This window comes from Coturnix japonica, chromosome 1 (assembly GCF_001577835.2).
Source record: "Coturnix japonica isolate 7356 chromosome 1, Coturnix japonica 2.1, whole genome shotgun sequence".
NCBI lineage: Eukaryota > Metazoa > Chordata > Aves > Galliformes > Phasianidae > Coturnix > Coturnix japonica.
Window position 1 is genome coordinate 67,720,588 of NC_029516.1, and position 261,668 is coordinate 67,982,255.

General features: G+C 38.4%; 4 protein-coding genes across 8 annotated transcripts; 1 reads left to right on the forward strand and 3 right to left on the reverse strand.

Moving 5' to 3' along the window:
- Positions 1-6,161: 6,161 nt before the first annotated feature.
- On the reverse strand, positions 6,162-112,368 carry ANO2 (anoctamin 2). The gene is made up of 25 exons (XM_032440933.1): positions 112,350-112,368; positions 105,351-105,523; positions 101,952-102,326; positions 95,000-95,098; positions 92,870-93,018; positions 91,100-91,154; positions 90,228-90,276; positions 86,889-86,944; positions 86,050-86,091; positions 82,745-82,809; positions 80,750-80,884; positions 77,171-77,331; positions 75,515-75,597; positions 75,074-75,157; positions 49,142-49,216; positions 44,824-45,025; positions 39,999-40,110; positions 38,627-38,684; positions 37,690-37,790; positions 28,841-28,989; positions 19,805-19,957; positions 19,635-19,687; positions 17,879-18,060; positions 9,614-9,719; positions 6,162-8,539 (listed from the first exon to the last, which is right to left on the reverse strand). Exons 1-25 carry the CDS (start codon positions 112,366-112,368, stop codon positions 8,258-8,260), a joined length of 3,018 nt encoding a protein of 1,005 aa, XP_032296824.1. The 3' UTR covers positions 6,162-8,257.
- Positions 112,369-118,623: 6,255 nt separating this feature from the next.
- VWF (von Willebrand factor) lies at positions 118,624-222,202 on the reverse strand. 2 transcript variants are annotated; one of them, XM_015871491.2, is made up of 52 exons: positions 221,937-222,202; positions 210,348-210,399; positions 209,048-209,197; positions 207,340-207,442; positions 207,040-207,248; positions 204,959-205,083; positions 200,679-200,895; positions 198,925-199,047; positions 197,755-197,866; positions 195,901-195,947; positions 193,920-194,056; positions 192,478-192,616; positions 191,796-191,896; positions 190,150-190,345; positions 189,154-189,369; positions 181,681-181,921; positions 180,452-180,546; positions 180,055-180,215; positions 178,117-178,220; positions 173,475-173,613; positions 171,930-172,064; positions 170,110-170,256; positions 169,225-169,365; positions 167,535-167,654; positions 166,785-166,941; positions 166,102-166,260; positions 164,207-164,342; positions 160,281-161,608; positions 159,583-159,702; positions 158,542-158,685; positions 154,251-154,394; positions 153,129-153,293; positions 149,978-150,021; positions 148,136-148,313; positions 143,171-143,391; positions 141,986-142,178; positions 140,810-141,151; positions 138,030-138,235; positions 135,201-135,303; positions 135,023-135,097; positions 134,361-134,465; positions 133,685-133,890; positions 132,172-132,321; positions 131,524-131,634; positions 129,370-129,553; positions 128,423-128,463; positions 127,380-127,496; positions 124,529-124,627; positions 123,517-123,645; positions 122,833-122,872; positions 120,911-121,008; positions 118,624-119,032 (listed from the first exon to the last, which is right to left on the reverse strand). In XM_015871491.2, the coding sequence occupies exons 2-52, from the start codon at positions 210,397-210,399 to the stop codon at positions 118,844-118,846; spliced, it is 8,394 nt and encodes a 2,797-aa protein (XP_015726977.1). In that variant the 5' UTR covers positions 221,937-222,202; the 3' UTR covers positions 118,624-118,843. The 2 variants fall into 2 exon arrangements, with proteins under 2 accessions (XP_015726977.1, XP_015726970.1); XM_015871484.2 differs by lacking the exon at positions 221,937-222,202 and adding an exon at positions 211,178-211,306.
- Positions 221,765-240,549, forward strand: CD9 (CD9 molecule). Of its 2 annotated transcripts, XM_015871502.2 has the most exons (9): positions 221,803-221,921; positions 228,763-228,995; positions 230,760-230,862; positions 233,128-233,225; positions 234,446-234,520; positions 235,828-235,920; positions 236,471-236,560; positions 238,365-238,448; positions 239,133-240,549. In XM_015871502.2, exons 2-9 carry the CDS (start codon positions 228,942-228,944, stop codon positions 239,196-239,198), a joined length of 663 nt encoding a protein of 220 aa, XP_015726988.1. In that variant the 5' UTR covers positions 221,803-221,921; positions 228,763-228,941; the 3' UTR covers positions 239,199-240,549. The 2 variants fall into 2 exon arrangements, with proteins under 2 accessions (XP_015726985.1, XP_015726988.1); XM_015871499.2 differs by lacking the exon at positions 228,763-228,995 and having other exon boundaries at positions 221,765-221,921.
- A 6,534-nt stretch (positions 240,550-247,083) lies between these two features.
- Positions 247,084-257,888, reverse strand: NOBOX (NOBOX oogenesis homeobox). 3 transcript variants are annotated; one of them, XM_015871510.2, is made up of 7 exons: positions 256,164-257,888; positions 254,780-255,463; positions 254,264-254,370; positions 253,928-254,037; positions 252,887-253,008; positions 248,663-248,933; positions 247,084-248,155 (listed from the first exon to the last, which is right to left on the reverse strand). In XM_015871510.2, the coding sequence occupies exons 2-7, from the start codon at positions 255,399-255,401 to the stop codon at positions 247,801-247,803; spliced, it is 1,587 nt and encodes a 528-aa protein (XP_015726996.1). In that variant the 5' UTR covers positions 255,402-255,463; positions 256,164-257,888; the 3' UTR covers positions 247,084-247,800. The 3 variants fall into 3 exon arrangements, with proteins under 3 accessions (XP_015726996.1, XP_032302619.1, XP_015727001.1); XM_032446728.1 differs by having other exon boundaries at positions 254,780-255,503; XM_015871515.2 differs by having other exon boundaries at positions 254,780-255,391; positions 256,164-257,886.
- Positions 257,889-261,668: the final 3,780 nt, after the last annotated feature.

Here is a 261,668-nt window from a genome sequence, read left to right on the forward strand (position 1 = left end):
GTCAGTTATGTGAAAAGTATTTCTGACTGAACTAGAATTCACAAAGTAGCTTTTGAAGTACTTGCTCTCTGATGGTTGGAGGTATGTTCCCTGAACCTCTCTGCCTACTCTTTGAATGTGGCACTGTTTCTTTCTGCTTTCTTGCTCCACCTACTGCAGTAAGTTTTTCATGGCATTTGAATGAATAAATCATATGATAATTACAGAATCATAGAGTAATAGAATCACCAATATTGGAAAAAAAAACAGATCTTCTAGTCCAACAATGAACTCATCACCACCATGCCCACTACCCCATGTCCCTCAGTGACACATCTACCCTTTTCCTGTACAACTTCAGGGTCAGTGACTCCACTGCCTCTCTGGGCAGCCTGTTCCAATACCTCCACACTTTCTGAGACTAAATTTTAACTAATATCCACCTGAACCTTCCCTGGCACAACCTAAGGCAGTTACATCTCTTCCTATTGTTTGTCACTTGGGAGAAGAGGACAATCCCCATTTTGCTATAACAGAGAGTTGAGGAGAGTGCACAACCATTAATCTTTAAGAAAATCAGGCTGATAATATGGTTATAATGAGTTTCCTTTTAAGAGGAAAAAATATATATATCTGTGAAATACAAAAGCACGGTTTCTGGTCACAGACAGCACTTCAAAAGTCCTTATTGTTTCTCATTTTCCAAATCTCACTTGAAGATTCACCTGTGCTCACAGGATGGGCATCATGTTGATTAAGTTGCATGGTTTGGGATAGGCCTATTCCCTCTGTGGAGAGATAAATTTGGATTCATAGGGAAGAAAAGTCATTGGTATTGCCAGCATGAAGGATACAGATGTGAATTCATTAGCCTTCCCAAAAGAGAAAGTTCTAGATGTCTTCTTTAATATTTTGCCATTTTTTATGCTGTTCTTTCATGTTTTAGAAGTGCTTTCACCTCACAGTCTTACAATGGGAATTTCTTCCAGTAATGTTGAGTGAGCTTTGATTGTGATGACATAGGAGACTTCCAAAAGGTGTTCTTTGTGATGCTCTTTCTACTTGAGGACAACAAAACTTTTGACTTGTCAAAGAAGCAGCATGAATATCATGAAAAGTGTGTCGAAGTGCTAGTGAACTTGAAGGCAAAAGTCAGCACGCTAGCACAAACAGCCACACACCAATATGGTTAAATACATCTGAGACTGAAGTTATGTGCAGGCCGCAGAGATGCAGCAAGAGACGGTGTAGACGTGGAAGAGAAAGGCAGCGTCACGGCAAGCGACGTGGGTGGGGTGGAAAGCAGCAGCGGAAGATGTAGCTAACGTCGGAGATGGAGCGAAGGGAGGGGGCGCATGGTGGGGTTGTGACTTCCCTTCTCCCCAGCGTGGGGTTGGGAGCGGGGCGGCTCCGTGGATCGAATCCTGGCAGGGCCCGTTTCCGGCACCGAGGGGCAGCGGCGAGGGTGGGAGGAAGGGCAATGGGGAACAGTCAGAAGAATTCCCTCCTTGACAGATTTGCTGAAGCCCTTCCGTCCATTCCTGAACAAACACGTATTCTGATGGCGTTAGTAACAACCGCACAAGATAACAAGCATCTAGTGGCATTTGAACATCCTCAGTGAAAATACATTGAATGATTTGCTTAGAAGCTTCAGATTTTATCCCATAGCCAGTCACAGTCTTAAGAGCCTGTTGTAACAATTTCCAGTCATGCACTTCCCACCGAGCAGCTTCCTGCTGATTGTATATCACCAGGCAAGCGAGCTGAGACACAGCTTGCCACTGTCCCTCCAATATTGTGTCTCTAATAACCCCGGACCAACGCAAAGGTAGAGGATCGCTACGTGGGGGGTGAGGGAGGGGAGCGACATAGGCAAGGGCTACAAAGTCATCGATGAAACGCTCTGAGAGACTGATACCTCCTTCATACACAGTTCCAAGTCCTGCAGCTTCTCAGTTAATGTTTTAATATCTTCCTCTAACGCTTTCTCATTCCCACCATCATCCGAGTCGCTTTCACTCTCAGGAGCTTCTTGCTGCTCTGCACACCCCTCAGCCCCCCCCCACCGCACCTTCCTCACCAGCCAAAACCGGATCTGCCAGAGACGTTGAAGAGGTCGAGGACGGGGGATTATTCGGGGCTTCTGCGGCAGCCCTGACTTGTGAGGCTGATGAGCAAACGGAGTACGAACCTCCTGGTAACAGGGAGTCAAGCTCTGACCTTGACTGAGCACTAGGTCCGGATAGAGCTTGTACCACAGCAGCAGCAATCTGCCGCTCGGCTTGCATATTCTTCAGTGTATTTATAATAACCTTCCACATAGGACCCAAGCCTTGCAAGTACTTGTATTCCTTATTTTTGGAGATAACAAAGTCCCACATATGGTCGACTATTTCTCGCCATTCGGCTACAGTGAACATCAGTGCCACCTCCTGAAGGTGTCCATTTTACCAGCTCGGATATGCATTTAGGAGATACCTGCTCCCCTCTCTTAGAGAGAATACATTTGAGCAGTTCCTCCACAGCTTCCCACAACATCGTGGCTTGCAGAGAACGGGATGGTACCCCGATACCAGCTACCGCAACACTTACAGCTTTATGCTACGCAGAGCCAACACAGTCCTCTCACAGTTCGCCCACTGCCTATGCTCCGGACGGTGCTTCGAGATCCTGCCAGACCAGCTTGGGTCCCGGTTCCTCTGACTTCACTCTCCTGTCATTTCAGTGAAGTATTGAGGTCCAGCCATAAGAGTGTTGTGCCCCACGTTGGGTGCCAATTATTGGTGAACCTGAAGACAAAAGGTCAGCGCGCTGGGACAAACAGCCACACACCAGTATAGTTACATATAGCTGCATCAATTTATTGCCCGAAAGCCAGACTTTTATAGGAGACAGACAAGGGTGTCCAAAAATCACACACGCTAATTGGAGGAAAGCTACTGCAATAACAACCCTATAACCCCCCTTCAAAGCCACGAGCCATTCATTCTTTTCCTAGAGGTGTCCTTGGTTCTCATGCTGTTTATCCTGCTCTGCAGCTGCTGCTCTGTAAAGTGCTTATCTTGATCCATGGCTGCTGCTCTGTAAAATTCTTCTTGTATTACAACATTGAAGTTGCTGAAATATCATATAGTTTGGAGGAATGTAGTTTAGTCAGGTAGGACAGCAGAAAGTTCAAACTAAGTTACCCCATGGATTATACTTTACTCTTCCTACACAGTGTTCCATATTATCTGAGCCGTTAGTGCTTCACCAGTTATCTTCTCCTACATTAAGTGCTTCTAACATGTCTGTAAGGGGGAAGCAGGGATGGACAGAGCAAATGCTGAGGAAGAATATACTGGGAAGCAGAGGAGCTGATCAGAGAGAGCTGCCATTAGGCTCTTTTCTTTTCCCCCCTCTGAACAATAATCTCCAATAAATTCAGTTGTATTTTCTCCATCTATTTTCCTTCCTCCATGCTTTGTGTAACATAACTGTGCAATTGGGCTCACTGTATGTGCTACACGTCTGTATATTTATTTTATAAACATTTTAATAAATGAAAAGCAAACAAACAAACCTCCTTATCTAATCTTTACAGTTGATATATCTTTGTCTTACAATGAAGAGTGTATTTTTCACACACTTTTATTTGTTTATTTTTTTAATTTTTAATCAGAACTCTGACAATAAGAATATTCTTCTATATTTAGAAATCCTTATAGGTTTATCTCCCTACCAAACTTCAGTGTTTCCAAATTCTTAAGAAATTATGTTGTTGTTTCCCAGAAGATTAGATGTGGTAAAATACAAATAAATAAGTAATGAAAAACTCCCCCAGCATCAACAGAAAAATATTTTAGGAATTAATTGGCTGGGATTTGAATTGTACTTTGAAAATTGCTATAAAATTCATAATTTGCATACATACTATAAGGCAAAGGCAAAGCGATAATTTTCTCCTAGTTTCTAATTTGTACTTTATTAGACATATATAACTATCTTCCTTATTTTTCTCACTTTTTTTTTTTTTTTTTTTTTTTTTTTAATATGTGTCAGAACAGATGGAAAACAAACTAGAACATAGCAGGAAAGTTTACATCATACCTGGAAAGCTCAAGATGACTTCCTGTTTCTCTCTTAAAGAAGTGTCTACTGAAAATATTTTTGGAAAATAATCCCATTAGAGAATTGGCTTCTTAGGGGAAGGATAGCTTTCTGTTTAATTCCAGGGTAGAAAACGCAATCCCCTCTCTCCCTGTTTGTGTAGTTAAAGCCTCCATTGCTTTTTGTTGTTGTTTTTTTTTTGTTTGTTTTGTTGTGTTTTTTTTTTTTTTTTTTTTTTTTTTTTTTTTTTTTTTTTTTTTCCTTTTAATTGCTGCTGTCTTTTGTTCATTAAATTCAGAAGAGAAGTAACATATCACTCAAACAGACTTTACCTTACGGGTTAGATTCAAATCAGACTAATTTCTTCACTTATTTTCTCTTTAAGAAGAAAGTAGTTTGTTCCCTGATGTAAAAATTTCAAGTGAAACTATTCAAGACTTTATCAGTATCAACATTTCTGTCAAGGATCATATCACACTAGTAACAGTAGTCAATGCAAGAATAACAACTTACAGTGAATGGACCAGGGCATTTTACATTGCAGAATTTAGAAGAGCTAGCACTAGTAACAGTTATCCACTGATCCAGTTTTCCACTGATCCAATTATGATAGTTGGAACTCCACTAAGGGATGAGGCTGTGGACTTGAATCTCATACTGGCAACTTCTAAAAGTTTTGTGTCTTCTAACACTGTACAGAGATCTTCATTCAAACAAGAACAGCATAATTATTACATCTTGGCTTACCTGATGAATCTCTGCTTCCTTGGTCCAACCTCCTTAGTCAGTTTCTTTCTAAATTTAGAAGTGCAACTTGCAGTCTTAGAACAGTCTTTCCCAAAAATGTGTGGTTCATATGCAAGGCAGCAAAAACGCCTTTCCACAATAATGGATCACGTTGCTTTCCTATTTATTGAGTTTACTGAATTCAGCCACTGCAACACATGATAACAGACTCTCTCTTACCAGAAGTTGTATATCTTACATTTCATATATAGATACAACTACGTTGCAGAACAGTGTTCTTAAATTCTTCCCAATTTTATTTATTTATTTATGGTTATTTATACCAGCATCATATACTACCACATCTTTAATCAGAATAGCTTCGATGACACGATTCTTCTTTAATTTCTTATATACTTCAATTCAAGCAGAATACAAAATTGCACAGAAGAAACACTCTGATCAGGAGCGCACTAAAGACAAAGGAAAGAAGACTTCCATTGATTCTAGTGAGGTTTGAACCAGAAGATCATGACTTGGGTGTCCATGCTAGAGACAGACATAATCTCAAGATTTTAAAACTGTGTAGAACTAGGACATCAGAGGAAACAGCTTAGAAAATATAGTGTGAGAGTAGAATAAATGCTGTTAATGACTGCCTGAAGAATTGGAAAAAAGTAAGCCTGCAGGAGTGTGCTAACAAGCTGACTAAAATTCCACAGAAATAAAGTTTTAATTAGATGATTATGTATGAACAAATTGTATTGTTGGGCTGTCTCTGGAGTTGCTATGGAATCTTCTTAATTTTAACAGTTTAATTGACACTGTGAAGAAGGTGGTAAGGCAGCTAATTGATTAATGAAATGATTCATAGTTTAACAACCAATTAATAATTATTGAGTACATTTCTAGATTATGGGAACTATAGGAAATATTCAGTTTTGATAGTACTGAGGGGCTTGGGAAGGATTTAAGAAGATTTAAAAAAAAAGAAAAAAGATTCATTTCCTTTAAAATAAATGTTGAGTTACACATAAGACACAAAGAATGTGTACTCATTTTCTTGCTAGAAATATAACTCATCCATTGTCAGTGGACCTTTTAGATGAAACATGTATCAATGTCCTTTCCTAGTCAAGAGTTATGACTTTGGATGTCTGAGGGCTGCTCCGAAAGTAATGCCTCCTGTTTTACTATACTGGCCCACAGGCAGGTGTTAGTGGAATGGCAGAAGATGCTGAAACTTCCTTACAATATTCTGTGGGCTCAGAATTCTGTGACTGTGTCTGAGTGGCATTAAGTATTCACACACAAAGGGATGTTGGTTTTCATTTGTTTGTACTTACTGTTGTGTTTTTTTGTTGGTTTTTTTTTTTCCTTACATTAGAGTTGGAACTATTGGACGGATCTATCAAAATCTGAACAAAATGTTTAGAGATATCTGCACAAATTTCTTCTCTACTACCTTTTCTCCTTTCTTTTACAGAGATTTAACTCATTTTCATTGCAGGGAATCACAAAACTTGGAGGTTTTGTTACTGCTTTGCATTTCTACTTGCATCCCTGCTCTCTTCTTCCCTAGAGAGAGCTTTCCATGCATGTCTCTTGAAGTAGTGATTGTCTGCTTCTGAAATATGTGTAGAGTAAGGGGATGCTTTGTGTCTGGACTTACAAGTATACTAAAGAAAAGGGATCAGATTAAGTCTTTCTTTGTCCAAAGAAGAAAAGTTAGAAACTGGGAATGAATAAAGGATCAATCAGTGATCTACAATTACAGGAGCTGATGGAAATTAGTATCAGAAGAATCCAGAGGCTACCACAGAAGTGTAACAATGAATGTAGTCCTCAGGGACTGAGGTCAAGCAGCAAATGTGCAGGAATTTTCAGTGAAAGAAACTCTCAAGTTAATAGGAACATAGAAAGCATATCACAGGTAAAGATAACTGAGCTGTATGTCCTGCTTGTGATATTGTAGTAGGTCCAAATCTGGACATCAGCTGTGTTTGCTGCAGTGCCTCTTTCCCAGCCTTGTTTGCGTGAGATATATAAATCTCAGGAGAAATTTCAGAGCATCAGGGTACATCTGCCTGCTTCTCTAGTTCCTTTTGCTAGGAAATCTAGAAACACATTATCACAGAAAGCACTTCAGTTCCTTGTTAGGGAAATTCTGTGCCTAATACATTCAACTTTGGGATGGTTGTTTTTTTTCTTTTCTTCTTATTTATTTATTTATTTTTTTAAAGTGACTAGGAATTTTTAAAAAGGCAGGAGGGTATTTCCTGGGTTGAAAGAAAGTGTGCAGAAATAGTTTTACAAAGAGCCTTAACTTTGACTGTGTTGCATCCAGTTTGTTACTGGAAAAAGAATGATGTAACTTGTAAAACTCATTCTAAACAATGCTTGTACTTCCACCTATCTGGAAAAAGAAAAGGAGATTAAAACATTCTGAAGTTTTTGCTTGACTGTTCATCTGTCTGCAGGCAACTTAGAAGTATTCATAATAGGACAAAAATTATATTTAAAAATAACAGTTTGCTATAACTTTCCTATCTATTGGAATCACAAATACCAAATATACACACTGCCAATAGTTTATATTCATTACATTGTTTCAGGAAGGCTTTAAAACACTTGTTTTGGAAAATGCATATAAGAAGAGAAGTAATATAGTACTGCCCACAAATATATATATATATATATATATACACTGTCTGAATTAAGTTTATGTGATAGAAGAATCAAACATGCAGTTTTGTGGGGTTTTTATTGTTGTTGTTGTTGTGGTCGTTGTTGTTGTTGTTTTGTTCTGTTTTGGTTTTTTTTTGTTCAGGATGATGAATAACAATGAGCTTTCTAGTTCTAGGAGCTTTACTTAATTCTGATGCATACACTATGGCTTCTGCTTATTATCACACACGTTCAGTCTCCTGCAAAGCAAAACATGGTATATGTGGAAATATATAGGAAGTCCTCAGTTATTTTCAGTTCCTTCTGTTCTCAAAGCTCGGTGCACTTACCAGTGGCCCTGAATGCTCTATCATGACATCACTAAGTGGCAGTACAAGTTAGGAAGGCACATTTCATTATTGTTCAGATCTGCCAAAAGACAGGAATCAGGGCAGAAGTACCCCTTCCATCCCCCATTCCCCACAGGGAATGTATTCAAGGACTGTGTAAGTGAGGAGCATTCCTGCTGACCTACTCAGTTAACATGCATCACCATGGGGACCAGATATAGACCTAACATAGCCCATATCCTGTACTGGTAAACTCTGAAAATGTAGAAGCTCAGATAACATATAAAATGTAATAGAGACACTTATATATGTAGTTTCTAAGAAAGAAAAAGAAGTATCCTTTTTTGCTCAATTTCTTCCTTAACTGACTCTCCCTCCCTTGCTTTTTTCAGAATCACATCACACAGTAAAAAGTTATTGCAGTGGTTATTCTCCTTATGGAGTTATACTACTGTGTGCTGTGAGCTGAATGAGGCAATGCTGCCTTTCTGACTCTGATTAAACTGAGATAAGCTTGCAGCTCGGATTCTTTGGTCTTCGGCCCCACTTTTGTGTTTGCGCTTGTCATGTGTGATAAAGCTTTCAACCAGTTTCAGTTTTTCATGTTCTTCCTTCAAGAAGAAGTCAACAAGCACACTTTTCTCCTTTTTTATTTGTTCACTGATGTCCTTGGGGATGTCAGGAATCATCCAGTCAACCAAAATACTGAGGAACATCACCAAGTTCTGCAATCAGAGAAACATATGTGAAAGAAGGTATAATACAAAACACTTCCCCTAAAGCAAAACCAAACCTGAACTATAGGTATGATGCACATATCAACCACACTTTCCTGAAGTCACATACTATTATATGGTTGATGATGGCCTTCTTTCAGAAAATCACTAGCATTTGTATGCAGCTCCATCTCGGTGGTAAGACTGATTTAAATGTTTCAGTCAGAATGAAAAAGGATTTGACTTGGATTCATCAAACAAATGGCCTAAATAGTTAAAATAGTCTTATTCCTTACAGAGGTTCTCAGTTCTCAGTTCTCAACATCAAGTTTGTTGAGGATGGTTCAGAATCCATTACTGAAGAGCAGGATTACTGGAAGCACCTTCCTACACCATACCCATTTGGCTTTAAATGTCTGGCAGGTCATGGTGAAAAACTACTGAAGTCAGAGCAAAGAAGGAGAAGATGGCAATGTAAACCAGGCAAGACTCTCAGACACACTTAGGAATATTGACAGGTGAAAAGACAGGCAGATTTCAGTGTCAGGGATGACACTGATTAAACTGTCGAGAGATCCCAGGTAAAGAAGGAGTACAGAAGGTTCTTGCCATTCAGAATATAAGCCATGAAAGCTAATCAATGAACCAATGAACTTTCCACAGTGAGGGAGAATGTATTCCATTGAACTGTAGAAAGTAACAAAAGATCTCAGAGGATTCATTACTTGTGTTTATTTCTTGCTATGTGTAAAAAACAATGTTTCACAAGCCTAGATAGTATTTATGCGTTGACTCTGAGACAGTCTACTTACTTGAAATGTTCAAGATACTGTGCAGGCTGTCTAACTGCTCTTCCATGAAGGGAGAGAAAATTAAGGAACTGTGCCACGCTGCTCCAAAGGGAGAATATTTGCTGCAGCCTAACAGCACTGCAGAAAGACCAGTGAACTGAGTACAAGCAAAATATTTAGAGTATATGCAAGCAGAGAAACTCTATTGAAGATGGGCTTATTTGGTATGTGCCTTTCAATCTATTTATCATAATATTCCTGTAAAGAAAATTGCATAGCTTAACAGACTTACCTGAAATAGAATAACAAAAGCCAAGCGAGCAGATAGGACTGCCCAGTACTGTTTAGAAAACTCATACTGATTTTGGGACCAAGGTGGTTCTCTGTAATCTTTAAACCTGTCAATGAAAACAATTCATTTGCCTCACAATTCCAGCAATATTTTACTGTACCAACTACGTTGATTAGCACAATTTTCCAATCACAAAATCTAACAAATGAAAACTTCCAGAAGTTCCCGCTTTAAACTCTATTATGAAATACAAGTCTAGAATTAGAGCTGGGCTACTGACACTGAATGTAACCAAGAACAGAACAGTATTCTAGTGTCAGATATTTGCAGATTTTTCTGAATTCAAAACGCGTTATTTATTTTGTAAATTGATCTCAGTATACAGGGGATAAAGTGTTGAAACTTAAGCAGAAAGACAGACCAAGGCTTTCTTAGAGGAAAAGATACAAGCTGTATTCATCACAACTAAGATCAATTTGGGAGTAAATTATCCAATGTAATATCCAACTCACATCCTTGTGGTTCCTGCCTTTGCATAAATGACAAAAGAAAGCCATATAAAATCCACAAGAAAGGCACTTTCTAAAACATCGGACTCGCCTTAGACAAGATAAAACAGAGCCTTAATAGTGCAAAGACTGATGCTTTTAGTATCACCATGTATGAATCATTTGGAAATAAATAGACTAATAGAAATCACAGATTTCTATTAAACTGGAAAGTTTTGTAAATGGCAGGAAATACAGAAAGCAATAAGAAATACGGACAGGAAACACGGTAAGCAGAATCTGGGAAAACATAAATAAAAATAAAACAGCTGAAGGATCTTTGAAAGCATAAATGTTGAAAGTATATGCAATAAAAATAGCTTGTAGTGGTCAGCTGGTTGGCAAAAGTTTGAAATATAGCAAAGTATGGCAACAAGTCTGTATTATTTGTGAATGTATCAACAACAGACATAAAAGGAACAAACTGATAGGAGTTAAGCAAAAAAAAAAAAAAAAAAAGGAGAGGTTGAGGAGACCAATTCAACAGAAAAGATTTATGTATTGCCCACATTGGTAAGTAAAAGTCACAGCTGAAAATTATAACTACACAGAAATTGTGCCCTTAAATTGTTTCTTAACAGAAACAACTGAATGCTGTTCATAGTGTTTGGCTAGGAGTGATGGAATGAATACCACAAAACTCTTCCTGACAGTAGGATTCATTAGATTGTAGAAATGCCTCCACCAGAGGAGGAGCCTTCAGATTCTGTCCACAAGTATTTTTACATATTAAATTATATGTTTACAAAAAATAAACAAACAATAACAACAACAAAAACTCGTAAGTAATTCAGTGCAAAATGCTGGATGTAACTCTGGGTTTCACCTTTTGCAGAAGGTACCTAGGTTACAACCAATGATGCAGAAAAGGAGGAGGGAGAGGAGGAATAAAATTTAGAAGAGGTTTGCTTTTAACTTATGAAAGCAGTACCTGGTTTGGGTTAGAGTGCAGTACTACTCCATGTATACACAGTATCCCAGCATACAAAGTATCCCAGCTTTCATTCTTATCTTATCTTGGGTTTGTATTTGGCCCTGTTCTATGCCTACACTGTGGGATTTCCCCGTGCAATTTTTGTACATGTAATCCCATTTGCTACTCAAACCATTGTAACAGGGTTGCAGTGAGGGCTAGAGGTACTGAATTTAATTTATTGAATTTAACCTGCTTGAATAACAAAGCCAAGGAAAGCTACCAAATTTGTTGTGGTATTGGTCTAGCACTATACACCAATTCCAGTCTTGGAACTGAGCAAAACTTCACCTGGAAATGTCACCAGCTGTGGTGGGTTTTCCATTTAATGTATTTGGAGATTCACAAACCATACAAGTATTGCAGAATATCAGATCCTGTGAAAATGTCACCTGGCCAAGTGGGAAATTCTGCTGCTTCTGATGCTGAATCAGCAGTCAGCCGAACACTAGCAAATGATTAATGGTGAAAGGATGTGTTGTCAGAACTACAGAAAAGATATGTGGGTCCTGGCTAGCCATTTACCTTTTTAATTATTTTATAGCATGAAAAACTTTAATAACCTAGGTCTTCAATTCTTTGCTTTTAAAATACTTCATTCAAAATGTATGCTATAGGGAGCAAACAGCTGATGCATTTTACAGAGCAAAGAACTCCAAACTCCACTTTAAAAAAAAAAAAAAAAAAAGTAATCAATATGATTTAAGAATAGATTGCAGAATAAAGGCAGTTGTCTTGTTCAAAATCTTCATCAGTGACCTTGATGAGGAGATAGTGCCCACCCTCAGCAAGTTTGCTGATGTTACAACACCAAGAGGATTGGCTGACACGCCTGAAGGCTGTGCTGCCATTCAGTGAGACCTGGACAGGCTGGAGAGCTGGGCAGTAAGAAACTGAATGAGGTTTAACTAAAGCAAGTATAGAGTCTTGCACATAGGGAAGAATAATTGCATGCACCAGTACAGGCTGGGGGACGACCTGATGGAGAGGAGCTCTGCATAGAGGGACCAGGGTGTCCTGGTGGATGACAGGTTGGCCATGAGCCAGCAGTGTGCTCTCATGGCCAAAAAGGCCAATGGCATTCTGGGGTGCATTAAAAAAAGCGTGGCCAGCAGGTCGAGGGAGGTGATCCTCCCCCTCTACTCTGCCCTGGTGAGGCCACATCTGGAATATTGTGTCCAGTTCTGGGATCCCCAGTTCAAAAAAGACAGGGATCTCCTGGAAAGAGTCCAGTGAAGGGCCACAAAGATGATGAAGGGCCTGGAGCATCTCTCCTATGAAGAAAGGCTGAATGAACTGGGTCTGTTTAGCCTTGAGAAAAGAAGACTGAGTGGGGACCTGATCCAGATCTATAAATATCTAAGGTGTGGGGGGCAAAGTGGTGAGGCCAGATTCTTTTCAGCAGTGTGTGAAGACAGGACCAGCCAGAAACTGGAGCGTAGGAAGTTCCGCACGAGTATGCGCAAGAAGTTCTTTACGGTAAGGGTGATGGAGCACTGAAACAGGCTGCCCAGGGCGTTGTGGAGTATCTGGAGATATTCAAGACCTGCCTGGACACCTACCTGTGCAACCTGGTGTAGGGAACCTGCTTTGGCAGGGGGGTTGGACTCGATGATTTCTTGAGGTCCCTTCCAACCCCTACAATTCTGTGATTCTGCAAAATGCACACTGAAAGTAGAGAGATGTTGGGGAAGTTAAGTGAAGACAAATGAAGAAATCAGGCATCACTTAGACAAAACTGATATGCAGCCAGAGGTAAAAGAAATATGCAAAGAAAGAAATAGTTAACAAGTAGACTGTCATGAAAGAAAGACAGAAATAATCAGAATTGTGGGTAGGTAGTTGGAACAGGAAGTGAATCTAATCTAAATAAGCTGATCTGTTTAGTTTCCTTTTTAAGCCAGTGTTTAACTAGAAATTGAAGACAGCATTACTGAATCAATAGGAAGTAGTGTTTCATCAGTGCAGAGGTATGTAAGAATTGTTCAGGGAAAACATTAGAAGCCAATACTGATCACTGGGTGTAGGTGAGATGAATCCCAGAACATTAAGGAAAGTAATTATTTCAAAGACATTTAATAAATTTGCTCAATATTGAAACAGAGTTATGTTAAGGGAAAAGTCCTTGTAATGACCCTATTTTCTGCATTTTTCTTTTCAATGTAACTAGAATGTTTTTATGGACTCCATTATCATACCTAATTATAAAGATTAAAAGGACTAGAGTTATATCACATAACATAGCAAGGTTTGCTTTTAACTTGCCTTCAGCTATTTTGCTCTGAAAAAAAAAACAAAACACAAAAACACACAATACAGTGTGTCAGATTGGTGCTACAGTAACGTTTATTTGGAAGCAGCATTAAAGAGTTCACATCACTGTATAAAATGCTGCTCAAAATATTCAAGAATGTATTCCGGATTTTTGATGAGAGAGCTGTTTTTGGTTTGCTGTTTGTATTTTTATGATACCTTAATCTCAGGCATTGCCAGTAAAGAGAAAAATTCAGCCTTATTTTGACCACATTTATCTCAGAGATCACAGAAATCTAAGAGGTCCACTTGCTCCCAACATACTTGCTAGAAGCAGTGTCATGGTTTTGTAATTTTGCTGTCAATATTCCACATCATAACATCATGTGCAGTATGGACCACTAAAAACCCGAATACTCAGCTCTCAGAAGAAAACTATGTATCCCAGAGGATGTCATGGCCAGAGATAAGTCATGGGAGGAGGACATATATAATCTCGCTCCCAGGCTGGAGTTCTCTCTCTCTCTCGGACTCTTGGGGAGTGGGAAGCATTCCAGTCGTGTCACCTAGAGTTCACAGTAGGCCTCTCGGTTTTCTGGGGACTCTCTCTCTCTCTCTGTTTTGTTTGATTTATTAGCCTCAATCATATTGTATTATATTGTGTTATCTTGTATTCCGATATCATATTTAGTAAAATAAGTTTTCCTCCTTAGATTGCCTCCGCTTTTCTTTTTTCCCATTCCCCTTCTCCCTTCCTTTTCGGGCCAGGGGCCCTATGGGGTGGCTGCCCCCTGTCACAGGCACAAGTAAATCTAGGTAACCCGTGACAAGCAGAAAAACAGATTTCTTGGTTATGCGACAGAGAGTGTTGCCTGTCTCCTGGCACACAAGTGATATACTTCATGATTTATCACAGTCATAGTTCCATACAAATTTGTGACTTAGGTAAGATGCAAATGAGGTGGCTGATAATGCAAAACAATGAGTGGATATCTTTTCATAATTCTTTCCTGGTAAGGAAACAGAAATACTCTCGTAGTTGTTTCTCATTCAGAGCAGTATGTGGGTGTATTTGCAATCTATTTATTTATTCATTAAATGGTATCACAGACCTGATATTCCCAGGTAGTGACTACTTCTCTACCCAGTGTGCATTATTCCTTTCTCCCCATATTTCACCTCCTCCATTAAACCCACAGTAATCGAAGAAGTGAATTTCCAGATACACTGGTAGAGTCATACTCCAGAAGCAGAGTCCAGTGACTGAGACCAGGTAAGCAGCTGCAAAGTTAATACAGCAAAGTCACAACAAAGTAAGAGGTTCAAATGAATGAAGATATTTGCTGAAGAAAAATACACACTAATTCTGTAATACAAGTTAAAATGTGCTAAGAAGTGGGAGCAATGAAGAGCTATACAGTCTTACAAGTGGGTGAAACAAGTATAGAGGTGCTGCACACTTTCATGCTTAACGCAATGCTAAGCAGTAACTCAGCAAATACTAACACAGGAAATAGCACAGCTCATGGGAACAGAAAAATGAGCAGAGAAAGAGGAGAGCCCTGAAGCTTAAGATGCTTTACCTTGTCTACCACAAGTACTTTTATCTGCTGGAGAGCTTTTTTTTTCTCTTTTTGACTGCTCCCAGCTCTTATCTGACCACATAAGAGGCAGCACAGATTCCTTTACTGAAGTTCCTATGACTGGGAATGAATTTCCTGCTCTGTTCTTTCCTTAACCGCCTAAAAGTTAGTAATCATATCGATGTGCACTCTCATCTAGCCTTTGTCTGCAGTCAAAGTAGGTACATTCTATAGGGAATCTTAAGAGAGGTACCCAAGATAGAGGGACAGACTTCTCTCTGCATTTACTCTGCCTCCACTGACCATGAAGGTAATGGAAAAGAATATTTTTTGTGAATTACAGTCAAGTGAGACAAATACCACTGCTTAATATCAGTGTGATCCTAAGCATGTTTATATTTTGCCTGTGCGGGAGTGGAAGATAAGCATATGCAGACTACACCAACTTCTAGATTTCCTTCTCACAAATCATTTCATTGAAATATTTAATATTTTATGTAAGATGGGTATTGATTTGTAGGCCTCATTAAAAAACTTCCTTCCACCCCATCTCAAGCAATTTAAGCAAAGCTCATTATTTCCTAAGAAAATCAAAGAATCATAGAATGGTTTGGGTTGGAAGGGACATCAAGGATCATCTAGTTCCAACTCTCCTATCATTTGTAAGTTAGTAAGACACTAGATTAGACTGTCCAGGATCCCGTCCAATGTGGCCTTGATTGCCTTCAGAGATGAGGCATACAGAACTTCTCCATGACCTGCTCCCATACCTCACCACACTCTGAGTAAAGAATTTTTTCCTAAAATCTAATCTAAATATCCCCTCTTTTAGTTTAATCCCTTTGCCCTTTGTCCTTTTACTATTGGACTGTGTAAAAGTACTGGAAGACCACAATAAGGGATCTCTGGAGTTTTTTCTTAACCAGGCTAAACAAGCCCAGCTCCCTCAACCTTACATCATAGGAGAGGTGCTCCAGACCTCTGAACACCTTCATGGCTCTCCTCTGGACCCAATCCAACAGCTGCACATCCTTCCTTTACAGGGGGCCCCAGGCCTAGACCCAGTACTCAGATGAGGCCTCACAACGACAGAGCAAAGGGGACAATCACCTCCCTCTCTTTGTGAGCCACTCTTCTTTCTACATAGCCCAGGATAATGTTGACCTGGGCTGTAAGAGCACAATGCTGGCCCATGTCCAGCTGTTCATCCACCAGGTCCCTCACTGCAGGGCTGTTTTCAATCAGAAAGATTAGAATGGTAAAAATTGATCTAGTAGCAATTAGATACGTTGTCTTAATTCAGAAATGTGCAATCATATAGAAGGAAGAGAACATTTCTATCTACTTCAGTAATCTAGTTAGAATATGATCCCTTAGATAATCAATGAAAAGAGGTAGACTGCCCTGGAGAGCAATTTACAGAACCAGAGCTGGAAGCCTAATTACAAAGTAAGTTTCTCTCTTTGCTTTAAGATGGCTGCTTGTTTCTGTCTAATTTTAGAAGAGTTAACTCAACAAGTAAGACAAATTTTATTATTTATTCAGTTATTGAATTGAAATGTATGGGTTTTTGTTGTTGTTGTTGGGTTTTTGGTTTTTTTTTTCCCTCCAGATTTTTTCCCCTCAAGAACTCTAAGAAGAAAAAGCCTTGGCAAGACAGAAAAGTGCACTCTATTTAGTTTCAGTTACAAGCCTTCCATGTCACACTGAGGGTGTCTCTTGAAGATTTGTAGAAGAGATAAATAGTCATAACTCAGCTGCAATCCTATTAAAACACGTCTGCCTTAGAGATCTATATCTACTCTCTAAATATAATTTATTTTAAAAGTTATGGATGCAGAAATATATGAATCACTGGAAATAATAATGGGAGAAATCTATCTGTATATTGAAAACAGATTTGTCAGTGAGAATGAAGTCAAGTGAATGACATGGAGAGTTCTGAAGTTTTATTAAGAAAACACTCAATTATATCTTCAGTAACTAGCAGTATTTTCTGCTAGTATCTCAGGATTCAATTAGCATATATTGCAAGGAAAGGTGCATCTGATGTGAATTTCACCTGTAAAATTTGTCTAATCATTCTGCTCTTCTTGGTAGTTAGTTTTTCAGCCCTGCTTTGCCACTGATTTGAGAGAATACACTGACAGATTTTCAGAATCCCACCTGTTTTGCACTGTAGTCAAAATCTGATCTCTGAGTAAGACTGTGCAATTAAAGCAGGAGACCCAAAATCTGAGTTGGAGAAAGGCTGGGAAACATAGAAGTGAAACTAGCTTTGGGACTAGGAGAGTTACAGATGTTTTCTGTCAGGAATATCAAATTCAAAAACCATGGCATATATCAGGAAAAAGAGAGAGGATGTACAAGAACCAATCCGTGTGTCACAACAAAGGATACAATCTACATCTGTGTAATAAAAACTACACAAATTAAAGCTCTCCTTCTAAGGGAAATGAAAGTGGAAATTCTGCAATGATTTAAAATTGTATTATTATTATATCTTATTTATAAGATCTGTATATAGGGAACACTGCAGGTTTTAAAGATAGACAGAGCATACTGAAAACTCAAATCTCAAAAAGTAAACACTGAGCTTAACAAAGAGAAGGGAAGTCTGGTTCTAATTAGTGGGAATCTAGTTTAAAAGCTGAATTTTGTCCTTAATGAAAATTGTATCATGCACACATATGGAAAGGATTTTTTATTTGATTAAGTCTGCAAAATTGTATATTTTGCCTTCTAATGTGTGGAAAAACCCATTCTAAGCACCTCCTAACACTGTGAGAAAAGTCTAAAAGCAGTATTCTTAAAACCGCCTTTTTAAAAACACAAATATTCTCAGTTCCCACTTGGGGAAACTTTTGTCTGTCGAAAGAAATAGAAAACTGTCAACAGAAGCACTTACCTGCAGAATAAAATGTTCTGTGCAAATGGAGAGTTTTCTGGTTGTGTTCCAGCCTTGAGATGACTGACATTGAAGTATGAGAGCGTGTGATTGATGAAGCCATGCATGCTTCCATTTTGACTGTATGTATATTGATACATAAGGCGTGGAATGAAATCAGATGTGACAGCAATTACAAAAGCCTGATACACACACACAAAAATAAATGACAAAAACAGAAACAAACAAACAAACAAAAAACCACAACAACAACATGGTGAATATATAATGTGTCTCAAATGAATTCAGGTGATAATTTTCATGTTCAAATAAGTTTGGAACAGTGATGTAGTGCAAGTGAAATGGACAGATGTTGTACAGAATGGGTGTTTATATAAACACACAGTGATTTGCTTTGTGTCTCCAGGAGAAGGCCATAGTTAGGGAGGTGATATTTACCTCAGATCATACAGTAGCAAAAAAAGCTAATACCTTGTACATTTTTCCAACTTTTTTTCTCCTTCAAGCCAATAGAAGCTCTTTATAGTATAGCTTTAAAGTGCAAGACATAATAGCTGGTTGGTATATTCTGAAGCATAACTTGGTACTGTTACACACTGTCATCTCTGTTAAACCACCTGAATGTAAAGTAGTCAACCTCTACTCTCCATTCTGGAGCAGGACTTAAACATATGGCACCAGTGGATCTCACGCTGGAATAAAACTAGTAAAACTGTGAGTGCATCAGACAAATGAGTATCTAGATCATATTAACAAGAATTCATCAGATTTGTTCAGAGCTACATGTTGCTAAATAGTTCTGCATCAATATTATACAGATGCAGTAAAGAAGGAGACCTGGGCATTCAATATTTTTTTTCATATTGGGCACAGACATATTTAAATTTGTCAGCAAGCAGTGATTAACTGATATTTTAATTAAATTTAATAATTAAAATTCTCAGAATGTGTTTGAGACAGTAAATAATCAAGGATCATAAACTGGCAAAGAATATTCAGATAAAACCAAGAAGCTGCAAAACTTTGCTCATCTAGCACAGATCAGTTCTGGAAAGCCTGAAACCTATGCCTGACAGCAACTTCATGGGTACGTGCAAGGCTGCACAAATACCCTGCCTTAAATCCTGCAAGCTGCTAGTGCCCTCAGTGAACAATCTTCAACTTACATCAAAAAACTCTGCTTCTCTGGAGCTGCCCAAGTTGTGATGACAGCTTAAAAACTGATACAGAACACTGCTGTTCTGGAAGCTATTTTATTAAATAAACTACACAGCACCTCTGCACACACATCCTCTTAGTAGTGACAATCAGCTACATTTCTAAAGTGCTTTGAAATCTATAGGTCAAAAAGCCATAGTGTTAAAACTACACTCCTTTGCATGAGTTTTTTTTAACCTTAAAGTATACATTATAATTTTTTTCTTAAGAAGTACGTGTAGAATATTAAGCATAATAAATCTCTATACCAAACATATAGGTATTCTACACTATTATATATGTTAAATTATGGCAGAAAATGAGTAGATCTTTATCAGCTCTCTGGAGTGTTGTCTGCTTATATTCCATTCATACAAATTATTTTTAATTACTCTTCTGTCCTACCTAAGAGAAGTATATAGAAAACGAGGTGAGTGAATGGTCATCTCCTTCATAATTCAGATCCTGTTTTATGATTTTATGATACTTTATATCATTTAAGAATCACTTTTATATTATGTTAGAAGGATAACATAAGCTCGTAAGATCATATACTTACATTAATGATAACCGAAAGCTTTCCAATACCACTCAAAATGTTATACCAAATCCCTGTAAGTGAAAAACAGAACTTATTAAGTGGTTTCAATTTTTTTAAATTCCCCTCCCCCCACCCACCCTATTGAATACTTGGTATTCTCATCATTTTAATGTTTTTCCATTACTTACCTATATCTTTTGCTCTTACTGTGTCTGGCCTCCTTAGTTCAGTAACAAACTTCTTGGCATCAAGCCGGACTTCTATTATATTGTTCAGAAGAGCAAAGAGTGGTGCCAGAGGAAAGGAAGCAACGAAGAGCGTGACAAAACCAAACTGGATAACTGGAAGAGAAACATGTATTTTGAAAAGAACTGGCAAACATAACTGACAGTAAATTGTTGGGGAACTTTGTGGGTGACTGTATGGGAAACTGTTGATCACAGCCTGAACTTCTGATTAACCACCTGAGGCAAGCAATGAGTCGGCTGTAGGAGCACAGGTGAAGATAATTCAGCTGTGCTACTGGAAGGGGTGGAGCTTGGCTCCACCTCTCCCAGATCTCATTTAAAGGCTGACTACCACTAAGGCAGGATCTCGTTTTCTGGAGATTACTCTTTTGTGGAGTTTACTGTGAACCTTCAACATTGGTGAGTATTTTCAATTTATCATAGGTTATATTTCTATCACAATAATCTTTCATACAAAACATCTGTTTAACCTCCATTTACCTACTGACTGTAAACTGTACAGTGATTAAAACCTGCAATGCTCCACTTTGCAGTTTGAACACAGCAGTATATATTGGAAAGCAAAGCTATGAAAGAGATGAATGTTTGTCACTGTATTTTATGAGTAGTTCTAATAATCCTCTGGTATTATATCAATACAAGCCAAAATAAATAATAAATTTGATAAAAAACAATGAGTTTGCAGTGTATTCTGATTTTTCTATATAATTGACTGAATGTGCTACTACTATTCATTCCCAGTTTTTGCCTGTAGGAAAATAATACTTCAGTGAATATCATTGAGGAATGATACATTAGAGGAGGACATCTACCGTGTCCTTATTTATTCGCAGCCTCTTTTATAGAATTTGGTGGCAATATGATAAGAGCAAGAAGACAAATTTTTTTGTGGGTGTATGAGACTGTGGTGCCATAAAGCATTTTCCTCTCTAATTGTGTTGATATCCACCAAAGATAAAATTCTGCTCAAAGTTCTAGCAAAAGAAAATTCTATTGCAGTATTACTTTTTTATAGATTTGCAATTTCAGGTAAAGTAACTAGGGATTTTACAAAAAGGACTCATCTGCTGGCCCTAAAAAAAACAGGTAGTATTGCCACAAGTGGAACCATCCTGAGTTCTCTGTGCCTACCAAAACAGATGTGCAACTAATAAGCCTGGCTTCTTCCATAGGTTGAAAATGAGCAAACAAAATTAAAACCCCTCTCACTTTGGAGTGAGTTATTTCTTTTGCTCAGCTACCAGTAGCACAGGTTTCAGCTCAGCACCAACTGTATAATTGTATATTTAAAAAAAAACAAAAAACAAAACAACAACAACAAACAACAACAACAACAACAACAACAACAAAAAACACCCTAGTTTTCTGAGAGAATTAAACCTGTTTTCTAGGACATAGGGTAACTTGTCTTTATGCAAACTGTCTTCTAAGTAGCTGAGGAACCAACATCACCCTGTAAAGCACAATGCTGACAAAGCAGTGTTTTTCTGAAACCTCTCAGTGGTCTAGAGATACTGTGAGAATAATACGGTTAAAAAAAAAAAAAAAGTTCTTTCAATGAAGCTTCTTCAGGCTTTTGGGTGGGTAGAGTATCATTAACTTGTCTTTCAGTAGCACATTTGGGCGCATAAAATCAAACCCATCTGAAGGAATTTTTTTTATCCATAACTAGAGTTTAGAAAGGGCCATTAGTCTTTTACTTCAAGACACTGAGACAACAAGCTGCCTAAAAGACTCTTCTTTAGTGAAAAGCAGGAGGCATGAGCAGTGAACGTTACTTCTGAGACTGGATCATTGGGTTGTAAAACTGATACACTAAATTAATGCAGTACTTCAGGGAAGTGAGAGAGGCTTTTATTACCCCAGAAAACGAGTGAAGAGTAGAAGAGGAAGGGGGCCAAAAATATGCTGCAAAGTAATTTGAATAAAATTAAACAAAGAAATCTAACAGTAATTTACACCATGGAATTAAATAAATAGCATTATAAAATAGGAATTAGTGTATCCAAGGCACTATGTGCTGCGGCATTTTTTCATCAAATTCCTGTGTAAGATCTCTCTCCACTGTAGGAGAAATCTGTTGTACTTTTTGTAAAAGTCATGACCTTTCATAGCTTAAGTGTTTAATTTTAAATCCTTCTCTTAGGCATGGTAGTAGCAGCCTGAAACCGATTTAAAAAAAAAAAAAAAAAGCTTTCTTCTGGATCTTTTCTTACACGCTTTCTCTTTTGTGTGTGCAGGCTGCAAGTCTTCTAATTTATTTTCATGTATTTCTCTTGCAAGTGACAATATATATGCATGGTAAAGTATTATCTCTGTCTTATATATGTCCTTTTGATTTTCATTCTCATTGCTTTGCTTTGAGATAGAGTATATCCTAACATGAGGGAACTTCAGTGGATTGGTTTCTGAGCAGAGGGTCATATCAAAGGACCCTATGCAGAGAGGCAAAACTGTGATTAAACTGACAAAGTACTACGAAGCACAGGGTGAACAAGGGAGACCCAGTCCTCTCAAAGTGGGAAGAGAAAAGTTCCTGACAAGAAGCAGCTCTGATGCTGTGTAGGTACAGACATGAGTGATGGCAACCAAACCTCTATACATAAAAAAGCAGCTGTAGGCAGTGGGTTGACCAGGAGTGCTGTGAAGAGGACATGCAGACAGGACATGATGTGTCAGTAGGGTGTGGTGCAACAGTTTGAGCTACAGCTAATGCAGGGAGGGCACGGTCCTCCTCCCCAGTGAAGAAGCCAGTCCATTGGCTGAGTCCATCCAGTCCATCCCTCATTGCCTTCTTGGTGGAAGTAGACAAGCCATGTTCTCCACTTGGGCAAAAGTCTTTGCCAAGAAGGCTGTAGCAATCCAGACTGAGTACCCATGTAAACATGTTGTCATGCAGGTTTCTGGCTGAAGGGAGTGGCTGAGCCTGGCACAGGTATTGGGAGGTAGCAGCTATATCCCCTGCATACATTATGAACAGGTGGATGATCTTCATGGTAGAACAACTAAAGGAGAACATAGAATAATTAAGGAGCATCAGAAAGTGAGATAGTCTAGAGCCATTCCTCAGTATTCCTGCAAGAAGAGGGACCAAAAGTATACTTCGAAAGTAGTGGTGAATACCCTACTCTTTTGCCACCAGGCAGAAGAGACAAGGAGGAATGGAAACTGGCTCTTTCTTGGGGTGGAAGGTGACCCCCTTCCAGCCTACCTCACCATCCCAAGTTCCCTTGCATAAAAAGGTATGGAGGATTCAAGGACAAGTGAGTGAGGATACTAAAGAAAGAGCTTTCCAGTTTGAAGCAGTCAACCCCACACCAAAAGACAGTCCCTTCCAAGAACAAAAGAAAGGCAATTGTAATAGATGACTCCCTTCTGAGAGGGGAACCAAGGGTCTGCTATGCAGCTGGGCTTTACTCACAGGGAAGTCTGCTTTGTCCCTTGTGCCCAGATCAGAGAAATCATAAGGAAGATACCTTGCCTAGTACAGGCCTCAAATCATTACCCACTCTTTGTATTTCAGGTAAGCAGTGATGAAGTCAAGTGGAAAAGCCTGAAAGCTACCAAGCGAAAATCTCAGGCATTCAGGTGGTTAATTTATGGGTGCAGAAGTTCAGGTGGCATTTTACTTGATGTCTTTGGTAGCAGGGAAAAATACTGAGAGGAGCAGGAAAACCCACCTGATCAATGTGGTTGAAAGCTGGTGACTCTTTGTTTCTTTTGGTCATAGGGCAGTTTATTAGGCAATAGGTCTGCTAGCGACAAATGGGGTCCATATGGGTGAAAAGAGGGAAAAGGATTCCAGCCAGGAATTGGCACAGCACATTGATTAGGCTTTGAACTGCATTTGAAGGAGGAAGAGGTTAAGACCAGCCTTATTAGGGATGAGCCTATGGGCAAAATTTCAGTATCAGAAGTGATACCAATAATCCAGCTGAAATGCATCTCCACCAATGTCTGCAAAATGGGCAACTAGCAAGAGGAAGCCATTGCGTGTCAAGAAAGCTATGACTTAGCTGCCATCACTGAAACATGGTGGGATCATTCTCATGACTGGAGTGCTGCAGTGGAGGGCTATAAGCTCTTCAGAAGGGATAGGCAAGGAAGGAGACGTAATTGGTTATGTTAGGAAGCATTTCAATTTTGTAGAGGTCAGTACTGGGAATTATGAAGTTTGACCTTTATAGATGAGGATCAGGGAGAAGACCAATGGGGCTGACATCCTGGTGGGAGTCCAACCAGTATGAAGAGGCAAAGAATTCTACAAGCAGCTGGCATAAGTCAGGTGATTGGTAGCCCTTGCTCTTGTGGGAGACTTCATCTTAACTGATACCTCCTGTTGAAGTGGTCTAGAATGTTCCTGGAGTGTGCAGAAGACAACTTCTTGACACAGTTGGTGAGAAAACCTACCAGGGAAAACACCCTTTTAGACCTGCTGGTTACCAACAGAAAAAGAATGGTGGGAGACGTAGCTGGTAGCTGATTTGAACACAGCAACCATTAAATGATTGAGTTCTATGTTCTTGATGAAGTTAGGAAGATTCAAGTACTGTGTTCTGTTTTGTGTCTCTTGGCACACAAAAGATATTGAGGCCCTTAAGAGTATCCAAAGAAAGACAATGAAGTGAGTGAAGGGTCTGGAACACAAGTCTAATGAGGAGGTGAGGGAACTGGGATTGTTTAGTCTGAAGAAGAGGAAACTCAGGGGAGATGTAGCTCTCTACAACAAAAAAAGGAGGTTGTAACAAGGTGGGGTCACCTCTTTCCCCTAGCAATACAGTGAGCACTAAAGGCTTTAAGTTGCACAAAGGTAGATTCATGTTGGATAATAGGAAAAAATTATTTTCGGAAAAAGTGGTAAGGTATTGGAATGGGCTGTCCATGGAGGCAGTAGGGCCACCATCCCTGAAGATTTTCAAGAAAAGGGTAGATATGGCATTGAGTGACACAGTTTAGTGGGCACAGCTGTGATCAGTTCATTGTTGGACTAGGTGATCTTAGTGGTCTTTTCCAACCTTAATGATTCTGTGATTCTGTGCACAATATCCTTGAAATCTACTTTCCTGAATATTTTATATTCATAGTCAGGAAAATGAATTATAAAGGAAATAAAAATATGTTAGAGTAATGTCCCCCCAAAACCTGTGAAATTATTAAAAAACAAACAGTGCTAATGTATGCCTTATTTGGTTTTACATGAATTTAGCTGGAATAGAACTGGAAGAATTAAATTAAAAACAACAACAAAAAAGGCTTTTACAGTGCTTCAAGCATAAGCCACACACATTTGCTTTGATAATGCTTCCAGCCCCTTTTATTCACTGCCTGGGAAAATTCACTTTTTTTTTTGTTTTGTTTTTAAGTTCATGAAAGACTCTTGTGGGAGACTTCATCTTAACTGATACCTTCTGTTGAAGGGGTCTAGGATGTTCCTGGAGCATGCAGAAGACAACTTCTTGACACAGTTAGTGTCAGGAAGTTTCCCTACCAGGGGAAACACCCTTTTAGACCTGCTGGTTACAAACAGAAAAGGAATGGTGCATAAACTGCATAACTACTTAAAAGCATCTACTGAAAAGCCACTGAAAAGTCTATGCCAGCAGTATTTGTGTGGCCCTCTTAAAATCTCTTCAGTGTTCCAGCCTCCTAATAGTAGCATTCTGGAATTCTGCAGACATCTGTACAGTTACAATAGAACCATTTACACCACTTCTACCACACTCACAAAGATTTCCACCTATGACTGCTGATGTCAAGGCATCCTCTTTTTGGCCAGATTACACAATGGCAACCCTGGAATATCTATATTACATTCATCTTTATACCTAATGCAAAGGCTCCATACAGAGCTCTTATAGTATTCACATATACATCCAGCTTTTTTTTTTTTTTCTCACAGATTTCCTACTTTTATGCCAGATTGAAGGACTACAGAGATGAATAAAACCCCATTTCATGTCAGAACCTAGTGAGCAAATTGAGAGTTGTATATAGGGAAAACTTGAGGACAAGAGAAATAAAACCATGTCCTCAAAACAGAGCACTAGATGTGTGGTCAAATGACATGGGCTTTATTTCTGATGAGAGAAAATATCCGGACTGCTAGTGTCAAGGACAAGTCACTTGCACTGTCAGTCTTACTCAGGAAATAAGTAAAGGCTTTAGAGCCAGCACACATGGAACACCATTCCCAGCACCTGTTGCCACATATATATACGACATTTCATTTAGGCTTCGGCTAATTGGACCCTGAGACAAACAGCAGAAGTCTCCCAGATCACAGCAACTCTAAGACCACTTTTCATGGAAAGTAACCACCTGTACACAGAGTCTAAATGGAACTGAATCTCAACAAAGAAAGATACAGCAAACACTGTCCCTCTAAACTGACCTGCAAGTTAAGACCAAGAGCACAGAGTGATTGTCATTGTTTTTATGTAAGAATCAGTCCCCAGTATAAAATCTGTCACAGTGAATATTGCTCAGGTTCTACCTGATTTACACAGAGTAGCATGGGTAACCTTTGCATTTTTTTTGTATCAAAACATAACCTGAATGAAGGTAATTGCTTATAATTGTTTTCCTCTTTCCTCATTTCTTTCGCAATAATATGTAACAGAACTATGTGCTACACTAAGTAAAGAATGGAATAAGTTTCTAAGAAAAATTTTTTCAACAGACAACCAAGCCTGGCTGAGAAATCAAGAAATAGTTGTCATTTACCACTCTTTATTAAATATACATTTATCAAGTCTACACATAAGAGACTGAGGTGGTATTTTCAAATCCATGCTCATTATAGAGATCATACAAAAATGTAAGTCCCTCTTCAATCATTTATTTATTTATTTATTTATTTATTTATTCCCCTTTTGCTGCTTCACACATTGCCTGTTCGATGGCTTTTCCTGCTGTAGGGGAAATTCTTCCAAATCTTCCTTATGGTAGTCATTTGATACATACACTGGATCTGATCATTTGCTTCTTAGAATTCAAAAAAGAGTTTTGCCCAACTGATTTTTAACAGCAGTCAGATGATTAAACTCCTATTATATCTCTGAGAAAAAAAAATATATATATATGTTTTCATTTAATTGTCTCATAAATGCTGAGCTCCTAGGGACTGGAGAAGAGTAAATAAGAATTAAGAATCTGAAAATCATTGCTCTTGTCAGTTTATTCTCAACAGAAAAGTCAGTAGTGGCATAAACTTCACACATTCATGTGCATCATTCAGATGGTTTTAGACAGGACTTTCTAAATTCTTTTCATTAGCAGTACTCATTGCTTCTCTAAAAATCAACTTCTTGCCAGCTCCTAATATTGTAGGCTGCTTGTTGTGAACTTACTGCCAGCTGAAAGGGAAAACTGCTATACATGCTGCATACTTTGGGAGCACAGTCTGGTATATTGGACTGTGTCAAAAGTCAGTTCAGAGTTTCAGCAATGGAAAGTACTCATAAAAAAACTGACACATTAACAGTGACAATTTACATTTCAGTACTCATTGCGCAAAATTTTCAGATCACTCAAACATTCAGAGTGTTTCTGCTCAAAAGTGTCTGGTAAAAAACATATATTTATATATCAGCAAATAGTACCAAAACAAACAATCATCAGAAATTTCAATAGTATGCATCAAAACTATTATTGATTAATAAGGCCTGTTTAAGAAAGAAGCTCAGTACAGTCTGCTGGGTGAAATCAGATTCAGAGTACTGAAGAAATGAGCATTTTCCAAGGAAAGTAGTTTATTTGCCATTTATTTGCGTTGGCCTCTTCCTCCCACAATACTAGCATATGTAAAATGCCAATGAAGGCAATGGAAATTTACTTAACTTGTAGACTTTGGGGCTTACTTCTTATTTGTTTTTCGAAATAATTTATGACTTTTGCTTCAATAACTATGTGCCTTTATCTCAGTTTCCTGCACGCTGTATGTTATATCAGTCATGTTATTGACTTCTATGGACTTGCTCTTAGTTCTGTGTTTCAATTTCATGAACAGTTGTTGAAATACAATTTTATGCAATAATCAGAATCCATGAAGCCATCATTCCTATCACTGTCTGCCCTGAATTTTCTCCAGTGCCTATGTTCCACACTGCAGCTACTGACTTTCAGTCAAGTGGCTCCACGCTTTTCTACCACAATTCTTAAAGATAACTTGTGCTCCATTTTATGAATAGGAAATAGATTTTGAACTCATTTTCCTGGATTCTCTCTAGCTGTCTACCTCATTATCATTTTAATGCTATGGATTGAGCCTTTACTCAGGGCTACAAAACATCCTAGTGTCACAAGTAGTTAGCCTGAAGACTCAATATACACACTTTCCTGACTGAAAAATTAAAATGACAAGTGGCCATACTTCTCTGAGTACATCTTTCTGGAGCAGAAAGAGTTCTCAGCAAACTAATGTGTTGGGTTTTTTTTTTGTTTGTTTGTTTGTTTTTTGTTTGTTTGTTTGTTTTTAAATGGGGCGGAGGGATGAGAAGTTAACAGTCTGGTAGAAGTGGTAGGTCACTCCTGAAGTGGAAGAGGTATGCATGGTGGCATAGCTGCTGGAAGTGGAAGTCCCAAGAAACAGGATCACCTGTGACTGATTTAATTTAGGGTGATGTTAAACATAAAAGTCCAACAGAACATTTAAAAAGTTGAACACTCCCTGCTGCAGCATTAAGTGGCCTTGTGCATAGGGACACATGGACATTTTTACAAGTTATAACATCTATTTTTTTTTTGTCATTTTATCAAGAGCGAAAGATAAACCTTACTGAGAGTCATGAGACTGTTATTTTTCTTTTTTTTTTCTGCTTGTCTCTGTGGTGTGTGTTCCCTTGCCACCTTGCCTGCAGTAGATGGAGTAAGACCTTCAGCTTTTCAACTCATACAATATGTTTCATGTCATACAACATATGTTTGTTAGTCATATGAAAAAACTATTGTTGCAGAAAAGGAATACGGAAGTCTTACTCATTTCCATGTATTCTGGAGTCAGCCCAGTGAAAGGTTCCAAGGTGTAGTCAAGATCCCACTGCTGAGGGTCCTTTGGTTGGCTGGTGTCCATTTTCTTTGGTTCAGTTCTTTCATCCTTCATCTTCCTGATGAGCTTCTTTAATTTCCTGAGGAACAAAAGGTCAGACCTATTTTTTTACTTTTTTTTCTTGCCAATAGAACATGGCCTAAATCTTTGTACTAGAACATAAAATGAATATCAAGTTGCTGTGTGCCACAAAAGTTTGGTTTGCAGCTTCTCCTAAGCTGCTGCTTATTGACAGTTAACTGGCTGCTGAATGAAATAGTTGCTGTGTTCCTGCATTAGAAGAATGTTACAACACCACAATATGCTATGATAAACTTGAACCCAGTACTTCATAGTAATTACTTGTCTCTAGACACATAATATGTATAATGAAAAAATATGAACAAGTATATTTCTGAAGCTTAAGCACCTTTGACTTAAATAGTTATAAATAAATAATAAATAGTTAGTAATATGCATCTCCTTCAAGAAGGAAAAACAAGCAAAGACCTGGAAGTAAAATGCTCATACTTCATATGTTGCACAGATGTACTTTTCTCTCAACATGAAATTTGAAAACTTCCATATAATATATTTTGTAAACAAAATGACAATGTATATATTGCCAATCAATGAGAATAATAGAATATACTCATTCATAAACCTGGTAGACTTATGCAATTTAAGCAAGAAGGCTTCCCACTGTCAACACCAAAAGATTGCCTCTGCTGAGAAATCTGCAGCACTAAAAAATAAAAAACCAAAACACAACTATATCTAACTTACTGATAGGTCCAAAGTTACTTAGGACTTCACTGACTTCCAGTCAGCCCCGTAACCAATGGAAAACAAAGATGCTTGGATTCCGGTCATTTCTAATCTCAAGCATGTACCTGAGTGTATTTAAATCAGCAAATGGATATCTGTATGTATACATATCTACTGCTTGTAGAATCTTAAAGAGAAAGCACTTGTCTATTAATTGTAGCCTCATTATTATTATTATTATTAATAATAGTAATAATAATAATAAGGCTACAATTAATAAAAATAATGAAATATATACTTACAAAATGTCAAGTTTAAACAATATCTTAATTCTATTAAGGACCTTTGCCCCTGGAAAGAGTTAATTCCCTTACGGCTACCTAATTATCTACCTAACCAGTCTTCAAATGAACAGGGAGCATCAGATTCCTAGGGGAGATTCAGTAAGGTCAGTAGAATTTGGTCTCATAGTGGTTTGTCATTCCTTTCACACACACAGATATTCTATCTTAGTCACTTTGGATTCAGTAAAAAACTATTATTACAAAAGTACTACTTGAGACTGTCATGGTTTTGTAATTTTTGCTACTGTTATTCTACATCATAACATCATGTGGAGCACAGAGTAGAATAAGTACACATCCCAGAGGACCTCACGGTCAGAGAGGACAATACATCACAGAAGTGATGCTTGCTCTCTTTCACTACCTGGCAGTGGGTGTGGATATGCTTCCAAGCCATGCATCTTCAATTTCAAAGTAGACTTCTTGGTTTTCAGAAAACTCTCTCTCTTATTTTACTTGATTTATTAGCCTCAATTTCAATTAGATTGTATTATATTGTGTTATCTTGCATTCTAATATCATAGTTAGTAAAGTAAGTATTCCTCCTTAGATCATTGCTGCTGCTCTGTTTCCTTGAGCCCAGCTCCCATCTCCCTACCCCTTTTCCCTTCCCATTTTTGGGGGCCAGGGGGCCCACAGGCCTGGTGCCCCCCTGTCATGGATATAGATTGATCTAGACAAACCTGTGACAGAGATACACATAGTGACATCACATCAGAACTCTGCTATAGCACTTGTATTGAAACTTACTGAGAAGAACTGGGACTCACTATATCTTATCTGCAAGTTTATTCCTAAACTACTGAAAACTACAGAAGTACACTGACAACAAATTTGAAAGATTTGTTTAAATTTTTACATGAGAAAATACATATTTCTGAAATTGCTGTTCTCTTTTGAGTTTACTGACAATATACAATATACAAGACAAAGTATGCAAACCCCTGTAGACCCTGAAAAACTAATTTCACAAGAAGTTAGATATTCTGTGTACTTGCACAACTGTATCACTATCCTTTACAGATTTTTCATATGAGATTTGCAAGTTTTAAATTGTCCTTAAGTTGTGCCTTTAGGCTTGCCTAGGCTGTACTGAGTGAAAAGGAATTTTTTGGGCTGATATATGTAGGCCACAATGAAATTAATGCCTCCTATTTGTTTTCAGGGAAACTACAATGGCTACAATGAGCATTGTAATTCTGATAGAGCAAATTCTCAGCTATAAATATTTTTGAGCATAGTCATCACCATTAGCTCTGCATTTTCACCAGTGATGAACAACAGCCTGTGTGCCATGCTTGTTAAAACCTGTACTTGCGAAGGTGACTCACAGTCCCTGTTGCCACTGTTGAAACACACCACCCACCAACTAATTGTGCTCACATCCACTGTTTGGTCTCCAATGTGCAGCAAATGTCAAAGAATGTCAATGGGTGCAACATTTTCTTCATGGAGGAATTCAGTTCTACACCTTTGCTTGCAGACACACTTCTGTGTCAGAAACTATTTTGTCAGACTGACCTTCTGCTGACATCTGTCACAAAGCAACAAGATATAATGGAATATTCATGGGTGTAGGTCAAATGAGGGCAATGATAGAGACTTTATTTGAGAAATAGGTGCTATAGGAAAAGATATCAAAAGGAATTAACTCACTCCTCCCAGTAACAGCTTGGAGAAAGGGACGAGCTGAGGAATGTGACCCTCCCGTTTGTACAGTCATGCTGCAGGAGAAAAGGGCAGGCAGAAGGGGGGGGGAACCAAAGCAGACTCAGATTGCATGGAAGTAGGGTGGCATTACTTTCAGGGCAGCCCTCATAAAATATGTAATATAGTTAATGTATATAAGTAAAAAAAAAAAAGAAAAGAAAAATTATTATAGCTATTAATATTTTTATTAAAACAAAAAAGAGAGCAATAAAACCACAACAGTGGTTATTTGACCTTGTTTTTGTGAAACTAATGCATCAATCTGATTTGACTGAAGTGGCTGCAACTCATAGTGAATTCTCAAAGTGTTTGTGATTTTTTTATGAGATTTTACACTTCCTCTGCTTTTAGTTGTTCACAAATATACATACTGCTAAAAAGGAAAGACATAAAGTGTGAGTTTGAATTGAGGGATATTTTTCTTTGGTAAGATAGGTCTTATACAAGTCTAGTAAAGAAACATTATCAAATTTTTGAGTTGAATATCTGATTGCAATAATACATTATATTTGAAAATTCTCAGGTAATGTGTCAACTGAAAATGGATTTACAAATATATGAAAAAAATTATTTCAGCAATCTTGAAACCTGTTCTTAAGTTATTAGAATGGAAAGGTTGCTTATTTTTCACTATTCATAGTGTTTACCTTATATCAAAACACATAAAATTATTTGCTATGACTTGAGTTACCACTGAACTGCATTCTCCCCATGTCCTGGTTTCAGCCCAGACAGCATTAACAGAACACTGATGTTCAGTTGTTGCTGAGAAATGGGTGCACACAGGGGCTGGGCTTCTTGACAGAGAAGAGCAGCTGCCTTTAAAGCACAGGTCTGGGGCTGCTTGTGGCCTGTAGAACAGTTTACTAATAGTCCTTAGGTAAACACGGGTCAGTTCTGTTTCCCACATCCCATAGATCAGATGAGTTGGCATCTTAGTTTCTCCTTTTGACCATGGTTTTTAACAGTATCAGCCATTTTAGACTCAGTTGCCAAGAGCAGCTGCTTCGAATCCAGCCGAGTCAGAACTGGAGCGACAGATCTCAAAGTATAAGGATGTTTTAGGGGTTTCCTTTGCTGGGGAAACACCGAGAGAGAGAAATAAACCTACAGCAATTGGCAGCTCTTGTGAGAGAGACTGACAAGGCACGGCTGCTGCCAGGGCATACAGAGACCAAACCCATGCCCCTAAAAAGCACAGTAAGGTGGGCAGCAGCTGGAATAGTAGCTGAATTTGCTGCTGAGCTAAGACTGCAGCTCTAGCAAAGGTGGTATACACCATTCACAGGACCACCCTGGACACAACCAGTTTCTCCACCCAAACTGAGCTCTTGAAGGCAGAAGCAGCTGTGCAGACTGATCTGTGGGAAGTGCCTGGACCTTGCTCCTGGAGCAGAGGTGAGTGGAAAACTCGCCTGTGTAAGATGTGCCCAGGTGGAGGACCTCCTGTGACAGATGACTGAGCTGCAGGAGACAGTCAAAAGGCTGTGTACTATCAGGGAGGCAGAAATGGAGATATACAACTGGATTCACACGCAACCTGTATTGAATCCACAGTTTGGAGCCAAACAGCCCCAAACTCCTCCAGAAACACATCCAGTCAGAGAGAAATGGCAGACCACCAGGACAAAGAAGACTGCCTCAAAGTCTGAGAAGCTTCTGCAGAACCATACAAACTGTAATAAGTCCTCAAAACTGACTAAGGCAGCCAGACCAGCTCCCGCTTGCATAGCATCTGCTGCAACCAAGAAAAAGTGATAGGTGGGAGTAGTGGGTGATTCTCTTCTGAGAGGTACAGAGGCACCCATTTGTCACCCTGACCTGCTATCTAGAGAGGTCTGCTGCTTGCCAGGGGCCTGCATCAAGGATGTGACAGAGAGGCTGCCAGACCTTGTATGTCCCACAGACTACTACCTGCTGCTGCTGTTTCACATAGGCACCAGTGACACAGCTGTGAGTAACCTGAAGAATATGAAGAGGAACTACAAGGAGCTGGGAGCAGCAGTTAAGGACTCAGGAGCACGGGTAGTCTTTTCATGAATCCTCCCAGTTAAAGGCATAGGGTGGCAGAAGGCTGAGAAAATCAATCAACATTTAAAGAAGTGGTGTCTTGAACAGGGCTTTGACTATTTAGGCCACGAGACTAGTTTTGATAAATCCAGTATTCTGAGAGAGTATGTGGTTCATCTTTCAGAGAAGGACAACAAACTTTCCAATTTAGTCAGGAGAGTTTTAAACTAGGGTTGCTGAGGGAGGGTGTCCTCAACCCATTCTGCTTTGAGACAGATGACAGCAAGGCCTGGATTTGGATCACAGGCCAGGAAGACAGTGCCCAGAGTGCAGGATAAAGCAAACTGGTAAATTAGCCTCAATGAGAGTTCAATTCAAACACCTGTACACTAATGCACAGAGCATGAGGAACAAGCAGGAAGAGTTACAGATATGCACATACCTAAAGGGCTTAGTCAGTAAATGCTCTCAGGCACTGTGAAGATCACCTGTGACAGTCACCTAGAACCTAAATTCAAGCACTGCATGGTGATACCTTATGGAGAAGAGGTGTAAATGAGGAATCCACATGAATCTGAATGCAAGAAAAGACAGAAAATCTCCAGAATTCAGATACCACAGATGAATGCTTATTTCTATCAGAGGGTTTTTAAGGTTATTTTTTCTGTTAATACTTTTTCTTTTGTAGAAAGACAGTAAACTTTGGAGGGAGAAAAGTAGATAGGAATTAAGTACCTGGAACACCTATATTTAGGGAAGAGGAAGAAAGTTCAGTGACTCAAATTCTCCTGTTAGCTGCTTTGGGGAAAGAGCACTGAGAGTTTGATCTTTTCTTCAGTCATATTCCTGCATTATGTTCACATAATGAAAGAACTTCTCATATTAATGGGCAGAGGGTACAAGAAGAAAGCAAGGAGAGAATTGAAGTTCTTAAATTTCACATCCTCAACTATGAAATTAAGTCATTCTTTGCTAGTCCACTCAAACCTCCTGAGTTCTATGGGAGTTCCAGCTGTGTTTCCTAACTATTGAATGTTTTTAAAAAAAAATAAAAAATTACCCCATTAATTAAAAATAACTTTTTATGAAGTGCAACATAGAATGTCACAGCTACGGTGTGGCTTTAAATTGATTTCATTATCTCTTGGCATTCTCATCCAGCACAGTTAACAGCTTTCTGAAATAAGTGACAGAGACTAACACTGAATAAAAGGCTAAAACTTCTGTTTCATTGAATTAAATGGGAATTTGGTGATTAACTTCAATAGGGTCAGGATTTCACCTAGAGAGTATATCATCAAGGTCAAGGACAGAGAATAATAAAATATATTATTTTGTATTTTATTTTATCTTGTGTTTTGTTGAAGTTTTTTTTTGTTTGTTTGTTTGGTTTGGGTGTTTTTTTTCCCCCTCATTGAGTTCAGAAATAAAGAACAGAAGAAAAGTACTTTAGGTTAAAGCTTTCCAGACCTGCAGCCTTTTCTGGTCAATTTCCATAGAAACAGAAAAAGAATTATGATATGTGACAAATCTGAGTTCTGAATTCCAGCCCCAGTAATTCTAACACTGTTATGTTAATCTAACTGTTTTGGTATTCTTCAGAGCAGAAATGGGAAGAGACATTGCAGAAAGGTTTAGTACACTAGCAAGTCACATCTTTCATAGCTACGGGGTAATTTCTCCATAAACATAACAAGAAAGGGGAAGTATGTGTTCCAACGACCTTGAGCAATGCAGAACTGCTATCTGAATTTTAATTCCATAGCTTTTCAGTCAGCACTGATAAGCCATAAGGAACGCTTCAAATGGTGGCTCCAAACTGCTTGACCATTTGATGTGTTAGAGATGTAACGGATGGCTGCTGCTAATAAACTCAGTCTATAGCATACCTACTTGTGTTTTTGTTGTTTTGTTTTGTCTTTTTTTTCCTAGTGAAAGAGGTAGAAAATGGGAGTAAGGCTTTGTGATGTTCCGCAAACCAATTAAATTGTGATGGGTTTTATGACAGGTAAAATATGAAGATTTTCTGGAAATAACTCCAGAAATCTTCAGATTTTGATAAAGAAGAAAACCTTTTAGATCTGTGTCATTATATAATTTAGCAGAGAGATAATTCCATGTTATAGACACCTAGAGGACAGTTCCAGATTGTGAAGAATAAATCACCATTTATGATATCCCTTCCACCTCTCCATATGAGTAAGGCTGATTGCAGCACTTACACTCTGACCTCAGTGAAAATGCAGGGAGGCAAAGGAAGAATTCATCTTATTTAAAGTGTCTCTCAGTCACCTCCAAACGGACGCTAAGTAAGGGATAAAAATCGCAGCTGCTAAAACTGGAGATAGAAAGAGTGATCCATCTTTCTGCTACAGGACAATTTGTTACAGTGCACTATCTGAGTGAAAGCATACACTAGGAAATAGAAAAAGAACCCAGTTATGACATTGATACCTTGGGAAGAAAACAAAAACAGAAAACACTTAATGGTAGATGAATAATTCCCTAACATGGGAGATGAGGTTAGACAGGAAGCTCATGATCAAGCAGAAGAGGTAGCTGAGCAGAAAAAAATACACTAGGAAAGCATGAAAGAAAGCCAGAGGCTAGAGAGTGGTTTGTGTTAATCTACATATCTGTTATATCTGCTAACAGAAACAGTTACAGATAGAACGTTATATGGGAGAAACAGGCATGCTAGAAACTATGTTTGCACAACACATATGCAATGTATTTTTAACATCATAAAATTCTTATTAAAAAAGTCCAGTCACAGTATGCTTTTGGAAGATAGGGAAAAAAAAAAAAACAAAACAAAACTATCACACCATCACTCATTTACACTGAGAAAGTTTTAGGCCTTCAGCATGTCAGATATTTTGCAAACAACTTACCACCATTTTCTCAAAATAAACCACAAACACAATGAGATGTAGACAGAAAACAGGCCTCCCTTGTGAACTTTGATGCAAGGATAATTAAACCATCCATAATCCATATTTTATTTGTTTGGGAAGTTTTTCTCTGTATTTAAATTACTGTTAAAATATCTTGCCATGAAAGGGAATTACCCCTCATTTTTTAAATAGTTCATAACCTCCTAAGCATCACTCATTTTGGTTTCTTGTTAGTGTCATCAAGGTCTTCAGTAGTGGTGTGATTCAAAAGTTACATAAAGTAGTGAAAATATTCTAACTTCACTGGGGCTGAGACATGTGCCTAAGCCAGACTTTTCACCTAATACAATTCACAGAGCACTGCCACCAATAAGGATGATTCACTTTACAGAAACAAAACCTCTTAAGCAGCAGGAGCAGGACATTCTCAGTGAATTTTCCCACCTGAAGATCCCCTTGGCACTGTAGACACACAAAGAGATTTCTCATTGTGTTTGGAGCACTGGACACTGCAGGGAGCACACTGTGTCAGTCAACTGCTGAACAGCATAGCATTATCTCCCCTATTCTCTACCCCCTCCGTCATTCACAGGAATATAGAGGCAAATTATAACTGTATGAACTTCATATGTAAACTTTAAAAACAGTCATATATATCGCCTAATATATTTTAATACCTTTCAGGAACTATTGCTTTTCTCCAGACCATTTCTCCTCTAGCTTATACTAATTTGTATTCAGTGCTGCTACCCTCAAAGCTTTTCTAAGAACTCCCTAGTGATCTATCATGCCTTCCCTGGTTTTCAAGGTTTCTAAAATTAATTTAGATCAATTATATCATATACTCAATCTTTTTTTTTTTTTTTTTTCAGACATTTACTGAAGATAAAGCCAATCATTCAACATAAAATACAGCCACAATCAAAATCAAAAATATGATTTATCACCACATTCAATTAGGACTCACTGAAGTCAGTGATAAAACACCCATTCAGCTGAATAAAGATCAAGCCTGTAATTTACTGTGTCATAGGAATAAAGTGTGGCAACGGATAAGGCTGGGATACATACGGGATTCCAATTTCAAACAGATTGTTTTGAATCAATTGTTTTCCAAGCATAATGATGCTCAGCTGAATACAGAGTTCCATCAAACAGCCTCCTGGGGCACACTGTAATTAAACAAAAACATAGAGTGTGAAGGAAATAAGACAATTAATTTAAAAGTATCCACTTAGAAGAGTCCATATGAGCCTCTCCAAACCTGCACAAATTTATGCCAAAGTGCAGAACTCATTCATCAATGCAATTTCATCCTTAACAAGGTATTTTAATTCTACTCATAAAACCACATTACAGAAAATATAGAAAGCAGTGAAATAGTTAATTGTGCCCCTGGGCTACATATTTGCTTTTCAAATATTTACTGTATAATCAATGTAATAACCATAATGCAGTATTGCCAATACTCTCCCAACCTGATGTCACCCAAGGGAAGAGAAAATTTTCAGTCTTTCAAAGGCTTATGCATAAACTCTGCTGTAAAACCTTGGGTAAGTCTGTTGTTTTTCGAGGGGATACTGACAGCAGTTTTAAAGGAATGTTGGGGGAAAAAAGGTTTATGGATTTGCACAAAATGGCCATAGTTTTAGGCTATTAAAATCACTAGGTTTCTAGTAATTTATAGAATAAGAGCCCAGACTAGTTCTTCAGTTCTAACACAGGTTTCCAAAGGGTTTTCATCAAATCATGTAACATTTGTATCTTAATGGCTGTTTGTAAAACAAAGAAATTGTGAAGCTTCACCTAAGACGGACTGTCAAAATTGCAAGCAGAACATACAATTGTCAGAGAGAAAATTGGGAGTATATTTATTTATGCTGAAGTTTTAACAAACTGGTAAACTGGTTCTTAGAATTCTATTTTTCCCTCATTGTCTAGATTCCCCTGAAACACCATACATGTAACTGTTTCAATGATTTCTTTTTTCAATTTCTTGTGTACTTACTTCTTCCATTCGGTAACCTTCAAACACATATACATAATGACCAGGACGGCCAACAAATCTGAAAGTAATTACAACATAAGATGAATAAATAAAAGGTTAACTTCAGCAACATAATTCTTCTTTCATACTAGTTAAAACAGTGCAGAACTAGATGCTTCAAGTAATGAAATGTAAAAGACTGAAAACTTCAATATTTTTTTAAAATATTATGCCTATATGCTTTCACACTATGTATTGACAAAATAATTTTACTAAAATATTTTTCTGTGCTAAGAGAAAAAAATCTCTGTCCTGATAAGAGATCACAGACAAAACTGGCAACATGTATTCTAAATCCATGCTCTTGGCATCTGAGTAATGCCCAGAACTGAGGGCATTATTACAAACCTATGCATAATTAAGGTTTTTCTGACTAAATTGGGTCGATGTTCTTCTCACTAAATTGGGAGAAATAGTGAAATCAACTTTATTTTAACAATATGACACCAAAAAATGGTTAGAAAAGAAAGAAGTCAGAGATATTTTTCATTAATGTCTTATAATATTTACACCTGGTAATTTTTATCATTGATTCTAAAATCAATGACACTGCATAGGATTAGTGAACAACATACATTAGCTAACTTTACAGCCTCCAAAAGGAACATAAATTGATATGAAGCAGAATTCAGAAGATGCTTTAATTTTTTTTTCTGAAGTTTTAGCAAACAGTTATTTTAAGTTTTCCATTCAAAAGCATGTGAAATGCTGTGGATAATTGGGTCCCAAAGGACAATGATCCTGGACCCATAGGAAGTAACACTTTATTTAGCAGAACAGCTGAATTAGTTTTTTGGTTGATCAGTTTGTTTGCCAAAATATTCAACTTCCAATTGACTAAATGTGTTGTAATTTAACTTGGGTAAGTAGCACAAAATGTGAAGAAAGTGATAGGGAAAATAGTTTCACAATTTTAAACCAAACTGGAAAGTAGTGCTTCAAGAACAAATTACTAAAAGCTGAAAAGTGAACACATGTGAGAATTAGTATTCATCCATGGACCTTCATTTTTACATTGAAAGAAATTAGTTTCTAAGCTGTGGATTATTTTTAGTAAGAAAACTAAGAAAATTGCAATTCAGAATAATGCTCTGCTCTGAAGAGAGAAAGAACAGCACTCAAAACAGCATTCAGTGGCAGGCTCTCTCATTCAAGAGTTAGACAATTTTCGTCATAACTGATAAAGGTGGCCCAAATCAAAATTAGACAGCTTTTTGCCTGTATTTTTGAACACAGATCCATATCTCTGCTCATATCTATATGCATATCTTTCTATCCATCTTTATATAAATACATAAAAGACATACATAAATACATAAAAGATTTGTCCTACCTTCCTTTAAAAAAGGCAACATAAAAAATTGGTGCATATGAATTCACAAACTTCAAAAGGAATGCCTTCAAAATCAGTCTCTCCTCAAAAGTTTTCTCTGTTTTTGGTACCTCTGGAGAAGTTTATTAAAAAAAAAAAAAAAAGCAAACCAGAGAAATCAATTAGTAAATATGTAAACATCCATTCTATCCCCCAAATATGATAATAAACTACAAACTTCAGGTTCATATTGTTTTTTGTTTCATACTTTTAATTTCTATCAAAGCACATTAACTCCTTCACCACCTGACTCTGAATTTTCATAGAGTCTTTCCAATCTTCCAGATGGAACTTAAAGACACTTTGGTAGAAACATTAATAATGAGAACATAATGAACTAGATTTCAAGTTGCTTATGGTTGTCTATGCAGTAGGGTAGTATAAAGGACCAACAAATCCTGATAGCTTGCCTGATCTGACAATACCTCAGCTTTTTTTTTTTTTTCATCTTTCTCACTGTGTTGCTGATAAAACTAGGCAGACCACACCAGCTTCCTCTGCTTCAGGCCATGACTGTAAAATCTTAGCTCAAATCTTCAAGTACTCTGACATTCATGATTATACAATGAATATGATGATACAATGGTAATAAATATATTTTATTAATATAAAGTGTATATTGGTAAAAAATAGCAATAAAGTGGAGGGAGGAAGGAAGGCAGAAAGGGAAGAAGGGAGGGAGGAGAAAATGATAAAGATGATATAAAGATGATAAAGATACAAATTATATTTACACAGTTCTACTAGCTATCTAGAGTAAAGAAAAAACGATTCTTGTTATTCAACTGCATAAAGTTAAAGTGGAATATATGTATACATATATACGTACTCCTATTTAATTCAATAGAAACTACAACAGATACAAAAAAACACAAAAACACTGTTTCATAGATCAGATTCGCAACTACAAAACTCTAATTTTTCAATATAGTCACAATTAGCTATGTATTTTTGGCTGTCATAAAAATCTGCACCTGAGGAGATGACCCACTGTTTCACAGATGCTATGACGGCATCATTGCTAGGAAAATGCTGACCATGCCATCCAACTTTCAGTGTGCTAATCCACTGTTTGCTCTCCATAAACATTCAGCAAGTGTTAATGAATGCCAATGGATGCAATTTGTTCCACGTGGAGAAATTCAATTACACACTTCTGCTTCATACATATTTCTGTCAGCCAACATTTTGTCTGAGTGTCCCTCTGCTGTCACACAGTGACAAAATGTATCCAAATATTGTTGGGAAGGTTCAACATCTACTGTCACACCATCAACATCTGCCTCAGATGTCATGGGCCAATATAATAAAATAAGAGGCATTAATTTTAAGCAGCTCTCATATATTAATGCATATATCAGTTAAACAGTTGAAGAAAGCATTAATACTCTCTGTATGTGAATGATGAAAACAAAGCACATAGATTTTCTTTCAGAAAAATATGAATAAGACTTTTTTCTATAATGAGATCTTCATTTAAAGATTATATCTGGGCTAAATTTTGTATGCTATGCTCATCATGAGCTATCAATTAATGTAAGAGCAAATAATTTTACTATGCTATGTTCTTAACAGAAATTCTGTAGTAGAACTGATGAGATAAATCCAGAGCTCTAGCTTTTAAGAAATTCATTAAAAATAGTGCTATGCTTGTGCAAATGTTTTTTGTTTATATTTCTTTTCTTTTAAAAAGAAGAGAGAAAGAATGAAAGAAACATGATATTTATTTGAACACTAAAGAAACGGCAAAATGCTGATAAGCCTCACAGCCCAGTGTTATTTGTGAACTTTTTAAGCATATTCTCATAAAAACAACATGTACTCTGATAATAATACTTATATATTTGTATAGAAAACCCAAATTAAATCTGCAAACAATTTGAAAAAACTGTAGATGGCCCCATATGCCAGACAGATCCATAGAACAGCTCTGAGCAACAGGAATATCCAGTAACATCACAGCAGTTCTTATACCGAGAGAGAGAAACTTTGGCTTTTGCCTTGTGCAGAACTCCCACAAAGATGAGATCAGCCCCTGGACAAAAATTTGCTCACCATATATGGTTCCAGAGACTCATTCAGCTCCTCACTCCCTCCCTACTCTGAGATATGCTAATACCAACAGAAGTATGCACAGAATTCACCCTATAGTTAGAAGAGTCCATTATGCAATAAATCAGTTCAACTGGAATAGGCACATTAGAAAGAGAGAAAACTCTCAAAAATAAACCCAATAAACTCATAATAAATGGTTGTTTATGCAGCATGTTACACACACATACACACATACACACACACATACACACACACACTAAAAATGTATCTGAAACATTCCAGGTGGAGAGTGAGCGCAGATATCTGGTGTGGGTCTTAGTTCAACATAGACATTGCTGCCTTTGTAAGACAGAAACACAAAAAGCTTTAAACTTGTCTCCATTTGACTGATCCTTCTTTAATCTTGGTGAAATTCAGAGTGAGAAAATGAGTTCTAAATCAAGTCTGTCATTATCTGCTTACTGAAGGTGACATGTTCATCTTTTCAATACCAGCATATAATCTACACTTCTGCTGTTGTGATCTGGAAAAAAGGGGTATCATTACCTTGCTTTGCTGTGTATAGAAGCAGATGCATTACTTTGATCCTATGAAGAATACAGTCAGTATTGGTGGAACTATTCTTGTGCTTACTGATGTGCTTAATTTTTCACCCAAAGCACTGAGAGTGTTTGATGTTGGAATAGAACCCTATTTTGTCAAGAGCTGTTCCTCTTACCCAACAAGCATGCTCCTCAGCTTTTGTATTAGCTGCAGTGTGAAAAGAAAAATAAGCATCTCTTGCTCTGTACCAGAACAGTGAAAGCTCATAATGTAAACACTTATCACCATTAACAAATTTTATTAAAATAAATAAATAAATAAATAAATAAATACTTTATATATATATATATATATAAGAGTTGGTATCTGAGACAAGCACTGGAGAAAGCTGACTGAATGAACCTTCTAACTTAGGTAATTTGTAATACTTGATGTTACTCACTGGATCCTTCTTAAACAAAATAACCATGAGGTTAATTAGGAATGCTAGTTGAATAAAGCTAGCAAGATTAGAAAGTAATGCAAAGTAATGGGGAGAATAATCTGAAAGCAAGAAAGAAATTCTTCTTTCTCTCACAATTCAGAGTTTCCTTCTGCACTTGCCCCACACATGCAACAGCATTTCCCAGCTTTTGCTTGGAACCCTACAGGGAGGAGAAGCCTCAACTTCTTTTCTTTCTACTGTTTCCACACAGCAACATCATGCCCTAGAAACTGTGCCTTTTCTTACCTGAGCAGGTGCAATTAACAAAATTGCTCAGGTCATGCACAGTTTGTAACTTTTCAGTTATATGAAAGCTGAAAATCTGGATACAGTTTTGGCCTGAATGATAGGAAGCATGAGCTTCATTAAATTAGCACAGAGTTAGTTTATGTAAATCTTCTGCTAGATTCTGTCCAAAGGCTGATGCCAAATAGAAACAAACAAGCAAACTAACTCCATATGGTAGCTTTTTTTTTTTTTCTTTTTTTTTTTTTCCCCAGAATCCTTTGCTTATTCTTCTGTTCTTTCAAGTGCTTTTGGAATCTAATATAAATGTTAAGGCTGTCCTTATTGGTACTTCAAAAATTCAGGACTTAACCTATAAAATAACTACAAAATAAATAAATAAATAAATAAATAAATAAAAGAGAAAAAAAATAAAAAAGTGAGAATAAGAAGCATAAGTTATCAGTTCCTAAGTTTTTAGATCCAAACAGCCTCAGATCCCTGCAGTTTCACATAGGAGGCAATATAAGATTTTCAATAAGTCAAGTTCCAATTGTCAAAAAGTTTCTCATTTGTCTGCCTAAATTTAGATACCCAAAAATTAACAAAGCAGAGCACTTATTACAATTATAGGCATCTGTAGTCACTGACTTTCTCTTAGTCCCGAGAATAACTGACTTCACTTTCCTAGTGTTTGTATCATCTAGAATTATAGGTAATATAAAAATATGGGAGTCAATATTTAATGATAGCTGTAAGAATCACATTGTTAGAGACCTATAAGTAGACAGCCTTGGCCTAATCTATATAACAAAACAAAACCTCAGCCTAACCTTCTGCTGTTGTCAAAGAACCTTTAAATGATTCTAATTTATTATCAGAGCTATTACAATATGACATTAAAAAAAAAAAAAAAAAGAAAAGAAAAAAAAAAGAAAGAAAGAAAGAAAGAAATTCAAACTCTTACTTAAAACAGGTATTATCATTTAAAAAGTACAGTCTGGACATACTCCTGTAACAGCAGAAAAATTCTTTGACCTGATAAAAATCATACTAGATAAATAACATAGGAAAAATTTGCTTTGTAATAGTCAGCAATGTCTTTATAACAACCCACTGACTTTCAGCTCCTGGAGGTAAAACTATATATCAAAATGCATACCAGCCCAAAAATTCTGAACTAATTCTAGATCTTGGTATAGAGCCAGTGCAATGCAGAAATACCAGCTGAGATCCTGGACTTAGCGCAGCTGTATTAATGTGGCGTTATGGCCAAGCTAATTAGTCCTACTAGCAGCACACTGCAAGCTGTGGCTCAAACCTCCAGTTTACAAAGGCATGTCTGAGCATCTTGCCCCATATTCCTGAATATTTTCACTGACACACTTCCACGAGAAATATTCCTATTAGAACCTCCTTGAATACTCTCATGCCAACATGTGCAATGTACTAATGAGGAATGTGGTGAGTTAGCTTTACCAATTTCTGTCAGCCATTTCGCAACAGCTCCATAAATTTCATCAAGTATAAGTATCACAACGAGATTAATGATGACAGCAGTTGCAGTCACAGTCACTCGAACATTTGACCTGGTTGTCTCATTCGTGCTGAATGACAAAGCTGCTGATGTAGTAATGCGGTATACGATCACACCAAATACTGCAGAAAATGTCAGTGTAATCTGCAAAGAAATATACATACAGGTTAGTTTAATTACAATACTGGCTTTTAAGCAGAAGCACTGAATTATATGTTCAGTTTGTTCTATGACTTGGAACTCTGTGGTTATTTCTTCAAGCAATACAATAGTAACGGGAAAATTAAGCTAAAATTTGAGAATTCAAAACTAACGGGGACATAATAAAGAAGATGGATGCAGAATTGTGAGATAACATGACAATTCCTTTAAAAAGTGCATTTCCTCTGAGTTTAAAGCTCCAGAAATTATCCATTCAGTTCTGGTGAAACTCAGATGGTTCAGGTTCAAATGCAGGTATTAACAAAATCTGGCAATAGGTTCTGATGTTTTGGAATAGAGGACCTACATGTGTGTGCAGCCAAGGAAAGAGGTCCTACAGAAGTGCCACTTTACTGTCTGATAACAATTATGTTGCTGAAACTATTGCTACTAATTAAAACATACATAAATATTTCCCTTACTATTATTATTTAGGATTGAACAGTTATTAGAGATTCATTTCACATTCCTATCCTAAAAATCAGCTAGTATCTTAGGGTCCTTCAGGGGCTGACTGGCTTACAAGATGAGGAAATTCAGCACGTGACAGAAAGTCAAATTCTCACAAGAAAAATTTGAATTTCAGAATACAATGTTTTTCTGATTAAAGAAATTTTCTAAAACCCCCAAGAAAAGACCAATAACATAACACTTAAAAAATAGCCATTTTTCATAGCCATATCAAGAAAGAGAGAGAAGGTATATTTTCCCCTTCCATTTTTGCCTTTGGCAAGTATTCTAACTGGTATTCATTATTCTATGTAAAACATCTTGAGATCCTCAGATGAAAAAGACTACTTAAATGTGAATGATCAGACTGTTGTAACTATTTCAGTGGGCCTAGGAGCCAAGGTTCAAAGCGCAAGTTTAGCAAAATTTAACTATTAATTTTGACTCAGTAAAAATTTATTGAATATGAATTGGTTAAGCGCTGGAATAGGCTCCTAGGGGGGTGGTTGTGTCACCACCCATGAATGTGTCTAAATACCATTTGGATGTGGTTCTCAGGGACATTATTTAGTAGAGGGCTATTAGGGTAGTATGGTTAGCTTGCGATTGGACTCGATGATCAACCTGAGCAATTCTATGATTCAGTGATTCTCTACATACAGAGGAAGACTGTCTAATGAATGTTACTAGATCAAAAGAACCAGAACAGGATTAAGAGCTGGTTAAGTTAGAAAAGTTTGTCTAATAGCATTCACTATAAACTGGAAAAAATCCATTAGATATCAGACAGAATTCACAAACAATATTTCTGAGAAAACTGTAAGAAAATGTTAAATTTAATAATAAGTCGTATTTTGTATCTTTAAAGGAATGATTCATTAATGTTAAATTAAATGCAGATGACTTAAGTATTTTTGCTTCTTGACAATAATTTTTATTCAAATCTTAGTCTAAAGAATCTTAATACACAATATTCTGAATGAAAGTCTCCTTTCTTTCCCTTTTTATTTAGTTTTCATTATGTTGCCTTTGCTGGTTTTGATTGATTTTTCTGCCAATCATGCAAACATACAATATGCACAGCTCTTATTATGACAGAAGTGGTTCAGGAACACAAAAATGAGAACTAGCACCTAACTTGGACATTGGACTTGCCCACTACCAATTGCCACATAGAAAGATTATCCTCGATAATAGGAGAAAATAAAACAGAACTACACTGTAGTAATCTAATTCATCTTGCATCTCTAGAGTCATTTGAAGCTTTTATTTTTCTTATTTTGGATCACAATCTCCTTACCCTTCATCGTCTTCTAAGTATTCTTTTTTTCTTCCTCTTTTCCAGGTAGATTTCTTTATTTCTTAGACATTTTTACTTTTTTGATGGACAAGCAAAACCAGTTTGCATGCATCATTCTGGAGCCAATGAGTAATTGGTTGTCTGTGGAGGTTCTACCTCCATCACAAACACCCACTTAAAAATAATAGCTTTACAGTTCAGGAAGAAGAGTCATCATAAGATTGGTCATCATTAAACAGAGAAAGTGGAAATTTCAGCTGACAGAAGACAAATGCCAGAATCTTAAACCCGAACAAAAGATTTAAGGAGAATGTTATTAGAGGATAAGATATTATCCTGGCACAAGACTTACTGGGCTAAACTGATACCTTCCTCCAAGTACGATAACATTTTAATGTCCAAACAGTTCTCCAGTGGAACTATTCCAGAGTCAAGTATTATGCCATGTGATCAGGAATAGGGCAGTAGGGCTCACAAGAAAGAACAGACTGAGCTCTTCTGCCATTACAATAATTGGTTTTCTTCTGACTGAGTCAAGCACAAGTAACAGAAAGAAAAGTGATGCCAGATTACCCTCTTGCAGAAGCTATTATGTTTTCATTACATTCTCAGAAATCTTTGCTGCAACATATACTTTCTAAGTGAAAAGTTTATGAATTGTGACATGTTATTACTAATGACATACAAGCAAAAATGGTATATGGGGAGCTGGGGCTAGAGCTCCTCCTACCACTAGTCTTATTGAGCAAAAATAATATTTGTGAAATTATTTCAAAAATCCTTTCAAAAGAGACTGCTTACATCAAGTTTGGATCTTGAGCCCTCTATAGTCCAGCAGAGTCTTTATGTAAACAGAAGAGCTATAATCAGATTTTAAAACACCTGTAATACTAGAATTTGAAACACTGTAATTATATGGTGGCATTAAAATATAAACTGGGTGTAGAGACTGACTGAGCAAGAAAACCAGTACACTTAGTTAAGAAGAGAAAGGCCAGGAAAGAAAAATGCCTTTCTGATTGAAAGGGGAGTCTTCTTGAAAATTAGAAACAAAGAAAAAAAAGCTTGCAATAAGAAAATTGTTAGCAGCTTCAGGGATTAGAATTTTCAGGGAAACTCCACTTGATAAACTTGGGAAAGGGAAGAACAGAACCCTTGGCCTGCAGGCTGCAAGAGTCCAGCACAGACCTGTACTGTTGTACTGTGGCCCCCTGCACTATGTTATTGTGGCAGTGACACCACCCTGCTGAGAGGAGGCATACTCCCATCTGTCAGCAAAAACCAAATACTGGTGTGTGATCAGCATTGTACAAGCTGATCATGACAGGACTCATGAAGGTCACAGTGTGGTGGTAACTCAAGCTATGGCAAGTAACTTTAAGCATTATCTAATTAACTAATGAGTTTGCCTGCCTGACCTCTGATCCTGGAAAAGATTATCTTAAACACCACTTTTCTGTACTCTCTTCTGTAGCAATGGAAACTGCAGCAAGTGTGTACATATCTTTGTATCTGCACCTGAGTATTCTCATTTTCATCATTTGTATCTATGTAGTTTTCACAGATAAAAACATTAGCCTGTGTGAACAATAACAGAGACTGATGAAACATTTACTTTCCTTGTGGAGTTTTCTGTGAGCCTACAACACTGGTGAGCATTTTCATTTATCTCTGATTATCTTTTCCAACTTGATAATCTTACCAGCCTAACTTCTCTATATTCTATACAACATCTGTATACTCATTGATCATACATGTAGTGTCCATACTTTACAGTTACCAGACCTGTACATCTTATTCTTGTTCCCATGCTAGGCTTGTATACCATTGTCTTCCACAACTACATCAACTACTAATACTACATCAGCATGTGTATTGGACAAATATTTCTCAGCAGCATATTTTTTTAATCCTATACTTCACCTGTTCCATAAGCTTCAAGTTTCTTCATATTAGAGCGCACTGAATTCTGTGCATTCAAGGAAATACACAGTGGATTTCATTTTTTCAGATAATGGAGGATGTAGCAGAAACCCTGTAGAGAGATGGCACATAGCAACAAACTGCTGTCATTACAGAGTGTTGTCCTCTCATAAGCAGTATTTGGAAAAGAGAGGATAAAGCTGGAGACATGTTTTAAGCTCTATGAGTTCTCCTAGTAGGACATGTATTTCTCAACAACCGTAGGTCATTACCCTAGCTGTCTGCATATTTTAGCCTTCTCTGAGAGTATTATTCAGGTTTCCATCCAAGATACTCATCACTAAATTTCACACACATAGTAAGTTTGGAGAAATAGATTATATTACCATAAATAAAATCAATCCAAAATTTGCTGCATATCCAGGCATACGGTCATTCCAAGTTAACTTGTCTTCTTCATTCTGTGGAAAAACAGAAAATAAATGTTACAGAATTGTGCAAAAGCAAATATTGAGTCTATAAGATTGATCAGTGAAAAACGTTCTTACTTTCCCTTCTCCTGTTCTAGAACTGTATAAGACTTAAATGATTCAGTCTGGCATTTTAAAGCAGACATTATGTTGAGGAAGAAAAGATGGTAAAAGTTTAAGAAAGGCTATACTTGAAAAATCAGGGGGAAAAAAAAAAAAAAAAGTAATACTCAACCAGGTTTATAATATTCACAAAAAAATGTATCAGGTATTTCTACATTTCATCATGTCGGGATTAGGACCTAAAATTCTCTTTAATTTACTTTTAGTCACAGTAAGGTTCAACCACTCGCTTTAAATTGGTTCTTGCAATGCTTCAGGAGAAATCAGGAAAATAATGCTATTTATATCACTGATCCCAGATTTTGTGTCTAATGGCTTTATTAACTATATGTGGCCAGTAAGTTAATTCTTGCAATGATATAATAATTGTTCTTTGAGTATCTGGGTTATAGAACAGAGGAATTACAAAGGCAAACCTCCTCTTTAACTTTTTCAGCCAATTTTATTTTATTCTTTTCTCTCATTATAGAATAATTTAAAGTAACTGTGATCAGTAAAATATTGCATCCATAGTTGCTTGGCCCAGGGAAGGTTTGTCAGTCTCATACTGACCACTCCCAGGTGTCACACTGATCTTACAGTGACACTGGAGCATCTTGATGTCATGTTACTCCTCCTGGTGATCCTGTGGACTCAAAGAGACTCACAGGGAGTAGTATAGATGTTTCAGAGGTACCAGAAGGGGTAGGTCTGCCCTCCACAACAAGATACAGGCCGTGTTCCTGTCCTGGGTCAACACTTCAGCTTGCACTGGGGCATGTTTCAGGCTGCATAATTATATCAGGTACCAAAGAACGGGTCTTGATTTGCCACAGGGACATGATTAAGGAACCCTTAGTTATGAAAACCAGAATGTTGACCACAATGTCTGCAGGCCACATACCTATTACCAGGGGGACTACCAATCCCTTAGCCTCCAATAATCTCCCCCAAGGTGCAAGTTGGCCACACCCCTTTGGACTCAATTTATCAAACTCATGCCAGCATGTCAACTTCATTATTTTCCAGTGACCGTAGAGGTTGGTGGCCACAAACGTGATAGGCATGTTTGCTCTTGTGTTTAACCACATTCCGTATGTCTAACCAAATATCTCTGCCCCAGACTGATGAGGCATGAATATGTATCCTGGGTGGCCCACTGTGCAATCCAAAGAGTGAGCCCCTGGTACACTGCACAGCTACCTGTGCAAATATTCCGGATACTATCACCGGGTTCCTTGGTTATAACTATCCACGTGGCTCACAGTTCTTCCCATTGACTACTCTGACCACCCCCCTCTTCAAACCAGATTGTTTCAGTGGAAGGATGGTATGCCACTGCTCTCCACTTGCTTGGGTTACCCTTGCTGGACCCATCCGTATACCAGGCATCTTCAGGAATGGGATATTTCCCTTCCTGAACAGGACTTTTCTCCTAGGGAGTGACCGTTGTAACTTCTGGCCCATCACTGTGATGTGTCACTGAGCCAAGGATCTTCTTGAGCATTTCTTTCAATGGTGACAAAGACAGACTACTCCTCTGGCTGAGATAGGCAACCCATTGTGCCACAATCTGTGATTGGGTCACCCCTGTCTTAGGAAGGTGGGTCAGATCTTTCACCCACCCCTGAACTGGCAAGGTCATCTTAACTATGACTTCTCTGTTTGGGTTATTGGCTCTACTGCCTGTAATGCAGAGTAGGCAGCCAATAACTGCTTTTCAATCATACTATACCTCTCTTCTGCTCCATGATAGACCTAAGACCCGAGTGGAGGTTCAAATGTAGTTTTGGCTCTGACATACATAGGCCTCAGCCAAATGCATCCCAAGTTACATGGCCATCTAGTTCAGCTGGAAGGGTGGGATCAATTACACCCAGTGCTGGGGCCTGTTGAACAGCTGGTTTTGCTTCCTGGAACGCCTCTTCTTCCATTCTGCCCCAGACCCATTTTTGGCCTGTCTTTGTGAGTAGGTATAAAGGCCTCAGCAGCTGCACCTTATACTCCCAGGGTGGGAGATGCCCAACCCCCAACTTCAACCATGTCTGGGTTACAAGGATGGTCTGTCCCCAAAACCCACCAATCATCACCCTATCTCCATGAAATTTAGTCAGATCACCATAAATAATTGAGGTTTCTGCGCCCGTGCCTACTAATGCCATAACTAACTTACTGTATGTTCTTCCAGGACCAAAAAAATAGTTCAATATAGAGCATTTAGTCTCTTCTGGAGGCCCTAGGTGCAAGGGGGCTGGCATCCCCCGTCATGCAAGTAACTGCGCAATGAACAATTCTTTTTTCTCACTTGGCTCAGGCATAGGGGACCAGGTCACTCGAGGAGGCTTTTTCCTTTTGTTAGGAGCTATGAAATCTTTCAAGTACCATTTCAAGTTCCATGTTCTCATTGGTACTTTTTCAGTATTTCTTAACTCTGCTTTTTTGGAGATAGTTTGAAACTTTTGATTTTCCACCAGCAGCCTCCATAGCTGGAGGGAGGCATGATTGGGCTGGTGCTGTTTCTTTAAATTGAACCCCAGCCCAGATTAAATCATGAAAATTCTGTTTGCAGGATACCCGTAGGGGTCTCAGCTGAGGCTTCTCCTAGTTTTATTTATAGGGATGACCTCTTTCCCTTCCAATTCCCAGATATTGCGCCTGGTCCTACGGCACTCTGTTTTTTCTAAATCAACCACCAACTGCTTGTTGAACAACAGCGTCCAAGGCTACTAATGGGCAGTGTGTCATACTTGCATGGAGGAGCTTCTTGTAAGATAAGGTCCTTCATACCGTCTGAAAACTTAACGAGGTCTGGGCTCTCAAAATCATCTTCATAGATTGCCTCTTTCATGCCTAATTCTCTAATATAATTTTGAAGTTTCTCCATTGAAGTCCACAGACCAGTTTTTACTGGGATACTGCTTTTATTTGGCCACATGATCATACATGCAGCCATTATCTCTTGAATCAGATAATGATTTTCCTCATTATGCATCACAGTCACATGTGGTCTAAATGCACAGTAATGGATGTAAGTTTAGAAATCTCAGGTCCATTAATTACCACACTTTCAGCCCCCATGTCCCATAATCTTAAAAGCCAAGCTGGTATGCTCTCTCATGTTAAAGACATGTAAAAGACTGTAATGACTGTTAAAGTAATCGTAATAAATTAATCCCTGAATTTGGCAGCAGTGCACAGGTACACCGTCACACATAAGGTGATGTGGGCAAGGGACCACTCCTCAGGTAACAACCCTGCTAGTCTATCTTGGACTTTCTTTGGTTTGAGTTATTACTGGTCTTATTTCTAGAGGATCTGAGGTTCCCAGATCCTCTAGTTGGATTTTAGTCTGCTTGACTTTCTTTTTATTCTTAGATTCAACCACGATCCAAAGATCCTGTTGATCTAAGAACTTTACCCCTTCAAACGATATGTTCATTCATTTCAGAGGGGAAATACCATTTGAAGATGAGGCAGTTTGCCCTGTCAGAAGATGTAATTTTATTTTCCAGTTGTCTGATATGGGCTTTTAAAAGCTTATTCTCATCTTTCATTTCTTTCTTAGAGGAGTGATACACATTTATTGTAGCAGCAGCCATGCTACAGGGGATACTGCTACTACTCTTTTCTCAGCTGCCAAAAAGAAGTTTGTTCTAATTTATACAAGAATTCAGCCACCTTACAAGGGGATTAAATAATGGGACCACTGTCTGTTATAGACCCCAGAGAAATCTCTGTACCCTTGTCTGGAGCACCTTTTTCTCCTCTTTCTTCTCTCCCTTTGCTGTTCACAGGCCTCTTTCTCACAAATTTTCCCTCCCTCCTCTCTGCCTCAATGGCATTTTTCTCTTTCCTAAATACATTCTTCCACAGCCACAGAGAGGTTCGCTGATGTCCCCTATTATAGGTCTAATAGAGATGCTGGAACTGACCATGGTCAGCATAGGTCATCTCCAGTCTCAGAGCCCCTCAGTGCCATGACACCAATGACCAGCACATTATACCTACTTTGGAATACTGAGCAAGAAAATGCAGGCTGAAGAGAACTCAGTGGAATGAAAGTCACTGAAAGTGTTTTCCCAGTCTTTTGTAATGGCGGACACAAAAGTCTGACAGAAAAAGGGAGGCCGTGCAAGGCAAAGAACATCTGGATAAAGGAAGGAAAAGGTTAGAATGCCATCTGGTCAGCTTTCTCTCTATTGGATGTGCTTTCTTTAAGCCAAAGGGAAAAATAAACATATGATGGAATCAGAAGTCAGGGGAAAAAAAAAAAAAAAAAAAAAAAAAAAAAAAAAAAAAAAGGATGAAAATATTATTAAGTTACTTATCATTCATGCCAATAATTTAAGTACCAAATCTTGAAATTTTTATCAATATAGTTGGCAAATGGTAACAGAAGATGCTGTTTTCTGTTATGGCTCTTGGTAAGAAATCCAGATCTAGAACTTCACTTGGTATTTTGCATTGCACTCAATTTGCTGTCCATAGTGCCATCTAGCCGTTAAAAGTCTGTACTGTAAGATAGCAAGAATGCCTTGTCTGGAAAGTTAAACTTTGCATTGCATTGCAGACAGTAATGGTGTTTTATTTTAAATCAATTGAATTTGTCAGAAGATTTCTTATGAAACTCATCTCATTTTAATAAATAACATTAATTACTGAACATTTCTTGGATTTTAGAAGTAGCTTTCTGGGACATTAATGAAAACTCAGCCAGATAGGTAAGGAATCTGTTTGGAGTAGTTTTAAAAATGTATACAATTATTGACATAGTAGACTAAAACTGATCATCTAAATAACAGTCTCAGTGGCAGATATGTCACGCCCTGGTGTGTTCCCCAAAGGATACCACATTTCATAGAAGTGTTCACATGAAGAGAAAAACGTTCTTAACAGAGATTATGTTTCTGTAGTAAATAAGACAACATAACAAATCATTTTTAAATTCTTTAAACACAATTTTGTTTTCACAGTTGAATTAGAAGAAAAAGATACCGAGTATGTAGCTGTTTTCACAGAATCACAGAATCGTAGGAGTTGGAAGGGACCTCCAGAGATCATCGAGTCCAATCCCCCTGCCAAAGCAGGTTCCCTACACCAGGTTGCACAGGTAGGCGTCCAGGAGGGTCTTGAATATCTCCAGAGAAGTAGACTTCACAACCCCCCTGGGCAGCCTGTTCCAGTGCTCTGTCACCCTCACCGTAAAGAAGTTCTTGCGCACATTCATGAGGAATTTTTTGTGTTCCAGATTCTGGCTGTTTCCCCTTGTCATCTCTCCACACATTGCTGAGTCTGGCCTCACCACTTTGCCCCCCACACCTCAGATATTTATAGACCTGGATCAGGTTTTGGATGTAGTTATGTATTCCTGATTTAATATGATGTTGAATATGTTCCTGTCTAGATCAGGAAAGAAAATAAAATTAAACCAAAAACTATCTAGGCCAGGCTCATCCAACCTTGAGCCCAAGGGCTATGTGCATCCTGACACAGTTCACACTGCAGCCAGACATCTGTCTTGTTTCATCATGGTGGTGGTTCTAACCCACTGATTAGCCTGGTGCATCCTTGGGCACAACTCTGCAACAGCCAACCAAGGGTGTTCTATAAATCCTGTCTGTGCTAAAAACAGAGCATGGGGCACAGTGCAGTGGAGGCTCAAGTTACAGCAAATAAGTTTATTCATTTTGATAAACTGTAAAACTTGGTAAACACAGTTTTGCGAACACAGAAAAAAAAAAAAAAAAGGCATATTGACCACTTCATTTTCAGTTAACATAAATACATGACATGTAGATGTTTGAATGGAATGCATTGTTCAACTCAGAAATTTGATCATGACTCTCTACTGGACTTCGATGCACCTTATCTTAACAGAAGGAAGTACCCCCTCACTTCACAAGTATGCCATATTTTGGCAGTGTGTATGTTTGTGATCAACTGTTTTCAAGGATGAAGTGCAGGAACAGTAAAATTTCATCAAAAATCACTGACAAACACCTTGAGAAGTCACTAAGAATTGCAGCCACTTTAACTGAATCAGATAAATGCATTAGTTTTACAAAAATATCAAATATACCACTAGTTTTATGATTTTCTTGTTTTCCTTTTCAAGTTTTAATAAAATATACAGATATTTTATTTTTTTTAAAGTATTACTTGCATACATTAACTGTATTATTTGTTTTATAAGGTCTGCTCTGAAAATAATGCCTCCTATTTAGTTATGTAGGCCTACAACATCAGAGGCAGATGTTGATGGTATGGCAGTAGTGGTTAGAGATTCCCACCAATATTCACTTATAGTTTATTGTTTTGTGATAGATGTAGCCGAGGGTCAATCTGACAAAATACCTTCTGACATCAAAGCGCATATGTAAGCAAAGGTGTGAAACTGAGTTCTTTCGTGCATGAAAAGCTAGTCATTGAAATTCATTGACACTTGATGCACGTTTATGGAAACCAAACAGTGGATATGAGTCATGAGACTGGGAGTCATGAGACTGTCCTTTTCTTTGTTCCCCTGCTGTTTTGCCTACAGCATTAGAGTAAGGACTTTGATTTCAGAAACTCTCTCATATTTATTTGATTCATTAGCTTCAAGGATAGTAAAAATGTATCATATTTTATTATCTCACATTCTACTAAAATATTTAGTAAATTGAGTTTTCCTTAGTTGCTGTTATCCTTTGTCCAGGCCCATCTCCCTACCTTTTCCTCCCCCACACCTCCTTTCCCAGAGTATGGGTCTGTGGGTCCCTTCACTTCCTTGTCATTGAACTAGGTCAAACCAGGCCAAACTGAAACACAGAACTGCAATAATTGACTGGAATTCAGTAAAAGATGATCAGGGAAGAATAGAATCTAGGATCTCTTTCTCTTTTTTTCCTAAGATTTTGCACAGCAGTCAGTGGTAAGAAGCTGTAGAATTATATTTCCAATAACTAAATGCAGTTCATCTGTAAGTATACAGAAAAAATATCAAACAAGTTAATTCCATTTTTATATCTACATTTTTCTGAGCAGAAAAAAGCCTTAAAATGTGCAAAAAATCTGATGTCAAAATAAACATCCAATAGTAATAATGGTGGCATCATATACAGTGAATAACACAACAAAAATTACATGCGTTTTACAGGCTCAATTAAGGAACGAAATGAGCTTATTCTGAAATAAAGTGTCAAGGTAATTTTACTTTAAGCATGACATAAGATGAAGGCAAGAAAAAATGGATACTTCAGTGCTATTCAGAGGGTAAAAGAAGCTAAGAGCCTGCAGTGCAGACAATTTTTGAAGACAATATATGCCAGGATAATCTTTAAAAAGGAGGTACAAATAATTCACATGAACATTTCTGGAACTGTACAGTGGCCCACAGTGACAACTACAGGCAGAAAACTGTTTAAGCAAATTCCTGGGACTGTTCCAGGAATTTGAGCAAGTCTGTACTAGGGCCCCCAAACTGTATAAGAGGAAAGATAAAATTACTGCCACCCTGACCATATGCCAATGCCTGTACCTGTGCCTTTTTTTTTTTTTTTTTTTTTGCTACAAGGATAATAAATCTGGTTTTTTAACTAATATTCTTATTAGAAAAACCTCTAATCACAACTTGAGTATTTCTAGGATGAAGTCACAAGCCTCATTAGGTCATAACAATATTCATTATCCTTGCTGTTGAAAACATGTGGCTTATTTCCAGGTTGAAATTGCCTATCTTCATCTTCCAGTCTTGGCTGTAACTTAGTTAAGAAAAACTACCATCAGATTTCTGGTTTGGGCAGTAGGTTCTGAGCAGGTTTTAGGGCTGCAGGAACTGAGGACAGACTGGATCTGAGCCATTGGTAAGTATGCTGACTTCCTCGGGCCCAGGTCAGGGACATAACCAGAAAACTTCTAAAGCTGGTTAGGCCCACTGATTATTTTCTGTTACTTATAGTTCAGGTAGGCAGTGATGAATTGCCTAAGAACTATAAAAAGAGATTTCAGGAATTTAGGCCATTTAGTTCACAAAGTGGGAGATCAAGTGATTTTTTGTTCTATACCTTCAGTGGCAGTGAGGGACACAGAGCAGGCTTGGAAAGCAAAGCAATGAACAATTGTCTCAGAGGTTGGTACTGAGCCAGAAACTTTGAGTTCTTTGATCACAGGGCAGTTTACTCTGCCCCTGGTCTGCTGTCCATCCATGGAACCTGCCTATCAAAGGGGGAAGTGAATCCTAGCATAGACGGTAGCGGGGCTTATCGAAAGAGCTTTAAACTAGCTACGATGGGGGAGTGGACAAAACAGGGCTTACCAGAGATAAGCCTAGGGAAATGCTGTTTGAGCTGGGAGAGAGGCAGATGCCTCAGCTGAAGTGCGTCTACACCAAGAAGAGCTTGGGGTTGGGAATGATAAAACTGAGTGTCTGTAGTTAGAGATCAGGGGGAAGGCCTGTAGGGGTGACATCTTGGTGGGGGTCTGTTATAGACCGCCTAATCAGGATGAAGAGATGGATGAGGCATTCTATGAGCAGCTTGTGGAAGTTGCATGATCACCAGCACTCATTCTCTTGGGAGACTTCAACTTCCCTGATATATGCTGGGAATATAATAAATAGCAGAGGAATCAGTCCAAGAGGTTTATAGATTGCATGCAAGACAGCTTCCTTACACAGCTGGTATGAAGTCCTACCAGGGGTGGTTCCTTGCTAGACCTGCTCTTCACTAACAGTGAAGGACTGGTAGGAGTTGAGAAGGTTGGGGACTGTCTTGGGCAGAGCAACCATGAAACTGTGAAATTCTCAGTTCTTGGAAATGTCAGTAGGGTGACTACCAAAACTGCTATCTTGAACTTCCAGAGGATGGACTTTGACCTATTCAGGACGCTTGTTGCAGGGGTCTCTTGGAAGTCGCCCCTTAAGGGTAAAGGGGTCCAGGAAGCCTAGATGCTTCTCAAGATGGAAATCTTAAAAGCACAAGAAGAGTCTGTCCCTGAATGCTGTAAAGCGATCCGTAGGGGAAGAAGACCAGTGTGGATGAACCAGGAACTATTGTTGAGACTCAGGAAGAAAAAGAGAATCTACGTCCTATGGAAGAAGGGACAGGATACTTGGGGAGATTACAAGGAAGTTGCTAAGGTATGAAGGGAGGAAGTTAGGAAGGCAAAAGCCCAACTTGAACTCAGGTTGGCCTGCAGTAAAAGAGAATAAGAAATCCTTTTATAGATAATCAAATTATCATTGGTAAGAGAAGAACCAGGAAAAATGTCCATCTTTTACTTGATGCAAAGGGGAATGTGACCACTGAGGATAAGGAGAAGGCTGAGGTCCTCAATGCCTTCTTTACATCTGCCTTTAATAGGCAGATCAGTTATCCTCAGGGCACTGGATTATCTGGAGAGGGCACTGGGTTATCTGGAGAGGTCCCAGAGGACTGGAGCCTTGCCAATGTGACTCCCACCTACAAGAAGGGCCATAAAGAGGATCTGGGGAACTACAGGCCTTTCAGCCTGACCTTGGTACTGGGGAAAGTTATGGAACAAATCATCTTTGGTTAAATCACTTGGCATGTGCATGGCACCTAGGGGACCAGGGCAAACCAGCATAGGTTCATGAAGGTGGTGCTTGACCAACCTCATCTTCTATGACTGGGTGACCAGACTGGTAGACAAGGGAAAAGCTGTTGATGTAGTCTACCAGGACTTCAGCAAAGCCTTTGACACGGTCTCTCACAGTATTCTCCTGGGGAAACTGGACAGGCCTGTGGCCTGGAGAGGTATACCTTTCTCTGGGTAAGGAACTGCCTAGAGGGCTGTGCCCAATGGGTAGTGGTTCATAGAGTTAAATCCAGCTGGTGATCGGTTACAAGTGGTGTCCCCCAGGGGCTGGTACTGGGGCCCATCTTTATTGATGACCTAGATGAGGGGATTGAGTGTACCCTCATTAGGTTTGCAGTTGACACCAAGTTGGGAGGTAGTGTTGATCTGTCTGAGGGTAGGGAGGCCCTTCAGAGGGATCTAGATAAGCTGGATCACTGGGCTGAGGTGAATGGGCTGAGGTTCAACAAGGCCAGGTGCTGGGACCTGCACACTGGCCACAGTAACCCCATGCAGTGCTGTAGTAACTGTGAAGAGGTAAGAGACCTTGGGATGTTAGTTGATGCTCAGCTGAACATGAGCCGACAGTGTGCCCTGGTGGCCAATAGGGCCAACAGCATCCTGACCTGCATTAGAAATAGTGAGGGAATCATCCCACTATACTCAGCATTGGTGAGGCCACATCTCCGGTACTGTGTTCAGTTTTGTGCCCCTCACTACAAGAAAGACATCGAGGCCCTGGAATGTGCCCAGAAAAGGGCAACAAAACTGGCAAGGGGTGTGGAGCACAAGTCTTATGAGGAGTGGCTGAGGGAGCTGGGATTGTTTAGTCTGGAGGAGGCTCAGGGGAGACCTCATCACACTCTACGACTTCCTGAAGGGAGGTTGTGATGAGGAGGGGATTGGCCTCTTCTCCCAGGCAACAAACAGGACCTGGGGAAATGGCCACAAGTTGTACCAGAAGAGGTTTAGATTAGACATAAGAATAAACTTCTTTTTTTTTTTTTTCTCAGAGAGTGATCAGGCACTGGAATGGGCTGTTCAGGGAGGTGGTGGAGTCACCATCCCTGGCAGTGTTCAAGAGGTGTCCAAATGAGGAGTTACAAGATGTGGTTTAGTGGCTTGTGGTAACAGCAGTAATGGGAGGACAGTTGGACTAGATGATCTTGTAGGTCCTTTCCAATCTTGTTATTCTATGATTCTTTACAGATAGTGACTGGGGTGTTTCTTGGCTTTTATTCTAGCTTCAGCCACTTAGTCAGAGCAGAATGCATCAGCCAAGAACACAGCTGCAGTATGATTGGAAACAATTCTTCTACAGGCTACAGACTTGCCTTGAAATAGAGAAGTATGTGTCAGCTGCCAAGGTCCTTTGCCTCAAGATACTTATATTTATATTCCTTCCACAATAACAGACAATGCAATGGTTACTATGTTAGATGAGGGTCATGGAGCACAAAAAAGCCTGGTAAAAGACAGCAGCCTCTTTTTTTTCCTTTTTTTTTTTTTTTTTTTTTTTTGTCAGTACTGCAGAGAAACCGGCAGAATGAAGGATAAGATAATTTTAAAAGTGTCTAGTTCGTATCCAACTTAACAACTTTTTTCATTCTCAAAATTGCCAAGTAGTGTGTACACATATATAAATAGACACAGACATACATGTAGATAAGTGCATGCGTGTTGGTATATGCATATATATCACATGCATACAATGAGTACATGGATAAAACTCTTTTTTAAATTTAGGACAAAGATACGAGCAACAGTTCATAGATAAAATATATTATCAGTCTTCTTCTCCAAGTTGTAGAACGTGGACATACATCCAGCTATGCTAGTTCTTCTCAAACAAAGGTAGTCTGCAACATTCTAACAAGCTCTCTTTCTGATTTATTTTTTTTTTTCTCTGCAGCAATAGCACATATCTAGGCTTTGCTAGGAGATACATATTAGCTATCGGGTATGATAGAGTGAGAAAACCTCCAAATTGCATTCCCATATAGAAATGTTGCAGAAAATTTGACCTTGGTTTCAAATATAAGAAACCAGCGTTCCCTGGGCTAATTTCAGAGAAGTATTTCAAGTTGTTTCACTCACTTAAGTTTGTAAGGCTAAACTTATTTAATTTAATTCACTGTAGTTTATTCAGAAATAGAAGTGTTTCCTTGATATGCTGTATATAATGCATACGTTGTCTTTGATATAAATGGGCCAGGGTAAACTGCATGAGTTTCAACAGGGCCAAAGCATCAGGTCTTGCATTTTGGTCACAGCAACCCCCAGCAACCCTGCAGGCTTGGGGAGAAGTGGCTGTAAAGCTGCCTGATGGAAAGGGACCTTGGTGTACTGATGGACAATCAGCTGAATATGAGCCAGCAGTGTGCCCAGGTGGCCAAAAGGCCAATGGCATCCTGGCTTGTATCAGGAATAGTGTGGTGAGCAGGACTATGGAAATAATCCTGCCCCTGTACTTGGCACTGGTGAGGCCCCACCTTGAGTACTGTGTTCAGTTTTGGGCACCTCAATACATAAATGACACTGAGGTGCTGGAGCAAGTCCAAACGTCAAAGTTTTATGATTTTTGGTTATCAGTATTTCACATCATAACATCATGAAGTGAACTGGGAGTGAAAGAGCTAATGCTTCAGTTCCCAGTACCTGTCCCAGAAGAGAGGAGATAAAACTCCTAACATAGTCAATAGACACCCCCCTTCATCTGGCTTGTCTCTGTTGCAGGTGCCATCTCATCACAGCATTAGAGTAAGGCCTTCAGCTTTCAGACACTCAATTTGTTTTATTAACTTCAGTTCTAATTAGATTGTATTGTAGTGTGTTATATTGCATTCTGATATCTTATTTAGTAAATTAGTTTGTTTCTCCTCAGATTTGTTTTTAGGCCCATCTCTCTATCCTTTTTCCCCTTTCCTGCAGCATGCATTCACCCACCCTACTAGTCACAGAGCCAGTTGGAACCAACCCTTAAAACACTGATACTAAAGAAAGGGCAACAAGGCTTGTGAAGGGCTTGGAGAATACGCCCTACAAGAAGCAACTAAAGGAACTAGGGCTGCTTAGTCTGGGGAAGAGGAGGCTGAGCTGAGACCTTATTGGTCTCTTCAAATACCTGAAAGGTGATTACAGTGACAGTGGGATTGGTCTCTTCTCACTGGTGATAAGACGAGGGGAAACAGCCTCAAGTTGTGCCAGGGACGCTTAGAATGGATACCAGGAAAAACTTCTTTACAGAAAGAACATACTGGAATATGCTCCCCAGGGAGGTGGTTGAGTCACAGTCCCTGAATGCTCAGGGACATGAATTATCAGAGAGCTGTTAGAGTTACAGAAGTATGTTTAGTTTGCAGTTGAATTTGATGATCTTGAAGGTCTTTTCCAACCTTAGCAAATATATAATTGTAGCATATTGTGAACATTATTGTATAAACAGCATTAATATACTCAGTATTTATATCACTGTTTAAAATCATCTCCTAGTTATTTACATATGGTTTGAGAGAGAACTGACAGAACTTTTTTTTTTTCTCTACAATGACAGTTTAACATATGGTTTGCAAGGATTAATTATTAATGAAAACAGAAGACACTCAGAAGATTACCAGAAAAATACTGTGAAAAGACATACAATAGGTTTACAACTGTAGTGTTAAGTATTCACTGTTTATCACTAGTCTTCAAAGCTGACAAAAATATAGTAGGTATATCAACAAAGTAAATTTCTGTAGTCCTGTAACAGAAAAATGAAAGAGTTGGAAGCAGTGGACAAAACTGGCATGTACTATCTAGACAAAGATCAGTAAGCAGTTTGTCCTATACTTAACATTATAATTCTGAAATATATGTTACTGAGAGGACCTCTGGGAAGCCTTGAGTCTAATAAAGTGATAAAGTTCCCATGCCAAGCTGCAGATGTTCTGAGCTTTCAGTGTTGTCACAGAAAATGAAAAAGATCTTGTAATTCATAAACTAGAACACTCATAAATCAGGAATGGAGACAGGAATACTTAGGATAAATACATCACCTGATAGAGGCAAGACTACAAGGGAAGCAGTGGTCCTTTCAAGACTCTCATGCAGCATTTTTTTGCTATGCACTTTCTGCAGTTTTAATCTGATGCATATTTTGCATCCTGGTGCATCACTTGCCTATGCAGAAGACTCAGAGATCCTGCTACAGAGCATAGAAAAATATAACAGTGCTATGCAGGCAATGTTTACCTACATCATTTCATATCTTAATGCTGTCCCAGATACATTCCAAAGATCCTTAAGTGGAATCCCATTTACATCAATAGATAATCTTGCATTTACATCCCATCGTATAACCAGATTTCAACACAAGTTAAGAAAAACAGCTTCTTCTGGAGAACAGCTCGCAGCATGAAGTCATCAATGTAACATTTCCTCAGCCTTCCCAGAAATATGCAGACTGACCCCCTCATTTGCTGGAACTACTTTGAATGGGTCTTCTAGAAGATTTTCAAGCTAGACTGTCCAACAGAAAATTGCAGGGATTTGTTGGGAATCCTCTGTTGAAACATATCTGATATAAAGGATTCTATTTCAGATCCTGTTCATCTAACTAGCATACTGTACATGACTGAAATGAAGGCAATAGATATGGACTAGGTTGCCTACATTACTGGTTACTGTTTCAATAAAGTTTGAGCTAAGTGACCTGCAATTTGGGCAACCATACCTCTGACAAGCATCCACAGAAATGCAGAAGCTTCATATCACCATATGAATACACACAAAGCAGTTGTATTCTGCGACAAAATAATGTCAAAATAAACAGTCCTTTCAAATTGTGGAATAGTGTAATACAGCTGATCTCTTTTGAGACTGAAACTTTTCATTCACACATGCGTTAGTAGGAGGGAAAGGCAATATGGGGAGAGAGAGAGAGCTGGTGTAGAGACCTCTCACTAATGTTTCTTTCTACAAACCCACCCTCTTTCAAAAGAGAAAGGGTGTATTTGTTTGTTTGGTTTTTAACCTTGTGAAAATATGCATTACTCACTGATATACCTACAGAGACAAGAGAAGAAGGGAAAAAGATTATTTGGAACCTAGAAATACTGAGGAATTCTCCATTACTTGCACTGTTGGATTCAAGGCCGTGTACTTTTCTATAAACTATTTGTTCATTTTCAAACTGTTGATACAAATAGTTTTTAGGAGTCAAAAAAAGGAGTCAAAATAGATTTTAAAATATCTATCAATCTAATGAAAGAAATGAACAGCTCACTGTTAATACAGATTTAAAATAATAATAATAATAAAGTGAAGGCTTAAATTACTACCAGAAAGGCTTAGATTGAACACTGAGAAGATCATTTGAACAATAAACCCTTCAGTCTTTCAAAGCAGGTATAATTAAGGCCTGAGACAAGTCCCTACATTCATCACTGAAGATATTTAGTAAGAGGTTAAAGAAACATCTGGAAAACTTGACATGGAGTACAGCTTTGGAGCACAAGAACAGAACTGGGTGTCTTCTCAGATCTTTTTTTTTCCTGCGATGCTTATGACCTGTGTAGTCTTAGGAAAAACAAAACAAACAAACAAAAAACCTGAGTAGTTTATTTCTTTTTCTTGTTCTTCAGAAAAAAAAATATCAAATGCTGGTAAATCTCACATTCTGCATTTCAGGAGAACACTGAAGAGATTCTCCTTTTAAAAAGAAAAATTTCCTCATGGAAATCTATACCCAGAATATAAACAGGAAAATGAGATACACCAGACCAGTGACTTCACAGCAGCCAGAGCTCTGGAATGAAGCAAAGGAGCAAGAGACTGGCTGTGATACCACCTCACAAATATAGGCTCACTTTTCCATGTCAAGGCAACCCAACAGTGCTGCTAGCCAGTACATTCCCAGGGAAATATATATCCACAGGAAGACAGGAAACACAATAGTGGCCTGCCACTTAACCTCTCTGTGTTTGGCAAATGTGGCTTTCAGAGCCAACAAATGTATGAAACAAGCAGAAAGCAGGAAAAGTTGACCTGTGGATGTTAATTTCAAGTAAAAATACCTTCAAAGAAATTGAGGTTCCAAATAAACTGATCTAAAGAATCTTGTTACTCAGTGTCATACCATAAAACACAAGTGCTAATTCTAAAAATACCTGCAGCCCTGACACCACTCCACCAATGAAATGATTGCTCAGAGACCTTAGATCTTCAAACCAGCTGCACAAATATGGCAACCCAGAAGTTTGGAGCTAGTAATATCAACCCAAAACAGTCTACCCACATGAGCAAGCTCACAACAGTGTGTTATCTGGCAGTGTCTGATATTTCAGTTAACCACTCCAGTTTAAGGAGGTGTGTTTGCTGAGTTCTGATTTATCTTTGCCCTCTGGTGGAGCTAAATTCTCCCACAATTCTATAGTTTTTCACTAGCTCATGACTCCCCAAGAACCACTGGAGAGAGTGTTTGAGGAAGATTATATTCACTTTGAGGATTTATGAACACAAAGGTTTCTGTTAAGGCACACAAAATAGATACATATGCACACACATTAATCATTGTTAAATTAGTGAGCTATGGTTTCATGTTAGAAATGTACTACTTTGGACTTTGGGACCTTGTTCTCCAGTACCTTAAAGGATAATATATCCTTTCCTAAGATAAGATTGATAAATAAAGCTAAGTCATTGAGATGGAAGGGACCTTTAAAGGTTCAACTACTCTGCAATGAATAGGGACATCTACTAATGGAATTAAATTTCCCTGTGAAGGCAGACAATCTATATCCTTTTTTTTCTTGTGTTCAATTATGCTAATATTGTATATATGTGAAAATATACTATATATACACACACACGTACATAGCTTGTTGGTTTGAAAGAGCTAAAATCCACCAACTGCAAATAGATGGAAATATGTATCACCTATTCTTTCAGTAATAAAGCAATGTCATTTAAGTCTAACTTAGAATGAACAAATTAGCAACAGATTTAAGCATCAGGAGTCCCTTACAAAATTTGACTAAATGTGCAGGTTTATCAAGAAAATGTGCTTTCTTTTATTCGGATTTCCATTTAATATTTATTTCAGCACAGAATAGTTTCATCGGGCAGCAGGAAAAACAGCCAAAGGAAAACAATTTGCTTCTTTGCACTACTGACTTTAAACTATTCATTCTGTATTTTAAGGAAGGTGAAAATTAGCATAGTGCTAATCCTACCAGGCACGGCCTGCATGTGGTTGGTCAACTGAACTCTGAAATATTGCTTATAAGGGTCTGACAAGTTCAATGGGAGATCAGTGCACTCAGTGAACTCAGACTTTCCAGGGAACACTGTACACTGGAGACTTAAGAGGCCCACTAAATTATTTAGCTCCCACTTTCCTACTACTGACCTGAAACGTGGAACCTGACACATTTAAAGTAGATGCTCTTCAGAGAAATTACACTAGCATCATCTGCATCTACCCCTTTCTCTTTTGCTGAAGAAGTACCTCCAGGAATGCCAGAGGGCTATTCTACATGCAAAACAGGGTATTCAAAACTGCTACTTAGTATAAATTGCTAACCTTTAAATTTAAAATGTCCTCTGGGGACAACGAGTGGGTGGTAAGTTACCTAGCAATTAAAAAGAAACTCTAACATGATTTCTAACCCTGTGGATTTCTGCTACTCTAGAAATATCGCAGAAATATTAGGTCATCATTAGCACAGAATCTCTAGAATCCATATTTTTCCATTCTTGTTTTAATTTCTAGAGAGAGAAGGCAACTGCAAATATTTCCTTCGCTCTCTCACCTGAAGAATTCTCTAGAGTAGATGACATCCATGCATTGATTGATGCTCTCAGAATCTCTTAATTTCAGCTACCTCATTCATAGCATTCTTCTTCTGGGCCTTTTTCTTCAAGCACACTGCGTGTATGCCTTCATCTTAAAGAATATACAGTATTCATCTAATTCTAGTCAAATCCTACTTTTGTGACATCACTTTCTGCCTGGAAAGTATCTGTGTTTGCTCTATCTTTTGTCCATTATTCCTAGTCTATCCACAGAACCATTCATTTCACTATGACATATACTACTCACTTGAAAACTCCTTTCCCTCTAAAAGGTGAATTAATACATTTCACTATAATCAAAACTATACATATATATAAAATATATATAGCATATATATTTAGTAATTAAGCCACATTTTCCAGCTGGACTTCAGTTCTATTATTTTTTGGAAAAGATCTGTTCTCATTCTTCCAACAACAGGTGTCTGTAGTAGGGATATGCTGTAGGTAAAACTCTGGATTTTCATGCTCTGTGAATATCCTACTATCAATGCTTTATTTGTGCCATACGGTGCTATAGAAAATGACTTCAACAGGTAATGGAAGCTTCCTCATAGTACCTACCCATTGGTATTGAAGGTAATGCTATTCAGCATTACCTAAGCAATGTGTCAATTGTTTCACAATGTCTGTTTGCCTTGAGACTGTATCATAAAGTGAGAAAAAAGAAAGTGTGGAAAACTACAACCTTTCTCCCAGAATCAAGGATGTACTGAGCAAAAATCCAGCTTTTGCAAATAGTCATATTTTCTCAGAAAATGTTAATCATTTTTTATCAGAATAAAAACATAGCCTCTGCACCACCTCAAAGGATCTGTTTGTATTTGCATAGAGAAGTTTGAGAAACACGTTAAAAAAAATCAACTTCATGCTACAGTAAAAAAAAGACCTTGTGTGTATTTATAATACTTATATTCATGGAAACAGAATAGCCAGGGTTAGAAGGAATAAAAAAGGACCGTCAAGCCCACCCACAGGACCACTCAAAATTCAAACTCTGCCTGAGAGCACTGTCCAAAATCTTCTCAAATTGCACCCTACTTGCAGCCTATTTGTTGCTAGATCACTGTACTAGGGAGCATGTTATAATGCCCAACCACACGCTCAGAGAAAAATGTTTTTCTAACATCCAACCTGACACAAGTTACACATTAATTTTATAAAACCATTGAATACAATTGGCTCCAAAATAGAACTGTGGTGAATCCCAGCTGTGACAAGCCACCAGCCAATATAATCCCCCTTGAGCTGAATTTGTCAGCCAATTACTATAATTGTTATTGTAATAATAATGTATTATGTATTTGTGTTACAGCACAGTGGAAAGGTGATAGAGGAGCATAACAGCAAAGGGACTAGTGCAGATAGAATGGTGTTATAAAGGAAAAGTGCTCACCTGTCTCCAAAGATCTAGGCTTGCAGGAAAGACACCACAAGGAAAGGGTCTCCACCCAGAGATAATTCCCCAGTGGCAGTGAATCTTTATAGGAGGTCTAAGAGGGGCTGGAGCTAGGATCTACCCCACAGGTGGATCCTGGGGTTGCTGTGACCAAAGTTTAAGGACCAGCACTTGGTTTTGTTGAAGCCTCTGGCTTCAGCCTACTGATCCAGCCTACCAAATCTCTCTGAAGGGCCCTTCTACCTTCACACAAATCAACACTTCCTACCAACTTGATGTGAAGTTGATCTGCAACTTTTATCTGCAAACTTTCTGAGGGTGCACTCAATCCCCTCATCCACATCATAAATAAGAATATTAAACAGGACTGGCTCCAGTACAGACCCCTGAGGAACATCGCTCATGACTGGACAACAGCTGGATTTAATCCCATTCATCACCACTCTCTGGGCCTGGCCCTCCAGCCAGTTCTTTATCCAGTAAAGAGCATACTTGTCCAAACAATGAGCTACCAGCTTCCTCAGGAGAATACTGTGAAAAGCAGTGTCAAAGATTTTGCTGAAATCTACATATGATATGTGTAAGGGTAGCTAATATAAAGATCTTAACAAATGTGATAGTAGATATTCAAAGGTTATTAGCAAAGGAAAACTCACCAATGTCAAAGCCTTAACCAGAAAGCTAAGGCAGTCTCCACTGGGGAGCAACCTCCAAGAGATGCTGCCTTAGTTGTGGTCAGCCCTTATATGAGGTCATAGAGGAGGTGGAGTTGAGCTCCACCCCTTCCAGGAGCACAGCTAGATTACTCTCACCTGTGCTCCTGCAGCTGACCCAACACTTGCCTCAGCTGATTAATCAGAGGTTCAAGCTGTGATTTCCCATACAAATATGTCAACAGCCTTTCCCTTATCCATCAGTCTAGTCACCCTGTTTTAGAAGATCAGGTTGGTCAAGCAGAACCTGCCTTTCATGAACCCATGCTGGCTGGGTCTGATCCCCTGATTGTCCTGCACATGCCTCGTGATCTCACTCAAGATGATCCATTCCATGACCTTCCCCAGCACCAAGGTCAAGAACACCTGGAGTTCCCCAGATCTTTCTTATGACCCGTCTTACAGATGAGAGTCCCATTAGCAAGCCTCCAATCCTCTGGGACCTCTCCAGTTGATCAGGTGGAAAGTGGCTTAGCAATCACCTCACCCTCAGCATCCTTGGGTGGACCCCATCTGGTCCTACAGACTTGTGACAGTCTAAATGGAGTAGAAGGTCTTCAACTGTCTCCACCTGAATTGTGGGAGATTTTATTCTGTTTCTCATTCTAGATTTCCAGATCAGGGAGCAAAGTACCCTGAGGATAACTGGTCTGACTATTAAAGACAGATGTAAAGAAGGCACTGAGAACCTCAGCCTTTTCCTTATCCTCAGTGGTCATGTCCCCCAATTTGCCCATCCCTTCTTCCAGTGGAGGCAGACTCTCTTTTTCTCCTGGAGTCTCAGAAAAAGTTCCCTGTTCATCCATGCCAGTCTTCTTCCCCTGTGGCTTATTTTACAGCACTCATGAACAGTCCTCTCTCTGTGCCTTTAAGACTTCCTTCTTGAAGACTGTCCACTATTCCTGAATCACTTTACCTACCAGGTTTGACTCCCAAGGAACTCTCCCTACCAGTGTCCTGAATAGTTCAAAGTCCGCCCTCCAGAAGTCCAAGGTAGCAGTTTTGCTGCCCCTCCCTCCCAACTTCAGCAGGAATTCACCAAGAACTGAGAACTCTACCATTTCATGGTCACTCTATGGAAGAAAGCTCCTGACCTCCAAATCTCCCACCACCTTCTCTGTCCTTCTCTGCTTGTGAACATCAGGTCCAGTGGGGCACCTCCCCAGACAGCTTTCTTACCAGCTGTGTCAGGGAGTTACCTTCCACAAACTCAAGAAGCCAGCTAGACTGTTTCCTCTGCACTGTATTATATTTCCAGTATTTATCAGGGGAAGTTAAAGTCCTCAATGAGAACAAGGGCTGGCAATCATACAGCCTGTGCCAGCTGTTCACAGAAATGCCTTGTCTGTCTCTTCATCCCGATTAGGTTGTCTTTAACAGACCCCCACCTGGATGTTCGCCCTGTTGGTCTTCTCCTGGATCCTTACCCACTCAGATTCAATCTTATCATTGCCATTCCCAAGCTCAGTAACATCTAAACACTCTCTAGCTTAGAAAGCCACACCAATACCCCTCCTTCCTTGCTTATCTCTTCTGAACAGCTTATAGCTGTCTATCACAGCATTCCAGTTTGGGAGTGATCCTAACATGTTTCAGTAAAGATAACTAAGTTATAGTTTGCCTGCCATGCAGTACCTTCCAGCTCCTTCAGTTTAATGCCCATGCTGCATGCATTAGCATAAATGCACATCAGCTGACACACTTACCTCACCTCCAGCCCTAGCCTTACTCCCTCAGACCCTTCTCCCTTCATACCAAGTTTAAAGTCCTCTCAAGTAGCCCTGCCAGCTCCTCAGCTAGGATCAGTTTCCTCCTTTGAGAGAGATGAGACTCTCTGCATCTCCAGGCATCAGGCCTGGTGCCATGGTCAGAAAACCCAAAATTCCTGTAGTGGCACCAACCTCTTAGCCACATTTTATCACATGGGTTATCCTGGTTCTCTCAATATCTAAAGGCATAGAGGAAAACACCACTTCTGCTCCATCAGCTAACCACCTTAATCCCATGAAGAATAGTCAGTCAGACCAGACCACAAAGCTTTTTAGTAATGTCTTTCACCAAGATCCTGGGGAGGCAGGACAATTGTCTACAAGTAGAATCTGATCAACATATTGGACTAGGCAGGGGGGTTGGAACTACATGATCCTTGAGGTCCCTTCCAACCCGGGTCATTCTGTGATTCTGTGATTCTGTGACCCCCTGTTCTTCTCAGAAGGGAATTGCCTATGACAGTTACCCTTCTTAAGCATAGAATGTTGTGTAACAAGTGCACCGTTAGTGCAGTTTTGACCAGAATGTGTTAAAGCCTTAGTGTTTCCCACTGATAGCTTACTCTTCCATCATACCTGCCTCCTGTTTGGCATTTTACTGCTATCTCACCAGAATGCTTTACATGAGACCCAGCCAGCTTAATCTCAGCTTTCCTTCCTTAACTCTACTGTCAACTGATAACTATACTCATTTTGAAAATAATGGGACATTAACCCTGTGGCAGTATTTATAAAAGCAGCCACTTCAATCATTCACAATTTCTGTCCACCAAACACTCAAAGCAAGAGCTGAAAAGAGAAAATAAATAAATAAATAAATAAATAAATAAATAAATAAATAAATAAATAAATGAAATAGCATGACTGGTAATGCTGGAGGACAGCATTTCACATAATCTCTTACAGATTTCTGCACATTCAAATGGAGTGTTAGTATGCCTACTTGCTGCTTACTCCCTAAATTACCTATCGCCAAAGAATAGCAAGCAGTGTCCCCTAGGTTGGATCTCTCTAGTTTGGAAAAATTTTTCTCTTATTTTTATGAGGTATCTAAGGCAGTGACACAACACAGATTTCCCTCATTCTTTAGTTTCTACTGAGAGGATCACTGGCCAGACAAAATAAAGGCAAAGGCATCCTAAAAATTGCTTATTTGAGGAGAGTTCATTCTTTCAGTACTTAAAAAGAGAAACTTTAGAGATTCTTTTTTTTAAAAGCACATCTGGCCAGACTTTCAAGAGCTCTCAGCTCCCAAAAGGTTTTATGATTCTCAATAGGCAACATAGTAATATATAAAATTAAAATGAATTGAATTCAGTGTATTCTTTGGCCTGCACTCCTGACAGCTGTGATCAGACAGTTCTGTCTCAAGCTTGTGGATCAATCAGCAGCATCCCTCCCTGAGAACAGTCTAAATGTAGGCTCTCTGGGACTTCAGTAGGAATGGGCTCTACAACAGCTGATCTAGTAAGCAGCTACCTCTGCTATATACCTGGGTTACACCAACAGCAGCACAGTGTACCTAGTTATGACTCAAAGTTTCTCTTCCTTATAATATTGCAATCAAAATATTTGGTTGACTTGACAGTGAAATGTTCTGGCGTGCTGTATGGACTCCAATTATTTTTACTCTGAAATAGACAATAATCCTTGGTGAATTTCAATTGCATATTGCTACATTATTGTACTGGGCCACTCCTAAGGATTGTTTCACTTCATCTTGAGTGCTTGCAAAACACCATTCTGTCTGTAGAAACCTCCAGGAGCAAAACAGGAAACCTGAAAAAACTTGACTGTCCTAAGCTTGGAACCCTGCAGATTCTCAGAGCTGGCTTGCCAAGGTTCATTGTTTAAATTTCATCTGGCTGGCTGAGTTTTATTTTTGCTTGCCTGAAATTTCTGCTTCCAATACTTTCACCAAAAGTCATCCAGGGATTTAAAGAAATCTCTTAACCTCAGAATGAACATTTTCCCTACCAAGCAGTTCTGATTGCAGCTGGTTGATTCACTTCCACTCAGAATTCAATCTAGCCATTAAGCATTATATTAAAATTTACAGCTCTCCTTAAAAACAGCCAGCAGTTGGACTGTTTTCTCAAAATCTTTATGGGTCTATTGAGAAACTAGGAATCATGAAAGTGAGGAGCTCTTTCAATAAATGCCTTCAGGTGGATATTAAGATAGAAGAACTGTGTTCCTCTAGCACTTTGATTCTCTTTCAGCCTTGAATTCTTCTGATTTGTCTAACTCCTTCTTCTATAAAGACAAATATTCAGATGAATGGAATTGACTTATTGGATCAACAGCTGTGACATTTATTGACTTTAGGCACTGCAGCTACGCATGCAATTGGAATGTATTCAACACATCCTTTTTTTTTTTTTTTTTTCCCCTACCATAATTTCCCCAGAACTCAGCCCTAAGTTGATTCTGGAGTTACAGCAGGACTTTCAGAATGATTCTGGAGCAAGGAATTAACTAAGTTTTATACAAAAAACTTTAAACCATTTGTCTAAAAATTACAGAATCTAGCCCTAAGTTAACACAGTGAAACAGCTTCATTCCATGATACACAGATTTTGGGAAAACAAACAAACAAACAAAAATTTTAATAAAATCTTTATTTGGCCACCTCAAGCGACTAGAACGTGAATTAGATTTTTGCATAAAATGGTAATAAAGTAAATAGAGAGTCAGCAATTTTAATATTTGCCAAAGAATTAAAAACTCAGGAACTACACAGACTGTTATAAGACTCCCATTTGTACTAAATTGCCACATCAGAATCTAGCACAGTAAGAGGACACAATATATCACTTAACATTTGGTAATACCTTAGGAACCAGAAACTTTGGTCAAAATGACTTGGTTGAAATTACAAAATTACAATAATATCCTCATGTTCCATCAATGGATTAAGCTAGAACTCATGTTTAGAAAAATCCTAAACTCAATTTGCTCCTTTGCAATTGTTATAAACTATAGGAAAAAATTCTGTCACTCTTTTAAAAGATATGGAAAACACGGAAAACACACTTCAACTCTCAAAGTTCTTCAGTCCAGCATACTTTACTAGTTGATTCCCTTCTTATTTCAGTAAGAAGCAATATTTATAGGTTACTATTTTATTTATCCCATGCAGCATATTTGCTGTCAATACTGTTTTGAGAATAGCAGACCATTTTAAGAAATACATGTAAAGCAATTCCTTTAGAGTTTTGTTGTTTTCCTTCATAATATCCAGCACTATAACTCACAAGCTTGAAGTGATATTTGCTTAAAAACACTGCAGTTTGCCATCTTACCAGTTAGTTGGCAACAAAACCAGTGAATAGAAAACAGTCACAATAGTTTCCCTATGGTTAAAGTTTATAGAAATAAGAGCTACTTGAAATTGTTTTAATCGTTTGCTTTATCTATAAGTTAAGGCCACATATTCCACATTTATATATTTGATAATTTTGCCCTTAGAATATTGTCCAAGAAGATAATAATTTAATTTTCTCATTATTCAGAATAATTACTGTCAAGAGAAAATATCTCCTTTCATGAAGTAATGTTTTGCATAGTATTTATAAGTTATCCTTTAGAAAAGCACAAGCAATGAAACCACTACAATAACTAATAATCTCCAATAAATAAAATACCTTCTTTGTATGTTAGCAACTGTGTGGAAAGATTGATAAGGCAGCACATCTGATCACTGCCCCAGATCCATTACCTCAAGAGGCCTGGTGAAACTTATTTACAGAAACTTTTAAATATGTGTTTCGTACACCAGGACAAAAAGTGAAAAATAAATATCAGAATAATTGTCCCAGAAAAAAATTCAAACATAAAGACTCATATCTTACATAGCATATTTTAAAACATCTTAAAGATGTTTTAAATTTTTTAAAGACAAAACTGTAGATCATGAGACATCCCTCATTGAGTTTTGCAATGAATAACACGTACAACTATTCAAAGGCAGAGAATGAAATGATTAAAACATCAAAAAAATCAGGTGGAATGGCTATTCTAGTATTCTGTACTTATCATATTTAATGTTTAACTCTTCAGGATCTTCTGAAGTGAAAAGCGCTGGTGCATTTGTGGGTTAAAGTTAGGGATCTGACCAATAAAGGACATCTGGTGGTTAATTGTCTTTTACAGGCTGTCTGGTCAAGGGGAATTTGTTGACAAAACCATCTTGCTTCTGCTACAAGTAGTATTACACTCACAGGCTCCCGATGTGTGTTTTCAACTGTACAGATATCTGGTAGGAAAGTAACATGGCAAACTGTAAGCAATCCGTGTTGAGGATAGCTTTCTTGTCCAGATACTGGACAGACCAACAAGAGGTGAGGTGTTAGTAGATGTGGTTCTAACCAATGCAGAGTAGCTCATTGAAGAAGTTAAGATCAGAGGCAGCCTGGCTATAGAGTAAGAGAAAAGGTAAACTGCAACTTACTTCATTTGTGTTTTCTGTTTTCATGTTTTTATTTTTCAGTTTTTTCTGCAGCAGCTTGGTTTCATACTCTGGTCTGGGATGTTCCTAAAAAATGATAACAATAAAAATAAATAAGAAAAGAAAATAGACATTTCCTGATTATGATGTTTAAGATTGGTAAGGAGTAACTCCTGTATGGCAAGGTATTAACCTTGTTCTGTTATCATACTCTGTAAAATGGCATATGGCATTTTCAACAAAGAATCTCCTGCTGGCATCTTTCAGTCCTTTTCAACACTGATTGTTAAACTTAGAGTGCTGGTACATATGTGACCATTTCCCGAAGGATACATTGACATTCAAAACTGTGCCAGTTATAGCACTAAAAGAGCAGTCCTGAGAAAGTATCCTCGCACTGAGAATAATTTATACAGTGAATTAGTTCAGGGAGAAGAAACTTACTTCTTCTTCGTCTAGTCCAGTCAGATCCCAGAAGTAACTCAGTCTCATTTGTAAACGCTTCCACTGCTCCAGGAACATAGTGGCTTTAAAAAAAAAAAAAATAAAAAAAAAAAAAAAAAGAATAAGAAAATTAAAAAATCATTTTACGGTAGCAATTACACCTCTAAGTTCCACAATAAACAAGATCTAATATGAATGAGAGCATAGCACCAGCAGTGAGACACGTGGCTGAGGTGAGGTCAGACTCAATAATAATAGAATGTATTCAGTGGTGTTTATGAAGTGTTTTGACCCCTCAGTGAGGCAGAGAATTTTTGCCATTAAAAAAACCAAGCCTGCATTAATAATATATTATAAATACAGAAATAAATACAGAAATAATAATAGTTCCATTGTTCTCATAATCCAATACAGTTTTGATGCAATTGTGTCACCAAGTTTTCCCACATGGAAGTGGGAGGGCTTAAATTAAACCCTTTTAGTTGCATACCCTGTAAGAAAACCGAAATACACTCCAGTCCCAAATGCAAAAGAGCTTAATAGGACTTGTCATTTCAATAGAAAATGAAGGAAAGAGTGGCAAAGATTAGAAGTGAAATCAAACAAGGAAATAAAGGGATAAAAGTTGCAGTTTTCCTCCCTGGACTACCCAGCTGCTCTTCATTTATTTCAAACCTTTCTGTTGACTAAAGAAAGCATTATAATAATTCTTTCTCCAGTTTCAGCACAGAGATTCTATCATTTGCCTTCTGAGGCTTGCCGACTTCAGAAAGCTATATGCATTACACTCACTCTAGTATCACTCTATTCTGTGTAAGGATACTGCTTTCTACTTCTATATGTCAGCTTTAATTTCATTGAAGATTCTGTGAAAGACAAAACTGGTTTTTTTTGTCTCAAAGCTTGCTTTGTGAGGCCTTTCTGGTGATAAGACTCTAAATGGCATCTGTGAATTATCTAGGGGGACGAGTGGTGGCTGTCACCATGCCACAGTACTTCTTATGATTGTAAAGATAAGCAGAAGCAAACAAGCAGTCTTATCAGGCGTGGCTTGGAGGAGCTGAACCACTGCAAAAGGCAGTGAAGTTTGTGCATGGCAATGAAGGCTCCACTCCCTGCTGGCTCATCTATTGAACCAGGTATGTCACACTAACAGAAAAAAAGTATAAGTAGAAAAAAAATAAAACAACCATAGACATGGGTAATAAAAGGCTCTCACTGAACAAAGGACTCTGGAGAGGAACTCCCAAAGAAACCTTTGATGGAAGAATTCCCTGAGGGGAAAAAACCTCTTTGGAAGAACCTCCCAGGGCCTGCTTGGTGCAAATCTTTCTGGCTTTTTCCCATCCCCCATGGTGACTGGATGAGTTCCTGAGATCAACAAATGCACTACAGACCATGCTGGACCCATGGTGGTGACTATCTCTCTCTTGCTTTCTACAAAGACTCCTTGCTTTTATTTCCTATCTTTTCTAACACCTGTCTTCCTATCCCCATGCCCCTAAACGACTAGGATTTGTAACAAAATGGTCAGGCTAACATTTGACCAGTTGTGCTTTCATCTCTCCATTGGGTACACATATATTAAAAGATCCTCCTTCCTATAAATTGGAGCGAGACAGAGTCCAACAATCAAGCTTTCGAAATCATACTCACCCCAGAGAGCCATAAAGATGGAGAAGAAGACTGTGGCAGGGTTGTCAAATAAGTGGCTAGCTCGAGCTGTAGAACATGCAGAGCTGAGGTTCCAGTAATCACAGAACTTGTCACAGAGAGGGCACATGGTGAAGGTATTATGCTGGTCACACATTTCCTTACTGTGAATGATAAGTGCATGAGTTCTTAGAATATTACTACTCAGGAAAGCATTGTACAATAGTGATATCAAGAAACAATTCATAGCTATTGCAAGATATTTTCGATATGTGGCTTGCAGGGAGGAAAAGCCTATCAGCTCTGTGTCTCTTAACAGCACATTCCCAAGCTCTGTAATATTACAATACTGATGAACACCTTACGAACAGAAATTAAAGCAGCATCCAGTCTAATGAATCATTATATAATTTATTAGTGATTCTGTTAAGACAGCACTAAAGATTGGGATTAACAATACTAGAAGAAAATAATTAAAATACAGTCAAAGTGAAATTTGCCATCTCTGTGTTCAGCTACATGATTTTACATAGATCAGATATGAATTAAAGAAAAAGAATTTTATGGTGGCTGAAATGGAAATTCTATTGGTTCTTATCTCGTTTGCCCCTGACAAAACAAATTTTCATATGGTAGCTCAAAAATCCACATTAATTGTCATATTACTTAATGTACTTTTGTGCTTATTACTGGCCACATTATTCTGCATAAAAGCCAGATCCAACATACAAACATTTTAGTTGTTCTATGTCATGAATATAGATTACATCTACAGTATCTTTTGCAAGAAAGATACACTAGGTTGTAGAAGTGACAGACAGGCATTGCACACAATTTAAGAGTCTCATTTTTAGGAAAAATATTTTCCATTTGCTTTAAGATTTGTCTACATTCTGCTTTTTATCTTGAAGGATATTTATAAAAGCAGTGGGTGTTCACCTGCGATATGGTTTAACACAAATTCTGGTCTGTAGTGCCATTTACCATAAGGTTTTGGCTAAGTTCTTAAAGTGCACCTACACAAATATGTTTTAAGGGTATTCAGATACTGTGTCCACAGTGGTTTCAGAAAATGAGGTTCTTTCACTTTTAAGGGTCCTCAACACAGTTTCCCCACAGTTACAGGGCTCTTGGGCTGAATAGCTCCTTGTTTTTCTAGTGTAGAATGCTAATCTAATTTTCAAATTTAAATAAATAAATAAAAGTTGTAAATCTTGTAAAACCATATTTCATTTATGCCCTATTTATTCATTTGCTAAGAAGTATTTCCTTTCCCTTCTTACTTTACAACATTTGTTCATCTGCCTTCTGAAAATCATTAAATAAGAGACTAACAATAAGGTAAAAACTTTTCTTTAAAGTCATTTTAATTTCTAGCCTTATTTACTATGCATTTCCTCATTGTCTACAAATAATTTAAAAATCATTATCACTATTTCTTTAATACACCAAACCTTACTTGACACTCCTGAATATACTTTCAATTTTTTTCATAAGGTTTATGTGTGAAAGAGCTACCTGCACAGTCTCACTGAAATAAATTGACTAATGAAAACTGCAAGTGTTCTTACCCAAGACTGTGTGACCTAAGGTAAAACTTGCAGCGTTTTCAGTAGTGGCTGGTATGTTGTGATAATAGCTACTTTTAAATCAACCACCATTAGATAGTACTGTTTCTATTACCTCAAATGAAAAAGAGCTACTCAAACTGTAGCATCAGTATGTTTTATATCATATAATTTGAATGTATAAAGCTGTTAGCAGTTATCATACAATTAAAATACTTCTCTAATTTGAAAGGCATTAGAGGGTACTGCAGATACATCTTCGAGATAAATCTCACTTCATTTTTAATGTTACCACAAGCTTTCCCATAGACAAACACACTCATCATTATTTATTTAGAATGAGAAAATGCAACCTAACTTAGATGTATTGTCATTCATCCATTACCTATCAGCAGTAAGGTCCTACTGCAGAGTGATTTGCTTCTAAAGTTGCTAATTTACTTGAATGAATGCAAGAACTACCCCAATTATTTTCACCAATGACTCTATTAAGCTAGTATGCTGTCTCTACCAAGAGATGGTGGTTTGTTTTGTTTTTTTTTTTACTCTGAAGCAGATATTACTGTATGAATTTTCATAGAATCATAGAATTCCTGATTTGAAGGAAATCAAAGGATTTTTGAGTCCAACTCCCAGCCCCCACACAGGACCACCCAGAACTGATGCCTTATGTCTGAGAGAGTTTCTTGAACTTCAGCAGGACTGTCCTGGGGAGCCTCTATCAGTGCCTGACCACTCACAGTGAAGAGCCTTTTTCTAATACCCAACCTTTTTCTCCTGAGAAAACTCTATGTACTGTTGCTGATACCAGACAGAAGATACAACCATCTATCACCCTTCTCCTCCCACGAGGAAGCTGTAGACAGCCATGAGGCATCCTGTCAATCTCAACTTCTCTAGGCTGGCCAAACCAATGGACCTCATCCCCTCTCATAGGTCTTGCTCTCTATATTCTTGTACCCCTCCTTTAGACACTCTGTAGTAGTTTAATGTCTTTTGATATGGTGCCTAAAACTGCATGCAGTAATCAAGGTGAAGCCGCACCAGTTTTGAGTAGAATTAATTTTGTTACATATTTGTAGTGGAAATGCTACATCATAGCTCAAACCAACGATTGAGCACCCGGTAGGAAAGTAGGGCCAACCCATAGGAGCTCAGTTGCAAGTGATGCACCTGAGTGACTGGTGGAGCCAGGAGCCAGGATCCTTTTAGGGGTTGGTAGTTGAGGCAAGGGTATCTCTCTGAAGACCCATGCTTATCTGAGAATCTTACAGGCCTTCTGAAGGCAAGGAGTTTCTTTCTGCTATTTCTGCTCCAACACTATCACATCAAAGCAGACCCTCACTTGCTGTAGCCTAACACTTTGCTGCCATCTTGTTACCCTTTCTATCACCTTGCAGTGTTGTGTCTTGATGCAGAGAGCAGCACTAAGCTTTTTTTGTTTTGTTTTGTTTTTTTGGTTTTTTTTTTCCTTTTCTTTTTTTCTTTTTTCTTTTTTCGAATTGTCAAGATCAATTCTGTGGATATCTGATCTGCTAAATAACATTCATCTTTCTTGTGCAAATAATTTTGTTACTAAGATGAACAAAGCTGTCCAAGACATGGTATTTCCATTAACTTCTGTGAGTTCTGAACTTTCCCAATTGTACATAAATACGCATTCACAGAAAACAATTGGGTGGCATAAAAAAGAACTTACAAGTAGTCTGATATTTTGATCCATAATCAAAATAACAATGATCCATGATCTTATAACAATGCTGTGGACTTACTAATCATTTTTACACCAGAATCTGCAATACTGAACAGACAAATGAATGCTAATCATTTAAATGTCTCATCTACTCAATGAATGTGCATTTCCAGTTGCTAATGTGCTAATGCTAAGTGTTGCTCATGCTGCATCACTGTACCTGAGACCTGTTAAAAGCAAGTCTTCCCACTAAGGTTTACAATAGAAAAAAAGTGCAGTCATAACTTTCAAGTAACAAAATCTTTTCATGAAGAAGCTTACCTAGGAATGTCGCTCTCAATGGTTATACATCCGTAAAGAAATACAATAATCCCAACAACTGAAGATGGAATGAGGAATTCTGTATATAAGCCCAGCCATGCAAAATAAAGTCCTATTTTTTCTCCAAAATACTTCCTGAAAGGGAAACAAACAGAAGGACAAAAAACATATGCCAATACATTTTTGAAATGAATTTTAATTTCTTAACTATCTCCAAAATTTAAAACAAGAACTGCCAAAGACACAAATGAAAACTCAGAGTATCTTGAAGTTAGTACCACCAAATGAAGTGGATGATTTGAGTAGTTTGAAGCACTTTGCTGAGAAGTTAAAGAGAATTCTGTTTCAGTATAATGTGTACTCAAGATCTGCTTGGAAAAAGTACTTCTTACATCTTAGACATCAGTGAAATATTCCTTACTTACATAAAAAATAACAGTATTTCACCCAAATGTTTGGCAGAAAATGTTGGAAAGGATTCAGTTCTCCAAAAACACATCCAGCTGAGCCATCATTCTTTGCCTCTATAAATCCTGGATTCACTTGGAGACTAATGTGGAAATAAGATCTCTAGGACTATACTGACAAAATCATCTTATACCTTTATAGAGTAATAAACTTGAATTTCAATTAAAACAGGAAGGTTTACCTGCATACCTATCATTTGTTTTTTATAAAGGATAAATATTTTTTATAAATGTGCAAACCATACTGCTAGTTTAAAAACAAACAAACAAAACATCTCCTGCTCTGAGAAACAGACTATCGTTGATACTGATAAATGTGTTGTTACTCAATTCAACATCTTCATGACTCACACTGAAAGCAGCAAAGTAAGCACGGATGAAAATCACTGGTCTTACCAAAATACTGCTAGGGCTGATTACAAACATTTCAAAACACTAAGTTATTCAAAGAGCTCAAGAACTCAGCAATGACAAAAACAACATTATAATGAGACTAAATTTACATAAAATAAATCCTGGTTTAAAACAAATCACAAGCCAGAGAATAAGATGGAAGAGTGCTGATCAGAAGACAGTTATATACACAGGTCATGTCATTGCATTTAGCCAGAAAACCATACATTCATCAAGTGAGGGTGGAAAGAACAAAAATAATTTTTAGGTAATATGTCTAATTAAAAAATAGACAGGACTCGCTCCTGAGAAGCACTGAGCATAATCCCACTTATAAACTGACTCTAAATTTCCTGACACTAGGAAAATTTTATTCAGACTTTGTATTCCTTATTTAAGTTGTTCCTAACAGAAAATGAGATTTTTGTAGGCCTAGGAATGAGTCTGCAGAAATAACTCTATTCTGACAGAAATTAATACCAAAAATTCACACATATGGAGACAAGGTAAATGCCTTTCAACAACATAGGTGATGCTGAAAATTTCTATGCTGAAATATTCTATTCCAGAAACTAACTCTTAAGGCAAGCCTGTTCCTGCCACAAGAGAGACAGCAAAAGCACTAGAACCAAGAAGGAAATAAATGGGGTAACATTAGAAGTATCTGCAGTCAAATTAACTGCTCCCATGAAAGGACTAATGGTTGTAACAGTGGATGTTTTTCTTTACTACTGTTTTCTTTACTACTGTTCCTGCTGCTGTTCTCATACCATCATAGCTGCAGCTAAATTCCCATTCACTCTCACAATAGGAGAGAGGGCAGTGCTGTCATACTTATTTCAGTGTGGCCGTACATGAATGTCTACATTTTATTTGTTTCAACAGACCTAGCTTATCACTAAGGAGATGCACAATCCTAAAAGGGAGAACCAAGTAAAAAGACTTGAAGGTGATACATAGACAGTGTTCATCTTCAGCATGAGAGAATGCCGTAGTGTGGAGAACATGTGCAAAAGCAAGGCAAATTTCATTTCCATGAAAGACATATAGCCATTACACTTGAAAAAACAGGAACTCCATTAATTTGTATCAGAGAAAAACAGGGTCTCCTGGTGTTCTTGTAAGTCCATATTACCTTATGAGGTCAATAGGCTGAAACTTGTAGAATACTCCATATCTTGCCCATTCTCTATACAGCAACTAATAATAAAATAAAAACAAAACAAAAATAAAATTGAGGTAACTGTTCTTGTTTGTTTTTACAGACATTGTCAAAAGTTAAATAAATGGAGCAAAAAAAAAAAAAAAAAAAAAAAACACCATTTTCTGTTATTCAGTACAAACTTCTAAATATATTTTTGAACAGCCGTAGAAGACTTCAGCCATGCCAGAAATTCAAGTATGGGGTACAGAAACCTTTTCTCCATACACCTACTTCCTCGATATCATATTTACGGGACTGTGATATTAAAAACAAGTGTTTAAAGAAAAAAAAAATAAAAAAATTGTCATAGCCTTATGAAAATCTTCAGAAAGAAACAGTTCTACTTCTAGACTAAAATAGTTCTTTAATACAATTTATTTACTGTCAATAAGCTCAAGCACAGAGTGAAAAGGTTTCACTGACAGTTCTAATTCTCATAGGATGTGACATAAACAATCACATGAAAATAGTGTGTTTTCTCCAAGGAAATGTTGAAGAGAGTTAAATAAGTGTTAATTACTGCTTTCCTATTGGCCTGCATATTCCAGACAGGTTCTGATCATCATTCTTTGGGCTTATGCTACAGACTGGTGAAACAGAAAATGCAGATAAGTTAAAATGAAAAAGAAAAAAAAAAAAAATTTCCCCCCTTTCCTTTAAATCTGATCAAGGCCTTTCAGGAAATTAAACACTGAGACTATTAGATTCAGATAGAAAACATATGATTTTACACATAGAAAAACTACAGCAGATCCAATGTATAGGCAGCAGAAACTGTAAATAATATAAACTATAAATAATTATTTCTGGAAAGACCCTTATATATTTTAATACTTAACACTTCATATCTGAATTAATGGGCAGGATAAAAAGAAAGCAGCACAAAATACAAGTAGTAGGGTGAATACTTTTCTAGGCATTGGTGCTTTTAGGCCCTCTTTCCCCTCCTCTCACATTACCCAATCTTCCTATATTGACTACTAGTCTTTTACCTTCACAGAATCACAAAATTGTAGGGGTTGGAAGGGACCTCTAGAGATCATCGAGTCCTACCCCCCTGCCAAAGCAGGTTCCCTACACCATGCCACACAGGTAGGCGTCCAGGTGGGTCTTGAATATCTCCAGAGAAGGAGACTCCACCACCTCCCTGGCAGCCTGTTCCAGTGCTCCACCACCCTCACCGTAATGAAGCTCTTCCACATATTTGTGTGGAACTTCCTATGCTGTAGTTTCATCCCATTACCCCTAGTCCTGTCCCCACGCACTACTGAAAAGAGACCAGCCTTGCCACTATGGCCTCCACACCTCAGGTATTTATAAACCTGGATCAAATCCCCTCTCAGCCTTCTTTTCCCAAAGCTAAACAGACCCAGTTCACTTAGTCTCTTCTCATAGAGGAGATGCTCCAGGCACTTCACCATCTTCACCATACCTTACTTCTCTCTAAAAAATTTACTAATCTTAGAAGTAAGCTACGCATCTGACTTTCAGAGTCCATCAATGTATCACCATTATCACTTTCTGTCCTGGTTTTATCAGTATTTTATATTGTGTCATCATGCAGCAAGCTGCTTACTGCTGGAATGTGGTGCCAGGAAGCTGCATTTTCTGTGGCAGCGTCAGCTATTCTTACATGAGTTCTGGCTCTCCAAGAGGAAGATACACTGAGAAGAGACAGACTACAGTTCCCAGGAGTCTCCAGTACTCCCTACATGATCTCTGATTCCAAGTAATGGAGGTGAACAAGCCTCTTTTTCACATCTGGGCAGTACAGTCGCAAGCATGGTTGAAACGCCTTTCTCTCCATTTGTTTGATTTATTAGCTGTAACTCTTTTTTTTCTTTAATATATATATCATTATCTTACATTCTTTTACCATTTGTAGTAAATTCATATCTCACCCTATTTTAGTTGGGTCATTTTTTATTTTCTTCTCACCAAAAAAGGGGTGGGAGAGTTAAAGGGGCCAGCAAGGCCTTCTCCCCCCTTCTTCTCCCCTCCTGTCATGCATGAAACCACTACACTTACTCAAAGACAATTTCTTCACAAACAAAAGGTTCAAAATTGTAGAAATAAGTACACAAGCTTCTGCACAGTTTGCTATCCAGTTTTGTCTAAATAGTAAATGAAATCGTATATATTTCATGAAGACATCTTGAGGCTGAATATTAACACCATTTAACAGAAACAATAAAGATCATTGTTTCAGAATTTTACCTAACAGATATTGGAGAAATAAATTTACCTGTATGAACTCGTTCTTAATTTCAAGAGTTCAAATGATCATAACATGTGGCAATTACACCCAGAAACTACACTTATTACTTATCCAAATAAAGGGCATTTTCTTAACTCTCCTTCACATAACAGATGTCAACATGTAATATCAAAGATTCAAAACCACTTATGAAATTGTTTAAAAGTTATCATGAGTACATGCAACTTAACTTCTAATATAGCAAATACTTCAGCCATCCAGATATTCTCATTATCTTCATCCTTCCCCTTTCCATTTCCCCATGACTGTCCCTCCTTACCTACATTCTTCTTGACTAAACATCAAGGAAACAATGCAAACAGTAAGGAATGGAATGTCTCTTAGTGGATTCAGTTAATTAAATATTTTTAATTCATTCCTACTAGTAAGCATATGTACTAAATGTAGTCTGAAGAGATTATGCATACATTTCTCTTGTGAGGACAGTGGGTGATATATTTTCAAAAGTCATTTGACAACTAGAACCATTTTCTTTACGAATTAACTGGAAGTAGATTTTTAGAAATTGTATGTAATTTAGGTAAATGTACAATAAAGTGAATAACACAATTATGTTCTCATTTCATAGTTATTCATCTATAGCATCATTTGTTTATGGAAGGGGAATAATTATGTAAATAATTGAACCAATTTTGCATTCCAATAGATTGAAAAATATTCTCTGTGTATGTGGAGCAAAACTTGAAGCAGTTCATGTTATATACATAAAATTAAATTCACTGAAACTGAAATATGGTAGAAAGTCTTACAAGCAAATTTAATGTGCAAAAGAACAGAAAAGTAAGCAGTAAAAAAAACACACAAAAAAAAAAAAAAAAAATAAATAAATAAATAAATAATGCATTGAAAAGGCATTTGTTCGACTAAATGTTGGTTGCTATTTTATGATAACATTTCAGACACTAATTAACATAGAAAATTAAACCTAACATTACACTAATTTTGTAATTTACTGTACCTTTCTTTCATTCATGCCATCATTTTGGTATTCATATTCACCCTAGAAAAAAAAAAAGTTTCAATATCCAAAGTAAAAGCAGTAAATTCAGTAACAGATTGTTCAGCTGTTATTACAGTGTAGATTCTGCTTTTAAGTCACAGTCTGAAACACATTTCTACAAAGGTTTTAATGCTAGAATTGTGCACTAAAAATAATAGAATATATTTTCATTGTCACAGGAAATAATCTTTAAGGTACATAGGTCAGTCCAAAAGTAATGCCTCCTATTTATTTCCATGGAAACTAAAAAAGATACAAAGTGCACAATAACATTGTTCGATAGAGCAAATTCTGAGCTGCAGAACACTGTTTTTAAATATAGTCACCACAACTAGCTATGCATTTTTGCCAGCAATGAATAAGAGCCTGAATTCCACACTCATCTGCATGACCATCTATAAAATGGCTTGTCTTTCATATTATCGTCAGTGTGGAAATGCACCACCCTCCTCACTGTGCTAACATCTGCATCTCCATTAAATGTTCAGCAAGTGTCAATGAATGACAGTGGGTGCAGTTTTTTCCATATGGAGGAATTCAATTCCACATGCTTTCTTCATATATACACCATGACAGACATCATTTTGTCAGATTGCCCCTCTTCTGCCTTCTGCCACAAGGCAACAAAATTTAATGGAATGCTGGAAGAAGTGTTCAGTCCCTACTGCCATACAAATAACATCTGTCTCTGATGTAGTGGGCCAGCATAATAAAACAGGAGGTATTGATTTTGGAACATCCTTCATGCTATTGAGTGATATCATGAGAGAACTAGATTTTTAATAGGATATACATACATCATGGAGTGGGTATGCTGCATCATAAACGTTGTTTGCTATTAATGTGCTAATACCTAAAATAAATAAATAAATAAATAAATAGATAGATAGATAAATAGATAAAGAATCATGACATCACATAAAAGACTGACACATTTTACTGAAAATGATCAAAATCATGTAAATGAGTATCTACTAACTTAGAAGTATCCAGCTATGGTAAACATTTTCATAGAAAAACTCATTTCTGTATGGTGCTTTTTCTTGAGTGAACTAGTATGATATAAAGTCAGTTTTGATAACTTTCATCCTAATATAAAAGTAGCACATGAATGAGAAGGGAAGTATCTGGAAAGTCCTTTCTGAAGCTTGATAATGATCAGAATCATAGATCCCTACTGACACACAAAGACACAAAAAATATTTACACAAGTTTCTGGTTTCTTTCTCTCCTCTAACATTACATTGTGTTGATTTTTCATGGAACTAAATACTTTCATGGAAGATCCTGAGTGGAAGAAGCAAAACAAAAAGCAGGATTGCTACCCTGGACTTTAGGACAGACAACTTTGATCTCTTCCACGACCTACTTTGAGCTACCCCATGGGCTAGGGTGTTAGAAGGTAAAGGGGCCTGTGAGAGCTGGTCTGCATTTAAGCAGCTCTTCTTCCAAGCTCAGGATCAGTTCAACCCTGTGAGCAAGAAATCAGGAAAGGGTGGCAGGAGACCTGTATGGATAAGCAAAGCACTCATGCACAAACTCAAAGGGAAGAAGAATGTCCATGAAATGTGGGAAAAGGGTCTGACCACTTGGGAAGAATATAGAAATGTTGTCAGGGCCTGCAGGGATGCAACAAGGAAGGCTAAAGCCCACCTGGAATTGAATCTGGCAAAAGTGATAAAGGATAATAAAAAAGGCTTTTTAAAGTATGTTAAGAATAAAATGAAGACTAGTGAGACTGTGGGTCCCTACTAAGTGAGGGAGGTGTTCTGGTAATGGGGGTTGTTGAGAAGGTGGAGATACTGAAGGCCTACTTTGCTTCTGTCTTCAGTGTAAAAGCTCTCCTTCAGGAATCCCAGACCCTGGAGCTTAGTGAGAGGGTATGGGGAATGGAGGACTTGCCTTTAGTCAAGGTAGAGTTGGTCTGTGAGCACCTAGGCAACACCAATGTTCATAAATCCATGGGACCTGATGGGGTGCATCCATGGGTGCTGAGGGAGCTGGCAGAGGTGATTGCTGAACCACTCTCTATCATCTTTGAGAGGTCTTGGAGAATGGGGGAGGTGCCTGAAGACTGGAGGATAGCCAGTGTCACTCCAGTCTTCAAAAAGGACAAGAAGGAAGATCCAGGTAATTCCAGGAGTCAGCCTCACCTCTGTCCCTGGATAGGTGATGGAACATCTTGTGCTGGATGCCATCTCCAGACAATTGGAAAAGGACGTTATCAGGAGTACTCAGCATAGGTTCACCAAGGGAAGGTCATGCTTGACCAACCTGGTAGTCTTCTGCTGGCTGGGTGGATGAGGGGAGGGCAGTGGATGTAGTCTACCTTGAATTCAGCAAGGCATTTGATAGTGTCTCCCATGACTTCCTTATAACAAAACTGAGGAAGTGTGAAATAGATGAGTCGGCAGTGAGGTGGATTGAGAACTGGTTGACTGGCAGAGCACAGAGGATCATCAATGGCAGAGTAGAGTCTGGTTGGAGACCTGTTACTAGCGGTGTTCCCCAGGGGTTGATGCTGGATCCAGTCTTGTTCAAAATCTTCATCAATGACCTTAATGAGGGGATAGTGGCCAACCTCAACTAGTTTGCTCATGATACAAAGTTGGGAGGATTGGCTGACATGCCTGAAAGCTGTGCTGCCATTCAGTGGGACCTGGACAGGCTGAAGAGCTGGGTGGTAAGAAACCAGATTAGGTTTAACAAAAGCAAGTGTAGAGTCTTGCACCTAGGAAGAAATAATTGCATGCACCAGTACAGGCTGGGGGATGAGCTGCTGGAGAGGAGCTCTGCTGAGAGGAACCTGGGTGTCCTGGTGGATGACAGGTTGGCCATGAGCCAGCAGTGTGCCCTCGTGGCCAAAAAGGCCAGTGGCATACTGGGGTGCATTAAAAAAAGCGTGGCCAGCAGGTCAAGGGAGGTGATCACTTGATCCTGAGGTGATCCTCAGTTTGTGCTGAGAGGCACTGAGGCACCCATCTGCCGCCCAGATAACCTCTCTAGAGAGGTTTGCTGCCTGCCAGGGGCCTGCATTCAGGACATCAGGAAGAGGATATCAGGTATGATAAAGACAGACAGAGGGCTACACTTGGTCTTTCAAGCTGGGTCACATGAGGCTGCAACTAGGAAATTAAAAAATATTAAAAAAGACTTTATATCCCTTGGGAAGATGTTGAAGGGATCAGGAGCACAGGTAGTGTTCTCCTCATCCCTCCCAAGCTGGAGGCTGCCATTAGGGCAGAAGGAAGAGAACAGACCAGCTGAGTGGATGGTGTCATATCCATGGCTTTGTCTTCTATGAAGAGCACACCTTCGATAAACAGGGACTGTTGACATGGGCGTGTCAAGAATACGCTATGAAGCAAGCTGGCTGGGCTCATCACCATGGCTTTAAACTAGATTTGATGAAGGGAGGGGATGTACTGCTGAGTAACAGAAGAGCCAGGGAACACTGTCACTTTAGGAAGCAGTAAGGGAAAACCTTAGATTTGACTAAAGGTTTTTGGGAGGGTCTCTTCAAGAAAGTAATGTGGCTGAAAGCCCAGCTGAAGTGCCTCTTTACCAATGTACACAGTATGGGAATAAGGCAGGAGGAATTGAAAACCATGGTGCAGTTGGAAAACTACAATCTTATTGCTGTCATGGAAACATTGTGAGATGACTCACATAACTGGAGTATTATGACTGAGAGCTATGAACTTGTTAGAATGTATAAGCATGGTAGGATGTGTTGGACTCTATGTTAAGAAACTGATAGACTGTGAAGAACTGCCTCTGAGAAAGTCATGAACAGGTTGAGAACTTTTGGGTTAAAATTAGGGACCAGACCAGTAACAGTTATCTAGTTGTTGGGGTTGCCTGATCAATGGGGAACCTGTAGACAAGGCATTCTTCCTTCAGTTACAAAAGATGGTGCATTCATAAGCTCTCACCCTGATGGAAGAGTCACCTATGAAAATTACCTTGCTTTTGGCAGATATGATCTTGAGACATGGGAGTGTCTGACTCAATGTTTAAAACCCTCTGGAAGGACATTCTTCAGCATCCTCACTTACCTGTTCTTCACAAATATTCACTGAGATACTTAAGCAGTTCCTTTCAAAAGAACTTTTATAGTTATCTTCCCTTCTTACCCATGCTGTTTCTGGTCTTTGTAGAAGTACGCTTCAAAATTTCATGTACCTATGAAAAAGAATAATAGGGATATAACCTGAAAATTGTCCTTTAAAATTATCTTCCTCATAGAGGGAGAAATAGAATGAAATTTTAAAAATTAGAGATTTCTTTTGCAGTTACTAATTAAAATCTAACAATGATACAGTAATTCATACTACTTGATTTTCTGATACTACTGTATAGTCTGTGTTCTGCTATGTCACATCCTTATAAAACTATTAGAAGTGTAAGGAGTTCAGGTATAATGAGTGTTTTAAACTACAGAAAATCACAAGAATCACAAGATAATCCAACTCAAAAAAAAAAACAAAAAAAAACCAATCATGTTTGGTAGTATAATATTAAGCTGTACAGTACTCAGTATATACACCGTATCTACGAAGCCGAAGTGTATATGTCAAACATAGTACGCTGGAGAGAAGTTGCATAGCATCCATAAAGAGGAATCCTGCCTTGCTAACCCACTGGAGACTTAACAGAATATCAGAAGCATGATAAAAGCTTCTCATCAAAGACTACTAGAGCAGGTAAATTACTATAGGATTCAGAAGATGTACGTTCATGGAAGAAGATCTTGGTTACAGCATGAAGTAAGACTTTTATTGACAACTTTTAACAGTGGACTTGAGTCGGCAGTATATGCTTCCATAGCATCTACTCCAAGCTTTATGGAGTACTGCACAGCTACAGCAGAGCATTTCTTACATATATATACTTACACACATACAACTGCTTAGTGCTTTATAGAGAAAGAGAAATATCAGGATTAGCAAAGTAGTCAACACTATTAAATCTCATTCAGCTCAAGAAGTTACTTTTGCTTACTTACTATTCGACTGCGGGTAGCATTGTCAAAAAACGTGTCTTTATCTCTGATGTTGTACCTGAAAATATTAAGAGAAAAAAATCAGGTCTATTTTCAGAAGTGAGACAATTCGATTTAGAACTAACTTACAAACCAGCAAGATAAACAAATGTTTTAAGGAAATGAAGATGAAATAGTACTGCATACTGTGCCCCTTCATTCAGAATTCTACTGGGACTGCAGTAATGATATGCACAAAATATACATAAATATTAACTAATGTAAAGTTCCTTTCTTTCAAGGAGAATTTTTATTTTTTACACAAACTGACGTTTCAATCTTTTCTTTATAAAATACTCTCAACCCTACACAATTATGTAACTGTTTTAATTTGCCTAATGCAGATGCTTATTAATCTTCTCCAGGTGTCTAACCAGTCAACATTTCACTTGCTTGAAATAACAGTTCCACTGGAATCATCATTTGTGAAATTAGCCTTCACAGTTCATTCCCTTCCATTAATAAATTATTAATAAAAGATTAAAAAACTTTAATAAAAGTATTAATAAGAATTTCAAAGAGGACAATAGATTATACGGGGATATGTTTGATTTTTTACTAAATTTAATTTAGACTTAAATACAAGAAGAAAAAAAAAAAGAAAGAAAAAAAAGAAAAAAAGAGACGGGGAAATATTTAACATCAAACTGGTCCCAGATATTATTCTGAGTGAGGGAAGAAATGTTAAGAATTTATTATCTTCATATTGCTAGCCAAGTTTTATTTATGTAGTCACCCTGGAAATAACGCCTCCTATTTATTTATGTGGAAGCTACAAAAGGTATGAAAATCACAACAACACTATTTCATAGAATAAATTCTTAGATACAAAACATTATTTTTCAACATAGTCACCACCATTAACTATGTATTTTTCCAGCAATGAACAAGAGCCTGCATTCCGTGCTCGTAAAAATTTATTTGGCTGCCCAGAAGGTGTTTTTTGTTTCTTGTTGCTGTTGCCTCTGCTGAAACACGCAACCTATAACCTCACTGTGCTGACATCCACTGTTGTGTCTCTGTAACCTCAGTGAATGTCAGTAGGTGTAGTTTCCTCCTGGTGGAGGAATTCAGTGCCATAACTGTCCAGCAAGTGTTGATAAATGTCAATGTGTTTAATTTTTTCCACATAGAGGAATTTTTTCCACAATTTTTGCTTCATACACACTTACACAACAGACACTATTTTGTCAGACTGCACCTCCAGTACCATCTGTCTTACAGCCAAAAAATGTAATGGAATATTGTTGGGAAATTTCAACCTTTACCTCCTTACCACCAATATCTCCCTCTGATGCTGTGAACCAACACAGTAAAATTTGAGGTATTACTTTTGGAAGATCTCTCATGCTAAAATAAATCTAGCAAGATGAAATATATTACAAAATTCCTATTTAATCTTTCTTGTCTCAAAACAAGCAGTAATATTGCTATCCTGTTAACCACAAATTTGTTGCTACGTTTTTACAGTTCATTATAAGAACGTAGTTTATTTTTTGCACTTCTTCAGGTGCCTTACCTAGCAGAAAGAGAAACATTGACAAAATTATTTTCAACATAGATTTCTGTTAATGATCTGAAACCGAATGCATTGTCAATGCATATTCCCTCAGAAATTCCAGAACTTGCGCAATCTTAACAAATTTCTGCTTTTTGATTGAAAATCACTTATAATTTATTTATGTCATTTTTTCCTAGCTTTGTTAATTGCTCTTTAGAATTTAAGGTACTCACAAATATATTTTCTCTCTGGAAAATGGGTAAGACAGGCTTTTCATCTTGGTATCTTCTTGTGGCACCTGGGGTTGCAGAGGTTCAGACAATTTGCACCATATTTCACTTAACTTTTTGAGTATTCCCCCTTCTTCTTTGATTTTATACATCTGAGTAAATAAAATGTCACATATGAACATGACTTCCAAAAATAACAATAAAATGAAAAAAACCCACACAATTTTTATACACATTCCATATTTAAAATAAACACCTTAATATACATTCTAATGTAAGATCAAGCACCAGAATCTGAAAAGGTTTCATTTCCAAGGACACAAGCTTCTTCAGGAAGAAAAATCATAGTACAAGAAAAATTCTTATTAATTCATCTCAGGCAGAGCAATGATTTTGACTTTGTAACTGTAACTGGAAATAGGGGGGCAGACAAAGCAAGAAAAAACTTTACTCACTGCCATTGATACCACTAAGACTAAGTATGGTATTTTTTTTATAATAATTGCTAGTTTTGTCTGATGACACACACATGCGTACGCCATTAAAAGTGAGGATGCCTGGCTCGTGGCTTTATGGCAATTCCAAGGATGTAGGTTTTGTTGATTCAGATTGACATGTTAGGTAACATTGCTTCTCAGAGATACAGAAGTAACTTTTTTCTTGAAATACCAACAAACTTACCAATCATGTTTATTTGCAATCTGATTAATCAAATTAAATAAATAAACTTTATGTAACACCTGCATGAGCCTATGACAAAATATTTTTATTATCATTTCAAATTGAAATGATATTAAGTACCTTAATTATGTACCTTGATGCTTCATAGTTTTTAGATCATCTGGTCCTCTACCTTCAGCACATTATTAACTTTTTTCCAGGTCTGCAGTTAGATTCCTTGAAAACTTGGACATTCTTTAACTTAAAGTATTTTTTGGGATTTATTTTCTTGTTTGAAGTTGTTACCCATCTAACTATATTTGATGTATCTAATTTGTTTCCGTGTGGTGCATTCTCATTCATCAGAAGTAACAATTAAGTCCATACAGAATTATACATGTAGACGAATTTGCTCAGAAAGCAACTTTTTACCAGAATGTCATTTTTCCTGAAAGATGTTTTAAAATTGAATGATTCAAAAGACTTTTTTGCAACCAAGTTATCATGTTTAGAGATGAATAATTTCCACTGAAAATCCTTTATTTATGTTTTTATTGGTTGTTTGGATAAATAAAGATGACATCACAGGAAAAAAAAATGTGCTTTTAAAATAAAAGGAAAAAAATGAAATTTCCTTTTGTTGTTACTGGCTGATTTTATTTATTTATTTACTTATTTTCCAGTTTTTATTGCTAAATCTCTGAAATGCAAGGCTTCAGTATTTCAAAGTGGGTCTTTGCCCCCACAGGAAGTTCATCTCCTGAATGTCTTTGCAAAAGTTTTATGACAGTAACAGAATTTTCATGCCAAGCCTGCTGAATTCAACTGTTAACTATCAATTTCTGCAACTGAGAAAAAAAAAGAAAAAGAAAAAAAAAAAGTATAAAACCAGAAAGGACAACTTACAGTAGCTTTCCAAAGCTTATTCATTTTCGGAGGCTGATAACAGACAAACAGTTGAGGGAGACTGTTTAATCTTACTTTACACAGAGTAAGAATATGCAAGACTAGCTTGGCCAAATCTCTGACAGTGTTAGACAGTAATGCTCTAAGGTGCGGACATCCTTTACTGGGTGAAAACAACTGGTCGGTTAAAATCAAAACACTATGGACTTGCCTTCACTATCATAATGTACTGCACCTTACCTTTGAAGTAAGTTCCTTGACAAAATTCTGAATAGCTACTACCTTCTGAGCTTCAAATCCCTCCTCAAAACTCCCCTCTGTTACTCAACAGAACATGGTCTACCAGTAGGCTGCCTCTGGGACCTTTGAAATCCCGTCAGAAATTCCCGTCTTAAATTCAGCCCTGAAAACTATATCATCACAAAATGATAAGATGAAAGAATAAGCATTACATGTTATTTGGAGTGATTTAGAATAATGTATTTCTAAAAGCTTCAAAACATTTATGTTTCTGATCAGTCTTCCTCCAGGCATAAAACTAGTTGATGTAAAATGGAAGATATTTACCTTTTTAGTGGGCATTTTTATTTTAAGGAGTTCCGCTTCTCGGCTAAGTACTTGCCAAGTTGCATGAATACGGACAAAGTTTAGTCCTTGGCTCTTATTCTGAAATATGTAGTGAAAATAACAAATTTCAGTATTACTGAACAGAATATAGTAATCAGGTTTCAAGGTAGCACATCTAACTAAATCTTGAGACAGAGAACAATCATAGTGAATAACCAACTTCAATTACAACAAAGATTAAATGTGACTTTTTCTTTAAAAGCTGGATTATCTAATGCCTGGGTGTCCAACTGTTTGGCTTTCTTGGTCCAAAATGAGAGAAGAGGAACTGTCTTTGACCACAGATAAAATATGTAGCATAATTAATGTATATAAGTAAAAAAGTTTACTATACATATATTTTTAATTACAACTTTAAAAAAATAACTTAGAACTACTGAGACATTTGACTAATGCATCAGTCTTGTTCAGTGGAAGTGGCTGCAATTCTTCTGCAAAATATTTGATAAAACGAGTAAGGTATGACTGTGAAGTGAGGGATATTTTTCTCTGGTAACATAGGTATCTGGTAGGATAAAAAAATAATAGAGACAAGATAAATTTTTTGAGTTGAATATCTAATTGCAGCTCTATACATTCAGTTTGAAAATTTGCAGGTAATATATTTATGTCAACTGAAAATGGAGTTGCAAATATACAAAAAGAAAGGTTTATTATTTTGGCTATCTTGAAACCTATTCTCAAATTCATTTATCAGAACAGAAAGGAATTTTTTATTTTTTTTTTTTTTGCTTTTCACAAGACTGTGTTTAATTAATATATCAAAATACATAAAAACTATTTGTCGTAACTTAAATTAACACTGCACTGGACCCATTCTGTGTCCTGGTTTCCCTCCAGTCACTGCCATTTGCACACCAGTGGTTTGGTTGTTGCTGAGTGACAGGAGCACACACAAGGCCAGGCCGGGCCAGGCTGCTTGTCAGGGAAGGGACACTGCCATGATAGTACGGGACAGGGCATGGACCACAGTACAAGGTGTCCCATGGGCCACAGGTTGGGCATGTCTGACCTAATGCTCTAAAAGTCAAATCTTCTAATACCCTGGAAGCCATGCCTCCAGCCATGCAACTGTATTTGCACCATAAAGATGCAAGGTTTTGTGAATATAAACCTCTATTTTTAATCCCTCATATATTCTGAAATCTAGCAGGGATACAAGGAAATTGAGGCAAGTTTTCCAGATTGATAGAGGACATGGGTGGGTTATGTGTTGGGTTTAAATGTGAAACTTGTGTGGCCCCCTTGGGAGCAGGTGACAATTACAAGTGTAAGCAACTGCAGATACCTAGAAAACTGCCCACTAATCACTAAGTAGCCTGACTCTACAAAGCTGGGAACATAGGCCTTATCTATAGTTACTCAACGTGTTATGTTGGATATTCAGTTCAAGTATTAAAGCAAAATTTTAAGAAAAAAATTAAGAAGGGGAATGAAAGTAAACCTAAAAAAAGCCCACGATCCATGAAACTGGAGCAATAGCTCTTTAACTCCCAGCACACTACATGATGTGGAATACCTACAGTAAAAATCATAAAACCATGACACTGTTCCAATGCTCCATCACACTTACCATACACAAGCTCTTCTAAATGGTATGGAACTTTCTATATTCAAGTTTTAGCCATTACTCCTTGTCCTATCGCTACACAACTCTAAGATCTTGGCCTGATCCATCTGACTCCCACTGCCATTTTGATATCTATAAACATTTCTCACATCCTCTCTCAGTCTTCTTCTCATATCCTCTTCTCAGTCTTCTCAGGCTGAACAGATTGAGGTTACTCAGCCTTTCCTTGCAAGGGAGATGCTCCAGACCCCTAATCATCTTTTGGCCTTCCTCTGGACTCCTTCTAGGAGACCTCATTATTTTTTGAAATGGGAAGTCCAGAGTTGGACGCAGTAGTATAATGAAAGATTAGTAGTTCTCCACATACTATGACCAGTTTCAGTGGAAACAGAGTCTACACTCTGATTTCAAGAAACATCCTAACCATAGAATCTGAACAGAAATGCTTTTCACTCATTTGGAAGGGATTAGAGAAAAATAACACTTGTTAGAACTTGCACTTCAGAAGTGCCAGATTGGAGTATATATATTATAAATGCAGTCATATTTTATATAGTATATATTTTATACATATTTTAATTCATTACAATTTACAAATTACATTTTGTGTACTACAATATGCTATATAATATAGAATGGAAAAAAAATCTTTCTGATCTTAAAAAATTTTAAATACTTAAAAAAATATATATTACCATAGTACAACATACTAATACAAAATAATTACAATCATATATAATTATATATACTATATGCTATAATACTATGAACTGTGTTGTATACTTATTGTCCTCTAGATATGTTTATATTTATCTATATACATGTATTCCATACAGATTGTATATGCACACACATGTTGATTCAAATTCTTTCTGTCTCATAGTAAAACCAATATTATTATATATTTCCTATTTTTGTCCATCAACATTAACAAAATAGGAATGAGTGGAGAGAATGCTGGTGCCGCTGGAGCAGACATGCTGCAGGGCTGGCAACACAGCCATCACCATGGAGCCTGCCAGCACTAACATGACATCCACCACCGCCTCACGAGCACTGGGGACCATGCAGGCTCTCTACCCCCACCCCCTCTGAGGATAAAGTGCTGGAAGAGGAATGCAGGCAGTAACTCAGACGGAACAGAAAATTCTGATTTGTTTGTACTGGAGCCCATCTTTTCTTATTATCTTTAATGATGACATAGATGAGGGGATTAAGCATACCCTCAGTAAGTTTGCAGAGGGTTGCAGGGTTGCAGAGGGTTTGGGAGGTGGTGTCGATCTGCCTAAGGGTAGGGAGGTCCTTTGGAGGGATCTAGATAAGCTGGATCACCGGGCTGAGGTGAATGGGATGAGGTTCAACAAGGTCAAGTGCTGGGTGTACCCCCTGTACTCAGCTCTGGTGAGGCCACACCTCGAGTACTGTGTTCAGTTTTGGACCCCTCACTACAAGAAAGACATCAAGGCCATGGAACATGTCGAGAGAACAATTTGGCAACAAAACTGGAGAGGGGTCTGGAACACAAATCTTATGAGGAGTGGCTGAGGGAGCTGGGGTTGTTTAGTTGTCACGGGTTACTTAGATTTACCTATGCCTGTGACAGGGGAAGCCACCCCGTAGGGCCCCCTGGGGCCCGGAAAGGAGGGGGAAAAGGGGAATGGGATAAAAACAGCGGCAATCTAAGGAGGAAAAACTTATTTTACTAAATATGATATCGAAATACAAGATAACACAATATAATATAATTGAGGCTAACAAATCGAACGAAACAGAGAGAGAGAGTCCCCGAAAACCGAGAGGCCTACTATGAACTCTAGGCGACACGGCTGGAACACTTCCCACTCTCCGAGAAGTTCGAGAGAAGAAGAACACTCCAGCCTGGGAACAAGATTATATAGCGTCCTGGTCCCGTGACTTATCACTACCCATGTTGTTCTCTGGGATATGTAGTCTTCTTCTGTGGACTGCACATTCAACAGAAGTATCCATGCTTTACATGATGTTATGATGAGAAATACTGATAGCAAAATTACAAAATTACAAAACCATGACATTAGTCTAGAGAAGAGGAGACTCAGGGGAGACACTGTTGCACTCTACAGCTTCCTGAAGGGAAATTGTGATGAGGAGGGGACTGGCCTTTTCTCCCAGGCAACAAACAGGACCTGAGGAAATGGCCACAAATCGCACCAGAAGAAGTTTAGATTAGACATAAAAAAGTACTATTTCTCTCAGAGTGTGGTCAGGCATTGGAATGGGCTGCCCAGGGAGGTGGTGGAGCTGCCATCCCTGGAAGTGTTCAAGAGGCATCTGGATGAGGAGCTATGAGTTATGGTTAGTATCTTGTGGATAGTAATTGTGATAGGAGGATGGTTCGACTAGATGATCTTGTAGATTCTTTCCAGCCTTTTAATTTGCTTTCAAACAGATCAAAAACTCTGAATGAAGATCAGTCATCTCGTCTTTGTCATGTATAGCAACAACATAAAATACGCAGTGATATATGAACTAATGTACATATTTACAATAGCAACATTAAAATCATGGAGCACTTCTCTGCAGTGCTGTATCCACTCCCACACAAATTTCCAATGTCTATCACTTAGACAAGGGGGTTGCATACGGTCTCTTCTGTTTCCTTCATGTGTGGTGTGAAACCAAGACTAGGAAGAAATATCTCCAAATAGTGAGATTTCAAACGATACTCAGTCAGCAAGTGTATGGAAGTGATTGCTTACTTGGTATGGAAATTATTGTAGGGCTGCTTATTACTACAGACAAAGCAGACAGTTGTCTGAGGATAGTGAAACACTGTTCTTTTTACTACCAAATCTCCAAAATTCAAGATTTCTTTTTCTGCCAAAGAACAAGCTGAGGCATGTCAGCCAGCAGGTATTGCTGCTGGAGGAGTCTTCATCCAGTAACTGTGGAAGTTTCTCCCTCAACCCAGTAAGCAGCACTATGGTTTCTGTCCCTTAAAAGATTAGAAAAGCAACAAATTCCAGGTCCCAAATCCCCAAACTGTCTTATATTTAAATACATTACTTTTGTGAAGCTGCTATTCAGCCTCCACTAGTCTAAACAGTTTACAGCTTTCTGACAAAATCATGGAGTACCTAAAACTAGAAACCAGAAGGGACTTTGCTTCCACAGAAATATCAATTACTTTTCAAAGGGATGGAAAAAGCTCAGTTCATCAGCAAGGGGTTTGGAAGACCCATGCTCACTGATGTGCTGCAGACTGCATCATTGCCATGAAGTGACTTAACCAAAACTACAAACAGATATGATTATAGTGCTTTCCAATATATCATGGGCAGTGAGAAACACAATAAAGGATGAGAGGTTCTCCTATTGCAGTATAAGAACTCTTTGCAAGCAGCCCTGTGGAGAAGGACCTGGGGGTCCTGGTGGACAAGAAGCTGAACATGAGCCAGCAGTATGAGCTTGCAGCCCAGAAGGCCAACTGTGTGGTGGGCTGCATTAAGAAAGGGATGGGCAGCAGGGAGAGGAAGGTGATTGTCCTCTACTCAGCTCTTGTGAGGCACTATCTAGCATACTGCCTGGGGCCCCTAGTACAGGAGAGACATGGAGCTCTTGGAGTGGGTCCAGAGGAGGGCCATTATGATGCTTAGAGGGCTGGAGCACCTCGCCTATGAAGAAAGGTTGAGGGAACTGAGCATGATTATCCTGGAGAAAATAAGGCTCAGGGAGACTTAATTTCAGCCTTCCAGTACATGAAGGGATAGAAAGAAACAGGAGGGAGAACAGCTGTTTTCAAGGGAGGACAGTGATAGGACAAGGGGGAATGATCTGAAACTGAGACAGGGGAGGTCTAGGTTAGGTATTAGGAGGAAGGTTTTCACACAGAGGGTGCTGATATACTGGATCAGTTTGCCCAAAGAGCTTGTGGATGCCCCATCCCTGGAGGCATTCAAGGCCAGGCTGGATGTGGCTCCAGGCAGCCTGGTCTAGTGGTTGGCAACCCTGCACATAGCAGGGGGGTTGAACTTAGATAATCATTGTGGTCCTTTTCAACCCAGGCCATTCTATGTTTCTATGATTCTATAGATGGAATGAAGAAAATGACATAAAACTAATGTATTGTTGGGAAAAAAATTGAGGGTCACACTGAAAAAGAAATATGAAATTCTTGACTAAATTCTTTATTCCAGGAAATTACTTTAGACATTTTCATTAAAAAAAAAATTTTTTTTAAAAATTAAAATGTAAAATCATTTCTTTGCAAGAAAAATGCACTTAATTAGTGCATAATTAATAATTAGTGCCATAAGGATATTAGGATATAGAAATATATTTTCCACTGAATTAGAACTGAAATTTCTACTCAATACCACATTATACAAACAAATATTTCTCAGGAGAAAAGACTTAACCAATCCTTCTCCATCATCTTTTTGGCTTCCCTCCATATTTTAGGAACTGCCATGGTTTTATGTTTTTTGTTAAAGGTACTCCACCTCATAACATCGTGTAGTGCACTGGGAATTATAGTGTTAAATCTCCAGTTCCATGGATTGTGGATAGTTCTGGGTACCTGGTTCTCAGAAGAGAACTACATACTACTCCAGAAGACTTTATGTTCTGTTTTTGTTTTCCATTTAGAGAGAAAAATAAAACTGTTAGCATATCATGAAATGCCCTATCTTTTCTCTTCTGCTCAGCCCAACTAGATGTCTCATCTCAGCATTAGAGTAAGGCCTTTGGTTTTTCAGACACTCTCTCCCATTTTATTTAATTTATTAGCTTCAATTGTATTATATTGTATTATAATGTGTTATCTTGCATTCTGACATCATACTTAGTGAATTAGTTTTGTTTCTCCTCAGACTTGCTGCTGTTTTTTTTTAGGCCCGTCTCTCCACCTTTTCCTTTTTCTTTTCCTGGGGCGTGGATGCCCCCAAATCACTAGTCATGGAACCGGTCCAAACCAGCCCATAAACCACTGACAGGCATGTATAAAATATCTCAGATAGTTTATTTCTGATGATTCCTAGTTTGGGGTTACAGCAACAGCTTTAAGTACTGAGATGTTCAGCAGTGAACAGCAGTGACCAGGTTTAGGATTAGCTTCTTAAACTGGCTCTGAGATGCGTCAGGAATAGTACACATAACACTTGTGATTCTCCTATTGGTTAACATTAAACAAGAGAAGGTATAAAGATAGACCTGGCCCTGATGCAAGACTGCAGCCGGGCTCCTGCTCTCCAGTCCTTATGCTTCCTGCATGACCATCTTATGCATCTTGGTGGCCATTACCCATGGAGCACCATGCAGGATGCACAATTTTCTCCCTCTTACCTCAACATCCTTCTCGATCTCCAGTCCTGCTGCCATTAGATTGCATTCATACTCTTCCCTCTGCTGCCGTTTTTCCTCCTCCAGGGTGTCAAGTGGGTCCAGCTCAATCACTTGAGCCTCCTGAGGGGCATTCTGGCCATTGTCTCGCTGCAGCTTGAGACAGCTCTTCTTGGTCTCTCCATTTGAAGCAATGGTCATGGAGGCTGCCCTGTGCATTGGTCCCAGAGATCCAGCCCCAGGCTGGTGCTGGGTGAAGCGTTTCCGGTAGTGGTAGACTAAAACGTAGTCAACCTTTCTGTTGCTATCTCTGAAGTGCGTGCCACTCATGGAGTCCATGGCCTCTCTTTCGGTCCCATCCAGGTAATTGTTTATAATCTGTGAGGGAAATACATGGATGGAAAATCAAAAAATCCAAGGAGAAGCCAGACCTGGGCTCTGAATTTACACGGGTATTTAAAAGCACTAGTTGAGCAGTGTAAGAATTTGAGATTAATTGAGATTACAAATGAGCTATACATTTGTACTATATAGTTCAAACTAGGTCATGTTGAGACCCTTTGACTGCAAACAGACAAGAGTGCCTAAATATAGCAGCTTCATCTTGCTCCTTGAAATGTACTAGATAGTGTATCACAAAAACATCCTCTCTGATATGGTGTGGTTAAGAATGTCTGCACTGTCTCTTTGACTTCTGTATAAACAGAACATAAGAGACCACATCAGCATTTTAAAATGGGCTTGAAGTTTAAGAAAAAAGGATTGCATTACAGTTCATGACATAGAAAAGGATGAACTGTGGAGAAAAGTTGGACAGGGAAGTGAATCAGACAAATTTGTACAGGAAGGAAAAAACTGATTCAAGCTAGAACAGGAAAATATTCTTCCAAGTAGAGCAAGGTCAAGAAGGGCAAAGCTGGACACAGATTATTTGTCAGATACCAGGGATTAGGGAGAAAATACAGTTAATGTGTATTTTAATAAGAGAAGAGTATGTGACTGAACAGCAGCACTGAAAAAATAAATCAGTGACTAAAACCATTAAGATCACCTATGTTCTATTCAACTGCCCCTATGGACTGTCTCTGCCACCTTGTCCCCACTATTCAAATCCTGGCACGGAACTACTTCTGTTCTATCCACTGCCACCCTGCACTTGTGGGGACAGCAAATCTGCAGTACATTTGTTGAGCACTGAAATTAAATTTTAGACATTAACTTCTGATTCTTTCACTAAGGTAGCTTGTATATTTTCCAAAATTTTTAACAACCACCACATCCTGCTCAATGCTGTCATTCATTACTGTGATACCAGCCCTCCAGGGACTGGGAACTACATGAAAGCAAATAAATAGTCACACTAATTCAAATCAATCAACCAATAAATCCAGCTATTTATGGCTCCCATAGGTGTCTACACAAGTAACATTTTGCCAAGTACTGTTAAAAATGTCTTTCTCTTTCCTACCTCCCTTTCTATTACACGTACTGGTAGCACTTCAAAGTTAACCAAATGTACTTTTTGCAGTTTTCTCATTTGTTAATACAACATGAATACTTAAAGACATTATATAAATGCGTATATTACTAATATCGCCCCAAATCCTGATTTTCATTGTTTTGCTTTACATCTCAGTTTCCCATAAATCAGCTTTCAGTCACCATATCTCTAAATATTTATTTTAATATGTACACTCCATCCAATTTCCTGAAATTATCACCAAATAATCTGTTCCACATATTACACTTGCCTTAAACTTATGTGTAGGACATTATTACAGTCCCTCTAGGCACTTATAAACTTACACTCAGCAATGCATTCTGACAGAATATAAATCTATTTGAGAGATAGATAGCACTTTATTGCAATTCCCCATGTCCTAGGTAGGTTCTATTTCATAAAGTACTCACAGGCAGTCCATGCAGGCCTTCTGGATCCATTTCTGCCACAGTGAAGAAAAATATGTTCCCTTCCAGAGGGTTTCACACAGTACAACACAGAAGTAATGATGCCACTATCACCTGCTTACTGGCACAATGCAATGCTTAGATGTATCTAGAGAACATGAACTCTAAGCATTCTCTCCTCCCTTATGGGCAAGTGCAGGCCAAAATGAAATTCACCAAAAAAAACCCCAAAACATCACAGGAGAAGGTACAAGGAAGTTGGAGAACATGGAAAGTCGCTAACAGGTATTCTTGTTTATTACCTGCCTGCAGCCAGCTGCCACATCCCAGTCACCTGACAGATCACCATAGCAACATTACGTGTTGCTGGAGTTACACAAAATAAAAGGATGAAGATATACCATCGTGTCCTTCTCCCTCTCCTGTTGACTTTTGCTTTTTCCTCTCCACAGACTTTTGGCAGAAAAATGCCATTCCAATTACAGTGGGTTTCTATTTCTGAGAGAACAGGACAGAATTCCCATAAATTTTTGTGAGATTTATTATTTTTTTTGCCCTAAATTTCCACCACTTCACATTTTGGTACAAGAATACCGTATTGGAGAGTAAAACCTATCAAGTAAATTGCAATTTGCAAAGTTTCTGGAAGAGCCATCAATATCTTTCCTCCCTCACTTCTTCTAGAAGCTAGAGTGTTCTAAACTACCATTTTCAGTCCCAGATTCATTGCTTCATAATATTTCCAAGATAAGTTACAAGCACACCAAGCAATAAGAATATGGGACAGTAGGAGCAACATTTAATGAGTTCTAATCCTCTAATAGAAAATATGTCACTACATATGAACCCCAGAAGATCTCTCTTCTAGTGTCAGCTTTGCCAGGGAGACTGTAGCACCCCACTTCCACTTCCAATCTTGTTCACATTAACACCTGGATATGTGCTGACCCACAGTTCAAAGAGGGTTAGCCAATTCTGTCATCAACCTGCAGATCTATTCCTTCACCAAGGTAATAGCAACCTCTCTACTCTTTTTCAAATAATTTTGACTCAAGTAAATAATCAATAGGATCTTGCTGATTCCACTAGAACACCCATTATTAGGACACAAATTACAATACAAGAACCTACTGAACTATCTACCGTGTGCCCTGGTGGCGCAAGTGGTAGGAATGTCTCATTGCAACACCGGAGGCCCCGGGTTCGAATCCCCCCTGTGGCGCAAGTGGTAGAAGTGCCGCTCTGCTACACAGGAGGCTTGAATCCCGGGGGGTTGGACTCAATGATCTCTAAGGTCCCTTCCAACCCGCACGAGACTATGATACAATGATACTATGATCTAAAGTTGTAGGATATGCACTGTTACTTTCCTCATTGCAGCTTGGATTTGTTTAACAAAGAAGGAATGCATCATACTCTGTTCATCCTACTCCAAATATTTTCTTCATCCTGAAGTTATTAGAGTTATGTCAATGAACATAAAATCCTACTTACAGAACTGCAGTTGGTATCCACACAGCTAGGTGCTTCTAAAGGTCCACTGATCCTGCTGCTGTGCAAGGAAGGCACGTTTTGAGGAACTGTTAGGTATTTGCTGTTACATCCCAAGAAATACTCCCTTGATGATGTTGCTGCCTTCTGCCTGTTCAGACTTGAGTGTGAGGAGGCTAGAGGAATGAAAGTTAATTAGTGTTATATATATATGGGTTTTGTGCAGGTAGTTTCCTAAAGGAATAGGAAGTAGGACAATTAATGGATGCTATCAGACTTCAGATACTGAATTAGATTATTTGAAGAAGGATACCTACAACTGAAGAGGAATAGCAGGTACTATATTTAGCTCAGTATTACCCTCATTGTTCAGTACCATTTGTACTCCTTTTAGTCACAAAACTAGGACTTGGACATAAAGTGCATTGCAACTACCCATAGACCTCCCTCCTGAACATGCGGAAGCTGTATGTTGTGTGTTGTGATTGCATCAGGGCTCTCTGGGTGAATCATTCATGCTGCATGGAAATTAAATCACTAGAACTGAAGTGAGTCAAATTTGCTTGTGACTTACAACTAGACTTGAAGGGGATGTGTTTCAGTTCTATTCCCTATTCACTACCAGTGCAATTAGTAACTTTTTCTTTGCTATGCAATGTAGACACACAATTTTTGATCATAGGCAATAAATGTAGATAGTCAGCAGAATCAATAACACAATGCAAGGATAAAGGTAAAAAGTAATGGGTACAAAAACCTGTGTAATGTACAGATGTTTCATATTCTTTCCCCCTCTAGTGGTACTATAGCTGTTAATGAAAACTGTCTGAATTTTACCAATATTTTTTTTGAGATGCTTATTGGATTGAGGAATTATGGCTTGGTCTTTCAAGCATTAGTATATTCTAACAGAGAGATGATCCACCTCCCTCTCTTCCTCATATGTCTATTATATAAACATGATATCTCTTCTTGTCTTTTTAGTAAACAATCCCAGCAATGCAATTCTCTGTCTTCTGCCAGAAGGAAAAAACAAAACAAAACAAAACAAAAACAACAAAAAGAAAGGGAAAAAAAAAAAAAGAAAAACATAATGTTAGACTTCGCAGTCTAGGAGGAAATGTCCAATGAGATTTTCTGCTCTGTGTCAGGAGCTGTGTCAGGTTTCTTGTGTGCCATAAGAAAATGCTGGGAAATTCCAGCAGTTTTCTCCAGACCTTCCTTGCGGTATTGGAAATTAGGTAAGTCTGAAGGCAGGAACAATTTTCACTCTCATTAAGTTCTCATGAGACAGAATAGTCTTTCTTCTACATGGCTGAAACATCCAACTGGTGTCAGAATCAGTGAACCTAAACTGCATTTCAAAAGAGAAAGAACTGGAGAGATAACTGTATGCAGGAAACCAACAGAATTGTGCAGAGTTCATTAAATTAAAATAATTTAAGGAAAATCTAAGAGCATCATTCTTGAAAGTGGTGATAACTAAATCTGCATATTCCTCTCCTTTGGGGTGGAGGAGGAAGAATTGCTAAAAAAAAAACAAAAACAAAACAAAAACAAAACAAAAAAACCCAAACAAAACAAAACACAAACAAACAAAAAAACAAAAAAACACGTAAGATTTTTTTTCTTAATTTTTTAATTTCTTCAGTTTTTCAACAGTCCAAGGCAGGCACTGTGTACTACTGTTAATCTTCTATACCCTCAATACAGATTTGTTGTGATTTTAGCTGGTACAGCCTCGGTTATTTTTCTGATGTCTGGTATGATGCTATGTAGCTTTAGTAGAAAAACAATGTTGGTAACACATCAGTGTTTTAGGTGTTGTTAAGTAGTGCCTTACAGAGCCAAGGACATTTCAGTCTCCCAGCTTCTCATACTGCCTTGCCAGCAAGGAGTCTGGGACACACAAGGAGCTGGGAGGGGACAGAACCAGGACAGCTGACCTGAAGAGTCCAAAGGGATATTCCATACTATGTGACATCATGCAGGAAAAAAACTTATAGTACTATGGGGAAGTTGGCTAGAAGGGGCTGCCACTGCTTGGTGACTGGCATGTGTCAGCAGATGGTGAGAAATTGCATTATGCAGCACTTATTTTATGTATATATATACACGTACGTATGTAATTAGCGTTGTTACTGTTATTTCTCTCTTCCTTTTCTGTTATCATACGTCTGAGGAAGGGGTGAGAGTGAGCAAAGGGCTGTGTGGTGTTCAGCCACTTGCTAAATTAAACCATAAGATTGAACCTACTTACCTGCAATCATATGAAAAAGAATGGGGTGGGGGTTTTCCCTGAAAGTTCTGATTATTCTTGTGTTTCCTGTGATTATTCTTGTGTTTTCTGTTAATAACAGATGAGTGTTCTGCAACATTTGAACCATGCAGCAGATTGACTTACCAGTCTTGCTTTTCTGATCTCTCTCAAAAACTTAGTGTTTTACTTCATTGAAACACATAGTGATGACACAAGGGAAACTCAGAGGCAAATAATTAATAAGTGAAGTTTTCATTCCCAGGGGCTGTGCAAAGTATTTCCAGTCTAAGTGTGGAATATCTCACAAGAACTTTAAGCACAGTTGCTGAAAAACCTTTTTGCTTCCTAGTCATTTTATCTGGGCCAAGGAAAAAAAAAATAAAAAATAAAAATCTGCAGCTCATTCATAATAAAATTGTTTAAATTTTATTATGCTTCCCAGCTTTCACAAACCATGTCACAAACCTGAGGTTAACACTGGTAAGCAGGTAAGACAGACAGGGACTTCAAGTCAGAATAAGTTTTCAGACAGAAGTGTAGAATCCATGTCAGAATTTTAAAGATTCCCATTCACACAAAAAGTTTTCATCTTCTTGAATCAAACTAGCTGAACCAAAATGATCTGAATGGCTTCCACATTTGACAGTGCTTGTCTATGGTACCAAAGATCCCCAGGATATCGTGCTTCAGCTGCTTCATGACATCATTCTACTCTGTAAGCCTTTATGATATTTGGCCTCATTTGTTCTCATTCTTTAAATAATGTAGAGGAATTGGTATAAATCGAAAGACTCTTTCTTCTCCATAAGAGGGGTCAGGCACTGGACACAGGGAGGCTGTTGTGTCACCATCCGTGGAGGTGTTCTAGAAATATTGAGTTGTTGTACTAAGCAACATCATTTAGTGGATAAATATTGGTGGTAGGTAGATGGTTTGACTAGATAACCTTGGAGGCCTTCTCCAACCTTGATGTTCAGTAACTGCACCTTCTCAACACACTCCATCAAACTCAACAGCAGACCCATATTTTCCCTACTCTGCCGTTTCCCTCAAAGATATTCTTTGCACTTACCACCTACAGTTTGAGAGGTTCTGTGTAAAAACCTAATCTGCATGCTGCAAAGCTACATATATTTTCTCTTGGTAGAAACCTGAAGTCTTCTGTCTCTAGTTCCTACCTCTTCCTCCTACCTGTGACATTGTTTCCTCCTTTGGTCTGGCTGTTGCTCTCAAGACCTAGCTCATTTTGATAATGAGCTCAGTACTGGTTACGCTCAAGGCCTTACTCTTGATAGATAGTGACCACAATACCAGATCAAGCTAGGTGCTGTAATAAATGATGGAGGGCACCTGGTTCAACACTTGAGCACCACTTAATGCATATAAACCTAGAATGCAGTTATCTGCACATAAGTGATCAAGCCTACAAAGAGACTTTCAGAAAACATGCGAGACAAGTAATAATGTCACCTCTTCAACTACAGGTATATGTGTTGTGATATCACAGTGGAGGAAAAAGGAAAGAGAAGCAAAAAAGAGAGTAAGTACAGCTATATATAATTTGAACTTCAATGGAAAAAAAAAGAAAAAAAGAGATCCAAATATATCAGAGTTACCTCAAAAGCAGAGAATCATGGAATATCCTGAGTTGGAAGAGCCCCACAGGGATTATCACATTTAACTTGAGGCTTACACTGGAAAAAAATGGGAAGGGAAAAAGGGAAAAGGGGTAGGGAGATGGGAGCTAGGCTCAAGGAAGCAAACAGAGCAGCAGCAACGATCTAAGGGATCTACAGAGGAAAACTTATTTTTCTCTGATACTGGAATGCAAGATAACACACTATAATACAATCTAATTGAAGTTGAGGCTAATAAATCAAGTAAAATAAGAGAGAAAGAGAGGTTTCTGAAGACCTGGAAGCCTACTTTGAAACTGAAGGCACACGGCTTGGAAGCACACCCACAACCACTGCCAGGCAGTGAGAGAGAGAGTGAGAGAGAGAGTCACTTCCATGATGCATTTTCCTCTCCGACTGTGAGGTCCTCTGGGACATTCTTCTCTGTGCTCCACATGATGTTATGATGTGGAACACCAATAGCAAAAATTACAGAATCATGAAAACCATGCTCCTTAAGTGCCACAATGGAGGAAAGGAAAGAGTAGTAAACAAACAAACAAAAAGCTCTCAAAAGCAGAGAACCACAGAATTTTTTTGAGTTGGAAGAGACCCACAGGGATTATCAGATTTAACTCCTGGCTACACAGTGGCACACCCAAGAATCAAGCTCTATCTCCAATTGAGCAATTGAGGGAACTGGGCTTGTTTAGCTTGGAGAAAAGAAGGCTGTGGGGAGACCTCATTGTGGCCTTCCAATATTTGAAAGGAGCATATAAACAGGAATGGGGTGTGACTGCTGACATGGGTGGATAGTGATACGACAGTGGTTTTAAACTAACTCAGGGGAGGTTTAGGTTAAGTATTAGGAGGAAGTTTTGAACACAGAGGGTGGTGACACACTGGAGCAGTTTGCCCAAGGAGGTTGTGGATTCCCCATCCCTGGAGGCATTCAAGGCCAGGCTGGATGTGGCTCTGGGCAGCCTGGTCTAGTGGTTGGCAACCCTTCCCATGGCAAGGGGGTTGAAACTAAATGATCATCATGGTTCTTTCAGCTCAGGCCACTCCATGATTCTGTGATCTGGGCACACTATTTGCTCGTGTTCAGAAAGCTGTCAACCAGTTCCTCCAGACCTTTTTCATAGAATTGTCATAGAATGATTTTCTTTCTCACAGCTTTCCAGCCACTTTGCCCCAGGCCTGTAGCATTGCATGAACTTATTGTGACCAAAGTGGAGAAGCTCATACATCTGGCTTCAACCCAACAATCCAGCTTACATAGATTCATCTGTAAGTCTTCCCTGCACTCAGACAGATCAACTCTTCCACCTGTCTTGGTGTCATCTGCAAACTTACTGAGGTTGCACTCAATCCCCTTATTTGGATCATCAGTAAAGATATTAAGCACTGCCGGCCTCTATATTGACCTCTGATAAACACCACTAGTGACTGGTTGCCAGTTGAATTTAATTCCATTAACAACCACACTTAGGTCCCAGCTGCCCAGTCAGTTCTTTACCCAGCAGAGAGTACTCCTGTCTAAGCCATGGGCTGCCAGCTTCTCTGGGAGAATACTGTGGGAGACAAAGGGTATTATATATAACATATATTAAAGTCTAGCTGGACTATGTTGACAGCCTTTTCCTCATCCACTAGCCTGGTCACCTGGTCATAGAAGTAGAGCACTGATTCTCTGAAGTTTTACTGATGCAAGTGGTAACAATACCCATAAAGGCATCCTAGGGGAAAAAATGTGCCAGATAGCAGTGAATTACACTTGCTCCAGACGGGTAAGGTGAGCAAAGAGCAGTCTTTGATGGAGCAAAATGAGTGACACCATCAACATGGTGCAGAGCAGAAAGTCTTGGTCAGCATCAGAGCCAAAGTTACCAGGGTCTGACATTGAAGCACCTCAGACAGACAGTAGCAGAAAAGTAGGAATACGCATCCTAGCTTTCATGGACCTGCCCAAATAACTCTAGTCACAGACACAAATGTAAAAGCATGCGGTTGCACAACTTTGATTGACCCTCGTATCTCATCTCTGGCATTAGGAGCAGGAAGAACACACCTGAGTAAAGGTAAGTACTCACTTGCCTCTGGCACATACTATGAAAGTCTTTTAAGGGATAGAAGAATATGAGCATCAGTCACAAAGAATGTAGGAAACAAAGCAGACCTGAGAAGAAAAATGTGGGAAACAAAAATACAAACTAAAAACCTGAGACACTTTCTGAGTAGTAGCGTTAACTGAAGAACTAATTGAGATGTATCTTTATACACAAGCTCTGACCTTTTTTTATTTTTCCCCCCTTAATGCTTCTTTAAATATAGAGGTTACAGAAAGCACCTGATACCTGATTCCCACATAAAATGTATATCAGGGTTAACTCAAAAAGTGAAGGTTAAGGGATAACAAATAGGCACTGAAGTGACATTACAAAGACAAGCCTTGTTTCTTATAATTGTTTGTACTCTGTGACTTGGTACACAAGTTTATGAAGAGGATCAGGTGGAAAAACAGAGATACAGTAGAACTCCAAGATAGTTCAGAATTCACAGCAGAGCTACAAGTCCCAGAAACAATAAGCTAACCTGAGAACAACTACAAAGCTCAGACCTGTAGCAATAGAATGCCACAATATTATCACTGTACATCATTCTAAACTTTTATTCTAGGAACTCAAACAGAAAAAGCTTTACACACTGGGCAGATTTATTCCTTGCCTCTAGGAACTAAAATCTCACTTTTGTACACTGTTTTCTAATAAAAGGATATTGACTTTTGCCCAGGTTTCACTGCCATAAGGTAAATGCAGAGAAAAGGAGCAGAAGTCCAGCATTTCCCTCTTTACTGCCTTTTCCAAATAGGTCATGATGTTTCCCCACAGCTGTAGTCCTGGACCTTTAAAAGAAACAAATTCTGCATGTTGTGTCTCTAAGCTGTCTGTATGTAACTTGGGCCACAAACCTTTCTTTTTTAATATATAGTTGTTTTTGTTTGTTTGTTTGTTTTGAAAATGCCCTGAAAGACACTGACCTTTCAGAGTAATCCTGCCTCTCTTCCCCATCTGTCTATTCATATTCATAGATAGCAATTAACAGTGAAGTAGAGAACAAACTTACCAGGTACATGAATTTCCATGTCATTGTGAGGTTTGGCTAGAAGTTGCAGCAGCACTAATAGGATGTAGCTATGCTGATCATGCGCACAATCTGTTTCTGCACTGGCTTAATCTGTGACAAGCTAGAAGCTATTTCCATTCTTGCCTGATCCTGCTTTAAGCAAACAACAGATTGAAACTAATTAGCTAGACCTTCTGTTTTGGTTATTACCATCACAGAAAAAAAAGGGGGTGGGAGAAGGCAAAATTCCTATGACAAAAGAAGCCATTGCAATTCTCTGCTGGAACTTCAGCATCTTGTCCTCATGCTCCATAATGTTTCTCTTCAACAAGAAACATAACTATTTATTTTGTCCTAGCTCCCCAGAAGGTAGATGAATAAAGGAAGGAAGAAAAGAAAATGGGGCTCTGCAATGCTCCCAGAAAGCCATTATTTCAAGTATTAAAATTTCCCGGGAGTGGTTTCTGTGAGTAAGAGTTTCTGTATCTCCACATCTTTGCAGTACTTCCATAGAGGAGGTAAGTGTGGCAAGCTTTTAATAAAGCTGTATCTCAGCTATACTTAAGTTACCTTACTGCCTGGATGCTACACTGCCTGAATTCATGCATGGAAAAAGTCAGGGGATTATTTTGTAATTAAGTATATAGTCAGACCGGATGATCAAGCTTGCTTAGCCTTCATTCTTTTGATATAAACTATTTGTTGGGTATAAAGTTGTTACTGACCTTCTGAGAAAATACTTATATATTTTTTTTAATGATAATTGGAAGAAGGTGTAATTATATGGCATTCAAATATTTTTCTTCTTTTATATTTACATATGATTCTACAACAGGATTTGTTTGTTTGTTTGTTTTCAGTGTAAGAGGGGGAAGTGGATTTGTTTAATGACAATAAAGTTCAGTATTTCTAGTGGCATGAAAATTGGGATTGCATACTGTGTCATGAGCTTCATGAATACTGGGCATTTATATTACAGAGCAAAGTGTAATGCAAGTCATATATATGTATATGACAACAGTGTGTTTATATGGACAGCAGTGCAAGTACTTGACCCAGGTGATGTAAAACTTTCTCAGAAAGCTGGAGAAATACATATGCTGGCTGAAATCTGGTGTTTGTCTTTCTAGAGGAAGTTTCAGGAAGACTGAAGAGACTGAGACAAAATGACATCAACAGATATCAAATATTTGTCCTTCTTACCCTGCTAGTATTTTATGTTAATCTTAGAGCTTTGCTTAGGGACTAAATTCAGTTATAAAGCAGTAGGCATACTGACTTCCAGAGCTTCTGAACTGATTATTCTTGAAAGTATCAAATTGCAGAAATAAAAAAATAAAAATAAAAATAAAAATAAAAATAAAAATAAAAATAAAAATAAAAATAAAAATAAAAATAAAAATAAAAATAAAAATAAAAATAAAANAAAAATAAAAATAAAAATAAAAATAAAAATAAAAATAAAAATAAAAATAAAAATAAAAATAAAAATAAAAATAAAAATAAAAATAAAAAATGTTGCTATGTGATTTTCCCTACCAGGTGGGATTCTTCTTTGCATACAAACAAATGCCCACTAGTTTTGAGATGATGCCTGTAATTTTGTTGTTGTTGTTGTTCTGTTGTTTTTTAATTACGAGTACCCCATCCATTTGAACAAATGAATCCCTCTTTGCTTGATCACTTTGATCAAATGACCAGAACTGTACAGTTGTACAGCTGAACTTCAAAAAACTGTAAAATCATTTGAATTGGAAGGAATCTGCAAAGGTCATCTTGTCCAGCTCCCCTGCGTTGCAGAGGGACATCTACAGCTAGATCGGGTTACTCAGAGCCCTGTCCAGCCCTACCCTGAAGAAGGCTGATGTTTTTATTTTATTTGGTTTTCCCCCTAAAATATTAGATTCATTAGACTTCTTGTTAAATGAACTAGGATTAATAAAAATGGGAATGTTTGCTTGTTTGTTGGACAGATCTTTAACTAAATATTATCTATCCACTTTGCAGTTAATGAAAATATTTCTTGCAGTACAAGAAGGATTTTACAGAGCAGCAGCCATGCATCAAGAGAAGGGCTTCACAGAGCAGCAGCTGTGGAGGGAGAAACAGCATGAGAACCAAGGACACCTCTAGGAAAAGAATAAATGGCTCATGGCTTTGAAGGGGAGTTTTAGGGTTTTTATTGCAGTAGCTTTCTTCCAATTAGTGTGTGTGATTTTCGAACACCCTCGTCTGTCTGCTATAAAAGTATGGCTTTTCGGGCAATAAAGTGGAAGCTTGTTTATCACTCATATTGAGTCGGCTACCTGCTTTCCTGTGCTTAGCCTGGCGGCATTTCTCTGCCCTCAGTGGTGCCCAAACAGAAGGAGAGTGGAGGAGACAAGCACTGGCTAGCAGCATGCTGGAGGGCAAAGTCATTTGATCAACTGGCCTAGACTGACTGAGAAGGATCTGCACAGTCTGGATTGCTACCAGCATAGATAAACATGGAGCTGCAGCTCTCAGATAGATGCTGATAAATGAGTAAAATGGTGCCGTGGATAAAGAGGTAGCCCTCATCTTATTACAGTGCTTGCTAGAAAAGTGGGGAGTTGAAGGGGTTAAGCATGTACCAGGGCTTATAGCCTTTGGCGCTGCAAAGGGGTTTTTTATGAATTTTGAATCTTATTTTGAGGTAGATAAATGGAGAAATTTCGGGGACTATTTATGGAATTTAGTAATCAACGATGATAAGACAGTAAAGAAACTGATGAAGCTGTGGCAGGAGGTCATAAATAGTTTGAAAAAGTATAAGGTATAAGTAGCAGTGGTAGCCACGCAGCAGTTAGGTGGACAGCCACAGGACTCTGTTATCTCGGAAAATAAGGAACATCAGCACTTGTGAGGCTTGGGTCCTACATGGAGGCTGATTATAAATATATTGAAGAATATGCAAGCCTAGCAGCAGGTCGTTGCTGCTGCAGTACAAGCCCTCTCTGTACCCAGTGCTTGGCCAAGGCCAGAATTTGATTCCCTGTTACCAGGAGTCTCATACTCCATTTATTCATCAGCCTCACAACTTAGGGCTGCCACAGAAGCCCTGAATACTCCCCTGACCTCGACCTCTTTGATGTCCCTGGCAAGTACGGTGGTGGCAAGTGAGGAAGGTATGATGAAGGGGAGGTGGGGGGGATGCTGAGGGATGTGCAGAGCAGCAAGAAGCTCCTGAGAGCGAAAGCGACGCAGATGATGGTGGGAATGGAAAAGTGTTTCAGTAAGATATTAAAACATTAACTGAGGAGCTGCAGGACTTAGAACTGCGTACGAAGGAGGCATCAGTCTCTTCGAGCGTTTCACCGATGTCTTTACAGCCCCTGTCTATGCGATTCCCCCCCACACGTAGCGATCCTCCACCTTTGCGTTGGTCTGGAGTCATTAGAGACATGATATTGGAGGGACCGTGTCAAGCTGTGTTTCAGCTCGCTTGCCCGCTGATAGACGATCAGCAGGGAGCTGCTCGGTGGGAAGTGCATCATTGGAAATTGTTACAGCAGGCTGGTAAGACTGTGACTGACTATGGGATAAAATCCGAAGCTTCAAAGCAAATTATTCAATGGATTTTCACTGTGGATGTGCAAATGCCACTTGACACTCGTAATCTTGCGTGGTTATTACTAACACAGAACATTTGTTGTTTATTCAGGAATGGACAGAAGGGCTTGGACAAATTAGACAAGGAGGGGATTCTTCTGACTGTTCCCCATCGCCCTCCCTCCCACCCTCGCTGCTGCCCCTCGGTGCTGGGGGCTGCCCCTACCCGGATTAGATTCACAGCTCTGACCTGCCGACAGGCTGGGGAGAAGTTAAGTCGCTGCCGATGCCGCTGCCGCCTTCCACCCCGCCCACGTCGTTTGCCCCGACGCTGTCTCTCCCCGCCGCGTCTACGTCGTCTGTTGCTGCGTCTCTGCAGCCTGCACATAACTTCGCTAAAGACAAGAACGGACCGGCCACTCGAACTTTCCTCCAGGAACGGGGTGTTAAACATATTACAGGCATTGCTCATTCTCCCACTGGATAAGATATCATTGAACGCGCTCATTGAACACTGAAATCCATTCTTAGGATCCAAATCCGTTCAACCCAGACTCAGCCTTTCCTCATTAGAGAGAGGCTATAAGATCTGAATCATCCCTTTGGCCTTCCACTCCACTCTTTCTGGATGATGTTCATCTTCATTGAACTGGGTCGCCCTGGACTGGGCACAGTATTCCACATGCAGCCTTGCCAGGGCAGAGTAGATGAGGAGGATCACCTCCCTGAACATGCTAGCCATACTGTTTTTACCACTGACAGGGGCACACTGCTGGCCATCCCACTGTCCACTAGGACCCCCAGGTCCTTCTCTGCAGAGCTCCTCTCCACCTGTATTGATGCATGCAGCTATTCCTCCCCAGGTGCAAGACTCTACAATTGCTCTTATTGAACATCATCAGGTACCTCTCCATCCAATTCTCCAGCCTAAGTCTTGTTAAAAGGCAGCAGAGCTCCTCATAGCTATATATCATCCACACACTCCCTGAGGGTAGATTCTATCCCTTCATCCAGGTTATTAATGAAGATGTCAAACAAGATTGGACCCAGCACTGACCTCTGGGGAACACCAATGTTACATTCTCCCAGTCAGACTCTGTGCAACTCATTACAAGTCAGCCAGTTCTCATTCCATGTCACGCATCATCCCACACTTTCTAAGCTTCGTAATAAGGATGTTATTTTATGCGTTTGATGTATACTTTGGTCTCATATAACAAGAAAGAGAGGTTTGAAAGCAATAGAGATAGATATCTGTAATGAATAACAAGGAAAGAAAGGGCATGCATGTTGTATGTACTGAATTCATAGATGGATAGCAAAAGAAAAAAAGCAGGGATCAATCTGGTTCCTCTCTAAAAGGACTATAACTTGCCTAAGCACAGAATGAGATTGCCAAAAGAGGATGCTCTCAAAACAGATNAAGAAAAAAAGCAGGGATCAATCTGGTTCCTCTCTAAAAGGACTATAACTTGCCTAAGCACAGAATGAGATTGCCAAAAGAGGATGCTCTCAAAAGAGAGCCTATTATGCAAATAGGTGAGATTTCACTTATATAATCATGAAATTAATATTTATATGAAGAGGAATGGTTCTTTATCACAGAAATTTCCGCATGGTTATCTGTGAGGTAAGAGTGGCAATGTCCTCTGAAATGTCTTCTCTATCTATAGATGACAACATAAAACTACACAGGGACAACCTGATTTCCTGACCATTTCAGGTAGTCTTCTCAGGAGCACTCTTATCCTTAAGGACTTCTGTATAAACTTTCCATTATTTCAAGAGCACAACTTGTAGAACTGGAGAAACTTTGCTTTTGAACCCAGCCTATTTACAGGCTTTACTAATGTCATCACAAAAATAAGGATATTTTGGCTTTGCTTTCTTTTCTTAAAATCACATCTCCAGCCTCTCAGCTAATTTATGAAGAAGTTAACTTGGTTCAACTAGAAGTTAAAATACTTCTTGTCTTTCAAAAAACACAAATAAAATGAAGAGTTCTCTCTTCTATACTATTATTTTTTAGTCAGTACTTCTCAATAAAAGTCCTTCATTGGCACTAGATTCTATCAAAAACCACTCTCTGAAAAATATTTTTCATGCTGTGACCTGACTAGATCAAATGAAATTTAAAACTTGTCAAATTTTTCCCTGGGAGCAAGAACTAAATTAAACTTGCCCCTGACAATTTCACATTTGAAAGAGCTCTCTTTTAGCTAATGCAACAGACAAAATTCTAGTATCTGGAATAAAAGGAGATAACTGATGAGCTTTTTCTTCAAGCTGGTCTGTAGAAGCGCTGAAGTAAATAGTTAAGAGCTGTCTCTCAGCCCCATTCAGAAGTACTGAGGATTTGCAAATGGTACACAAGTCCTTAGCAAATAATTTCTTTGCATTCAGATTAAAGAGAAAAATATATTTGTATTGCAGACATATTTGATTACCCGAGTTTTTGTACCAAGAACATCTCCCTCTTACTGTGAAGTCTCACGCTATAATCACTGTACTTATTGACAGGAAGGGAGAATTAAGAGCAAAAAATGAAATTTCTACTATTTGTTGCTAAGATCTGAAGTGGGGAAAGCACGTGTAATGTCTTCAAAGACAATGCTAAATGCCTTGTTGTAAGTTCTTTGGGTATGAGCAACTGTTTCTGTTACTGTGATGTTTTCTTGTATTAATGAGAATAACTTCCTATATATATATGAAGAAACAATGCAATGTTTATTATTTCTATAGCAATAATAGTCGGAAAATACCATTCTGTTGTGCTAGTAAGTTTTATTGTTTGCTACGTTGATACAATTAGTTAGTTATCTACTGGATAAGATTGGCTACAGAGAGAAAATGAGGCTTGCTCTATAAAGTTTTTCATCAAATTACTCAACTCAAGATAAAATCATTGAGCTTCTTCAAAATATTCACTCTGTACACTTCCGCAGGCTGCATTCACATTGAGAGGCAGAAGGGATGTAATGCTGTACCACTGTGCCATTGGGACACTGGAGTGGGATCGTAACTGTGGTTGTTTGTGTGGCTGTACAGCAGCTGCACATGTCTTCCCATTTCTCTGTCTGAACTGAGTATCTTGTATTGCTTCTACATTTACCCTAAACAGAAAAAGAAACACCAAGGTTGAACAGTACCAGACTTCAGTGAAATCAGAAACCAGGTTCTTCCTCCAAAACACATGAATTCTCTGCCTCAAGTTCAGCACACTGCTGCAAAACATGAAGTCAAAGAGTAATGCCTCATAACCATAAATACAGCAAACAAAAGGTAAATGAACTAGTCATGGATGAAATAAATAAATAAATAAATAAATATTTTCAGGATTGTGGAGCAGGCTTCTAAGCATACCAAAACTGGTAGTTATGAAATATTTTTCTATTATTATCTTAACTGTATGTATGAGAACCACATTCTGAAAATGACTTAGTCCAAGTGCTTCTAAGCCATGTTTCTTGTTGTTTTTCATGCTAAGTAAATACACTGTTGTCTTTCTGGTTGTAATTTTCCATTCTTCCTCTCTCATCAATTCTCTAATGTGTATTTAGATGTCAATAATTTTGACATATGTTTCATGATATAAAAACAAATACCCATGTCAAACTCTGTCAGGGTTCATTTCTTTTTGTGTCTCTGTACTCTTACTTCTGAAATTACTTAAAAATATATGCATAGCATTATGAGAGAAGTGCTTAGAAAAACTGTAATCCGTAACATGAGTATTTAATCAATATATGTCCAGAATCAAAACAAAACCTGTACTTTCACAGTTTAAAAACTTGATCACTACTGATTTGTTGTGGATAGGAAAAGAGAGAAAGCAAGGTGTTTTTTTGTTTGTTTGTTTTTGGTTTTGTTTTGTTTTGTTTTGTTTTGTTGTTGTTGTTGATTTTGCATTTAATGAAAGGTAACTGTTTATTTTAAAGTTTCCATTTGTACTGGGATTTGTGCAGCAAATTGAGGTCCTCCACCAATTATCTTTGTGAAAAGCCTGGCCATGTGTGCTCTTAATGTCCATTTTTCCCAAGTAGTCATGGACAACTTGAACAGTCATTTTGCCTACTATATCAGCTAAAGATAAAATTTAAAGGATGGATGCAAACCAACTTCTTGGCAGCCATCCTCAGACATCACAGTTTGGTTGCATGTAGTTCTTGTATGAAGCATCTTTATCAAATTGAGCAATTGTTCTGCTACAAACCCATCAGGGAAGAGAATGGCTTCTCTAGTTTCCAGTCTCAGAGAGACAGAAATATCTGGAAGGGATGCTATGCTCCTGTATGAAATGGATGTTTCTCTGAAATTTTCAAGAAGTGATGGACAGAAACATTTCTTATAATAATAATCTTATAATCCAATTATGGTAACACATAAGATGTAGTACACAACAGTCTAGCATTCAGGATAACAGAAAAGTCACAGAGCTTACAGAGTGCAAAAGTCAAATCTTAGCACTTAAATTTAAGTGCTTGCTTAAATTATCATACATCTGAATACCTATTTCTGCTCTTATAAGCCAAATGCAGAGCCTAAGGAAGGATACAGTTCCTTAACTTTAGACACAAATCTGAAAAAATTAGTCTCAGTAATACTAACATGAAAATTCTCATCTAAGTCCTAAGCCTCTTCAGAGCCATTCATTTCCGAGGGCAGCAAAGGATTGTGAGCTGCATTTTTGTACCTTGGATTATGTTCCTGTTTTTCATGCTGGCTCAAACAAGGAAAATTCTACATTACCAAACTACTTTAGGAAGTGTCAAAGATGTTTGCACTGTCTGAGTGAATCAGTGAGGAGGAAAAAAAAAAAACTGATGCTCTGCAAATTGACACTGTGGTGGAGCCAAAAGTTGCCTTTGTGTGAGAGAAAAAAAATGTGGGCAAAAGAAAAAGTGGGCAAAAGAAAAAAAAAAAAAAAATGTGGGCAAAAGAAAAAGTAGGTATGTGTGTTGGCAAATGGGGGAGGTGATTTTATTTTTTACCTCACAATGAGAAATAGGCACTTCCTTTACACCCACACATCCATTGATGTTCTTATACCGCAGTCTGGTACTTACTGGTCGACATTCCTCTTCCACACCTACCAAGTCAGAAAAATAACAGCAACAGTGTCTAACAATGCTAGCTGGAAATTGTATCTGCGTGAATGTATTGCACCACACTGACATAGCATTGATTTCTAAAATTCCACAGAAGAACAGAGTTTCTCTAATGTTTCTTTTCAATTACTTGCTTTAAAATTCTCTTGCCAACTAATATTTGCCTTTTCTCTGGTGCCTTCTGTTAGATGCCTCAATTTTGAAAGATGGTTCAGTACTACATTGGGCAAGCTGATGTAAAAGAATGATGACACATCCAGGAAACCCAATAACTCAGTAAGAGAAAAAAAATAGCACTCTGTCTTGGCTACACCTGGAGCTGTTCCCAGAGAGATATTTTATTCACTTGAGACGATGCCCTTTAAGATGAGTCAGTGGGAGCAGCTCTCCAGATCACATTACAGACTGAAGTGAGTCACTGATTACAAGAGCATAGGGCTTATTATGGTATGCTAGGAAAGTACTGCCTGGGGTTCTACAAGACTCACTAGGATATTTCTAGGGATACCTTGGATGACAGACCCCTTAGTCCATGCATATGGTTGGTATGGAGGCTTAAGAATCAGCACTTGGACCATAGGTCACAGTGTCTGAGTCTAGGTTTGCAGGGTTGTGATTACAGTTACCAGACAGTGAGTACCTATGGTCACTCAGGACCTTCATACTGACCAACCAGAGAGGGGACCAGGATGAGACCCCATCAGGTCCCATGTATTTATGGACATTAATGTTTCCTAGGCAATCACAGACCACCTCTTCCCTGACTAAAGAGAAATCTCCTATTGTCCAGACTCTCTCATTAACCTCCAGGGTCTGGGATTTCTGAGGGAGAGCCTTTTCACTAAAGACAGAAGCAAAGAAGGCATTCAGTGTTTCTGCCTTCTCAGCATCCTCTGTTATCAGAACGCCCCCCTCACTTAGTATGGGGCCCACATTGTCCCTAGCCTTCCTTTTGCTGTTAATGTACTTTAAAAAGCCTTTTTTATTATCCTTTATCTCCTTAGCTAGATTCAACTCCAGGTGGGCTTTAGCCTTCCTCGTCACTGCAGGCCCTGACTACATTCTTATATTCTTCCCAAGTGGTCAGACCCTTTTTCCACATACCATGAACTTTCTTCTTTCCTTGGAGCTTGCCCACAAGCTCCTTGCTCATCCATGCAGATCTCCTGCCACCCTTTCCTGATTTCTTAGTCACAGGGACACACTGATCCTAAGCTTGGAAGAAGAGCCGTTTAAATGCTAACCAGCTCTCACAGGCCCCCTTGCCTTCTAACACCCTGGCCCACGGGATAGCCCCAAGTAGGTCCCAAAGGAGATCAAAGTTGGCTCTCCTAAAGTCCAGGGTAGCAATCCTACTTTTTGCTTTGCTTCCTCCACTCAGGATCTTGAACTCTACCATCTCATGATCGCTACAACCCAAGCTACCCTCAACTTTTACTTCCTTAACAATTCCTTCCTTGTTGGTGAGAATAAGGTCCAGTAGCACCCAACCCCGCGTTGGTTCCTCAACCACCTGCATCAGAAAGTTGTCTTCAACGCACCGCAAGAATTGTCTGGATTGTGCATGCCTGGCCAAAATATTACATTCATAATTAACAAGTGCATAATGGTATATATTGAAATGCAGATTGTATCTGTTTCTTTCAAAGTGCTGGTGAATACTGTCAAAACACATGTTCTAGAGGAATAAAACATGACAGCAGTATCCATAGGGGTACAGGGGTGCCTATATTTCTTAGCTCTCCTTACCCAATAGCTTATGTTCTCTACAATTTCCAAACAAGCTTTTTGGATTATTTACTTACAGGTGTCACAGCAGGTATTGCCTAGTTTTGCAATTCTCCCCTGAAACGAGAATATAAATATAAAAATATAAATATTTTGAGTCTAGAGATACACATTTGTTCTGCTGAAAGTCTACGCAAGGATGTTTGAAACAGTGTCTTAGGCAAAAGAATTGTATTCCTATAAATATATAAAAATATAAATATATAGTAGTAATCAGTCTCATTTTAATCTACTCAAAGGTGCTGAACATGTGACTACATTTGTTGATAAAAGATTGGAAATAACTGACTGTATTAACAAGTTCAGTGCTTAAAAATATTCCTTTCACTTTAGGTAATAGTAGAAGTTTCTTAAAGATGTTGAATACAGGTCAATTTCTAGGAACCGAAATGACAAAATACAGAGTACTCAAATCTTCAAATCTTCATCTTCCTGGTTTTACTGTTTCATATAAAAACTCTTATAGAATTAGTGCACCTCCCCAGCAGTAGACTTTCACATAAAACTAGCATTTATTTTAAAATAATAAAAAACTTACAGTTTTCTGAATTTCAAAGTAAGTTCAAATTCAGTTTAGCCAAGGTGCAGTGAGAGAACTGGAGTTTCCTATCCCTAATACACAGAAGGTACTTATACACAGAATAATAAACATGTCAAAGGCTATTGGGAAACCTAGAAACAGGACCCACTTCACTACTTACACCTTCAGCCAAACATCTTCTGGGATCAAATGGAGGACAGCCAGTGATTCTCCTTTCCCAGATAAATTCCCCTTTCTCATTTATTTTACAGAAGTGACTATCACAGCCATCCTGAAGTGATTCATTTGCCTGGAAAGATTTAAGAACTGTTAGCTTTTTACTAAAACACAGGACAGTAAGTTTTCAGGGTACAGTACAACCTGACTATTTAAGTATATAATAAATATTCAAGAATATTTATTAATATTCAAGTAATATACCATATTCAGGTAATATACCATGGTGGGAAAGCTTATAAAACATGGCGGTCTCCAGAAAACTGTAGTTTTCTAAAAATAATTTACTCTCATAACAGTACTGAACACATCCCAGTAGAGACTGCCAAATCTGACCTTTTTTATCTCTTACCAGGGAAGAACTTCCATTAACATAAAGGAGAAACAAATTGTCTTTACATGTATATTTAACTGCTGGCTGAGTGAGAAGCTTCTTTAATTAAATAACATAAACATACACAAAGAACTCTCTCTTCTTATAAAAAACTTAAATTAGAAATAGAATAAAAGTAGATGTTGAATGTTGTTCCTTGTAACAAGATGATTGTTTTTAGCCGAGTAATATCCACTCCTGTTTAAGAAACTATCAAGCTGGGAAATTTTTTTGAGATTTACGTTTTCAGCTTAAATTATCCATCCATTTCAAAGGAGGCTTTAAATTTCTGATAGGTAGCTCTTTGAGTTCCTATTCAAGTTAAAGTTATTTAATAATATTCAAACTTCTAGATGTAACAAGATTGTCCTTCTCTAATTCACTGAGTTGTGAACTCTTCATTTTCTTCTATAAACAGCAACAAAAAAACTTTCCTCAGAAAACATTCTAGGATTTAAAAGAAAAGGCATTAGCAATGCTTTACTGACTAGCAAAAAAGAGAAGAAAAATAAACTTTCCTTGTAGCTCCAAGAAGGCTGTGCTACATATACATTAACTCTTAAGCAAAAGAAATAGTGCTTACCTGAAGGTATTGAAACCTTCCATCTCTCAGTCTGATACCACATGAAGTTGGCACACATTTTCCACAGCAAGAACCAGAGATTTCCTGCCTTCTGTAATTCTAGAAGGCAAAGAACTTCACATGAAATTGTTTCTCAATCTAACTAATTGGATGCTTTTGTTTTATAAAGGCTGGTATTAATCCTTATACTGATTTATAATAAATATGGAAAGAAGTTTATTTCCAATTACAAAGTCTCCTGTGCCCACTAAATTCAATATTCTGTGACTATAACTGTTGCAAGATAAGGTTCACCAACCAAGAAGTGACAGCAGGAGGAAATAAATTGATTAAAATATTCTGATAGGTGTGCAATTCACATTTGTGGTGGGTAGGAACTTTTTACATAGAGCTAGTAAGTGGCCTCCATAAGGCCATTTTTCTCCATTAAACTAAAAGGGCTGAAAACCTCTTACACTGGACAGGGAAATGGAAGAATAAGGCTAAATTATGAACTATGAAAAGAAAGCAAGTAACAGTGAGGTTACGGTATCATAAAATGAAAAAGAAGGAAAGAAGAAAGGAATAATGGAGCCTGTAAAATGGCAAAAAAAGGATGTAACAACGTCAGGGGAAGGAGCATGGAAAAACAAGCAGAACTTGATGGTTAGAATAGAATAGATATAATGGTAAGTGAAAAATAAAACAGGGAAACTGAGTTAAGATATGAAGTGTCCCACAGCCACATATCCAGTTACTACATATAACAAACAGCCAGTTATGACGAGCTGAATTTTTTTTAAGACAACAAATACTTTCTCGTTAAATGAAGGCATGCATGTTATCCATATGTATTATTATGGAAAATAATTTGGGGAGAGTGGGGTGTTAATATTAAACCACTAGAAGAAAACTAATTAGGTAATTTTGCACTACCAGCAAAAACGTAAGAACCTATGGCAGGCCATAAACAAAAAATGCATGAACCCCGAAGAACAGAATACACTGCAGTTGGCTGCGTTTCAATGACCAGTGCACTAACTTCCACAGCTTCAAGATACAGTAGAAAGCAAGTGCTCCTGAGACAGTACATACTCTACTCCATGATTTTGTCCATTATGGGGAGGAATTGCTTTTAATCTAGGTATATTACAAAATCAGTGACTGAGACAGAAAGGATCCAAAGTGAGTGTATAAAATCCACTGGCCTTAGAGTGATGAAAATATTCCATTAAGTTGATTTATTTGAATTTGGTTTCCCTCAAGTTGCAGTATAATTACTATGGCTACAATGGGACACATACATTTAGACCTGTAAACTCCCTTGGATAGGTGGGCATCTCCTAAACACAATTTCATAGTGTTTAATAATCCCAACTGGAAATACCTCTTTTTTTAGTTTTAATTTTTGTTGTTTGTTTAGTCTGAATTTTTGAGTCAGGTTGTAGGAAGGTTCTGTTTGGTAATCATATGGATGTTGAAAGTGGCAAGAGTGCAACACTTCCCTTCCTGATTTTACCATGTATTTTATTGATAATCCTACCTTTAATTTTTACAGCTAGCACTGCAAAGGAAGAATTCTTGTTTTTGCATGTCTGTGTGGGAACAGACACATGCACACGTTACTAGTCACAGGTGTATTCTAGCATATCTGGCTGCTTTTGTCATTTATCTGCCAGGTTATATTTTGTGAAAGAGAGAAAGATGTTCAGCACCAAGTTTAGCCATTTATTTTCTCTTCAGGAGCGTGTGTCTAAAATTGCATCTTATAGAAGTGGTAATATTAGGGTCCAGAACCACATCTAAGTATTCTAGATTCATCCTTTTGTCACAGGGTGCAAATAAACTGGGTCAAGGACAGTTTTCTCACCCAACAGTCTAATGGAACACATATGTGTATGTCTAAATTGCCCTATCCCCATAAAAGAGACTGACTGTTTCTAGTGCATGTAGGAAACAGAGGTCAAACAGTAACCTCTGCCCATTTAATTATTTGTAAGACAAGCAAGCTAACAATTCGTCAGTATCAGGGTTTGCAGGACATAACTTGAGCCTATAGTTTTGTTCTGTTTTGTTTACAAGTGCAGCTGGCATAGTCAAAATTTGATTTACTACATTTTCCCTTCAACTTCTAACAGACTTCCCCATAACTCTGTCCCCTCCTTTCGTAAGGACTTTGTTTATCCATTCTCCTAGATATCTGCCAGAAATCCATTATGATCATGTCAGAGATGTGTTTCTGATGCAATGGCCACTGCTTGCACAGGTTGTGGGTCTTTGAGGGCCCCACCAGGGGAATGCAGAAGGAAAGAGGGCATTTAAACATTTTGTGAAAGTTAGTTGCTGGTCTGTGTTCTTTGGAAAGGGGGAGACAGAGGCAGCCTCTGCAATTTGCTTAGATCTCCCTCATTTTGAATTGCTGATGCTAAAAGAAAAAAAATATAGATGACTCAGCAAACTGCTTAGGCACTGTGGTCACACTATTGGTCAGCAGAGTAAAAATGAGAGCTGTTTGCCAAGCTTATTCCTTGCTAATAATGGAAGGATCAGCAGACTTCAAAAAGGCCAGTGAATCTGATAGGGATAATCATTTCAAATTACTAGTAGGTTCAGACATCAGACAATTTGGAAATAGCCATAGGAAAGCCCCAAAGAAAGAAGATTCTGACTGACCTGTTAGTTCCTGGATGGACAGAGATAATGCAGGAGAGGACACTATAGCAGTTATAGTGCTTCCTATAACAGTGATTTCTAATACCTCATTTTGCCCAAAAGATAAGTAGCCTGAGTTGTACAAAACAAACTGGTATAAACAACAAAGATTTTATCATCAGACACTCTTAATCAAAGCATGCAGAATATTTGCACTTACTGTTGGGCATGGTTCGCAGCTAAACTTCGTACACGTTAGACTGTATCTCTGAGAAGACACTGACTGGAGGGAGCAGATGCATGTTGTGCACTGATCCACCATCATGCGTTTCCATGGCTGAAACATTAGAAATAGCTTGTAAAAGTCAGAGTCTGTCACTTGAGCAAAACTCAAACAAATGAGTAATTTTATCTATGTCAAATTTTTTCTTTAAGCGAAGTTCTTCAAGTCTTTGCAAGAGAAAGCAAATCAATGTCCTCGCTTTCCAGAGATCCAAATTTTGCATACCCCAAAAAGCAGTAATGCAGAAGCATATTTTTTCTAGTAAATCATTTAGAATTTTGTAATTTCCAAAATTGCATTGTTATTTCTTCCTTAATTACAGGGCTAGCAAGGAAGAAAGGAATTCCTAAAAACAGTAAGAAGAATTTTGTCATTTCTATGCGTTAGGTGGTTCCCACCAGTACATTCTTCTCAAGTGCTGTGAGTCAGTCTACCAACAATATTTTGTTCTTGAGTCATCACAACCAACCATTTATGAAAAAAATTTGCTAGTTATTGTTTCTATTTAAAGAAACAAAACAAACAAACAAAAAAACTACTTGGAATCCCTGGTGGCTTAGAAGTTTAAAATTGGTAAGAGTAGAAGGAGAAAAACAAACAAACAAAAAGCAGCTACAAAATGATGAACTGGCTTCCTCACAGTTACAAGAAAATCAGTGACTGATTTGGCAGAGAACTTTTTTGCAGCACTGTGCTTTCTGAATCCTATCGCCTTTTTCAAAGCAAGCTAAAATGATGTTATAACAGTAGAAAATGCCACACTACTAGATAAGGAAAGAACAGGATGTAGAGTTAACAACTGGATTAAAGAAATTCTACATCCAAATTGTTTCTGCCTCCAGAGAACACAGCCTTTCATTTTAACCTCAAAATAATAAACTGCTTTGGCTAAGTGGACAAAATTGTGTATTTGAGCAAGCCTGTTTCCTTCAAAAGCTCTTTAAAGTATTATTACTACAGGAAAAGGAAGCTTGTCTTACCCCAATAATTGTGCCATTCAAAGGACAACCATTCACAGGTACTGAAAGAGATGATAACATTCCATTTAATGTACTGTTACTTGAATTTAATAAACCAGAAGTGTACATTCTTTACTAATTAAAATTCTAACTGAGGAAGTTTAAATCCAGATTCAGTGAAAATAAATACAATTGTATTCTTTTACATTATAATTTGAAAAGTAACTTTTTCAGTTATACCAATCTCCACATCCAAATATCCACTGCCTCCAAGTATCCCTTGCTGAGCTGTTCTTTGCTTTTTCTTTTCCTACCCTTTTCTTAAATTTATTATGTAGACTTTCCCTTCCATTTCAATTCTTACATTGTCAGAAATCACACTCAAAAGTTTTCAGCAAGTTACTGCACTTATTTCTCTTCCTTCTCCCACTGAAGTTCCTCCCTGTGCAGTTGTCCCAAATACCTGTCAATTAAATATGACCGAGAGTCTTCCCAGACTGTGTCCAAACAGCCAAATCTTTGATATCTATTTTTGATCTAAGTATATGTTAGTAAATGGCCACAGCTATAATACTCAGAGATATCCAGAAGACATAATGGCTACATGGAAACTCCTTGTTCATAAGGAGTAACAACACTGCTGTTGGCAACAGCATTGCACCTTTCTAGGTCAAAAGGGTGTCAAGACTTTGTAATAACTGCTTAACAACACAAAGAAGTGCTGTTGAGACATAGCCTGGCATGTCTCTCTTAGTGACAACAGTAATTTGTTCAAAAGGAGGCTGAACATTGCTTAGAAAGAGAAAGTACTAGCAGCAAGAGCAACTATGTTTAAATCATGCAGGATAGCTTCAAAGTGATATTACACTTGCATAGGATACACTTTTGAAATTGCCACTGTAAAATGAGATTGGCACATGAGATGATTAATTCTTCACTGATTTCATTTGTCATACATAAGGCCTTACCACATCGGCATGAAGGACAGCAGTCTATTACTTGGTCACAGCGCAATTCAGTTCCATCTGGACAGTCAGGTATATCCATCTGAGAGCAGGTCAGATTCCTTTTCTGAACGAAAACCTCATCATTCACTCGGACACACTCATTAATTATGCACTTATTGAAGGGAGATCGCCACTCCGTGCCAACCTGACAGGAAATTGTCAAAGGATTAAATATGGACAGTAGATTTTGTGCCACCAAATAAAGAGAAGGGCACCCCAGTCAATTTGCTAGTTTTCAGAATATACAACCACTTCTTTGGGAACAACCTGTCACTCAAAAGCTCTTCACAGGATCATACTGTGACTATCTGTTTACAAAATGGTCTTCGGCTTGGCTTGTAGGGCACAGGATTTACAAAGAGGAAATGAAAGGGGCAGGTGAAATAATGTGCAAAGAAGAAAAGGCATGCTTATATAGATTTAAATTTATATTTGTTCCTGTTAGCAGGTTGTGTTGCAGCTGCCCAGCTGGCCATCTTTCCACTGGAACCTACTGCAAATCAGCTTCACTAAGTCCAAAAGGGGCTTTGACAACAAACTCTTGAGGAGAAAAAACTTGCAAACATAGGAGAGACCACATCCTGTTGATGTTCCCTGCTGGTTATTATCATCCGTGGGTCAGATAAAATAGGTCATGGGGAGAGATAGCCAGAAATAAAATGCTGCCCTAGTTCAGTGCCACGCAGAGTTGATTACTGCTTTGAGGCAGGATGCTTCCACTTTTCATGCACTTTGAATACACTTCAAGAAAAGTAATGTGAGAGGTTGGAACTAGGTGACCGTTAAGGTCAATTTCAAGCCAAGCCATTCTGTGAGAATCAGACCCTTCCCTAGGAGTCAAACATCATTGCTCATAAAGTTCCTGAATATTCTTCCTTCTCCTGTTTGTTAGTTCTTTCTTTGCTGATGACGGAGAAGATGAAAGACTACACAACAAGAACAACAGTGTATAAGTATCTATAACTCCATTTACATAACAGAACCCAGTAATACACAGCAGGATGTAAAAAAAAAAAAAAAAAAAAAGGCCTTATAAGGGCTTTATTTATGAAGCAGAGAATAATATTGATCCAGACTGTGAAATGCCTTTGGTGAAATCAGGGAAGAAGCAGACAGCAAAATGATACATTTACATTTTTAAAAGAACAGACGCAAACTGCCTTTGTAAAAGAGGTAATTTAAAAGTTAATACCAAATATATGAAAGCGATATGTAACTTTAAGCACAAACATGCTATAACTAATAAGAGGGGAAAAAAAAACTAGGGGAGAAGATATTTTATTTTAAGACCATTTAACTTACTGTTCCTGCCTTCACCAAATCCAAATTTCTGTGTAAGATTAGGTAATTTAAAGCTACAAGGGACGGCAATGGTTTGCCAATGCTGGTTAGTTGGATTAGGGACAGAATAAACTGAAGGAATTTAAACATAAATAAAAAGAGCAAAGAAAGAAAATGTTGGCCTAGTTATCTAGAGTGATAGAGTGTCTGCAGAATATTCCGAATGGCTAGTTGCATGTTTTTATTTCCCATTATTGATCATTTTGGAAAGAACACAAAGAAATATTAAAGGAAGAGACACTGCTGAAAGTAAGCTGTTAGTTTGAACAAAGAAGTGTGTCTAGGCAACTGCAGTCTGAGTTGACATTCAGCCTTCATTTTCAGTAAATAGATGCAATTAATATTTCTATCCACATTCAGTTCCTGATATTTGGATATTTCATCTCATATAAAATAGGCTATACTATTTAAACAGAACCATAGAATTCAAGCAATTAGATATCCAATCTATACACCATCTGCCATTATTAGGATAATTTAAACAGATTTTCTACTGTAAGAGAAGTATATTTTTTCATTAAAAATCTTTTGAACTATGATTTGTGAAATCATGACTTATATATATATGTATATGTATTTCTTCCTTAGAGCCTGAAATGGGATGTGGGGAAGGTTTGCTTGTTAGCAGAATGAAGTAAGTAACAAGCCCAGTACCTACTAGCTTTCAGCACTGCCTACCTTTCAAGAAAAATAACTTTGTCTCCTTCTGTGGGACACGGTGATGCGAGGAAACTCATTTAAGAAGAGGAAAAGTCCTCCCCACTATCATCTCACCTCATATAATCGAGAATCTGCATCACCCCGAGACCAGAATTGTTGCTCCTCACAGGCAGTTTTCTGGCAGTGTCCACAGCACTCCCCATCTCGAACAGTATAGCTATATCCCTGAAGAAGAAAAGAAAAACACAGGTCGATCAAAGAGAAGACAAATGAGAAGAAAAAATAAAATCACAGGGTTGAAGGCTTAATGTTAACATTTTAAGGAAAGAGGATTTTTAAAACAGAACTGTAAGTCTGTACACTGATATTACAAATAAGAAATCCACCACTCAGAAAAACGTATGTGAATAATAATCCAATTTTGAAAAAAAAAATAAAAAAATCTCTTTGAGAATCACTATATGCAAACATCTGTTATTAGACATAACTGACACATAACTGACACAGAAAAAAAAAAAAAGTGGGAAATGTTTTTAAAAGTCTTTGTTTGTATATACATACACACACACACACATATATATACACACACCAATAATATACAAAAAAAAAAACAAGATGAAAATTGTTCTACTGGCACTTTGGACATAAGATAGCACATGCATTTCTCCAGCTCTGAGACTTGAAGTGTAGAATGCAGTCTGAGGTCTGAGTGGATATGCATACTAAGGACAGTGCTAGTGCACTGATTTAAATATTACTCACCCGAGAGCAGAATGTGTTACATATTTTGTCACGACATTCCACCATCTGAAATCCTGTAATATCATCTCTCATAGTAGTGCAAGAACATTCCTTGCAGCCTTTTGTCCAGGTTTTCCCGATGGGGTAAACAATGTTGTCCTGCACACACACCTATTGAATGCAACAGTTAATATATGAAAGAACACACTGCTACTGTAAGGATACACTTAGTTCTAAATGGTTGTTTATTAACACATGAAACCTACCACAAATTGTATGTCTTATTTTAAATCCACTAGATATGCTACAAATCTCAAAATTGAAATCATTCTGTCGAGGAAAGGAACATAAGTGCAGCTAAAACGGCTGTTTTATAATGAATGAACTGGAGATTTTTTATTGCATTCAGAGGCAAATAACTCAGTTCAAGGCTTGACTGGGTTTCATTGGAAATATAATGGGACCCAGTATGTAGAGACAATAAACAATGAAACCTGTAGAATATGTCACACACACTCAAAACTTTTGTCAGCTGTCTCATCTGATATAAAAAGATACTATGGCAAGCACATGCAGTCATTCTCTTTTATCAACCTTAAAACATCACAGCAATCACAAAAGTAGTGTTATCATTTATATTGCACTCTCTCTTAGTAAATTTTACAACATACTATTAAAGAAATGAGTCTGTTAATTTTGTACACATAGAAATTGATTCAAGGAAGAACAAAATGACTTATGTAAGGTCTTGAACTATGTATGAACAGAAAGAAAATAAAGCTTACTTCTCCTGAGCTGCAAGACACTCTAACCCTATGTTAAGATGGTGAGTAAGGTTGCTCCAGTGAACAGGTTTCACAGCCCTGAAATCTCTCTTCTAAGCAACCTTATCTTAAATATTAATATAACATAATACTTAATGAAAGATTGACAACATTAGGGAAAAAAAAGTATCCTAGTGAAACTTTAACCAAGCCAGATACTAATTTGGAAAAATAAAGTAAAATATACTTTACACAAGATACAATTCCTCCTCAGAGAAAAGTAATCAAAGAACAGAAAAAGTCTAGGTCTAAAGTCAGTATACGATTGAAAATATAAAATTCTAAAATACAGTAATTGTACTAAGCCAAAAGTACACAACTTTTATCCAGAAATAAACTAGAAATTTCAAAATGACCTCTAAAATTTCATACATAGAATATATGGATTTGATACATATATATGTGGATATGACATTTTTATATATTGAGAGATTACATATATGTATAAATATATTCAAGCACGTATTATCATCTGAATTTCTCAAAGTCACAAAAATTGAATGATTACATCAGAATAAAATTACTGTAATAAACAGCTACAGTATGTTGCAAGGGTGCATTTTTCTCACACACACAAATGAAAAATGCCTGTGTATCACTTTCCAGTAGCCTGTTTGGGGTTTTATTTATATCTACCCACTGCTTTCGGTGCTGTCATTTCACACATAAAGGATAATCTCATCCACAGACTTCTAGTTCACCTCCCTTACCATGTCTGGAACACAAGTAGTAGATATGCAGCCACAGTCATTGGTGAGAGATCTGGATAAATACCCAAGAGGACAGCTCACTGTTGAGTTACTGCAGCTGCAGGTACACTCATATTTGTCGCAGCACTCTGTCTTCTTAACAGTCAGTTCCCGATGGGGTGGGCAGAAAGGTCTTTGAACTAGACTACACGCTTCTCTGTTACAAGCTAGCAGAACAAGATTAAGCAGATGTAATTTCAGATCATTGCAAATGAACAAGAGCGTTCTTAGGTAGTAGGGCACTAATCACTACTGCAAATTATTAAACTCCTACTTAGAATACTAATAAATAAAACAAATATAAAAGACCCAGGTAAGAGACTGTACTGAAGATTCAGAAGAAGCTCCTATCTTACCAAATATACTTGTATCTTCTTATATACATATATAAAGGATATATAAAATATACACAAATTTCAGAGCATGCATACAGTGTTAACAGTTTCCTTAATTCAAATGTGAGTACACTTTTGAACATGCCAACAATAACTTTTTTCCAAGTGTGAAATCATTACATGGCCAGTGGCTCCCAAATAAAACCTTTCACGGGGAAAATGCTGTGAATAAAAAACATTGTCAATGTTATTCAAATGCAGTGCTTCAATGTCATCTAGTGCTAAATATATATTTATCTTACCACATGTATAATTTGGTCTGCATTCTCCAGGGTTGGTCAGAGCAAGCTGCAGACCAAACTCACATTCAGGGACAGGAGGCAAATCACAAGAAACTAGATCACAAACTAAGAAGAGAAATTAAGAGTGTTTAAAACCATGCTTCACTAGTTAATCTTCTAGAAAAAGGTATATGCATTCAGGTACATGCCCATTATGCTTGTTCCCTACACTCAATTGCTATCCTAAAATCTGATGCAAATAAGTGTCTAGAGGATCAGTGATCATTTTCAAAAATAGCTTAGGGAACACTTTAACACTTCAAGTTTGGGTTATGAGGATTGGAGTTCTAATGTACTTCCTGTTGAAAAACAAAAAATAAAAAACAGCAACAACAAAAAAAAACAGGTCACAAAGAAAAGTGTATTTGAGAAAAAGACATTTCTAATGTCACTTAGCAATAAATAAATAAATAAATAAATAGAAAAGCTTATTTCCTTTCTTCATCTCTTACAGAAGGGCAAAGTTGAGTTTGAACTTTCCTCAGGACTTTTTGTTTTTCCACATGGATGAATGGATGATAATTCAGACATTCAGTGATTTAAAAAAACACTGTATTGTATACTTTTGAATGATCTAGTAAAAACATGTACCAAGAAGATTCCAACAGGTTATGAGAACCTACCACACTCATACATAGGGCAGCATTGGTTAGGGTCCCTGCGCAGACGAGGAACTTCACAGGAGCCACACTGCACAGCTAGAGTAAGAATGAAACATCCATAAATTTAGATAAGAACTAAAACACTAGGTTAACAAAAATCTGTTTGAGACCAGTTGTACTTAGAGCTAAACTAACTTACTTTTGATAGCAGTGCAAGGTTGAAGAGTGCAGTTTACTTTTCTGTTGTCAAGACATGTACAGATCTTGCAAGGCTCATTGGAGGGAACCCATGTTTCCATGTGCTACAGAAGAAAAAACAAAAAACAAGCAAACAAAAAACAGTGTTGATTGTTAGAATGAAATCTCATATTATGATCACAAGTATACTAATATATTAGCAATGGGAATGGGTAAGGGTGAGCAAAATTAATGAGAAAAACCAGTAGAATATATGAGGAATTAGTTGGTTGCTCTGTTAACAGTAGGAAACCGAGGAGATGCACAACTCTGAGTGTATGAGTTTAGCTAAGCATGTAAAGAATATGTGAATGAGATGAGGAATTACTACTGTTTTATGCACAAAAAACGCTCAGACATTATAAATGCAATCTTAAGGTACTGTGAAAGTAACAGTGAATCATAGAACTATATGCCATGTTGGATGTTCAGTAATAATAGTAGAAGAAATGATATTTTTGGGAATACACAGAAGTGGCTCCTTTTCCCAAATTAGTTGTACTTAAATATAAAGAAATAAACAGTGTATATTTTTAATTAAGAATCTCTGGTGTCTCATCACTTGATTTCCCATTCATTTGCAGGCTGGAAAAACACTATATAGCAAGCCCAAATCTGAAAGAATCATTCTTGTGATGAGTACCAGCCAGCAACAAGCACATTAACAAACTACCAGTGAAGTATATGATTATTCAGCTACTGGTATCTCTCACTAGAGAGAGGAAATCATTGATTGTAAGGATGTAGTGACTTATAAAGTGCTGCCTACATTTAAAACCCATGACAATAGGTAGGTATTAATGAAAAGTTGAGCTACAGGGTAATAAAGTTGATTTGTACACTCAATCGGGATTCTAGGTGATAACATGTAGTATCAGCTAGGATGTCATTAAGGGAAAAGATGATATCCAGAGAACTCTAAAGTGCATTTTAAAAAAACAGCTTGCTGAAACTTTCAGTAATAAAGAAAGGAAACATAGTGTCACCTGTACCTAGTGATACCTATGTGCTTTAAGCAATTTATAGGAGTTTGTAAATACAATTAAAATGATATTTACCTCCAAAGGTTGAAAGCATGGCAAGGATGAGACAGGAGGCATGCCAGAACAAAACAACTGGAGGTTTTACTAAGCTTAAGAACCAAATTGCATAGGATTAATTAATGCACAAGAAATCTGTTTCAGTCAAGGAAAGCTTGCGTTGATATCTGCTAGAAAAGATTATTGGTTTGGGGTCAGAGATTTCAATGGACTGAGTTAGAAAGCCCTGAGAAGCTGACAGAGAAAGTCTAAATTTACAGATGGTGATGTGAAAAGCATTTGGATATTTCAGGTCACAAAAAGAGAATCCAACTTTTTCATCAGCCTCAATTTTCTCAATGTAAATGAGCCTCTTTCTAATACTAGATAAGATGACCTGAGATAGCATGGTGTTAGTAGAGCTCTATATGGATATTGGTACTGAGAATCCCATAAGCCCAAGCACTACTTCAGATAGAGAAAGGAACAGAGGAAAAGAGCATTAGGGGAAAAGAAAGGGACTACAGAGATCATAAACCAGAAACAGTTTCACTGTCTGAGGTGATCACATGCTTAGTCCTGCAGTGGTGGAGATGAAAATGATAAGAGCTGATCTTCCTTTCCCAACACAGTAACTGACGCGAAATCATGTTACTGGCATACAGACTAGAAGTTTGCAGAGTTAATACTCCATTAAGGGGTATGCAACAACTTAAATGAGTTTCAGCACTTGCACATAAACAAGCAGATATCACCACAGCCATTATTCTCAAAATTTGCTCTGAGCTTTTCTCAGTGAGAGCTTGAAACAATTACTTAAATGGAAAATGCACCTCATTGCCTGAGGATCTGGGGACTTAAAGAATGTAGGCCACAAAGATTTTAATGTACACATGCACTAATAATTTCATAGAGAACCATAATATTAAATAAAAGTTCACAAACTCACTGGGAGTTGCGAACAACTGATCTATATTTAGGGTAGGTTGCAATATACACTGGAAGCTATTATTTTGTTCCTTCAACAGAAGTAATACAATGAATTTTAATTCCTCTTGTTACAAAATAAACAATTTTCTTCAATTTTTACCAGTTTTCTATGCAGTATGCAGATATAAAGATACTGTATATAAAAGGAAGATCCACAACAGACCTACCACAATTACAGCTATGTGTATGGAGATGCTGTAATTTTAAAATAGAAGCTAGTACAAGCCATGTATTGAATCATTCAGGAAAAAACAAACTAACTAGCTCACCTTTGCTTCTGCACTTAGGAAAAAAAGTTTTGTTTTGTTGTTTTTTTTTTAAATCACTTCTTCTAGGCTCCACTTCATGGCTCAGAAGAGAAAACTTACATGAGGAAAACCCTGGGTCAGGAAAAGAATTGCCAAGAACACCATGCCATCTCACATGTCCCAGTCTTGCCAATCCACATGAATTCTACACAATTACTGGTAAAAGCCTGCTGAATGAAGTGTTCACCTTGCTAAAAGCTGGTTTATGCCATTTCTCTTCTCTTCCCTCTAGCTCTCTTCTCCATATATATGTGTTTCTGGAGGTGTAATGTCCCAGCTGTATGTTTTATATCCATACCAGCTAATTTCACACTAGGAAAATGCCTATGGGGCTGACAGCTGTCTGGTTATGATGAACAGAGCTAGTAAAGAAATTGTCCAAAGGGAAAAGTAGTTAGACTTAGAATACAGATTTACTTGCCTAGGTGCAAACCACAACCACTTGTGAATACAACATATTAAGTATACAGTTACCTGATGGTGCGTGCCATCTTCACTGATGCACTGTGTGCAGACTTCTTCACCAACACAGCTGTCATTGAAAACCACCTGCCCATTTGGACAGAAGCAGCCCTCTGTGGGATAATCTTTGCAGACATTGAGACTGGTATCATTCTCACAGATCTTTATGCAGTTTTCATGGCAGTGATCATATATCAAATATGTGGGACACTTCATTGCTGGGGAAGACCAGAAAGTAAATAAATAAATAAATAAATAAATAAAAATCTTAGAGATCTAAATGCAGATTTCCTACACATACTTTCTTTAGAATTTTGTTGAGATTTTGAAAGCCAATATCCTCTGCAGCCATTAACATATTTGAAAACATATCTTCAAAAATTATAAAATCTGCCTTATAAAGTGTTTAAAGTCATATGCTTAAATTAAAACCCCCAGAAAAATCATGAAGCCACTATTCTAAATCGCATGAATCAAAACAGCATGAGTTATGCCAGTAATGATACAACAGTTTGCACGAGCTGAACATCTTGCCTAATTTTGTTTCCAACACTGGATGATAAACATAAGAATTTGGAACCATCTTTACGTGCATTAGAGAAGCACTGATAACAGTTCAGGGTTAGGACATATCCAGGACAGACAACAGCACTGAATAAAGAGTTCTAGACAACTTGATCAGCAGTATTGTCCCCAAGCCAGTAAAGAAAGCTAATGAACAGAACTGTTTGGTACTACAACACTGAATCTGCTGGATACTTGCATTAGCCTAAGCGCAGGAATTTTGCATTCCTCTTGCTGAAGCCAATTCATAAAAATGTTGCTGATTCATCAAGAAGAGTTACTGCTTGCATACCTTGTCTGCTTTATTTTTTTTATAGCTTAAATTAGGGAAAAAAAATCTTATTTTCTATTTTGTTACTTTCAAAATGTTTATAATTATTTTAACTCCTCTATCAAAAAGAAAAAAACAAAACAAAACAAAAAACAAAAACAAGAAACCAAACTGAAATAAAATTAATGAACAAAGGCCTGAGCTCCCAACTCAGCCAGCATTCACCAGATACACTGTCTACACACATACACATTTTCTAGCTAAAGCAAATAAAAAAATAAATGCCTTTCAAACTAAAACTCTTCTGTTTCAAGAAACAGGTAAATTCAAATATTTCTGGTGTGTTGGAGTACATGGTTGAACATTAGGACAAGAACCATAGTCTAGCATGCACAGAGGAACCTGAAAAACCACAGCTGATGAGTTCAATCCCATTATTAAAAGTTTTGGTTGGATTCTGAAAATATAAAAAGATTGTTTGTGTAAAATAGGAGAAATTTCCTGCTTAAAACCCAATAGTACTACCTACAAAAACTATTCTGCATTAAATAAATAAATAAATAAATAAATAAATAAATAAATGAATAATTCTGCAAACGAGGCAACTGCAGTAAGAATCATAGAATCATTTGTGTTGGAAGCAACCTTTAAAGATCATCTATTCCAATGCCTCCGCAATGAGCAGGGACATCCACAGCTAGATCAAAGTCTAGTCCAGCCTGACCTTAAATACCTTCAGGGATGGGACATCCACCACCTCTCTGGGCAACCTGTTCCAGTACTTCACCATATTTACTGTAAAAATAATAATAATAATTTCTTATATCAAATATAAGTAGTGATGGATGCTGCCTGCAGTAGTCTCACTTCAGGTCCGATGAATACATATCAAAGAACATCCACAGCACCTGTTAGAGTAGCACACCATCCACATATTTATTTGTGCCAACACACAAGCTTTCTTCTTGCTTACCTATCAGTAGCCCCAGTGCAAAACTAATCAACTGCTGCACAAAATCAGGTTAATTTATTTTAAAGTTTACTGTTGATAATCAACAGTGTAGAACCTGGACAGCTCATAAGCAAAACTAGTGTCAATGCTATATAGCCTCTAACATTCTTAATGCCATGTAGCATATAGAAGGCTACCTCAGACATTACTTTGCTTCCGTTCTGGAAATCTGGCCAGGTCCTACATGACTCACAGGTGCATTTTGTATGGAAAGTTCTGCTATAGATACATAAAGTGAGGAGGAATTAAGTATTTCCCACTGACAAACTGAGAAAACTTTATTTCAGCATGCCACTCCCCCCAGCTTGGATAGTGTAGAAAGCATGCTTTGGAAAGAAAACACCACAGTTCATAGCCATTTCCCTCTTTTTTCTTTTCTTTTTTTTTTTTTTTTTAAATGCAGTAGAAGCTTCAGGCTTTGGTTGAAATATGGGGAACTTACAAAGACTACTTCTCATACAAATACATGAAAAAGAAAATTCAGAAAAGTCAATTTTTGTGCGATCAGCACCAAAAAAATGTTATAGGTCAGGAAGGAATTTCACCAGCACAAATTATTAGCCTCCCTGTCTGTCTTGCTCAGACCCTCTAATGTCTGTACCAAAGCAATTACGTCTGCAACTAAAACTGCCTGGCAGAATGAGGGCAATTCAAACATGACCCCATGACAGTTCAGTGGTTGTGAAGTCAGATACTATCACACTGGCTGCATTTTTATTTCATAGGTTATTCCTCTAGCCTTGCATAAGTGTCCTGCATTTCAATAGTCATAATGTCACTAAGAGACACTTTTTCTGTAATAAGTAACTTATTAGATGATGAGCCAGCTACCAGATCTTTAATAGCACTTATACATGAAAATCTGATCTGCCTCATATTCAAAAAGTAATATTGTGCTGAGTCAGGCAGTTTCTGTACCAGTTTTAGTATATGAAAACCCCTTACGACAGAACTCGTGTGTTCTCCAGTCTATGCAGATCCCATTTTCTCTGCAGACGTGAGCATAAGAATTTATCATCTCACAGGCTTCTTCCTCATAGCAGCTGCTCTCTTCACAGGCCTCATAGAACATGTCTGGGGGTATTATCGCGTGACATGCTGAAAACTGATCAGAGAGCAGAAGGTGGCAGTGACTGGTGGCATGCTCAGAGCACTCATCTTCTCTGCGGATTTCACAGTCCTTCCCCAGCTCTTTCACTGTCCAGTCTTGAATAAAGGCATCGCTGTTAGTAGTAACTGTGCCATCACGTAACATGAAGTCATTGGCATGGTTCTGGTCACACACTCCTAGGAGGGCAAATAAAAGTAAAAGAAACAGTTTGAATATAGTCAGCAGTAAACAAACCTAGAGAAAACAGGCTCAAGACTGACTTGTTGGGGATGTTCAGTGAACTCCAAGGGGAAAATGAATCAATATTGTTTATAGCAGCTGTCAAAGTAATAATAAAGATCCTGATTTTTGTTTCTGTATTACAGGAGGCACAGATTATGCCATAGATGTCTAAGCTGTTGTAGAAGATACCCCAGAATTAACTCTCCCAGGCAGAAATATCCCCCACAAGACCTTCACTTTCCATACAAGCACAGGATGGGACTCAAATAACTGTGTGTTCTTGCATATACTTAAGAAGCTATATTTAAAACCACATTTTAAAAAAATCTAGAACAGATAACATAAGTAAAACATGACAGTTGCCTAGTTGTAGCGGAATTCCAGGGTCACAGCCTGAGCCACTGAGTGAGCTATGAGAGCACATGAGTGCCTGAAGCCAGTCTACTTCCATGCAGTCTGAGTCTGCGCGGGTTCCCCCCCCCCTCCTCCAGCCCCTTTTCTTTCCTGCGGCATGACTAAATGAATAAGATTAGATGAGGAATGTGACCTTCCCCATTTCTTAAAGGTGTTACCAGGAGGAATGAGTTAATTCCTTTTGATATCTTTTCCTATAGTGCCTATTTCTCAAATAAAGGCTCTGTCATTGCCCTCATTTGCCCTGCACTAGTCTACAACAGTGGATTGCCTGGATGAGAGAGTTTACAAGCTCAGGACTGCAGAAATTTCAGCATTAATAATAGTTCAAATTTGAGTAGCAAGGTATTAAAGTCAACAACTTTCTAACTTACCACAAAGCCCTCGTGTTTCTGAAGAAAAGCTCTTTGGATTGAGTTTGAGAATAAATTCATTATTTCTTGGAGTAAATGTGAGATTATGGCGAAGATGGGAGAACTTGATTTCGTGCATTATTGCTCCATAGACAGTGACTTCAAACAAACTGCTAGAGTAGGGAACATGAATGCTTTCACCATCAACAGTCACCTGTTTTTAAAAAGGCAAAATGATTACATCAATATGAAAAGCAGTTAAGATCAATCCAACCTAAAAAGAGTTGAATCACATTTTCACTGAATCTGGTCATAAGAGTTAATTCTGCACTCTGAAACTTTAATCTGAATCTAAAAATGCACAGAAATACTTGTCTTACACTTTGCGTATTACTTGAACAACTTCTTCAGCATTTTTTCCAAATGGATGCATTGCTTCAGCATAACAGATACACAGACCAGTGACGTAATGCATGAAGCTAAAATACCACATTCAGACCCTGAACACTGTTGTGACTCCAGAGACAGTGAACACTATCCTGTACCATACCAGACTGATTAAAAGTGTTTTTGTCAATCCTATCTTATTACATGAGTTAGATGAGGTCACCTTTTCAGGTTAGCTGACTCCCGTATATCTGAGGAATTTAGAGACTGCAAATGGAGTACTAATACATATTCAATAATATTCGATAATATTATTACATATTATTAAATAAACATAATTTGAACACTTCTCTACCTATAAAATAAATGCAATACATAACTCTTAGCTAGACTTTCTTCTGAGACTGGGATCCACCAGCAAGGTAAGAACGGACTCCTTAACTCTTCAGGTAGCCACAGTCTTTTGTAGGTTTTAGAAAACAGAGACTGCTCTGCCACTCACTAACTGATAACACTGCATAGAGGACCTCTACCAACAAAGGAAAATCAGAGTATAGTATGTCCCAATTCCTGCCTTTCTGGCAGAAGTGTCTGGGAAACACTGATGCCCCAGTACAGTGGGGAAAACAAGAGAAGAAACATAACTGGCTTATTATGTGAATATAGAACACATTAGGAAATTTTAATGAGGCATTTGCTTAGACAACTAAGAATAGACTGCAAGGGGAGCAGAAACTGGATAAAGGAGATAAATCTGTCCTCCTAACAAAGTCTGCATGAGCAGAGAATGCACAGATGGCTTCACTGCATTTTGCTTACTGTCATATTACTGAAGAGCTGAATGGATACACCACCATGTTTCACTTCAATAGCATCCATACAGTTCATCTTTGGTATAGTTCTGCATGGCCCTTCATGGAGAAGAACTTCAACATCATGTTGTATATCCTGAAACAAGGTGTAGGAGCAATTGCTGGTGAGCTTAAAATTAAGTCCATCAAAAGTGACAATATGTCGAGAAGAACTTCCCATACAGACACCTGTAAATCAACAAATAATGTCACATAAACATGTGCTTTCTTTCAAATTAGACTGCTTCTTCACAATCATTATAAGCATGTAAATTTAATAAATCACTGTAATCATAATAGCTATTAACCAATAACAAATTACGTATGAAGTATCATCTGCACAAATTTGTACTACAAAAATATAATGAAGCTCCCTCACATTGAATGTGATCTGCTAATAAATCTAATTTGAAAAATAAAAGCAAGAAAAATGTATTTTTAGAAAGGTTGCGATCATATTTGACTAATTTGTGTCATTATTACATTGCATTTCATTCTGTATTATGTTTGAAATAAACACTTTACTGTTTCATTTTATCAAACATGTAGTAAATGAATTTAAAGGGATATATGTTTTTTCAGATGGAAAACAGGTAAAGAGAGGAAAAATAACACACATGTGATGAACTGATAGCCAGCTGATGGGTTAGTGCTTCTAGTGTTGTTTCTCCACAGACTGGAGAAAAAAGATGATGATAATACCACGAGCACCTAAACAAGTCCCAAACAAAAGGATGATTCAAACTCAGTTCTTTTGCTTAAAGAAAAAGAAAAGTCACTACTAAGTATGTAGGAAAAAACTATCACTCATCAAGTTCTTTTTTTACTACTGTCAGCTGAGAGTAATCTGTTCTGTGTTCCTTGACCTTCAAACTTTATTTCTTTTGTTGTTTAACCCCAACACGAGGCCAAGAACCACCCAGCTGCTTGCTCACTCTCCTCAGGAAGGATGGGGAGAAAGTTGGAAAGGGAAAAATGAGACAACTCATGGGTTGATATATAAAGGCAGTTTACTACATAAAGAAAAAGGCTGTACATACAAGCAAAGCACGACAAGGAATTAATTCACTACTTCCCTTCAGCATGCAAGTGTTCAGCCGCTTTCAGGGCTCATCACATGCTGTACTTTCTTTGGGAGACAGATGCTATCACTCTGAAAGTGATTCCATAGCACTTCAGCATCACCAGTAAATCCTCATTAATCACCACTCTTAACTTAATACAGATATCTTTCCCATAACCTGGGGGCTAAGTCTATAAAGTGTCCACTGAGCTCTTTAAGTCTATAATTTAGCTTCTGTCTATGCTGACAGTCACCTGGGATAGAAAAGCATGTTCTACGGCATTACAGGACATCAAAGCTAGCTAAGGTCAGGTCATTGTTGCACTTTCACTGCTTGTTGTGAGGCTCATCCTCTTTTGGTTCAAGTGGTTCCTGCTATAGGACTTCCTATAATGTGCAACTCAGATCATGACTTACAAAAATTTAACATTATATCCATCACAATGCCTACCCCCAGCTCCCAGCTCCTTTGGACAAGGCTATATATCATAATATCATAATTCTTACAATTGCCCCTGGCCTGGACATGGAATAGCAGGAAGTCTTTAACATGAATCTCCACCATGGTTTGCAGTTTAAAGACATATCCATTACCATCTCTACCTCTTGTCCTTATGGACAAGGCTGTGGGGTTTCACACTGCAATGAACTCCTCCACTTGCCCCTGCTCTATGCTGGGTTTTTCCATTGGCCACAGACCCTAAGAGGTATAACTGCTCCAGCACATCTTTATCCATAAGCCATAATTCCTCCAGAGGACTAACTACCTACAGTAATGTGGATTTAACCAACACCACAGCTGCTCTGATGCCCATCTGTTCTGGTGTGGATTGATTTATTTATTAATGAACCACAGCCTGTTCAGAATTATACCCTGCTGCAGCAAGGATTTAGCTATGGACACTTTGAGGTGTACCTGCTCTGGCATGGCTTTTTCCATTGGTTACAGTCCCTTCAGTGGTTCCTTCATATGTCCCTTCAGACACTTGCTATGTGTTGGTCTCATCTGCAACTACAAATGCTTTGACGTATTCTGGCATGGTCTTATCAATGGACATGGACACAAACACTGCAAGAAGTACCTGCTGTGACACAGACTACTCTCTGACCACAAATTCTTCAAGATGTGCTTGCTCTGGAATGAACCTATCTGCGGCCACAGATGCATTAGGGTGTATATGCTCCCATGTGGACTCATATATAGGTCAACGTCCCTCTGACTCAGATTTAGTCTGGAGTCCCAGCTTGTCCAGTACAGCAGCACAGGGACAGCAGTGATGTCCTGGCCATCTGCCAGCCCAGGCTCATGGCCATAGCTGTTATCAAAATGTTCCCAGGCACAGCAAAGCAAGATGATAAGGAGTAGAGCAAACAGCAGAAGCAAAAGCAGCCACTAACAAGCACTGGACTCTAACATACAGTAAGGCAAGCAAGCTCCATGACAAGCACAGGAGCCTAACAGTTATAGATGTTATAGATGTTCAACTGATAAATTCTAGCAACTCCACACTACAATTAGATCCGTTATAATCTTGAAACCTTCATGCCCCATGCCAGGTGCCAGAAACGATTGCTCATCATCGATAATATTATTCATCCTCAATGCAAACGCCCTCCCCCTTCCTCCTTCTTGACCTCAGCTTTTATTGCTGAGCATGACATCACATGGTATGTGACATTCTTCTGGCCAGTCAGGTTCAGCTGTTCTAGTTATGTACCTTTCCAGCTTCTTGAGCATCCTACCCACTTCCTCCTCAATGGTAGAGTAGTACAAAAAAGCTGAAAAATTCTCTACTCTGCATAAGCACTGCTCTATGACAATTAAGAACACTGGTGTTACCAGTATGTATATATATATTTGTGTGTGTTTAATGCATGTTAATTATTGTTTGTTTATGTATATATCAAGAATGACATAGTAATGAAGAGTAAGGCATGGAATGTCAGTTATATGATGTTTGTTATCGATATTCTACATCATGACATCATATAGCTCACTGGGAGCTAAAGAGTTAATCCTCCAGTTCCACAGACTGTTGACATTTCCAGGTACCCAGTTCTCAGAAAACTACATATCCCTGAAGACTTTCTCTGTTCTGTTTCCATTCTCCATTTAGAGGGAAATACAAAAATTTTTGCAAGTCCTGAGAAGTTCCCTTGTTTCTTTCTGCTCATCGGCAGTGTGTGCTCCTTATCCATCTCACTTTTAGCATTAGAGCAAGACCTTTAGTTTTTTTTTGGATTCTCTCAATTTATTTGATGTATTAGCTTCAATTCAGATTATATTGTACTGTATTGCATTATCTTGCATTCAAATATCATATGTAGTAAATTAACTTTCCCCTTCAGATAGTTGCATCTCTCCTGTGAAGACAGGCAGAGAAAGTTGGTGCTATTTAGTCTAGAGAGGAAAAGGCTCTGGGGAGACCTTATTGTGGCCTTTTGGTACCTAAATGGCTACTATAAGAAAGATGGGAAGAAATTCTTAATCAGAGAGCAATGAAGTAATGATGGGACAAGGAGTACTAGTTTTAAACTAAAAAATGATAGATTTAGATTAGACATTAGGAAGAAATTCTTCACCATAAGGGTGGCAAAGCACTGGAAGCACCTAGAGAAGCTGAGGATGCCTGATCCCTGCAAGCGTTCAAGGCAGATGGCACCCTTTGAAACCTGATCTACTAGAATGCATCCCTGCCCAAGGTAGGATGAAACTCGAAGGTCATTAAGGCCCATTCCAAACCAGATCATTATGTAACTATATGAGACTACATTATCAGCAATTTTTACACAATTAAACTGGAAGAAACAACTTCTGCTGCTTCACTGTCAAACAATTAGTTATTTGGACAGCGCCCTTTCAACTAAGTGCTACCTCACTCAATCCCAGTCAACAAAAGACACATTGCTATGCTCCTACTGACTGCCTTACCAAACTTCGCCAGTAACAACAAAGAAATTCTAACTTCCCAGTGATCTCCCTTTTATGCTCGTCTGTAAATCTTAGAAATGGTTGTGAGTTTTGGATCTATGGCTGTTGGTGTTAATGACATTGTATCAACCTAGTTCCAGTCAGATGTATCACAAGCTGTGTCATCTTCAGAAATTAAATCGTGGCCCATTAAATTAATAAAGAGATTCACAAACACTGGCTTCTGTTACACAGCAGCAATCTCAACTGAACTACAAACCTCTTCGTAACAACTGACGAATGACATGAACGCCGATTTGAATTTCAAACCTTCAGAAATGCTTTAAGAATACATGAGTTCAGTGCACAGAGTAATATTTTCATATTGGTATTAACACACTTGCAATGAAGAAGACTAGGACAGGTGCAGTCACTAAGACTGTCTTTAAAACTCTAGAAAATACATAAGACATTTTAACTAAAATATTTCAAATATTTATATTAAACAACTGTGTTGTTTCTAAATAAGACAATGAACTAGGAATTGTTCTTAAAACATCCAGTTCTGCAGAGGTTATTTTAAACTGAGATCATGCATTATAAAGAGGTGTGTATATTCTGATACATTCTGAGGGTTCTGATTTACTTTAAAAAGTAATCCTACATCTTCAGATACAAACCCAGTTTTAAGAATTATGTTGAATTTAGCACTTCTCTAAGCACCATCAAGGTCAGTGAAATTCAACAAAGTGGTGAAATTCAGGCTCTGAACTGGTTGAAAATACTACAGGAAACACCTATAAGTTCCAGTCTGATGTTTTAACAAATTTTAGCTGTAATAGTGTATATGACTGGACTGTAAAAATGCAACTTTATCCTTATTGAATTCAGCATTACCTTTCTGACAAATATTTCACGTGATGGCAAGGGGAGACATGCACGCAAAAATAGATACTCACATGGACACATCCATCGGCAGCCACAAGATTCTTCAACCTTAACAGCAGGAAGACTGCTGTGACATGTAGGTTTTGGCATCCTCTCACAGTTAATTTTGTGACTCTCCAAAACTGTGTAATCACCTGGAAAGCACGTCACAGTGTGGCACTGATCTGGTAATGTCCACTTGTCACCAGGCTAGATAAAGAGACATAAATATTTAACTACTGAAAAGAACATCACCAGGGGATTGAGGGAGGTTGAAGGGAGAAAAATGCAAAACTTGCCTTCTACCACACTCCAATCTATAACCTCCAGATAGCACATAAAATAACACCTATAGTAGCGCTACTCAAGTTAGCTTTGAATAACTAAATAATAGAATGTATTGTATTAAGGACTTTATGAGCAAGAGAAAAATAAATGCAGCACCACTACAGAAAACAGACTTTTGAAATTCTGAGCAAAAGCTAGTAGTCTAGAATAGGAGGTGTTATGCCACGACAAAATGAATTATCTGGCACTACACCTATTTTTAATTTAACCATCCTAAATCATGCATGGATAACACAGTCAATAAATAATTCCCCGTGACGCTTCTTTAAATGACAGTGCCTCTAGTTTTCATATGTTGCAAAATTATTTTAGAAACAGCTCTGAGCACTGGTGCTGAAAATTTTATGGAGATCCAGCAGTGGATGTTAGTACAGCAAGGTGATGGGTGACATGTTTTAGCAGTAGTGACAAGAAGTTGTGGGTCACCTCTGCCGGTGCAGATTTTTAAAAGCGCAACATGCTCACTGCTGGTGAGAATGCATAGCTAATGGTGGTGGCAATGTTGAGAAATAGCATTCTGTGGCTAAGAAATTGCTCTGTCATATAGTATAATCGTGCTCTTTGTATTTGTTGTAGTTTCCATGGAAATAAATAGGAGGCATTGCATTTGGAACAACCAACATATTTCCTGCTCAAAAGCATTTCCTTATTAGCTACATCCTTCCTTACAGTCATTTAAATGGGGGCGGGGGGAAAGAAAAAAGGAAAAAAAAAAAAGATACTTTTAATGTATTTAAAATTCAAAAGAAATCATGGACTAGAACTCACAACCGACACAATAAAATATGCAAGGCTGTAACAAACTCATGATTACATTTTAAAATGTTTGAAGTATCATGTAGACTTAACAACTTTGGTATCTCACCTGAGATAGAAGGATCAGAATCATTTGTAATACTTCAATAATTCCATACAGAGGATCACTTTCAAGAGACCAGACAATTTTTGCTGGAATTTCTGATAATTTTCTCAGGATTAATAGAAGATCTTATGTAAACAAATGCTAAGAACTCTGATTTTAATTTCATGACTTAAGAATGCATGAATTTTCCTCGAGAGAAAATGATCACATAATAATTATCTTCTCATGAAATTTCCATAAGAAGAAGGTACTTACACTTTCTAGAAGTCCAGATAGTAATGTTACCTTCTCCTGTGTACATACTGTTTGGCCACATGTAGCTTTCCTATAAGTTTTTACTACGTGATTGAAGTGCACATTTTTTTATTTTTTTTTCAGGGAAGGCAGACGTAATACTTTGGCTCTACACTACCTTCAGTCACATTCAACATACTCATACTGATCATATCAAGATCAGGTATTATTGGATTAACTATCCTTGATATGTATAAAAACCTCCCATCAGTTCAGAAGCCACTGTTTTCTTCCTCAAAAATCATTCTCAGAAAGAAAACCTTAATATTACCCATTGGTTCTTGTTTCAGAACACCTATTCAGGTATTCATTGTCCCACATGAACTTCATAACTTGAAAACCATATGGATGCCGCACACAGTAAACTTACTTTCTTTTTGTTTCCATCCTCATCTATACATTCTCTGACAGGGTCTGAAAGGGAAACAAACATCTTTTATACATCTTATTCCCTTATCAAAGCTTAATAAAAGTTATGCCTGTCAAAATACAGACTATTTAATTAAAAGTGTGAATTAGGCTATGTTCTGCTCACAAAGAAGCACAACTACTTGTGATGGGTTCTATGCAATACCAAGCAAAGTATTCACAGGTAGGTCAACAGTCTTATACATAAAGAATAGTATAATTCACCAGCAAGTGAAGGGGTTCTTTGGCTATGCAGCACTATTCATCAAGCAGCCACAGGTGCAAACAATTTGTCTGTGCTCACTAGGACAGCCACATCTCTTCACCATGTGCCCCATCACCAGTTCAAGCTGTGGCCTAACTGTACAACCTGTAGGAAGCGCTTCGTACTCAACTGTGAAATCCCTGTCTAAGTATCCTATCTGAAGATCACAGCATTTGTCCAAAATGTATAACAGAAAGTCAAAGAATGAGTATACTTTCCTACTACCAGCTTTACCTTACCTCTACAATGGTGCTGATCCTGAACATACACTGTGAATGACAGGTATTGAATCACTTAGGCTGTGATTTTACATTACTGCCCATACTGACATTGATTTTTGCCCAGTACTTAAAAGAAGATCATAGCTTAAGCTAAAAGGAAGGCTCCAGCCTTATTTCTTATCTGAATCAAAAGTATTTATGCTAATTAACAGGTAACAAGAATTTCCATACATACACATTTATTAAATGCAGACAGAAAAATACAGAGAGTAATCTCAAGCAAAGTGTCAGCAACTAGTATAAATTTGTGACTGGTATAAATATAGCTGTACTAAGTTTCATTTTCATTACATTCAGATAATACTGTTATGTGTAGTTTTTTCTATAACCATTGAGATGTTCATAAACTCACTTCCAAATTATAGTTTCCATGCTTATGTGCTTTCATAACACACCTGAAGTGATATGATACTTAAGTGCTGTGGGATTAGCATGCATCCAGGAAATTAAAACACTAACTAGCAAATTCCTCATGCATTACTGAATTATGCTAGCATATATAGCTAATATGTTTGTTTCCAAGTAATACATTTTGAAAGCATTTGGGAAGTCTTTTAAACCTTTTTAATAGTATTCTTTTTGGTACAGTTCCATTAAAGAAAAACAAACAAAAACAAACAAACAAAACAACAAAAAAACAGAACACTCTGTACAAGAAATTTAACTATATGAGTCTGGAAGGGACAATATTACTTTATGGATCATAAGAAAATTAAATGAGATTAAATACAGGGGAAAAAAAGAAGGAAAAAAAAGGGTGATCATTTCACACTCCGTAAAGATGGCTTTACCATCAACAGAAAGAGCCAGATTTCTCAGATGTATATTCAATTTTTTATTTTTTTTTTTTATCATACAATTTGTTTGTTGGAAAAACTGGATGTGGTTTTATAATTAAATGAAGCTTCCACATCTAGTATCAATAGATTATAGCACTGATTGCAATAAGAAAACAGCTACTGATTTCAAATTCCTGTCCTCATCATTTATCAGTGTAATCTAGGGTAAGAACATCAGATATTTTACAGTGTGAGGAGAGGAAGTGGTTCTTCAAAAGCTTATTTAAAAGAAAATAATGAAAATGACAGCTGTTTAAACCTAGAAAATAGCAGCTGTTTGATGCTCTGGAGAGGTTTTAAAATGCCAGAAGCGATCCCAGTGGAGACTAATTGAATATCTCAAAGCTGAACTGTGCATAACCTGCAACTTCCTCACGGAAGTATTTGGCTCTGTTATTTAATAGAGAAATAAGTACTACCAAAGCTGGAAAAATGACTAACACAATGAGACACTGGCTTGCAGAGGGGTTACATAGATGCTATTGTGATAGATGTAATAATAATAAAACAGAAGAAATAAATACTTATGTATACACAGACCAAGGAGGCAAAAGAAAGAAAATAATGGCAAGAGTTGAAATGAAATTTGTTAGGTGAATTTTGTTAACAGGAGAACTGCTATCTACCAATACATGAATTAACTTATAAAATATTAATATTTAAATACTTAAAATATTTTGCAACTTCTTTCCTCTCCCATACATTGCAGTAGTTGTTTGTTTGTTTGCTTGTTTGTTTTTCCGCATAAACAGTTAAGTCTTTCTTAACTGTTCCTTTTCTTACATTTTCTTAACTGTTCCTTTTCTTACACTTTGGTTAAATACTTTGTAGACTGATAGATACCAATGCTTCGATCTATGCAGAAAAAAGATGTTATTTAAAATCATTACTCAGAACTAGCTTTTAACATTTTGAATCACAGAATCAGACTTGTGGAGGCTGGAAGGGACCTCTAGAGATTATCTAATCCAACCCCCCTGCCAAACCAGGCTCCTTAGACCAAGTTGCACAGGTAGGCATCCAAGTTGATCTTGAATATCTCCAGAAAAGGAGAATCCACAACCCCCCGGGCAGCCTATTCCAGTGATCCATCACCCTTCTCATGAACAGGTTCTTACATACATTTGTGTGGAACTTTCTATGCTCCTATTTCTGACCATTTTACCTTGTCCTACTACTACACACCACTGAAAAGAGTATGGCCTTGTTCTTTTGCCTCCCACACTTTAGGTATTTATAGACATCTTTTTTTTTTTCCCAACTGGAGAGCCCAGAACTGGACACGATACTTTGAAATGTCCCCTTCATTTATTAAACCATTTCAGTTTTTCTGGTGTCTTTCTGTTAGAGACCAGCCACCATTATTAAGGAGATAATACATGATAGTTTAAGCTCCTTCAGTTTAAAAACTTGCAGAGAACTCATTAGTTGGAATAGAAGTTAGATACATAATGAAAGGCTTCAGGTTCAGTTTTCCACTTCAGTGATGGTGGTGACCTAAGGTTACCATTTTTTAAGACTGTCATTGAAACATTATCAAAGGAGATCTAGTCTGAGTTCCCAGCTCAGGAAAAACCATTGGATTCTTTCTTGCCTGAACTGAAGTGAAAGTTACAGTAAGCAAAATAGGGAAAAACTTTTCAGTACACTGTAGCTCTTTTTCTTCCTTATTGAGTTTCAATTTTTGTTTTTGCTCAAATTATGACGCCACAATTATACTGCACTTACCCATGCAAACTTTATTGATAAATTCACTATTCAATGTGACCATAGTGGATAAGTCTTCAAAATTCTGGAGCTTCATGATTCTATTAACAGCCGATGGCCCAGTAAGAGTCCTGAGCTGTTGTTCATCAAATCCATTCCCAACTCCAATAGGAAACAGGGACACCTCTAGGATAAGATAATAAAAGATTTTCAGAGGACAATGCAGATTTCTCTCTCTCTCTCTCTCTCTTCTCTCTCTCTCTTTTTTTTTTTTTTTTTTTCTAAAAAACTTACTAGGAACATTTTCTTTCAACAGTTACTTTTCCACATATTACTTGTATCACTCCCTCCACACTTAGCATTTAGCAATTTAAGGCAGAAATTGCTACGTTCTAATTAGTGTTAGCTAAAATGAATTCTATTCATCGCAAACATAATAATATTATGTAAGGTCAACAGAATGCAGATACAGATTTACTGGCAACATTCTCACTTTTTTCAGATAAGAAAACAACATATTGAAATTTTTCATTCTGTAGTTAGATTGCAATTGGATTATTTCCAATTTATTTAATTAAAATTTAACAATTGTTATTTAGGCCATGCTTTATTAAGAACTCCCAGAGTAATCAACAAACGAAGTCACTGTTCCTCAGTTGAATACCTGAAGAAACTGAGGTATAGAAGCTACAGACCAAAAACTTGAAAAAACAGTGATACTAAAACCAAATTCCCATACAAGTCAGTACAGAATCTAACCAAACCCTCCATCTATCTATGAATCTTTCAAGATTCACTGTATTGCAGCCATGTTGAATTTATAGTATTAAATCACCTTTCAGTTGTGCTTGTCTTTCATACGAATATGGAAAATGGAATGCCATTAAACTGAGAAGCCCACATAAGCTGTACAGTTTATAAGCTGTAAGTTTATAAACTGTACTGCAGATTAGTTTTGATCTTACCAGTAATTCAAAGGAATCCTCATCCTGAAGGTTTTCTCAGGTCTGTTTCTTACCAGAACCTTAGATACAGTAAGATTGTATCAGTAAATTTACTGGTGCCTGAATTTTTCAACCTTTGTTCTAGCAAATTACCTAAAAAAACTCTGTTTAAAAATAATGTCAGTGAAATGAGATTTACTGTTCATTCTTGCAGTGAGTGCAGCAGTCTCCACGTTGTCTTCTGATTTCCCTGACATGATAATTATTACCACCTTTGATGCGCCAGTTCTCCCTCCATAGGATTCTGACAATGCGTTCTGAACTACGAAGTCAATGGCTTTGCCTAAGAATAAAAGATAAATGAAGGAGATGATTGAAGGGGCCTGTAGTGATAGGACAAGAGGTTTTAAAATAAAGAGGGTAGATTGAAGAATTTCTTTACTCATAGGGTGTTGAGGCACTGAAACAGATTGCTCAGAGAAGCTGTTGATGTCCCACCCCTGAACATATTTAAGACCAGTTTGGATGATGTCCTGGGCATCCTAGTCTGATAGGAGTTGTTCTTGCCAACAACAAGGCAGTTGGAACTAGATGATCTTGAAGGTGCCCTCCCCAGCCATTATGAGTTTTCACAGAATCATAGAAAGGGCTATAAAACTAAATCTTATGTTTTATTAGTAGGTTATACACTACTGTAATATTACAGGATTTCTTTTCAAAAGATATTTAGTACCTTCTTTATTTTCTTCCTTGCTACCACATGAGAAAGCTACTAAGTCACTACCAGCATTACTAATACATCCCAAAACAAAATGTTCTTCCTTCTCTCCACAGTCTCTTACTGAAAAAAAAAATCTGAAGAAATCTTACTGCCTTCCCAAAGCCTCAAGGATAAAGTCATGATTCTTGTTTTAGTAATTACCTTTTCCTGAAGAGTTATCATTCTGTTACACAAAATGAAAGAAGATGACTAATATTGAGAACGTATTTGTTTCCCAATTGCAGAATAATAGTAACATCTAGTGACTGTATTATCTGCTCTCACTGAACACTACAATTTCATACAACATTTCTGGTACGCTGAAGTTGCTCAGCTCCCAGAGAATTCAACCTCAGAAAAAAACACAGACCAGCTAAAAGGGGTACCTCCTGTTCTTTAATTTAACATCTGTGAATACTCAGAGAAAATTTTGTTCAAAATCTTAAAAGCTCCTTTGGATTTGGAAATTATCAGGTCAGGAAGCAGAAAGGATAGTATGTGACTGATGTGATGTTCAAGGCAAACACTGAATGGTGAAAAATAAGTGCCTGAGATACTAATTTCTCTGAGTAATCATCTTCAAAGAACTACCAAGCAGTAATCTGCTTGAATAAGGAATTCACCAACAAACTTTGAATAATAAAAACATTTGCAAATCACATCATAGACAGTTCACCAGCAATTCACCAGAATAACTATGCATACCCAAACATTTTGCAATTTACCTTGTTAGCCACCCCTCTTAACTGAAAGAAGCAAAAATACTTTTACCAAGCTACTGTAAGGACAACCTCTATGTGAAGTAGTGAAGTAGTGAAGTAGTAAAGTAGTGAAGGGTGAAGTACAGAAAAAGAAAACAAAAGCCTCTGATGAACACACTGAGATCTCATTAAGAATTGCAACCACTGCCACTGAACCAGACTATCATGTTAGTTTCACAAAAACAAAGCCATGTATCCCACTATTTTTATGCTTTTTTTGCATGTTTTAATTAAAAAAGTAAAAGAAAAAATAACAACTTAAAAATAGAATATTTGTTACTCTATATGCATTAACTCTATTATGTATTTAATGAGGGTTTCTCCAAAAGTAATGCCTACTATTTTATGTTCATTCACAACATTAGAGGCAGATGGTTGTTTGTGGTATTGCAGTAGAGATGGAACCTTCTCAATCAGGATTCTGTTACATTTTGTTACTGTGTGAGAAATGGCACCAGAGGGGCAGTCTAACAAATCTGATATGGAAATAAGTATGAAGCAAAGGTGTAGAACTGAATTCTTCCATTTGCAAATGGCACCCACTGACATTTACTGACACTTACTGAATGTTTGTTGAGACCATACAGCATATGTGAGAATACTGAAGTGGTGGGTGGAGCATCTCAGCAGCGATAGCAGCGACAGTCACCTCCACTAGTACAGATTTCTACAAGTGCAGCATGCAGGCTTTTGTTCATCACTGGCAAAAATGAATAGCTAATGGCTGTGTCTGTTCAAAAATGGGGTTTGTAGCTGAGAATTTGCTCAATCAGTGAGTTTTATTGTGCTCTTTGCATATGCTGTAGTTTTCATGGAAATAAATAGGAGGAATTACTTTCAAAGCAACCTATGTATATGCAGCCCAAGTCAATGTTTCTTCACTCAGTGCAGCCCAAACAAGCCAAAACATTTGACACACTTGACTTAAGGGAAGGTAGAGTTAGTAATGTGACTCAAACCTATAGCTGACTGAAACAGCTTTGACTGAAACAGGATTATTTTGGTCAGCAAAGATTGCATAAGAATTATAGGATCATGCTTCTGCAACAGGGAAGACAGCACAGATGAGAAGAAACAAAGTTGGTTAAATGAGAATATTTTTTTATAGGTGTATGGGAAACTTTTGATCACGGCCTGAACATCTGATTGACCTCCTGAAGCAAGCAATGAGTTAGCCATAGAAACACAGGTGAAGGCAATTCAGCTGTGCTACCAGAAGGGGGTGGAGCCTGGCTGCACCCCTCCTAGATCCCATTTAAGGACTGAATGCCGCAAAGGAAGGACTTCTTTCTGGAGGTTGCTCCTTCTGTGGAGTTTTATGCAAACCTTCAACACTGGTGAGCATTTCTATTTATTATTTATTATCTTTCCATTACAATAATCTTTCTTAACCATACATCTGTTTAGTCTCTGTTTACTCACTGATTGTACAAGAGGTGAATCAGATCAAGTTCTTTATAAGCTAAAAAATAACTGCATAGGGCAGTACAGAATTCAAGTAGGGCTTTCTAAACTTTTTCAACAGCCTCTGTGTTTCCAGAGGCTTAATCACAGACAGAGTGAAATCAATGATCATGAATTTCCCAAGGACATAGTTTCTTCTACTCAGCCAGCCATGTTTACATATATTGCAAACTGCAGGATAGGATCACAGTGTCTTCTTTTTATTACTTCGCTGGGAGAAATTATTTATACTCTGTTCCACTTTGGATCTCTATGTTATATTCCTAATCATGGTCTCCGAGTATTTTCCAGTGACATAAATAAATCACTAACAAATATGTCATGTGGCTGCCTCTCCCTTTTCATTTCCCAAAGATTGTTTTCTATTATTCTGCAGCATTGTTTACTATACACATTACCATATAAGATTTCATGAAACTTATCTATTCATATATAATGGTTTATCCTAAAATGAGCCTATAAACATCTCATCAGCCATCTGGTGTTTTTATTTCTCCAGGCTGAGAAAGCAATCATGGCTAACCCTTCTGCGAACTATGGAAGTCAGGTTTTGTTTTGCTTTTTTTTCTCACTTTTCTGTACCAATAACTTTTAACAGCCCAGTTGTAGGTTAAAGATCCTAAAAATCTGTATATACCTCAGACCTTATAGGACCCTGATGGTAAGCTGCTGCCAGAGAAAATGTAGCTCTAGTCCAAAAGAAAAAAATTCTCAGGGTATCTGGTGAAAGATCACTGTAGGAGAATAATTGTTTGCTGAACCCTACAATCAATACATGTGTGTACTGAATTTCCACAGATTTAGTGGGAAATCTGTGTTATGTTTTAGCACATAAAAATTTGAACCAGACATGTGTTTCAGGATGCAGATACCCAGCAAATACATTGTTTCACAAGTAATTTTTGGTAGATAATCCCTGCTTCCTGTCACCATTCCCAGCTTTGTGTCAACCTGAGTCCTTGTGGGACTAGCATGGCAATTTGACAAGGGAACAAAACTATGCAACAACACGGTAGTTATGTTCTAAGCTGTTTCAAAACATGACTCATTACACCACCCAGCAAAGAGCAGCAAACAGCTGGAGAGGGCAGCTATCAAATCCAGCATTAGCAGCTATGCTGCTAAATACCTCAGTAATTGATTCTGAAAGGTTTATGACCTAGTCTTTACTTTCTGATCAAGTTTTGCTTGTTTGAAAATAAATAAATGTAAATCCTTGGAATTACTTCAAAGTTAAAAAGTAACTGCTGCTCTTCTTTCCAAAATACATTCAGATATAACTGAATTCAAGTCATTTAAAGTTACATTTTACTGAAGAAAATTGAAACTTTACCAATAAATATACATACAGTAGTGATAATAATTGAATTAGAAACATGAGCATTCTAATGGAAAACACTAACAAAAATTGGTGATCAGGATCAGACTATATTCACAAGACTTGTTTCTTTTTTTTTTTTTTTCTCCCTTCTTGCTTAAACATTAACATCCACATAATCACTCACCCAGTCTGGTAGGACCTTGTTCCCTCTGTTGAATTGAGTGCACCATCTCAACAAGTTTTTCAGTTTCCTGAGGCTTGTTCAATGAAATTTCTAGATTATTTTCCCTGGCATACTGGAGAACAGACACATGAACTGATGTATTGCCTGAAGTGAAAGGCAGAAAACAAACATTTTAAGTAATGCATATGAAGGTCTTACAATAAAAATCTAAAGGATGCATTTTGCTTCTGTTTTGCATTAAGCACAACTAGACAAGGATTTTACATCAGTGTGTGAAAACTGCACATTCGATCAGGGTAGGTCAGAACTAGAAATACAAATTCCAAAGACAAAGACCAAAACCTTGTGGTCAGGCCAAATCTGAAGCTCTCTGAATTATCCTTTCTTCCTTGAATCAGAACCAAACCTGAACCATTATTTTCAAGTCTTTTGGACCTAATCCAGAACAGAAATAAAAGTGAACATTTATTTTTCTGCTTTTCTTCCACAGAAAAACTGTTTCAGTAATTCTCCATTATTTGACAGGGACATCTTTGCCTATTTGATGCACATGAACCTCTTCAGAGCTACTGCTCTAGCCATTTTTCATCATGATATTCACAAATAAAATATCAAGCCTTTATTTGCCAGAACATCTTGGTGCAGGAGGAAACTAAACTACATCTGAACCAAAAGTTTTATTAGCTGGATTTTTCTCAATGCAAACGTAAAATTTTTTCATAAACTGGAATAGGCCACAAACGGCTTGGGTTGGAAGGGACCTTAGAGATCATTTTGTTACAATCTCTGTGCAATGGACAGGGGTGTCCATGTAGTGCACTGATCTCAAATAGTGCTAAAATCAGGACACAAAGATCCACAGTTGAAATGCTTTACATAAAATGTATGAATCTAACTTTTCTGAACAATTTTGCCATCATAAATTTAATAAATAACTAACTAAATAAAAAATAATAATAAAAAAAAAGTGACTTGATTTTGTCTAGTATTAGCAAAAGAATTTGAAAGTCATGGTTTTTGAATTAAAAGACAGGCACATACTGATATCAGCGCTTCCAATAAATGCCCGTACAAAGTTTTTCATTTCCTCAAATTCTGATGCTCCAATACTGGGACTTCCATCCAGAAGAAACATGACATCCATAGGTTTGCTGCACAACTCTGAGTTGGAAGAAAAAATAAAGAGGTTATCTAAGCACAATAACCAGAACTAACATCTACTAATCTATTGGTAGGAGTAGAAAAGGCAGATGGCTGCAGCTGGAGAAAACAAAGTTGAAACAGTAAGCATTGCCTCTTCAATGAAGGGCTCAAGATTTGTATTTCAATTCCATCTTTTCTGCTAATGTTATTTTGCTCTCAGAGGACTAAAAATCAGGAAAACAAACAAACAATTTAGTCACTTTAGGTGAGAGGAACTTTTTTACTTGCTTGAGGTGGATAGATGAGAATGGTCTTTTTTCCTGCTCTTACGATCCATCCTATCTGAAAGCTACTGTATATTTACTGAAAAACATAGCCAAGAACTGCTCAGCCCACAGAAGACTGGCCACAGGCTGGTGGATGGCACTACCAAACTTAGGTGGAATCACCTGACTCTGGTAAGGATAAATGGTCCTTCATTGGCATTTGTATAAAATATCAATTCAGATATGAGAAATTTCAGATATGTGAAGTAAAAACAGAGAAGACAGGATAGAGGAAACATGTAATTACACAAAGAATACATCCAACTTTACCTGGTATTTCTGTCCAAGATTTATGAGAGCAGCATGACTGCAACACTAATTCAGGTGCTACTTCAATAAGTGTGCTGTAACTTTCCAAGATTATTGGCCTATTAGGCTGACTGATCATTTTGAGCTCTTGGATATTTGCACTGGGAGTTATGCCTATGGGAATAACATTTATGCTCATAGGATGTTGTGTTATAACATCAGTGGAAGGACTGGACGACACCATATATACCAAGTGAGGCACATTCTGCCTGCCCCCATTTGCTGGTGTAAATGTATGTTTGGAAATATAGTCAAGGGCATGCCCAGTGTTGGTGGCCTTCCCTCCTTTGTAGGGTATACTCCTCACTTTCTCAATAATACTTTCTTTAGACTGCATTTCCCTTAAGGAATACTCCAGAGTGATAGTGTCTGAATACTGCATGACAGTAACATGAATATTTTCTTGTCCTATATTCATTTCTGTGAGCACCTTCTCAAGGAACTTCTTGATGATATTGAAATTTTCTTGTCCTACATTGTCAGATCCTTCAACAACAAAAGCAATGTCCAGACTTTTTGGAGTGGGATTTTCTGAGAAGCGTGGTGGTACTGTAAGCACCCATGGAGGAAATATGTCATTAGACATTGTTGGAGTGGGCACAGGAGAAACTTCTGCAGGTCCAAGATCACACAGATAATCAATTAGGAGATCTCTGTTATCCATTAGCTCCAACACATTGTTCATTTGGAAGGCTCTACTACGCAACTGCTTTTCAATGAATCGAATTTGTTCCACATTAGCATATGGTCCAATTCCCACAGGTATAACTGTGATTTTTTTATTCTTCAAGGCTGGGATGATGGTGCGAACTTTTCCCGGAGACTTGCTTGCTATAAATAGCATTGCAATTTGGGCAGCATTAGTCCTTTCTGCTTTTCCAAACACTTGAAACACAATGTATTTAAGGACTTCAGCAACAGATGCTACTTCATCACCTGTGTATTTTATACTCTGGACAATTTTTTTCATCTGGGACTGTGTTTTGATATCTTTAAGCCCAAGGTAGATTGTAGGCCCAGTCCTATATACCAAAATTGACACGCGGATTTTCTTTTGAGAGATGTGAAGTTTCTTCATCATTTCAGTTACAAAAGTCTTCAGCTGTTCGAAGTCCTCCTCTGACAGTTTATTGGAGCCATCCAGTAGAAAGGCCAAGTCCATCATCTTGCTGCATGAATATTCACTAGGTGCAAATTCTCTGTCCTCCTCTGGAGTAGGGGTTGTTAGTGTTAGGATTTCTTCCACTGGTTCACAGGACACACAGGATAAATTCTTCCCTTCACATAGACTACAAAAAATCACCAAAACTATTAAAAATATATACATACATATATCAATGCTTATAATAACATACTGCCCACATCTAACAAAAGAAAGTCCACTGGTTACATATATATTAGAACAAAAGCAAAAGAGTGATTTTTTTTTTTCATCCCTTTCCCCACAAGGAATTGTATAGCCAAATCCTATTTAACCCATCCAGAGGAACTGTTTGAGCATGCTTTTTTAAATACAGGAAGCATGTGAAAATATATGGTGTATTTTTCAGAGAATACTCTTCTTATAAAAGCTTTTGGTAGAACATGTAATATCTGTGTCTAGGAACAGCGCGGAAACACTCTGAGCTTGAGCCATGCAGCTACCTACAGGCCTGGTGAACTTAACTGGAAAATGTGGTTTGCTTCACAAGAAAGAAAAGCGATGAGGCACCTAATACAAAGAAAAATCCTAGAGTTGTCTCTGATAAGATTTAGCAGACTTTGTGAGGAGGCTTAGCTTACTCAGGTTTTAACCTTAGCAAAAGAAAAATGTAAGCAGCTTTCTATCCACATCTAAATTGTACTGGTTTCCTTTGACTTTTTCTGACTTCATTTTGCATTGAATAGCTCTGGTACATGTTCATCCGTCAGCAGAAAAAGAGTTTGTACTCACAGTTGTGCCCTCTGCTAAATAAGTATGTCTCTATATTCATCCTCTATGTTTTTTAATGTCTGTTTCATTGTCTTCTGTATTGCATCTGTTTTCTCTTATTCTTCTTGTCTTCCCTCACAGTGTCTGCTCACCTCCTTTAGTACATTATTCTCTTCTCCCTTCCATCTCAGGTCCTAGTGTTCTTTGCTTCCCAATGCATCTCTACGTTTTCCAGTGCTAATCCTTTCTTAATCCTGTAAGATTTTTCACTTCTGTCACTCTCCACCTTTTAGGAACTTGTTTATAATTCATTTCTTACTAACTTTAGCAAAGCTTTAACACTTCTGCTCTGCTAATTTCTAATGCTAATGCTAATTTGCATTATTTTCTTTGCTTCGCTTATCTCACCAAAGATCAGTACATCTGTACTCATGAACAACGTAGTTCTGATTCAGTAAAGATATTTTACTTGTATTACTGATCTCTGTAAGATAGAGAACATGGCAAGTATATGAAGGAGTAAGGATTAAAAAGTACTCATTTTAGCTGCCAGAGAAAACCAAGGACTGAACAAGTCAGTGCTAGAAGAAGGTATCATTTTTTTTTCAGGAAAATACATCATTTTACATGCAGCATCTTAGTTTTAAGTTCTCCCAGGGCTATGTTATTTTCAAGCTGCTTTGAATGTCTTTTTAACTGAAGAATGCTCAGATATTTTTGCATTAATGTATAGCAACAGAAGACCTATTATTTTAATCTTAATATGAACAAGATTTTTCTAGTTTCCAATCTCCTTTGGATGTTTGCTATAAAATTGATTTTGCGCAATATCTTTTATTGTTTATACAGATGGTGTAGGCATTCTAAATTAGGTGACAACTATGCAAAAAGATGTTTCCCTACTGAGGTAAGTTATCCTAATACTCCTCAATCTTTTGTGAGCAGCAGCCAATGGGACCAACATTTAAGAAAAGTTATTAAGAATTTCAAAATTTAGGGAACATAGACTCGTTTGTGAAGACTCTTTCATGTATACAGTTGATTTACTGATGGTTTTATTTTCTTCTAATTATTGACCAGCCTAACAGACTCATGTCTTGGGTTTATAAAGCAGATGCACACTACCTCCAGCCTTTTGCTAGAGCTAAGTATGTTAGTAGCTAAGGTGTTAGTATGGACTAATATCTGCTGCAGTTTTACAACTCAGTTTCTGTCAGATAAAATCAAATTACACGATGGAAAGGATTTTTGTATTCACAGCATTAGGAGTTATTAGTTAAATTATCCAGCAAAAGAGTAGACAGTAGAAGCAGGCCAAGCTTTCAGGTAATAAAGAACTTTGTGTAATATGCTATTTAGCAGAATACAGTATGAAAATCTGTCTCTGCCACTTTGAAGAGCCTAATCCCACATAATGCACAGAATAGTGCACGCTTGCATTAATTTTGTAATAGTTAGAAATGCATGCATACAGGATCAGACCACAGGATGTCATCTTAAAATCTCAGGGAAATTATTTTTCCAATTATGCTACACAGTTCCAACAGTTTATAATCTAGAAACTTCAGGATGGAGTGCATTTTTTTTTATTTTGCACTATACATATAGAATTTGGTTTAGTACCAGCAGGAGAAAAGAGTTTTGATAACTTCATTGATGTTGAATCACACCTTACAACAGAGAATGACTTAAATTAGTGGGGCTATCATATGCGGGAAAGGACATTGTTCAAAGGAATTAATGGATTTCTCTTTCTTAAATTCAATTGTCATCCAACTATCTCACCCATCAAAAAAGTTCATTTTCAGTTTATTTAAGAAGGAGTATTGACACAGAAGAGGGTTTCTAAGCCTCATCTTCAGTACCGTATTTACAGTTATGTCCAAAAACTCATTTATGGGGATGCATTTCACCTCTCTCTCTTCATCCTTCTCAACAGACATTCTATTTCACTGCATAAACTCTTCCATCATACCAAGATTGGCAGTGCTGCGGATCATCTCTGCTCAAAACTATTCTCCTTCCATGTGGGATCTTGACATCTCCAACTGCACACACTGGACAGTCTTCTGGACTGACACAATCCAGGGATAGTTCATCAAGCACTTTCCCTGTTTTGAAATGGAACAGCGGTATAAAAATGCCAGTATTCTTGAATTGCAAACGCAATCATTGCGTTTATACTGCTTAAAAAATAATGACTAGTTTTCTGAGTTGGGTTGAAGTTATGAATACTCATCTAGTATTAATGTCACTGTAAGTTTGACTTCACAAACAGTTTTTGTTTTAGTGGGATACTGGAAATATTTTACTCATTGTAGAACCTGCAACAGGCAGGACCATGCGGAAAGTGAATATAGTTCAGAGCAAAGTATTAAAAACACCACGAGAAAGAAACATTTTCCTTCTCACATGTATATTATTGATTTGTCCCCTTATTTCCTAACTCCTGGTACTGATCATAATGGAGTATTATTTAAATATCTATTACCTGAATACTGAAGGCTTGAGTATCATATTTAATACATAAAGTTATAAACTTTCTGTAATGTGTTAACAGAAATACCAAGACCCAGAATAACTGTTTTTTTGTCTTTAAAAACTTCCTTTTTTTGCTTGTATGTCTTTTCACTCCAATCTTATTAGCTATATGTTCACTTGAGTTTTCACTCTTTATTTGGATCTTCCTTGTCTTTCATACTTTCCTCCTGAACTTTTTTCAGTTTCCCCTTTGTAAGAAAGAGAATGGATACAGTTAAGCTGAAGGCTGACTGGCAACTTCAGGAGCATCAAAGCCCTGAGTGCAGTGAGCAGGTCAAGTTGATAAATTTCCTCCACCACAGTAGCTGCTTGGAAAGCAAGTGTTTTATGAGTATTAAAACAGGCTGGTTTAGCCATCGAGATCAATATCATATCTTAACAATCAATATACTAATTTATTAAAAGGAATCAATCAATGTTAGCTCTAAAATATTTCAGTTTAGCTCTGCTTGATGTGAGAACAGCCTTGTTTTTCTCACCAATTCTGCTTCACAGAAGCAATGAAGTCACAGTAAGACTATTTTAATCTTTGCATCCACCAGGTGCAAGGACTTTTTCTTGAGTTTCATATAAATTGTTTTGAGTTATAGTGCACCAAGATAGAAAGTTGCTCATTATGGCATAACAAGCAATGGAAATTTACCAAACTGGGGAAAAACAGCTAAAAGATTGGCCATAGGGCACTAGGAGGAAGCTGATGATCGAAAAATGAGGAGGAAGTAAGTGGTCTAAGACCACCATAGGCCCCTACCATGCATGCCCAGAAGGACATTAGCATATATTAATGAGTTCTTGGAAAAGAATGAATATGTATGCCAATGTATTGCATATGCATGTCTTATTTGTTCAGATGAAGAACCTGAACTCCCAGTGTACCCACTTGGTTTATCAAGTTGCTTTGTATGTATCATAGGGAACACTGGCTTTCTAATTCCACATTACAAATAGAGTTTCCTTCCTGGATTTCATATCACTGCATCCAGCACAAATTCATAACCTACACAGGCAACAGCCTATGTCATTAAACAGCCCCTAATCCCCCTATCTCCCTGATTACATTGTTCCTGTCTTATCATTCTTGCTGACAATGTTCCATTCTTCTCTTCCATTTAGTTCCCTCCACACATTCTTGTCTCACAGACACAAGCTAGGGTTCTTAACCAAATTCCAACTTGAGCTGCAAGAAACTGTAGTGAAAATATGTCAATAAGACTGTTGAGAAATTAACTGCAGTATCTAAATGTTAAGTAATTTCCATCCTTAGAAATTCGTGAATATTCCTGGACTGTAAGACAGTAATTAACTGACTACAACAAAAGATGGACTTACCTGCAGGACAGTGAACATGGCATCCTTCTACACACTGTAGAGGGCACTTCAAAGGCTGTGTGTGCTGGCATGTTATAGGACAAGCAGGTCCACAGCTATTGTATCTCCATTCGCATTGATAATCTAATTCATGTTTATTTAGGTTCTCACAGCTTTGTGCTATGCAATAAAAGAATTGAAGGCAAAAAATCAAACAATGAAGTCATCATTTCTTTCAGAAATAAGGCACTAAACTGAGTACAAGGTGCACCACATATGTATTAAGAAAGACAGATTTACAACTTAAAATATCTTCCCCCAGTCCATCCAGGGCAGGCTACTTCAAATATTTTTTCATATAATTAAACACTTGATGTAGATGAGGGAGAGTTGTTCTTGACAAAAATGATTACTAAGAACACACTCTACATATATTTTAAAAAATCTGGATTTGACTGGTCTATCCATTCTATCCCCTGTTGAGTGAATGGCTTTTCAAAGTGAATAGAAAAAGGAGGAGAAAAGTTACCATGAGTTATTATCTTTGCCCCATTACAGTAAATTTCTCTGGAGATCAGAGGGAACAGAACTAGATAAGAACAGTCTAGCTGAGCCAATGGCTTCATGATAAAAAACTTGAACCTTTTCTATTTACTTGCCAGTCAAAATCATTTCCAGTTCTTCCCCATCTACGTCATACTTACGGCATAGATCTGGTGATCTCCAGTGAACAATGACACCTTTTTGTGCACAAACATGTGCATAGGCTGCTATAGCATCACAGAAGCAAGCACAGTCTCCAACAGATTCACAGGCACAAGTGTCATACATGCAAATATCTATGTAGGGCTCAGGATTCACCTGAAAAAGATAATTTTAGGGTACAGTACACTAAATCACCTTAACCTAGACATACTTAGTTCAGATGGTTTGGCTGCTCCACTCACAAGAGCTGAGATGTTATGTAAATCAGTGCAGATCCTTTTCCCTATCCCAGCAAGAACTCAAATGGGGCCACATTCTCAGTCACAGGCACTGTAGTTTATTGTTCACCTTACTACCCCTTATGTGAATCAGTTTTATAAATTTTGAGCCCTATTACCTAACTGTCTTGTGCAGTTTGAGTAGAATGAAGTCTGAATGGCATTTACATTAGGTTAACTTTTCCTCCACCCTTCCCTCCCAAAATGCCAACCCCTCTATTTGACTTCATGCATCTGTATATCGTGAAATTTTCCTCAAGCAGAAGTTTTTCTGTGATTTTCCACTAAGGGAGTCTTGCATTTTCCCATGAAGTGTCAGCTACAGACAAGGTCAGAGATGAGATTACCAATTAGGTAGTCTCCATGTTCTGTGTGCTGTCAGAACAACTGCACTTTTTCCCTCAGCTGTAATAACTATCAGCACATGTCATGAAGAACTGAGAAATGAGGAACATGGGACACGATACTTACAAGTTTTTTGCATTCTTCGAAGAGACCTCCAGATAGAATGTTGCATGATGTTTCTACCATCACCTGCTTCAATACGTTGTCATTACACAGTGGAGACACCAGGGCCTGTTCCCAGTTGAACTTAATGATTCAAGAGACATGTACACACTGCATTAGACTTGCTTTCAGAACTTCAGGACTCTTCAAACTGAAGAGATTCATTCACTTTAGACATTTTTCATAACAAAAGAAATTTGCAGAATGCAAAGCAGAGCAGGTCACCTCCCACATTTTCTCCAGGTCTTGCATGCTGCAGTCTTAACACAGATATAATCTTAATGGTAAGTGTTGCTGTACCAAACACCTATCCTAACCTATCCACTGCTCTTCAGAAGGTGTGAGAGAGTCACAAATACAACCACTCTTCAGAAGACAATAACCAAGGTCAATGCTGAAAGCAAAAAGGCTCAGGGGTTTCCATTTTAATTTATCTAAGACCACAGATATTGATGTGATATTTATCACAGTGATATATTGTAGATTCTATCCTACAGATCTCACTCCTTATTACTGTAATTTTTCCTGTTCTCCAGTCAAGTCATATATAGTTTATTCATTTTTATGTGTATTTATTTATATATGTGTATGTATTTATATAAATGAATAGAAATAGAAAAAATAACACTGAAGCAATGTCACTGCACATAAGTAAACTAACTCAAAATTCTATGTGATCAAAAACAAATATTTCATTTTGTTTTCTAATTCTTTAAATATTTTGAGGAAACATCTAAAAAAGGCCTCTTCTTCCTCCCTTTGAAAATATAGGCCAGTTTTTGAGGCAAAGTTTTCAGCCTTAAAGGCATCACGTTAGTGAAAATTTTCATTTTTTAAACATCAAAAAAGTTGTCTTCAAAATGTTTCCAAAATTTTGGGTTTGGAAATATGTTTCAACATATTATTTTGAGCTTGACACAAATTTATTATTCAGATTCTTTCTTCAAAACTCAGCACTTGGAAAAGAAGAAGTGCACTCTCCTTTGTAGCATAATTGGTATGTTGTAAAATCACATTATCTCCAGGACAAGGACTTAGGTAACACCTTCAGATAGCAATTAAGCTTCTCAAAATTCGGAAGCAGTGATAACATGGCAAAAAGGTCTTACATTCACTCTTGTACCTTGCCTTTTCTGTTCATGCCTCTATAATCTGAAAACAATAACAGAATGCTCTCTAAATAACATCAAAAATCATACAGAAAGAAATCAGTCTATGCATTGAGCCATTCACAAATGGATGAACTAAGATGTGGGATACAGAAGTTTGGATGGAAAAATATGAACTATTTATCTGATTTTTTTATCTGTCTGAAAATTACAACTGGTTGAGGTGTTTTTTGTTGTTGTTGTTTTTGTTTTAATTAAGTTTCACAATGAGATTTCCGGTTATACCTGGATTTCTAGCATCTAGGCTGGCAAACTCTATGAAATCTTTACCATTCAGACTGGCTGTGCTAACATTCATCTAAAGCCAAGATGCCCAGAGGCATTAAAAAATTTAACTGACCTTTCATCAGATTTCAAAGAATAATATTATTGGAAAAAAATATAGGTGTACATTTTTGTTTGTTTCTATCCCTTCAGAGCTCTTTAATCACTCCTAAGTGATACTGTAAACAGTGTTAATTAGTTCTCAGTTCATTCATAATCACCTTTTCAACATCAGCACAGTATGTATTAACTTTCCAAGAGTTTCCGAAGTCAACTGGATCTACTTCAAGATGTTCATTGCTGGTAGTAAAATCATTGTTTTGGATTCCATCAAAATTTCCACACAGACCACATACTCGATCCTTGCAGGGAAAGAAACACAAAATACATAAATGATACATCTATAGGCTGGCTCAGAGTTTTGTTTAAAAGTCTTTTTAATCTAGAAACACAAAATACATAAATGATACATCTATAGGCTGGCTCAGAGTTTTGTTTAAAAGTCTTTTTAATCTAAAAGTCTTTTTAATCTAGTGCTTTGAAGGCAAAAGTCTTAAAAACTGAATTATTCCTGTCCTTGTCAAATTCTTTAAAATATACACAGTCTGTCATGCAGGATGTTTAGTTCCCATTCTGCTTAGTTGAAAGTAAGACCAGCCTGTCCCCATGTCTTCAGGGAGGTGAGAAGACATCTCTGACTAGTGGTGCCTGTTAGATCTGTTTGGGACAGGTCCAGGAACTTTACATATTACCCCATTTTATTCCTGAAGATAACTTTCCAGTCACCAGTACTAGTGAACCTGGCTCCTTACACAGCTCCTCTTGTACATGGAAGAAAAATTTTTAAGTCTTTCAAAGCAGTTACTGTAAGGCACCATAGCATTCATCTTTGTAGCTCTTCTGCAAAGACAGAGAATTTAGGCTTTACAGTTGAAGCACTGGGGAAAGTAAGCAACACTTGTGTATTTTAAAAAAAAAAAAAACAAAAAAACTCTTCATTTTCAAGCAAGTACCTAATACTCCAAGGAAATCTATCTGCATTTCTGCAGGGGAGGATGAAAGTGCATTCTTTAGTGAGAGTAAGAATTAAAACAAAAAATACTTACATGGAAATTGTCTGTTAAGATAACTGAGACTCCCATGGCAAGATCCCATGTCACAGTGATGCTTTTGCCCAGTAAAATGATGTAATAGCGGCCAGATTTCATGACTTCTATGTCACTGCTGTCTTTAGGAGATACCTTAATGATTACCTGAACAATGAAAACATGTTTTATTATCAATGATCTTCTTTTTCACATATGTCATTTTCACAGCAGGACATGAACTCATGTAACAGTGGCTATGTTCAACTATGCTGTTTGCTAGAGAACAGACAGCTCATAGACACCACACAGATAATCCAAGAGGGTTTGCTTGCAAACAAATGATGTATACAAGACTAATTACATACCTGTCTCTACTTGGAAAAGCTGTTGTGGATAAGTTAATTCCTTAAAAATAAAGCTTCTGGAGAGCAAATCAGGATGAAAGTACAGTATTTCAATCATCTCATCACATTTCTGCTGATGAATGCTGACACACACACAAAAAAAGATTGTGAAACTGAAGTAGGGTTTATAAGGAGGGCCAGGTATATGCAGCTGAACAGTTAAGTATTTTGTAGTTGTTCATTGAGTAATTCTATCACCTGCTATCAAGATACACTGCAAAGACATTTAAATATGATTGTGTTCTCTGTTTCTATCAAGTATCAGTGACACTCAGCAATTTATAGACTATTTGCAGACTGTACAAAACCTGGTTCGACTTCGTCTGCTTACTCAAAACGAGGAAAAGGTAGAGTAGTTTCATATTTCATTGGGAATATTTGCAGTTTTCTGGTCCAGGTGCTAGTTCAGAGCACAGTACTTCTGAAAACTGAACAATTGAAACACAGTAATACACTGTAGTTCTATTAGCAGGCAGATAGTCTTAACTACTACAGAGTCTAAGACAAAGAGCTGAAATACACCTTTTAGAAATCTTGCTTCCTCTCATGGAGTGGCATGGTCAATCCTGGTCAATTCTTCACTGTTTTTAGTAGGAAAAGGGAGGGTGGGGACAGAATTTCAGCTCTATTGATTTTCCATTTGACAAGGGGTTTCAGCCTTTATTTCTTTTCTTCATATGTGCTAATTACTTCAGATATTTGGTCTGAAGTTTTACTAGTCACAGAACAGTCGCTACTTAGCTCTTCCTTACATTTAAGCATGCTTGAAGTAGTCTTAGACCCCCCATATTTAAAAAGAGTTCTCCTCACTCTTTGAACTCTTTGAATAAATTGAATATCATTTTAAACTGATGTCTGCATCAAGCAGAAATGCCAAAATGGTAAGTGTAAGGTAACTGTTGAGTCACAGGGCCTGAACCACTGGTTGAGCATCTGGGGAAAGGACCCAGTCAGACCTTGGAGCACAGGTAAAAGTAATTCACCTGTGTGACCAGAAGGGGTGGAGTCTGGCTCCACCTCTCTTAGACCACATTAAAGGGCTGACTTCCCCTGGGGTAGGATCTCTGGTTGGAAATCCCTCCATTGTGGAGTTTTCCCTGTAAGCCTAGATCTTAAAAGACGGGTGAGCACTTTTCCTTTGTAACACCATTTTGCACAAGCTAGTCCTTTCACTACTATGCTCCTGTATCACCCTTCCACCGTGTTGACCTTTCTGATTGTAACATTTTGCAAGTCAGCCAAAATAAAAATTTTAAAATGTTCTTTCTTTGGAATATTTTTAAATGAATCAAGGGAGAGAACATTACTTCCCTAGATAAAACTATTTCCAGACAAATCCTAGGATTTCTGGGATTATTCATTCCTATAGTTACCAAACATCCCAAAATTATAATGAACTCTTTAAAAAAGGGAAAGAAAGATAAGCTTACATACATTTCCATTAAACAACTCTATTTCTCCACTTTTATACAAAATGATAACCCTTTTGGTGCACTTTTCACCAGTGAAGCTGCAGCCTTCATTTGAAATCAGTATCCGGAATGTCCCAGAGATATTCTTGCAGAAATCCTGTTAGACAAAAATAAATAAGTAAATCATTAACATTAGCATTTTAGAAACATATACAGTTGTCTGGAGAAAAAGGAAGTCACAAATATGAGAGCTACTCTGAAAGTAATGCCTCCAGTATATTATTACAATGTCAAAGGTAGATGCTCGTGGTACAGCAGTAGAGGTTGAACTTTCCCACCAATTTTCCATTACATTTTGTTGCTCTGTGACAGAAGGTAGTCTGACTAAATGGCAGCTGACATTGACCAAAATAAAGGTATAGAACTGAATTCCCCCATCAGGAAAAAATGGCATCCACTGACATTCATCAACACTTGCTGAATATTCATGCTCACCAAACAGTAAATGGGAGCACAGGTAGGCAGTGAGTGCTGTGTTTAAGCCATGGCAACAAAGACACCGTGTCACCTCTGCAGGTGCAAATTTTTACAATTGTGGTTTGCAGGTTCTTGTTCATCACTGGTGAGAATGCATAGCTAACAGCAGTAAGCATGCTGATACATAGCTTTTTGTAGCTGAGAATTTGTTCTACAAAATAGTGTTATTGCATTTCGTAGCTGGTATTGTTTATATGGAGATAAATAGGAGGCATAACTTTCAGAGTGACCTACATAATACTCAAAGTAATCTATGTGGCAAACTAAATATGTTCTGGCATGTCCATTTTCCTATGTTAATTTATGTATCTGTTAGCATTAATAAAGGTTTTGGCCCACCTATTCAAGAATGAGGCACATTCAGTGATATTTTAAATAGTCTTGTAGTAGTATATATTCTTACTGTCCCTAAGATAATAGTATTACTGAGCTCTCACTAACATCAGGACCATCAGCCTTCTATGGTAATACAGTTGGTATAAAAGTGGAAACATATTTCAAAGATCCACCCAGAGCCACAAAGATCACACTTTTCTGTCTAAGAAGAATTGCAAGGAGAAAGATACTTCATGAAAAGGATATCTGGGGAAATCTGTGAAACAGGACAGTTTTTAACTGTAGAAGGCTATTATATCAATAAGCAGCAGATCCATCTATTTTTAGACCAAATTTTAAAGTAAATACTTCTTTTGAACATAGACTTTTAAATGCATAATGATTTGCATTTGTAATTGCCTAGAATTCATCTAGTATTCATCACTTGAGATGAGGTTTGGATAGTTCCTCCATAACATGCTGCAGTCACACATTTTATGACTGCCAGACAGAACACAACCTAATTCACTTCTCTGTAAAGTGATGTAGCCTTCTAATTTCTCAAGGTATTTTTGAAGCCATTGATAAAATCTGCTCTCCTCTGCCATGCACTTGATTTAGTGATCAAAATAGTGATACTGTGACTTATGCAAATGCTAGATTTCTCTGATGTAATACACAGGTTTCACAGGTTAAGCATTTGACATATTCTTACCTGAACTAATACATACTGACATTCTCCTGGAAACCTGTATTTCATTCCATCAAATGTCAAATAATGAGCTGTACCAATAACAGTGCAGGTACCATCACAGATATTTTTGGTACAATCCCACTTTCGACCACGACACACACTGCGACAGAGAAAAATGAGTGATCTTTAGCATTTATATCATTATTTGCAATGTATAAAATACATAAAAGAACGTAAAGTCCTTGAGGAAAAGTGAAACAACAAAATTATCTCCTTCCAGGAGATCCTGAATTGAGGATTTTCCAAGGGACAAACAACAAGAAGTGATAAAAAATAACACCCCGTCACCATTTGAAAGAGCTTTTAATCTCACTTGTCACACACCGGTAATGAGTTGACCTGCACTCACAGATTTTGGGGGCCCTTAGTTCAATGTATTTTTTAAAGGATTGGTCCTTCAGCATAAAGTGCGTTCAGAACTTTATCAACAAAAATCAAAATCAACTTTGGAGACCAAGTAACCAGGACTATAACTCAATTTGCCCTGCAGCTTTTATTAGGAGTCTACAGTTAAATATAATACCATTATTTTCTAAAGCAGTGTACCTATTTTAAAATGAAATTTGTTTTACATGATAGTTTATCTGACCTAGTAAATGGACACATTACTTATGGACAGAAATATTTCTATTTTCTGTACCTCGATAGCTATGTTCATACACTCTCTGAGGAATGTCCTACAGTGTGATAGCATCCTCTGAAGTTTCCTTTGGTGGTGAAATCTGAACATCTTCTGTATAGGAGAATTCACATTTGGCTACAGACAAACAGAACTCCAACCTAAGCCTCCACTTATGTGACATAAGCTGTGATAAGAATATGCTTGATCCTGAAAGGAGATATACCAGTGGTTTCTTGCCTATATATATCTTGCCAGTAATGTTTTATTGAACACCTGCTAGACTTCCTCACAAGCATAGAAGGTGGAAGAAAAAATGAGACTACCTGACCTGCAGAGCAAAGCAAGACGTCTCAATACATTGATTTCCTAGCTAGCAGGAGACTGAGCAAAAATAATAATAATAAAATCAATAAGCCCATCAGCCACTCTATTGTGCTAACATCCACTGTTTGGTCTCTGTACATTCTGCACATGTCAATGAATGTTAAAGGGTGCAATTTTTGCCTCATGGAGGAATTCAGTTCTTCAACATTGTTTTGCATGCCTTTCTAGACACATGGACAGATGCTATTTTGTCAGAATGCACCTCTTCTGCCGTCTGTCACATAGCAACAAAATGCAGCAGAATACTGTCAGAAAGGTTCAAGCTCTACTACAATACTGCCAACATATACATCTGACATCAATAATAAAACAGAAGGCATTACTTTCAGAGCACCCCCTTATGTGATGACAGATGGACACTATCACTTCCCTGGGGATTTTCTAATCAAGCTCTGTGAAGGTGGGAAAAAGGGAAATCTATCAAATGTAAAAGTTGCAGGATAAAAATTCTGAAGTACCTTCCTGTCATGGGTTACCTAGATTTACCTGTGCCCATGACAGGGGGCAGCCACCCCGTAGGGCCCCCAGCCTGAAAGGGTAGGGAAAAGGGGAACAGGAAAAGAGAACAGCGGTGGCAATCTAAGGAGGAAAACTTATTTTACTAAATATGATATCGGAATACAAGATAACTCGATATAATACAATATGATTGAGACTAATAAATCTAACAAAACAGAGTGAGAGAGTCTCCAAAAAACGAGAGGCCTACTGTAAACTCTAGGCAACATGGCTGGAATGCTTCCTACTCTCCGAGAGTCTGAGAGAGAGAGAGAGAGCTCCAGCCTGGGAGCGAGATTATATATGTCCTCCTCCCGTGACTTATCTCTGACTGAAAAGTCCTCTGGGTTACATAGTTTTCTTCTGAGAGCTGAGTAATCAGGTTTTTAATGGTCCATACTGCACATGATGTTATGATGTGGAATACTGACAGCAACATTACAAAACCATGACACTTCCCAAGATCAAATTGCTAACAAAGCAATAACAGCTACAGAACTGCATTGTCTGTTGCTTTAATCTGTGAGTAATGTTTAATCTTGAACACATTTCACAGCATAATAAAAACTGCACAGTAGATTTTCTTTAAAAAATGAAATTTCAGTAACATAAAACCTATTACTTCCTCTGCTATTAAATCTAATAAAACGAGTCAGACCAAGATTCTGTACATATGTACAAAGCCAGATTATGAAGTATAAGGTTTATCAAAATCCAGATTAGCAAATTTCTTCTGTGTGCTGCTTCATAAACATTATTCCAAAATTTTCATTGAGTTCCATGATGCTTATCATAATAAATTTTGCCACTAGCTGAGACCTGTACATCAGTACAAAAAGAAAAAAAGAAAAAAAAAAAAACCCAAACCACCACCACCAACAAAACAAACAGACAAAAAAAAAAAAAAAAGAAAAGAAAAGTAAGATCTGAGCTCCAAATTGCAGACTTAATTCTCAGAGCAATAGTAAATTCCTATATCACTTTCTAAATGACATTTGACATGATATTTGCTGAGAACTATCATGAAGCTTTTTGAAGTCATACAGTACAAACAGCTCTACTGTCCTTTATTTAAATAAATTTATTTTCCAGTTTTATTTCTGGATTCAAGAAAAATACCTGAAATAAGATGAAGGTCTTATCAACAAGGAAAGCACAATTTCTAACATTTTCTTCGTGTTCAAATCGAAAATATATATATGTATATCTTTAAGAAGAAATTTCAGTTACAATATCACAGCCAGAAACAAAAGGAAAGTTAGGAGAATGAAACAAGGGTATTAATATTTTAAGATTGAAGATTTTATGAATGACTGAAAATAAATGGCTGTGCATGGTTAATGTAATGAAATGCAAATATCAAAACAATGAGAAAAAGTTTCACCCCTTAGTTTTTCAATAAAATTATTATTGCATCTGTTTTTTAGCTGAGTCACTTTTGCCCACTTGCAGTGTAGGCATGTAGTAGTATGTTTATCTGCACACAGATTTCAACTTCTCCTCCATCTTCTCCAGGTCTAAGTGTACTATATGACTTCTAGTATAATACATAGCTTTAAAGAAAAAAGAAGAAAGAAACAAACAAAACACTGGAAAGGAACTATTTCTATATAAAACCATGAAAACTTGTATCTGAATCTAACCGGTTATGATCAGCCCCACTAACTCAAAAACACAGCATTTGAAACTGTTGTTGAAACAAATGACTCTAATGGTGCTGGCTCTCTGATCCAGCTCCACACATTTGTACAATGGATAATAGAAACATGGTTACTAGAGATGCCACAGAGCTGGATGCATGTATTTGGAGAAAATGTTTGTGAGCAACTGAAAATCAAAGAGAACACTGTTTCCATGCCACTGGTGGCTAGATGCTGTGTACCTAATACTACTGGGATATCTTGAAGCTCTACATAAGGTGGTATGTCTTTTCACAAGTATGCATGGAAGGCAAAAACACTTCTCAAAAACAGTGAGTGTGCAGTCCAGGCAGAAGTCAAAAGATGTCCAGTAGGCAAATAAAGTATATCTTTCCTGAGGCTCCGCTTAACCATTTACATCTCTAACGTTTACCTGAAGAGTTTCTGTCATATTATAGCTAGCATATCAATACCTTCCTGCTGATAAATTCTTCTGGCTAAAAAGGGCTGATTTGTAGGATTTCATGGAAAGCATGGCAAAAGAGCTTAACAACAAAATGCAGCCTCCATTCCTCCCACTACAGAGGAGCTCCTGTATTGATTACTGATTGATTGATTACTGATTGATTTGCTGCAAGATGAGAAAGCAAATCCGCTACCTACTGCCTTTAGAGGGCCTACACAGGTATATTGGCCACTTATTTGTAAAACACCACATGCACCTTGGCAGATGTGACACTGATCTTTATGCCACGTGGAAAAGGAAAATGTTGGACTGTGTAACACATATTATTGCACTACATATCCTGTCTCCATACAAAATTGAACAAGTAAGGAAACAACTACATATGCATACATTTTACATATATGTTGTTCTGAAAGTAATGCATCATTTTTATTTCCACTGAAAATATCGTAGATATAAAAAACACAATAACATTTTGATAGAGCAAATTCTCAGCTTCAAAATGGCATTTTTCAGCAGTAACTATCATTTGGTATGTATTTTTGCTAGCACTGAACAAGAGCCTGCATGCCATGCTTAGAAAAATTTACATAGCTGTCAGGAAAGTGACTTGTCTTTTACATCACTGTTGCCTCTGTGGATACACTCTGCTCACTACTTTCTTGTATTAGTATCCACTGTTTGGACTCCATAAACATTTAGCAAGTATCGATGGATATCAACAGGTGCAGGTTTTTCCACTTTCAGTGACACCCCTTTGCTTTATACACACTTCCATGTAAGAAGTCATTTTGTAAGACTGCTTCTTTGCTGCCATCTGCAAAACGGCAACAGAATGTAATGGAAGGTTCAAGTTCTACTGCCTTACCACCCACAACCACTTCTGACATCACAGAACAGCATAATAAAATAGAAGACACTACTTTCAGAGCAACTTCCATATTTAGAAATATATTAGGTGTTCTGCAGAAAAACATGGTTCCATCGACTCACCAGGTGTTGCAGTCCTTAGTCACTGTCTCTCCCTTAGCATATTCTCTTCCATTGTGAAAACACGGGCATCTCTCAGGAGTAATACATTTGTTCTCATGTCGCACCTAAACAAAACATAATCTATTAGCATGCAGACCTAGCAGTATATACCAGGACTCAGAATAGTAAGCACAAGAAAATGTAGATAAAGATTTTTAAAAAATAAATTTAAAAAAAAAAAAAGAGGAAGATAGAGGATTTCTATTTTTATTTATTTATATATATTTATATGTATATATTATTTATATATATATATTTTACATTAACATAAGTAGAAATAAGAATATGTAAAATCACTGCCTTGTTTCACCACTTAAACACCAGCATAAACTATAAACTGCTGAAGGAAAAAATTAGAGTACAATGAAAATTTCAACTTTACCAGAAATAGGATGTGGAGCAAGTTAAGATTTTGTGATCACAGATAGCCTGTTCCCCTCAAAAGCCCACCTTCCTCTAAAATCTGTAGCAGTCATTCCATTTGTTTCAAATGCACCTCGCTACCCAGAAGACCAGATAACTAAAATAACTATGATTCCATTCAAAATATTATGACACCCTCGTAGGCTCTGTTTCAGAGAAATATGGTGTTATATTCCAGTATTTGCTTTTTCAGTTTAGGACTAAGGATAAACTAGGGATTAGTTTATCTCTGTATAACAACAAATCATATATTTTGCTTACCACAAATTAAAAAAAAAGAAAAAAAAAGAAAAAAAAAAAAAAGGGTTTAGTCCACTCCTGGTCAGGTTTGTTCTACTTTTAACTCTCCTTCCATTCTGAAGGCATTCAGTTTTAGAGAACATAAAATGAAGACTGTCTTTATTATTTTTTTTTAATTTTTTTTACTTCAATGTGGTTCTGCAAGACTAGGGAGATGTTTTGCTCTGGCTTCTTGAAATACTGAAATTGAGAGCACTTCCACTCCCTCCCTCTCATTCAAAAGTCACAAAATATCACCTTCTCAATTTAAATTCTTTCTCTAAAATCATTAAAATATTTTTGTTGTTTTTTTTTTTCTCCCATTAAAACTGAGCCAATGAGATCAACGTAGTCTAATACTTAATAAACTAGAATAACTCTGTCTTCTCCTACGGGGACCTAGAACCACCATAGGAAACTGCAAATAAAAAGGATTTCACATCCCAGAGACCATTCATTCACACGTACCTCTGTGGATTATGGTAGAAACAAATAGGAATACTTTTCTAGGTGATAGAGTTGGGGTTCTGCCTCAAACCTAATCTCCACAACAATGTGGGGGGAAAAAAAAGAAAAAAAAAAAACCAAAAAAAACAGGCCAAAGAAGACTAAATGTTTCATAGGGCATCTCTTCCAGGTGGTATTCAGGAAAAAGTAGCGTAGGTAGTCTGACTAAATGGCAACTGACACGGATCAAAGTAAAGGTATGAAACTGAATTCCCCCATCAGGAATCATTCATCAACACTTGCTGAATATTCATGCTCACCAAACAGCAAATGGGAGCACAGGTAGGCAGTGGGTGCTGTGTTTAAGCCATGGCAACAAAGACACCATGTCACCTCTGCAGGTGCAGATTTTTACAATTGTGGTTTGCAGGTTCTTGTTCACCACTGGTGAAAATGCATAGCTAACAGCAGTAAGCATGTTGAGAAATAGCTTTTTGTAGCTGAGAATTTGTTCTACAAAATAGAGTTATTGTGCTCTTAATATTTGTTGTAATTTCCATGGAATCAAATAAAAAGCATTAGCTCCAGAGCAACCTACATAGACACTTTAAACTAGCTGTAACTTCATTATCATTTGGAAATGACTCACAACCACACGTTTCCAAGCTGCAAGAAGACTCTGACAGGAAAGGATGATAGCAAGAAATCAAAGGTTGTCTGCTTCAATTTTGTGAAATTAAGCCTGCTTACCATCCCTTTTGGACACATGCATCCAGATATGCAGCCATGGCTGACACACTCCAGGTCAAAATTTTGGCAAGTCTTGGCGCACTCCAACCCTTCAGCTCTTGGGTTATTTTCGGGACAGATAAGTGTTACCATGGGTGGTCTGCACGTCAAGCTCCTTTTTACTTTAAAAATTAAGTTCACAGAAATTTCTTTTAGAACTCAAGTATTGTTGGCATAGTATTTTTCTGGAGGACATTAGACAATTAAGTCAGGATATAGAATAGAGCAACATGCAAACATTTGTATCCTGTAACAAAATACATACACACATACACACACATACACATGTTGTATTGCCAGAAGACCAAAGATGAAAAACAGGAGAAAAAACAGGAAATATTAATTGATGCATACTAACGTCTGGCAGAAGGCTTCTCATCAGCGAAAATATCTGGCGATAAGGCACCAGAAGCTTTACTTTTACTGCAGTGCATGAAACCATCTTCACAATAGCTAAGAAAAACAGAGTTTATTTTTAACAAAGTGACATCTGTTGTTTTTTTTCCAGCTTATGATGCTTTTTCTGGATGGGCCTAAAGGAAATCAGTGAGAGTAACAAAATTATACCTCTAATTTGGACTGATCTGCTGTTCTCCATCCAGTGAGCTTACCAACATTAAAGGCCAACCTTCTTTGAGATAATCGGTAATGCATTAGCATGGTAGCCCAGCCTTACTGTTGTCCCTGTCTCCCTGAATCCAATGCATAGTCCTATTCTTGCACAGGCATAATGCTGAACATAATTATAGTCAGGTTTTCTGTGGAAACAGGTAAAGTGCCTGCAATATTTGACTCCCTTTTGTTTTGACACTGTTCCCAAATCTAAGTGTGTCAATGAGCATGTATCAATTACATCCTGCAGGGGAATTGCCAGGTAAAAGCCTGAACCACTATGTGAGCACATGGGTGCCTGGAGCAGGGGGAGCCTAGGTACATACTTCCTCTCACTCCCCATCTCAGCAGCGCTTCCAGCCATGCTTCTGGGAGCACACATACTCAGAGTCTAAGTGGTTCCCCTCTCTCCACTCCCTTTCAGGTGCACCAGAGTTCAAACTGGTGAAGGCTGCATTCCTCAGCTCACCCTCTTTTCTGAACTGTTGCTGGGAGGGATGAGTTAATTCCTCTTTCTTTGTTATCTTGTTCTCTAACACCTGCATCTCAAATAAAGACTCTGCATTGCCTTTGTTTGCTTTACACATCCCCGCTCTCAGTGTACCACTAGCCAATTTAACAACGAGAAATGCAATTTAATATTTGTATCTTTGGTAGGTAATAAGGTTTTAACATTTATTAAATATATTGCAGTACACAAAAATGTAATTTTGAAAGCCTACAAAGTAGCCATTGTCAGTAAATTAACTCCAAATCAAACTGTCAGGAATTGCTCACAGAACAATTATTTTAAGTAAGCCACCATTAGAAATGATATGGAGAGATGCAACAGCAAAAATTATTAGTCGAGGGCAAAAAAACATGCTCTTTTAAGTTGCTTTCAGAGGAGATAATCAAACTGCAGAATTAAACCACTTAGTCAAACCATCCAAAAATTTCTGAGTCATGGCACGTAGCAATAAATCCTGTACTTACCACATAGTGTAATGATCTGAAAAGATATCCTCTGGCTGGAAGATCTCACCATCATAGTAACAAGAGCACTGGGACTTTGGTACACACTCCTCACTCTCATCTAGGTAGTGCCCAGGTGGGCAGTAGCAGCCTTCCATGCAGAATTCATCACAGTTCTCATCTGGGTAGGACAGAGATCGGCATGTCTGGTTGCACAGTGTCCCACATTGCTGGTAAATCTGGCCTTCAGGACAGGTCATTGCTGTTGAAAGATAAGTACATCAGGAAGATCAGGACTTGAACTAAAGGAAAAAAAATAACAAATTATAATAAAAAAAAAAAAAACAAAAAAAAAACCCACAAGTTAAATGGGATTGAAGCTACTAAATAAAATAAATGATAGAGTTTCTGAAAACCAAGGTTTTTACTCTGATCCACCAGGGAGATAAAAGAGAAAGTCTTATGACTTTCAGCCAGTTTTACCTTTCCCACCAGCCAGAAAACAGAACAGCAAAGTTTTCTGGAAACTGTAGTACTCACTTCTAAGACTCTCAGTGTGCTATGTCATATAATGATGTGGGATATCAATAGCAAATGTCATGAAACTATGACATTCCACCTGTTATTCCACATGAGTGCATAATAATTAACATGCATGCAAACAAACAATTATTAACACGCATTAAACATACACACACACACACACACATATATATATATATACATGGAATTACTGACTGCACTCCCCCAACATCAGATTCCCTTGTGGTACACACTGAACATCCCCATTTTTCTGCATCACCCACTAAGTGGAAACAGATCCCTGAGCAAACACAGTACCACAGAGAGTTTGGCCTTTCCAGAAGCTGGAAAGATCTGAATTGCTTTTCCCAACATGCTCTTTCCATGTACTACAGGGACCTCATCTCTCTCTACCGTATGTAGGGAGCTCGATTGGGCAAGACCATCACAACTGATAGATCCTTGAGTGTTGACCAGCCAGGTGGCTTCTACCAAATGCTTCTCCCAGTGCTTTAGTGTTCCACTATGTATTGCTTGCAACATAGTTTTTAAACAGCCCATTGTATCATTCAATTTCACCAGAAGCTGGAGCATGATAGGGGATACGATAAATCCACTCAATGCCCATGTATTTACAAGAAAGCCTTTAAAATGAGTCCTGTTATCTGACTCAGTTCTTTCTGGAGTGCCATGTTGCCACAGAACTTGTTTCTTGAGACCTAGTATGGTGTTTTGGGTGGTAGCATGGAATATTGTATATGTTTCAAGCCACCCACTCACCATCAAAAACACTAAGCATCATGGGTTTGTGGCAAAGTGATATAATCAGCCTGCCATGCCTCCCCACATTTCTACTTTTGCCATTGCCCATCCTCCCAGAAAGGTTTCATCCCCTTTTGCCTGTTTGATTGCTGCACACGTTTCACAATCATGAATAACCTGTGCAATAGCCTCAATAGGTAAGTCCACCTCTTGGTCTCTAGCCCACTTAAACGTTGTATCTCTTCCTTGATGGCCCAAGGTCTTAGTGGCCCACTGAGCTAGAAATAATTCATCCTTGTATTGCCAGTCTGAGTCTAGTTGAGCCACCTCAATTTGTGGATTCGATCTACCTGTTGGTTATTTTGTTGTTCTTCAGTAGTCTGACTCATGGGCACATGAGCATCTACATGACACACCCTCACAGCCGTATTCTCAATTTGCGCAGCAATGTTTTTCTACAGTTTAGCAGCCCAAGTAGATTTACTCCTTTGTTGGCCAGTTGTTTTGTTCCCACTGCTGTAACCACCCCCATAAGGCATTTGCCACCATCCATGAGTCAGTATAAAGCATTGGCCACCTTCTCCCATTCAGCAACATCTAAGGCCAGCTGGACTGCCTTTACCCCTTCAAATTGGCTCGATTCTCCTTTCCATTCAGTGGCCTCTGCAACTTGTTATGTAGGGCTCCACATAGCAGCTTTCCATCTGTGACGCTTCCCCATAATATACGATCCATCAGCAAACAGGCCATATTTATTTTCATTCTCTGGTAATTTGCTGTATGGTGGGACCTCTTTAGCACACTATTCCTCTTTTGCTGTTGATGTTCCGGGATTTTTACCTTTAGGCCAGTCCATGTACACTTCTAAGATTCTTGGATCAGTGGCGTAATCAATGCAATCCACTTGCTCCAAGAGTCATCAGTAGCATGATGGGTGGAGGGAACTTTTCCTTTTGAACATCCAGCTATGCACCAGCATTCAAAGTGCTAAAAGAAGGTATACCAACCTGCTTCTTCATTTTATCTAGTCTGTTACTTTTGAGATGGTTGAAATATAATCATGAGATTGGAGGTAACTGTTATTTGAAATTCTGAGGTGTAATAATCAGTTCAAATACTAGGAGTCTTCTCCATTGTTCCTCATATCTTTCAAACATTTCTGCTAGTGCACTGGCATATTTTTCTAGTGCTCTTTTTGTGAGTCTTTGACATACTCCTAACTCTCTGAGAATCACAGTCTTGGTATAGAGATCATTAGGAACAAACATGGGGTCATACAACATTTCCACTACAGCTATTTCCCTCAAATACTGGATACCTTTTTCAATAGTAGTCCATTTTTTTTCATCTCAGGCTCCAGATCATCTTTTAAAGAGTATTTTCCCTCTATGGAAAATAACACTCATTCACAGACAGCATCCAGTCATCTAATAATTCCCCTGTCTAAAGATGAGTTTTTAGCAGTGTTTCCTAGTTGGCAAGGTTCATTACCATCTAAAAACATTCTATTGGCCCTGATGTCCCAACACTGAAGCAACCAGGTGACTATAGTCTCATTTGGATACTGTGCAGACTTTCTTGAACCTAGGTTTTCAATCATTTTCAGAGGTCAGTAAGTAGTGGTAACAGTGACCATCTCTTCCTTCATGCTCTTAACTCCTTGCAGTTATTTCTGTTGTCTTTCTCAATAACAGTGGTTTTGGGGATGGCCCCACACCCTCTACTTCTTCCACTGCTGCTGCTTCTTTCCATTCTAGATGTAATGACATCCATTTCCATTTCTGTCCTTCCACAGGGGCAACTGACACTGATACTGGTGCCTCCTGTGATTGATTAGGTTGCACAATTTCAATGTTCTTTCTCCGTAGTTTGACTCTGAGGCTTCTCCTTTTGGCTAGAACCTCAGCTCGGAAATTCTCTCTTTTCGGAACAGTGTTATATAGAGCACGGTAAGCACAAGCCAAGCCCCAAATAAGTCATACCCCCTTAGATCTATCTAGGCTGCGCCATCCCTGACTCAAATACTGCTTAGTTTCTCGGGATCCCACAGGTGTTCAAGAGTTAAATCCCATGACATCAGAGGTCCCCTTACCTCTAAGATTCTTCATAAGCTCCTCCATATTCCTTGCCACTCAGTATTCTCCAGGTATGGGGAAGACTTCCTCCAGACAAAGTAAATGAAGAATACTTTCAGGGAGGTTGATAATTCATTTATCATTCCAAAAAACATACAGAAGTGAGGAGAACCTGGAAACCTGTTTAAACATTGCACTGTCTGTAAAATTAGCTACTCCCTCTGGGATATAACTCCTTCAATCACACTACATAGCACACAGGTACCAGGTACGTGTCTCCATCATTGCCCCAGTTGGTTTTACACACACACACACACACACACACACACACACATCCAAAACAGAAAGCAGCAAACTTAATACAGTAGATTCTAATAATTAAAGTTCTGAACATAATAGCTTCTAATCCTTTGAAAAGCACCTCTAAGATAAGGATGTTTCATAGCTTGCATGATGTCAAAAGTAAAAACTCAGTACGATGCCCAGAGTCCAGCAGTCCTACAGTCTAATCTATGAAGGTCAAAGCTAGCTAAAGCATCCTGCATCTCTAAGAAAATCTCTCTTCTGGTAATATTAAAAATTCAGTTACCTCTAGCTATGTGTCCATGACAGGTGGACAGCAGGCCCACCAGCCCAAAAACAGGGGGAGAAGGGGAAAGGGGACAAGAAGGGGAAAAACAAACAAACAAACAAAAAACTACCACAAATAGCAGCAATGATCTGAGAAGGAAAATTAATTTACTAATTATGTTCCTGCTATATTATGTTTATGTTACATTAACTGGGAATGAGGCTAATAAATCAAATAAATGAGAGTTTCTGAAAATGAAGATTAATACTCTGTTCCAATGAAGCAAAAACACAGATTATCATGACTTGCAGTCAGTTTTATCTTTCCCACTGACTGGAAAACAGAAACAGAATAGTAAAGTTTTCTGGGACCTGTAGACCTGTCTTGTCTTCTGAGACTGAGTGCACATTATGTGATGATGTAAAACACTGACAACAAAAATCATAAAACCATAAGATTGAATTACAGAGGCTTTCCTTGTTGTTAAGCCCAGTGCACTGCTTTATGTAAATGAGCAAAACCTTACAAAATGCAGAGGGAATAAGTTTTTGGACTTGACTGCAAGCCCTGCACTGTAATTCAACAACAAAATTTCATCCAGAATGAGAAACAGTTTCTATTCCATTTCTGTTATTATGTGCACATTCACACTTCTTTCTTTTCAGTACAGTCAAGAGTAACTTGGTCAAAATAATTAGAACATATATCTGTGCCTTTGTACTGCTACAACACTAAATCCTCACAACCCAGAAGCAGTCAGGATTGTTCCTGAAAATAGGTATGAATAACAAAGCCACTTAGTGATTGTGAAGGCAAACCTTATATTCTACAAGTTTTTGATTGTGAATTTAATTACCTGGAGACCTAGCTATGGCCCTCAAAACCATACTGGCTTCCTTATCTATAAAAGACTGACTCAGTTTTGAGAAGCATCTCTGCATACAACAGCATTGACACTAGGTGGCAGCTATAACAATGCATTTCGGAAGATGAGAGTAACAAGGTAATATTAACATGAGATTTTTGCAGGCCTCCAATTGACCAGGATTTACAAAGCCTGTTGTGTTTGTAGCCGTCTTCCTAAACAAACATAAGGTGATGAAATAATATATTCAGTGGAATGAAGAAGACAGCTGCAAATAGAAGCTAGCACATTTCTATTGCGCTAAACCCAAGATCAGGGGTTATACAGAAAGTTCTTCCTCTTGTCATCCCAGTAGAATGATTCAGTACCCTCTGCCCACTATTTCATGAGCACAAGTTGTTGGAAACTGCAGCAGCAATAGTAACAAAGGAAAAAACATAGCAAGGATACAGACTTGCAGTTTTACACAGCTGCTAGCAGAGCTGAACTAACACTAAGGAACACAAAAGTGAAACTAGCATGCTAACAAACATCGAATGCAATCAATATTCCTGTTTATTTACTGAAGATGGGAAATGTTGGTGCAACCATGCAAACTTCTGCTGAGGCACCTGAAGTCCCATGAGAATGTAAGCCCTACCTTGAGTATCCAATCCAGACCTTGAAATTATGGCCTATATATTCCTTCTACACATCACAAATGGATTGGCTCTATTGCTTATTCACAGAAGGCTGTAAAGGCAGGAGTCAGCTTCCTTCATAAACCAGTTCTGTCCAGACATTTCTCAAGAAACTGAATAGCAGTTCACCAGCACAGGAACAGAGCTGGTGTTCTACCCACCAGGCCATTAACACAAACTAAGCAAATCTGCACATTCACATCTTGAGTCCATTAACAGGGGACCATTCTCCTTCATAAGATAGAAGATGCCCGGGGCATCAGGATTATTTAATGGGGACTGATGGATCTGTAATCAGGGAAAACATCACTTGATGTGAACATAAAGCACCCTGTAATGCACAGAGAAAAGGAAGCACTGCTGCACTATTAAAGACTGTGAAAATCCACTTGTTCTATTGGAGAAAGAACAATGGTGCATTATTGCTGCTTTTTCTTTCTGCCTCCAGATATGCACATTTTAAAACTATTTTTATTACATTGCACTCCCACCTGCTGAACACTTACCTAAATTAGTTAAAATATGAAATCATGCAGCGCATAAATCCAATTTATTCTCACTTGCAGTAAAGTCTACCCAGCCTGCAGAAGCTGTAGCCACTAACCCTACAGATACATAACCTACGAAGGGGAACACCAGTGACCTCTTTCTCTCTCTCCCTCCAGCTTCTACATACCCTGTTTATAAATGTTTTTCCCACTCTCTCTTCAGGAAGAAGTAATAGAATAGAACCTGAAGACTGGCAGGCTTTTCACAAGACTACAAACTTTTCACAAAAAATTTTCATTTGCCCGTGACAATTCCCAAAAAAGAAAAGTTACTATGGAAAATGGAAAAAAATAAAAAAAAATTAAAAAAAAAATCATTTCACAAATGCTTATGGGGAAAAGTGTGTCCATGTCCAACAAAATTACATTACAATGGGTATTTGTCTTAAATACTATTCAAACAGAAAAGCAATAAATAAAAAATATATTCTGTTCCAGCTTGTTAGTAGTTTCATAACTAATCTTGCACTGGACTCATGATAGAACCATAGAATGTCTTGTGTAGGGAAGGATCTTAAAAACTGTCTAATTCCAATCCATTTAATATAATTCCAATTTATTCAATACCGCTAGGGATGGAGCACCACCAGCTTCTCTGGACAGCTTGTTCCAATCCCTCGCTATCATCTGAATAAATAATTTCCTTGTAGCATTTAAACTAAGTCTCCCCTCTTTTGGTTTAAAACCATTCCTTCTCCTGTCATTATCAGATCTTGTAAAAAGTAGTTTCTCTCCTATTTGGTCACAACAACCCCAGGCAACTCTGCCTTACAGATATGGCTTTCTGATCTTTTTTGATCTCCGTGAAAGCATCCTGTTGTTTCATTTCCCCAACTCTGAATTATTGTTTTATACTCTGCCAGCATCTCATCTTACAGGTTGTTAGCCTTTGAACCAGGATTGCCACTTACAAAAGGGTGGAATGCTGCAAATGATCTTCAGAGAAATTTAAAACTCAATTCTCTCTGACACTCATAGAAGAGAAACTTCCACACAAAGTGCCATAGTCAAAGCTCTTTTTAGTTGTGTTAAGTGATGACATTCACGAACTGTTAATCAAGGCTCAAGTTGTCATCTTGAGCCTGCTTCCAAATCATACTAGAATTCACGAGGGTGGTCAGCAAAATGACATTGACCAAGAAACTGCTGATGAAGCTTGCATGAAAATAAGATCTTAGACCTCTGCACTGGCAGCATGATAATCATTCTCCTAGGCAATTCTTCAAACACTGGGACAAGTGCCACAGTAGTTGCAGAATATCTGTTCTTGAAATACTCAAAATGTGTATAGACAAGGCCTCAGAAAATCTGCTGTAAACTTGCCTTGTTGTAAGCAGAAGGCTGTAGACATCCCATCTGTTTAAGAACATCTTCAATGATACACTTGTGTTCTATTTACCATTCAGTATTGCTAAGAAATTCTTTTGAGAAAAGGAAAAAAAAATAATAATTTTTAGAGTATTTTACTTACGGCAGAAATCAGGTGCTCTCCACCGGACCACAACATTCTTCCTAGCACAGGCTGTTGCATAATTAGTAATAGAGGAGCACAAACAATCCTTGCCACTGGAACAAGAGCAAACATCAAATTGGCAGTTCTTCACATAGGGTGTAGGACTGACTTCATGGTGACAAGGTTCAAAAACAGAAGATATCAGGACTGAGCACGATTCCTTAGCATATTTGGCTAAGGAGAAAAGAGAAAAATAACATGAAAACACCAATCAATCAGTGGCTTTAAAGAAAAAGAAACAGGAGAGCCACAGTAATTTTATTTTATTTATTTATTTATTTATTTTGCTTTCATAGGAAAAAAGCAACAAACAGAAAAAAACACAGAAGAATAAAATCAAATCAAGAAGGCATAGATACCTCACAGCTCATAGATCATGAGTTCAATTAAAAGAATAATGTTTCATTACTAAATGAATTTTATATTTGCAAAATTTAACCCACTAGGCTATACTACACTCTTGAATCAACAGTGGCTGCTCTGGTCTATGACAACAAAGTTTTCTGCATTCTTGCTTATCCCAGAAATCAGAGTTCAAATACCTGTCATGAGAAAATGTCTCTGAGAATACACCTGCTGTCCAAGCAGAACAGTTAGGCACTAAAGAGGGAAAGAGGGAGCCTGTTTGTTCAGATTTTATAAGTCAAGAGATCATGGAAAATGTATGATGTGTAAGGGCAGAGGGGTGAAGAGAAAAAGTGTTAAGCACTTGTGCAGCAGATGTAATGATCTAACACTATCACCCAAATTAAATGGCAGCGTGACCTCACATTACTGATTTTTGTTTTCAATTGTTAGAAAACAGTACGTTATTCATAAGAAACCTGCATCAACCAGTATTTGAGGTTCCCCCCACCTCCCCCACCTCTTTTTTTTTCCTCCTCTTCCATATAAGATGGAATATCACAGGTTGCTGAACAACAGCATGTGTTAATTTTGGAGGGAACTGAATACCTAAATGAGGATTGAGATTGCAGGGATCATTGTCTTGTTTTAACAAGTCTTGGCAGTCTGCATCGAGCTTCCAAGAGTTTCCAAAATCTTCCAGAAGAACTTCCACCAAACCAGAAGGAGTAAGAAAATCATCCCCTTGGTTACCATTGTAATTTCCACACAGGCCACACATCCTTTCAGTATATGCTAGAGATACCTAAGGAACGCAAATGTTAGCCCAGTCATCCTCCAGAATAGGTAATCACTGTAAGGCAAGATTTTCTAAGGAACATAACATATGCAGTTAACTAAGAAAACTCTAGAATACATCACACAGCACAATAAACATACATTGATTGCACTACATTATTCAACTGCTCATAAAAATGTTATATAATAATAGCTGCAGGACAAATTTTGAATACAAAACAAATTCAGATAGCAACTGAAGGTGAATGCAGAACCCTAATTACAAGAGGGCATTACGCTCAGCCGGGCTTGTTGTTAAGATTCTCCACACAGAGCATGAGGATGCAGGTCTGACAAGTCACCCCAACTGGCTTAGTTCCTGGGGATCAGTACACCAGGAAGAAACACCATAGGCAGACTGCAACTCTGAGGGAGCAAACAGGCCCTCAAAGACAATGTCTGTAGTCCTCAAGACTCTACCATTCTAAAGAAAAACAGACTCATGTAAGAGCTAGAGGATTATGAATGGATTGGCCAGGGAAGGGGATCGTAAAAATAGTTTGTCATTTACCTTCTTGCCAGATGCAAAGACAACCAGAGATCACTCTGGCTATGTAACCTGACCTCCTGCATAATCCATCAGACCTTGTTTCATTTGTTTAAGTTGCACTATGTCTTGGCATGGTGTTTCACAGGTTAAACATTCCAGCAATTCCAAAGTCACTGTGAGAGTGAGGTGTGTGTGTTGGCTGGCTAGCTATCAGGAGAACATTCCACAGTAAACAGCCTTCTTCCCCTCCCTCACAGACTCTTCTGCATTCTAACTTCCACAGCTAACAACAGACCAAAATATACACACTTGTATATAAAGCTTGTTACTTGATGTTTTCTGTTCTTTCAGCTCAACAGCTTCCCTTACATTTCATTTATTTTAAACCTGGGTTGAGAATTTCTATACTACTGCTGTCTGCAGCACAGACAAATCCTTGTAGTTAATCAAGACTGATCTTTAACACTCCTCATAGTAGAAGAAGCATGCAACATACGACATTAACATGCAACATATGAGCTAATTGACCTTTACTGGAAGTTGCCAATAACTATGTCCCTGGAGTCACATTTTTCCCTTATTATAAAGTCATATGAATCTATTGCTATAAGGCAGGAAAGTTAAATTCACTGAAAACAAAAAAATGCAGTTTGAAGGTCATCTGCTAAACAAAACACAAGTATTGCTTGTTAATAATGGCTGTCATTGCACAAAAAGGAGAGGGGAAAAAAGCCTGCTGTGGAATGAAAACGTTCTCTGGAATACAAAAGGACCTGTATATTGCTGAAGGAGTATAAAGGAGAATGGTATTTCTAGCATGCAATGAAAAGCACTTCCTCATTGCACAAAGAAAGACTCTCTATATGTTTGGGTGGGTTGAGAGAGATGGAGGGAAGGCAGAAATAAACAAGACAGAGTGAAAGAGTACCTTAACCAGCAGTTCACCACGGCCATCCCAGTCAATCTGCAAATCTTCCCCATAGGTAAGGCGAACTGAAGTCCTCATCATGCGCTGGATCCGAAGGGCACCTCAAGGCAACCACAAAGTATCAGTCAAGCCCAGATGCAACATTTCAGTCCATGGAACTGCTGAGGTTCTCTGAACAGGACAACAAAGGGAAGGAGCATACAAGCCTCCCAAATCAAGGAGCACCAGCTAGCCCCCCTTTCTATTTCCCAAGTTTTGTGTCTGGTTATCAGTTCACATGAATTCGTCCAAAACACCTGTTCAGGAGCCCTAGAGGAAGATATATGCACATTCTGAAAAAAATAAAATAAAAAAATCAGGTATCAATTGCAACATTTTGCTAGATAACTTGTGGGATTTCAAGCTTCTGGGTTAAAAAAAAATAATAATTAAAAAAAAGAACCAATGGCAGTTTTCAACATCACATCTTCCAAATCCAAATCCAAACCATCTTAGTCCTCCTAATTTTAGAACTGCTGACCCAAGAAAGAAGCTGGAATGACAAAACTTCTGGTACACAGAAATACAGAGGCTGCAAGTGGGAATCTGACGTGGAAAATACTTTCTGATTGAACTATGCCTAAAAAGACTAATAAAGGTGATTCCTTCAGTAGCTGACCAGTTACTCCTCCTGCATGCACACCTTGTAGCAAAGGAGTCTGTATGTCTTGTCCATTCAGTGAAATTCCTCCTCCATGTTTCATTTTTATGAGGCTGTTGTCCATATCTTTGATTCGGACAGAAGCAGAGCGAGTGCACACAGCATCAGGATCATCTGCACACTACAGAGAAGCAAAAATTTGCTTGTAACATCAAGATTTTGCTTTATTCATGACTTCACCCTGGCCTCCAGTTTTATTGATGGAGACTGCCTCCTATAGCTGGAGCCTCCTCAGACTGACCTATAGCCTTTCATCCATTACACAGTTAACCACCACATATGGGAGAGCTCTCTGTAGCTCCTATTCTGGCAAGTACTACATCTATTACTGGAATGCCAGGCCAAGAGTTGCTGTAGGGGCAGGAATGGCAGGTATTGCCACACAGAACCCATCATGCCACAAGACAGCCCTGCAGCTCACACTACCTAGACTGTCAGAGTATTTATTTCACTAGTGGCGGGTTATGCAGATGAGGAACAAGGCCCCAGCTTTCCTCCCTGGTTTCAAAAGGAGTTTCAGTGAAACCCATTTTGGGAGTTCCTAAACACAGATGACTTAAACATTATCAGAGCTCTCTGATACAAAGATACACACACAGATATGCACACATCCATCACATCCCAATTCCACTGTGGCCTGCAGCCCCACTGCTGCTCATGCTTCCCATACCTCTATCCTCTTCTCCTGCATGGTGACCCAATACTCCCTTCACTTGCATAAATTCTCTGACTCAGCCACACCCCTGCTTGCCCACAGATCCTCTGGTCTGTCCTTTCTGGCAGTTCAAGACCTACAGTCTGCAGGCCATTTTACCTCATCTGACACATCTTACAGGCAGGCATTGTATCGCTGTGACAGGCTGCACAGGTCTCCTTCCCTCCCTATCCTGGTCAGGATGCCCTTCCTGCCTTAGTCCAGTCATCTCCACTCACTGACCTTCAGCTGTCTTGCCTTTCTCTCTTCTCTCGAGGGAGACACTTGAGAAATGACACTAGATCAGCAACAGGAATGACCTAGTAGCATGACCAAATGAAAAGTAACCCACATAACTGTTCATCCAGTGCACTCTACTTAGTGTCTGTAGAAACTTGATTTCCACAGGCACTAGTGAGCAGCAACCTCCAGAGTGCTCAGGAAAGGGCACAGACTCTTCTACTTGTCCTTGCTTAGTTGACAGAGGAAGAGGAGGCTGATCCTCCATATTGCATTATGAATTTAAATCTCCTGGTAGGCTCCTGGGAATGATAGTGCGAAAAGGTGAAGTGTTTATTAACCAAGGAGAAAAACTACATCTGCCATTTAAACTACTTCTTTTGAAAATTACTTTTGTTGTGCTGTGCATATGCAATTCCTGTTGTAATCCCACAGCCCTTCCTGCTCACTCAAGAGTGTGCACGCAGGCATGAGCCAAAGCTGTTGTTACCTGGATAGTCTCGATGATAACAGAAAATGAGTTTTCCACACAGTCTTTGGCAAATAAGTACTGGCAAATCCCACTGAAGGTGAAGTGCTTGTTGTCAAAGCTTTTGAAATGAGATTGGCCAGTGATGGAGCACTCCCCTAGGAAAATACACAGAACAGTTAATGACCCCAGTGCTGGATGCAAGCCAGATCCTATCCATGTCACAGAAGAGGAACAGAAGCTGGATGGCTGCACAAGCCAACATCTTCTAAAGGCCATAGAGTATGTAGACAAGATGCTTATCTCGCCATTTATTCCTGTAAGTCATTACTAGTAGCAACAATAGCGCCAACAAAATCAGGGAAATATGGCATCAGTCACACTCTGGAACTGAGATCCTGTTCGTGGAAAATCCTGTGTAATGCTCCAAAGGGTACTTATAATAATACCAGAGGACAGCTTAGCTCCCTGTTCTGAAATAAATTTGATTCTTCTGTAGCATGTGAGTGTGGCCCTGGAAAGTCAGCACAGTTTCTCAGGGTTTCTTCCAGCTAGGTGGCATACAAATTATACTACTTTAAGTAAACTAGTTTATTGAACTAATGGCTTTAATCTAATTGAAACTTTGCTTAAAGTATTTTAGTTTGAACCCAACATGTATCTGAACGGCCGATTCACTTTAAAAAAAAAATTTGATTGCTACATAAGATGGGTAAATAAGACAACAGAGTGACAGTGATAACCCTAGGGTAGCTAACTCCATGAGGAAACTGGGATTCCCCAGTATCACTAGTGTGCTGCTCTGCACTGGACCACACGGCCCCTTAAACTGATTCAGGGGTTTGCAATATCTCTAACCAGAACACTTGAAGAACATTTTTACTTAGTCCAGTGTGTCACATCTGCACTCAAAGACTGGACAAGCAGAGTACAGGAGCTTTCATAGAGTTAAGGATGTAAATCTGCCACAACAGTCTGCTGCAGCCCTGCTTTTCACAGAGATGCCTCATTCTCAGTACTTTTTACACAGTTGTGTCCTTACAAACCAAGACCCTTGTCGCTGTCACTCAATGCTTTTTGAGCACTGCAGTAAAATTTTATGAATGTGTCTTCTTCAAAATAGCTTCCTTTACACAGCCCAAAATAAAAGTGTTGATTCCTTTGCTGGCCTACCTTAAAAACAAATAACCTAATCTACCATAACATTATTAATGTAAAAAATATCTTATCACAACAAAGAACTGGAAGACAATTGCAGTTGGAGGTCTTCCAAGGGCAGAATTTATGCAAATCTTTATTCTGATAACCTTAGATAAGGTTATAAGGATATAAGATAAGCTTAGATAACCTTAGTTAACTAACTAGTAGAAAGCTAAAAAGAAATCCATACTTACAAAAATCTACAACTAAAGTACTTAATGAATAATACAGAAATTTGATGTTCCCACAACTGCTACAAATAGAAGCTACCTAAACATTTCAGAATCTTAACATATTTTGGTTAGCTGTGGCTCTTCATTTCCAAGACAGCAGAATTTAGGCATCACTACTGGGTAGTGTAGTAACCTGATATGCCACAGTCTCTACAAACACATAGGAAAAAGCCCTCAAACAAATTATTTTCCATGAATATTACTCAGAGATATTTCTACTGCAAACAAGGTGGAAAGAAGTTCAGGTGCAAGGCCTGTATTGGCTATCGGCTGACAGGAACAGGGAAAAAAAATAAAAAAAAAAATAAGAAGAAGAAAAAAAAAAGGAGAAAAAGAGGAAAAGAGCTGTTTTTTTCCACCAAACAGAAATATTCAATTCTACACATGCAGTACATCTGCTTAGTCTCAAAAAGAGAACTGAAAATACGAACTCCATTGCATTGGAACAAGCAGGTAAGAGCAAAGACAAAGTCACCCTTTATGTGGAAAAAAATATAGGTGGGATGTAAGTGGAAAGGATGTGGATAATGTTTACTTGCTAAAACCTAAAAACTGTAGGATCAACATACCTGGGCATTCCCCATTACTGCAGATCCAGATGCCACGTCGACAAATGCTACAAAACAGAGTTACCAGTTATGCAGTAATATGTATTTTTTTTTTTTTTCCACAAATAATTGAAATACAGACCAGTATGGTAATGTATATGGTATGTAGTATGTATATGGAAATTAGACCAGTCTCAAGCATCCTTTCCATCTGCCATAATCTTGTTTCTTAATATAATGTATCAATTCCCCTGATCTCTTCTACCATCTTTTGACAGCAACAGCTGGTAATCTGAACTGAAATATTTACAAAACCTAAGTAGCTTAACTTTTTCCCCCCATAGCTCTACATATAATAGAGTTTTCATATTCTCATATGGAATGAGTTTTAAAACCAATTCTCAAGCTATGTCAACTGATGTGACTGAATCACAAAGGGAAAAGTACTTAGACCTCCAGAAATTTTATCTACAACACCCAATTCAGAGTGAAACTCAAAAGCTAGGTCAAGGTGGCTCAGAACCCCTGTGAGTTTAGAAATCGCTAGGATGAGATCCCATGGACCTTCAGGGCAGCTGTCCCAGTTCTGTACCATCTGCTTTCTGCAAATGAAGACCTTTATCACTTTGACTGCACACTGTTTAGTTAAGCTTTCTTCAATCAGTTGCCCTTTTTGTGCAGGCTACGAGAACATCTGTCTGTTTTAATGACTTTGGGTGGTGAGTGGCACTAAGCCACCCCCCAGAGGAGCTATTAGTAACCAGCAACAGGCACTCACAGACACTGAGATTGCTGTCATTCTTGGGTCTCTGAGACAACAAGCCTAGCAGCCCCAGAATCTCAAAATAAATAAACAAATTAATTAATTAATTAATTAAAATAAAATAAAATTGGGTTCTGATTTATGCTTCTCTTTTTATTCCTTTAATTATTCCATACCTTGAAAAGCAGTTGTAATGAGTGAATTTACTTAGGATGGTGAACACAAAGCTGATAGGACAACAACTTTGTCAATTCTGAATAACAGGAAACATTTTCTAACAGTACAATCTATTAGGCAGCATTAACCTCTCAAGAATACAATAGGTGAACAACATGGCTACCCTCAAATCTGCAGACAACTCCAGAGAAAGAAAGATAGTATGCTAATGTTATTATTATGGTTCATATTCTGTGACACATGGTGCTGATAAACTACACATAGACAGTATTTCTTCTGAATATGATGGCCTCAGACTGGGTTCTTCTTTGGTCTAGCTGTAAATATCTGAGCACAGTGTTGTCTGAACCCCATTCACAAACATGTTCACACTTACACATACGAGATCAGAAATATATTATTCACTTCCCTTCCTTTCTTTAGGCAGCTAGGCTTCCCCTTCAGACTTGTATTCACAATTGAATGAAAAATTATGAGCTACACAGCTGGGAAAATCCAGCTTTGCAAGAGGTTTCAAGGACATGCCTGAGCTAGCACGTCTTTGAAAGAAACCAGTCTTAGAGGTTAAATAAAGGAAGTCAAAACAAAGACACCACCATTGACACCAACTAGACATGGGAGCCTGCCAGTCTGTCTTATCCACAGGAAACAGATAGTTCTCTACTATTTGAAGTATGACCCTTACATTGTTATATGAGAACACATATCCCTCAAAAAGCAGGGCTGATTTTGTATTTGTGAACAGCCCATTTCTAAGAAGGAGATGACATTTCCAATAAGAGATCTTTTATTGGCTCTATGTCAATAAAAATAAATATTGGGGAAAAAAAGTCATCATCACATATAGACAGACCCTAATAATCTAAAACAGTCAACAAATATGTGTCCAGTACACCAGAACAATAGCAACCACTTCAAAACAACACTGAATTTACCATGAGTTACAGTCCTGAAAGATGGTGAAGCCAGGGGGATAATGTCTTCCAGAGTGGATGCAAGAACAGTCAGAGCTTTCAACACAGCGCTCACCATCAAGGAGCTTCCCCTCTGGATCCATCAGATAACAGCACATATGTACACACAACACACACAGGGACACAAATAAAAACAGGATTAGATTTTCTACTTCTTTATATATTCTGGCAAGACTTCAAAATATTATCATTTGTAATTAGTCACGAGCAGCAATTAAAAAGAATGCGGCTTGCCAAAATGCCTTGTGGGGGCAGATATCTACTTTCCTTACAGTGTTGCCTCTCCCACAGACACAGATGTGCAAAATGGTATGTTTCTAATGCTCCCAAAGAAGCTCTGTGTTCAGCCAGTCCATGAGTTTAAAACAAATACTGGAACACACAGCAAACATGGGGAACATGATCAAGTATGACCTGAGTTGATATAGGAACTTAATTGAAAAAATACATGTTCCGGATTATATACATACATACATCAAGTGCAAAGGATAAAGACTAGAGCTAACAGACCTGTCAATAGGTAGTGTCCAGACAGGTTTCATGTTTGTTATGAAAGGACAGAAGAAGAAAAAAAACAAAGTAGGGAACAAAGGAGCCAAGTTGAACAACAACAACAACAACAAAATCTATCAGGAGAAGTAAGCAACAAAATAAGATCCTTTGCCTATTCCCTGCCAAATTCCCGTGCACCTGTTCAGGTCCTGCCATGGAGTGACATCTTTAAACTTCCAATACACAAGAGTTAAGAAATGCATAGCAAGTTCTATATGTGATGTTTTTAATGAAACACATTCAGTATGTTCTATTCTTTTTCCTTCCTCTAATTTCCAGAGAAAAGCAGTTCAGAAGAAATCTAGACATTGCAGTTGCTCACCAAGAATGAAAAGCAATCTCAGAGGTTTATATAGTGCTGATGTTTGTGTGACATTATAGTTTGGCCTTAAAAAATGGCCCTTTGATGTAGGATTCAGGCAGTATAGGAACTGGCGTACTTAAGGTCTTGGTCCCAGAAAAGAAAAGTGTTTCTGATTTCAGGAACACTTAAGAGAAGACATAGCTTTCTTCCTTCTAACAAAGTATGTAGTAGCACTGCCAAACATTTCCCTGTAGGCAACTCAGTAAATAAATTACCAGGGCAGCTACAGCCATCAATGCATTGTCCGTGACACACTTCATTGATATTCAGACTCTGGCAGGTTTTAGCACAAGAAGACAGACATGCCTTATACTCCATGCCAACTGGACATCTTGGCCCTGAAATAATGAAAGAAAAATTAGAACTGAAAATTCCTCAACACTAAAAAAGTCACATATATGTACATGTAATTATGAATTTATTTTTTAAACACAGAAAGCTCAGTTTTCAACTAGCTGCAACATCATCAAACATTAGGTCATTTAGTAAATATTTAGAAAAAAAATGACAGTAGCCTATAGAGCAAAACAAGATAACAGCAATGCCTTCAAAGGGATACAAGCACTATAGAGTAATAACAGGTAATAGAACAGAAAACAAGTTCATCCCTCTCCACAGCAAGTGACAGCTCAAGAGGAGGATGATCCCTACGGAGAGGGATGCCACTCTCTTGGTTACTACCCCTTAAATGAGAGAGAGGAAGGGTAGAACCAAGAAAAATTAAACACAGGAAGGAGTTTCACAAAAATACCTAGGAAATTTGGACAGACAAACATGCCTGCTTTACTCTAATGCAGTGAAAATCACAGCAATAACAGGAGAGCAGAAGGCTGCAGCAACTGAGGAACTGCTCAAATGCAACAGCTATAGGCACATAGATAGATAGATAGATAGATAGATAGATAGATAGATAGATAGATAGATAGATAGATAAAAGCTGCCTACTTTCAGAACACCTCAGGTACACAGGGATCTCCAGTAAGATACTTTTGCCTCCACTGCCAACCCTTAAACAAAGTCAGAACTCGAAATAGTGATTAAGCAAGTGGTAGGAAGGCAGGGTCAATCCAGGAGAGTTCAGGTGCATACAATACACCTGAGTGACTGGAAGGGGTGGAGCCAGGATCCATCCCTTCCCAGACTTCATTTAAGGTTTGGCAGTGGAGTTAAGGCTATCTCATCTAAAGATTTCTGCTTACTTAAGAGTCTTACAGGTCTTCAGAAGGTAAGCAGTTTCCTTTTCTTATTTCTGAGTGGATCCTTATTCACTGCGGCCTGGGTCTTTTCTGTTTTTTGCTACACTGGATACATACTCTACACACTTTGGTAGAGTATGTATCTATATTAATTCCAGCATATTAGTAGCCAAGATGATTCTTCCTCTATAAAATCATCTTATTCAATTTTAAGTACTTCCTTCTTTGCAAAATCCTAGTAGAGATGCAATCAAGACCTCAGAATACTGAGTTAATAAATGCAATGTTTCAAGATCCAATCAGGATCTCTAACCTAGGGAAAAAAATATCATCTAAACAAGTCAACATCTTAATTCTGAAGTTTTAGGTAAATCAAAGATAAAAACGATTGCCTTTACTAAATAGTGGAGAGTGCATTTCATTATGATACTAACAAGGTCACATATATGAACTACATGTAAAATAAAACATCCTAGATGTTGTAATTAATGTGATTGAATAAACCATTAGGAAGCTTAGGATCTTCTTTGTATGTGGTCCAAACAATCCTTTCTTAGGAAAGACTTTTAGTAAAGGTGCATGATTAGGAGCTGGAATGGAGAGCAAGAAAGGGCACTTCAAATAAACTGAAGTGATAGGCACTTCATAGTTTAATCTGCCTTCTGTAATCAATACCCTAAGAAAGCATCAGCATTAACTACAACACATAAATCTTCAAGATAGCCATGATCTCCATAGGGGTAAGTAGCTTGGGAACAATCCTGTGAACTTACTGCATGAGGTCTCTTCAGGCCACCCATCCAAAATCACTCCTTCATGAGCACAGTTCCTTGCATAATCAAGAAAGACTGAGCAGTGACAATTCATGCTGTAGGTACAGGAACAGATGTCTTTTTCACACAGATGGATATATGGCTCTGGATCCACTAAATGATGGCACCGTGCAAAGATCAAAGATGTTCTTAGCAGCTCACAGGTTTCCATGACATCCTGCATGGAAGTGAGAAGCAAGGAGGCAAAGGGAACAAAATAATTTAATTACCATCTTTGTAAGAAGAAAAAAAAAAAAAACTTTTTCCAAACACTTTGTCACCACTGTTGTTAAATAATAATGTCGAGGTTACTATTTAATTTATTTATTAATTAATTTATTTATTTATTTATGTTCATGCCATAGTCAATAGCTAATCATTGTCATATCTATATATATATATGGAGGTACATTAACACAGAAACTAATACAAAATAGTCACATGTAAGAGATGCTTTTGTGTGAAGCATCTCTTATGTCAGTTGGCCAGTCACCAAATGCAGGAAAGCAAGGAACTGCTTACTATCCAGTGAAGAACCACATGGTGTCTAGAGTACCAGGAAGAGATGCATAACAATGGAGAGGAACTTTACAGTAGGGTACTTTAGAAGTAAAATGAACAGATTGTATTTCAGAAAATGTGGAACAGAGGAAGTTTCAGATAGAAAGATCAACTCTGACTGGGATCTGAGGAATTAAATTTGTTTTCCATTTCTGGCTTCACGATTCTGTCACTCCTGCTGGCTTGTCCAATATATGACAGGTCAATCCAAAACACATAAACGGCTGGAAAATAACCCTGTGGTTATTTTTATATATATCCTTATACTTAAGGAGGAAAACAATTTTTTTTCCTGCTTTACTAGCAAGTTAAACTGTATGCTGACAGTTCGTGCAAGGACAGGTCTGCATGGTGGGATGGGGAGAAGTGTACTGAGACTTGTTCTTTCAGATAGCAGCAAGCTAAGCTGTGAATTAGCTGTAGGCAAAACACAGCCTAAGAATTCACTTTGTTCTGAGACGGAGATTCTCAGGTAGACCTTCCCTTATGTTTACATTATGTCATTGTTTATTAAGTCTTAAGTCTTCACTGCAGATTTCTGGAAGGATGAAAATGTGCTCAAAAAAGTAGGATAGTTATTTCTGAAACAACCCTGACACAAACAGTTGAAGCTTAACTTTCTACTCAGTGTTCATGAGCTTTCTTCATCAATGTTTTATATAAGCAGTTATAGCCATACCGTATATTTCATGTCTATTATGAAAACGGGGGTAGATTAGGTTTTTAAGTTCATTGATTTGCAGTAATGACACACTACTCTTGAATGCCTAAACAAGTACTTGAGGTGAGAGCATGTAAAAGTTTCTGTGCTATGACTGTGTTTATGACCCATTACTAATAATTTATAAAACCTTTTTCTCCCTATAGTGTTATTCACTCTTGTTCAGTGACATACCCAATGACTGATCTCTAACTGATTGTCAAGAAAACAAGTTAATGTTCTTATTAAATGCAAGGTTTTCTTGCTGTTCAATTTGCTTCAGATATTCAACTCCATAAAAGGAATTATAGCTGCAATTTTCCTGTCTTCTAGACATCTCAGCTATATGTTGCAACAAATTAATGGACATGTCTTACTCTGCAAATTATGTGTATTTTCAATCCTTTCCTTAAAACTTAATGTTGAATTTGAACTAGCAGAGCTCCTTGTTCTTTAGTTAGGGGACAGTACACATGTGAAGCTAATGGAGCAGTTTCACCCACTGCTGTAGTGTTGCTGCTTACAGGAGCTGCTTTGCACAGGAGGGAAAAAAATCCATCCTGAAATAGTGCTTAGGATATAGAGAAGAATGAGAGTAAAACTACTGTATATTATAATATATACAAGTAAATCTGTTTACATCCTTTACTACTCCATCAGTTCCTAAGTGTTTCTTTAAATGGCTTGGCAGTGTCCACGCACTGGCAAGTCCTACTAGCCACAAGCTCACTGACTTTCTTTGTTCTCTCCTCCCACCACACAGAATTGTAGGTGGTATTTCACACATTCTTATAATTTCTGCACTGAAACAACTTGTCTTTCACTTTCACTACTGCTGAAATGCACCAGACACCCACTCATTATGCAATAGCTATTGTTTGGTAGAACAGGAGAAGGACAAAGACTGTGAAGGAGATGAAATATCCCAGAGACCCACAGCTGGGAAAACCAGCATCTCCAGCAGACTTCCATACAGCCAAGTACAATCAGAATTTCTACCAATAACCTATCTGGGAGCTGATTCTCCACATGCATAAGACTTTTCTGGCCACAATGGGCAGCACTAAGATCTCTGCTCAGCCAGCCCTGGCTTCTAGCTGGAGAGCCACCTTCTCCCTAACTCATCAGTTCCTTGATCAAGATTCCTCTAGTTAGTGACTAACTCTGCAACTCGGCGCGGAGACAGAGAAGTTGTACACTCTGAGATCAGAGCAAGCAAATAAAGCAAGCTATTCAGAAGCTCAGTATTCTTTATCAAGCACTAACTTGTCTGGACTTCTGTGTTCATTCTTGTGTAGAGAATAAATCTAGCCAACATTAAGTATTGTGAGCTCACGAACTCATGACAGAGAGAAGATAATTTCATTCAGCTAATATTCTTGTGGGTGAGCGAACTTTGTCCAAGAAAGGAACAATATTTAATGTGATGATTTTAAAAATTAAAATTAATTGCAGTCTACTCCTCACGTTGAATTTCATCTGGCATCTTCACTTTGATTACGGGATTGGATGCACCCTCAGCAAGCTTGCTGCAGATACAAAACTGGGAGAAGTGGAGAAATGGATAATGCAACAAGGTTTTGCTTCCATTCAGTGAGATGTGGACAGGCTAGAGAACTGGGCAGTGAGTAACTGTATGAGGTTCAATGAAGACAAGTATAGGGTCCCACACATGGGGAGAAACCATGTGTATCAGTATGACTTAGGAGTCATTGACCTACTGGAAAGGAGATCTATGGAGAAGGACCTGGGCATCCTGAAGGATGGCAAATTGACCATGAGCCAAGAAGATCAGTGGTATTCTGGGGTACATTAAGAAGAGCATGGCCAGCAAGTCAAGGGATGTTATCCTCCCATTCTGCTCTGCCCTGGGAAGGCCAAATCTGGAGTACTGTGTTCAGTTCTGGGCTACCCAGTTCAAGAAAGACAGGGAACTATTGGAGGGAGTCTAGCAGAAGGCCATAAAGATTATTAGGGTTCTGGAGCATTTCCATTATGAGGGCAGTAAGTCCTGGGACTGTTCAGCCTGGAAAAGACTGATCTGGCAATCATCAGAGTGCATCTGCCTGGCCTGTTAATGGTTTATGAAATAAAAGAATCACAGAATTCATCTGAGCTGCTTTGTGTTTCTTTAACTAGATAGAGCTAGTATCTATACATGTAACTGAAGTCTTCCTCCTGGCAGGAGAAACAGCAGAGTGGCATGAAGCGTGCACAGCTAGAGAGGAAATTATCGCTGTTGGAAAGCCTTACTTAAGCATCTCCCTGCTGTGGTGATGCACAGGGATATCAGCTGCAATGCACAAACACAATTGCTGCTTCTGGTGATGGTGGCAACAGATGTTATTCAACACTTTCCTGCCCACAGAATACTAGAAGGAGTTGCTCACCTAACTCTAAAGACATCCACTATTCACTTTTTCCCAAGTAATGCTTTGACAACAACTCATACTTCAGGATCAAATGAGTTGTTATCTGTTTGGAGCTTGAGTTAGGATTGGGATTTTTTTTTCTCAGAGGATGGAGGGGTGGCAATATATGCCAGATTTGTAAAAATAATTAAGCCAGGTAGGATGCAAACTGCATTTGGTAACAAGGAACCGCCCTTAAGAGTGTTTGGAGCACCCACACCGCAGCATGGCTTGCTGCATTGCTGCCACCTCCAATACATGCCTGACTGCTACACCATATGCTTCCTAAACATGCTCCTACCAGACTAAGCACTGATCCCCCACACTTTGTGGTACTAATTTGCCATGTGGCAGCAAAAGCAGTGCTTTGCATAGTTATTGCAGATCACTATGTACCTCTGAAATCCCAAACAGGCATCTCCTGCACCTGTCCTCCTAACCACTTGCTGATGGAGGAATATGTCTGCTGTGGGATTCAAGAAAATATCTATATTCCTCTGACAAAGAGCAGACAAGCTACTTTCAGGTAGGTGAGGTTGAAAACTTCAATAGTATCTTGTGGCACAAACCTTCTCTGCAACATCAGATGAAACGTTGCACATGCTGCTTGGAGTCTGCACTCTCTTGCACAACATATTTTCACTGCGCAATGCCCAAGAGTTAGCAAAATCGTAGCTGTTTCCAACAAGGGTCCCTGTGAACCAACAAGAGGAGAAACACAGTTTTTCAGGGGATTGAGTAACAAAGGATTATTATTGGCTATTATAAATGCCATAGGCTGGTTAAGGTTGTTTTTCAAATCTGTAGCACTGAAAGAATTTCAATTCCAGATAGCCTGACAGTATGAAAGCCACCTTTCTCAAGCTGGACCTGCACAGTGACAGATTTCTATAACTCATCCCTCTACAGCAGGGCAGAAGGCAGCTCCCAGCATTTCCCACCTCCGTATGAACATGCTGGAAGTTTTTTGCTGGTCAAACATACTCAGCAGAAACCTCGGCACAAATAGACATTTTCATACTATTTTGAAGTTGTCACAAAACAGTAGAGATTAGAAAGGCAAACAAAACGAAGCTGCTCTCATTAACCAGTGGAAGTATTTCTGATCACAGTCAATCATTTTCTTGATTTCTGAATGGAAATGACATTTAAAAGAAACTCAACACACACCATAACTAATCTTGCTTTGGATCTCCTCCTGAATCGGGCTTCTTTGCAGTATTACAAGTAGCTCTTGGCCCAGACATGGCTAGATTTGCACCTGCTTTGTTTAGAAGCCATTCTGAAGGGCTTAATCCAGGCATGTCTAAACTGCAGCCCACACATCACATGCATCCCAGATCAACTCAACACTGCAGCCAGTACTCCCTGCTCTCCCATCACCACTACAGCACCCCACCAAGGGGCCAGGCCTGGCACCAGGCCAATGCAGGGAGGGTGCAGTGCAGAGCTGGCAAATAAATAGTACAGCACTAAGCTTAATTTAATTTGCAAGGAAATTGTGTCTGTATTCTAAGACTACAGTTTGATAAGACATTACATACAGAAACATGCTGTCAAGTTTATTGTGTATCAAGGAATGTTTTATAAAGACAAAATAGCAGAACTGAAAGTCTGTCACATCAACAAAATATTAAAAAAAATAAAATAAAACTTTAATGGAATCTTATAAAAGCTGGTTGATGTGATAACAAATTTGATTGCAAAAAAAGCCCAAAACTGTTTTCTGATAGTGAGTTTGTTAAGCAGTGTATAGAAAGAATGACACATAAAATGTGTCTTGATAAAAAAAAAAAAAAACAACAGATTTTTCTATAATCAGCTTGTCTCACCAAACCATAGCCAAGTAGCTGAAGAAATAGTAAAATCTATTGAAAAAAAAAATTGGAGAGCAAAGCTGCTAATTTCAAATTTTGTGCTTTGGCTGTAGATGAAAGTACCTATGCTACAGATACAGCTCAACTTGCCATTTTCATTAGAGGTACTGATAACAAATATAATATCACTGAAGAAAAGGCTTCTTTGTTGCTGTTGAAAAATACAGCTAAATCTCTTGATTTGTATGAAGCAGAAAAAAAAAATACATTAGAGCAATTTTCTTGGAGTCACCATTTACTTTTTTAGTAGGAAGGAGGCTAAACTGGGGAAAAACGCTAAAAAACTCCACCAAGTAGAAAAAGTCCTTCATGGAATCAAAAGGAAACTTTGTACAAGAATGTGAAGATTAAAAATGGCTCACAGATTTAGCATTTTTGGTGGATTTGACTGCTCATTTAAATGAGTTAAACATGTATCTTCAAGGTGAAAATCACCTTATCTGTGCTATGCCACGGACAATAACAGCATTTGAAATGAAATTTAATCATTTCAAGATGAAGTTATGTAGAATAATTGCATGCATTCTGATACGTTAGCTAAACACAGTCCTGCAAACAGTGAAAAAAAAAAATGCAGGAATGCTTTCCATTTTGATTTAAAAAATAAAAGCTGAGGATAGGTTTCAAGAGTTCTGATTTTTTATTTTTTTTTAATTTATTTGTATATTTGTGACTCCAGTTTCCATCAACATAAATATATTGCTGGTAGATTTTTATGTGAAATGTACAGAGATGCAATCAGATTTTCAACAGGCACATAATCACAGTCTTACCTTCCTGAGTTCTGAAGTCATCTTCAGCAAATTTATTGAAGTTTCCACACAGCCCACAGGTCTTATTGTAGTACTTTTCTTGAAGGAATATCTGAATATTCCCACTGATATCAATCTTCACCTCAAAGCCATAATCGCTGCTGGATATTTTATAATAACCTGCTTCCTTTTCTATAAATATGCCATTGGAAGCAAAAGGTATGGAAACCCTGTGATAAAAAATAAGAATTTCTCAGAATATGACACTAAACATATTGTTTTTTCCTGCTGGAATATTTGCCATTCCAATAGTACTAGTACCTTTTGTCTTCCTGCATTACACTTCCATCCAACAAGAAATGAAGGTTGAAATATTCTCCAAGATAAACAGAGAAACCAGTTTTCTGCCCATCCTTGTAGTTACCTGAAGAAACATGATATAAGCAAATAATGTTAGTTCTGGGACTGAGGAAAGTAACTTGTTTGAACATATTACAGTGCTGGAAACATATTGTCTATTATTTTCAAGAGCCTTGCAAGCAATGATAGGATGAAATAGATAGGGGTAAGTATTGTCAACTCTGAGCTGCCCAGGCTCTAACTCATGCTTTTCCCTTCACTGTCTCTAGTCAGTGAATTCTCCATCCCACCTTGCATACTAGAAGAGTTCCCAAAATTATTCACTTATCCGCTCTGATCCCTGATCTTTTTCTCATCCTAGTTTTTTCACCAAAACAACAAAAACACCCATAGCTCAACAGTAAGCAAAGGGAGTGGAATATACTGAATTGAGGAAAGAACTAGGCTTGCATAACTTTGTTCTTGATAAGTCCTCTATCCATCTCAGTTGGTTTTTAAGAGCTTGATGCCAATATCAGTTGTCCAGCTGAGCAGAGCTACCCCACTCCCAGTTTTTCAAATGCAGAGCACAGACATGGAGACAAAGTTATATTCCAAGACAGAAGCAATTAGGAGAACTGAGACATCCTTTCTCTGCTTTTTCCATTGCCTTGCTCTGACTTTATTGCAGTTACTTGTACAGTGCAGTATCCATTCTAGACAAGAGGTCAGACTACTCTGAGGCAGCCAGTTCTGCCCAGACTGGAATGCTTTACTCAGCAATGTAGATTGTATTTCACAGCCAAATATCCAAAGCAAAACAAACAAACAAACAAACACACAAACAAAAACACCCAAATCCAAGCACTTATGTTGAGAAAAAAAGCAAAAAAACAAATTATACTACACTTATGTTCCTAATATAAAGATCACACTCAGAGGCTTTAAGTTCTAACTAATCACAGAAAACACATCAGTGAATCCATACTTCACATACACTGGTGAATTCTTCAACATACAAGAAGAAAATTGTACAGAGTTGCTTAAGCTGAGGAACAAAATGATTTCTCAGACAGATAGGATGGGTTTACTTCAATTTATTTACAGTTAGCATAAAGTCATTTTAAACTACAACTAATAGAGAAGAGATCTTAGCAAATATAAGAACACCTACCAAAAGAGTTCTGTGAAAATGCAACATAGTGATTTGGTTGTCTTTTGCATGTATTTAAGAATAACACTGCAAAGATTCACTCTACTTCAAAAGCTTTTTGTCCAGCAATATGTGATTTTTCTTAATGTAGTGACTGAGCACACAAATAAATATCAGTTTTATAGTGGATGTGGATCCTATTTCTGTACTCAGCTTAAATAAATAAATAAGTAAAACCACATTCCTCTGGGTAATTCAAAATTAAAAGAAAACTCACTTTCCTTCATTAGAAGAATCAGTTAAGAAAAATCTTTCTTGGCAGCTTAGTGATCTGTATTACTAAAGGATAACAGAAGCCAAAGTGACAAAATTTCCTAACTTCACAAGAAAATTCAAAATTTTTTAATGCGGTAGTTTAGCCTGTCTCACAAAGGGAAACATTATTTTCCTTCTCAGTGACAGAACTCAGCACAGGGTAATGTCACACACCTTAGATATTCCACAAATGTTACTATTGTATATCTTGTTCAGACTCACCCAAGAGTGTGAAGGAGCGTTTGTGACAGTCACCAGCAAGGAGGTAGTTGCAGTCCCCAGAAAAACTGTAGAAAGATCCATCAAAGGTTTTGATGTGATCATTCCCAAAAAGGCTGCAGCGGGAAACTGATGACTCCTGAAGCAAAGAACCTGAGGATCCCAAATATCAAAACACAATATAACTTGCAAAGTAAAACAAACATTCAATAATTTAAGAATTTATCTGCTGATGTATATATATAGATATATATATACATACATATATCTGTCCTAGACTTTTACATCTAGCTTCTAGGTAGACTGCATATGTGATATGACAGCCCATATGATCAGGAATAGATTTTGGGTTTTTTTAATTACATACATCAGTGAAAATACTTTTTCTTTGTATTTCAACTAACCTAAATGTTGAATAGCTAATTTTAGCGCTTTAAAGAATGTCATGCACTTGTATGCTTGTGCCTCAGTAGTAATAGTGAAGCCTGCTATTATGGGAAGCCAGACTTCACTGATTATAGCCTCAGTGACCCTACACAATATTTGTTTAATGTTGAAGAACCAAAAAGAACAACCTTACTGATGTCTCCAGTATCAGAACATTGCCTGATCAATGACTGCAGGATTAGATGTGCAGAAGAAACAATGAAAATACAGTATATGACAGCTGCTCTGAAAGTAACGCCTCCTATCTCACTATGTTGGCCTGCAACATCAGAAGCAGATTCCCAACAGGAATCCATTAAATTTTGTGACCCTGTGACTGACAGCAGCAGATGGGCAGTTTAACAGCATAGTGACTGACATGGAAGTGTGTATGAAGCAGAGGCATGGAACTGAATTCTTCCACAAGGAAAAAAATAAAAAAATAATTTTAAAAAAAATTGTACACATTAACATTTATCAAAGCTTGCTCAACATTGATGGAGACCAAACAGTGGACATTAGCACGTGAGGATGTGGATGATGAGTTGCAACAATGGTAGCAGTAATTTGAAAGAAAAGCCGCATTTCAGACAATCACGTAGTCTGCTTTTTCCCCCTCCAAGCACGATGCAAAGGCTCTTATTTATTACAAGCCAAAACGCAGGGCTAATGGTGGTGACTATGTTGAAAAGGATAGCTGACAAATTAGCCAAAGAGATAATATTATAATAATATAATATTTCCATACCATATAACAACATGCAGAAGTTATGAAAGGTATGTAAAGCATCCGATCTTTCCTTTTTTTTTTTTTTGCACTACTTTCAGAACAACCTATGTAGTTTCAAGGAATCTGGAAATAAAAATGTTTTCCTACCTGTTCCTACAGTGCCCAGCAGTAGCTCTGTCAACACTGCCAAGAGGAGCATCTATCAAAAATCAAAAGTCATTAGAATATTTCTAGCCGGGGGTGCGTAGTCTGTTTCATGACAACCCAACTTTTGTTTTGTTTTGTTTTGTTTTGTAAAGTTATTTTTGAGGATCTACACCATTTCAGAAAGTTTTAATTTAATTTATGTAGACTTTCACAGTAACTCAGTTATCCATCCATCCATGCCTCTTAAAATAAGTAATTAGAAGATAAAAACTTATTAGTTTCCATTTTCACTCATTGCTGCAAGAATAATTTCCACAATAAATTCAGCCTAACATACACATATATTCTGTTTTACACAAGTTTGCATGCATGATTTCAGCTTGCAGGTACACACCTCTTATTAATGTAAATTATGCATGTCCAGCTCACAGTCACATAAATAAAAGTACAGCTTGCCTTATTTGTAATGGAAAGGAAACAGTGTTATAAACACCAGTCATATAACAGTGCAAATGCCAGTCTGACACAATTCTGAAAGATAGGTAAGAACTGGCAACTACATGGGAATGACTGCAAAGTAATAGGAAACAATAAGCAAATAATAATAAACAATATCACATTAGATTTTTAGCCCCTCAATTTTATAAAGGGGGGAAAAGATAGGATACAAGATAAAAAAGCTTCACTGTCCCGGTCAGTTCTAAGCTGCCTGATTGAAGTTTTCACCTGCAGAGCAGGCACTACTAACAAATCTAGATATAATCAACAGGAACTGCCAGTATATAGTCCTCTATAATTTTCATTTCTAGTTAAACTGGTAATAAACATACCTTCTTCTACATGAAACTCCACTTATGCATGAAAAAGAAGCTCCTTCTGTTGCTGCCTTTAGCTTAAACTGCCACTGTTCCCTCAGAAGAGGGAACTGAAGTGACTTTAGGGTGAAATTTCTTGTTTTTGTACAAGTCAGGAACTCTTTATTCAGTTAAAAGGAAAGATAAATACAAAACGTCACATCCGTCTGATTCTTAAAACAATAGTTCAAAAATTTCTATTGTGTAAATCATGTAGTACTTAAATGCCAGAAAATTACAATGGGGGGAAGTAGTACTAAAAACTTACATGATAGATAAGTCTTTGAAATATATTTTTCATGTGTATAAGTGACAAATAGCACACTTGTTTGAAGAACTGTTGTTAAAGAGAATAGGATGCTCTATGACTCAAAGACTATAGTGTCACATAGCATTTTTTTCCAGTAAATACCTGCTTTAAAGGTTGGGGGGAAATATATATATTTTATATATAAATATATAATTATTTATATATAATTATATAAATATAATAATTATTATTATTATATAAATAAAGCAGCTTGTAGTGATATGATTTTGTTCTCTTATCAAAAACACATATGAAACAGGTACAAATGTTACACTCTTTTAGATCAACACATTGAGTCCTTGAATTTGCATGTATAGAGATGCATCCTGACAAAATGTAATAAAAAGTTAATTATGCACATAAGTGTCAACAGAGTTAAGCACAAGCTTTGTGGGCAAATATACACCGAGCAAGAAGCTCAGAGCAAATGGTACTTTATTTTACTCTCAGTGTCCCACGCTGCATAGTTTACAATAACTACTGGCAATAACAAAGGGATTAGCAGGCAACATGTTTCCCTGTAAATCACACCCTGCCAGAGAATCAGCTCCTTCCTTCAAACACAAATAAACAAAGAAGAAATGAAAACACACTTTTTAGGTGTTCCAGGGTTCTCAGGTGTCTTATCAGTAATTATGAAAAAGATAATCCCTTATTAGTCACAATGTGCAGTTCTTAAAAGAAGTATAGCATAAAAAAATAATTATAGAAAAGCTAACAACAAAATAAAAACCATCACGATACTTCATGCTATATTTATTCCTTTTTCCAAACAATTTTCCCTTTTGTTTCTTCAGGCAACTAGGCTGATTCTTGCAAAATAGCAATGAGTTATTTAAATATGCTATTTAAGTAAAACCTTAAGCCAATTTAGACTATGAGTCTGCTCTGGCTGAAGAGTTAGAAGTCTCATTAAGCCATATTTTTCTCTTGTAAAAAACTTTTCCTGGCATTTCTACATTAAAATGCCATATAGCATTAAACAGGGGGAAAAAAAAAAAAAGAAAAAAAGAAAAAAGAAATACAGAGAAATTATGCCTTCCCATGTGACAAACCACAGAAAAACATTCAGAAATGAATGTTCTTGTAGAGGTTTTTTCAGTCAGATGCTTCCACCTTTTCTCCAGTAGCAGTAAAGTTTGTCCCAAACACATTTATGACAATAATAACACAATGGAAAACACAACACGCAACAACAGCAGAGCTGCAGGATCCCACACTGCAGTGAGTGAGGATTCACTAAAACGCAACAGCCACAGGCGCATTAAAAAAAAAAAAAAAAAAAAAAAAAAAAAAGAGGGAAAGAGGGAGAGAAACTGCTTATCTGCTTATCTTCAGAAGGCCTCAGGTACACAAGGACCTCCAGAGAGATACCATACCCTCATCTCCACTGCCAACCCTTAAAAGAAGGCTGGGAATGGGTGGGTCCTGGCTCCACCCCCTTCTGGTCATTCAAGTGCATTATTTCGTGCACTTAGGCTCTCCTGGGCTGGCCCTGACTTCCTAACAGGTGTTCAATCACTGTTTAAAGCTGTGATTTAGCATTTCCACTACACTAACGCAAGGACATACCTAAAAGAATTTGAGGTCCCTATGGAACATCTAAGAAAGTGTCCCGTGTGCACAGAAACTTGGTAACCACTGCAGTCATGGCTCAGAGATATCCTTCCATTTGGGGTTCCTGGCAATTCTGGTCACTTTCATTAAGTACCAGGAAAGGTTAAAAACTCTTCCCCTGTTTTCTTCCTGAAATGCTCCTCTGCAAAGAAGAAAAATCTATGAGAAAAAGGGGCTTCAATGTACTTTCAGGCCAGTGATGCCCAATTCCTTTGCCTGACACAGTTTATGATACACATGTTGGGAAGTTCACAAGATAAAAAAATGCTTTCCCTTGTAAGTATGTGTCATCTCTGGTAGCAAGCTTGTAGGATTCCCAATTTCAGACTAGGAGGCAAAGGAGAACATTGCAGATCCCAACTAAAGGCACAGCACTGCAAGGGGTTATCTTTTAGGTCTCCTGCGCATGACCTAGTCATCTTTACAATGAAGGACTGGTGGGAGATGTGAAGGCTGGGGACTGACTTGGGCAGAATGACCATGAAATGGTAGAATTCTCTGTTCTTTGAGATGTCGATAGGGTGACTACCAAAACTGCTATCTTAAACTTCAAGAGGGTGGACTTTGACCTGTTTAGGATACTCGTTGCAGGGGTCTCTTGGGAGTCACTCCTTAAATGTAAAGGGGTCCACGAAGCCTGGATGCTCCACAAGATGGAATCTTAAAGGCACGAGATCAGGCTGTCCCTGAATGCCATAAGGTGAGCCATAGGGGAAGAAGACCAGTGCAGATGAACTGGGAAAAACTATTGAGACTCAGGAAGAAAAAGAGAATCTCCGTCCTCTGGAAGAAGGGGCTGGGTACTTGGGGAGATTACAAGGAAGTTGCTAAGGTGTGCAGGGAGGAAGTTAGGAAGACAAAAGCCCAACATGAACTCAGATTGGCCACTGCAGTAAAAGAGAATAAGAAATCCTTTTACAAATATATCACTGGTAGGAGAAGAACCAAGGAAAATGTCTGTCCTTTACTTGATGCCGTGGGGAATGTGACCATTGAGGACAAGGAGAAGACTGAGGTCCTCAACACCATCTTCACACTTAAAGCTCTCCCAATGAACCCCACTAGCTTTTCCCCAAGGACCCTTCTCCCTCTTTGAGAAAGGCAAACCCCATCCAGTGCCCACAAACTCAGTGCCATGTAGGCTAATTGGCTGTCAAAAAATCCAAAGTTCTGGTGACAGCACCAGCCACAAATCCATGTATTTAAAGAAGAGATCCTCTGGTTTAGAAGTGATCCTGTGGTTTGGTACCATGTCCTTACCCAGTATAGAAGGCAGGAAAGAAAAGATGATCTGCACATTCAGTTCCTTTAGCCATCATCCCAAGGCCCTGAAATCCCTTTTGATAGCCCTTGACCCACATGTAGCTGCTTCATCTCTCCCTATATGGAAAAGCAGTAAGGGACTGTGGTCTGTCAGCCATACCAGGCTAGGTAGTTTCCTGGAGATGTCCCTCACCTGCATGTTGGGAAGACAGAAGACTCCTCTAAGAGGGTCTGCTCAGCACAACATTATCTTAACAATCTTTTTTTGTTAGACTAAGTCACATGTTTCTTGTTCTGATATGCTGATTTACTCCAGTACAAGACAGAGCATGTAACTCATTGTAGGGGCAATTAAGTTGAAGAAATATTCACTGCTAACAGGGAACAATTGTCACCATTATATGATCAACAAATCTGTCTTAGGCACATTTCCCCCCCCGCCCCCCATGATCCTTTCATTTCTGCAGCCATCTACTATAAACAGAGGGGGAGGGGGAGAGAGGGAGAGGGAGGGGGAAAGGGAGAGGGAGAGGGCAAAAAATGTTGCCTCTACCTCCTGTTTTTTATTCCTGTATTTTATACCTGTGCAATAGCCTCAATAGGTAAGTCCACCTCTTGGTCTCTAGCCCACTTAAACATTGCATCTCTTCCTTGATGGCCCAAGGTCTCAGGAGCCCACTGAGCTAGAAATAATTCATCCTTGTGTTGCCAGTCTGAGTCTAGTTGAGCCACCTCAATTTGAGCATTTGATCTACCTGTTGGTTATTTTGTTGTTCTTCAGTAGCCTGACTCTTGGGCACATGAGCATCTACATGACACACCCTCACAGCCGTATTCTCAATTTGCACAGCAATATTTTTCTACAGTTTAGCAGCCCAAGTAGACTTACTCCTTTGTTGGCCAGTTGTTTTGATCCCACTGCTGTAACCACTCCCATAAGGCAATTGCCACCATCTGAGAGTCAGTATAAAGCATTGGCCACCTTCTCTCATTCAGCAGCATCTAAGGCCAGCTGGACTGCCTTTACCCCTTCAAATTGGCTTGATTCTCCTTTCCATTCAGTGGCCTCTGCAACTTGTTATGTAGGGCTCCACATAGCAGCTTTCCATTCTTGTTGATTCCCCACAGTACAACACGATCCCTTAGCGAACAGGGCATATTTATTTTTGTTTCCTGGTAATTCATTGAGTAGTGACTAGAGACTACCTGTTTCATAACCTTCCTGGGCACCAAGGTGAGACCGACAGATCTGTAGCTACCAGAATCATCTTTCTGGCCCTTTCTGAAGATGGGTGTCACATTTGCCAGTCTCCAGTCCACCAGGACATACTCGGTTAGCCAGGACTGTTACAGGATGATGATGGAGCGTGGCTTGGCAACCACATCCACCAACTCCCTCAGCCCTCTAGGGTGCAGTCCATCTGGCCCGTGGACTTGTGAGCATCCAACTTTTGGAGCAGGTCCAAAACCACCTTATCATAGATTATGCAGGGCCTATTCTGTCCACCATCCCTATCTTCCAGTGCAAGCGGTTACGTGCCAAGGAAGCAACTAGTCTTACTATTAAAGACTGAGGTAAAGAAGGCACTAAGTACTCCAGTCTTATCCTGATCCTTGGTCACCATGTTCCCCTCTGCATCCAACAAGGGATGGAGATTCCCCCTAGCCCTCCTCTTACTGTTCATGTATTTATAGAAATATTCAGTGATGTCTTTCACCTTAGTGGCCAAGTTCAGTTCTAGCTGTGCTTTGGTCTTTCTAATTTTCTCCCTGCACAGCTTCATTACATATTTGTAATCCTCATAAGTAGCTTGCCCATTCTTCCAAATACCATAAACTTTCCTGTTGTCCCGGACTTCCAGCTGAAGGTCTCAGTCAGATTGGTCTCCTTCCCCATCAGCTCGTTTTTTGTGATATGGTGACGGTCAGCTCCTGTCCCTCTAAAATAACTTCCTAAAAGTATTCCCAGCCATCCTAGGCTCCCATGCCCTCTGGAACTACCTCCCAAGGACTCTCAACCATGGTCCAAAAAAGACCAAAGTCTGCCCTCCAGAAGTCCAAGGTAGCAGTTCTGCTGACTCCCCTCCGTGGTTCAACAAGGATCAAAAAATCTATCATTTCATGATCACTTTGCCCCAGACAGCCTCCAACCTTTACATCCCCCACAAGACCTTCTCTGTTAACAAACAGCAGGTCCAGGATTTTGCTTCCCTTTGTTGGCTCCTTCGCCATGTCAGGAAGTTTTTGTATGTCTCTGTCTGGACACCTAAAGCATACTAAAACTAACCAGCAGCTATTGATTTTTGTTTGTTTTAATGAGTAAAAAAAGAAAAGACATGTAAGAATATCAAATGCTATGGAAATAATAAGAGTACAAGGGAGCATAAGGGCATAAGGCTTGTCTCCTAAATGCAGTTGTTTGTTCCTACTGCCTGACAGTAAAACTATCAAAAGAGCCAGAGCTGTGACAGAGGAGAAACAAGAGGAGTTTATCTCCGCTTGACACTGAAGGACAAAGAACAACACCAGTGCTGTTTCATAGGTTTGCTGTCACCCCATCTCTGGGCATCCTGCAGCAGATGCTGCCATGTCCTCAGGGACACTTAGCAAAACCTCTCTTCCTCTCCCTCCACTGAAGGCTTCACTCCTTAAACATATTTAACTAGAATATGTCAAATAGCAAACAAAACAGCAATAGGTCTCATCACAAATGGCAATTTCATTTGTCATGTATTGTCTAATCCCAGTCTTGAAACCACTTTCTGCAAAGTCTAGAAAGAATTCAGCCCCCAGACAACAGAGATTTGCAGATGTCAGCTTCTCCTTAGTTATCAAAATGAACAACCTCAAACTGGAGTATTTTTGAATATTCATTTCTAACATAGGTACTCAAATGAGATGAGGTACAGCCAAGTGACAATGAAAACAGGAAGAAGGGAAAAAATAAATTGCCACAGCCTTTCACACATTTGTTACCTCTCTGGTCAGCAATAAAAGCTGTGTACTCAACTCTCACAGCCCTCTGAAAAATATGTACCAGTTCTCCAGAGTTCTGGTGTCTGGTGAATATCTGGCAAAGTACTTGCTGATTACCCTTGTGTGCGCTCTAGGCTAATGGTGAATTATGAACTGAGCCCTTTGCACACCGTGTTCCTCTTTTATTTTCAAAAGCTTCTCTCCTCTGCTTAGAAAAATAAAGAGGTGATGTAAGCCCCTCTTTGGCACATCCTAGTTTATATTTTAGCTAAGCTGAGTGCAAAGCAAGGAGAATAGAAATTATAAGCCTCTAAAAATAATTAACATAGCATTTCTGAACAATATCATGGAGTTGTTTGGATGGGGAAAGACTACCCCTTTGAATGACCTTTTGTCAGGGCATGTCCTGGGATTCCTAGGATCCTCAAAATGCAGCACTGCTTCTGTCACTGAAAAATGGGGCCCTGTGCAGGATGGAGGTTCGGGAGTCTCCAGACCATATAGCTCCAGATATAGCTGAGTCAACTTTATTGCCCGAAAAGCCATACTTTCATAGCTAACAGATGAGGGTGTTCAAAAATCACACACACTAATTGGAGGAAAGCTACTGCAAGAACAAACCTAAAACCCGCCTTCAATACTGCAAGCCATTCATTCTTTTCCTACAGGTGTCCTTGGTTCTCATGCTGTTTATCCTGCTCCGCAGCTGCTGCTCTGTGAAGTCCTTATCTTGCTCCATAGCTGCTGCTCTGTAAAATCCTTCTTGTATTCCCACAGTAACCCAAACATGGTTGAAACTGGGGGTTGGGCATCTACCACCCTGGGAGTACAAGATGTCTATTGCCCCAGTTCCAGAGTATATATTGGGGATAGACATCCTGTCAGGTCTGACTCTCCAAACCACTGTGGGAGAGTTCAGATTAAGGGAAAGATATATTAGTATCTGGGTAGTGCAGGCAATCATAAGGGGTCATGCAAAAATTGAACCTATTTGTTTGCCACAACCATGGATCCCAAACACAGCAGTATAGACTCCTGGGTGGGCAAGAAGAAATTACCAAGACTGTGCAGGAGCTGGAGAGAGTAGGGATCATTAGACCTGCACACAGCCCATACAACTCCCCCATATGGCCAGTCAGGAAGTCAGATGGTACGTGGTGAATGACAGTAGACTACAGAGAACTAAATAAAGTCATACCACCAATCCATGCAGCCATACCCAACATTGCCTCCCTCATGGATACATTAAGTAGAGAGACAGAAACATATCACTGCGTTCTGGATCTGGCAAATGCATTTTTCAGCATTTCAATTGCTAAGGAATCTCAAGACCAGTTTGCATTCACACGGGAAGGAAGGTAGTGGACTTTTCAAGTGCATTCACCTACTTTTTGTCATAATTTGGTGGCACGTGACTTGGCAAGTTGGAACCTGTGCAGAAGTGGGCTAAAGACAACATCAAATGGCGGTTTCACCTACCCTATAATCCAACAGCAGAAGGCCTAATAGAAAGATATAACGGGATCCTGAAGGCTGCTCTGAAGGCAGATTCACAGTCCTTGCAGGGGTGGACCAAGAGGCTTTATGAAACCCTGCAAGACTTGAATGAGAGACCAAGAGATGGCAGACCCAGTGCTTTAAGAATGTTGTAGACAACTTGGGCCTCCCCGCTTAGGATACAAATTACAGGTAAGGATACCTCACTCAAGCCACAAGTTGGCACCATGAATATTCTTCTGCTCCCTGCCCCTGAGGACCTAGAACCCAGGAAACACAAGGTAAAATGACTTTGGATGGTGCAAGCAGGACCAAAATGGTGTGGTCTCCTTGCACCTTGGGGGAGATTGTTAGAGGTTGGGGGATCAGTAAATCAGTGCATGGCCAGCAGAGGCAGTAGTTGACACGACTGTTTTCATTGCAAAGGGGACATTACTCATGTCCATGTGGCAAATTAGACCCCCGTCCTCCCTTCCCCCTTCCTTTGGGACCTGATATAATTACTCAGCCACAGATATCAGGCCAAAGGGTGTGGTATCAAAGGCCAGGACATGCCCCAGTGCAAGAGGAGGTGTTGACTCAAGACAGAAATACAGGCTGTATCCTACCATGGAGGACAGACCTACTCCTCCTTGTACCTACTAAGCATCTGTTTTACTTCCTTTGAGGTTGTAAGTTCACAAGGCAGCCAGCAGGAGCAACATCACTCCAGCATGCTCCAGTGTTCATGAGGAAACATTGTGACACCCTGTGGTGCACTGCTGAACTTTTGGGAACTGGCAAGCATGAATCAGAACTGCTACTGGTCCTTGAAGAAGATACGGCTCATGAAAGAATGTCAAGACAAACACAACCGTGGAAAAGACTGCCAATGATTGCTTTTCTCTTGACATTCTACACTGAGGAGGGTGTTGTGCATTTGTCACACTGTGCATTGTGTTTTGGGCCACCAGATAGCGTGGGCTCACCGCCTACCTGCTCAGTCATTGTGAAGGGGTGGAGGGTAGTGGAATTCCAAGGTCACAGCCTGAACCAATGGGTGAGCTACATGAGTGCATGGGTGCCTGGAGCAAGGCAGGGGGGGCGGAGTTCTGGAGCCACCCCTTCTGTCTCTGCAATAATTTGTGTGCAATATGAGTCTTCATGGCTCCCCCTTTTCCCCCACCCTTCTCTCCAGCGGCGGGACAGTATGAATGGGGGAGGGTCACATTGCTCAGCTTGTCTCTGTCTCCAGAATGTTACCAGGAAGAGTGAGTTAATTTCTTTTTGATATATTTTCCTATAGTGCCTGAAGAAATCTGATTCCAAGCAGAAGAAAATATGCAGCATAACTCTGGTAAAACTTCTGCATATGTCACGCAAGTAATACACATAAGCTGAAGATCTTAAATGCAAAGTATGCATGACAGGAGGAACCCAGCCTCTATGTATCAAGAGCTGATAATCTTTGAATCACCAAGGTAAGAAAAGACCTCCAAGATCATCCAGTCCAACTGTCCTCCTACCATCAATATTTCATCACTAAACCATGTCCTTCATTACAGCATCTAAACATTGCTTGAATACTGTCACAGCGTTACCACTAGATGTAAGTCCATGACGGAGTCACAGGCCCCAAGAAAAGTAAAAGGAGAGACAAAGGAGCAAAGGGAAAATAAACAAACAAACAAACAAACAAACAAACAAACAAACCAGGAAGGGGTTTGCTTCTAATTATGTTCCATTAGAAGGAAATAAATGATAGAAGACCTCAGTTTTCTTTCTTATCAGATTCAGAAGTTGAGCGCTGAACTTCCCATTTAAATCAATTGGAACGTCTCTGAAATTTAATAAGATTTGTATAGCAACTAAGGTGAGATAACAGCATGCATACAACAAGTCACTATGGATCAGTTGATAGGCATGCGCTTATCCTAACTGATTTTCTATTTTTTTTAATTGTGTGCTTATAATTTTATATATAGTCTTACATATATATACATCTCTATATATGTCTATATATGCATAGACAGAATTGTAAAAGTAAGGTAGAACTGACATCAGCTAGGCTGATGTATTAAATACAACTAAACCCATACTACGCTAAGCAGTGTTGTTCTGTGCACTGAGACATTGAGAGCCTCTCCACTTGTTGCTAGATACAGTTTTATTAGAGTGTTTCAGGATACATTTGGATCTGAGAGACAGATTTCTCAGGAGCATCAGAAAGCAAACCATGCATTCAGAGAAGCACAGAGGCTTATGTATTTAACATACAAGCGCACACACAGACATCCATTGCACATAATCCCAGTAAGCAAGAAGCAGCAACTCCCTAAGCAAGCGCACCCTTACATATGACCACTGAGAGATGGCAAACAGCTGAAAAGGAGAGAGAAGGACCATGCTGGTGGTGGATGCAATAGGCATTGCCAGCAGGGCATCCCCTGCTTCAAAGTGATTTTCTCTCTCTCCCACCGCAGCATCTCTCCTGCTTTCATTCTTCCCAGGGTTTTTTTCACTCACATACTGTACCCACACAGCCAGTGCATGATACAGAGCCCAAGTGGAACACCTGCTTGCAAAACAAGTCCTTGCAAAAACAAGATAAACTACCAAGGTCAGCTCTCTCTACAAAACAGTCACAAAAATCAGTTCCCTTAAAACTAACTGCCAAAGTATTTTGTTCCATCCCAGGACACTTCTTTAGTAAGGTGCCTTTAGGTCTCTGTGCCCCTCCCGTCTGGCAGTCCCGGGAAAGTCACGCCCGTGTGTCCCGGGGGCTCCAGGGGATTCGGGTGGCTCCGGAACCACGGGGCTACGGCAAGCTTGGGGAGCAGGAGTCACTGAGCCTGGGCGTGGACAAGGGAGGAGAGAGGGCTGGGCTGGCGGGGCTGGTAACCGCAGGCGGGCAGGGACTTGACGGGGCAGTACTTAAGGAGTGGTGTGGACCAAAAGTATCCTTTGTGTACTTGTCCTTATCGCTTCTACCGGTTGCTATCCATCAGCAGAATGCCTGTCAAAGGAGGCACTAAGTGCATCAAATACTTGCTCTTTGGCTTCAACTTCATATTTTGGGTAAGAGACCCGTACCTGGATCCGGGAGGGGACCTTCTCCAGCGCTTCCCCGATGGGGCCTCCCGGGAGGGAGCTGAGATCTGCTATGACTGCACGGAGGGGCAGCGGTTGTTGCTGTTTGCTTGTTTTGGGATTTGTTTCTTCCTAGTTCTTTTTCCCCTATCCGTAGGAGGAGACGCTGTGCTCCGTCCGCTCCCTTAAGCTTCAGGCTTTCCCCGGCATTCCTGTCCCTTAGAAGCCTCCAAGGGTAGGGCGCCTCTGCCCCGCCCTCGTCCAGCCGGTTTTGCTGGGCTCCAGGGGTAGGGCTGCAGCCTCGCTGCTCTTCGAGGAGCCGGACCTGATTGGCCTGTCTGGAACCGTCCGACAGCGTTCAGGAGGGCAGCAAGGCGAAGTCGGGGGCGGCCTTCAGAGTTTTCTTGTGCCGTCAGGAGGAGCCTGAATAGAATTCATAGCCAGCTCACTGTGTTCTTTTTAATAGAACTATAGAGCTATAGTTGGAAAAGACAGGCTGCATAGCCTGCTAGTTAATGTGTGATGCAGCTGGATGGGAAGGCAGCTTTCCTAGCGCTGTGTACTGTGAAGCAGTACTTCTTGGCAGTATGGAGGCTGTTTTGGTGTGCAGACTATTAGGGGATACTGAATTAAATCCTTGCAAGGAAGTGCTTGAAGACGCTGTTGTCTTGTGCGTTACCTTTTCATGGTGGGACCCTCATCTAAAGCCAAAAACGCTTCTGCATCAGATCTGTTAGGCAATAACTCCTTGATGTGGAACATATTTCTTTCTTTAGAATTGTATCAAAACAGTATTTGCTTAATTATGAACTAGGAGAGGGTACCCCTTGCCTAGAGTAAGGGTATAGCAAACAAAGGCAAAACAGGCACTACAGGGAGGGCTGCTGAGGTGGGGGGGTTGTGCTGAAGAATGCAGCCTTATCTCTCTTGTGCCAGGCACTCGTGTGCTCATGTATTGGTTCAGGCTGTGACTTAGGAATTCCACTACAACCTGCAAGTCACGATAACTCAGCAATTGGGGTGGAGAATATTATAATAACTTCTTAGAATCAATTGTAATATCCCCTCCTATTCTAATTGTAATATCAGAATAATCTATGCCTAGTTTCTTAGAATCAACTGTAATATCCCCTCCTATTCTTGCATATGTATAACTTGTCTCTATAAATATCCTTAAACTGTCACTTTGTGGTGTGCAAACTAGGAGAGGCTACCCCCTTGCACCCAGCATGTGTGTGCAGCACTGTAATAAAGTATACCTGCTTTATAACCATTTTGTGGTTATGGAGTTTGAATTTCCACAAGTCATCCTAAAGAAAAGACTAAAATGATTCAATGTGTAGTAGCACAGAACAAGTGGGAGTTGTATCTCTAGCTTGGTTTTGGGTACAAATGCCTCACGTACCAAGCAATATTGGGAAGCCTGATGTAACTTAAGTTCAGGCTGCTGAATGGACATCTGAATTTAGTGTTGTTTACCTTCTGTAAAAGCATAGAGGGAACACAGTGTCACACATCCTGTGTGCTAGATGTGTGTGAGGGTAAAGGAAATTAGTTTGAGGAGCAATTCTTATTAAAAAAAAAAAAAAAAAAGTTCATATTAATTTTTAAAACAATTGTCTTCAAAAGGACAAGTGGGGAATTAAAATAACCTGGAACAAACATACAGGTATGTACAGATGGTGTATTAGGTGACATATTATCTTTCTTCATAAGAGACTTGAGGGAGAGCAAGAGGAGACAGGAAGAGCAAGACAGCTGGGTGTCAGAAGTTACTAAGACCAAAAGTGGGAAAAGCAGTTTGTGTTCCAAGAAGATAAAAGTCCACAAATACTGGCAGGCCAAATAGAAATGTAGTAAGGCAAACCAGAATTGAGCTTTACAGTAACTTGGAAAAAAAAATAAAAAAATAAAAAAATCCAATTAATATACTCCCTCTTCAGAGACACTAGGACCAGGAGGCCTTCCAGAGTCCTTAAATGCAGTAGCCAATCCAGCTGTGTGTTAGGAAAGTACTGCAAAACTTGACTTCACTTGGCATGTTTGAGGAACACCTTGGATGTTCTGTGGCATAACCTGTCTGTGACTCCAAATCCATCTTGGGATTAATCTCTTGGTGGAAAAGTAGTGAAATAACAATAAAAAAAATGCTGACTGAAAACTTGCCAGAGTCACAACATTCTCTTGGAGAAGCTGTCCACGTGTGAATTGGGCAGGTATATTCTGTTGGTTTTAAAAACAAAACAGCAACAACAAAAAGCTGAGCCCAGACTGGAATGGAGTTAAATCCAGTTGGTATCTGGTCACTAGTAATTCCCCAAAGGTCAGTACTGGGGCCAGTCCTGTTTAATATCTTCATTGATGATCTGGATAAGGGGATTGAGTACACCCACAGAAAGCTTGCAGATGGCACCAAGATGGGAGGAAGTGTTAATCTGAGGGTAGGCAGGGTAGGAAGACCCTGTGGAGATATCTGAATAGGCTGTATTGATGGTCTGAAGTCAGTCACTTCAACTAGACCAAGTTCTGGATCCTGCGCTTCAATCACAACAACACACTTATTTGAAGTGTCTGGGAAGCTGCATGAAGAAAAAGTATCTGTGAGTGCTACTCAACAGGTGACTGAACATGAGCCAGCAGTGGGCCCAGGTTGTCAAGAAGGTCAGTGGCATCATGGCTTGTGTTAAGCATAGTATAGTTAATTAAATCAGGGAGGTGATGTCTATCTGTACATAGCACTGATGGGGCTGCACCTCTAGTACTTCATTCAGTTTTGGGCCCCTCTCTACAATAAAGACATTGAGATCCTGAAGTTTGCCTAAAGAAGTGCAAGAAAGCTGGTAAAGGGTGTGGAGCACAAGAGAAGAGATTTTTTCTTCCGGAAGAGAGGATTAGGGAAGGCCTCTTCACTTGCTACAACTACCAGAAAGAAAGTTGTAATGATGTGAGGGTGGGCCACTTCCCAGGTTGCTAGTAATAGAATGAGTGGTAATACACTTGTGAAGATTCAAGTTCATTATTTGGAAAAATTTCTGAAAGTGTGGTGAGGTATTGGAACAGGCTGCCCAAGTAAGTGGTAGAGTCACCATCCTTGGAGGTTTTCAAGAAGAGGATAGATGTGGCACTTAATAAGGACATGATTTAGTGGACGTGGTGGTGATGAGCTAACAGTTGGACTACATTATCTTGGAGGTCTTTCCAACCTTAATGATTCTATTATTTCCAGTAGTCCTGCCTCCATCTTTGTGTCTCCTGTGCTCAACATGTTATTTGGGAGATCTGTCTGGGGAAGTACTATTGCCTGAACTGCTTTGTTCTGATACCCTTCCCAGATAACCCACTGTCTCGCTCCAGTTTAGGAGTGAGGCAAGGTTCTTTTGATATGTTATGCCCGGCATGAGATTAAGAAGAAAAACATTCAAATGTTGATCCGATGAGTTTATTAGGAAACATAGACAGCTGAGAGGATGGGGAAGGGAGAGCGGCGAATATCAAAATTAGGGTGATGGGGACGGGAAAGTGGGTGATAGAAAAGGTAGGAAAAAGGGCAAGAATTGCGTGAAAGCGGGGAATAGTCACCACCTGGATGCAGCAGCATCCCGTTGCACATAGTTTCGTTGGTCCGAGGCAAAAGAGGCACAGGGGAGAGCAGCAGCAGAGTGGCAGGCCGAAAGCAGCAGATCGGTGGAAAGGAGCAGCGGGGTCTCACGAAGTAGCGAGGTCTCACGAAGCAGAGTCTTGATCAGTAGGCCCAGGAGAGTCCATTGGCGGCAGTAGGAGGACAACCGAGGAATCTAAGGTCAGATACTTAGATAACTGGTATGGCTTTTATTAGTTTTTTGTTTGTTTGTTTGTTGTTTTTTGTTTGTTTGTTTGTTTTTTAAGTTTGAGATGGTGTGGGGAAGGGAGATGTAGAGGTTCATAAATAACCAATAGATTTTTACATGACTTCTTGAGTCTGGCAAGAAAATGATGGAAACTTCCCATAATGTGCCTTAAGCCAGAGTAGTGTTCACTGAAGCAGGCTCTAAACAACCTTAGTGTGAGCACATGCCTGTTTAACTAAATCTGTGTTATGAATTATTGCTTCCCACTAAGCTCCCATAGCTTGCTGGGATGACTTGGGCTAGGTGGCAGAGTCTTCTTAATAAATGTATGGCAGCTCCTGGTGTGACTGTGTGTACAGTCTTGTGCCTGCATGCTATCCCACTGGCTTTCCCTTCCTGAAAAGGAGTCAGAGCTTGCATTATTAAGCTTAAATGCCATTTTTTCCATGGTGAATTTCCTGGCATACAAAGGTGTCTTCTGCTAATGTTAGCAGCTTAATATGTTTATAACCAATAAAGTTTTACGGCATATGGTCAGAGTTCATGCAGAGTCTTTGTAAGGATTTACTTTCTTGCTCCTTTATACCATAAGGCAACTGTCCTGTCCAGGCTTTCCACTTGGACCCTTTCATTTATAAACAAGTCCTTTAGTCTAGAAGAGTTCCTACTAAAGCAGGATTAGTTGGATCAGGCTTGGAGAGCTCTTTGATTAATTTGGGGTTTATCTGTGACTTTATTCTGGGCCATAATCTTGCTGTTTATATTGCACTTGAGACAGTCAGATCAGTGCTCTGATTTTACTGTTCAAGGGAAGAAGAATTGCTGGAGGAACATGGAATATAAATATATGCAATCATGAATGCATGTGTACATACAAGAGTAACAAGTTAGTTTTGTTTTCTCTAATCAGGTAATCTAGTTGCTGGGTGTATAAGTCAGATGCTGCTCTGGTGCAGCTTAACAGCTTTTAATTCAAGCAGATGCTGGTAAGTCAAAAATGGAGCTAGAGGATGTTGCCTTTTACAATTTAAGGTACAAGTACAGTAGGCTTCCTTCTGAACAGGAACTTCTGTGAAATGGCCACTGATCTTGGCTGTGGCTCAGGAATTCTATAGTGCTGTTGCTACTATACTGGAGTACCATTTTATTGCAGTGAATGTTGTGACTTTAGCCCACAGCATTTTTGAGAACTTTCTTAAGCAGAAAGGAAATAATTCCTTTACTATATATATATATATAGAGAGAGAGAGAGAAAGAGGGAGAGAAATATGTATATATATTCACTTCTGACTCCAGAATAGATCAGCTGTTACTCATCTTAAGTAAAGAGCAAATAATCTACCATGACACAGATATTTGTCAGCATGTCTTGTGACGCAGAAGGCTTAAAAGCATTTGTTAGCGAGATGCAAGGTTGTGTCGCACCCATAGATACATAAGCACTTAGTAATAGGCTGGCTTGAGAGAAGTTTTAGTGGGAGACTGTGCTATGTGAGCCACAGAACTGCAAAGGAAGGAGGGTGTAAAATAGCTGGAAAGGCTTCTTTTTTTCCCCTCTTGCAACAGGTGGAAGGATGCATGTAGGAGCAGAATGTTTAGAGCAATGGAGATGTCACTTTTGACATCGCATGCAAGCAAGAAGCCTCCATTATAGTAGAGGTTTTGGAATGATCAGAGATTTTATCCTTGTCCTTTGTCACTATAGAATAGAGGTGAGTTGAAAAGAAATAAGCTGGGAACTTTAAGGTACTTAATAGCAGTTATAGAAAACAAGAAGAGCTTAGTGAGCCTGCAGGAATGTCAGTAGTATACTTGTGCTTATGACTTAGTACACTTGAACTAACTACTGAAGTTTTGCTGCCTAAAACTTGTTTCTAATACCGTAAGTGAATAATATCCCTTTAACAACAGACTTTGTTCAGACTGGTGAAACTGTCTCTCAGGTACTCTTGCCAGTATTTATTACTACAATATCTTTCATAAGCACAAGCTAGTTTATTTTTGTAGGTTTTATGAACATGGAATGCTAGCTTCAGGAAGAGAGGCAGTTCTATTCTCTGTTAAATTTCCTGTTTCAGTACAGGTTATTTGTACTTAGAAATATCTGGAATTATTGAACTCACAAGACAATGCAGAAGTTCATCTGTTAAATTAAGAAAACATTAAAACAGTTCACCTCTTAGCAGATGATTTACCACTGGAGAGAGAATAGAACTACCAAAGCCACTTGACAAGTATTGAAGTAGCACCAGGGAGGAGAAATTCTTCCTAAGTGCCAAGTGGCAAGCTGGAGCATGAGTAATTGCTGCTGCCTGCATGAGTGCAGTGAGACTATGCCTGCTTCTTCCTCTGAGGCATAAGTTAGTGTGCTGTCTTATACAGCTCTTGTTTTAATGAAAGCAATTCCAGATTTAACTTTTTTTTACTTTTGGCTTTAAAATTTCCATTTTTGGTTCAGCTGTCATTGTGGGTAGGAAGTTCACAAACTGGAAAAACAAATCTACTTCCCTTAAGAAATGGAGGCAAAAGTCACTTTTGCGAGTGTACCATCGTGAGAGAGATCACTTTTAATCCTGCAGTTCTCAGTGATATTGAGCTGTTCACTGATGCCCTGTGATTATCCTGTTGTGGTTTTTTGTTTTGTTTTGTTTTGTTTTTTTTGCTTGTTTTTGTTTGTTTGTTTGGTTTGGTTTGGTTTGGTTTTTTTCCCCCTCAGGGTAGCTACATCCCAAAGGAGAAAACACCACACTGCACTTCATTTGTAGTGCTTAGGGTGTGTATTAAGCTTTTTAAAAGGATCTGTATGAAGTATGTCAAGACTCCCTATCATTAATCAAGCAGTTTCTTTTTCCAAAAGATTAACAGAACATTCTGCTTTGCTTAGACTTGCAAGATTATCTACTTGATATAGTGTTTTTACTTCCTTCACAAATAAAGATCTGCTGGATTATAAATGCTGTTTAAGTTGTGCAAACATTCACTGTGCCTTGTTCTGATTGCAGCACAGCCCTTGAGCTCTCTGCTTGAACACTGAAGCTTGTTAAACAGCAGAAATATATAGCTGCACATAGCCAGGCACTCTTGAACTGTGTAGTTCATGAGTTCTCAGGAAGGCATGAAGAGGCAGCAGTTTTTTCTCCTAACACTTCAGAACTGGATACCTATAAAACCTGTAAACTGAATGACCCCAGAAAACAGGGCTCTATCAAGGAAAGAATTGTTGGGTGACTGGAAGGTAAGCTGTAAGTATAGGTTTTTTTCACCTTTCTGGTGTTTGAGATTGCCAAGGATTTTCCCAAGCAATGCTGTGGCAGAGTGCCACATAGACCAGGATCTTCTTTCCCTTCAGTCCCTTGGCAGCTTCTTTTCCCTTGGGATGGTGCAACTGTACTGTATGTAGAGGTGACACACCCTTATTACATTTGGGTGTTGTATCAGTGGTATGATTTAGTTATTCTGTCAGCATACTTCTAAAAAAGGAGGCCCTGGCTCTGTGCAGGCTTTGTCCTTGCTATATTATGTATTATTATTTATTCTGACAAAGCCTGTACCTATGCACATGGCACTAAATATCATTTGCATACGTTTGGAAACCTTTGTGTGGGTTTAGTTCTGTGCATTATGTATCAGTTCATCTTTTTCCCAGTTTCAACCCTGTAGCTTTTCTCAGTGGCAGACTTGGCAGGTATGTGTCTGCTGTACAGATCATGCTGGTTTTTTTGTTTGTTTGTTTTGTTTTGTTTTCCAGCAAATTTGGCTTTTCTGAGAACTGTCTGTCTCACTTTTCCTCACTGGTACCTGAGTCCTTGAAAAACTTCAGTTAGGATATTTTCTAGTGAGAAGTTATAAGGATGATACCTTTCCACTGAGCCATTTCTTAACTTGATCCTTCATCCTGTATCAGTCTTGAAAGATTATTTTATTTATATATATATATATTTTTTCCTCTCAAGAAAGGGAGAGAGAAAGCCTAGGAGGTTAGAATGGATAGCTATAGGCAACCAGGATATGCCTGCCTTCAGAAAATATGAATATTCCTGTAAGAGAACAAGTTTTCACTCTGGAGAGAACATAGAGCCAAGGGTTAGGCGTGGTGTCTGACTGTGTTTACATGCCTTCTGTAGGAATTCTTTCCACGTTCTTGTTTAAAATTGGCGTTTTAAAGTACACACCTCGCTGTTTTTGGAGGCAATTCAAGAATGTGTTGCCTTCTAGAAGGGAATTCTCAAAGATAAGGCTTTCTTTTTTTTTCTTTTTTCTTTTTTTATTTCCGTGCATGCTCAGCCTAAGTGTTCTGAACTTGCTAAGCTTTAAGCTTATTGGTCTTCATAAACCTTTTTTGTATTGTGTGTTGGTATATGTATCACATTTCTTCTTTTGCGCTTCTCTTCTGATAGTTTAATTCTATTCAGATAAAAGAAAACCTCAAAAGCACATACTTGCCACAAACAAAAGCCCTGTGTCAAAAGGAACCTGGAGGCATACGGGCAAAAATGATATGTTGCAAAGCTAATATTACCTAAAGCTTAACTGTGTTCTTTTGGACCAGCTCGCAGCAATGCTGCTGGTTTAGCAACCTTTATTTCCCTCTTCCCATTGGTGTGATAACTTCTTGTACCTTTGCTCCTGTTTTACAAATGAGATAATTCTTTCTAAACTTAGTATTGCTGTACACTGAACTATCATCGGTATTTAATGTGCTAACAATTTTAGCTGGCCATATAATACATTTTAGAGTGCTTTTTTTTTTTTTCTTTTTGCATTATACATGGTCCTTCATAATGAGTATGCAGGATCTTTTAGCCATGTAGTAAGCTGGAATAAAACATGGGTGGGGTGGTCAGCATAAAATCTGATATTTCACACTTCTGTAAACCTAGGGCATTTTCAGTATTAAAATAAAAAAGTAAACAGTAAATTTTTTTCAGTAAAAAAAAAAAATAATACTGATGTTGGTAGGGTGAATGAATTGATTAGTTTTATTTACTTGTTCCTGCAGCTTGCAGGAACAACAGTTCTTGCAATTGGACTATGGCTTCGGTTTGATACACAGACCAAAAACATCTTTGAACTGGAATCCAACAACACGACATTCTACACAGGTAAGTTATGCAGTAACTCAATGGGATAGATCACTGTTTTGCTTAGAGTCCCTGGCTGCTTTCATCAAGGCTAAAGACAAAACAGTCCTAATCAACATCTGTTGAGCTGAGACTAGCTTGCTTTTGCTGGTGCTCTGAGTCCTTGTGCTGAGATCAGTAGTGGTTGGCTCTGCATGCTCTTGGTAAGCACTTGGGAACAGAGTAGCTGAGCTTGAAGGTCTCAAACAACTTCGTACAAAGAAATTTAAAATACCTGTTTCTTGCATGCATCTGCCATTTCATGCTTGGATGTGTGTTGTACATGTTAAACTAAAACAAAGAAGATCTAGGTTAGATGCTAGAAGGAAACTGTCAGAGGCACTGGAACAGGCTGGCCAGAGAAGTTGTGGATGCCTCATTCCTACAGGTGTTGAAGGTGACTCATGTTCATATCAGGATTAGTACTCCTGGAAGGTTCCTTCCAACCCTATTCATTCCATGGTTCTATGAAGTTACCTCAAAGGTACAGTATTCTACTATAAGTAAAATTTAAAATAAGAGGTTCTTATGAACTTCTTTCCCCTCACAGTTTCAAAGTGCTGTAGTAGTTAAGAATAATCATTTACATAGGCTTAATCAAGTTAGATGTTTATTTTGGCAGGTTATACCTACTGGTTTGCTAAAGAAAACCTTTCCTAAACCAGTGTTTGACTGGGTCACTGAACACAACAACTGTACTTCTTGTCTGTATTGGTAGAAGCTGGACACGAGCCAGCAGTGTATGCTTGCAGCCCAGAAGGCCAACTGAGTTCTGGGCTGCATTAAAAGAGGATTGGTCAGCAGGGGGAGGGAGGCGATTGTCCCCCTTTATTCGGCTCTTGTGCTGCCCCATCCAGAGTACTGAGTCCAGGCCTGGGGTTCCCAGCACAAGAAAGAAGTGGAGCTCTTGGAAAAGGTCCTGAGGAGGGCCACTGAGATGATCAGAAGGCTATTGCACCTCTTCTATGAGGAAGAGTTGAGGGAACTGGGCTTGTTTAGCTTGAAGAAGAGAAGACTCCAGGGAGACCTCATTGTGGCCTTTCAATATTTAAAGGGAGCATATAAACAGGAAGGAGTACATCTGTTTACAAGGATGGATAGTGATAGGACAAGGGGAATGGTTTTAAACTAAGACAGCCGAGGTTTAGGTTAGATATTAGGAGGAAGTTTTTCACACAGAGGGTGTGACACACTTGTATTGCCCAAGGAGGTTGTGGATGCCTTGTCCCTGGAGGTATTGAGGCCAGACTGGATGTGACTCTGGGCAGCCTGATCTAGTGGTTGGTGACCCTGCACATAGCAGTGAGGTTGAAAGTAGATGATCATTATAGTCCTTTTCCACCCAGGCCATTCTATGATTCTATTATATAGAATGTTGAAGTAATTTTACTTGTGTTGTGTTAATATTTTGATCATTTTTCACCACCTCAGTGATACTTGCCAACCATCCTGTGAGATTTCTGTTTTCCACACTGTCTCTTATTGTTGTTAATGGCTAGCAGCTGAAGAACTGTAATTCTTGACAGTTCCCAAGATTAGGAAATATTTGGGTGTAGGAGTACTTAGTCCAGAACTGTTTGCTCTCTCTGCTTTAGCACTTGCTACTTAAATTCTGGACAAAATGGTCTATAGATGTAACCACTTGATTTAAATAAGTATCTGCTTTCAGAAAGGCAGAAGATGTTGAATTTCTTTTAATTAGAAGGGCTATCAAGTTAGGCAGCTGAATATGCCACGGTGGCTGGTAAAATAATTTGGTAATTACTGATGGACAGGAAGGGTACAAAAGCATTTAGAGTTTTGACGGATGATTGTTTTGTCTGCTTGCATCAGAATAGGTACTGAAAGGCATCAAGAATTATATGATCTTGCTAAATCACTAGTTCCAACTAACTGCAACACTTTTATCCAAAAATAATTATATTATTTGGTCTCTAAGACAATTTTTAAGTGTTTATTGTTTTATTTGGATGCCTTTATTATGTGCTTCATCTACAATTTGTGAAACCGCAGCAGTGGTGCACATCAGATGTTGTAAGTTAAAGTTCTTTTCCTAATAACTTCCCCACAAGCTTTGAGATGCTTACTTTGAAACTTAAGCTTATCTCCCTTTTTGCTTGAAACAAAAAAATTTTTTTTAAAAGCAAGCAACTACCGTTTTTTGTTTGTTTTTTTTTTTTTTAGCAACTAACTTACTGCTGAGGATTCAACTAGTTTGTATGAATCTTTGTTTCCTCTCCTTCCTAGGAGTTTACATCCTGATCGCGGTTGGTGCTGTCATGATGTTCGTGGGCTTCTTGGGATGCTACGGTGCAATTCAGGAATCACAGTGTATGCTTGGACTGGTAAGTGTGAGTGCTTAAAACAAGTAATGTTTAAACTTAGCAATGTGATCAGAAAGGAAGGGCAATATTGGCTATGGAGTAAAAGGGAACAGATGCTAATTGGATGGCTTTCACAATGTTTTAATTTATGGTCATTTACATAATGCTAAAATGTTTAATTAATGACATTTAGTTTCCATTTCTGGCACTAAATCAAAATGTATGTTACATTTGATTGCAAAATGACCAAGTTAGTGACATTTAGACACTGAGGTATCAAGAGAATGGGAGAATGTGTGAATGCGGAACTAAAATTTTGATAAGACCAATGCTGTTTGTTAAACAATTTGTCTTAAACTTTGAATAATTTGTTTAGATATTAGAGACCAGTACTGGAGTAGTATATGATCCTCAAAAAAGCAAATTTCTGCTGTTTATAATTGCTGTATGAACTAGTCTAGTTGAAAAAGTGTTCTTCAAGTCAGTTGTTGGAGAGTAACCCTGTTGTTTTCAGACTGCTAGGACTTACTGAGTTCAAGCATGTCTGTAGCTACTGTGGAACTACTAATCCAAATAACCAGACATGGTTAATAAGACTACTATAGCTGGTGGAAAAAAATTCACTTCCTGTGTAATGGAATCAGCTTTACCTTTCTTGCAAAATTATGCCTCTAGTCCATTCTGAATGCCTCTTTTTGAAGTTACTTTAAGTGGTCAGTGTTCTGGAAATGATAGTCAATTGAACATGGTGTTACTTCTATTTCTAATACACAAGTGACTATTAGCTCTGAAGGAGAGCTCTCAGGTGGCATGCTAGGTATTAAGTTATGACTCATAGAGCAATAAGGTTGACAAAACAGAGAAAGTATGTTAATGATATGATGTCTGTGTGACCTGTCTAACTTGAAGTCTCAGTTAACAAATACTTGTTTTTAATTAACACTGATCAAAAAAGCAGAATTCCTGCTTGGAAAACATTACCGAGGTTACTGATGCTGTCAGGAGGAAGTGTTGAGTGTATGTCATATTCCTTGTTTTTAACCAGAGTTTCAGAACTTCAGCTAAATCAGGTTGAGTGATAACTCCCACAAGGCTTAACACTGGGGACCAAACAAGCTCTCAAGGATGTCTGCAACTGTTGGTGGTGGGGTTTTGTTTGTTTGTTTTTGGATTTTTTAAATTTTTTTTTATTTTCTTTTAATGTTATGGTGTTGGTTAATTATGTGATCATTCTCTTCTAGTTCTTTATCTTCCTCTTTGTGATTTTTGCCCTTGAAATTGCTACTGCCATCTGGGGATTTGCAAATAAAGACAAGGTAGGTCGCTGTTAAGTAATAACAGAAGCAATCAATGAGACCTTATCTGAGACCTCAAAGTTCTTCACTCGAAAGACCATGTCTGTTAGTTTCTTATTCTTTCAGTGTCACAGCTTCTAAATGCAAAGACTTTTTCCCAAAGCTGTAGGTAGTAGTTTTCTTAACCTTTAATGCTGTCCTTTGACTGCTTCTTTTTAAATTTGAGAGGACTGTGTGCCTGTGGAAACATAGATGTCTAGTGAAAAGTGTACCAGTTACTATGTAATTTGGAGGAGGAGGGAGAAAGTGTTGCAGCCATATATGAGAAACTAAATACTAAGAATTAAAAAGACTGTAGCAGAGAGGCCAGAACCCAAGGTCCCTCTGAGTGTCTGTACTGTGAAATGAAGCAAGCCTTCAGTAAGGTCTTACCATTTTTAGGAAGGAGCTTGCTGTTAAAGGCTAAATATCATATCTAAGCTATGACTGTTCTGTGTTCTTGCCTCAAGTTGATATTCTCAGATATCACCACTGTGGATGTTCACATACTCTGAATATTGCCTGTGTATGTGAGTTTACATAACAACAAGGCACTGAGCTGGCTGCACTTTTGGTGCAGGTCCTGTGGTGAGGCCTTCCATACCAGGCTGCAAATAGCACGGATTATTGTTGTCTAATAGTTCAGGAGTTTTGTGCTTAATCACCAGAGTCATGTGGGCAAAACTAGCCAATGTGAAGGTGCTGCAGGTCACAAGAGTAGAAATGTTGGTAGATGTGGGACTATTGGCCTCCTATGCTAGGCAAACTCTAATGTAGGTTTGGCTCTAGACTTTTTGGCAAACATTTAGAAACAGCAGAAATAATTGAAAATTTTGGATATACTTTGTAGAATAGGATCCAGTTTTGCTTTATAACTCTCAATTTATTTATTTTTTTTTTTGTTTCCAAATTGAGTACTTGGTTCAGGATTGTTTTGTTGCTTATATTATGCAACTGAGGAATGTAGTGACTTCTGGAGTACAGCAATGAGTAGGAAATAATTCTGTGTAACTAATGGAGAAAACTTAGTTTTCTCAATCCTCCTAGGAGCTCATAGTTCTGAAGGGAAGCTGTGAAGCTTATCTGTTTGGGTCAAGCTTTTAATGTGTGTACACCATTTAGGCTTACTTGTTCTAGGTGAGTAATGCTGTCTACCCTGTTTCCACTCTCTATTTCTGTACGTCAAAATACCATGTGTTGTAGACTGTAGAAGTTTTAATGACTGCTTTATCCAAAACAAGTTATTAATCAAGTAAAACATTAACAGAATACAACTATTTATCTTGTAGGTTGTTGAGGAGTTACAGGATTTCTACAGAGAAACCTATGAAAAGAGATCTCAACCAGCTGCTAGAGAAACCTTGAAAGCATTCCATTTTGCTGTAAGTATGTAGTTAATATAAAACTAGGTAGCAATACTGTTTAACACTGTTCTCTAACACATCCATAATCCTGTACAAATCTAGTACCTTGATAACTAGAAGAAACCAAAGGAGCAGTAACAAAATGCAGCTCTTCTTGTATGCCAGTATACATTTTTCCCCTTGAAGTAAGACCAATTCATTTCCTAAATAAATTTAAAAGCAAGCTGAGAAACTCTAGAGCTCTAGCACTGATCTGAAGGTACCACAGTATGTGTAGTTACATTTGTTTAAGAAGTTCATCTTTCAGCTGTAAGGAGTACCAAGTTGCCCCCAAAACTGGGGTGTGTGCATATGTATATTTAATGAGATTAAGCTCTTACTTTTGGAATCTTGTCTTTTGCTGTAGACCTTGTTTTAAAAAGTCTTTTAAATTAATCAGATTTGCAAGACTTCTAAGCAAACTGCATAAGGTCTGTAATAATAGCTAATGCAATCTAATTCTTCCTTTAATCAAGTACAGAGAGGAAACAAATGTAACTTGGTTTTCTTTTCCTGTCTTCTGCTGTAGCTGAACTGCTGTGGTATTACTGGAGGTGTTGAACAGCTGTTGATGGACACCTGTCCAAAGAAGACTTTGGCTGAGTCATTTACAACAATGGTAACTCATGACTTAACTCTCCAATAAATCTACCAAATTAGTAGAACGAGAAGCAGACCTCTGAATAAAACCTTGCAGTGCGTGGAAAATGCCTGTCATTTTTAATAGGCAGCCCACAATCCACTTGTAGAAAACCTACAGTCTCCCTCTACAAAAACAAGCAAGCTCATCAGGAAGGCAGTACTCTATATCTGCATGGTGTTGTAGCCTATGTCATTATATTCAGGGGCATGATGAACAAATTAATGCAAAAAGTTTGCATAAAACATTCTAGATTTTGTTGTCTGGAGTGCTGCTGTCATAAAGTGCCTTCCTGATATGCACTGAAGCTATTGCCTCTCTTAGGGAGGAGAATGTGAGAAGGGAGCATGTCTGGAATTTTAGTGAGAAGTTTTCCATTTTTGGAGAGGAGAGTGTAGGTAGCACATTGGTGTCTTGCTTGGGTGGTTACATCATAAACAAATAATATGGATCAGATTCCAGTGTTGAAATAATGCTGCAGTGATGCCTGTATACCACAGACAGGAGAGGCACTTTTATAGGGTTTTTTTCTACTCTCTTCCTGAAGTTTTTATGACCGCTTTGTGACCTTTATGTTCCAGGAGAGCCTGTACTAGTTCTCCCACAGAAACTGAGTTTGTTATGATGCAGAAATTTTGTTTCATATCTTGACTTGTTTATGCATCACTTGTTCTCCACCTCTCTCTACAGATAATTTTGTGCTTTCAAACACCTGCTAGAGAAATTTCAGTCTGTATTCAGATTCAGTCTTTAGTCTTGTTCATACAGTGTGTTTGCTACAATATGTGAGTGTAACTGAGGAAGAATGTAGGTTATATCTGCTATTATTCTGTTTCAGTTTGGACTATTGACTTCATCTTGTAATGTGTTGAGGGCTTAGTCCCAACTGTAGAAAAAAAAAATAGTAGATGGACTCTAAATGAATATAATGGTGTGGCTGACTGATAGCATGACTTAAACCAGAAAAATCAGTACTGTACTAATCTTTAACTGATTCATTCTTTCTGTTATATTCCCATAATCCTCAAATCCATTTAGATATGAAACTATAAAGTAAGTGGTATGTAGCATCTCACTGTGGTCTGTTACTGGGATAGCATAGGGTGGGTGGGGGGGAAGAGACCAGCTGCTAATATCCGAGATTTATACCTCTGTGTAAGTTTGTTGTTCTTTGTCTTGGCCACTGTGCACCTTTAAGGGAATAAGGCTACTTAGAATCCTTTTTAGTTGCAATGGTAGTTTGTTGTCCTGGCAGTTTTAAACTGACACTGGTATAAATCTGCACGCAGCCTACTACTTATGCAAGCAATGCAGATCCCCTCATTCATATGCACCATGTACTTATGGGATGTCTGTAAAGATATAAAAGTAGTTGGAAGTATGAACTCTGTCCTCAGATTTGTTTTGAGAAGGGCTGAGCAGTACTGCAGCTTAAGTGCTGACAGCCATTATTAATAAGCAAACTCTGGTGCAGCAACAGTTGCACCTGATCTAACTGACACTGTTGACAAGGGAGTGCTGCTTTTTACAAGGTGCATTTAAGAGGGTTACAAACTCAGATTTAAACTTTTATATTTAATGATTTATATTTAATGATATTTAATTTATATTTATATATTTATATTGGAACATCCATAGATCTCCAGAAAAATGTTGAAAGAAAGAAAGAAAGAAAAGGCCAGCTCTAAGCAGCTTTTGTGAGCTTGCTCTTTTTCTCTATAGTAAGCAAACAAATCAGTGATTCAATATGCATGAAAAACTAACAAATATGGTTTCCTTTCAGCCATGCCCTACAGCCATTGATGATATCTTTAATTCAAAACTGAATGTCATTGGCGCAGTTGGCCTTGGTGTTGCTGTGATAATGGTGAGTTTGCAGATTAGATGGTTGCTGCCTAGCCAAGGGTGCTTAGAGTACAAGTCTATTGAACAGTGCCAGACATTAACTATAGTCTGTGAGCCTGTTCTGCTGATCATAAGTACCTGTAAGGTAAAGTTGTATGCTGTGGGTCCTTGAAACAACTTGGTGTGTGGGGTACCCCAGGGACTCTATGCTTCTACTTTGGATTAGGATCTGCCTCCTTGTAGTGTTAGCACTGGCTAAGTTGTATTGAGTGAGTGTGGAGTGTGCAGGTTGAAAACATGGGCTTGGCAACATAAACTGTTTACTTCCTCTCAAATTGACTAGAAGTCTGAAATAACAGTGCTAATAAAAAAAATTGCACTTCTTTCCTTTCTTGGGAGGCAAATATGATGCAAATGAAATTAAATACGTTGAGAAGATCTGATATTTAAGAGATTGACTTGAATTTGTAGTTGATCTGTTTTGAAGTATGTAGGCTATGGGGGGTTGGTGAGAATTAACTGAAATTTGAGGATCAGAGGGAAAGGAGGCCTGGGGTCATAAACTACAGAATAAATTGTTAACATGCATTTTGAACCAGGAAGTATCTATGCTTTTCTGCACTTTGATAAGAATGTTTTTTCCCCATTCTGATTTCTAACGAATAATTATAATATATAATTATAAAATAATTTGTTTTCTTTACAGATTTTTGGCATGATATTCAGTATGGTTCTTTGCTGTGCTATCCGCAGAAACAGAGAAATGGTCTAAGAGCTGTAAATCCAAGGTATCTGCACAATAAAATCGGTCATTAACTCCAGTGTTCTCAAAGCATTTCCAAAAGAAATAAATTCTTTGTTGCCTTCTTAATGCTTTATTTGATAGTGAAGTATGGTTTGCATTTTATGTTATAGGTTAAAATGATAAAGTTCTATCTGACTTAAGGTGACTATTGTACACAAAATGTCTGTTTTTCTTGAAGCTTATCTAAGTCGTGTATATTTATCCTTAAGACCATTTCTTATTTAATAAAAAGTAAGATGTATTTTATTTTTTTGGGAAAATCATTGATGGGGCAGGGCCCAGTTGGATGGGGCTCTGAGTAACCTGTTCTAGTGGGAGATGTCCCTGCCCACAGCAGAGAGTTGGAAGTAAATGTTCTTTAAATGTCTCTTCCAACCCAAACCATTCAGTGATTTTATGTTTATGTTGATGTGATTTTAGAAGACAATTCCAAAGAATGCAAAGATCTTTCATGATCTGCTTTATTGGTACATACTGTGGAAGGTCTCGTAATTACTCCTTTTCTCAGTGCACAAACAATACCAGGTATTAATTATATTTTTCTTACTGCTTCAACAACATCATCTTTATATGGGATGTTAAAGGATAACTGTTATACTGATGATACACAGGCAGTTGTACCCTTCTGTGTGAGGCTCTACTCTGATGCCAGCTGGGCTTTCTTAGCCCGTGTCCTGGCATTAAACTGTTCCCTAGCATCTGACATGGCCTCAATGTCTTGATAAGGCAAATTCCCATAGCATGTACTTGTAAGATTTTTCTCAGTAGCTGACTTTGTGCTTTGTCTGTCCAAAACCAGTGACAAATATAGTCTTCAGGGCCAAACCTCAAATTCTGGAGAGGGAACACAGAAGTTCTATTAGAATGTTAATGTAGTGCTCTGCACTCACTGCTCATAGCAGCAGCTAGCACTGTGGCTGTTGTGTTTCAGACCAAAAGTAGAAATCAGAAAGAACTGTGTTACTGTAGAAACCTAAGCTAAAAAGTTACTGGTTTTCCTGTCCTTACAATCCAAATGTCCTTTATAGTGTTTAAGATATTTCCTGATGGGATACAAACCTCACTCTTTGCCATTTGCTGTGCTTTACCTTCCTTTACCTGTGTTCTGCTGTAGCACCTCAGATATGTTCTTAGGAGTTTCTGGTCTTTGTCATCCATGTACTTTACATTTTTCAGCACTATGCTCTTTTCTCTTGTAAGGAGGTTCTCTTTTGACATGAGAAATGTCAGAATTGTGAAGGGTTGGGGCTCCAATTGTAGCTATAGATTAATACCTGGATGTCTTGATTTTGTTAATAAATTCAAAGCCTTATGCAAATACTAAGCTTTCCTCTGTAATCTATTGTTCTATTTAAGTGTGTCTTCTTAAAAATGATCAATCTAAAGGAAGTGGGAAGCATGCATTTAGTTTCGACTTGGATGACTCAGTTGTAAGCTCATCAGATAATGTTGCTAGCAGGAGTGCAGGTGAATAGCATCAGCTGAGGTGGTAGCTCTCAAACTAGAAGTCAACTGAATAGCTGGAAGGAAAAGTTTGCATCTGTTTTCTAAAGAAGCTAAATGAGCATTTTCTGTACACATTAGTCTTTATCATACAACACTGCCTTCTTAACTACACAGTGTTTATGGTAACGTTTCATGATTGTCTGCCATCAGATTCTTTTTGGAAGTACTATAACCCAAACTTGAGCCCTTCTTGAACATTCTACATATGTTGGTTGGAGTTTTCCGTAAGTCTTTCAGAGAGTGACTAGTTACTGATGGTTACTTGATTATTACTTTCCTTTTAGCAAGGACATGAATCATATGTATAAAATCTGTTTACAGTCCTCCTAAGATGTTAAAGCTGATATCAAATGAATACATCTCAAACAACTGCTTCTGAGGCAGCTGGCTTTTTAGGCAGCAACTGGGACAGATTTCCTGAAGAATTTGCTTCTAAATAATAGCAATACCACTTTTTTTTTTTTTTAATTTTTTTTTTTATTAATTTTTTTAATAATAAAAAAAAAAGGCTCTGAGCAGAGGGTGAGTTTCCCATCTTCAAATCAGATCAGGTGTATCTGAAGGATTCTTATTTGGAATGGCATAACAGAAGAGGTAATAATTGATAATGGGGGTAAGTCCTGTCTAAGGCACTAACATAACACTGACTGTTGAACTGTCAGATGAATGATGGGCAAAGACAGCATGAGCTGTTGAAATGCATGTGGCAGAGCATAGCTTTTGCTTTGTTCATGAGAAAACACTGATAAGTTTTGCACTGCATTTCTCTGAGGCTGCTGCAAGTTGTGTCTGCTATCCACTGCTATGCGGAAAATCAAAGGAAGATGAAGCCAAGCCACTAGAGAGGATATGGCTATTTGTTTGCTGTAAGCTAGCCAAGGACAGCGGGGAAAAGGAGTACATAAGATATGGAGATTTGCTCCAAGAAACAACCAACATATCTGCTGCTGTGAACTCAAGAAAACATGTCCTTGCCACTTGGCCAAACCTTACAAAGTTCTTGGACTGGATTGAGGCTCTCTGTGAGGTATTTATGCTGGGAAAAAAATGTTATAGACCGCTTATAAAAACTCAGACCCAGACTGCCTCAGAATTTAAGGGGGGTCTCAAGCTAGCTGCATGGTTGACAACATTGACATGAAGTGCACTAACGTGGAGAGAACTTGGGTCTTGAACAGGAGCAACACTTATCACTACAGAAGAGAATCTTTTCTACAGTGGAGCTAGGAAGGACAACTGTGGTACAACATACTGTCATTTTAAGGGAGTCCTAGCATATTAGCAATTGAGTTTCTGGTCTTTGTCATCTGTGTACTTTAAATTTTTCATCACTTCCCACTTTTCTTTTGTAAGGAAGTTCTTTTTTGACATGAGAAATGTCAGATTTGTGACAGAATTTGTCAAAAAAGTGCAAGGAAAAATAGCAGAAGATCCCTGAACTGTGGCAACAGTGAAGGGTGTGGAAAGAAGCTGCCAGCAAAAGAAAGGTGTGAGCCTAACGGACTCAGTGTGGAAAGAATTGTCACACTATTCTGACTATATTTCAGCAATTAATAGGTTTATTTCTAAAGGAGGTAGAGAATGTTTGATAGTGGATTACTGTTGTTAGCTACAGTGTAACCTGAAAAGGGAAATGCTTCAGCAGCAACAACATGAACTTATGTTGACAGGCTGTTTGGATCAGGATGATTCTGTATCCCTTTCACCCATCAGCCCAAGTACTGTAGAGCATTTTTCGACAGTTCTTATGAACTGGTTGTACATCTGCCCTATTCCAGCTTTCCTGCTGGATCTATGGTTCAAGTGAATGTCACAGGATCTGGGCTAGGAGCAACTGGGAGGGGAGGCAGATAGAAAACAGTGATAGGGACTGAAATCATAGTACTAAATGTGTGTCAAATTGGGACTCCAAGAGGGCCCGATGAGGGGATTTCTGTCCCTCAGGGGAAAGCTGCTGGTCCAACAGAGTGGAACATGCACAAACACTAGCTAAGTAAAACCCAGCCTGGACTATTCCATGTTTCTATGTTAAGGAGGGTGGCTTTTGCCTGCATCCACTATATAATTAGGATGATTATGAAATAGTAACCTCTTCAGTTTCTGCCTGTTGGCAGCTCTGAGGAAATGACCTAATTTGAACTGACCTAATTCAAACCGTCAGTATTGAGGACCTTGATTCCTACCAAAAGTCACTTTTAAATGAACCTAGAACATTTAGACAACTGCCAGACTTCACTGGCAATAATAATTACTGAGATTTTCCATTACTGGATACAGGCTTTCACACATGCGGCTCCTACAGAATGAATCTACAAGGCAGCCTTTCATGGCTGTTTGAATGCTTCTCTTCTCTAGCTGCCTGCTTGACATTCAATAGCTATTTAGGCTGAAAAATAACTATTTTTGCCTTGTTCTCCATGCTGACATTTAATTGCTAACTTACCATGTGCTGAGTGCTTGCATTTCTGCTTTGACCCACTAAAGAAATGGCTCTTGCAGTGTCAACGTGAAGCATCAAACTTAGCATGGCATACCCTACTCAGGACAAGAATTTTGGAGGCTGTTCAGTCAGAAAAAATGGTTGTGGATGTTCAATAGAATTTACTGTTTTCTGCTTTTAGGGCATTCATTAATTCTTTGCAAATCTCTGTGACTTTACTCTGAGTAAGACAGAAAAATCATTGTTTTTTGATAGAGGCTGGTTCTTCAAGGCTGTGCAGCCATGTTGCACATGAGACAGGTTAGTTTCTCCTCATGTTCCTCTGCCCCAGGGCTGCTTTTGTTGGATTTATGGAATTAGCATGGAGAGGAGAAAGGGAAGCAAAGCCCTCATTAGTCACTGCTGTGTGTCTTTCCTTAGGACTGGCTTTATTGGTATAGTAAAATGACAAAAGTTCTCCCATCACATGGGCGAACTGCTTTGTGTTTCATCACAGAGGATGAAAAAAACAGCTGACCTTCTGTGTCCAGTCAAACTCCTGCTTCAGATGACAGTGTATCCAGCTTAAATGCCAAGCTATTTTAAGCAGCATCTCCTAGGGCTAGCTGCTGTGTCAGGGAACTACAGCCCTGAGTAACCTCTGCTCTTACAGGGCTGTTGCAGCTGTAATAAGACCTAGCTGGATTTTAATGACCCCTCAAACACTAACATAGAATTGTAGAATGTCCCAAATTGGAACGGATGCACAAAGGCCATTGAGTCCAACTCCTGGTTCTACATAGGACCATCCAAAATTCAAACCCAGTGTCTGAGAGCATCATTCCACCACTTCTTGAGCTCCAGTAGCCCTGGGGAGGCTGTTCCAGTGCTAACCACCTTCTGGTGAAAAAACCTTTTCCTTACACCCAGTCCAACCCTTCCATGACACAGCTCTGTGCCATTCCCTCAGATCCTGTCACTGTCAAAAGAGAGAAGAAATCTGCACCTGCCCCTCTGTTCCCCTTTAGAGAAAGCTGTACACTGCAAAGATGCCTCCCTTCAGTCTCCTCTAAAGAAAATGATTGTGCTTCTTCTCACAAGCCGCTTCCTGAGCTTTCCCAGCTGTGCAAAAGGGAGTAACTATTGTCCTTTTCATAACAGGGATCTGTTCATTTTGAGCATTCTGTTACACTGTGAGTAAACCTGCCCTCTGTCTTGGCTTCTGCAGTGACCTTGCTTACTTATAGGGGAAAATTCTGTTAAATGTTTGAAAAATTTTTCTTCTGTAAATGTTTTGCTTTTCAAGGAACGTCTTATTTATTTGTAAAGTTTGTCTTGTATCTAATAGTAACTTTTCACATGATTCCTCCATGTTTTTTTGTGAACAAACCTTGTTTTCAGCTCCTTATCACTGCCAGAGTTCAAATGTCTGTGCAGGAGCTTTCTGCCTGCCTCAAGTTGAATTTTGTTATATGAACCTAAGTTTCAGCAAGTAGAGCTCAGATGTTTTCAACAGTGAACTTGGAGAAACACAATTTGTTGTTTTGCCAATGCTTAAAAATAATAATATATATATGTATATATTTAAGTCTAGCAACCATTTAATGCATGGTCAGATTGCATCCTGCTGCTGTGGGCCGTGTTGCCAACTTCCTACAGAAACTGCAGAACAGGCAGTGTTTCAGATGGAGGAGTGATATGTCAGGCTGCAACACTGAGAGCAGGTCTTCTCATGCCCATGACTTTGTTGCTGATCCTGTTTTGCAATCCACAGAACAATCTGACTTTCAGAAATGCATGACTTTGCAGCTCACTAGCTTCCTGGAGGTAGGGGAAGGGAGATTCCAGTCCAAGAACATTCACAGATTTCATACAGTGATCTCTTTTACAAGGAAATATTTAGAACAATACAGATCTATACCAGGATGGTAAAGTGAGCACAAGTGTTATGATCATTGCTCTGGGACGGCTTTTATTATAGCTGTTTTGTGTCAGCAGAAAAATGGAGAACCTCAGAGTAGCCAGTGAATTTTCCTTGTACCAGTACTCAAATCCACCATGGCAGTTCTTGCACCTCACAGCCCTTTCTGACATCAAAGCAAGGGAAGGGAGAAAAAACAGGGATGGAAGAAAAGGTCAGAGCTTTAAACAAAGCAGGGAGCATAAATGCAGAGCACAAGTCTAGAATAAAACCTAGTAAAGTGTCAAGGCAGAAACAGGTATGGGGAATGACAGGAACATGTAATACTTGGGGAAAAAATGGTATGCAGAAGATCAGAGTAAAAGATACCAAGGCCTCTTCTGCCTTTGATGATTCTCACAGCATTGAAATACTTGAAATACTATGAAAATGGCTATCAGCAAGCTCATTACCTCAAATGATGAAACTAAAGAATCCAACTTTCTGATGATAATTACGTGTGCTAGTAACCCCACCTCATGGAACATATATTTTACCACTTATTTAACAACTACAAAAATAACACTCAAGAATCGAGAATGAATGACATTAAGGTTGTAATCTTAAGTGCTGCTACCATGAAAAAGAATAAATAAATAATTAATAATTTAAAAAAAGAAAAACATGAAGGAAAACTCTAATTTGTGTACTCATACTTTTTGATGCAAGATCTCTTTTTCCCCTTGGCAGCAGATTGGAAGTGCTAATATGGAGGAAGTGTGGAACATAAAGAATGGTCTTGTGGCGAAGGCAAATTATGTTATCAGAACTAGACAGAATGCCTGTTTCTGACTAAGAGTAGTGTGGGACAAGACACATAGCTGATCCCTCGTTTTCTGTGTGTATGAGAAGTATCTTCTTTACTTATCTTGCCGAGCACCAATGACAACTGAAGTCCATAAGAGCCACAAACAACAAAAGATTGCATGTATGAATGCAATTATGGCTTTATTGTCTTAGTTTAATGCCAGTGCCTATTTCTGAACTTCATCATTTTTGTGCCTGCATTCCTAAGCTGTAAAGGAAAGATGCAGGAAAGAATGGTAGTAGTGGCTCCTATTCACAGGGTTCGTGTCTTTGTAACACTCACCAACAATGCTGTGAGCATCATCAAAATGCCGCATAGGAATTATTAACAACATAGTAAGTAATTAAGATTACACAAAGTAAATATGATCTCAGTCCTACACTGGCTGAAAAGCCCTCCAAATTACTACCTACATATCCCCTGGCTGAGACAGAGGCTGTGAGCTAAAATACTAATTAACTACAAGATCACCCACTATTCTAATAGATGAGCACAAAAGAAGCTGCACATCTACAGCAGCATTATGTAATTTTTCAATGCTCACCTCTGTTGTCATAACAGGTGTGCAGGTTTTGTTTTTTCTTTACCATCAGTGGCAGCGAAGGGTACTGAGAGGATCCAAAGAACCCACCTCAAATAAATGGCTTAGGAGTCGGTGCAAACACAGGCATTTGGGTTTTATTGACCATGGGGCAATTTACTTGGCACCCGGCACGACGGCTGCAGATGGAAGTAGCCTGTCTCCAAGGGGTAAGAGGTTCCTAGCCGAGGAACTGTCGGGACTAATTGAAAGGTCTTTAAACTAGGTATGAAGGGGGAAGGGGACAAAATGAGGGCCTCTGGGGCTGAGCAGGTAGTTCGAGGCTCAAAACAGAGCTTGATGGGTGAAGAGGGTGGAGTTCAAAGGGATGAAGAGGGGCAGGAGTATGCTGCTTCCCTAAAGTGTCTGCATACTAATGCACACAGCATGGGAAATAAACAGAAAGAATTAGAGATCTGCAACTGATCTGATCTGTTGTGATCACGGAGACGTGATGGGACAGCTTGCATGACTGGAACATTGTCATGGAGGCCTATGTGCTTTTTAGGAAAGACTGGCCAGCAAGGCAGGGTGGTGGAGTGTAGACAAAGTTCACAAAAATAGTATAAGAGCAGCATCTGTATTCTGAAAAGATTTTGTTCTTTTATTGGGTGAGAGGCTTTTTTTTTTAGACTGTGATTTTTATTTAACAAATCTGACAGACAAACTGAATAAATGGCAGTAGCATTAACTTTTGATCATACCAGGACTTGAACAAATTTTGAATACAGATCAAAGATACAAAAGGATACCAACATTGCCATTTCTACCTACTTACTTAGAAAATTATGCTGAATTGCTTTATTCTAAGAGATAACACAAATTCCTATCAGAGAATTAAAAAAAAAAAAAAATTCACTTGGCCTCTGACTGTCTTCCACTTTTTTCCACCATCTTCCCTCTTTTTCTTGTTCCCTCCAACTACTCAGTCTCCTGTGAAACCTTTTCATTTTTCATTATTTACCACTATACATACACCATAGGCATGTTTGTTCAGTATTCTTCTGAAAAAGGTAAATTGCTCTCCAATCCAGATGAAACCACTGCTATACCTAACATACATACACAGTAATATTTTCTCTAACATATAGCCTAAGAAGTAACTTTGGATTCAAATTAATGGGTCACAACTCATTTAAGAGAGCAAAAGATTATAGGAAAAGGAGGGGGAAGAAAAAAAAAAAAATTACATATATTATGCATGTATTCACAGATTCCTTCTTTCTCTCAGTCATCAGTAAAACCACTGATCACCCTGAGGCTTTCAGGTGACACTTACTCCTGAGGAGTGAGATGTCAAGATTGCAGAAATTTAGCTGAGCTTCCATTCAGCCACTGTAACACAGGCTGTTCCCCCATATGGTTTTGTACATAGCCTTGTGCAGCTCTTGCTGGCCCATCGGTTACCATTCCACTGCTTCCAGGTAAGGTAAGGAAAGATGCACTGGACTCAGTTGGCGTTGTTGAAGGGAGGTGAATGCTGGAGATGCTGCTTGGCAAGTGAAATGGCAGACAGTGGAACTGGGAACACTGGTGCTGCTGTGGATGTTGGGACAGCTGGTAAGTTCCATGCTGGCTGCCATATTGGCAGTATGGGGTCTCTAGACTGCCTATGAAGTCCAGCTGCTCAAGAGAAACTGGTGAACACAAGCTGTGGAGAGCAAGGAAAGAAGCAATTCAAAGTAGGGTCAAAACCATACAGCACTTTCTAAAATATACAACTGTTGTTTTCACTCTTGACAGCCATTCAAATCCTTATCTGTCTCCAACACTTTCTTCCAGATCCCAGACATAGGAAAAAAAAAAAAAAAAGCATTATCAGCAAAATTCTATAACATGGCACATTGATGAGGACTACCCTTTCCTACTCTCTAAGTGGCACACACCAACACTTAATGCATCCCCTCCGAAGGATGTGCTTCTGTGCTTCTGAACTTCACTTCCACTTGATATACATGCGGTTACCAATATCACTTTTCTGAAAGTAAGTGTATAGTCCTACTATGCCATTATACACTTTTCCATACTCCATTTAAAGGGTTTGTTTTCTTTTGAATTCTCAGTTACACTCATTTATTTTCTTGTCCCATACCCAACTTTGCACTCTCAAGATTCACTTCCTTTGTCTTCCTCAAAAAAGAATCTCATTTACTCCTACCCTTGATTCTGGATGCTGTAAGTGAAGGCCTCCTTGGAGCTGTTTTCCTGACTGGACAAGCTACATTCACTGTTGGGAGCATCCAGCATCAGTGGAACAATGTGACTGTAGGGGCTGAATGAAACACAGAGAGGCAGGCTGGCCCTGCGAATGGGTGGAGGACTGGGAAGGCTGGGGAAGCACTCCACCCTGCTGGAACTGAAGTCACACTGCAGCAACACCTTTGTCTGAACTGCTTCGCAAGATGCTGTCATTCCAGTCACTGGAGAGACTGTGAATAAAAAGAGAGATTGTCATATTAAAAATTAAAAGGAGTAAGCACAATATCAGTCTAACAAAAGTGACAAAACAGAAAGGCAAGATGCTAGTGAAGGAGTGTAGGTTAACTGATGCAAATAAAAGTGAACAAGTAGCAGCATTTCTTCTGGGAAGAAAAACAAGTAGCAGCGAGCTCTCTGAACATATAGCTATGCTTATTAGTTAGCCAAGATTACCTTCAGAATTTGAGTTTCCACATAGATTTATTCAGTTCTCAAGAAGTTAGCCAACTGAAAATAAGCACTTCATGGAAAAGAAAACAGGATCCCACAGCCTTCTTCCATATCTATTGTCCACTGGGAAGAACATGCTGCACAGATTATCCTTTTGAAAAAGTCAGCTAGTTTGAAAGAAACAAAAAGCATGCCTTTGGAGACATAGCATCTCGGCTGTGTTTTAAAAACAAAACTAACTCCTGATATGCTTTCGATGAATCATGCCAAACACTAAAACAAACAAAACAAAATAATATAGATGTTGGCCTTGTGAAATGGAAGCTAGGAGATGGGAAAGCACAACATATTTCAGTAGTTAGTCTTGTTTGATGGCCTGTCTCTTCAGTCACTTCTGGAAAAGGGGAGTGGAACAGTTTCTTACAAAGCTACCTCTGTGGAAAGAGGACATAATAGGAAAAGTTCATAGGCATACATGCTGGTGATCCAGAACAAGAATACACAGATGTACAAAGTTCTTGAAGACCACATACAAAATTCTTGAACATTATTGCTCCTTTATTAAGCCAAACAAACTATTTCTTTTTAGAAAAATGTAACTATCTTCAGGTATATAGGGCAGCAGAAATGATTTTCCAAGACTAGTTAGGCTGAACCAGAATGAGGATATGAGCAGATATGAGAATATACCTCAGACATTATTAAGTACAATTAGTCTACCTCCACCCATGGCAAATCACTCAGGGAATTCTATAGCAGTGTGAATAGTTTACAGCTGTACTTCACCCTCACAGGTATAGAGAGAAACATCAGATGCACTCCACCAGGTGTATGCCTTTGGCATAAAACCTAAACATAATACTGCTGCAGCTAGAACGAGCAACATTTTCAGAGTTTTGGAATACATATCCAGAGAGCTAATGAGATTCTGCTTCTATCATTTGCAGTTTCATTTCTATGTTTCCCCACTGAGCATGCAATTGCATTTATCTCACTGTATCTTCCCATATGATTTTATTTTTTTTTTCCCCCTCTCAACTCACTGCAAAGTTTCTTGTAATAAAACATGCCTGTGTAATTGTAAGCACAGCATATACTGGAGCATTAAGGGCCATCATAAAACTTGTCACATACACAGTCTCTTTCTGAAATTTGTATAAGTTTTGTTAAAACAAAAACAAAAAAAAACCCCACATCATTCTTGCAAGTGGCATCTTGAAAGAGAAAATCTATATCAAAGTTAGGAGCACAAGCATTCTTCAGTTAATTAACTGAATATGAGTAAACCTATTTCAGCTTAGAACCATAATGCTAGGAAAAGTATGTCAGCCTAATCTGGATTTTCAGTAGAAAGGAACCGACAACTTCTTTAGAAGTTGTGACTCTTATTTGCTATGTAAGCTATACATCATCAGATTTAAAGTAATCTGTTTAAAGACCAGAATATAGAAAAGTGAAATCTCAGGACTTATGGGATTTATTTACTCTTCTTTGACAGATTATGTTGACCTCCATGCAATTCCTCCTCCACTTCATTCAAATTTCTGCTTCTGGCTAATAAATCACATTGTTATTTCCCTAGAGCTACAAGCTCTGCTTGAAAAATGACCAGGGGGAACAAAAAATCTTCAATGAACAGAGGCATAGAAAGTAGCTTTTACTTCTATGGAGGTAAATACTTTTCTGAATATAAGCTCACAAACAGTTTCTGAAAAGTTGGCATCAACTGCTAAATCACCAGAAATCTCACAAAAATACACAAAATTATCCAAAAATACACACAACTGTCTGCCTAGTTTTGCCCAACGAACTGCTACAGCTGGAAGTTTATGTACATGAATGGCCAGTGCTTACCTGCATAAACATGTTCTTGTTTTTCATATAAAAGGCATTTACTTTATACATGCATCTAAACTCTCCTTAACTTAAGTTCAGTCCTACTCAGAGACATTTGGGTTTCATCTCTAAGGGGTCACCAATGCTTTAAATCACTAAATCAAAGTAATGTAATTGTCAGAATTCTCAGACAAACTGCAAACGTGTCAAATAGATACATACACAGTACTTTGCTTAAAGCAAGGATTTGTCTAGCAAAATCATAATATAATTCTAAGACCAAGGTAAGCTCAAGTAAAAATTTCTGAAGCACAACCAATTCTTTTGATTTTGGTATTAGTTGCACTGCCAGAAAGAAGAAAAAAAAAAATCTCAATTGCATCTTGCTGGCATTTTTAATCACCAACTTCTTTGGAGAACTATATCAAACAGTGAGACAAATAAATAAAAAGGTAAATCATAAACATTGTCTAGAGAACAATTAAAAACAAAGGAAAAAACAAAGCACTGAGCACTAGAAATCAGTTAACAGGTTGTAGCATTCTCATGCACATCAATAATTTTCTCATCCAGCTAAAGGTGGCGAGAAACTGCTACCAAGAAGAATATCTGAACAATCACTCCATTAAGTCAGCCTCTGAGCTGAATACACCACTACATAGGTCACAAATTATTCTGGTGAAATCTGCCATGAGCTGTTTCCACTGAGACCACTTTTCCTAGCCTTTGCCTTGTGGATTTATGACCTTTTTATTCATTTGTTCACACTTATTTTGCTTCTTTTACTTGGCATGTTATCCTATCCCTGTTTTATCTTCTTCATTTTCTAAAGTCTTCCAAGAAAAATGGAGAGCCCTAGATGGCCTTATTTATGAGCAAACATTTCTGAATAAGGATGAATGGGTCTGCCTATGCACTGCTAGGTGAGGGGGAATAAAAGGAAGTCTCATTTTCCATGGTTGAAGGCTTTCCTGTGATTTGGATATGCAGATTTCTCTCCTATGAGAACTCTAAATGGCAAGTCTTTTCCCTCAGAAGAAGCAGTAACTTAGATCTCTACTTTTCCTGTACAACAATTTTCCCATGACTTGTAGGAAAACAGGATAAAAATAATAATTATTATAAAAAAAAAAAAATAACTGAACATCACAATTTGTGCTCACTAGCAAAATATGCCTCTTTTCCTGCAAAGTAAATAATAATAATATTTTTGTCATACAGATATTTCTTTGGAACTTATTTACCAGCCTTAAGTAACAGACTTCAGCAATTTTTGCTTAGCTTGATTTACAGAGAACAAACTGAATTCATGTTCATGTGTTCTTAATACTACAGGTATAAGAGTTTCAGTAAAGGAAGTATATATTTCATAAAAGCTAGATTTACATAAAGCAAGTTCAAAGAATCTCATGAGTAAAAACCCATAAATCTTTATGTTGACTTCGCCCCCGCCCCCCCCTTCAAATCAAGAACTGCATCCCAACATGCAGATTTTCCCAGAAAGAAATTGCTCAATATTGGTGCAAAAGTATAAATCCACCTAAGAGAATCTAATAGCCAGAATAATACTTTTGTCATCGTGTAGAAAAGCACCTCCAGTTGCATCAGTTATCATTCAGCTACAACAACAGAACGTCTCAATCACATATCCTTATGAACTCATGTTCAGAATTCCTTGCTGGGCTGAATGAATAAAAACAGTAAATCTAGTTCTAGTGCTAGTACAGAGGCGCCATCCAACATAGCCATTAACATGATCAAAAGGGAACTTCTAAATTTAATATCACTTTTTGGATTGATGTGATTGGCCCCTAACATGACCTCCCTGAAGTGTCTGAGATCCTACCTACACCACCAGAAATAACAATAATAAATATCACACTGATGTGAGTCTCACCTGAGGAAGAAGCAAGCAATTCAGAACACTCACTGAGCTTGCAGGAACAGTTCCCAGCTTTAGTGTCTACACTTAATATGGCAGACTGATCAGGCGATGGAGGCACTGGCAGAAGAGGTGCCCTGGAGTTGTACATAAAAGGTATGAACTTGAACAAGAAGACAGTGCAAGACAATACCAGAGAGAATAAATAAATAAATAAACAAATAACAAAAAATAACAACAACAACCCGTAATTTTTTAAACTATCCTACAATGGCTAGATCCTAGACATTAGATCAGTAAACACTGACTTAGTGGAAGAAGGACTAATGAGTGCAAGAGACAGTTAACCAATATTTGGGGAAGCAGTCTCAGACTACTTGTGTGCAAAGGACGTGCAGCAGGGACAGTGTCATGAAGTCCATCAGGTGGTCTCCTATCTGTCACTTAACAGTTCACTTTTTTTCCCAGACTTCTTAAGAACAAGTATCACACTCCAGATTACCATAAACACCTCCGTCTAGAGAATTAATTTCTTCCATCCCTGCCTTCATTTGACAGACTACATATCTTCTCACTTATTCCTTTTTCCCTTCCAATGTAAATACTCCTCACTCATCTCTGAAAGGTACTACTTTTCATTTCTTCAGAGAAGCCCATGTCACTGTAAGACTGTTACATGCAAGCAGCATTTCCATCACTAAGTGAAAAAGCCATGAAAACATCAAGTGATAGTGGAAAGAGGTCTGGGATAAAAGGTTTCCCTTGTGCACGCAAAGGGCCTAAACAGCACATAAAGAGAAAAATGAAGTAGTGATTTTGTTCATCCTATCTATTCAACTCTCTGCCCTTCACATGGCTTCAGTAAACAGTGCTACACTGTGTCCAAAAGCTCTCCTAAGAGGACCTGCTTGGTTGCCAAAAATGGAAGTTCAATAAACCTTCGCTTCAATGATCATTTCTCCATGGATTAAATATAAAGGTCAAAAGTAATAGGTGAAGATATAATTCATTAGGTATCTATTGTGGAAAAAAGAGTAAATAGAGCAAGTCCCTCACCCACAGCTGCTTGACCCAGACAGAGCTGCTGGTGTTGAGTATTTTTTGCTGCCTTTGGCACTCGACTTCTTTGTTTTTCGCCACTTTGCCCTACGATTCTGAAACCAGACCTGATCAATAGAAAGAAACATTCAGATGGGCAGTGATTTACACACAGGAACACAGGCAAAAGAACAGCAACGACTGCGTCCACGCTTTCCCAGATGAATCCAGAACTCTCAAGGAAGCTTTCTTCCATAGAGCATCTGCAAGATTAACTTCTTTCTATCTCAGTTTCTCCCCTGACATTTTTCTGGCACAGATCCCACAAGTCACTGTTACCCACACAGGCATTACCAGGATACGCTGTGGTGTCACCCCAACCACAGTTGCGATTTCTCTTCTTTTCTCATTGTCAGGGTAACGATCTTCTTGGAACACCTTCTCCAACTCTTCTAGTTGTTCTAGAAATGATGCAGAGAGAGATGGAAAGCAAGTGATGAGGAAATAAATAAAAATGACAAAAAAAAAAAAAAAAAAAAGGAAAAAAAAAAGAAAGCAATTAAAAAAACAGCTTCTGTACTGTAGTTAGCAATACATCAACAACATGAGTGGTATTTTCTTAAAAAGCAAACCACAGAAGTATGTAAATGTCTCCTTCCACAGTAAAACAAACAGAAATATTTCAAACACAAAGACTTGGCAACTTTTAGCTGAAGAAGTTCTCACACTTCTAATACTGCAGAATGCATTGCAAATATTATTCAGAGCAGTTCAGCCCCTCCATGCTATGCTTTCAATATGACATGAGAAACATTAGTGCCATTATTGTTACAAGTATCACTGCATACCACTGGGCTCCCCATTACCTACCTGCACTATAGAAGGTACGTGTCTTCTTCTTGACCGGCAGTAGAATTTCTGGATCCTCACATATATCTTTTTTCTGCTTGTTCTCACCACGACTACTTCCAGATTCCAGCAATGAAGATACCTTGTAGGACTGCTGGCCTACAATACTGTCTGAAGTACATAGAACTGACCTGCAAGCAGTTGGGCCATGTACATCCTCTAACGGTGCCAGCCTGCAGAGTTCTCCAGAGACTGCACTAGGTGCCTTTGCAGCACACATTCCACTTATGCTTTTTTTATTTTTCTTTGCCTCATTTGCAGTCACATCAGAGTAATAACCTTCGTGCTGTCTGAGTGACCCTGAATCATCTGTGGGTGCCTGCGCAAACATAACCACAGGAAGAGGAGGCACAGAATTTATGTTGTTAAGGAAATCTGACAACTGCCCAAACACTGAGGCAAGGTTGAGTGGAAGAGCTGTTGAGTCTTGAGAAGCTGACGCAGAGGACTGCAGCATACAGTAACTACTAGCTTCCTCCTTCACAAGGCTTGTCTTATCTTCTGTTTCCAGAGTATCCCCAACTTCTTTTATAGTTGCAATTTGGAATGTAACTAGTGCATCAACTTCCCATACTGTGTCCATCAAGAAGATCAGCACAAAGTGCTCAGTATTCAGTGATAAGCCCTCCTTGCTGTCCTTACACTCTACAAAGAAATAAAAAAAGAACCAAAAACATCCCCCAGACTGACTCAAATGTACATTTTCTTACCCAGGTGTGCCTAGATAAGTTTCAGTCATGGGAGAGGGGAAACACTGCACAAAAAAAAAACCCAAAAAAACCAAACAAAACATATTTTGAGGTTCAAAATGAAGACTGTGACCAGAATAGGAAAAGAAAAAAGAAAACAGTATGGTCAACATAGAAATATTTAAACATCTGATCCTAGAAAAGACTCATCTTGAGAGAGAAAATGCCTGGAAAAATATTCAATTGCAAACTATAGAATGAGTTAATACTAGACACACAGAAGAGGGAAAAACAAACAAACAAACAAACAAAAAACCACAAGAGAAATCCGTATATAACTCACAGTAGTGTTTATAAGGAAAAGAGCACTGTGATTAACAGAGATATTTGGAATAAGGAACGTAATAAAAATCAATGATATATCAAGACACCAAAGGACTCCTTACAAAAATAGGCTAAAGATAAATGAAAGCCAGATTCTGGCCTATTCTGTTAGCAGTGATTATCTGACAAATGGCACCACTTTTTCATTACAGATGTTTCTGTTTCTATCATACTTAAGTTGATTAAAGTTAAAAAAAAAAAAAATCATACAAACATTTACTAACAAACTTCACTTTCTTCAGCTTCAGACACAACATTATTGAATAACATACCTAAGGACAGGCAATGAAGTAGGCACCTGAAGACAAAAATAGACAAAGTCAAAGTTTAATAAAGAGCACTGACTGCATTATGCTAACAGATATCAAATAGTAGAAGATAGCTAAAAAACAACACATCAAGAGAAATAAAACAGTCAATTATTACATTAACAGAACAACTTTCAGACAGTGCACCAGATTAGATAGCAGCTATCCCTGGGGCAAGGGCTCTCATTACCCATCTTGCAAGTACCAGTCCAGGCTTGGTAGGATTACTGCCCAGATAACAGCCTGGAGGAAGAAACAACAGGGTTCTTATTTTCTCCTGAGGTTGCTCATTAGGCTCATTGCCAGGCACCTTCTCTCCAGTAATTAACATGAGCTGGTGCTGTATTCCTGAAGCCCAACCCTTACCCATCCCTTTCAGCATTCATTCCTCCTCCATGCTCACTGCATCCATGCCAGATGGACAACTGCCCTGCATCCAAACCAACACAGCTGGAGGCAGCATTGTTAATGACCCACTCAATAACAAGCTTTGTGTGAGCAGTGGGACAAGCCAGCTCATCAAAGCCACCTGCAGAGTCAGCAACAAGGAAAACACAGCCCAGAAGCCATGGGGGCTATCTGAGAGACCTATTTCAGCCACTAGGCCAAGCAAATAGTGGCAATAAGTAGGCAACCCCTGAACAGGAGCAAGGACTCCCAATAGAACCATATGAAATGGGGTGGCAACCCTAAAAGCTCTGAAGCAGATGAAATCGGGCTAGTGGTGAGGCACAGCTCCTACTGGTTACAAGATCATGTTTGGAGAGTTTGTCAGTGGCTCAATGCCTGGATGGAGTGAAGAATGATACCACTCAGGTCTGTACAAGGGGTGCTATTTAATATCTTCATCAACAACAGCAGTGGGATCATGTCCATGCTCAGCAAATTTGTAGATGATACCAGATTGTGTGATCTACACACCTGGGGAATAGGGTGCCATTCAGAGAGAGACTCAAACAGCGGACTCAGGTGAACCTTACAGGGTTTAAGAAAGCCAAGTGCATGGCCTTGCACCTGGGTTGTGCTATCAATACAAGCTACGGTATAAAACAATAGAACACAGCTCTACTGAAAAGGATTTGGGAGTATTAACAGATAGCAAGCTGAACAAGAGGCAGTAATGTACTCTCGTAGCACAGTTAAAGCCAATCATGTCCTGGGCTGTATCAAAAGAAGCATAACTAGAAGGTCAAGGGAAGTGATCCTGCTCCTCTCCTCTTTTTCGGTAAGATGCTTTGTCCCAAGAGTAATTTTACTGTGTTAAATGAGTATAAAATGAAGCATGTGTAGCAGTATTATGTAAATCAAGTACAGTTAGTATGATAATACAGCTGATTCAGCTAGTAAATGTAAAGCATACTGACTTGAGTGTTAATGATGCTTAATTTCTTAGAGACATCCAGTGACCAGGTACAAATCTGATCCTAGAGTGGATAGAACCTCTTATATATTAAACCAAAGCATGAACACTAAAGACTGCTTTAGAGGTTCTTGTATCTAATCAACAGTGTTTACTTACTGCATGAAGTTTGGCTTTCTCTAGTATCTGTCTCAAATATCAGCTTTTTCCAGTATTCTGAGAAAAAGAACTACTGAGAATGCTTTCTTTCTTCTATCTTTAGAAAGAATGAATACAAGATCTCCAGGGCTGTGAAGCTCTAGTTTTATAGAATCATAGAATCACCAAGGTTGGAAAAGAGCTAAAAGATCAACCAGTCCAACCATTCACCTATTACCAACAGCTCCCTCAACACAACATTCAGTCACTCCCTGAACACCCCCAGGGTTGGTGACTCCACCACCTCCCTGGGCAGTCCATTCCAGTGTCTCACCACCCTTTCTGAGAAGTAATGCTTCCTAATGTCCAGCCTGGATCTCCCCTGCCACAGCTTGAAACCATTCCCTCTGGTCCTATCACTAACGACACGAGAGAAGAGGCCAACCCCCAGCTCACTACAACCTCCCTTCAGGAAGTTATAGAGAGCAAAAAGGTCTCCCCTGAACCTCTTCTTCTTCGGGGTGAACATTCCCAGCTCCTTCAGCCTCTCCTCATATGGCTTGTGATCCAGACACCTTTGTTGCCCTCCTTTGAACATATTCATGAACAGACAGCTTTGTTGCCCTCCTTTGAACATGTTCCAGGGCCTCGATGCCCTTCTTGCAGTGAGGGGCCCAAAACCGGACACAGTACTTGAGGCACAGCCTCACCAGTGCTGAGTACAGGAGAACAACCACCTCTCTGCGCCTTCTGGCAACACTGTTTCTGATGCAAGCCAGGATGCCCTTGGCCTTCTTGGCCAACTGGGCACACTGTCGGCTCATGTTCAGCCAAGCATCAATTAATACCCCCAGGTCTATTTCCTCTATGGTCTTCCAGTTACTCCGCCCCAAGCCTGTAGCATCACCCAGGGTTGTTGTAGCCGAAGTGCAGGAGTACAGGACGCAGCATTTGGTCTTGTTGAACCTCATCCCATTGGCTTCAGCCCAGCTCTCCAGCCCATCCAGATCCCTCTGTAGGGCCTCGCTACCCCCAGGCAGATCCACACTCCCAGCCAACTTGGTGTCATCTGCAAAATTACTGAGGGTGCACTCGATGCCCTCATCCAGGTCATCAATAAAGATATTGAAGAGGACAGGCCCCAACACCGACCCCTGGGGAACACCACTTATGACCGGTTGCCAGCTGGATTTAACTCCATTCACCACCACTCTCTGAGCCTGGCCCTCCAGCCAGCTCCTTACCCAGCCAAGAGTGTACCCATCCAAGCCACAGGCTGCCAGCTTCTACAGGAGAAGAGCAACATGTGTATTTATGTATTTCAAACTTTTTAAAAATGAAACAAAACCAAACAAAAACAACAACAAAAAAAACCCACATTACTTAGAATGTTTTATTTTTAGACATAAACCAAGATTTCCCTAGGTTCTCAATAAAACTTTTCAAATGTAGCTCATGCCTGTATTTCATTGCTGTTCTTACCACAAAAAGAAACAAGCACAATTGCCCTCTTCAGTGGGTTATCCTTAAGTTCTTTTTTTCTCGTAGTAGCATGGAAATGCTGGCTTACTTATTTATATTTTTTGTTCAGATACTCAAATGGTTCCTGTGAAAGATTTATGCTTCTGTTTACAGCCCACATTTTAAGCTTGCACTAGCTAGCACTCAGTTTGATTTCTTTCTTCACTCAAGCCACAGTCATTAATGGGCATCACCATTCTAGCTGTTCCTGTAGCAGCAACGGGAATTTCTGTGAAGGGGAATCATTACAATTGATCCTAACCTAATTTGTCAGAACTCTAATTTAGGTTTTTGTCTTGAATCTCTCACTAGAGATAAATTTGTTCCTTTACTGGCTGTAGAGACTTATGTGCAAAACCAAAGGGTTTTTTAAAATTAGTGAGATGATGCTAATGTGTTTATCTTTCATGTTTTTGAGCGTTTTAAACCATTCTGCTTGGTTTAAAATTCTTCTTCCTACTGTAAACCTTACTACTTTTAGTTTGCTGTTGTCAGATGCATCTTTCTCCAAATAAATGGCTTTTAGGTTCAATTTTGCAGTGAATGAACACTGTCTCTGTGCAGCTGGAATTAAAAATCAAATCTTACAATCTCAATTTTTTATATTTTTATATTTTTCTTTTTCTTTCCCTGTGGTTACTGTCCAGATCATAAATGTTCTGATGATCATCCTTGAATTTCCTATGTGCTGGAGTACTACATAACAAAAAATGAAAATAGATCATTGCCTGAAACTCATTAGAAAAGTTTAGCTTATATGACATGTAGAATGCATGCCTTACATTGACAGGAATACTTAATCGGACAGATTAAGAGACAACTTGTCTGAATCTTCCCACCTGATAGAGTATGTTGGGAAAGCCAGGAACAGCAAGATTGGAGCTGCTTCCTAAGTAAAGACCAGCTTGGAGCCAGGGATGACCCCAGTAGAGGTACCCTTGCTGGCGAGAATGCACAGCTAGAGTATCAGAGCAGGGTGGTGATAGCAGAGTCCACTGATAGCCTCAGGTAAAGTGAGGTGAATGGCAAAACCCTCTGGAGGCTGCAGTCACAAGCTGAAGGAATTGCAGCAAGAAGAAGGTATTCCTGTCTCTGTAGGCAAAGGCCTACTCCAGAATGTGGTTCTATGTCTCTATACTTAAGCTCAAAGATACTTCCAGAGACAATAAGGAACAGATTAATTGGCGTAAGAAACCATTCAGGGTAACAGGAACCTGTTGGTGCACTTGAAGCCACGACAAGGAGGAAAGAAGTGTTACCTCTTAAGATTATTCACATTTAGAAATAGAACTTTTTTTTTCTTCTTTCTTTCTTCAGCAAACACCATACTGATTCATAATGTAAAACACTAGCAGCATTTATAGATTCTTGTTCAAATAAGAATATTTTACTGGGATGTGTTATTTTTGCTCTGAGGTAGGTACCAGCTTCAGTTCTCCTAGGCAAGAAAAGTGTACACATACTGTAGCCTGGTTTGGGGATGGTTTTGATGGAGCAGGACTGTGATCGGCTGCAAGTGGATTTGAGCAAGCCAGTATACCAAGAGGCTACTTGAACTGACCCAGATGGGAGTTAATGAGGAAGTCTGGCAACAGCCAATCTGAACTGGATGCCAAGGGGAGTAATCAGGTCTCAGCTGTGTTTGTTTAGCACAGTAAGAATGTTCACCTTGCTGTATAGATGTTTTTTTTTTTCTTTGTTTTGCATAATAAAGCTGGAAGACAGATATCACTATATTAGTGCCAGTCTGTTATTCTGTCCACCTAGCTGTAGGCGCTTTGGGAGCTATCTCCCTGTCCATTCACCCTGATTGTCGTCACTGGCAGCAACAGTCTGACCATAAGTTAAAGAGACAACTCTAGAATCTTTCAGGTTGGAAAAAAAGATCATAAAGTGCAACCATCAATTTAACACTACAAATCCACCACCATGTCCCAAAGTGCCTCATCCACACATCTCTTAAAATACATCCAGGAGCAGTGACTCCACCACTTCCATCAGATAGCTTGCTCTAATGCCTCACTATTCTTTCTGTGACGAAACTTCCTGACGTTCAGTTTAACTTTCTTCTGGCACAACTTGAGGCCATTTCTTTGCACTCCCTTGTCACTTGAGAAAAGATTAGTACCTACATTGCTGCAACCTCTTTTCAGGTATTTGTAAAGATCTAAGAGGTCTCACCCAGTCCTATTCCCTAAACAGTCCTATTCCCTAACCTTGTATGTCTAGTTTTCTAGTCCCCTCAGTCAGCTTTGTTGCTCTTGTTTGCAAGAATTCTAGCAAATTGGTATTATTCTTGTAGTGAGGAGCTCAAGAAATCCCCCTTACTAGTACAGTAAAATCCTATCTTCTCTAGGTCATCCTTTTAGCTGATATGCTGATGACTAATTTCACTAGGAAATCTGCAGCAGCAACTATTCCAGGGCATTCACAAACGTATCATAAGGCAC

What these genes read in the sequence shown, in the direction of transcription:
- ANO2 (XM_032440933.1), bottom strand. An exon ending in CATCTTTATGGCTCTCTGGG is followed by an intron (nt 75,598 to 77,170) that starts GTGAGTATGATT and finishes TTTTTTTTAAAG; the next exon opens with CCACTATGTTCCTGGAGCAG. An exon ending in CAGAACATTTTATTCTGCAG is followed by an intron (nt 9,720 to 17,878) that starts GTAAGTGCTTCT and finishes TTTCATTGACAG; the next exon opens with GTTTAAAGATTACAGAGAAC.
- VWF (XM_015871491.2), bottom strand. Translation starts at nt 210,399, where the DNA reads ATGCTCCTCTTGGCAGTGTTGACAGAGCTACTGCTGGGCACTGTAGGA. An exon ending in TAGAGTTGTTTAATGGAAAT is followed by an intron (nt 170,257 to 171,929) that starts GTATGTAAGCTT and finishes TTCATTGTTCAG; the next exon opens with GTAATCATTAAGGTATCTCC. An exon ending in TATTGGAAGCGCTGATATCA is followed by an intron (nt 158,686 to 159,582) that starts GTATGTGCCTGT and finishes CTTTCACTTCAG; the next exon opens with GCAATACATCAGTTCATGTG.
- CD9 (XM_015871499.2), top strand. Translation starts at nt 221,856, where the DNA reads ATGCCTGTCAAAGGAGGCACTAAGTGCATCAAATACTTGCTCTTTGGC. An exon ending in CAACACGACATTCTACACAG is followed by an intron (nt 230,863 to 233,127) that starts GTAAGTTATGCA and finishes TCTCCTTCCTAG; the next exon opens with GAGTTTACATCCTGATCGCG. An exon ending in CACAGTGTATGCTTGGACTG is followed by an intron (nt 233,226 to 234,445) that starts GTAAGTGTGAGT and finishes ATTCTCTTCTAG; the next exon opens with TTCTTTATCTTCCTCTTTGT.
- NOBOX (XM_015871510.2), bottom strand. Translation starts at nt 255,401, where the DNA reads ATGGACACAGTATGGGAAGTTGATGCACTAGTTACATTCCAAATTGCA. An exon ending in TCTGGGTCAAGCAGCTGTGG is followed by an intron (nt 253,009 to 253,927) that starts GTGAGGGACTTG and finishes GTACAACTCCAG; the next exon opens with GGCACCTCTTCTGCCAGTGC. An exon ending in ATTGCTTGCTTCTTCCTCAG is followed by an intron (nt 248,934 to 252,886) that starts GTGAGACTCACA and finishes TTTTATTCACAG; the next exon opens with TCTCTCCAGTGACTGGAATG.